This window comes from Zootoca vivipara, chromosome 13 (assembly GCF_965207765.1).
Source record: "Zootoca vivipara chromosome 13, rZooViv2.hap1.1, whole genome shotgun sequence".
Taxonomy (NCBI): Eukaryota; Metazoa; Chordata; class Lepidosauria; order Squamata; family Lacertidae; genus Zootoca; species Zootoca vivipara.
In genome coordinates, this window is record NC_142596.1 from 9897947 (window position 1) to 10186304 (window position 288358).

Consider the following 288358-nt stretch of genomic DNA (forward strand, 5'->3'; position numbering starts at 1 on the left):
TGTGTGAATTGTGAATATTCACTCTTAACATACTTTTCAGTCTACCTACACTTTCCCCTTTTCTCTGTATCCACCAGCCTCATTTTATCCCAGGTTGCAAACTCTCCAAACCTTGCATGCGCTTCTAGTGCAAGAGCTGCTTCTTCCTGAGCAACTTGTTTTGAGAGGCTCACTGTTGGAATCAATCCTGATGCTTTGGGGAAGAGCCATAGCTCAGTGCCTTGCGTGCAGACAGTCCCCTGGTTCCATCCCCAGTAGCATCTCCAAGTAAGGCTGTGAATGTCCTCTTTGGAGATTTGCTGCCAGTCAGTGTAGACATTAAAGGTAAAGGGGCCCCTGACCATCAGGTCCAGTCGTGTCCGACTCTGGGGTTGCGGCGGTCATCTCCCTCTATAGGCCGAAGGAGCCGGCGTTTGTCCGCAGACAGCTTCCGGGTCATGTGGCCAGCATGACAAAGCCTCTTCTGGCGAACCAGAGCAGCACACAGAAACGCTGTTTACGTTCCCGCCGGAGCGGTCCCTATTTATCTACTTGCACTTTGATGTGCTTTCGAACTGCTAGGTGGCCAGGAGCTGGGACCGAGCAACGGGAGCTCACCCCGTTGCAGGGATTCAAACCGCCGACCTTCTGATCAGCAAGCCCTAGGCTCAGTGGTTTAACCCACAGCGCCACCTGGGTCCCGTAGTGTAGACATTACTGAGCTAGATTAACCCTATGGTCTTGACTCTGTTTGAATGCAGCTTCCTAGATTCCCTTGATTTGCAGGTGGGGAAGAGAAGATTGCTGGCCAGTCTCTCATCATCCTTGGAATAACCTGATTTAAATACTAGCAGCCAAACGTTGTCTGGTGCTTGCTAATGCTCTAGTGCAGGCATCCCCAAACTGCGGCCCTCCAGATGTTTTGGCCTACAACTCCCATGATCCCTAGCTAACAGGATCAATGGTTGGGGAAGATGGGAATTGTAGTCCAAAACATCTGGAGGGCCAAAGTTTGGGGATGCCTGCTCTAGTGTGTAGTTTTTAGTTAAGCTGAAAACACTTGATTTCTTGGCTGCTCAGAGTCCTTGGCTTTATTTCGTTCTCCCCCACTCTGAGACATTGGTGCTAAAGATTCAAAATTAGCTTGACCACAACCATGCCCTTAAAAAACCTTGTATGCATTTTTATTTGCCTTCTGCTTTCAGTTCTAATAAGCTGGGGCGAGAAGTCTCTGCAAAATAAATATCTGCAAAATAAATATTAAAGAGGAACCTGAAAGTCCTTTGTTTCTGTGCTATCCCATTAAATCTGTATCTGAAAAGATTTCCTGCTCCTTGCTCTTCCACATAGCCTGCAGAGCAGCAGTGGGTACTTAATCCCCTTTGCGAATCTATATATTTCTGTTTTGTTCTTGTTGGCATAGACTCAGATTGGGGAAGTGGGTTATAAATCCCGCAGATGTTCTGTGGACTCAGCACAAGGAAGCATGAGGTAGTGTTGCTTAAGCCAAAACGATGGATTTACCGGGGGGTGTTAGGGGAAAACTGTATTGAGCCCCCAAGGTATTTGTTCCAGACTCCTATACCTGAGAGAGGAGAAAGGGGAGCAAGAGTTACCCAGAAGTCCTCCTGTTCATTCAGCCACTGACTATCAGTTCCATTTGCAGACTGTGCAATGTATGGCAAACTGATAAACTGGGTGGCGCCCCTTTACCTACAGGGCGTGGAAAAACAACCACAGATGCCACTAAGCACACTTGCCCAAGTATGTTGTATTTAGGTTGGTCAGCCATTATTATGGTCAATAGGCCAAAGTTGAAGCCGTTACAAATTGCTATATAGAAGAAAATACAGCAGTGATGCCAGGACATACGGGAATATAAACACCCAAAAAAGGTTGTTATTGTCCCAAAACAGGATATATGCTGTGCCCCCTCCTTTTTAGCAATCCCCCCAACTTACCGTACTTTCTTTGGAGAATTCTTCTGTTTTCAGTTGATGAGTCTGGGGGAAAACCGCAGTATCAATTTTGGGGGAGGGGCCTATCCCTTGAAGTCTTTGGTCCTCCAGATATGACTGGACTCAACTCTTGTCAGTCTGAGCCAGGCATGGCCAATGGTGTGACCTCTGGAGAGCCACCAGTTTTCTTTAACAGAAAAGCAGAATGCAGGTAGAGAAAGTGAGAACACTGGCATTGTTACTGGCATCTGTCTGTCTCGAGAGACTCAATGGAGTGCACCTCCGGGGGTGACGTCAGACTGCTGCATTAGCAGCACCAAAGTGGCCTCCTGGAGGCGCAGTCCTGAGCAGTGTGTCTGGAGATCCTGGGCTGCCCAGACAACAAAACCCCCTTCTTGGCCTTGCTGATATGGTCCAAAGGAAAGCAGAGCCAGATGTTGGGCACCTGCTTGGCTGCAGGAGTTGCCACAAGGAGGCATACGAGGTGCCATCCAACCGTATTAGGGACTCCACTCCATTTCTTTTCCCAAAGATGTCCTGCAATAGGTACTACCCCTACCCTAACACCCCATACACCCTGAACACTGGCATAGTATTATATTAACATGGGTTAAAGCCAAAGCAGTGTAATGCATTATTGCTTCTAAGTGGGTGATTGATGGGAAACCTCTGGGCTTCCAGATGTTGCTGGACTACAACTCCCATCATCCCTCATCATTGGTCATGCTTACTGGGGCTGATGGGAGTTGGAGCTGCACAACATCTGGAGGGCACCAAGTTCCCCATACCCGCTCTACTTAAACCCTGCTGTTCATACATTATCTATAAAGGGTGCATAGGAAACTGCCCTATAGTGCATTAGATCATTGGCCCATTTGGTCCACTATTGCCTACTGTGACTGACATTGAGACTTGTGGCAACTTAAAGCAGCCTTGCCCATCCTGGTGCCCTCCAGATGTTGGATGGGGTTGGTGTGAATTATATAGTCCGAAATATCTGGAAGACACTGGCTTGGAAAAGGCTGCCTTAAATATTTAACAAAGTTATGACATAACCTTTTGTGGAACAGCCAGATAATTACAGCCACTGTTTATGGTATCCAGTGTTAGCCTTGCTCAGAGTAGACCATTGGTTTAGTTAGATCAGCCATGAAATGTCCTAAATCGGCAGCCTGTCTCTTAGGGAACCTGTGCTACTCCAGATGTTGTTAAACTATGATGCCCATCTTCCCTGGACCCTGACTATCCTGGTGGGGGCCACGTGGTCTCTACCCCAGTGCACAAGAAAGACAGAATACAGGTGTTGGTGAGCTGAGCAGATGGGAGGTCGGGAGGAAACAGAGGACGTTGCCCATGATAACTTGATAAGTCTTTAGGGGGCTGAAACACTCCCTGTTTTGTAACTGGCAGTGACTCTCCAAGGTCTTGCTGGACAGAAGCAATTTCCTGTTACTGTCATCTAATCTGGAGATGCCAAGGCCAGATCGGGGAGAGGGGTCTGCTCCACCATATAAATATAATTGTTGACTTCATAACTAGTCTATACTCATTGGCTCTTGTAAAGATTTTAAAGAGGGGAAGTTAAAAACAATCCAACCGCTGAGTAACTTCTTATCTGTGAAATACCTGTGTATTCAACTGGATGTCTATAATACATCCCCAATCTTGAGAAAAGATAACAAAGATTAGGGCTAGCTCATTTCAATTGCCAGGGATCTGAATCACACACTGGCAGGCAACTAGGGGCTCATTCCTGCTGTTGCTTAGCATGGCCAAGTAAGCTTTCTGTTATTCCATTAATTATCAGTGGGTCCATATTATATTCTCTCCAGATTGTGGCTTTCCTGCACTTTTCCCCTCCCTCTAGCAATTATTATTATTATTATTATTATTATTATTATTATTATTATTATTATTATTATTATTAAATTTGTATACTGTGCTATACCTGTAGATCTCAGGGCAGTTGCAACATAAAATCACAATATTAAAAACACGAAATAGGCAAACAAACAAACAAAACCAATAACCCTCCCCTCCCCAACACATTTTAAAAGAGCATTGAATGTCAATCAGCCAAAGAACTGGTTAAAGAGGAACGTTGTCGTCTGGCGCCTAAAAGAGTTTAATATGAAGGCGCCAGGCAAATCTCCCTGGGGGCAGAGCATTCCTCAAACGGGGAGCCATTGCAGAAAAGGCCCATTCTCAAGTTGTCACCCTCCGGATATCGTGGAGGAAGAAATATAATATTTTAATTTCCCCCCTTCCCCCCCTAATATTTCTTGATCATTTAATAACCTCTCATTTAATCTCCATCTCATTGGGAATTTTTGCCCTGTTCTTAATTTCACAATAATAGAGTTGTGGTCTGATAACGTTCCGGGTAAAAATTCTACCTTCTTTATCTTAATGTACAAATCTCTAGAAAGCCATACAAAGTCAATTCCGCTCGCAGAATGATCCGCGGCCGCGCTAGAAAAAAATGTGAATGGTCGTGGTGGAAGAAAAGGGAGCGGATAGAGGGAGCGCGAGGAAAGTTTGGGAAGGAGGAGGGGAGCGCCCTGCGGACAAGAGAGAGGTTTGCTCTCCACCTCAAGCGCAGCACGCACGAGCCCTCGGAAGCGGCTGCGCTTGGGAACTCCGCGGCGGCGTGGTTGGAGCGCGCAAAGGCAGCGGGACCCGACGGGGCGGGTCTCCGCCGAAGAGGGCGGAGCGGTTTAAACAAGCCCTGAATGAGTCCGCGGGGGGCGGCTAGTCTCGGCTCCGAGGCAGCGGCAATGCAGCTGCAGGTCGCGGTGCCCTCGGTGGGGCTTCAGCTGTCCGAGGGCGACCAGAGCCCGGAGAAGGCGCGCACGGTGAGTGGTGGCGGCGGCAGCCCGTCGGATTGCTCCCGGAGCGGCGCGTAGGCTCTTTTGCAGCCGCGGGGCCGGGAGGGAGAGCCCGTCCGCCGGTGACTCTGGCCGCGGCGGGCTGGAGGGGAGAGCGGCCTCGAAGGCAGCGGGTGCCGTCGGTGCCCGAGGCCAGCCTGCAAGCGCCTTAGGCAGGGAGAAAGGCGGCGCTGAACTTGCTGGTGGGGCTTTGCAGAGGCCGGACGGAACGAGCGAGGGAGGGGCTTCTTTGCGGCGTCCACCAAGGGAAATGAAGGAATGAACCCGACACGTGTAGCCTGAGGACCCTTCAGAAGTGAGAAGGCGTGCAAACAGTCTGCATTTCGCGTCTCCAAGGGACGCAAGACGCGATTGCAATTCTTCCAACACCGCCGACTTTTTGAGTCTTGTGAAAAAGAACAAAGCTGAAAGAAGAGTCTCTTGGAGGAATGACGCACCTCGAGACTCCCTTTAGCGGTTGAGTCTGTGCCCTGTGTCCCCCAACAAGCGCGCACCCCACCGCTCAAAAAGGGGGGTTGATTACAGCTTCTGTGGACAAGAGATGTGGGATATGGCAGGTATAGATAGAAAGAAAAATGTTAGCACTGAGGCCGGAGAAGAATGAAATTTAGACCCTGATAATTGTGCTTAAGGTTAAAAATATCCCAAACAAGTACAGTGCCCCCGTCACATGGCAGAGTTGGTGAGACCACCAGCCTCCTGCCATAGCTGCCAAGTTATCCCTTTTTTTAAGGGAAATTCCCTTATGCTGAATAGGCTTCCTCGTGAGAAGAAGGAAAACTTGGCAGCTATGCCTCCTGCCAGAGCAGTAACTATGGAGTGAGGGGCCAGCCCGGGTTCTTTGCCCCAGGTTAAGCCTCTAGCATGAAATTGGGTCTTTGACCCGGGTGAAATAAAGCCTAGTTTTGCCGCTGCCTCATGGCACTGATGAGCTAATGAACAACTGCAGTGCGATTAAAAAAAAACCTTATCTCAATTCAAGGCCACAGGTGATAGAACCAAATTTCAAAATACTTCCTTCTCTGGGAAGAATGTGCAACTATGGAAAGCACTTGATTAAACATATCCTCCTTGTTTCGTTGTTTAAGCTGAGTTCCCATTGGCACCTTCGCCTCAGGCAGCAGTTTCTTATAAGATGGGAATCCTGTGACACACACACACACACACGGAAGTTGTTGGACTATAATTCCCATCATTGCTGATGCGGACCATGTTGGCTGGCTTGATCGGAGTTGGAGTCTCACAACGTCTGAGGGCCACAGGTTGCGTCTTCCTCTAAGAAGGCTTCCGAAAGTGGGGTATCAGGAAACACATTCATTCCATGACGTTTCTCCGTGTCTCCGTTCTGTTAAAAGATAAGAGCTGGCATGGGAAGCCTGTCGGCCTCTAGATAATTATGGAGTCCATCATTATCTGGAGAACCAGCCTTTTCCTACCCCTGACTTAAAGAAATGTTTATGCTGCTTGAAAGTATACCGGTTGAGACAATAATATGCAGAATACAGGAATAATGCGTTTTATTAAAATGATGCATATTGTTCCAGTAACCTATCCTCCCCCCCCCATGTTTGGGGGGAGGGAACAGTCGCTCCTCACACTGTTGCCACAATAACACACACACCAACACACACCTACCCTGTAGGAACGAGCAGAGTGACAGTTGCCGTGCCTCTGCTTCTTGTAGAACTATAACACTAGAAGAAACTAGGAGGTTGCTAAGATCTTTAAGGCAAGATCTACTTCACTCACATGCACACACTTAAAAAAATCATTCCGGCCACAAGGAGCCAGAAGGCACAGAGTAACTGCTACCGATATATAGTTTTTGCTACTGATATATTTTGTCACCTGACGCAGACCCCAAAATTGCACCTCCCCTCCTTGCCAGGAAAGAAGGGGTGCGGGAAGACCTACATCCAGAATGAGGGGGGGGCAGAGGAAGATTGGCACTGGGATCAGCTGCCCCAGTGAATCCCTTTGCCTGAGGCAGTCGTCTCATCTTGCTTCATGGGTGAGCCGGCCTTGAGTGCAGTGCTTAGAAATGACAGATTCTCATGTGGCACCACTGTAGGTCATTCTGGGGTACTGGGGGTGGGAAACCAATTAACCCGAGAGTGGGTGGGGGGTCAGTATGGTGTAGTGGTTAGAGCATCAGATTAGGACTTGGGAGATCTGGGTTCACATCCCAACTCAGCCACGGAGCTCACAGGACAACCTTGGGCCAGTCACAGTCTCTCCATCTGAACTACCTCACAGGGTTGTTCAAAAATGAAGCACAGGGTTGTTCAAAAATGAAGAGACAGAAGAACCATATACACCACTTTGAGCTCCTTAGAGGAAAGGTCTAATAATCTAATACATCTAATACATCTAATAATCTAATAATACATCTAATACATCTAATACATCTAATAATCTGGGCCATCTCTCCCCCAAAGCAAGATGAGGCGACTGCCTCCGATGGCAGAATCCACAGGTGCAGTAGATCCCAATAGAGATCTTTATTCCTCACTCGTTCCTGAAGTAGATCTTCACTCACCTCTTATTTCCTGGTGAGGAGATACGCCGGGTGCTAAAATATCTTGAGGTGGCCCTGCTGATAACAAACAAACAAACAAACAAACAAACTGTATTGCGTGGCCATAGAATGACTTGGGCCTTTGGATCCCTCTAGGCCAGTACTATAGACTCTGACTAGCAGCAACTCTCCAGCGTCTTGGACAGAGGTGATTCCTTGCCCTAAAATCTGAGGTCCTTGTAAACTGGAGGCAGAAGAAGAGCCTGTTGGATCAATTCAATGGTCCAGTATCCTGTTCTCACATGAATTGGTCTAATCCTCTTTTAAAGCCATCCAAGTTGTTGCCCACCACGGCCTCCTGTGGCAGTGAGTTCCGTAGTTTAACTCTGCACTGCATGAAGTCCTTCTTTTGCCAATGAATTTTTATTAACTTTCCAAATTGTTAACAAATTAACAACAAATTGATTCAATTTAAGAGTTGACTTTCCACCCCAACCTTTCAAGATGCTTCTTTCTCCTCCCTCCTTTGCTGCTCACAATAAAACACTTTTTCTTAATTTCTAATCCTTTTGCATCCATTCTCTATTATGTTTGATTCCTGCTTAGACTTTTATTTAACTCTTTTGCCAGTTAACCAAATAGAGTTAATCTTTTATCAAGCCATGTAAATCATTAATAATAATTTTAAATCTCATTTCCTCCAATACGACTTCACCATGGCTTTCTTTCAAACCCCTCCTGAATATTCCAACATTCAGCTTCACTGAATGCCCATGAGTTCTAGGGTCTGGACCTGGGACTTTCTGTGTCCCAAAACATGTGCTATGGGAAATCTGAGAAGCCCACTTAGATCAGATTTCTGTCATGCATCTAGCAGTGCTATTGCCAAGAACCCCAAGCCAAGTTAAGAGCAGACAGTTAAGGCAGGATTCTGGTAAATTGGGACATCAGCTGTGGAATGACCAGCCTTGTTTTCATTAGACCTTGAACTTAGAGTGGCCTGTCTCCAGCTCACACTGAGCGAAGCATAAACATCAGGCATGGCATCTCTTGGGCACAGAGTTTCCCGGTTTCCTTATTGGTTGGCAATTCTCTCTGTTTAATTAAGCTGGGTGTGGTGAGCGTGGTTCTGTATTCCAGCTGGAAGGCGCTTACTTTACTTGTGCCTTTATGGGGAAACTGTGATTGGAACATAAAATGCCTTATGTGGCGGAATATTTTTGGCCCTAGGAACCTAAGAAACCACCTTCCAACCATTGGTCCTTCCAGCTCAGGCAGCAACTCTCCGAGTCGGAGGTATGCTACATGGAACTGAACATGGGGGAGCTGAACAAGTCAGGTTCTATCACTCAGATTCACTAATGAATCTGATTTTTTCCTCTTTAAAAAGCAAGCTTCTAGACCTCATGGGAAGCAATGATAGGCTTGAAGGCAAGTGATCAGGACCTCGTGAAATTTCAGGAAGCAGAGGAGGAGCGATGCAGCGATCCCACTGCCCAGAGGGTTAGACTTCAATGCCCTGCATCGCTTCTTCCCTCCCCAACCCTATTCCATGGTTGTGGGAAGGAAAGAGAATAAAGGAGATATATGCACATTGGTTTAAAGTAGCTCACAATGTGATTTTTCTAGTTGCCAAGTGCTCCCACTGCTGGCACAGCAGGGTTCTTGTATGTGTGCCTAGATGAGGAAGAGAAAGCAGTGTATACTAAAAATAGCAGTGTGTGCGTGTGTACACACACACACATACACACACACGTACACACACACACAACCTATGGCTGCCACTTCACAAACTTTTCAGTGAGTAGACTGCTTTTGACATTCTGGGGGTGCTCCAATTCTTTTTTTTATCCTTGTATTTCCCTTATTTCATTTTTAATTCCTATAAAGTGCCATCTTTTTCCATTGCTGACCCCAAGACAGTTTGCAGCCCAAGGTGAGGACTGTAACATGTGCTTTCCCCCTCCCCCAAATATTTGGATCTGCTGCGCAGAGGAGGGTCTGTTGCTGCTGCAGCTGCCATTCGTGGTGACCAGAAGTGAGCGTTGGGTGTGTGAATAATTGCTTCAGCTGGGTAAACTGAGGCCTGGGCCCAGGGACTTTGGTTTGTTTCCCCCCCCTAAGGAGCTGGCCCCTTTGGTCTCCATTTCTCTCTCCTGAACAACAAGTACACAAAGCCTGTGTGGCCCCTTTGCTACATCTCCGCAGCATCTGGGCGCACAAAGCCTTCAAGAGGAGATGTGTGCTGCATTACAATCTGTGCTTTGCTGGAGTTGTCCGAAGTGTATGTCTCCGCACTTTAACTGTACATGTTCCTCAGGCCCGACACGGAGTCTTCTGCTGGGTGCTCTTTTATGCAGAGCAGAGTTTATTCAGTATATTCCCCCCCCCCCCCGCTCCCATTTGGCACTTTTGGGAAGCGAAGCCAAAGGCTGGTTTCAAAGAGGCTTTTGTCAAGCGGTGTTTGCTTTGGGGAGAGACTGGACTGTGGTGCATTGTGGGGGAAGAAGGTAAAATGACCGCCCTGCTGTTGCAGAGAGTTAAGACAGACCTCATCTGTTCAGCAGCAGCAGCAGAGCTGTTTTGTGGGGTGGGTGGGGCACGTCCGGGTGAAACTGACAAGCTTGTGCCTAACCTTTCAGGTGTTCAAGGTGGAAATCCTGTGGAACGGGAGGAAACATTGCATTGAGAAGCGCTACAGCGAGTTCCATGCCCTCCATAAAAGGGTAAGGTGGGTGCATGAGAGTCAGGGGGGAGGGGGAGCTTGTGGCCCTGCTGGGTTTCATTGGACTACAAATCCCATCATCCTCGACAACTGCCCATGCTGGCTGGGGCTGATGGGTGTTGGAGTCCCACCCACTAAAGAAGAATGGAGAAGTAAGGGGATGGATTGTGCAGAACCGGCAAAGCACGTTACACTAAATAAGGTTTTGTGGAAGAATGCAAACCCTTTTCGGATTATTTAGAGAAATATTATTATACGATGACCACGTGAGCAGGATTTGAACTGTGAGCAACAGAAGGGATTAAAGATTATAGTACTTTTGTTAAGGTTCAAGAGATAGAAGACAGGGTGCAGCAGGCGGAGAGAAACAGAAACACAACGGAAAAGTGGATAGGAAATTGAATTTATTATTATTTACTGAAATGTATGTGTGAAATTTTAGATAACTTAATTTTTTGTAAAGCTTCAGATTGATGGGTGTTGGAGTCCCATCCCTGGTATAGATTGATCTTGTGGCCTGGATCCATCTGCTACCACACTTGCACATGGCTTTTCTTTCACGTAGGCAGCTATAAGGGCTTACTCTACCCTGGTTTGCCCCCTGTTTCATTCTGGCCAATCAGATGCCTTTGGGAAGAGGGCAGCAAACATTTTCAGCACGGGGCCGGTCCACTGTCCCTCAGACCTTGTTGGGGGGGGGTGGACTATATTTCTTTTGTGGGGAGGGGGAATGAACAAATTCCTATGCCCCACAAACAACCCAGAGATGCATTTTAAATAAAAAGCACACATTCTACTCATGTAAAAACACGCTGATTCCCAGACGGTCCGTGGGCCGGATTTAGAAGGCGATTGGGCTGCATCCGGCCCCTGGGCCTTAGTTTGCCTACCCATGCCTTTGGGGAACCCCACCCTGCCAAGCAGGACATGAGCACAAGAGCCTTTCCCACTGCTGCCCTCACCCCTGCTAAACTGCCCCTGGATATGGAGGCTCCACTTTGCTGCCCCAGCTATTAGCCACTGATGGGCCCTATTCTCTTCCATGAAGTTTTTTACTCCCTGCTTAAAGCCGTCTTTGACATCCTGGAAAAAGGGGGTGCCAGGCAGGTTGGCAAGCACCTTGGGCACGAGTATCCCACGCTGAAACATTTTGTGGCAGGCCCCACTCATGCTTATTTCAGAGTACATGTAACCGTGATCCTGAAATACAGCTTAGCTTTCCAGTTTCCTGGAGTGTCACATTAATTTTTTTATGCTTTAGGCATATGTCCCTGCTCAAGGGAAGTGCTAGAACCCTCGGCTTCCATGTTGTGTTTGTTTGTTTGCTTGTTTTTGGAGGGGGGGATGGAGGAGTAGAAGAAGGACGGCCCAATATTACTGCCTATGGCCATAGACACTGCACACACTACACATATATGGTTAGATATATGGTTTTCCCAGCCATAGTATTTGTGAGCAAGATACTGTGAGCAAGATTAGAAGGGAATATAGAAAGGGAAGCCCTGTTTCACTGTTGCTTTCAACAGTGTGTGGCAGGAAATTTTCCATTGCTATCTCTCTTTTTTAAGTTAACTCCCCCCGCCCCCCAGATAGCTACACCTTGCAAACACAACTCTGCACAACTGAGGCTCCGCTCATTGGGTGTGCTAAACTAATGCAAGGGAAGTCTTGCTCAATCACCGTGTCTTCCTTGCAAGTGTTCCGGTGAAAATAACATCCAAATAAAGCCTTGAATTTGCTTGAGTACCATATTTGTGCCATCTTGAGGATGCTCTGCTGAATTCTCTCCCTGCCCCCACCCAGTCAAATAAAGGTAAAGGTAAAGGGACTCCTGACCATCAGGTCCAGTCGTGACCGACTCTGGGGTTGCGGTGCTCATCTCACGTTATTGGCCGAGGGAGCCGGCGTACAGCTTCCAGGTCATGTGGCCAGCATGACAAAGCTGCTTCTGGCGAACCAGAGCAGCACACGGAAACGCTGTTTACCTTCCCGCTGTAGCGGTACCTATTTATCTACTTGCACTTTGACGTGCTTTCAAACTGCTAGGTTGGCAGGAGCTGGGACTGAGCAACAGGAGCTCACCCCGTCACAGGGATTCGAACCGCCGACCTTCTGATCAGCAAGCCCTAGGCTCAGTGGTTTAACCCACAGCGCCACCTGGGTCCCACCCAGTCAAATACCTCAGTCCAAATACTCTAATGCGCTCTCTCTCTCTCTCTCTCTCTCTCTCTCTCTCTCTCTCTCTCTCTCTCTCTCTCTCTGTGTGTGTGTGTGTAGGGAGACTTTTTTAAAAAAATACTTTTACAGCAAGTAAAATGAATGCAGTGTGGGGTTTTTGCTTACTGAGTATGGGTCAAATAAACACACCAGATCATATATCCATGGGTTTAGGGCAGGGTGCCATTCCAGATGTTGTTGGACTTGCATGCCAGAAACATCTGGAGGGCAGGCACCATGTTTCAAATGCCTGTCCTTGCTTTGGGGGCAATGGATTTTTTGTCCTGGGCATTGGATAATTCTATATTCCATATTTTCTGTAAAGCCCACATTCCTGGTCTTGACCCAAGACTTCCAGCCTAATTGGGGCTGGCCCAGACTGCTTGCTACCTTGATGCAAAGGACAATATGGTTCTCCCTCCATCCATGCCCTGCCTGGGGGGGGGACTGTTTGGCCCCCAACAGCCATATCCTTACCTCCCCAAAACCTACTGCCCAACTTAAGACAGGTGTGTGATCCACCCATCTGTCAGAGTTGACCCATGTGGGAAAGGCTCTGCTTTGCCAACACATTTCCTGCAGGAAATGCACTGGCAGAGCACTGCCCGGAAGGACTGAACTCTCTACTCGCCAGCCAATGAACAGAGGGTTCGATCCTGCTTTCTGCTTGGGTCTGCTTTGCTGGCATGTTCCCAACAGGGAACAAAATGACAAAGTGGTACCCAACAGGATTGCTATCACCCAGTGACGTTAGCTGATTGGCAGGTGGCCGTGGCTTGGGGAAGCGGTTTTGTGGAACGGATTGGACGCCTGGTGGGATGAGATTGGCCCACAGGCCATGAGTTTCTAACACCTGATGCCCAGAAATGGACCCTGCTGGCAGCTGAGCCTGACTTGAGCACTCTCAGCAGAGAGCTGGCTAGTTTTGCGGTTGTAGGACAGAGCTCCTCTCCTCCCAATGCCTCTCTTTCAGCATCCACTGCCAGAAGCAGCGGCTTCCCTCTGGCTAACAGTAGGACCGGCCGTTGAGCCTGGCGGATCCTTGGAGCTCCTTTGATGTCCGTGCAGCTTCTCTGCTCTCTCCTCTCCCCAACCCCCACAGATCAAGAAGAGATGCAGAGTCCCGGACTTCCCACCCAGGCGCGTCCCCAACTGGATGACGAAAGTCCTGGAGCACCGGCGGCAGGGCCTGGAAGCTTACCTCCAGGTAGGATGCGAGGCTGGCAGCCGAGTTGAAAACAGCCTCCCTCCCTCCCCAGCCTCCACTCACTGATCTTGGTTCCTCTCTTCCTGCAGGGCATCTTGCTATGCAATACGGAGCTTCCCAGGGAGCTTCTGGACTTCCTGAAACTCTGGCAGTTTGAGCAGGAGCACAAGGCCGATCTCGGGTGAGTGTTTGGATTGAGCAGGAGCAACACTTTCCCCCTTTGTGCCACTGTCTGGCACAGGTGTGTGTGTGGGGGGGAACCTTTGGCCCTCCAGATGTATCTCAGCTACAATTTCTTCCGCTACAGCCGGTGGGTTGTCAGGGCCCAGGGAAAGCATTGCGCCCTCCTAACCCGTGGTTCCTGCCAGGGAGGGTGGCAGTGTTGGTGGGGAAGGATATTCCCAGCTGGGAGAGAGAAGCTGGGGAGGGAACAATGCCAGCAGTCACTTGTTTTATTTTTATTTTATTTATTATTATTTATTATTATTATTTTTATTAATTTTCCAAAAAGAAATACAAAATAGAGAATAAAAATACAAAAAGAAAAACACACACAAATAAAAAGAAAAATACATCAAAAACAGATAACATAGAATAAAAAAGAACAAAAATTCCATACATCATTTACTATTATAATTCTTGTATCAGTGACTTCCTCCTTCCCCCCGTCCACGTTTCTACTAGTAACTATTCAAGCGCTCACATTTTCGACATTCCTGACATTTTCTAATACCAAACTTCTTATAACTATTATCAACCCAATTCTTATTATAAATCTATACCTTTATACATTTAACTTATACTCTAAAAATCACATATCTCACTCCTTATTCCTTTAGACTCTTGCTTCTGTAGCGTCTTTGTACTTCCACAACCTTTATTGTCCATTTTTTAACTTATAGTTCTTTTCCAAATAAGTCTTAAATTTCTTCCAGTCTTCTTCCACCGTCTTCTTTCCCTTTTCGCGGATTCTCCCAGTCAGTTCAGACAGTTCCATATTTTTATTTTATTTAATGAAATTTTTACATGGCTTGATTAAAAAAAACAAAAAAAACTCCAAGTGGTTTTTCTTTTGAAATTTTGCATCCCCCCCAAAAAAAAGTTTGAGCAGCAACCCCCGTTATGCCACTGGCTGCAGCAAGTGGGGGGGGGGTAGGAATTGTGGTTTATTAACACCTGGAGGGCTGAAGGCTCCCTACACCTAGTATAACTCGACAGCAGCATAGTAGTTTGAGACGGACTGTGGTTTTGTGGTTCTTCCAGGACTACTCTGCTTTCTTCTTTACAAAAACTTGAGTATCTCACAACAACAGAATGCGATGCAATGCAATATACATATAATGCCTTGGTTCCCCCCCTCCCATTGTAAGTTATACGTACTGCACTTTTCTCAAACATTCCTTTCCCTGCAAAATCCAGCAGGGATTGTTAAGAGAGGGATGGGTAGCTGGTCTCTTGTGGACATTGTCCAGGTGCTTTCCTCCCAAAGGAGCTGCAGTCAAAACGCCAACCCACACACACTGCCCTTGTGTTGATTTACAGACTTTTTTGGAGCCTGCACAATTGACAGCTAAGGCCACATCTGCAAATGAGGTGCCGCGAAGCATTGTGGGGCAGCACTGTCTGTGCTCGCTGTGACTTGAAGGAGTGTGGGCGGAAGGTAGCCCAGGCCCAGGCTCAGGTTTCCCTCGACAGAGGCAGCTTTGCTGCAGCTGCTGCCCTCTCGCTTCGGCCGAGCAGGCAGAGGTGGAGCACAGCTGGCAGCGTCCCTGCCTGTTGTGCCATGCCTCTGGCTGCCCGCTGCGCCTGGCCCTGCCCGGCGGAGCGCGAGGGGTGCTGGAGGGATCATCGCGCCATGGCGCCCGGTACACTTAAGATGGCCCTGTCCCCATGCCTGCCTTATAAGCTCCTAGAGGCACCCGTTTCCACACACTAGCTTTTGTATGGAAAGGCTGCCTTTGTTCACACCACTGTTTGTGAACAGCCTGTCCTGCCACACCCAATGTTCTTCCCTGGGTGACTTTTCCATGCAGGACACAAGGCAAGTGGTTCACTGCCCCAGTGCTTTGTTTCCACCAGTGGGAGGGAGTCAAAACAGTCCCAACAACAGAAGGGTCCAGCCTTTGTCTACTTACTCCCCGGGGGATAAATGTGCTCATCCAGCCATGGAGGCAGGCACTTACTTTCTAGTTCCACTCCCTGTAGCTTGCTTGCTGCTACAAGCAGCAGGGAATACTCTCAAAAGTGTCTGCTTTGTGCTCATACTGGCCAAGTTGCAAGTGCCTGTTCCTTTTGCAGGGAGACAGAGCTTCTCTTCCGCCGCATCTTAGTGGTAGAGCATCTGCTTTGTGTACAGATGGTCTCAAGCTCAATCCCCAGGTAGGGCTGGCTACCAGTAGGCATCACGGACTTCGTATAAGGCAACTTCCTAGGATCCTTTGTTCAGAGCAGCAGCATCTGCCCGATACAGAGTTAGGCCACTGGTCCATCTTACTTAGCATTGCCTACACTGATCTCCTGTTTATTGCATTTTTAGCTTTCCTCTCCCTCTTACTCTTAAGTTCAAAGTGGTGCATGTTGCTCCTCTCTCTTCTGCACATGCATTTTATTCTCACAACCACCTTGCGAAATAGGCTAGGAGCTGAAATGGACAGGTTCTAACCCAAATGGCGGGGCTCAATTCTCTCCTTGCAGCCCTGCTTACCTGCTGTCCCACCGGCCGGTCATAAGCTTCCGAAGTGATCCATGCATCCTCCCGGCTCCCATAGGTAATGGCTTCCTAGTAAGGTTTTTGGGGTGGTCATGGAGACATATCATATGGGTGACAAGAGAGCCAGGGGGTCCCTCACCTGCCATCCTGGACTGGCAGGGATTGGGGGAGTGGATGGAGAGCAGTTCTTGTTTTGCTGAAAGGCACCTGTGCAAAAACCACTGCAGTGTTAGAGATGCCCAAACACTCAGGTTTGGGGTAGTAGTTAAAACAGCATCTCCTGCAACAGGAGGAAGCCGTGCATGCTGAAATGATCCTTGTACAGTGGTACCTCAACTTACGAACGACTCGACAACCGAATTTTTCAACTTACGAATGGGGGTAATGGTTGCGTGCTTACAAATGTCTCGACATCCGGGGGGAAACCGCGGCTGTTTTAGATAGGGATTTTTCGACTTATGAATGTTTAGATAGGGTTGCTTCGACTTACGAATGTTTCTGTTTTCAATGCATTCCTATGGGAAATCATGTTTCCAATGGAGTTTTTCGACTTACGAAGGTGCCTTCGGAACGGATTAAATTCGTAAGTCGAGGCACCACTGTAGTCACAATTGAAACACGGGATCGCAGAGTCCTAACATGAGCCACCTTTGTGTTCTGGAACTGAACAGTGTGCTAGATCTCATGCGAGTGCCAGGTTGAAGATGCCCCTTTGCCCTCTGCTGGGGGCAGCATTGTCCGTCGGCCTCTTTCCTGGGGGGTTCCTAGGCCAGAAAGGGAAGACAGGAAGAAGCCTCTAGGACTGCTTTCTGCTCCCACCTTTTAAGGGTTGAGTGAATGGGCTGCTGCCTGTTAATTCCCTCCTCTCCCTCTCAGACTTGCTTCCCAACGTGATCCTGAGTGGGGTGCTGCAGGGCTTCTATGCACCCCGGACGACCCTCTGCCTGCAGTCAACGCTCTTTGCAGCTCTGCCAACCGTCGACTCGGCGTCCTCTCCTTTGCAACCGGCCTAGGGAACGCCCGGAGGATCGAGTGCAGCTCTGTTCATTTGTGGAAAAGCAACCGCCGGCTTCCTCCTCGCGTCGTGCGTTGGAAAGAAAAGAGGTTAGGGACAAGGGTGCAGTTGGGAGAGCCACTTCTTGAGGCAGGCAGTGAGAAGGAAATGCTGTAGGTTGTTTTGTTAGGGTGCTGAGCTCCAGTAGAGTGCAGCTAACAAGGGCAGGGCTTGTTGCCACTTCTGGCAGAGCTGTGGCTCTCAGGCATTTCCAGGTTACAGCTCTTGTCAGCCCACGTGAGTGAGAAGCAGCTGCAAGTCAGGGAGGTGTGCATGCCTTCCTCCAAGCTTCATGGGCTGGAAGCAAAAGCAGCACAACAGCTGCTGGGGGGCAAGTACTGACTCAGGTCAGGTGCTAACAATGCAAGTGATGCCACCAGAGTTTATATGCACAGTCAACTCTGCATGGATCTGGGCCAGTTGACACCTTAATGCAGGTGTAGCCAACGTGGTGCCCTCCAGCTGCCCACAGTCCCCCAATTCGCATCAGCCCCAACCGGCATGATCAGGGATGATGGGAGATGTGGTCTAACAACACCCATCGAGTGTACCAGCTTGGGGAAAGCTGCACTGATGTGACACAGGTAGCAGAGGCTTTTCAACAGCATGGCGGGAGACCAGCAGCTCCTCTAAGCTATCCCAATAGTTTGGGTTATTCCTGCTGCAGAAGAGAACTGCTTTCTCGGTGGGGCAGATGGTCTACTTTAACAAAAATGGCTATGCAATAAAACACTTTCACTAGAAATATTGAGTTGTTTTGAAACTGCTGTAATTTGAGGCAGGGGGATGGAGGGGAGAAGACAACAGTTTCTGACATTGCCAGTGGGCTGGTTTGTGGCCAGTGCTTCTTAAACCATGGTTTACTCTTACACTGAATCAGTATGATAGTGCTTTTTTTTGGGGGGGGAGCTGCGCCAAATCATGGTAGAGTTGCAAGAGAAGCTTTGTTCTTGCTGCCCAGTTTGTGTTTGCGATGGCTTGGGCCTCTCCTTCATTGAATAAGCCCCTTTAAACATACCCACTTTTCATGGGATGCTAGGATTGGAGACAGCTACTTGCCTTTGTGTTCCAAACAGAGGAGAGGTGCAGAGAGCTTTGTGAACGAATTTGGCAGTGGCTAACAAAAAGAACTTTCCTTGGGGAAGTAGTAAATTTGCGACATTCGCTATCTAGAACACCCCTCTAAATAAAACGCTGGAAGTTCATGGTTGGGGTGGGACGACCTAGCTGCAGCTAAGAAAAACCACCACCAGGCAGTACTACAAAAACACAATGGTCACGTTTATTGGTCCATGTGCTTTCTTACAAAAACTGAATGGGACACCCATTGCCCACCCCCACCCCTCAAAGCCACTTGGATGACCAGTGGCTGATGGAATGAGTTGTTACAAGAATGGAGACTCCCCACCCCCCACCCCACCCCACCCCACGTAGCTGGGGGAAGGGCAGACAGAAAGGGAGCAGCAGTGGCGGCAGTTCACCTGCTGTGGGACAATGATGATGCGAGGCTTCCGTGAGTGTGTAGCCCCCTCGCAGCCCTTTGCAAGCCAGAGTCTGACCCTCCAGCGGCCACCCAGTTATTCTTTGGCAATGGCAAATGGCTTCTCCACCTCGATGACGTTGCAGTCGGCAATGATGACGTCTTTGAGAGGTTTGTCCCGACTGTCGGTCTTTGTGTTCTCCACTTTTCTCACTACATCCTAAGAATGGGAAGCAAGAATAAGAAGTGAGCAGTGTTGGAAGTTAGCCAGGGGCATTTTGCTTCTGGTGTGGGTCCAACCGCGGCCACATGGAGATCTCTGGACGCCAGGTTGCCGACTGACATCTCCACCTGGCTGGCCCCTCCAGCTTTCTTAAGCAGGTAAGCATAAGACCTTATTCATTGCATTATATCCCACCTTTTCCTCCAAGAAGTACATAGTTCACCCCTCCCCTGGTTAATCTCTACAACAACCCTGTGAGGGTTGTGACTGTCCCAAGGTCCCCCAGTGAGCTTCATGACCCAGTGGGGATTTGAACCCTGATCTCCCATGTCCTAGTCCAACACTCTAGCCACTACACCACACTGGCTTCCTACAGTTCTTCTGCTATGGGGCAGCTACATAAATTAAGTAAATAAAAACGGGGAAAGCAAAACATCACTTAGAGAAGGTTCTGAAATATTTTCCTCACAAGCCTAAATTTATTTTATTTGGTGTGTTCATACAGAGTTGGAGGGTCATCTAGTCCAACCCCCTGCAATGCAGGAATCTCAGCTAAAGCATCCATGACAGTTGGCCATCCAACCTCTGTTAAAAACCTCCAAGGAAGGAGAGTACACAACCTCCCATTTTAATGTGTTGCATACTGCCTTGAGATTTTTTCTCTTTAAAATATGGAGAGAAATTAAATGAATAGTCATAATTTTCATTGTTGTTTTTTTAAAAAGGTGCCTAGACATTCCGTTATGGTGACTGTAAGCTAGGTTTAAGGTGTCATTTGGTGATTTGCTTATATATCTGAGTTCCTAACACTGATGACACTTTATACCCAAGGAGGGCACTTGGCAATGCCCATCGCATGGGCATTTCGAGCTGCCCCATTTTGCCCCTATAATGCAGCCTGGAGAATGGCAATACAGTCGTACCTTGGAAGTCGAACGGAATCCGTTCCGGAAGTTCTTTCGACTTCCAAATCACGGCTTCTGAATGGATGCAGGAAGCTCCTGCAGCCAATTGGAACCCCCGCCAGACATTCGGCTTCCAAAAGAATGTTTGAAAACAGTCACTTCTGGGTTTCGATCGTTCGGGAGCCAAAATGTCTGAGTTCCAGGGCGTTCGACAACAAAGGGACAACTGTATGGGGTTCCTATAGTAAGCTCTTTATATATTCACTCTTAGACACTAGTTATGCCATTGTTTGACACAGCGGAGCTGTTTCCCATACACAGAGGGAGGCAACACCTTGTCAAATTCCCAACTCCCATCAGCTCCAGCCAGCATAGCAACTGGTCAGGGGTGATGGAAGTTGTTGTCCCACTTCACAGGGAGGGCCCTAGGCTCTCCACCTCTGCAGTTCAAATGACAGAACTGGCATTACTGGATAAAAATTCAAGTAAACCACAGAGATCTAAAAAGCCCAGGAAGCTGAACAGATTTGTGATCGATGTCAAAAGAGACAAAGAACTCAGCACCAGGCAAAACTATTGTTGAGGGACTCCAAAGATTGGGCACCACCCCGGAAAAGGCCCTGTCTCTAGCCCTACCCACCCACCTTGCTTCCAACAGCAGTGGGATCTAAAGAGCCTCCTTAGGGCCATCTTAATGGAGGGAGCAAGCAGCTGCTGTTTGGTGCTTAAAAGGTTTTTACCAACACTATGAACTGCCCTGACAACAAGCTAGGAGGCAGAGAAATTTTAAGTTGCTCCATTCGCCTGGTCCTGGTCCGTAGTCAAGTTCCCATTATTTGGAACCAACAACTGCATTAGAAATCCAGTAAAGGCCCAGATGCTGCTATGCACAACAAACACACACACACACAAACACATTCCGCTCACCATCCCTTCCAGGACTTTGCCGAAGACAACATGCTTGCCATCCAGCCATGACGTCTTGACGGTGGTGATGAAGAACTGAGAGCCATTGGTGTCCTTGCCGGCGTTGGCCATGCTCACCCAGCCAGGCCCGTAGTGCTTTAGCTTGAAGTTCTCATCGGGGAAACGATCCCCATAGATGCTTTTACCTGGCAGTAAGCGAAAGGGAGAGAATAACACCGTCTTCCAGCATCCAGCTTTGTTTTTTGAGGGTTAGTCCTGCCCAGAGGAGGACCCTTGTCCAACCCCATCCAGAAGAGACAGAATGACTTGGCCCTAGTTGCCATTTGGTGCCTCACCTCCTGTTCCATCTCCCCGGGTGAAGTCTCCTCCCTGGATCATGAAGTCCTTGATCACACGGTGAAACTTGCTGCCTTTGTAGCCAAACCCTTTCTGAAAAGGAAGGGAGTTTGGTAAGAGTGAGGCGAGTTTGCAGCACCACTCTGTGCAAGGCTTGGTTTAAGGCAATCCAGAGCCAGAGAGTTTCAGAGCATCAGATATAACCTCTCCCATCTGTGGGTGGAAGAGAGTCATGACTGGTGGAGAAGGGACCAAGATACTGGGGAAAGCAGAATACTTTGCTGCTGCAATGCAGGTGAGGCCTCGGCATTTTCTCCTCCACCATCACCAACCCCCTGTAACGAATTGACATACAGTCGTACCTCGGGTTACGACCACCTCGGTTTGCGAACAGTTCGGGTTACGAACTGCGCAAACCCGGAAGTGTTTTCGCCGCGCGTGCGCAGAAGCGGCGCGCGCGCGATCTGCGCAAAGTGCGAAAATCGCGCTTTGCGCATGCGCAAAATGGCGGCGCCCATCGCGTTCGGTTTACGAACTATTCGGGTTACGAACTGCGATTCGGAACGGATCGCGTTCGTAACCCGAGGTATTACTGTAGTTTTTTAAAAAAATAAAAATAAATTCAGCCTGGCTTTGCAAGGGTTAAACCCACATCCAGCCTGATTGACTGGACATTCTAATGGAGGCGGGTCTGCTTGGAGCTTAAAAGGAGGGAGGAGCCGTTTTGTCCATTGGAGAGCGCGAGGGAGTGGGAACGTGGGTGGTTGTGGGGTCAGGGTAGTGTAGGGTTTAGATGAGGAATAAGCAAGTTCCATATGACGTGTTTGACAGCAATAACTTATGACAGTAACGAAGCTTGTACACGCATGAATCTTTAAAGCAACCATTATGAATTTAAGTTAATAAACTTTCATCGTTTACGTGCCAAGGAGAAATCGTCTTTCTTATTTCCAGCACGGTATCGAAAACAGTAGAGGTGGAGGCTCTTGAAAGGACAAAACTCAAGAGGGTGTAGATAGTTTGTGTCCTTGAGTAACACGGGATAGGCTGAAGGTGGACCACCCGATGTGTCACTAAGTTGCCTAAGCAGATAGGCAAGCTTTTAGAGTGAGGGATTTCAAGCTGAGGGAATCTCCTCACTGGGGACAAAGGGGTTAGTCGCACAAACAGCCTTGAGTTTCATAAGATACCTGGCCACGTGTGTTGGAAGCAAACTCCACTTACTAATAAACCCAAGATTGAAGAGGGGTTTATAAATGATCTGAAGGGAAATAGGGAGGTGGATTTTGCCTCAGGATTCCCTAGGAGTTCCTTTAGTAAGTGAGAGAGAAGACGAGTTCCCTAGGTGCTCTTTTAATAATAGAGTAAGAGGGGCAAACGTCACACCTTTTAAGCATTAGTTAGACGGGATCCGTCGCCAGCAGGTTAGCCCATTACTTGAGCAATAAACTTCTAAATGGGCTCAGCTCTTGCTAATCACTAGCAATCCCTTGTGGTTCCAACTACTGAAAGGGCCCCATCATGGGGATCAGCAGGGTCGGTTTCCCCCCCTGGGCGGGAGCAGAACAAAAAACACTAAAAGAGGGGAGCGGGCTAGTTTCTCAGAAAGAAAATAAGAACAGTTCCTATACAACAAATGCTGGAGAACTTTTAAAATATATAAATGAAAGCTGGGAATCTGGGGTGATGGTACATCCAGAGATTGGGGGGGACGGACACACAACTGCCCCAATGTGCCACCCTTCCCTAGTGGAAGCCCAGCGGCACAATGAAACATCTGCATTCACAACCTCTGACCCAGTGCAGAAGCATATGGGAATTCACATAAGTAAACTTGACAGTCATATTTTTAAAGTTAAAAGCAGCAGTGAGGGGGCAGAAGCTTAATCATGGCAGCACCTCGTCTTTTTCTCTGTGCTTAGCTTAGAGAAGAACATTCCCTCTCCAGCAGATCTCCACGTTTCCAAATATTTGTGCAATTCGGCCAGCAGCAGCAGGGAATGGAGCACACCGGAGGCAAATTCAGACATGCACAGTCAGGATTCCTTCTCCCAAGGGCCAGCAAAACCAAAAGGCTGTAGCTCCCAGACTGTGGCCTTAATAGTTTTCCAGGCCTCTCTCCACACCAAGGCTCTTTAGATGAGCAATATTATTCTTTTACTTATTCAAAATGGCGCAAGGCAGCCCTCTTGCGTTTGGGGACCCTTTCTGTTGTGTGGGCCTCTGGGTGCATGCCCCACAGTCCTTGCAGCCACCCCAAATGCCAGCCTTACTTCCACGCCCTTGTAAGCAGACTGACCCTACTGAGGACTCTGACCCAGCATTCGAACTCACCTCTCCTGTGGACAAGGCGACAAAATTCTCAACCGTCTTCGGAACTGTCTTTCCAAAAAGGCCGATGACCACTCGCCCCACATCTTCATCCCCCATCCGCAGATCAAAATACACCTGGTGAGCAAAACAGGCTGCATCATGGAACGGCTGCAGAGTGGAGCCCCCTTCCTGTTCTGCATCCAGCATGACATCAGCCTCAATATCCAAGAGTCCAATGCCTGCGGGGAGTTAGGCTGTCTGCAGCAAGGCTTGTAAGTAAGGAGCCACCCATGGAACCGTACTGCTAATTTTATTGGGATCCTTCTCAGGTTATGCTCTATTCAAGTAGGAGGAGGAGAACCACATCCTTGGGAGAAAAAGGTGGGGCATAAACTCAATAAATAAATAGAATATTTGTCCACCTAGACAGGTATTGTCTTTTCTGACCAGCAGCCCCCCTCTCTCTCCCCAAGGCATAAGCAAAGGTCTCAACCTTGCAATTTGATTCCTCCACCCCCAGGCTGCACCCAACACCAGCTCTGCTCTGAACTCTCCCCAAATGCTTTCTCCCAGCTGCAATGCATTTCAGACAATGCCTAGTGCTTGGCTGAGCTGAAAGGTTTGTGTGCACTAGAAACCTCTGGGTTATAGGTGGCTGAAGTATAGCCCACTGTACAAAGTAGAGAGACATATCTATTGCCCCACCCACACCAGCGTGTGTTCCCCAAAGGTTTTCGGGCTGCACACACTTCCTCCTCCCTGCTTTTGAAGTATGACAAGTGGGCTCTGCCTGAAAGTTCATGTTTGCTCGTCTGGAGTGAGATTCTCACTTTTTGCATGAGGACGTGGTGGGTTCAATTCCCAGATAAGTCCCTATTCCAGAGAGGGAGGGGAATCTTAAAGGGGAAGGTCATTATTTCAATTCATCACACCTGCAGCTTGAAAAGGATCTCCTCCCTGGTACAGAGGAGAGATGCTACCAGCTGCATTAGGAAACATCCTTGATCCCTTCCCTTCCCAGGAATTTGAGGAGGGGAAAGGGCCAGAATGCACAGACAGAGAATACTTTGTATGTCTGCGGTTCCAGGCTGAGTCTCTGGCATCTCCAGCTGAAAGGCTCTCGAGCAGCAACAGCTAGTGGTGCTGTCAGGACAAGTCCTTGGGTTCGGCCAAAGGAGGGAGGGACCCCAAACACAGGAGGGCTTTTAAAGGAAGCAAAATAGTACTAACTGTTTTGGAGCACATCATAGACCATTAAGTCCAGAGCCAAAAAATTCCCGCTGGCTCCACCTCTCTGGAATGCATTGCCAATGGGGGTTCACTGAGCCCCCTCCCTACAGCCATTCCGGAGAGACCCCAAAACCCACCTGCAGTGTTCTAAACTCTCATTGTTCTAGGCACATTTTGCAACATGGAATTTCATTAGCGCAAGCAGCTTCTGAGCTCTGGACGCAGATTAAAACTGCAGTGTGGAAGGAAAGGAGGACCTTTTTCTGCCTCCCCACTTCCGGCTACTCTCTGAAGACTGAAGAAGAGACCCTCTTAAGAATATTAGGGGGGTGGGCAGGGGGAGGGCTAGACCATGTGAAAAATGAATGTACCTGTTAATATTTTAGCTGCAGTTCATTCATTTTCAGTTTTGTATTCTTGTTATAAAAAAGTGCGCCTAGACATTCTGTTGTTGTGCCTATAACCTTGGTTTAAGGTGTCATTTAGCTCCTAGTTTTCATATCTCAGTTCCTAACACTGCCCATCTGCTCTCATTGGCCTTTGCTTCAGATCACACATTGCTTTGTAAGGTTTTTATTTTAGTTTTCGGCCGGCCCGCCATTTTTCTTTCATTTTATGAAGTATCTTTTGGTCTCTGTAATATTCCAAGCTGTCTTGGGAGGGGGCTTTTGCGCTGAAAGACAGCCAGGACAATTTTTTAAGCCACGAAACTCAAACAACAAAGCGTTCAGTGGCACCGTCAGATTCCTTGTGGGTAAGAATGCGTGATACTGTAGTCTCTAAAGTTGCCGCAAGACTCTCTGCTACTTTTGGAACTTGTTCGATAAAATGATACAGGGATAGAAAGAAAGCAAAGGTCTGACTCAGCACAAGGCTGCTTTGTAGAATGAGGGATCTCTTATCCTGGCCAAGGCTTAAGTCACAAAGCCTAACCCTTTCTGAAGACATCTCTTTTCAATATGCATGACAACTGTCCTAATTTACCAGGGGAAGCCCCTAATTTCTGACTCTCCCTAAATCTCTCTCCTTCCCCAGCCCTGTGCCTATGAATACTTTATCACTTTGGGGCCCCCTAAAGTCAAGTCTCCTAATACCCAAGTCTAAGCACACATACCAGAAAGTTCTATTACACTCAATTGTACTTTCAGATGCAACAAAAGCACAGCCTATGTTAAACCTGTTGGCCTTTAAAGGAACCGCAAGATATTTCTGCAGTGTGAGACAAGACCCGGCCGCCCCACTGGGGCCTCCAAGAGATAACCACCGTGCTTGGAATCAAGCATGTTAGGAGCAAATTTCTGATTAATTTTAATTTGCTGATGTTTTGAGAGTTAATTTTATTGTGTACTATTCTAATAGATTTACTTGATATGTGGTTCCATTTTAAAGTTACGTTTTATTATGAATTTTTGAACTGGATCTGATCATTATAAGGTGCACGTTCCTTGGTGCTTTTTTTTTTTTGCTGCAAATCGCCTTGCTTATAGCAACATAGAAAGGCGGCATACAAATTAAAAGCAAAATGAAATGAAGCGGTGCATCCTCGGAAGGGTCTCTCCATCGCGCATGACTTTAAGCGCCCGCCTGGCCAGCTAAGACCCCACCCGGTGCCTAAGCCTCCCATTGCTTCCTTTCACCCCTCCTTGCACACCACATCCCGATATAAAACAAGACTGTGGCCCACTGAAGCCTTCGCCATAGAGTCTTTCAAGGCGCACACGCAGGGCAAGCTGCAGGGGAAGGGGTTCAGCTCTGAACGGTTTGCTAAGAGAAGAAAAATCACCTCCCCGCTGCTTGCGTGCAGTGGCCATAAATCGCCTTTTAGACTTTTTAAGCAATCATGTTAAGATAAATCATATAAATAATAATAATTATTACTGCACAGAATCGGGCTGGAGGGGTTTCTGCTGCTGCAGAGTAGAGGGGTTGCAAGCGCAACAGGGGGGACGCCCAGCCTGCAGAGAAGTGCAATGGGGGAGGGGGGCTGCAAAAAAAACCCCTCCCCCGCTTGTCCGCCCCCTCTCACCTTGGCCGTGACCTTGGGCCCCTTCTTGCGCTCCTCCGCGTGAGCAGCCGGGAAGAGCAGCAGCAGCAGAGAGCCGCCCAGGCCCAGCAGGGCCGCGGCCGCCAGCAGCTTCATCTTCCTACGCTCGCAGCCCCAGCAGCGCCAACCCGGCCACAGTGCCCGCCGCGCAGCCAGCATCCGCCCCCTTCCCCTCTCTCTCGCTCTCGTTTTCCCCTCCCGCCCCCCTCTCCCCCGTGTGCAATGGTACAGCCCCGAGCCGGGCGGAGCGGAGACCTCGGCGAGAGGGATTGGCCGGTTCCATCTCAGGAGAGGGGGAGGGAGGCCGTTCCCCACCCCCACCCCGGGGGGGGGGCCGTCGGCGGCTCCTGCGACAAAGGAATGCCACGTTTCCAGCCTCGTATTGGGCGGCGAGCTCGGCCAATGGGAAGCGGGCACGAGAGGCGGCGGCGGCAGCGGCGCGCCGATTGGGCCAAGTGGCAGACAAAGGAGAGGAAGGACGCGCGGGGCGGCGCCTTCGGCGGAGACTACGTTACCCAGCGAGCAGTGCGCGGCCGGTGTCGTGCTCTTCGCTGAAGATGCCGCCCTTCGCCTGTAGGGGGCAGTGCAACTATCCGGATAGGATGGAGGATGTTCTGTTTGTAGTCCTTTGGAAAAATGGTTGTGTGTTAAAGGATCAGACGTGTATAACTCCCTCCATAGCCAGATTTCTAGGGATCTGGCCCTATTATGCTGCAATCTTGCACACACTTACCTGCTGCTTAGTGTGGCGTACTGCTACACACACACACACAAAATTTATTGCTCAATTTGGTGCAAACGGAGAAGCAAGTGGCTATTAGATGCAAACTAGGTAAGGGTTTATGACTTACTTGGCTTAAGACACTTTGCACATGGAGAAAGCAAAGGTAGGTATTAAAAAGCAAAGCAAAACATCTCAAAGATCCAGCTTATAAAATGTTAAAGGTAAAGGGACCACTGACCATTAGGTCCAGTCGTGACCGACTCTGGGGTTGTGGCGCTCATCTCACTTTATTGGCCGAGGGAGCCGGTGTACAGCTTCCAGGTCATGTGCCCGGCATGACAAAGCCGCTTCTGGCAAACCAGAGCAGCACATGGAAACACAGTTTACCTTCCCGCTGTAGCGGTACCTATTTATCTACTTGCAGTTGGACTTGCTTTCGAACTGCTAGGTTGGCAGGAGGTGGGACCGAGCAACGGGAGCTCACCCCGTTGCGAGGATTCGAACCACCGACCTGCTGATCGGCAAGCTCTAGGCTCTGTGGTTTAACCCACAGCGCCACCCGTTTTGTCCTAATAAAATCTGCTAGGCTGCGTTACATGCACTGCCATTGCTATCCTTCAGGACTTGGAACAGGTTCAGACTTGAGAGGGTACGCCAGTCATCCTTAATTTAGCAACAAAAATAAATAAATGCCCATGTGATCCTGACACAAACTCTTACTCACTAACACTAGGCAACAGAACGAAGGAACCATGTCCCCCATCTCTCCCCCCCCCCAACAACAAGGTGTCTATGACAAAAGTGTCTCTCGCTAAATGTAAACGAACTGTGAAAGACTATGAATAGAAAGTGGAGGTGATAGATGTACCTTTCGCCTGTTTATCTGTTTCATAACACAAAAAATCCGAAATGAAAACTGTTTTTTAAAAAACCTAGTGCGCTTAAGCTGTTTTGAGCTACACCTTTCGTCAGCCCCAAGTACTGTACCGGAATCATGTTTATAACACAGAAAGTTGACATTTTGAGTGAGTTATGGAATGACCTTTTTGTAAACATGACTAAATTTTGACTAGCAGCAATGATGAATGGATCAGTGTATTTTTCTAGTATTGCTTTTGCACACATTCAGTCATAAGACTGTTCCAGACCATTTCTGCATGAATCTGCAAATTGTTTTTTTTATAAAAAAACACATTTTTTTTACATGTGAATGTGCATTTTTAAAAACATATTGAGAATATAGGAAGCTGCCTTGTATATACTGAGCCAGACCAATGATTTATCTAGCTCAGCGTTACCTGACTGACAGAAGCTCTCCAGGGTTTCAGACAGGATTAATCCTCAGGATTGATCCACAGCTCTTCCACGAAGCTACAGCCACTTCCTTCAAAGTGTTCTCTAAAATAGCATTGTGTAGTGTGCTAACCAACATGAGTTTGACCAAACTGTGGGATGACAAACATCCTGGCGTTAGTAAACTAACACAGTGCATGGTCTCAATTCAAAACCAAGGTGACAGAATTGAACATGAATGCTTCCTTTGTTGGCGAGACCATGGAAGCACTAAAGCACATGCAAGCTGTGTTTATGTTTCTTTTACAAATATAATCTACATTGCAAATACCTCCAGTCTTATCACAGGAGTAGCAACCTCTTTGTTTTCAAGATGCTAAGTGTGATGGGACATGGCACTCGAGAGAAAATAAAACGGACTATACAGATGTGAACAGAGCAAATTTGATGTTTTATTTTACATTAAAAGGGTGCAAATAGGGGGAAGGGGGTATTTAAGGTACACAACATTTCTTGCAATGTCCCATTAAAAACAGGCACATCAGAAAAGATCAGTAGCAGGACCCAATTCCTGGCAAAGTGAAATCCAACTAGCGCCAGAGGAGCCTCCTGCACATCGTGTTTGTGAGCCCTTATCCTGAACCGTTTCAAATGCATTTGAAATTGACATTCATGTTAAAAAATACTACGCTTCATGTTCACTGCCAAGTTCCAAGAGCAGTGCCAGGATTATATGAATAAAACATTGCATTACACATTTAAAATAAAAAGATTAAAAATCAAAAGGCATTTCAACAAGAATCAGACATGTGCACACAATACTTTAAAAAAGATTTTTCACAGCTGATTTTTCTTTACAGTAACAAGAGTTGCACTCATTATCCCAATCATCCCATTTTTAAAAGCACAAAAGGCCTACATTAAAGAAACAGACTTAATAAATTATACATCACAAAATTTCCAATGGGAACAAGCCACTTAACTGTGGTTTCCCTGTTTGGGGAAGATACAATATTTGGTATGGTCCACTGGCCCCCAAATGATAATTCTCTTCTCTGCTTGGTAATTGCAAAGACAGACTTATCACTACCAAGTTGCTTTTCTAACGGGAGAAGATTAACCTGTTCCCAAGTTCCACAAGGTAGCCTATACAGTTATGCAGCAGTTATGCAGTTTGGAAAAGCATTTCTTAGAAAAAGTGATCATTTTCCTGAGACAGTCTTAAGAGGATGAGAAAGGCTATTTAAAGCCATTTTCCTGCCTGTATTTGATTGGCATGCACCTGTCATTTTGGGGGGGGGGGGTACTGAACTCAGAGCAGGCACTGGAAGCAGGTGCTCAATGTAAGAGTGTCCCAGTCCCTCTCAGAAACCACACCCTCCATAGGAGCAGTATTCTGCGGCAACAACTCCAGAACGAGATCCCCATGAGGTGCTGAAGTGCAGGTTCCTACTATATCACTAAACTGAGGCAAGGGCATCCTGGTCAAAGACTGAGGTTTCCTCGCAATTAAGAAGTTTGGTAATAAAGCATGCAGACTAAGCTGCTGCTCATCCTCAGACCCAAGGCCTGCTGCATAACAAATACTGAAGTAAAGATCTGCACCCCTTCCAGACATTCACACAGCAGAGAGTAATTCCTATAGTGGTTCATCTACAGCACAGATAGGAAGCCTGTGGCCCTCCAGATGTTGTTGGATTCCAGCTTCCGTTGGTCCCCGCCAGCATGGTCAATGATTAGGGATTATGGGAGTTGTAGTCCAACAACATCGAGAGGGCCTGCAGTAAAACTATTAAGGGAGGCTTCAGAAATCAGTTCCCTTCCAGTCACTTACTGGGATATGCATAATACAAACACGGCACTGAGAACTGCCAAGGCAAGCAAAGTAGCCTGGCATTCTTAGGCCCTTTAACTGCTACACATCATGCCAACATCAAGACCTGCAAAAAAGAAAAGGAAGCTCAATCAGTGAGGCTCAAAACCAATGGGAAAAGCTAGCCTTCCAAGCCAAACAATGGGTACTTCCTTTAAGGCCTGATAAGCAATGCAGAAAGCGTATTTTCCCTCTTCCCCCATCTTTAGCATTTTGAGAAAATGGGGCTTATGGCTTTGTATTTATAGGGAGGTGCATATTTGGCAGTTCACACCCAGCAATACAACACCATCTTCAGACTACATACAAAGAAATGCTCACCATGGCAGTTTACCTTCCACAAAGCATCGCTCATAAAAGCTCTTGGGAGAGCTTACAAGTTCCATTCGTCAAGGAGCAATATACATCCTGCAAGTCATCATAAACCACGGATGTGGAAAGATTTAAGTCATGCATGCCTGTTTTGGACTACAGGGGCACTGGGCAGGTCGTTTTGAAGAACAAGCACCCCAGGAAGCAATAGTTTTTGAAGATAAGTTCATGGCGTGTGTTTTAAAATATAAGATTAAGGCTTAAAATTGAAAGGGAGAAAGAAATTCAAACCAGCCCCAAGGAAAAGAATTTTCTAATTCTGCCACTGGCAATTTCCAGAGTGATATACTCATTACATCACAAGAAAGCTGCTTTTATAGAGACTAATGCAGATTAGCTATTTTAATTTCTTCCACCCTAAAAAGAAAGGCAACTGTTTGGTAGCAAAGTCATGATCATGACTATTTAAAATCCAAGAGGGTGGAGGGGTCTACAAAGGATTACTAGTCCATTTTACAGACACCTGCCTTTCCAAGCGACAAAACTGAAGGTAGATTTTGAACGAGCACTTGGAAGAACTACCCTTGTCTTCTTTTAAGAATATGTGCTGACATGTTATTCTCTAAGACCCAGAGAACATTAGAGGCCAGCTAGTCAGCTCCTGAAGCAAGGCAACCCTCACAATTAAACAGATTTGGCCTTTAAGACACACATCCAGTGATGAGAGGGAAGGGAGACCTATATAATCTTACTCATTCCTATTCACTAGCTTCTGACCGTTTGTTTCAAAATAATCAAAGACAATGCCATCAGCTTTGTTTTGCAAAGGATGGCGCTGATTTAGAACTGGAAGCTTGGAGAGAACGCTGTAGTAATTAGCTGTAGTATTATTAATGATCATAGTATTCTCTTCAAAGTAGCTAAGATTGAATAGTTAAGAATGAAGGGGGAGAAAGTCATTTTTACCACTCGCTGTTCTCTGGAAAGAATTAGCACATTTCAGAAATGGAGAAGAATACTTGAAGACGGCTCTGGCTCCATGTTGCTTCATTGGAAATGGGAGGCTGCAGAAGCAGCTCCGATATGAAGACACTGTATGGAAGCACTGGGGAACTGGGAGACTGTTTTGATTAAATGGGCCAGCACTTTGCATACATTCTCCCATACAGATGCTTAACAACTGAAATGTTCACTTGCCGTAGAAGAGGGTCCTACAAGTAATCCAGTCCAAGTTAGTTTCTCTTGTTCCTTATTCTGACTCCACTAAATCCAGACTTTTACTCAAGTATCCCTACTATGAGACATTTCTTACAGTTTGGTTTCTGAAGAGCTTCAGTATTTGACTAGAATGCAAAATCGAGTTTGGATATTAACCTGCTTCAAGAGCACATGTTCCCTATATGCACACAAATATTTTCATTCAGGAGGAAGCTAGATCTCCTGAGCAATGGAGCAGAGAAGCAAAAGCAAGATGGATTTCAACCATTGGACATTAAAAATAATGAAGACTTCTAAAGAAAAACAATTTGGGGGAAAACTGTTTATCATGTAGCTTCCTCCATTTGCAAAATATAAGATGCTCCTCAGTGGAAGAGAACTAGACTGCAAAAGGACAGATGCATGTGGTGCAGCTGGGAGCACAAAGGTCAAGTTTTCATGAAATCTTAAATCTCATATTTGATATTTCCCATGCCAAGAGTGGGAAACAAGGCTCATTTTAGCAGGTGGCCTTAGAAACATTTAAAGAGAGTGTTAGTAGTCAGGAATAACGAGCTGAGAAGTTTAAAAAGTCTTCTAAGAAAACCCAAATCCTTCTAGTCAATGACTGATGGTGAAGAGTTCATTCCTCTTACCTGCATTTAAATGCAAGAAAAAGGCAACTGGCCACACTCAGAAAATGGATGCACAACTTTCTAGGATAGACAGTTCATGAGCAAAAAACAAGTCTACCTTTTGGCTCAAGGCTTGAAGTAGTGGTAGGGGGAACCTGGGAGAGGAAGGCAGTCCAAAGCTCAGCCAAGCAAAGCTAAAAATGAAGCTTTTAGATTAAGAAGAATACTCAAGAAATTGAGAGGAACCAAAGGAGTTACTGCAGAGAGAGTTGCTTTTCCTCCCTGAACAGGTTTCTTCTGTCCGTAGGCAAGGAGCTCCCACAGTTTTTCCCAACAAGAGGCTTATGGTCATGAGGGAACTCCCTCCCCAAGGATTACTGACTGAACTACAGCATTGTGGTGCCACTTATTAGGGAAGATGAGTCACAAGATTCCAGGTATCAAATTTTTGAAAAGGAAACACTTTCAGTTCACTTCAAGGCAGTAGGCAGAGGGCACGTGGTATGTCCTGGCCCCTGGGGCCAACTCCCTCAAATTTCCAATTATTTGTCTCAAGCCATATCCACATAAGATCTGCAGGAGTTCACAATCTCTGCCTTGGAGCACACTGAATGCAGAGTGGTCAATCCCATTTGGAAAGTCAGAATAAAACAAAGTTATCCAATTGCCTGGGGCATGTTAATAAGGAGCCCTAACTGCATAACAGAAAGAATCATAGGTAATGCACAGGCTGCTCTGCTGGAAGCCACATGCTATTCTAGTCTGTATAGATGGCCTTGAACCTCTAAAAGGCCTGATAAAATATGTCATCTAAGGCAGTGGCAGTGTCCTCTCACTGATGAAATAGCTTTGCTCCCTTTAAATGGCCAAACTGCCTCATCCTTTCCACTTTCGGTTACAGTAGTCTGCATTTGCATTTCTGTGACCTGCCCAGAATTCAGCCCAGCTGACTTTTCTCCTTCCTGCCAGCAGAAAGACTTCCAATTCCAAGCAGGTTATGTCAGGCACCATGGAGAAAAACCACAAGAGGGGTGTTCACTGACAGCTGGAAAGGGCAGCTGAAAATTCAAGTAAGCTTCAGTGCACAACCAACAGTGGGGTATGAAAACCCCTGAATAGTCCCAGGAGATTCCAAATGTGGTGGACAGACTAAGTCAAAGGGAGGCTTTGCACTCAAATACAAGCTGAACATGTGTGCTGGCATCATTCACACCCACAAGGGGGGGAAAAACACGCACGTACAGCATACGCATACATAATGCTAAAAATAATTAAAAGTGCAACAACTTAAGTTCCTTTAGAACAACTGACACTTCTCTGTAACCATTCTGAGAAGGGAGATGCCACAGAAACCAGTAAATCAAGGCAACTGGAAATGTAGATTGCAGTTCTCTCGCCATTGGCTTACTATCATGGAATTCGTTGGAGTGCGATTAAGAAGGATCAGGTCTAAGCTGCCAGTGCAGTCAAAACTAAGCCGTTCACAGCAAGAGGAGCTGGGTCCTCTTGAGAGCATCCTCTCTTCACCTCCATCTTGACCCCGCAGTACATAAAGCCCCCTTCTGTTGGTGTGGGGGGGGGGCGCATGTCGAGAACAAAAGAGAAAGGGAGCAGGAACAAAAGCACATCCACCAGGAACGCCCTCTTTGCTGAACTGCTGTACAGACAGGAAGGTAGCCAGCCAACCTTCCAACAAAGGCAAAGAGTGCTGGAAAGGATGCAATCCTGATTCCAAAAGGAGCTTCAAGCGTGGAGTGAGCAAGCGAGACCATTTAGGGAATCCACCTGAATGTTTATTTTGGAATTTTTCCCCCTTCCTCTCTTTTTGGTTTAATATGTCCCTTGTTTCTTGTCCTCTCCCCAAGAGAAGCCCCATTCAATAAGACGTGGCAGGAACAGCAGGTAAACAAAGTCCCCCAAAGACCTCAAGGAGACGCCTGTCATTTCTGGCGTTGGGAAGACTTCTTCCTTTTCCTCTTATAGAAGCAGCAGCACCTGGAGCACAAAGAACACAGCAAATCAATAGAGAGTACCGGGACCTCAATCAAGCCCTCTCCTTACAACACAATGCATGTGATGTGGCCAACTTCTTCACTCTTGGAAACACACAACACACATGTTCCCAACACCCACCCTCTCCTGCAACAACAGATAAACTCAAGACATTCAAAACATCAAGGCAGTCCAATAATCGCCACCAGGAATCGACACCACGCTCTGGGGACCCATGTGATTTTTCAAGGGCTGTAATAACTTGAGGGTTACAATGACCAGTTCGAGCCTCTTGCTTTGGGCATTATTTTCCAAACCAACATCATTTGCAACTAACGGGGAACGTGAACATGGTCAATTCCATCTGAAAGGCACACAACTCAGAATTGCCACCCCCACCGCTGGCAGAAAACTGCAAGAATGCACACTTTTAACCAAGTTGCTTTCACCACCACAGATGATACATTTACTATACAAGAAACTAAAGAAGCCTCATATGAACAAACAGGATGCTTTTAGAGTGGAACCGTGGTTAACAACTCCTAAGATAATTCTGAGACATGAAGAACCCTGGCATGGGACGCTGCTGACACAGGTGGACCTATGTAGTATAAGATGAGAAAATCCACCACTGTTGCCTAAAAATACAAGAGGGATAGAAAAGAAGTGTGGAAGAATTACTTAAACAACACGGACTGGAATTCAACTGCTAAACACAAAGTTGTCCTGATCTGGAGTTTCCAAAACACTTGAAGTAGAATTCTAGAACAGTGACTTGAACAAGAAATTACCCTTGCTATAAAAACAGATGGAAAAAAAACATGCTTTATAGGGAAGTGGACTTCAATCTATCAATTTAATATATGATTAATCAGAAATTAAAGTTGTAGTCATGGTGTTTTGTAGAAGATAATTTTATCAGTAATAGTTATACAGGCCACCCAGATTTGCGTGCTTCCTCTTCTCCGTGCCAAGCTTGATGAAAAAAGGTACATTTTCTCCCACTTCATATACAAAGTTAGCAGGTATTTTTTTGTCTTACACCACAGATTTCCTTCTAGCATTAAGAACCACAGGAAACTGAAACTTACGGTTGGATTCAATGCCAGTAAGTCTTTTAATTCTGTATCATCTTAAATGCAGGTGGGGTCTGAAATTGTTCAAATCTTGAAGCCATTTTTATTCTGGTGTGATTGCCCATAATATCCTGTAATCCCAACTCTCAAAATGATACAAATAAAGATATTTTTCCTCACTTTAGAAATGAGTGATAGGTTTTATCTGTTATTTGCTGTCTCATATTGAAGAGGCACAGTGTCTTTCTGCCAAAATCCCCACCACCAAAACATACGCCCAATTGGTAATATGGAAATTTATGCGATTAAAAACAAAGGTAGGATCAATGGCTTTTTAAAGCACAGTTTATAATTGATAAGGCCACAAAGATAAAGCAGGTGGATTTCACAACATGCTTAGAGTAGATATTTTTGCTCTGAAGTAAAATGTATCTGGATGTTACCCAAGCAAATTCCCGTTGTTGGTAACTTATTTAAAATCTGGCATATGCATGAAAGCTGGATAAAACCTAGGCTTGGCTCAGCATGATCTGCAGTAAAGGTGGACAGGCTTCAGACTTGTGAGATTACTTGGTTCTTTACCAGAACCCCAAGATCTACTAACCAGAGCCAGGTGCCAAAGGCAGAAACATAGAATTAAAAAATTATGAGGCCAGAAATGTGTGTGTTTTTTCTTTCTTTTTGAGTACCAGAATGAAATGAAGTGTATAAAGTCATTCAATATAAAAAGCCCACTCCAGGTTATCATTTCAGCTGCATAATCTAGATCAAGAGAGTGTCATTTTGTTGTTAGTATGGTTAAACAACTGGGAATCAGAAATCCTTGCAATCAACCTTCTTCCCAACACCACTCTACAAGATTTAGGAGATTATTTTTACGAATATCTTGAGAGACCAATAAAGACACAAGTAGGGAGGCAAGGCATTTCCATACTTCAGTGGCTAGGAAGTTAAGCATATAATTACTAAATCAATAGTAAAATACAGCTCACAAAGAGGGTGTACAAGTTCTGAAATTCTGATCTCCAATAACTTAAACTTTAAGTTAAATTTATAGCATGCTGGTAACTCTCAAGATAACAAACATGGAAAGATGATTTAATAAAAAAAAATCCAGATACTAGAGCCCACTCCATGTATACATATTGCGAACAGTTTTATATAAACTGTATTTGAGCAGTAGCTGGCACTCAAACTTATGCTCAAACACGAAATGAGTATTGTAGGGTAACACCAATGGATTTCTCAACTCTTTCAGTTATACCCCAAAATAATAAATTATTGAATCTCTATCATAGCTGATTTTTTTTATATTAAAAAAAAAACCCACATAGGCGGCAGTTAGTCAATGAACGGATTGGTTATCTTACTAGGATTTGTATAGTCTGAAGATTACACATTTATTAACAGCAACAAAATTGGCTATTAGTCATAAATGAAAAAAAAATTAACTTGAGGGTATGGGCATGGCTTATTCAATTTAACTCACAAAGGTAACAGAGGAGGAAGGCAGCAAAGTGATTTATTGAAAGATTGAAGGTTCCCTCCCCCCTCAATACTGGAATAATGAAGTCTAAGAAAGATTGAACTTTTCAATCCCACTACATTCTGGGAATAAGTTGACCGACAGATAAATATCTGAATTAGCTAACTAAAAGCAAGTTAATATTGTTTTGATCATGATTTATTGTCATTAGATGTAATTAATATTTTTGTCTTCATTTGTTATTTATGTGTAATGTATAATTATTGTGGAATAATTACTTACATAATACTTAGTAGAAATAATATTTCAAAAAAAATTCCGAAAAATTGCCGTGTTATTAAATGGTCTGCCATTTGTGGTCAAAAGGGAATCACCTATTGCCTCCTCACAAATTAGATTATCCTCCAGGAGTTTTTCCTCCTTCCTTGTAGCATGTTGCTTGCCTTCTTACCTGAGCCACCTGGACTTGCCTGACAAAGTTTACTGGACAGAAGCAGCTTTCAACATGCGTCTTACCACCCTTGTACTCCCTCTTTCAACAACTGAAGGAGAAAACTATTAATCATCTAAGCATAATGAAGCAGAACAAGGACAGATGACTTTTGAATGTTGCCCATTTTCATCCCTGGAACAGGGATGAGAGAGGAAACTTTGCCCACTTGTGACCATGAGCAGCTCTCCATGGTTTGGAGAAAGACACCACAATAAATAGCAATAAGTCACTGTGTTGGTCTCACAGAGCTGTGAATGATGGGGAAGAAGGGGGAGGAAAAGAAAAGGCAGAGAACTCACTGTGTTGCACTGAGCTACAATCAAAGTTAACATTAGCATCTGGTCACCCATTGCAATATCAAATGCCTATAGTGCATGACCCACCACATTAGAACAGAGCTACAGGCACTGCTAGCATCAGCACAACTTTGTTTCTCCCACTCTCAGCTTCTGGATCAGTTACAATCTATTGTACAATGTGTGCGTTTTTAAAGGAGACTCAACCAATTTGGGAGAATATCACATGCTGGCAAAATGTTCATCAATACAAATGTACTGTATCCTTCCCTTTCCAGAGAAGTGAATGGTTTTTCCACTAACAATATTAAGTGCTATGGATTCCACTACCTTTTACAGTAGTAATCAAAGCAGCTGCAATTGGAGACATTGCAGGGAGTGGACAAAACGTGATCTCCTCCTTGGGCACTGGCAGTCCCTGCAGAACCTCCTATGTTCCATCTCATGGATGAAGAGAACCCCATAGCCCCAACCTTGCTTAGAGCAAAGAAGAAAGGGTGAGGTACAACTGGTTGCATAGAGGTACAACTGGTTCTTGCATAAACATCCACTCCACAAATGATAACTGTTTACCTAACCCAAATTTCCCTAACACAGACCTTACCAGAAAATTATTATTCACAGAAAATCTGCATCTTGAGAGATCGAACTAACTTAACCTGCTATAGAGAGTTGCTTAAAGGTAAAGGTAAAGGGACCCCTGACCATTAGGTCCAGTCGTGACCGACTCTGGGGTTGCGCGCTCATCTCGCATTATTGGCCGAGGGAGCCGGCGTATAGCTTCCAGGTCATGTGGCCAGCATGACAAAGCCGCTTCTGGCAAACCAGAGCAGCACATGGAAACGCCGTTTACCTTCCCGCTGTAGCGGTTCCTATTTATCTACTTGCATTTTGACGTGCTTTCGAACTGCTAGGTTGGCAGGAGCTGGGACCAAGCAACGGGAGCTCACCCCGTCACAGGGATTCGAACCGCCGACCTTCTGATCAGCAAGCCCTAGGCTCAGTGGTTTAACCACAGCGCCACCTGGGTCCCATTATTTTCCATAATTAATTTTAGGTGTAAAATCTGAATCCTTGAGTACACAATTTGATTTATTTTGCATAGGTAGCCCCATATAAGGCATGTGATCTCATTAGTGGATAAAACTTCAGAGAGAAAAGACAACTCTATAATAAAACAGGAAGGTGACATATCTAGGTTTTGACATGGTGTATTTTAATCAATGATAAAATGAACAACATAAGTGAAGGAAGTTGATCTGTAAAAGCTGGGAGGCATGCATGAAGCTAGGGTGACTTATGCTGCACAGATGGCTTCCATTATAGATGACACAGGCTGGATGGTTGACAGAACCAGACAAACCAGTCTCTTATGAGAAGCCTGGAGTGGACACTGGGTGGCCTTCACCTATGAAATTAATTCACTATGAAATGAAGCAGAGACAGAGAGAGAGAGTCACAAAGACTGATGGAATACGCGATATACTCCTTAAAAACACCCGTTTCCCACATTCATAGTTTCTATACAACGTATACATTCTATACAATGTATACATCTATACATGTATACATTGTTTGTATACATCTATACAAACAAGTGGCAGAGGTAGATATGCTAGCGATTACTTCTAATGTTCCCAACACCTCAAATTTCTAAGGTGGAAGAGTTGCCATAAAATTGTTTCCCCTCCCAATAGTCACATGGCAAAAGTGTCTTGTGAAATTCACTATACTGTGTAATTTCTGGCTAACCATGTCCTGAACATAGTTTTTCAGAAATAATACAAGGAGATTCGCCCCAGTTCTGACTTCCCCACTTAAGAAAATGGGTGTATCAGCTCTTAATGCAGTGCAAATGATTCCATAAATGCTAATAAATAACAGTGGCCTACCACTCATGTCAATGGAAGATGTATACTTTTGAAATATGCAGCTTGTCCAGTCCAACCAAAAGATTATGACTGAGCATGGTACATACAAAAACACATAGAAGTTGAATAAAATGCACCAATTATGCTAGAAGGCCAGCATCATAATGCAAAGCCATTTGCATGTTTCTAAACACACACACTACTCCCCAGATAGATAATGATGTTGCAATGCTGCCAGACAGTACAAATATTCTGCAATTGCTTCCAGTAAAAAACTTCACTAACTACTCTGGTTTGCTCTGAGCAAAGTTTAAAGTGCTGGTTTTGACCTATCAAGACCTAAACAGACTTTTAACTGCTAGGTGAAAATTATTATTCAGCAAAAAATTGGAATCCGTTTAATTATAGGGGCTTCCAGATGCCCAACTGCTTAAGTTACACTGTGTGTGTTGTTTTTTTAATTTGAATTTATTTTTTAGGTTTGTAAGCCAACTTGTTCCTAAACAGTAATAGGAAGTGGAGGCCAGTAAATACAGGCCGGCAGACAGATTGCTTGTTAAGGTATTTTAGCATTTTAAATGCTGCCCAAATATGAGAGAAGGGTCAAATGCGTCCAAGGGATATAAACTACAAAATAAGGCAGGGCAGTAGGCAGTCCCATAGCCTATTGCAGCCTTTCCCAACTTGGGGTCTTGCAGCTGCTTGGAACTACAACTCCCACCAGCCCCAGTCAAATGGGAGTCATAGTCCAAAACTGCTGCAGGGCTGGCCTATTATTGCACACGTTCGGTTTGGTAGCAATAGTTTTTTCTCTTTTAAAGGATCAGACAATGTACAAAAAGATGATCTAAGACTAAATTCTTGAACTGTGGATAAAATTCCCTGGGACAGTGAGACTAGTGATCCACCATTGCAAAGTTTTCCACCGCCAGAAACTGATGGACAGAATCATACACTCTGACCCCAGCAAAAACTCAGCAAACAAAGCCAGGGGAGGAAGCCACTTAGTTAGCCCTAATCTGAGATATTCTCACAAGTGTAAGAGATGCACTCCTGCTGAAATCTCCAACGTCACACACTGTGTCCTGCTACAGGCAGACACCAGGCACAGGGTTAAGAGAAGCTCCCCCAGGCAGCTTATGTTTAGAAGGGGAGACCCCTCTGAAGCACACACAGAGTATTTGTGATATTTTAATTTTTGTGTGTAAACCACTTACGATACTTCAGTTTGAAGCAGTAGGCAAATAAGAAATAAATAAAGTGCCCTTCCTACAGCTGCAGTGGGGAGCTATTCCAAAATAACAGCACATGATGTGGCTCAAAAGACTGCAAATACATACCCAGGAACTCTGAACTCTTAAAACACACACAGACACACCCTAAAGAGTCAGGTATGGCCAAGTATGTCTTAAGATTACAAGACTGTTGATAACCATGGACTTTATGGGACACTTTATGGTGCACATCTATTGCTAGCTATACCTCCTTAGGAAAAAAATATATACACACTGGGTTGTAGGCAATGCAGTGCCAAGTTAAAGTCACTAAGCAGGACACTTGCCCTGCTGGTGAAATGTTTTGCACCAGCAGAAAGTTGTTGAACCAGAGAATGCACACGCAGGCCTTTGGTAACTTTGTTGTGTGACAGACAGCACACTATGTTGTGCAATGAATTTCCACGTGTGCAATTGTTGTATGGGATTCACCTGTTGTGCAACATTAAAACTCATTCTTGCGCCAGCAGAAAACACTGGATATAGACTATTGTATTTTATGAGCCCGCTTGTTTGTACAGTTTATATTTAAAACAAAACGGTAGCTAGAGATAGAAATGAATGGATATGCATGAATATAAAAGCCTACAGTTTAATCAGGAGCCCTCTGCAATAGTCAGATCAGGAAGGAAAAATACAAGCATCAGCATCTCCAAACTATCCATGTTCCATTCAGCCCAACCAGACTTCAATAATGGCCTAATCCACAATCATAGTCCAAATATGACTATTTGGTCAAACTACTTCCACAGTGATGACAGAGTAAACATTTGGCATATATATAGTCCAGGTCTGAAAATAACTTCAAAAAGGGGTAACGGTACACAAGGAATATACCTGTGAAAAGGTAAAGTAAAACACACACAGCCTAAAACACCCCAATTACAGTACTGGAAAATTCATGCCCAGTAGTGAATTCACTAGGCATGTTTATCCTAGCCTTATATTTAAGAATTTGCCTGTGATAATGAATTTTATAGAGTGAGTGAGTGTGCACCTGGTAGAGAAGGGGCTGAATACTCCATCCCTCCCTTGCTAGCTCACTGTGTTTCCATATACTTTCCTCTGCAGCCAGCACAGAAATACAAGCAAGCAGAAACAAGGATGGTATATCACATAAAATGGGGGCAGGGGGGACACTCCCAACACAGAACAAGCAAAACCTCAGAGAACATAACATTAAGCTCTGCAAGCTCCATGGTTCCTTCATAAACGCCTACATAAACACCCCACCACATAAATTGAATTCTCTAGCCTTTTGTAGGAAGACGCTCCATAGACAATAATGATACCAGTCCTGTTGGACAGGGACAATTTTGTTTGCTAGGCTGGGATAATTACTTTATGCCTGAAACTCATGGGCTCACAGTGTTGTGGCATTGGACGTTACGTAGAAAGCTAAGATTTGCTATGCATTCAGTTCAAGACACTCTAGGTCCTAAAGTGGGGACACTTGTGCAACTCTCTAAGAACAGAGGCCATAAAGCATAGCCCAAAATAGTTAAAAGTACTTGCATACCACCCAGAAGTGGAAATTTGATATGCATACAGATGCCCCAATTACAGTCGTACCTTGGAAGTCGAACAGAATCCATTGCAGAAGTCTGTTTGACTTCCAAAACGTTCAAAAACCAAATTGTGGCTTCTGATTAGCTGCAGGAAGCTCCTGCAGCCAATCAGAAGCTAGGTAAGCCCCGCTGGACGTTTGGGTTCCAAAAAAACGTTCGCAAACTGGGACAATCACTTCCGGGTCTGCGGCATTCGGGAGCCAAAACATCCAAGTTCCAGGGCGTTCAACAACCAAGGTACGACTGTACTAGAAAAGTCTGAAAGAGAACCATTTTAAAACCCAAGAGTCAAAACTCAAGAATGGCATTTGCTCTCCAGGACAGAACACACACAGGACTGAATGTTGGGTTGTGAGAGTTCCGTTGTTCTTTCACACACTCCAATAATTAACTTATTTTGTTGTGGGAGGATGAATCATTACCAGTAGCAGCAGGAGACAAGCGATCCATTCTTTCAGAATGTAAGCTACATTAGTAACATTTGCCTCTTGCAATGAATACTTACTTGTTCAGTAGCAAAGGTACCCCAAAGCAGCAGGAACCTGAGCTAAAACACGACTCGACTCTACTTTTCACTCTAACAATCTCAATCTTCTCTCTCTCCAGTGCCATCAACACATATGCAATTTACAAATGCAATTACAACAGGCTGTGTTTTCAACAGAGATTACAGGAAAATGAGACTTCCCTTAGGAAAAGGCCCCATTATTTCAACCCCAAACCTGTTAAGATTACTACCATTTTTCTCCGCTACAAGGTATACAACAGTTATCTGCCCTTTCAGCTCCAACAGTAGCAGGTCCTTATAAGTAAGAAACGTGTTCAAAAGACATGTAAGCTGGAGAAGGAACAGAGCAGCCACAATATTCTCAGGGCTCTAGATTTCATGGGTTAGAACAGTAATTTCTTCCCCTGGTGGAAGTGCCTCATTAACCTTGACTTTTTAACTTTGAATTTGATGTTTTATGCAATAAATTATATAGTTTACTTTGACACTATCAGAGAATTGTAGAGCTGGAAGGCACCACAAGGATCATCTAGTCCACCCCCTGCAGTGCAGGAATCTTTTTGTCCCAAGTGGGGCTTGAACCCACAGCTCTGGGATTAAGAGTTGCATGCTCTACAGACTGAATTAGCCATCTTCCTTTGGCTGCTTTCTTTCCATATATAGCCAGAGGAGGAAGAGACTCAAGGGCTGCAGCAGACCCTATGACGGACTCAATACAGAATCCTCATGGGCAGCTGGTTCCTTAAAAACACTCCTCTTTCCACACATTTCAGACATCTCAAGCTTCTCACCTACTTTTGAAGAGTCCGGTTGTCAGGAAAAACATTCCCATTTCATAAAAAAAGGCATCCCTTCCTTTACAAAGCCCCAGAGAAGAGAGAGGCACTAATTTAGATTACCATTTCTTCCAAAGAGCATCTAGAAGTCACCTTCTGAGAGTGTACCCTGCCCATTTGGTGAGTAGGACACCCAACACCACACAGATTCCTCTCCACTGCAGTTTTCAAGCAGAAAAGAAAGAGCAGGACTCCTACTTTCTCCATATCCCACACAATAAGAGAAGACAGAAAATACAGGAGTGGGATTGGTGGTGACTATAAACTTCGTGGACCATGGCCCCAAATCACACGTTGCTGCTCAGAAAGGTAACAATTTGTTTAGCCATTTGCAGTAGCATTACAGACCTCACTGCAATAAAATCTTAACGTTATCATTTCTTCATGAGAGAGTTCAGGTTAAAATGTATGAGGGTGACATCTCTTACACAGAAAGGAGTATGTAGTCTTTTACAACTATGAGAGCCCAGCTAGAAAGGAAGAGGAGCAGAGTTGGTAAGCTTGGTGCATCAGAACAGGTAGGGGAGGTTTTGCCCCTTGTTGCTGTGTCTAAGTGACACTCAAAACTAGCCAGAAAGCAAGTAAACCTATCTCCATAGCCATTCAGCTGTGAATCTTGGTTTCTGCAGCTCTGACAAGAAAACTCTTGCTTATTCTGGCCCCTTCAGGGCTCAAAATAGGTGCAAGACAGAATTTTATAAATGTTTGGACCCTAGCTTGCCTTTCCTCTGTCGGGAAATGGCACATGGTGACAAACATGCAAATCCCGGGTGGTCACCCATACAGGAACTGACCAGACCCAGACCTGCTTAGCTTCAGTAAGGGAGTGGACTCGTGTGCATTCAAGGTTAGACTCTGGCATGAAACATTATGGATTCGTTTTGTTCACACACTGAGAGAACAGCTGCAGTTTGGGGCACACATAAAAACAAGTATCAGTGATAATCACAATGGTGAGAGTGGTAGCTTTTCTCCAACTTGTAAACAGCCCTCATCACATAGGTTGCTTCCTTGTCCTATCCTCACCCTCTACAACAAAATATGAAGCTCTAACCCACCTTCTGCAACCTGGTGCCCTCCAGATGTTTCAGAATTCAGTATGGCCATTGGCCGACAGACATTTGAGTTCAAAACACCTGGAGGGCACAATTTTACAAGCTGAAGGTTATAAACTAACTCTTCCCCACAAACTGCAGGAAGCAACAGGAAGTCAAGTACCTTGATCTGTGTCTGGTATAAGCAGCCTACTGGTAGATGTAGTTCAGAAAATAGTTTATTGGTTCTCAGTCCAGAATAATTACTATTTTCTTACTGTAGGAGCCTAGCTCTGGAAATACGAAGCAATGGGCAACGCCCACCCAAGCCACATATTTACTACGAAGTTGCTAACAGAAATCAGGATTGAAAAGAGCAGAACTCTAGCTCTGTAACAAGTGCAGTGCTTTCAGGACAGTTGTGCCTCTGCCACAAAAATTTGACAACTGACAAAAGTGTGCAAGTAGAGAGAAAATTGCATAGGAAATTTATTGCCTCTAGCTCCAAACACTTCCTAATTTCAAGTACCAGTATTTGTTCACCAAGTAAAACTTAAAAGACAAGTGTTTGGTGTGTTAGGATGACAGTCCAAGGACTCTGAGCAGCTCACCCACCCCTTCCATTAATTTTATTTTGATTTGGCCAGATTTGACCAGATTTGGTCTGGTTCACGCCCCCTTGTATGTGAACCGGAGAGAGTGACTCACCACAAGTTGAGCATTTTCAGGCAGCTAAAATAGACAGTGTGAGGAGAAAGAAAGAAAGACAAATAAAAACACAGAAAGGTAGGGAGACATTAGTTCAGAGGCGAGATGGAAGCATGTCATGGCAAGTCATGCAAACATGCAGTGCAGATCTGTGATACACACGGCGTCTACCTGCCTAGTCAAACCTGGTTCCACCTGAACCTTCTGCAACTAACCAGGGAAGAGCTATCACAAGGGATTGTTGCTTCAAGACAAAGTTTTCACAACTATCTAGGACAACTATGTTAGAGCATCAGAAAATCATCCTTGACGGGAATGTGCTTTAGAGGACTTTGGCAGACAGGAGCAAGAAAGTTTCTGAACCTTTTAAGTTGCAAGGAAACTCTTAGAGATAGCTGGCTAAAAAGGTTCAAATGCAAATATCTTAAGTGCTTTGATGGAACATGGCAACTGATCAAAACAATACCCCTACATTTCCTTAACTTCATTTATAATTTTGAGAAGGAGTCTCCCTACATGCCTTGGAAATAAATTATTACCACCAGTACTGTGTTATTTAAGTTTCAGCACGTGCTGGAGAAAGCAGAAGTAACACTTCTGGCACAAAGGATTTGCAGTCTAACTTAGGCAGAACATAGCTGACAGTGGAAAAGAAACCAAAATAGATGGGACAACATCAAATAAGCTTATGGTCTGGAGCAAAATAATGGAGAGCCTTTAAATTTAAAGGCTACAAAAGACAAAGCTGGTGTGGAAAGTGACAAAGGAAGCTGGAAAAGAGATTTAAGACAATGGATGACTTTCAGCTACGTTAGCCGGCAAAAAGAGGATGCAATACCATGGATGGTTTAAAACAGTTTTAGAGGTGGAAACAGTAGCAGTATTAAGACAACAAGAAAGGGAAGCATTCAATGTCCGCAAGTTTGCAGTCTTGTGAGATTGGGAAATTATCAAATTTCTGCCAACAACAACTAGGGACAGGTAGTCAGGAGAGGAAGTACAGTGGTGCCTCGACTTACGAATTTAATCCGTTCTGTAGGCACCTTCGTAAGTCGAAAAATTCATAAGTCGAAAAACGCCATTGGAAACGTGATTTCCCATAGGAATGCATTGAAAATAGAAAAATTCGTAAGTCGAAAAATCCCTATCTATAACCGCCACAGTTTTTTTCGGATGTCGAGACATTCGTAAGCGCGTGGCCATTACCCCCATTCGTAAGTCGAAAAATTCGGTTGTCGTGTCGTTCGTAAGTCGAGGTACCACTGTATCTGAAAAGATCCTATCTCTGAGAACTAGCTGTTGAAAAACAACAGCAGGAAAAGACTATTGCCCGCATGTCCTACTTGTGGGCTTCCCATAAACATATGATTGGCTACTATGGGAGACAAGATGCTAGACTGCATAGGCCTTTGTTTTGATCCAGTAGGACTCTTCTTCGGTTCTTGAAACTGATATCTGAATTCTTACCATGTTGTTTAGTTTGGGATACAGGAGTTGTTAGCAATGCAATCAGAGTAAAAGAATTCATTAGAAATTGATAATCAGAGTTTTAAAAAGAGAGATTTTTTATTTGTATATGTGTAGTAAGCACAAGCAATGAGAGCTAAATGCAAGCAACCAGAGGCAAATGGCTACATTTTGAATGGAAGTAGAGCTCTATTATGAGCCAAGGAATAAGATAAAGAAAAAGGAAAAAAGAACTTAAGGAGGATCAAAAACGGCAAAAACAATATATTTAAGGGAAAGTTGACATGACTGTAATACCAGATTGTTTAATTAGAATGCAAGCCACTCTAAGGTTTGGCCAGAAGAAGGTATTGAAAACTTTGGTAAAAGCAGTTTCGGTGAAGTTAATCTAGCAAAAATAAGATTGAAAAGAGTAAAGGAAGGAGTTGGAGGTCAAAAGGTAAACATGATCATACAAAATGCTGAACAAATTCTGCAGTGAAAGGTACTGGGCGACAGCTGAAAGTGGGGAAAGGATGAATATAAGGCGGAAATAAGGACTGAGAAATATTTGTATGTCTGAAAGCCCATGATAAGGAACTAGGCAGCACAGAACAAATGAAGATAGCTAGAGAGAAAAGCAGGGGTAGGAAAGGATGGATCAAGAGATCAGGTTGCATGATTGAAGGTAGTGAGCATCTTTCATATATATATGAAGGATAGAGAAACTGATTAATGACAAAACTAGGGAATTGTGCATATGGAGGGAAATGGGAAAAGGTCTGGATAGAAATTCACCAAGAGATCTTATATTATTTGAACAGGAGATTCACAGCAAGGGAAAAAAGAGCAGACAGAAAGGCTTCACTAGTAAGAATAAGTCTGGAGACACACAGAAACAGGGGTCTTAAAAGTCACACAGCTTGAGGTAGACAACATTTGAATGGTCTGTTAGAAGTTGATGGTTTAATAAGTAAATAAAGATCATCTATGGCTGGGAGATGAACAGGCAGAAAGGAAGAGTAAAGGCAGAGTGAGGAAAGAGAAGAGACAGCATCTTGTCTAGAGGCAAGTAAAAGCCTTTTTCAGTTTTCCAAATTTTACTATACAAGTTAAACACAAACACACAACTTCTCCCATCAGTTCTATACATAATTAATTGCCCCTAAGCCCTATGAAATTAATAAGACTGCGGTATCAGTCATTTCCTTTGTATAGCTGTACTTTTCAACTGAAGTATCATGTTGACTAGATGTCTGTGTGAATTCAAATATCTTGGAAACTTTTAGCATACCCAGGAAATTGTGGGTAAAGCTTGAATGTGCAATTTCCATGGAAGGGTCAAGTGTAGAGGAGATATGGTACACCATGTTGTAACCACAGGACCTTCCCCAATTCCACAGTCAACATTAAATGTCCCTAACTTTCATATTTACTGCAGAAGAAAACAATTATTCACATAGCTCAGCTGTAAAATCAAAGTCAGTAATGCTATTTTATTGGCATCTCCCACTAAGGAGGCAATCCTAAGCATGCTTACTAGGGAGTAAAAAACTCAATGAATGTAGTGTGATTTATTTTCAAGTTAACACGCAGAGATATTGCTGTTGTCACAGCTGCAGCAACAAGTCCACCACAGGAGAATATGTCCTTTGGGACATTTTGGAGTCTTAATTTTTAGGCTCCATGGACATGGCCTAACTTAACTTAGCTGATGCTGCAGCACCAAAGGAAAGGCTGTCTTGCATAGAGCAACAAGCTGAACAATTTATTAAAAGCTAGTATCCAAAGCGAAGTACAAGTACTGAAGCCCAGTTCACTTGAGCAGCACTTGGTGGAAGCTAGTCTGCTGTCAAAAGAAACTCAGGCAGAAAGCTCTGTATCATATAACAATAAAAATCCAAAGTAGTTAATATCTCATCCCACCCCCTTCTGCTGAAATATATTGTTCCCCTGCAGAGGAACAGAGGCTTATCTGGTAATGCAACACACAATTATTAAATTTGCCACAAGGACAATTTTATTTAAATACATTCAAATCCTGCATTTCTGAAGCTTGAGGCAGCTATGAAGCTCTCCTTATGGCTGAAGACAGAAATGTTCGCAGAATGATAACACATTTCTTGGGTAATGGAATGCTAGGCGATTACTTCTCAGCTGAAGATTCACACCTGAAGAACAATTAGACTTGCTTTTCTCACAAGCAATTTTAGGCTATTTCCAGCCTAGGAAATAAAGGATCACAATGCTTGCCAAGAAGCGTATGATTGCTGAGACATTCAGTAGCCACAAGGCAAGTCAGTCAATCTGCTATGCCTTGATCTATGAAGCCTTTGTGGAACCTCCTTCCCATGATAATGCAGTAGGTGTGTGCTGACTTCATTTATAAAGAAAAGAGGACTGCTGATTACCTAGAGAAGATTCCACATCATGGTTCACGTAATGGTAGAAGATCATGCAAAGTGCCACCGGATGGTGGAGATGGAAAAACAGCCAAGGCATTATTCCCTCAACAAAATACCTTTCAACACTCAGCAGGCAGCTTATAAAGAAAGTTACCTTACGTGTTTCCATAGCAAAAAAGGAGTTACTCACAGTCTGACGGGTTAACCTAAAAGGATCCAGATGCATAGGCTCAGACTTCAAGAATGAGGGAGAAAGAGGGACTCTGGCTTCTGCATCCCCAGCACTAGTTATGTGCATACAGTCTGACAAACAGAAACTATAGCCCTAACTCAGAGGACGTTTACTGTACATGCCACTTGCAAAGTCTTCTGAAATACTAATTTGCAATGCATGCTCTGGCCAACAGCAACATTACCTGGGCAGTGCAAGTGAAAAGAAGCTGACCATCAGCAGCAGCACTGAGGTTATCATGCAAAAACAAAGCATCTGATAGCAGGTTATAGATATAGGCATCAAACACAGGAACACACAAACTGATTTGACACACAAATGATGCGGGGGGGAAACTGCTTTCATGGCAAACATACTTAGCTTCCTCCACTACTTCCACATCAGTACGTGCTGCAATTTGTACATTGGAAGGTGCTCCTGTTGGTTCATCGGTGTTCAACTCACCATTGGTCGAGCTTACCACCTTAAAATAATAGAAACAAAGCCCCGACATTAATATGAAAACATAGTCCTCGTTTGTGTCACACGCATAGGCACATTAAATTAACTGAAAAGGAAACTTGGTGCTCAGAAAGGAAGTTCATTCTATGACCTGGGTTGTAAGTTCTCTGCAAACATTCCAGCAGTTTCTTTTTGACCTGATTAGGAGATACTTAAAAAATGTGTGAGACATAGAATGAATTCTGCAGACTACTAGTTTATGAATCTTAAGGCATTAATTTTTTACACCTCTAGCCTGATTTGGGATCAAGAGGGTTCCAATGACAGAGAAGATCCACAGTGCTCTGAAATAATCAGTGGAAGCATCATCAAAAAGAAAGAAAGCAGTGCAGGTGATCAAAATATACATATAGTGTGCATGACCAAAGTTTTCCTGGATAAAACTGTCTGAGGAGTGATGGCTTGTCTACTACGTATAACATACACACTCCAACTACAGAGTGAAATAACGATTGAAGCTGGGACCTACACGTGAAGCACATGGTTTGTCCACAAGTTTTGCTCTGCTTAGAGGGAGGGTTTTTTAAAGGATTTTGCTTTGCTTTTTTCACATGTATGAGGGTAAACAGAATACTAAGAATCTGTGGGCTATTAGTTTTGTTTGCTAATTTTCAACACTACCTTGGAAGCATTGATTTTTCTTTACCAAATGTTCAAGCAATTCTGATTGGTGAGGGGAGGAAGCAGATATCAGGGTAGCTGTAGCCAGATACCAGACAGCAGCAGCCTGCTTGTATGCTCTCCACAAATTCTCATCTATTTCCACTTGGACTATACTGAATAGAAAGGCAGTAAACTATAAGTTGATTAGGCCTTCTGAGTCTGAAGCATGGGAAGTGATTAAAATTGTATAATTTGGCGGAAGATTTGGTTTAATTGTTTAATTGATATTTGCATAATTTGTATAATTTGGAATTGGATTGGATATTTAAAGTGGAAAATCTAATAAAAATGTTTATAAAAAAAGAAACCTTTTGCTCCCAAGGTTATAATGTTTGAGGCTTTTTAGTTTACTTTTTTAAAAGTGAGTAAGTGGGTGGGGACATCACAAAGTTGTATAAAATCATGCATGGCATGGAGAAAGTGGATGAGATGAACACTAGACAACAACCAATGAAGCTGTCAACAATAAATGAACAGTCAGCAATAAATAAAGTTCCTGGTATAGAATACAAGAAAGAGTAAATACTATTATGCTATTGGGTGAAATTTAACTCTTAAATAAAAGTATCCGGAAGACACTAAAACAAAATCTGGAAAAAAGAAACAAACTCTGTCTAAAGAATCAACGTAGACAAATGGTGACATCACACTTGCCTACCAAACACTCTCATACGACACCAAACTGAGGAAATCTGTGTCCTGTAGATATTCTGAGTACAGACAAAGTTCTCATACTGTGCTGCCTCATACCTTGTGACAGGCAATTCATACATTTTAGCTGAAGCATCAAGTTAACCAAATATGCACCAGAATGTGGTGCATATGAACGTTACAAGAAAGTGACTGCAGTAGAAAAGATGTGTGGAACAGAGGAGGACAATACCTGTACTGATCCCCCATGCCGATCTGAAGTTAAGTGAGACTGCAGAAACAAAGCATTGGCTTGTCGCATTGGTGCCATTTCCCATTCTCCGCGGCGTTCTGATGCAGACTGCATAGGCATTTGCAAGCACAGAGCAAAAAGACAGGAGGAAAGGCAAAGGTAAACCAGAGCAAAGCAATGCTTTATTTTAAAAAGCACATTGTCAGCTCGCTGCAGGGTGGGCACCGAGAAGCAAAGCAATTAAGAAGTATTAATTTTGAGAAGTCTACTCCCAACCGTTTGCACAGAAGCCAAAAGCAGTAAATACCAAAGTGGACTTCCTGGGGGGGGGGGGAGAATCCAGGGCAAGTCTCTGTTATCAAACATTTTAAATGTTAGCCAAGCCTACTGGCAGTCACACTGTCTCTCACACATGTGTACATAGTTTATAGATATATACACATGCATCATAGGTCCAAGTATAAACCTCTCTTCTCAGCCCAGTGCTGCAGCAGAAATGCAGATCATTGCACTACAACGATGGCTAGAGAGATTTAAAACCATCCCAATACTGCAATGGGGAATAAAGTCCTATCTTGCAAAAAGAGTCTCTCCTTCCGTCAAAGTCTGACATTCACCATTAGTTCAAACTAATGGCATTCTGAATGTCACTGAGTGACATTCACTCAGTTCAAATATACAGTAAAGTAGATTAACAGGAAAGATGATTAAATACAGGATATTAATTAATCAACCTTCCTACCACCCCAACCACCCAAGAAACAGAATTAACAGTCTTTTCTCTGTATGTACCTCTTTATAAATTAAAGTTTCAGTAAAGGTTTGAATGGAAAGTTATAGTTAAAACAATGTTATGCTAACAAACCTGATTTCGGAGGGGCTGCATCGATGATCGATCCCTATGTGCATGGATGTCTCTTGTTACAGATTGTCCAGACTCCACATGCATGGGCCCCACTGGAGTGGGCTGGAAAAGAAACACACACAAACAGAATTGACCCACCAGGTGACTCTCAAACAATCTGTTGACTTAACAACTAGAGCGGATATTTTTTGAGTAGAAACCAAATAGATGCTGCCCCCCTATCTTCAATTAATGAACTTGCTGCTTTCAGCCAGTGGCCTACAGCTTCTTCAAGACAAAGAGCCACACCTGAAATCTCATGCTATCCAGCTGGCCAATTAAACATCTACATGAATGTGGTAGATGCCACAGTGCTGCTCTGAACTTCTCCTCATTCTGGACACTCCCCCACCTTCCTGGAGGTTTAATCTTCCCCCGATAATGATGGACAAATGTCTCTTCAGAACATTTGAGGTTTGCTCTTCGACCCCCTCTTGGTCTGAGAGGAGAGTTTGGCAGTCAAACTGATTCACCCGCCCTCACCCACTCGTCACGTTTGACCCTCTAAAGCAGGCATCCCCAAACTCGGCCCTCCAGATGTTTTGGGACTACAACTCACATCATCCCTGACCATTGGTCCTGTTAGCTAGTGATGATGGGAGTTGTAGTCTCAAAACATCTGGAGGGCCGAGTTTGGGGATGCCTGCTCTAAAGGGTGGGAGATAACAATCTGCCTGCAGTCTGGAAAAGTTCCTCAGTGCTGCCACACATGGCTGAAGGCAGGGAACAGATATGTAACATGAAAATAATCTTGTGGTGAATTTAGTTGATAAGGGAAAGGAGAAAAGGCAACTAAGTCATACTAATAAAGAAGTATAAATGAGCACAAACACTTACAATCAGTCATATCTGACAATCTACGGTTATTGAGGAGCGCCAAGAAAATCTGCATTCTGTCATTCCTCTAGTCACAATGCAAGAGCACCAATTGCACCTACATTACAGTACTACTTGTTCGGAAAGACACATTTAGTAACTTGAACAAAGAAAAATGTTTGGAGCCTTGAATATGTATATGGCTTTGCAGCAAAGTTTTCAAGGTACTGTACAGCAAAAAGGTCATCTTGTGTTCTCAGTTCATCATGAGGTGATTATTTGCAATGTAACTGCCATTTAAAAGGGACATTATAGAAAGAGCAACAGTCGAGAAAAAAATGAGTATGTCACTCAGCTCCAACATACAATTGGCCTGCCAACCCAGTCGTAGGCGTAATCAAAGGTGAATCCTCTCTTTTCAAATAACTCTGTGAAGATTGTTCGTAGATAATCATAGTCTGGTCTCTCGAAGAAGTCTAATCGTCTGACATAACGAAGATAAGCTGCCATCTCCTCTGTTAAAGGGAATTAGGAAGAAGCAACATCAGATAATCTGTTCAGAAAGAAGTAGAAGCAGAATATATTTCAACATTACCTACTGGTCGGATTAATCCCCTAAGATATAAACCTACAAAAGTAGATGAGGGGGTCAACAAACCTGTGCCACTGGTAGGATGATATGCAGTCACAATTTCCAAATGGTTCTCCTTAGTACACTTGAGGCCATTTAGACATATGAAAAAGCAAACTTTCAGGTAGCAAAAATATATAATGGAGAGGAGTTTAGAGAGGAGGAAGCATTTACACCAGACCTCCCAATTCTCTCAGTGGACATCAATATAAAGATACTCATTTTTTCAAGTGTGCTACCTCAACAGTAGGTTAAAGCATGTTTGTATTAAATAGATGGGCTCCTGTCTCCAAAACAAGGGCCCACAAGCCAAGGTACAAAGAGAGACAAAAGCAAATGAAAATAATGAAAAATAGCTGCACTTTAAGAGCTATTTGAGTCTAGGTCCTTGCCACAACGTTCTGTTGAGGTCAGTGTGCTATAATCAGATGCAGGGAACAGAGCCTACATTCCTAATCTGGAGTCAGCAATAACCCAAACAAGGCCACAAATGTTTTGAACAATAGCTCAACATACCATATTGTCAGACCTTCAGCTCCTTGACTAAACAGTGCCCTAGCAACCTGCCAGGTGACTGAAACTCCTATTTTTGTAGCCATTTGCAGCCTGCAAAACCAGACAGTTTATCAAAAGAAAGCAGGCTCTCTAGTACATAGCAGAATGGTTGTGAACTTGACCAGACTGATTTACTTGTGCTAGGATTGGCACTTATCATTAGCCAGGTGGCTGCAAGCAATCATTGAAAACCAGGGAAGGGTAACCTGTGGATGCTGATGGATTCCAACTCCCAGAAGTCACAGCCATTATGGTCAATGGTCAGGAATGATGAAAATAGTTACCCAAAAACACTTGGAGAGTCACAGGTTAAACACAAGTATCACTGAAATTTACAGCCAATTCCAATGCTAGCCATACATTGAACAAAGAATCCAAGAATATCAGTAGGAACACATTTGTTCCAACACCTGAGCTCAGGAAATGCTGCTTTAACAAGAGCCTGGTTCCTATTTTCAGAAGGCAGCTTGCACAGAAGATACACCATCCAGTCTGAAACTTACCTGGGAAGTTCTCACAGAGAACATCAATTGGAGTGTTCCTCTTTGTGTCCCCAATCTTCTGATATCTCTCTTTTAATGTATCAGCCTGTGTAAGGCAAATATATATTTTAAGAGGGTTAGGCTACACAGTAAGGCAAGCCACTCTCTTCCCCTCTCTGCCTCCCATATGCAGCATGGGGATAATATCGACCTATTTTATCAAGTTGTTGCAAATTAAGATTATGTAAAGCCGTTCGAGCACTGTAAAGCACCATATACACATTACGTGTTACTACTATTGCATGAACAGGTCTGCGCATGCAAGCTCACACAACATGGCTTTCCAGCCAGCTCCTTGACCCATTAAAGCCAGTCTGCACCCTCTCCAAAGCTCCTCCTTCTACACAGCCCAGAAAAGGGGTGTTTGAAGTTATTTTGAAACGTGCTCTTTACAAGAACATTTACTCTAAGACCATTACTATCTATAGTGCATGATAATCAGCAAGTTGAGAGTGACTCTACTAAACTAATATCTCCTTCACCCCATTAACTCTCTAACCCAGGCATCCCCAAAGTGCAGCCCTCCAGATGTTTTGGCCTACAACTCCCATGGTCCCTAGCTAACAGGACCAGTGGTCGGGGAAGATGGGACTTGTAGTCCAAAACATCTGGAGGGCCGAAGTTTGGGGATGCCCGCTCTAACCCATTGCTGTATTCATCCTGACAAAGGACTTCATCTGCACCACAGCACAGCTCATCAAGCATCTGTTTCCAACAGCAGATCTAAAAAGGATGGGAGCATGATCCTTCCCAGTCAATAAAAACCTATTCCAGATAGGAATCAGGTGGTAGAAGTGCATGAGGTGGCGTCCCACCTGCCCCACCACTTCCGCTGCCATAAGGGAGACGTTCCAGCATCCAAACATTGCCTCTCATCTTCCCTGCACCTGAGGAGGGAGAAGCCAAGCGGTAATGCTTTGAGAGGCGCCCTGGTTCCTGCCAAGTTTGGCGAGATCAGAGACATTTCTGTGTGACATGCTGCCACTCGGCTCCCACCTCCCCAATGGGGGTGGGGGAGAGAAGCCAAATGGCAACACTTTGAAGAGTGCCCCAGCCCCTGCAAAGTTCAGTGAAATCCAAGGCACAGAAGAAGTAGTGTTGGGGGGTGAGGGGTGAAGACAGGTGGTGGGAAATCCTATTTTGCCTCAGGTGGTGAAACAGGAAACACCACCCCTGCCACCAGTTATCACTGCCCAAAGCCATGTTTTCTTAAAAACTGTACAGTCGTACTTTGGTTGACGAACGCCTTGCGAGTTGAAAGTTTTGGCTCTCAAATGCCGCAAACCCGGAAGTGAGTGTTCCGGTTTGCTACCGTTCTTTGGAACCCGAACATCCGATGCGGCTGACGCAGCTTCCAATTGGCTGCAGGAGCTTACTGCAGCCAATCGGAAGCTGCACCTTGGTTTCCGAACGTTTTGGAAGTCAAACGGACTTCCGGAACGGATTTCGTTCGACTTCCAAGGTACCACTGTACAAGTAAATCAGAATCCTCAGAGAAGAAAGTAAAGCTATACGTCAAACAGGAAGTATCTGCTGGAGGCTATTCTATTAAGCAACACACTTTAGCAAATACCTTAAGGCCTTGCCAGGGCAAACTGCCTCGAAGGAAATACATGAACATATGTCCAAGGGCTTCCAAGTCATCTCGACGACTTTGCTCTGAAAGGATGTAAGAAAATGCACCACTGTTTTATCCGCTCTATCAGAAATGCCTACCGATTACATTCCTAGCTCTGGTACAATGTGAGGAAACATTTGTAGGCATCAGGGAGCACACAAGGGGACAATTGTCAAAGACTCCTGATTGCCATGAAGTCTTAGTGTAGATTTATTCTCCATTTACAAAAAGACACTCCTGCTTCATACTCTATGGATGAACTGGCTCCAAATCTAGATACAGGTATTTCATTAAAGTGGTCTTTGTTTTTTTGCAAGTCAGGAATAAAAACCCCAGCACAATGGTAAATATAGGATTTATTGGGGTGCTTATGCAACCTCTCCAAGATGGATAAATGTGTCCTTTCAAGTATGACATAGCCTATGCTGTGAAGCTTCCAAGATATTCTTCAGAGTACAGTGCACTCTACTAGTGCGAGGACAGAGCATAACAGGGAATGAGAAGTCAAGATTGCAAGGACAGTAAAACAGTAAAAGCTCCAAAGAAGCCCATGTGGATCACACAAGTGCAACTACCAAGGCATTTACATAAGTAGCCAAACAAGAAGCACTCTGGAAGCAAAAATAATGCTTTGGGTGCTTTCTGCTAGAGCTGGCTTACAGGTTGACATAAAACAACACAAACACTGATTTGCTAAAAATCTATTTCTGAGTTTCAAAAAGCTATCAATAACAAAATAGCTAAGGACAAAATTGTGTGTATATGGGCAAGAGCAAAATGCAAATGGAACTAAAAAAGTGTAGGGAAACTGAACTATTGAAGAAGCTAGTCAGATGAAAGCCATTAATGGACAAAATGAAAAGCGACTGCTGTTGGTAGGCTTTCATTTGGTCTGGTAAAGGCTATTTTATGTATATTATTTGTAATCAACATACCATATTTTTCCGTGTGTAAGACTATATTTTTTCCTAAATTTTTGAAGTTTAAAATAAGGGGTCGTCTTATACACGGATAGTGCATAGTGAATTTTCTTAATTTTGAATCCCAAAAAATAGCAGGCGTCTTATACACGGGGGCGTCTTATACACAGAAAAAGACAGTATTTATTAATATCCTTAATAATGAAATTTAAATATATTTGGAAAAAAGGTGCTACTGTCAGGTAGGCATGCAAAATTATGTAACAGTAGCAACAATATGTCTTTTAAATTGTAAGCCTGAGGACAGAGACTGTCTTTTCATTGCTCTTTGTAAGCTGCTTTCTGAGTCTTCTTCCACTTACCGGTAAGAGCAGGATAAAAATGATTTGAACACACACACAGAGCTTAGCATTCTCCCCCCCACCCACCCCCATCCCGAGGCAATAAATTTCAGGAGTCTACAGTTCTATATGGATTTTCAGTTCCAGTCATTCAAATGTCTCATTTTTATAACATCTGAAAACGTTTTAATGGCATAAGTTCTGCAAAAATAATACAGATGAAGATACAAACCTTTGCCAAGATGGGTGTTGATGGACATATATCTTGCTGTTCCAGTTAGACTCTTGTGTTCCCTGTAAGGTATGTGTTTTTGGGTTTCAGGATCAATGTACTCCTTGGCCAGTCCAAAGTCTATAATGTGGATGATGTGTTCTTTCTTATTTCCTTGTCGTCCAATAAGGAAGTTTTCTGGCTTGACATCTCGATAAATGAGATTCTTTGAGTGCACAAATTCCATTCGAGAGATCTGTAAGAGGACAGGACAAGACTTTATTTAAATGCCTTTAATTACAAAACTGTCAAGTGTTTGTCAATTATTCAAGAGCTAGTGTACATTAAAGTGTAAGTTAACATCATTCCCAGATGTTAAAATACCTTAACAGAAGACAAATAATGCAGTGTTTTTTATAGAAAAAACCCATCTGCCAAGGAACCCTCAAGGTGTTCCAGAAGATTCTGAAATATGATCTACATAAGAGAATCTGTTCATGAATGGCTCTGAGCACGCCTGTTGTCATTGTTGCCCCACATGAACAGACAGGCAGTATAGAACATCCTCTACATCCCGAGGAAGAGGAAGATTGACAGCAATTGGTAGCAAGCTAACTTCTCAGAGCCTTGTTCATCATTACTCATCTCACTGATAATACCCCTTATAAGCTTCAAGAAACCCCAGAGTTCCATACAAGTTTGAATGCCACTTCTCTAATCCATGTTCTGCTTTCCATCATCATCAGACCTTGAAAACTAGAAGTTATCTAGCGCAACCTACTCTTCAACTTGTACACATTTAACATGATGCACTTGTAATCAATCTGACCAGCTTGACACATATACAACCATTTGAAAGTGCCCAAACTCTATTTTGGGAACCGAAGCTTATGCACAGGGCCAGCTAACTTGAATTTCCTTGTCTGCCACCAACAAGGCCTGATAATATAATGTTTTTAAAAGTTTGACCATGGTAGTCCATGCGGTAGTAACCTCAAGCCTAGAATACTGTAATGCACTCTTATGTGGAGCTCCCTTTGGCCTGGCTCAGAAGCTCCAACTGGTGCAAAATGTGGCAATAGGAAGGCAGATAAGCACCTGACAAACAACATGTGATAGCATTACTAAAACCTCTACACAGGTTGCCCATTACTACTGAGCCAGGCTAAAGGCCCTTGTATTAATTTACAAAGCTCTTAACTATTTAATTCCAGGGTATCTTTGGGACTGCCTGATCCCTTACATCCCAGCTTGATCACCGACATCTGTAGGAGCGTTGTTGGTCATTCCCCAAGTTTGTGAGGCTCATTTGACTGCAGTAAGTAACCAAGCCTTTAGTAACTATCACCAGCCCTGTCTTGTGGAATACTCTGCCAATAGATTCAGCAGGCACCTTTCATTTCAACTTTTGAACACCTTTAAAAACTTCTCTTCTGTCAAGCTGAAGTAGACAATTATGAATACATCTTTCCATAATACATAGTTGATTTCTAATTTTTATATTTTTAATGGTCTTTTTGCATATACTGTTGTAAACCACTGATATTTTTCACAACCACCGGATATGCTGGCTGGGGTTGATGGGATCTGGAGACCAATGACATCTGAAGGGCCACAGGTTCACCAGCCCGACATATGCAATCAATAATCCTTTCTAAACATCAACAAGAACATAAATCATTCCATTCAAGAGGTCAAGGACATGCAGTTCTTGATATGTTCAAATCTTGCTGTCTAAAGTGAACAAAGCATAGTAAACAAACAATTTATATTTACTGAGTTACTGAAGATTAACTCAACTAAGTACAACTAAAAAGCAAGAAAAAACCCAATGTACTAAACAAATATATCACACACAAACACTTAATTTTCTTGAAAACTGAAAGTTAGCATAGTGCAAGGGAAGCCCATTCCCATCAGCCCAAGTCAGCCCAGCCAATAATCAGAGATGATGGGAGCTAGAATCCAACAACATCTGGAGACACTCTGTTGGCTACTCCCCATGTAAGAGTTAATATGTAGTTTCCTGAACCATTTGTTAATATTAGGAAATCATGTAAACCAAAGACTACGAAATCAGCACAAACTATTCTTTTACTCACCAGCTGGATTGCTATCATTAAGACTGTCTTCAGAGTGAATGTTCTATCACAAAGGTCAAATAAGTCCTCCAAACTTGGACCAAGGAGCTCAAGTACCATGGCATTGTACTTTCCACACGGCCCATAGTAATACACCTGGGGGAAGCCTTCAACTGAAAGTATACAAAACATACTTTTGGAATACATCCAGATGGTTGCAGTAGCATCATTACTATTGTATGCAAACTCCCAAAGCCAACAGATTTTACTTATGCCAGTCAAATTCTGTCACAAAAATGGTTCTGAAATTTATCTATCAGTTGTTCTCCCCACCACACCACATGAAACCCTTTCAATTAATTTGTAATGGGGTGGTGGTGGTGGTGGTTGTGTATTGCTTTTTTGTAGAGATGCTGTGCACTAGGACAGTAATAATCACAATCCATCAAACTTTACAGCTGGTATCTAAGAGCTACTTGGATATGGGTGCAATGGTTTCTTCAAGCTGACCAGGATATTTTACCCTTTTTTTCTATAAGCAAACCATATGATCTCACAAACTGCTTTTCAAACTCCCCCACAAATTTCACTTTCAGAAATGGCTCACAGAGCACAGTATCCCTTGGGCATACGGAACTGACTGATCCTAACTAGTACAGTCATATCTTGGTTCTCGAACAGAATGCGTTCCAGCACTCCATTCGAATTCCAGAACTGTTCGAAAACCAAGACACGGCTTCTGATTTGCTGCAGGAACGTCCTAGACGTTCAGCTTCTGAAAAACATTTGAAAACCAGAGCACTCACTTCTGGTTTTCGGTCATTCGGGAGCCGAAACATACGAGTTCCGGAGCATTAAGAGAACCAAGGTACAACTGTATCTCTGTTACAAGAACAAAAGAGCCCCGCTGGATCAGACCAAAGCCCAACTACTCCAGTATCCTGTACCCCACAGTGGTTTATCAGATGCCTGTTGGAAGCCCACATGTCCTCAGGGCATGAGGACAATACTACTATCTCATTGTTGTTTCCCAGTGACTGGTATTCAGAGACAAGCTCTCTCTAATCCTGGAGGTAGCACATAGTCATGGTTAACAGCCGTTGATACCTTATCCTCCAATAATTTATCTAGCCCATTTCAAAGCAACCCAAGTTCTGTTTCACGGACCAATTCTCAGCCAAAAAGCAAAGCTTCCAGTCAATAGGTTTCCAGTCCTGGAAGTCAATGCCACGTGTAAATTTAGTATCTACTGCTCTGTTCTTTGACTGGGCTGTGAAGATCAACTAGCACTTTCTTTATTTTGATGCCTACCTGTCAGGGGACCACCAGGGGTCAGCGGACAACATGGTGAGGGAGTACAAGGGGTCAGGGATGCAAGGAGCTCACAGCACCACCCAGTGAGCAAAGAGCCTGGAGAGGAGGTGCAAGGTGCAAATGGTCAGGGATGCTATGAGCCCAGGGCACCAGGAGAGTCCAAGATCGTCATACCAGAGCAGCAGGCAGGCAGAGAGCACTGCGGAGGGAGGGCTCTCGGACGCAAAAGAACATGAGCATCGCTTTAGTGGCCCCGTCTCCTCAACTGCGCAGGGGTTGGAAGCGCAGGGAGGAGCAGAGGAGATTAGCCCTTCCCAAGATACGTTGTTGGAGGCAGTCCCACTGATCTTCCTGGATATGACTCGGACTGAATGGACATGAGAACTTTAGCTCTGTCTTGTACATATGTATATAATAAAGCTCTGTAAAAATACAGAAGCAGAGTCCGGAGTCGTCCCTTGTGAAAAGCACAATTCATGTCCTCACACTACCCTACCCTACATAACAGACACCTTTTGTCTTCAAAGAGCATGCCTGGTCAAACAAAGGAATTTACCGCAGCAAGATACACTGGCGGCCATTAGCTTAGATGGCTTGGGTTGGGCAAATTCATGAAGCGTAGCACTATCGATGGCTACTAGTCATAGTGGCTCTATGCTACCCTCCAGGATCAGAGGCAGTATTCTTCTGTGGGAAAGGGCTACTATCCTGCTTCTAGGAAGCCATCTGGTTGACCACATTTGGAAACCAGATGTTGGGACTAGAGATGTTCTGATCCAGCAGGACTCTTCTGGGTGCATCTTGTATCTGCAGTGGCTCTTCTCACATGTGTTAAGGGAGTCACATCTGTTTTCCAGTATACCGGTACCAGCTACAACCCTTAAGTCAGATCTATTATACATGCCTTCTGCACATATTTTCTCAAAGTTACTCTTACCAACAGAATAAAATGAGTTCCCTTTATGCTTGGGATACAAAGGTAAACAAATCTTGAGGACTGTGGAAGTGCATCAAAATTGCAACTGTCAGATCAGCTAAGAGTGGTCTCCAGGAATGTTATTGATGAAGTTTAAAATACACCAACTACAAGTTAAATACTCTCCATTTATTATCATTTCTAGCGATTAGATTACTTACCTGTGCAGCCAATGTGTTTATAAAACCTATACTCTAAATGCAGCTGTGGGGCACGAGATTTTAATGGCTCCTACAAAAACAGAGTGAAAAAATAGTCAAATTAAATGGAACTCTATGGCAGCCTTAGCATCTCTCAAACTTGGAAAACCACCTAGGACCAGGATTTAATTTGCTGACTTTGAAGAATTGCTATTCAATCCTTGCCCTTTGACTTTCCAACCACAAAATATCAGGTGTGAATTCATGAGGCCAACTTCAATGTAGGCAAAAACTGAAGATAAGCAGCTACATGGTCACATTGTCAGATAGGGAAGAGCCTAATATTAAGCATCTGTCAAAGAACTTAATTTGGGTCATTAATCTGAATTACATACATGATATTTTGTATATGTATGTATGTATGTTACCTGCCTTAAAATCTATGGATGAAGGGAAGGATACAAGTTAAAACAAATAAATAAGTTAGAAAGAAGTGGCCATTCACTAAAAAATATTATTAAGATACATGGCAGGTTAATATCAAAACAGCTTTCCAAATCTCTTTATGAAAGCATTTCGTGAATGTGTTTACAACAGGGAAGTGTTCTACCAGGAACCTAAAAGACAACAGTTTACAGAGATGTCCAGGAAAACAGTCTAGATCAGGCACGTCCAACTCCCAAGAGACTGCAATCTACTCCCAGTATAAAAAAACTGGCAGTGATCTACCCATTGTCATTGGAGGGAGGGAGGAGAGTGCGTGGGGTGGGTGGATTGCCCAGAGTTTTTGAACCCAGAGTTGTTGAACTTTTGGGGGGTAGGATTGCCCAGAATTATTCAGCTTTTATTTGTTAACTTTCGGTAAACTTTATTTAATCCCATGATCGATAAGAGTCCTGCGATCTACCAGGATCAGACGGGGATCTACCGGTCTAATGGTTGGACATGCCTGGTCTAGATCAACAGGAAAATAATCTAAACTCCTAATTTGATTAACACTCAGAATTTCAGAGATGTTTAAAAATTGCACATCTACTCACCAGTTTGATTGCTACGTATTCATTTGTATAAAGATTTTTGCCTGCAAGAGACACAATGAAGATCACAATGGTGACAGATAAGTCAGTATTGCTAGTTTTTCAAGTTTCCAGAATGAAAAGAGGTTTACTCCAGTCTTCACCAACTTGGTCTCTTCAGATATTGGGGCTACAAGTACCATCAGCCCCAGTCAACATGGCTGAGCTGGCTGGCACTGGTGGCAGTTGTAGTCCAAAACATCTGGTCTGCTGTATAACTGAATCAATTAAATCTGACTACAGTTGTACTTTGGAAGTCAAATGGAATCCATTCCAGAAGTCCGTCCAACTTCCAAAACGTTCGTAAACCAAATTGTGGCTTCTGATTGGCTGCAGGAAGCTCCTGCAGCCAATCAGAAGCTGTGGAAGCCTTGTTGGATATTCAGCTTACAAAAATAGTTCACAAACTGGGACACTCACTTCTGGGTTTGCGACATTTGGGAGTCAAAACGTTCAGGAACTAAGCTGTTCGAAAACCAAGGTACGACTGTATGTTATTATGAGTACATTGTTTATGTGCAAAAATTAATTATATTCAATATTAGAGGGAATAATGTGCAATTCGCCTATTCTTTATCACCCATTGTTTTAACATAAATTCTTCAATGTTTTAATGTTTCTTTTATATATATTTAATAATACAAAACTATTCAGAGAAAAGTATGACCAAGAATGTCCCTATGTAGGGGAGAGGGGGAGGGAACCAAACAAAATTGTTACAAATATTTTTTTAACAGAAAACTGAGCCTAAACAAACTTAAACAAACCCAAGTTTCACATAAGCACAAAGGTCTTGAAATTGTCAGCTAGATTGCCTACTTCATTTATATACTATTGCTAAAGTTTAAACTGTATGCATGACTCAACTGAAATACAATTTATATCCAAAAAAGCATTCTTTTGAGACTCAAATAAAATCAAGATAAATGACACCCTAGTGAGGTTTATTTTACTCCCAAAATAAACTTGTTGTAAAGTATTTTCCAAGTGGTGTATGAACACAAAGTTCAACCTCTTTGGGGTGAGGGAGCATTCATGTTATGAGGAAGCAACAGTCAAAATTAGCAGCTGCCTACCTGCCCTTTTAGGGACACAGGTGGCGCTGTGGGTTAAACCACAGAGTCTAGGGCTTGCCGATCAGAAGGTTGGCGGTTCGAATCCCCGCAATGGGGTGAGCTCCCATTGCTCGGTCCCTGCTCCTGCCAACCTAGCAGTTCGAAAGCACATCAAAGTGCAAGTAGATAAATAGGTACCGCTCCAGCGGGAAGGTAAACAGCATTTCCATGCACTGCTCCGGTTCGCCAGAAGCAACTTAGTCATGCTGGCCACATGCCGGCTGTACCCTGGCTTCCTCGGACATTAAAGCGAGATGAGCACCGCAACCCCAGAGTCATCCGTGACTGGACCTAATGGTCAGGGGTCCCTTTACCCTTTAGCTTTACCTGCCCTTTGGTGTTTGGAGCAGGAGAAAAATTAAAGGGCCTGGACAGAGGAGGAAAATATAGGCATGTGTCTTGAACTATCAATTCAGAATATAAGATTTAAGTTGACTGAAGAAGCAAACCACTGATTAGATGTGCAAATCAAACCAGTTATTGATTAGATTTGCATATGGGTAAAAGTATATTAGAAGAAGCACAATTAATTTATTTTTAGATAATGCACATGTGTCATAGCAGAGAGCTTAGCATTTATTTTGTGTGTGTGAGAAAATAGAGAATGTATGGAATTATGGCTGGACAAGCCGGAATAGCTAATCTGCCTCATTAAAATTGAGAATTTCAGAGAGTTATGGATGAAATAGTATCTGAATGCATTATAGCTACCTAATATGTTTTATATGGTGAGTGGGATGTGTTGTTGGTGTGGACAGGGGAAGCCTGACTTTGTCCTTAGCTGGTGGTTTTACCCAGAAGCAAGAAAGTTTAGGAATAATATTGCACACACGGGTCCCACTATCAAAATGCTTGTTATCTAAAAGCTCAGTTATCTGAACACAAAGACTTATACGCAAACTTCACCAAATAAGGCTCGCTCAGATATCTGAACAACTGGAGTTTGCCTACTTCCTTCCTTGCTTGTGTTTTGCTGGTTGGAGGAAGCAATTTTAGGCAGAAATCATGTAGGGGAGGAGGAGGAGGAGGGAGAAAAATCAGACAAATCAATTTTTCCTTTGTTTGGCTTTAACTGATTGGCTGCTGCAGTTTCAGGCAGAAAGAGTGGAGGGAGGTAGCATGATTATTATAAGAAACAGCATTCTCCAGCAACCAGTTAAACCAGTATAAACTGGTAGGTATTATACTGGGCTTTCATTCTTTTATCTGCTCTAAAAAAGAGAGCAAGATAATTGCTTGTTTATATGGGAAATTTTCATTTTGCAGCATTATGGAACAGGAAATTACAGTATATACTGTGGAATTCTGAAAGAACTGCATTAAGCATTGCTTATTAATTTATATAAGCTTCATCATTTTCTGTATATATGAAAATTATTCAGCTAAACCAAGTTATGTATAGTAAAAAAATAGCATATTAAAACTTCCTGAGCAGAAAAAGGGAAAAAAGAAACATGTCACCCAAGTAAAGAAGTGTTAATTATAACTTTCATATGAAACAATATGAAAAACATACGTTTTGTATGAGGTATGTATATACTGCAGCAAAAACTGCCTTACAAAGGGCATCCCCCTTACACAGGAGACAGGGAACTGCCTTTCCTAAGGTGGCACCTGCTATCTGAAGTTTTGACATGTACTACATTAATTGCACTAGGGACACCATTTTAGCTGATCAAAAGATTTTAACTAAATAGTGTAGCACTGTTTACAACCTGTGAAAGTTATATGCTCTTACCTAGCCTGAGCTCTCCGAAATTTCCACTCCCTATCTTCTTGCCAACTCTGAAATTGGGCCCAACCATAAGAACACCAGAGGCTGAAGTCGAACTTGATGCTCGGGAACTGTGTGAACTTCTTGCTGGATTTCCTTTTCCGGTTCGCCTTTCATCTTTCTCCCTAGTAAGATGGTCCATGATCTTAAAATAAAAATATCTTCCAGTGAGCAGGATTTGGACTTTGCACTTATTCTTGAAGAGAGAAATATATATCCAGAAGAATCATTGGGTCAAACTATAAAATCATTTGGAGATCTTTTGGCACCATATCCAGGTTATTAGTGTTCTTCCACCGAACATTCGATGGGCAACTCCGGAGTCCTCCACAAGGTAGGGGAGAATCTTATATAACCTGCAACAGAAAAAGGGCAATTGTAAGATCAAAATCCTATTTATAAAAGAACAAGCTGTTCACTAAAATAGAATTCAATGATAGCTATTTTGGAATCAGCATTTTCACCAGGTTGCCAGTGTCAGTGTAACCATTTGTTGTTTCCCATTGTGGAAAATATAAACTTGAATAGAAATGGATACTACCCATAGCCATTCCCACCCCTGACATTGGAAATAGCAGTTTTCCTCCATTTCAAAAGTCACACACTTTTCAATCTAAGATATTAGAAGAGTATCTTAGCTTTATATCAAGTAACAAATAAGTGAACATGGCTACACTTATTAATGTCTTACTAAACAATGTTCATGAGTTTAGATGTACAGAACAAAGGGACAAATAATGCTTGACAGCAATAATGCCCAAGAGCACAAATGATTTGTACATCATACAAATAACAGTGTTTGTCAGCTAATGCTTTGGGTAAAGTAAGGGTAGCCAAAGTTTAATTATTAGGTTTGTTATATGCAAGGTTTGTGCATTTCTGCATTATGAATACAATTTCAAAATTATATTTTACAAAATTAAGAGTACAAATTTAAAACATAATATGTGCTATGTAGGATATAAGAATTCTACAAGGCAATCTCAGTCAAACCCCAGAGTTCTCTTAAAGTTTGTTAAATCTGTCTTAATGCAGCAGTGATTGCTGCTATGATTTGTGGCATTTTAAATAGTATTTAAAACAAAGTAAGTATAAATACAATTTAAAATGCTACAAACATAGCAGCAATCGCTTCTGCATTAAGACAGATTTAAAAGACTTTAAATTCTATATTGCAAGCAGCCCCAGAAGTTTTCAAACTGAAGATGGAGTATGAAATGTTTAACATAAAGTTGGTTTCAAAAGCAGACATGATAAAATCCTTCAACCTAATGGTGATTCTATTAACCACTGTCAGCTTCAGTTTTTAAATTTTAGAAGGAAAGTCAATTTTACACATACACACACTCTCTCAAACACTTTTAAATGCCTTATTCCTCAATCTGGCATAAGAGAGGCAATACATATTTGCCTAACAGTGTACCCTTCACACTTAGCCCCACTAATCATGAAACAAATTTAAAGTCTGTCATTACCAATGGTTACTTGCCCAATCCCCAGCCAAGAACACAAAAGCTAAGCCCTCAGTTTCTGGAGACATCACAGACCCAAAACATAATGTCTATTACTGCCAACTCTAGTGATACTGTAGTTGTAAACATTCTCAATAAATGTATCTCACTAGGAAATAGTTTATATCCATGTGCTTTTAGATTTTGTAGCCACATACAGAGTTCTCTGTCACTATTGCCTAACATTTAAGAATTATTGTCTGCTTGATATCAAATACTTCCTTTGAGGTAGATTTATAACAGAAAAGTAAAAATTAATTAAAATAGTTCCTTAACAGGCTGAGATACTTTTATCTTTAGAATGACCAATTATACTTGCACTTTGACATTAATATGTACATTCAAAGAAAGACAGAGCCTTGTAAACTTAATTTGAATATACCATAGGAATCAGAGTTTATGGACGTTGTGCAACTTATTTTAGATGTCAATTTATAAAAACAAAACATTAGAAATGACAAGGTTTTATCTTCTTAGGGGCATGATAACAGCCTATTACCATGAGCTTGGATTGCTTCCCTATTATGAAATCCCCTAATCCTTCTCATGTATTACAGTTGTACATTCAGTTTGACTCAAATGACTCTGATTGCATTAACTTGTATTCCTAATTATATGCACTTTTCTTCTCATCATAGCACCTTTTCTGCAATACAGTCCTGAAGATTGTCAGAAACCTTTAAGATACAAATAAACTGAGGTTGCATAATACAGACATGACAACCTTGTGCTCATGCACTGAACTAACATTACCATGTGGGAACTGTTCTGCTCTAAAACATCATCTCAAACAATAGCCATAGCCAAATGCATTTTAAAAAATGAAATAGAAATAGTTACTAATATAGTATTCTGTTATCCTAACTTTTTATTTCCCATTTTCTGCTGTTTGACAACCCAGGAATGTATTTTCAGAGCTCCTGAAACCTTTACTTAGTTCAGTCTCTCTTTAACTTGCTTAAAAACAAAATAGAAATAAAATTCCTTCCAGTGGCACCTTAGAGACTAACTAAGTTTGTCATTGGTATGAGCTTTCGTGTGCATGCACACTTCTTCAGATACACTGAAACAGAAGTCACCAGACCCTTATATATAGTGGGAGGGTGGGGAGGGGCATTACTCAGAAGGGTGGTGGGAATAGGTGATTGGCTGATAGGTGTGGTAAACCTGCTGACGACTCTTAATGACTGCAATTGGTCTTACAGAAAAAAAGCAAGGGTTGAGATGGCTAAAAATAGCTTTATCATGTATAATGAGATAAGAATCCAATGTCTCTATTCAGACCAGGTCTCTCCATGGTTTTAAGTTTGGTAATAAGTTGCAATTCAGCAACTTCTCTTTCCAGTCTATTTCTGAAATTCTTTTGTAATAAGACAGCTACTTTGAGATCTTGCATAGAATGCCCTGGAAGATTGAAGTGTTCTCCTACTGGTTTCTCTGTCTTGTGATTCCTGATGTCAGATTTATGTCCATTTATCCTTTGGCGTAGGGTTTGGCCTGCTTGTCCAATATAGAGAGCTGAAGGGCACTGTTGGCATTTGATGGCATACACAGTTAGAAGATGAGCAATTAAATAGTCCTGAGGTGTTATGTTTGATGTTGTTGGGGCCAGTAATGGTGTTGTCCAGGTGTATGTTGCAACAAAGTAGGCATCTGGGTTTATTGCAGGCTCTGGTACCAGTGTCCATGTTAAGTCTGGTTGTTGTATTATTGTGGGTGAGGAGTTGTTTTTCTGATAAAATTTTAGCCATCTCACCCCTTACTTTTTCCTGTAAGACCAATTGCAGTCGTTAACAGTCATCAACAGGTTTACCACACCTATCAGCCAATCACCCATTCCCACCACCCTTCTGAGTAATACCCCTCCCCACCCTCCCACTATATATAAGAGTCTGGTGACTTCTATTTCAGTGTATCTGAAGAAGTGTGCATGCACATGAAAGCTCATACCAATGACAAACTTGCTTCGTCTCTAAGGTGCTACTGGAAGGAATTTTTCTATTTTATTTTTATTTTGTTTCAACGGCAGACCAACACGGCTACCTACCTGTTGCTTAAAAACAGGTAGAGAAAGGTTTTTTAAGTCTGGTACCCAACATTTTCACTAAAGGATAACTATGTTATATGAACAAAAGAAGCTGTCATATACCAAGTCCGAACATTGGTCCATCTTGCCTAGCCTTGCCCGCTCTGACCAACAGCAGTTTTCCCCAGCTCTGCTACCCTAAAGCTAAAAACTGATACTGAACCGAAGAACTGAGTCATGCAAAGCATTTAGCCTTCCAGCAGCGGGAAAGAACTGAAGGAGAACCCACATGAACCATTTTCTCTTTTAGAATAAATAATTTGTGAAATGCTTTTTAATAAAGAGTTTTAAAGTATTGTTAACAGTACTTTATTCAATCAAAAATAATGTAATACTAACAGTATTAGGTAATTACCATGCTCAGCATCGGATTTAGGGCGGTGTAGACAGTTCCCCCCAAAAAGGTGCCAAGCCGAAGAGGTGCATAACAACAACAACAACAACAACAACAACAACAACCACCTATATTTCCACAAGTAACTACTCAAACTTAAGGGGGGCATCACATTTTGTCCTTGCTTAGGGCACCATATTACCAAAGTCAGCCTCTGACTCTACACTGCAGAAATGTACAACTCAAAGCTATTTCTGTTAAGATGAGAAAGCCTACTGTTTTCCCCACAGGAAAATTCCACATCTGTTGAGGGAACAGCACTTTTGCTAGAACCATATACATTCATTCCTTCATTCCAATTCCAATTCCAATTCCAATTAATAGATTTTTGTACACAGCCACTCGATATCTGTCACTGCACATGAGAATCTCCTCATGCTCACCCACTAAAAGATTGTTGTTGTTGGGCAAGGCAGTGGTGGTGACAGCAGCTCAGGTAACTTAAGATGCCCCCACAAGTTCAAAACGTGCAAGACAAACTAGCTTAAAATATTGGTTAATGGTCATTCAAGCTCACCAATCAGCTGGCATTTTACTGTCCAGTCCATATGTGGCTATTGCACCATACTAAGTATAAGGTGGCTTTGTGATCTCATTTGGATGGAACTGAGAGGCCACTGCCAGTCAGAGTAGACAATACTTCACAAGATGGAGCAACTGTCTGACCTGGTGTAAGCGGCTTCCTGTGTAAATTATGTATACCCGGCAGCAAAACCAAAGGACAAAAAGCCCAAGTAGAAAATACGAAAGAAACAGAATTCCAAAAGAATTTGCTTCATTTCTGTCTAGGAAAAAGGTAATGTCAGATGTAGTACTATAATCCAGATATGTTTGAAAATTTTTATGATCTGATTTTGCGAAAATTTAAGGCAATATCTAATTTTCTGTATTTTTTTAATGGCTGCTATAATAGACCATTTTTCTAACTACTATCCTCTAGCCTTAGGCTTACCGTTAACCTAATTATTTTGACATACTGTACCTGGTTCAGAAAGGATAGGTACAATAGCATTTTGTCATTTAACCCAAGAAAAATCTTTATGTTCCAAGTTACATGTCTTCTGTAAAACCCAATTGGCCGGTTGATGTTGAGAAGCTGCATCACCCTAGAATGTGAGAGACTCATAGAACTTAGGTGGCTGTGATAACATAATGCCGTTCAAGTGTTATTCAGCAAGTATAATCACAACCGTTAGGAAGACAAGGAGTCCTCATGTTCAAGAATATTTTGCCGTTTAAAAATAGTAAGCAATAATCGAAAAGTCACATGTATTATTTTGAAGTCATGTGTATTACTCTTAGAATTTACTGAGCACTTTAAAAACTATGGATTGTATCCAACCAAGTTATACCCTGAGTAGACACACTGAAATTAGGATATCTATATTAGTCACATCCATTAAATTGGATACAGTTCTATTATGCACAGCACTGACTCTGTCCAACAAGGTTTATAAATCAATACATACTGGAATTATTCTCTTTCTGCAAGTTCTTTAGCAATTAAAAGAGCTCTGTGAAGGAAGAGTAACCCTAATATTTCATATGTCTACTTTGTGTATATGACCAACCAACCAACATCTCCTCTTTCTGGTCTGTAGAAACAGATATCTTTCTGCTTATATTCAGGCATGAAAAGACAGAACACAAAACTATTAACGTTTAGCCCGGAATAAAACAGTTTAATCACTTGGTGTCAAGAATGAATGAGAAGTATGTCTACTGGGGCTGGAGAGGTATTTGGAGCAATGCTTTATCTATAGCTGCATAAAAAGCTGGGACCAGAGCATAGCTGCCAAGTTATCCCTTTTTTACAGGGATTTTCCCTTATGCTGAATAGGCTTCCTCGCGAGAAAAGTGAAAACTTGGCAGCTATGGACCAGAGTAATATTCCAAAATGTTTCAGCAATGACAAGCAAGTCTTCCCCAGAGGTACCCAATACAGTGTTAGAAACTCAGATATGTAAGCTATTCGCTAAATGGCTCCTTAAACCTAGACTATGGGCGCAACAAGACTATGGGCGCAACAACAGAATGTCTAGTCACCGTGGGGGGGGGGAGATTGTGTATACAGTATTGTCAATGTTAATATATTTTACAATTCAGTAACACATTTTAACAATTCTGGTTATTTTTTTTCGAAACAAGTGAACTAATACACAATTCACATCAATGACACATTTTTCACAGCAATTATAAATGGACCACCACAAACAGCAGTAGTGGACAATCATAAGTCATTTGAATAATATTTATAAATACGGGTATGTACATAGATACTCTTAACCCAATATATTAAGTCGCAGGTTCATCAAGTACTGCAGTCAGTTAAATGTTTATAATATAGAAATTCTTGGAAGAACAGGCCTAACCACAGAATCCTAAACATTTCAACACAGAAATAGATCCTACTAAATTCAAAAGGGCCTACTCTCAGGCAAATGGGATTGGGATAACAACCTAATTCATTCTTTTTCATCAGTACCTCTCTAGTAGCATGCTTATGAACACTCCATTTGCAAGATAACATATTTTGCAGGACTGCCTGTACAGCTGAGTCCTCAGAATCTTGTTACCTAAAAGGTTTTGGGTACTTGGGATGCCACATTTCTTGTGGCATGTAAGCTCTGAGACCAGGGGCGGTGGTGGCTGCTGCCCAAAGGACTCCCAAGGAGAAGGGAGAGAAGAGGAGACCGAAGGAGGGTGTTCAAAAAGAGGTGAGAGGCTGCCCACAGGCAACAGGGGAGCCACAGAAAGAATGGTCAAGGGAGCCGTGGACTCAGAAAGGTTGAAAACCTCTGGTGCACATGATCAGCATAGAGCTCAATTGTCTACCAGCTTGCACTGCTCAGATTAGAACTCTAACACATATGTTACTATTATTATAGTTGTTTTTGTTGCTGTGGTAATTTTCAGCAAAAATCCAGGATTCCTACTGGGGCAAAACCCTAGCATGTGCAAGCTTGACTCAACAACAGATGGCAACATTCTTTCTTTAGAATTTAGGCAGCAACCCTATGGAAAATTTCACAGTACATTTTAAAATCAACTAAGACTGCCATCCTCAATCCATTTCTGCTTCAATTAATTCAATGGGATTTGCTTAAGTAGGCATTTATAGGATTGTATTGTAAATTTATATATACCGGGGAGGTAAAATAATTGGGAGCTGAGAGTCCTGTGGTATGGAGTAAAATGAAATACTTCCACCTTTTCCTCTCTGTATCCAAACTGAATGAACTCTGACTTCAGTAAGCAGCACTGAGTTAGGGTGCTAAGTGGCACTGGTACATTCAAAATAGAAAATAAAAATTAATTATTAGTCTTTCTTTTGTAGAAAACAAATAAAGGATATTGACAGGAGCTTTCATGGACCACAGTTCAATCCAGATGCATGAAGTTTTTATCCCAGGTTGTAAGTAAATGTGTGTGGCATGGTGTGTTTGTATACAGACATATACTTATGTTAGATGGATGGAGTGTAAACCGTGAGATTAAATGGAAAAACAAAATCCAGATTTTCCACATTTCATTTCCCTCTGATTTCACTGTTTACAATAAGCACCTGATAAATTCTGCAATAATACTAATATTAACAGCCTTCCAACATTTATAACAGGCCTCTATCTCCTCAGAAGTAATCCCCTCTGGGCTCTAGAGGACTTACTCTGAAGGACTGAAGTCTTAAAGAAACTTTACAACTTCTATAATGAAAGGAGAGTCAAGCCCAAATTCTTAAAGGAGGAAAGTTGGAAATGGAGGTGGGAGGAACAGAAGCTTGCATAATATCCCCTCTTTCTTCCCAATGTCCTCACCAGCTGCTACTTCTGACAACACAACAAGGGGGCAACAAAATATATTCTCTGGGGGGCAAGTTGGTGATGGTATCCCACCTTCCCCTTCCATGTTGTCCTCTGCTCTGTTTTCAAAAATTAATTTGATAAACACACTCACTGACATGATCTTTCTGATGTTTGGCGGCACTTCATCTTCAAGTCCCCCAAGCCTACCCCTCTCTCTCACTCACAAACCTTTCAGGCAAAGCAATAAAAATATTATAAAGGCAAGCTATAGCCTGCCACACTCACACACTTAATGTGGCTCCTCTGCTCTCTGAATGAATAAAAGATAAAGGGAAATGCTGCAAACTGGATTGGCTGGAGGCATTGATTGGGACCACCCTTTCTCTATGGTATATTGCTCTGTCCTGAAGGCCTGCTGAATGTTGGGAGGGAGGGTTAATAGAGGGGTGCTCCATCTCAATGCCCTCCCTCAGGTTTTTCTGTGTATGAAGGAAAGAACTGATATGGGGGGAATTGTCCCCACCGCAGCAAACGGGTGGGACCTAGCAACACATCATACAGCGATTGTTCAATGGATGCATGCATGCTGAGCCTTGTAGCTGCTTGGTCTTCAGAGGAAGATTGAAAATGGAGTCCAGAGAGATTGAGAGAGTAATTTGGTGAAGGCCGGGTGGGGGCAAAGAGTGGGGGCTCTGATGGGGGCAATCATCGTCATGTAAAGTGAAATCCTCCTTGAGATACTGAGATTAATGAGTGTGTGTTGCAGGGAGAATAACAGAGACTGGGTTCTTCTGGCTTTAAGAGTTCTGGAATTATTGGGAGGGCAATGCTCCACTTGTGCAAACTCACCATCATCCCCAACACTCTAAACCAGAAGAACAAAGCAGAAGCAGAGCTTAGAATTTGACTGGGGTTTGGAGTCTTGCTCTGAAAATGAACAAACCAAGATGAGTTCCACTTCTCTGGATAGGCAAGCAAATGACCTAAAGTTACCAACCCACCATATATATCAATGTCTATAAACATTTTGAATAAATCTGCATAGTTTAGCCACTTATTTGTAGTTCAGTCAACAGCTAAAAGTGGTTACCATGGAAGCAGTTCACAGTTATACCCACGCATCAGTGCTGAGAAACTGAACAAGTAGGTGGCTTCAGGATATCTGAACCCTGATTGCGAAAAGGGGTTGGATTATTTTGCAGCAATAAGTTCTACTGCACCCATAAATCATAGGTTAGAATAAATTATCTTAATATTTATGCTCTTTCCAGGTTACATAAGTTTCCCAGTAATGAAAACCAGCCTAAAAGCAAATGCTACACAGACATTCTACCATGGCAGACATCACTGCTCAGTCATTTTGTGCTTATAAAGCACCTACAATAAGCTGTATATAATACCTAGATAAAATGGTAACCAATTTATCATAAAAGTGTTCAGAAGACAGCACCAAATGAAGCTTTCTGTTTTTTAACATGAAACAAAAGTTTCAACTATTTTAACTGGTCTTAGACCCCACATATATGGAAACCTAATACATACTCATCTGCACTGTAATCCAAACCAAGGCTACTAACATATCTAAAAGCATGCCTAACAGAAATGTTACACAGCCTCTAGATTTGGTTCAGAGCATTTCCCTGGGTTATCCATTCCAATGATTAATAATAATGATAATAATAATTTATTTGTACCCCGTCCATCTGACTGGGTTGCCCCAGCCATTCTGGGAGGCTTCCAAAGTATATCAAAACATAATAAAACATTTAAAAGCTTCCCTGTAAATAATAATAATAATAAATTATTATGAACAGACGACCATCTTGAAAGGCGGCTCCCACTGCAGTCCCCTAACATTTTCTCAATATGCATGTGGGTTAGTAGCTGCACAAGGTACAGTTGGGTTCACATTTGCAGGGTCTGTGCCATAAACTGCCTTATAAAAACAAGCACAGTGGCTTTGAACTGGTCCCAGAAGTTAATATGGAACCAAAGTAATGCCACAATACTGGTAGGACCAATTTCCTCTTCCCAGTATCAGTTAGGTAGGGCAGGATGCAGCATTTTGCACCAGATGTTCCAAACCAGGCATAGGCAAACTCAGCCCTCCAGATGTTTTGGGACTACAACTCCCATCATCCCTAGCTAACAGGACCAGTGGTCAAGGATGATGGGAATTGTAGTCCCAAAACATCTGGAGGGCCGAGTTTGCCTATGCCTGTTCCAAACCATTTTCAATAGTAATTCCACATTAATAACAATGTACCAGTCAGGCCTATTAATTGCACAATGAATAAATGACTATTGCAAAAAAAGTGTTACAAAGATAAGGAAGATTCAAAATTCAGTACAAAGAGCACCTCTACATAGCACATACCCTGCACACACACCCCACACCTCTGTCACTGCTGGATTCACTTTCACTATCCCCTCAAAAATAGCTACCAGGCATTAGTTTAGAATTGACACCACTATTCTAACTTGTATTTTAAAAATGGCAAATGCAGCTTAGTGAGTTATTGAATGATCCTGAATTCTAAATCCACAGTGCTTCCATATGGATATTGAACAGCAAAACATAAACAAAACCGTATTTCTGAAATGTGCTGGATTCTATTAAAGACAACTCCCTAGTCCCTAAAGATATAACTTTGCTGCCTCTCTCTTGCAGGAAACTGACTGCTGATTTAAGTATAAAAATCTGTCATTTTCAGCTACCAGGTGTATACTGCAGGCAGACTTAGGAGTATGGAAGTTCGCAAATCACATGGGAAGAACACCTTTATTGCACAAGTAGAGCAGGTAAGTCTAAGGGACATCAATCCCATAAATTAGCCAGGGCTCCAGTAATTTATGAGCTCAATTGATGTCCCATAAAAGAATTTTGGAGGCCCCATTGCCAAAAGCACGCCTTGGGTTACAACCTGTTTTGGTTTACAACCGGACCTCCAGAACGGATTATGGCTGTAAACCAAGGTACCACTGTAATATCAATGATGATTACTCCTAGATGTGTACTTAAATGTCAGGCTACCAGAATAACAATTGCTAAAAAAATTTTTGTGTGTGTGTCTGTAAAATTTGCTCTATTTCTGAATCATGCAGCCTTCAGTTTTTTAAAAATCTATTCTACAGCTTTCTAACAGGAAGAAGCAACATACAATACAGGCAGTGACCATTTTAGGAGCAGCCAATGTGTGTGTAGCTCCTCACGCGCACATTGCACCAAACCCAGAAGTGACCCAAAAACATTACAAAAAGAGGCGGAACAGGTTGGGGGGTTTGCAGGCTTTTTCAATGGTGTTTCAAATATACACAGTTTCACTTAAATGTGTGGTGCCTTGGAACGAAACCCTGCATAAATTGGGAGTGTCCTGTAGGTGCAGAGTGACAGGTCACCCACAGTAGTGGAGATCGAAACATCTTCTGGTAATATACTTCATATACCACATATAAGATTCACTCAGGTCCTAACAAAGAATTAAACAAACTTGCTGCTCCGTTCCCCCCCCCCCGAAATAAACAAGTTGTATTTTATAAATAATGTAGTGCGGAAGCATACGTAGGCATTCCATCTGCACTACAATAAGACAGCAAACTTTAAGCATGACTTGAGAGACTGATTTAACAAGACCTAGTTTCAAGTAACTATGTTTAAGATTACCTCTAGTTTTCAGCTGCATATCTTTAACGAACACAGAGATACACTAATATAATTTTAGCACACATATCGGCATCCTTGCACACCATATGAATCTTGCACACAGGGTAGTATCAACTGGACAAACATCAAATAAACTATTTTAAAAATAATTACAAGCTAATACAATCCTAACAGCAAACGATTTTTCTTCATACAAACAAACCTCTTTCAGCCCCACAACTAGTAAAATGAAGAAACAAGGCATTTTAAGAAGCACAGCAACAGATCAGCATTAGTTTAGATCTCTACATAAAGGGTAATACCGTGTTTCCCACATTTTAAGACACAATTTTAAGAGATGCGGCTTCCATCCCGACCCTGCAGGCCGCTTCCTCGATCCGGTGCTCCGCGCAGCGCTGCAACAGGTGGGCGGCGGGCGGGATCCGCAAGCGGGGGGCACCTCAGCTCTCGCGTCTCTCCCCCGGGCTGTTTCCTTGGCAATGGGGGATGGAAGCCGCGTCTCCCCCAGGAGCAGGAGAAAGGGCGGCAAGGCGAGAGCCGCCCGCAAGCCCCGGCGCTGCGAGCTCCTCAGTGGCTGCGAGTCTTTGGCAGCGCGATGCCGCAGTGGCTACTCAGTCTTCTCTCTCCCATGCCCAGCGCCGGCGCTGCTGGGCACCAACCCTGCAGGCATGGCTTATTTTCGGGGTATGTCTTATATTTTACGAAGGCTTTAAAATCCTGCCATGGCTTATATTATGACTGTCTTAAAAAAGGGAAAACACGGTAACAATAAACTGATGCATTTTGTCTATGGAGTCATCAAGGCTTAGAGAAGAAAAAGAAAAACAATGTGCTCAACAGGCCCCTAGCAGAAAGAAAGCAGAAAAACTTTCAAGTTCCTTTCAAAACTTTCAAGTTCCTTTAATGGAGTCACATCCTTGCTCTTCCTAAATTGTCTAGCTTGGCTTCCCACAGAGGAGCAAAAGGCTGCATGCTCCAGATATGAAGGCTGTGAAGTATTCAACACCCACAGAGCATTTCAAAATTGCCAGAAACTTGACTCATAAACACTATGTGTGACTCCCAACAGGTTTAAAGAAAAAAAGACAAACCATGTTTTCCACACAATGTGCAGCTAGCCAGTGGAAGTGTGTTTCACGGGATTTATGCATCATAACCCCGTATCAGAAATGTCCTTTTAAAAATAGGATTAAATGTAGTGACCATAGATCTGCTAATGGGCATCAACCAAACATAAGATTTCCTAATCTTTCGCAGAATTATTTCGTATAGTGCCCCTTATTTTACGAATACCACTACAATATGACCAAATCTTGTAGACAAAAGGCTGAGCTAGACAGACCATTGGCCTGAACCCCTAATGGCAATTTGGTCTTTGACGGTAGGAAGCAGCACTATTGTATTTTCCAAAGGCAGAGCTGGTCGGAGGGCAAAACCTGCAGGTGCATGCACACGAAAGCTCATACCAAAATAAAAACTTAGTTGGTCTTTAAGGTGCTACTGAAGGAATTTTTTTATTTTACTGCAGGTTAAGAAACTAGGAGGCCCTCTGTCTCTCTCACACACACATGCGCGCGCGCGCGCGAACTTTTTGATCAAACACCCCTTAGGAGCCAGTCCTTCGTGGTGAGCAGCCGCTCAGCATTTTGCTCAGCATCGAGTTAGGACATCTACAATCATCACCATTATTATTCTGAAACAGGTTGCAGTGGAAAAGCAACACACACAGAGAGAACCCTGGAAACACCTGCTTAAAAGCTCCTGTATGGCTGAAAAAGCTCCGTTCTTCAGCATGGAGAGAGAAAGGCGAGACTCTGCTCCGGGCATCCCTCTTCTCCCTCCCCCCTCAAAAAAGGGGGCACACGCAGCCTCCACTTTGGGCAACCACAGCGTAGGCGCCTCACGCCAGGCGCGCCAAGTGTTATCAGCGAAGCGAGGCCTGGGCAAGTCAGAACATGCCTGAGCCGAGGGAGCGCCCCCTTCCCCAAATCCCCTCTTCCTCTCGTCCTGCCTCGCAAGGGCAGGCCCCGTCGACTGCAGTTAATGGCACAGAGAGACGCCCCCCGCGCCGCCGCCCTCGGAGGTAAAGCAGCAGCCGGAGGCGCTTCTGCGTTGAGGAAAAAGTAAACGCCGCAAACGAGCACTATAACGCCGGTATCCGCCCTGACCTCTTACCGTCCTGAGGAAAGGCCGCTTCTCTCGGGGTGGGGGTGGGGGTAGGGGGCGCGGGAGGGGGCGCGTACCCCGAGCCACTGCCCCCTCCTTCGTTGAAGCACTCTCAGGAGGGGGGGGGGAGAGCGGGACACCCCGGAAGCTCTTGCTGCGGGCTCACGCCCTACGCCCAGCCGGCGCCCTATCGGAGAAAAGCGAGCCGGCCCGAGGCGCCGTCACAAAAACTGCTTCCGGGTCGCGGCCTCCGCGGACGCACCTTAGCAACCGCGTTCGGTTACCAAGCGGAAGCTGAATGAGATTTTGAGGCGAGGGGGCTCACGTGACTCAGAGAGCGAGGAGTCGGCGTCGGCGTCCCCCACCCGCGGAGCAACCGCTGATTGGGCGGATGTGGAGGAGCTAGAAACGTGGATTAAAAGGAACCGGAGGGATGAAGGCGACGCATTATTTCCAGAGAAGTCGCCGAGTTAAGGTTTCCAACAAAAGGGGTTGGGTGGGGAGCTGGAAGCAGAACTATGTCTACTCTGGTGCAAGCCCCATTCAATTCAGTTCCCTGGCCTGCTCCTGGGAAATTATGCGTAGGGTTGCAGCCTGAAATAAGGGGACTTTGAGCTCCCTCCCCTGCGTGCTTCATCACCATCATTCCTTCCCAATCTTCCCCTTCCTCATTGAAGGCAATGTTAGCTGCCCTCTTAAAGAGTCGGGACCCCAAGGGTCATCTAATCCAACCCACTGCTAGGTAGGAAAGAAATTTGAAGAAGTGTGCATGCACACAAAAGCTCATACCTATAACAAACTTAGTTGGTCTCCAAGATGCTACTGGAAGGATTTTTAAAATCTTTTTTAAAAAAAACCTTAAAGGAGACTTCATTCACAACCTCCCGAGGGAGACCATCCCACTTAGCTGCAGATTTATCTCAGATTCTTCTTTCTGCTTGAAGATCAGAAGAATCTTTATTTGCATCAGTCACTAGCCGTAGCCAGTGCTTTTTTTCTGGGGGGGATGCATATCCCTGAACATTTTGTGAACCAAATTTGGCCTCACTGAGTGGCAGTATTTCAATATGTGTAGGAGAATGTGAGTACCCCTAAACATTTTTTAGTGGGGGGAAACAAAAACACTGGCCGTAGCAATAAAATAAAACATACTGAAGCTAGAGATAAAAACTTAACTATACAAAATACATTTTGGAGGCTTACATCAATAATCAAATTTTATTACTTACTACACTTATTACTTCCGTGTGCTGCCCTGGTTCGCCAGAAGCTGCTTTTTCATGCTGGCCACATGACCTGGAAGCTATACGCCAGCTCCCTCGGCCAATAATGCAAGATGAGCGCCGCACCCCGAGTTGGTCATGACTGGACCTAATGGTCAGGGGTCCCTTTACCTTTACCTTACATTTATTTACCACCTTTTCTTCCAGGGAGCTCAAAGTGGTGTACGTGGTTCTCTCCAGTTCATCCTCACGAGCCTGTGAGGTAGGTTGGGGTGGTGACTGGCGGAATGTCACCCCGTGAGTTTCATGGCTGAGTGGGGATTCAAACCCAGGTCATGGTCCAACACACTAACAATTTCAATACACTGGCTCTCAAAAATACATTCTCTGTCCCTTTGGCAAAGGCCCTGCAGTCAGGCTCTGCTCATTTCTCACCTAGTGTGAGCTGATCTTTTCTATCTTCTATTCCCCCATGCCTATCCAGCTTTCTGCTGCCATAATCATTCATGATACCCCTGCTTAGATCCCTACACTGGTTCTCCTCTCCCTTCTGCTTCCAGATGCATCACAGCCACCCTAAGCCTTCTCTTCTATTTATTTTTATTAAAGATTTCTTGGTTGACAAAAATATGTGCAATGTCTCTTTTTTCAAGTTACATTTTCTACAGGTCAGTTTCATTTGTTGAGACTCTTCTGAGCCCTCCCCTGGCCTTTCCCTATCTCTTCTCTCACTTTGCTTTCATGAGCTTCACTTTGCCACCTTCATGGTTGTCTATTGCCTCATGGGTGCCTGCTCTCTAATTGTACCTTATTGATTTCTTCTAATTTCCTCCCTGTTACCTTGTATGTTTAAACCGCTCTCCAAAATAATTGCCTTCCAAAATATATTCAGGATACCACCTCTTCCTTCAAAGCCAATCCGTTTCATGAAAGCTTGGACACAATCCTATTTCCATACAAAATACATCTGACTGAAATAAGCATTCTTCCTGTTTATTCCCATTACTGCTTCCCTCAAAGCACCACATTTTAGACTGCAAATTCCTCAGTACAGAGAGCTATCCTTTTGTACAGTTGTCCAGCTATTAGAACACGAGTCTTTAATTTCAAGGTGGTGGGTTCGAGCCCCATGATGGGCAAAAAGATTCCTGTGTTGCAGTCCAATTCTACAATTCTATGAAACATCAAGCATACTGACATAGATATTAACTATCAGTTCAATTGGGACCTATCGGTAATTGTGTTTTGCATATTACATTTATTATGACATCTTTCATGGATTAGAGCCCACTCCACATTAGCAGCTAAAGCATTATTCTCACTCAGATTATGTTATATACAAGTACAGAGACCAAAGGCCATAACACACTGGTGGAATTTGTGCCCTTAGTATAGTTATCATATGTATACAATATAAGGTGTCGTATCAATAGCTGCCATGCAGAGCTAATGTGTAAGCTTAAAGATTGGTGAACATGCAAATATACCTTTAAATCAACTGAAACTGCTGGATTATGAAATTTGACATTTTAGCTAAACTTTAAGGGTGGGATTCAACTAAGATTTACTCAAAACAAACCCACTGAAAATAAAGGATCTAACATTTATCCTCATTATCTCACTTGGTCTACTACAAATAAAAGGTAGCTAAATACTACCCCTAGAGCAGGAGTGGCAAATCCACAGCCATTTGAAGTCTCCCAGTTCCTAGAAAAATCAAAAACCCTTTCTATTTCTTGCATCCTCCCATTGCTACCAGGTCAAAGCACAGTTTCCTGTTTCCTTACTGCCTGAAACCTCGCATTATTATAGTGGAAGATGTCTGCACAAAGCATCTTCCTCTGCCTCACAGCACAATGCAGAGGAAAACACTTTATCTCTGCTATTCAGATGCTTAGAGGTCCTGCATCTCTTAAACTGCAGTTCTCAGATCTGAAAGTGAACTACAGTACATCTTTGTTATTTTTGTATTCTCTAAGAAGAAACTTTTCAGTAAACTTTTGAAGTTTCTGGTAAAGCTATTCAAATATTAACTGTCTTGGTCTGGGAATTCTTGGCTGTCAGGTGAAACTTTCTGTAAAAACAATCCAGCTCTTTGATATAGCCAAAGAAGCTAGCAGATTTTTCATGTGACTGTTTCTAAATGTGGCATATGGCTTATTATAGCATGATTCAAAATCATTCAAATAGAGCAGGGTTACAGAAGAAGCAGGTTGCCAACCCCGTCAACCAACATATTTTCTTCTGGAAAAGGAAAAGCTATTCTCTTGTGTTGACTATGCAGCATCAGGGTGGCTAACCCACAGCTTGTATCCTTGAGAAATCCCACGTGATTTCTCATGGCTCCATAATTTGCCGGCAGTAGCAACAAATAATTTTCTTTTTCTTTAATTTTTCCTGAACTCACTTCTTTGTTTGAGATGGTGATGTTGGTCTCCCTTGTGCTGATTTGGGCAAAGGGTTTCAGTCTCAGCCCACCCAATGGCATCATCATGATTAATCCAGTGAGTCTCAAACTTTTTTCTCTGGGTCAATACATCTTTCTATTCCCACTATACCTTCCCTCCGTACATGTTAAACTTTGCCTCATACTGTGTTAAAGCATAAGAACTAGAACGCAGACATGTGAATAAGCAAAGTATATCCTGAAAGTGCAGGAGGGGAATACACAACGAAAGAATATGAATATAATTTGTTTCAGTGGCATTTACATTATATCCGTGCTGTTATCACTACTGCCATTATTGACATGCACAACTGCCTCTGGACCACACTCTGGCTCTCTCGGAATAGATATGCACAATATAGAAAACTCAGCAAGTTATTTTATTACAAATTATGCTTTTTGGTGTTCCCAGTTTAAATAGCTGGAGTTTCAGTTTCACTGTTCTCTAACACTCAGAAAGAGAGGCCAAGACATATCACTCAAGGTAATGAATTGCATCAAAAATACAGTCATTTCAACACTCATATGGCACAGAACTTTAGGGAGTGCAGAAAGAAGTAAACCACACAATTTAACACAAACCCCATGATTACTACTTACTCAATGCTCAATTGGTAGCTAAGCTCCCACGAAATACTAGTTTTCTCAATTCCCTTAGAGTCATTCAAGTTTTAGGTTATTTTAGTAAACAAAACAGCATGCTAGGCTTTTAGAGACCTGTACTCAAACCAAAACACATGCAATATATACAGATTTACACACAAAGCCACCACAAACATTGAGCATGGCAAGATCCGTCAGAAGAGGCAAGGCATCTGATCACATCGGATCACCTTCAGAAGGTGATTCATCTTCAGCAGGATGAGGAGACAAGGGGCGAGCTCTGTGGAGAGGAGAGATTTTTATCATCCAAAAATCATCCGTACAGTGCTTGGGCAGTTCTAGAGTTAGGAGATCCTTGCGCAGAAGGCAAGATTAAATCATCTTTAATTACTTACATATTAGATAAGTATACAGTGGTACCTCTACTTGCGAATTTAATGCATTCCGAACGCACATTTGTAAGTCGAAAAAAATTGTAAGTTGAATCCCATAGGAATGCATTGGAAGAAAAAATTCGTAAGTCGAAGCAACCCTATCTAAAAATTCGTAAGTAGAAAAAATCCTATCTAAACTGCATCCAAAATGGCGGACGGAGCTCCATTCGTAAGTAGAGTTATTCGTAAGTAGAGGTACCACTGTATATGGAATTGTTAACTCCTATAATGATATACCTTTTTTTCTTTTTATTACGAACGATTGAACAATTTAAAGGGTTTTAATTGTTTAAGAGATTGTAACATTGATGACAACACTCCAGATGTTTGGTATCAGAACTATTAAAAATCAACACAATAATGCTTGATTTGTTGTCAGTGTACCACTACATATTGGAGAAAACAAACATTGTGGAGACAAAGATTTCTGTGTTCTAGATGAGATAGGTAATTCTGCCCAACTGCCAGCCAGAACGTTTTGCCTGATGCAGTATGTCTACTGAGATAATTAATAAAATAATAATAATGATAATGAATAATAATTAATTTGTACCTGTCCATCCGACTTACAGCACATATAAAAACATAGTAAAATGTTACAGGGAATCCACAAGTTCTGCCACTATTGCAAACATTTAAGTTTATACTCCGGGTTATTTTTGAAATAGGCTAGACAGAACAATCCATGTCCTGCATTCTCAGCATCCCAGTACCAAAACTTTGTGAATGCAAATAGATGGGGCCATGCAAAGCATTGGATATTTTATTAACAGTTTCCTGTATCAGTTGCTACATTCTACAGTACATCTCCAGCTACCAATACCAATTGCCCCCATCTATTTAGAACAAGCTATTCATGTTTCTCATTTATTAAAATACCATACATCCAAGTCATCTGTATTTAGGAAGCTAGTGCCCTTTAGCAGGGATTAAAGTATCCTAACACAGGGTACTCAGCCTCTGGAATCTAGATTCCAATTGAAGATAACAAATGGTGGCGCTGTGGGTTAAACCACAGAGTCTAGGGCTTGCTGATCAGAAGGTCGGCGGTTTGAATCCCTGCAACGGGGTGAGCTCCCAGCTCCTGCCCACCTAGCAGTTCGAAAGCACATCAAAGTGCAAGTAGATAAATAGGGACCGCTCTGGCAGGAAGGTAAACAGCATTTCCGTGCACTGCTCTGGTTCACCAGAAGCAGCTTTGTCATGCTGGCCACATGACCCGGAAGCTGTCTGCAGACAACCGCCGGCTCCCTTTGCCTATAGAGCAAGATGAGCGCCGCAACCCCAGTTGGACACGACTGGAACTGATGGTCAGGGGCCCCTTTACCTTTTAACAAGATTATTCAACAGCCCTCCTTTTGTAATGGAATGAATACTGATGATTGTGATCATCATGACAATGGACTCAGAAAATGACTGCCAAAATTTCTTCCCTAGTATGGAATCATTTAAAATCAAACCCAGCCCAGTTCTGTATAAAAGGCTGCCTTTCATAAATTCTGCTGGGAAACTATGAATGTGTTTTTAAAACCAATACATAAAAAGCAACAAAGCAAAGTTTATGTGTATTTTATACATGGAGTAACTTAAAAATCTAAAATTTTGCTCCTATTCTCCATGATTCTCAACAGGTTTTACCAAATGGTCATGCTGATGAAGGGAGTTTAATTAGGACAAAGACCTAGTTTAACTGATGGTCCTTCTTGCTATGGATAATAGTGAACTTAAAGCTAAACTTGTTACCTGTGGGTGGAAAGCAGAAGTCTCTGCAAGTGAGCAACTTGGGAATGCTTGCTTAAGAAAAAAGCATTTAGATGAAAATTGCAAACTTTATTTCAGCTCAGGGCCAGCCTGTACACGAGGCAGACTGAGGCAGCCGCCTCAGGCAGCAGAAACCAAGTGGCGCGGCGGCGGCGGGTAGACTCCCCCAGCACCACCAGAGAAGTGGCTGCAGCAGCTTCCCACGAGATCATAGGAGAGCAGCACAAAATTGAGCAGAGGCCTTGTATGATGTCACTGGAAGCCACAATTGCACAACCTTAATAAGAGATACTTCAGCAGGGACAAGGGGAGGCAGGTGCTGTGCAAGGCGGCACCTTTCCATTTCACCCCAGGCAGCCCCTGTTTCAGCTTCTTCAACAGCTAAATTTGAAATGGGTTCTGCAATCCCCACAGGAATGTTTCACAGCTCAATAGAATACATGGCTTATCACATTGCACTTTCCAACTGCATTACAGTATTGTCTTATTTTTTGCAATCTCCTTTCTTACTTTCTTCTGTGCTTTCCTATTCCACTGCATCCCGGCTCCTCAGGGACCTGGTTCTCCTTCTCCAAATGCTTTGGGGACTGTGTGAAGAACTCCCCGATTCCTTTTTGCCATGGCGGTGTTGGCCTCACACACACTGGGTTGCCACCAGCATATTTACTTTCAGCTGCAAAATGTGGTTAAAAATACTTCAGCACTGAGCAATCATAAAGAACCCAACACACCCAGGATCATTAACTGCAAAAGCTTCAATCCAAAATTGAAATCTGCATAAAAGACAGGAAACCTAGGGCATGAGGAATAAGCTGCCAGGTGGTTTTACCCATCTTCAGTGAAGTCTAACGAAAGAGCCCTGATTAATGATGTAACTTAAACCACAGAGCCTAGGGCTTGCCAATCAGAAGCTCGGCGGTTCGAATCCCCGCAACAGGGTGAGCTCCCGTTGCTCAGTCCCAGCTCCTGCCAACCTAGCAGTTCGAAGGCACCGCAAAGTGCAAGTAGCGGGATAAATACAGCGGGATAAATAAATACAGCGGGAAGGTAAACAGTGTTTCCATGTGCTGCTCTGGTTCGCCAGAAGCGGCTTTGTCATGCTGGCCACATGACCTGGAAGCGATACGCCGGCTCCCTCGGCGAATAACGCAAGATGAGTGCCGCAACCCCAGAGTCGGTCACGACTGGACCTAATGGTCAGGGGTCCCTTTACCCTTTAACATGTTTGTCAGAAGCAAAACTCACATGATTTAAACTGCGTAATCCCATAAAAGTTTAGTCACTAAATCCCACAGTTTACAGTACTGCAGTCTGTCTTTTACTTAAGTGCCTTAGGACTGCAGCCTAGATCTCAAACCTCAATGGATTCCTTGGGTTCAGTGCATACAGTGATGCTTCGCAAGACGAATTTAATTCGTTCTGTGAGTTAATTTGTCTTGCGAAAAATTCGTCTTGTGAATCGTGGTTTCCCATAGGAATGCATTGAATTTTTTATTATTATTTTTTGCCCATAGGAACACATTAATTTAATTTCAATGCATTCCTATGGAAAACCGCGATTCGCAAGACGAATTTTTCGCAAAACGAATTCGTCTTGCAAGTCACCATCAGATCGTAAGACGTATTCGTCTTGCGAAAAATTTGTCTTGCAGGGCATTCGTCTTGCGAGGTACCACTGTACATTATTTACAGTGTAACGGATTGCTCATTTCATGTCTACCCGCTCGAGTCAGATTCCTGCACTAAATCCTTCCGCGTTCCGAGACCAGCATAAAAGCCTCGGAACCGAGAAGCGCCTCCCTTTCCTCCTCTTTCTCAATTCCGGCGTCGGAGGGACGGGTCTTCTGTCTGAACTATTCCTGTCCACTCTTTCCACCTCCCTCACTTCCTGCCTATGGAGCAGGGGCTCTTTAATGTTGCCAGAGCCCTGGCACTCCCTCTCCGTTTCCTGACTCTCCCCTTCAGACCCCTCGCTCTCATGACTGCTTGGAGACAGGCTGCTTCTGATGAGGGGGGAGGGTTCTCTATAATCCCTCCCCCTTACACATTCCATAATCTATTTTTTTATTTTCCAATTTTTTGGAAAAAACAAAAAAGGCTTCAGGGAAAAAACGGGGGGAAAACCAGTTTTTTTCCGAATTTACCCGGGGGTTTTCCGGGCCTTCACATCTCTAGTTCCACCTCACTTCACTAATTAAAAGGAGGCAAGGCCAGAGCAGTGAAAACACAAAAGCAGCTTCTTCTGTAGTTGGATAATTTAAGCACACTGGAGTCTTTCTTTAATTTATTGCAGCACTCTTGCATCATGACAAATGATTCCAGAATTACCGTAACTGCCCTGTATGGTAAACACCAAATTCTTGTGCAGCAGAGCGCTATCCAGTCAGAAGTTAACAAAAATTAGGATATCAGCAGCATTACATATTTTCCAAAGTGCTGTCTTCTAGACATGAGGAAGTCGCTGAGCAGAGATCAGAGAATCCCTGTTTGTGTTTTTAAAGCAGGTAACCCACCACACATGCCCCAAGCCACATAAAAGGCAGCCAAGACTCAAACCCTGCTGTCCTCACCCCTTTGCTCACCTTTCCGTGAAGTAGGAGAGGAGCCCACATCAGCGTTTCCGGAGCCCAGCACTTTCCGTGGAGCCCTGGCAGCCACCACTAGGGTTGTAGGATAAGAAAAGGGTTAGATATTTTCAGGAACTTCACCCGCAAAAAAGAGAGAGATTTTGATTCTAAAGTCTACTTGATACCAGCACAACAAGCCTTTACCCTAGGGGCCTGGCTGTACAGTGGTACCTCTACTTACGAATGTTTCTACTTACGAATGGAGCTCCGTCCGCCATCTTGGATGCGGTTTAGATAGGATTTTTTCTACTTACGAATTTTTAGATAGGGTTGCTTCGACTTACGAATTTTTTCTCCCAATGCATTCCTATGGGATTCGACTTACAATTTTTTTTGACTTACAAATGTGTGTTCGGAACGCATTAAATTCGTAAGTAGATGTACCACTGTAGTTAATTCAATGGTTGGAAGGGACATAGCACATGCATGGAGATGTGGACCCCCAACTAACTTTCACAGGAAGGCAAGGATGAATTGCAGTGCCAACCATAACAAGCATACTAACAACCATACATGCATACTAACAAGTTCCCCTGGTGGCTTCTGTTTCAGTGTATCTGATGAAGTGTGCATGCACACGAAAGCTCATACCAAAATAAAAACTTAGTTGGTCTTTAAGGTGCTACTGAAGGAATTTTTTTATTTTGTTTCGACTCAGACCAACACGGCTACCTACCTGTAACAAGTTCCCCTGAGTTCAACAGGGCCTAATCCCAGAAAAGGGCATGCAGAACCACAGCCCAACTACAGGGCTTTTTTACTTCTCAAGTAAGACTGCTTACACATTTAAACCACAGCACAGCTATAGGTGAACAATAAACCCCATTACCAAGCATTAGCACAAATGGAATCCCTACCACAATCGCCACCCCTAAATTTAGATATCCACCATAAGAGTCAACCTAGCGGAGAGGATAAGAAGCTAAACATGTCCAGAAGTCTCCAGTTCAGGGCTCACCTCTGTTACTGGCCACATTCACACCACACAGTTATGAGTTTGGGGGGGCTGAATGTCTGGGCCCTCTTCTAATTTCTGGATTCAGCAGAGATTTAATTGCTGGAATAGCAATGCCAGCCAGGTAAATGGCCCACTAAGAACTCAGCTACATTGGCAAAGAAAAATACTTTATATGTGTTGTTTATGCATTCTAACACTGACACCGGATGGCGCTGTGCAGTTCCATTTTTCCTAACCCATTTCTCATACAAAGAAAGTTTTGCAAACTAAAATGCATCTTTGATGTGTCTAGATCCAGCCCAAGTATGAGAACAAGGGGAGTGGCTCTGTGCCACAGGGCAAATGGGTGGGGCCTCCTCCCTCAACTATCTGTTAAGTCGAAAGGCCTCCTGATTAGGCGTTTTTAGCTATGAGATGTTGAATGTTGTCTGTTTTAAACAGTTTCCCTGCTGTTATAGTTTTTATTTAAACCATGAACCAAGTACTTGCACGTTAACCACTAATAATGTTGTAGATATTACTGCAAATTTATTATGCCATTTCTGTGGTTTTTAACTGACATGAGACTTAGTCTGTAAATCTGTATCACTTATAATTCCTGTTTATAATACCCAATAAAGTTACTTTAAAAAGCGAGAGCCCTGTTTTGATTTCTGTTTGGAACCAAGACTGTGGCTATGAGAAAGAAGACCCTTTCGGAGTGCTGATGCTGTGTACCTGGTAGGCTCAGGCTGTATATACGGTATATCTAAATAAACCATTTATCCTAAAGACACCAGAGTGTCTGCTGTTGCCTTGTTCCAAAAGCAAACACAAACCCTGGAACTCCTGGAATCTCAAACTGCTCAGAGATTGGGGTGGTGTGCAACAATACATTTAAAGTACTGTAATACCACTATTAAACAGTCATGGCTTCCCCCAAAGAATTCTGGGAGCTGTAGTTTGTCAAGGATGCTGAGAGTTGTAGCTTTCAGAGGGGAATAAAGGGATACTAACAACTCCCAGCCTTCATTGTAAAGAGGGATTGATTGTTAAACCACATTGAGAATTGTACTTCTGTGAGTGGAATAGAGGTCTTCTAACAAGTCTCGGCACCCTTAAACTACAGCTCCCAGAATTATTTGGGGTGTACCATGACTGCTTAAAGTGATATCCTGGTGCTTTCAATGTTTGATGTGAATGTGGTCATTATTTCACTAGCTCACCTTAGGCCAGTTGACAGAACTCATAGGTTGCTGCAGACATTTTGCCCTAAGCCTCCAACTGATTTTCAAAAACACAGTTTATGGATCTCACAATGGCCCAGAATGTATCTAAATGAGGTGTCCAGAGCACTGCAGGAAATTTAAAGCGGAAGCTCATAGCACACTGCACACCTGCAATGAAATAAGATCAGGCCTGCCGACATATGAAGGAACATGCAGAAGACACTTGGCCAAAGGCAATGGCCCCTTCGAATCCTACATCCCACCCTATGGAAGTCCTCCTCAGAATCAACTTTTCCAAGGCCAAGTAGAAAAAAAGGATGCCAACTAATCTTGCGGTAAGGATTGCAACACAGCTAATGCACAGGAAATACTTGGAACCGTAAAACGCCTAAGATTATTCATTTCCTAACATCCCACAAGTTGCCATACTCAAAATCTCCCCAGGGCTTCAAGGTTAATGTAAAAGTACTAGAAGTCTCTGCTCCACCGCCTGGCTCCAGAACTGGAGCTTAGTTCTAGAAAGCTGCAAAGACATCCGCAGTTTTATATAACGATGCTTTGGAATATTTTCTTACCACGGCCAGCGCCCCCACGAATGCAGGAGAAAGTGGGCCGGTCCGAATATCCGAGCAAGTTTAAGACAAACTACTCCAATCCCTGCAAATATATTCCCAACAACCCCCCACCCCCACCCCCAAATCCCGGTCCAGTAACAAAACTCTCTCTCCCCGCCCACTTTTCTTTTTTAAAGACTTTTAAGCAAATTGGCTAAAGTTTTATGCCCTCCTTCCTCCAAAGATGCTCAGGGTATGGTTCAGCTCGGGTATGGTTCAGCTCTTCCCTCCATTTCATCCTCACAACAACCCTGTAAGGTAAGCTATCCTGAATGACAGTGTGCAGAAACCACCCAGGGCCCAGGCGCAGTTGCACGGCTGAGAAAAAGTTGGACACCGGGTTTCTCTACAATTTAGCACAGTGGTTTTAAACCCAAGTACACTAAAACCTATGCCCTACCTTTCCGGTAGGCTCCACCGGTCCCACCGCAGTCCGCCTTGGTCCGCACCATCCTGCAACGGCCGCTCGCAAAAGCAGATTCAGAGTGCAAGAAGCAGCAGCAGCGCCCGCTATAACTAAAAAGACCCGCTTTTTAAGCTGCCAAGTTTGTCCTTCCCGCGCGCGCGCCCCGCTCCCATTGGCTCTGGCGGGATACCCGTTTGGCCAATCGCAAGCAAACCCGCGGCTGGCGTTTTGCTCAGAGAGCGCCATCGCTTTAGAACTTTAGTACATGTAACGCCTTTCGCCGAATCGCGGCCTGACCAATCAGAATTGCTGCTCCGCTGCGCTTGGGCGGGGCGGGGCGCGCGCGACGGGAGAGGAATGGGTCTCGCTCGCCATTCATTCTTAAGAAAAGGCGTTCCAAAGCCTAACCCTAACCCTATCTGACCGTTTGGGCATGAATCGAAACAGCGGGTTCCTTCTCCCACTGGTGGTGTGAACTGGCTCAGCAGCGGGTGAATTGTGGTCTCACCCACGACTGCTGCTGAAAGCGGGCAGGCACTGAGGTTATTCTGCATACGTTTAAGCTTTAACTGTATTCTCCCTGTTACGGAAATTACGGGGGGGGGGGCACATCTTTAAAGTTGTTAAATGTTATAAACATAGCTGCCAAGTTATCCCTTTTTTAAAGGGATTTTCCCTTATGCTGAATAGGCTTCCTCGCGAGAAAAGGGAAAACTTGGCAGCTATGGTTATAAATATTATGCATAAATGTATCCTTTCGACTTGACACCTCAGGGAAGTTTCCTAGTTTTAAAAATAATATAAAATCAGCTCCTTTGCCAGTTTCCTCCATTCCAAGGCTATTTTGCCCTTGAAAAAGGGACTCCAGGAAGTGCCCAGCCAAGCCTAATCCCATCACCAGACCCACCCAGGTGACAGACTATGCAGACTAAGGTTCCATTGTTCTCTGCCTGAAGATGTTTGGGTTGTGCCTCTCAATACATATCCTACAATTACATGTTGACCCCTCACCCACTTCCTATGTTAATCATGTATAACTATCCCCTTTTCTGATGTAGTGATGATGTTTTAGTGATGTAGTGATGATGTTTTTCGAACTGTATCCTGGGATGTGATGGGAAGTTTTAAAAGTCAATGTCACCCCATGTGTGGGGTTCAATCTTGCCTTGAACTTGTTGCTTGGACTCCTTCCTTTACTCCGCAAAGGGACCCACGGGCTCTGTCTGACGAGCCGGGTGAGTTCCATAACACTGACTGTTCCTGCAAGTCTTCTTTGGGAAGGTAGCCTTCATAATTGCAGTTTTCACTATTCACATTTCAGCCACACCCACTATAAGTTCAATATGGAGCACTATGCCCTATGCCAAAAAATATTAGCTATCTTACCATAGATGAAATTACACATCTGCAATTACACATCTGCAATTGTAAATGATAGTGGCCTGGGTTCCTCGAACACATGGAGCTCAATAGGGCTTACTCCCAGGACAGTGTTTCTGAGTTACAGCAGTAATCCTATGCACACTTATCTAGGAGTAACTCTTACCACAGTAAGTCTCCCAAAAGAAACAGTGCGCTATAAATGAGAGTTAAACATGAATTAAGCACCTTCCTGATTTCAACTGTGTGCATCCCTGCTTGTTACTCAATACAAACCTTACAGGTGCTAAATGCTTACCATTATCTATCTTGAATGGTTCCATTCAAAACCAAACACAGCTGAGCTAATTAGGTGTAAAGCCAATTTAAACTCACATTGGTATTCCCATTATTTTGTTAAGCCGACTTTATTGGTATTAGAGCACTTTAGTGCCATTTACCAAAGAGTAATTGTAGTAATCTGCAGCAACAAGATTACAATAATAACAATTGTATTTAACTTGCTTGTTGTGGAATGAGCTGACCTTAAACAACACATTCCATCAGAACCAAAAAAAGTGACAGAAAGAGGAAGAAATAGGCAATCTATCACACACACAGAGAGGGAACACACTGGAGATACAGAACAAAACAAACTAATAGATGCAACATTACAATGCACAGTCAAATTTGACACAACTTATTTCTGTCCTCCAAATTCAAGACCTGATTAAAAGGGTGCTTTGTTTTAATAGATAACAGTTTTAGTTCAGGACAGATTTAACAGTTGTTCTCACAACACATTCATCAACTTCTTGGATTTGCTAGCTCTTAATGTAGATGTTCATTTAGATGCTCATTTTGAAATATCCTTCCAGTTTAAAGTGTAATATGACCTAATGGTTTGAAAGCATTATATTATTGTTTTCCTGTTTTGTTGTGACTTTTTAAAGTAGCTTAAGCCCTCACAAAGCAACATACAAAGCATGAGACACAAAGTACAAGAGAAAAACAGTCACTGCAGAATGCATGTACAGATTAGAGGCACAAATAAGATGATGATAATAATAATAATAATTAATAATAATAATAATAATAATAATAATAGAAGGTGCTCTGGGGGCACAAACTATTATGGTATAAATTATTGTTACCCATTAATAGGCTTACCCAAATGCCAGAGCTGGAAGAAGCTCATAAGAAGAGACCTGCCGGACTAAACCAAAGACCTACCCACTAGTTTAGCATCTGAAAAGTCCTCAATCGTGACATGAGCACAGTGGCCCCCTCCCTCTCATGTTTCCCAGCATTTGGTATTCAGAGTAGTTTGGGGGCCGCCATTACGATAGCCCCATCTCCTGCACATGGCAACCAATCAGAACTTAACGGCATATACTCAAAAAAGGACCCTTGAGGTACATCTTCATGTGCTGTCAGGATCATACAGATGAAATATAATATGTTGGTTCCTGCATGGACAAAGGGATTCCCTTCTTAGACCGTAACAGATCTACAGTACTTCATCGCTATGTAACACTGGCCAATTTTATTTGGTTGACCTGGTGCACCACCTAAAATTAATCTCCAGCTTAAATTAGACTGCAGTTGAGAAATCAGCCTGAGTTGCAACGTTCATTCAATCATTCAATCTCTCTTCAATGTTCCGTTCTGTGTGCGCATATTAAATGCACACCTGGCACAAGGCATGCTAGAGAGGGGTGTTAGTACTGTGTGTGTGTGTGTGTGTGTGTGAGAGAGAGAGAGAGAGAGAGAGAGAGAGAGAGAGAGAGATCGAGGATGAACTTCCACAAAGCTCACTACATAGCCTTGGACAAGTTTCTAACTGTCGGCTAACTTTCACATTATTCTTTTAAGGAAAAGGAAGATAAGGAGAGCCCTACTAGATTAGACCAAATCCTGTCTGTACCAGCATGTTGTTTCCTGCAGTGACCACTTCAGGCTTTGGACTTACCCTTCCCTAGACAATAATCGAACCATTTTGGAAAGAAGCACTGTGCTGCTACAGTTCAAAGTTGGTAGGCAGTATAGTCGAGTGGGTTGACTACTGAACTGGTTAAACATTTGGCATGTGGAATATACTGCCAGGGTGGCTATCTATCCACATTACCTACCTTACCAGGTTGCTATGAGTTAATTACAGGAAGAGAATCACCACTATCCTCCTAGTGCAGAGCTTTCAAAACTGTGTGTTGTTACATGTTAGTGTGTTGGCTGCAGTGTGCAGGTGTGTCGCATGAACACTCCCCGCACTCCTCCCAGGGTTGGAAAGGGGTTAATTTAACCTCTAGGGGTTTGCTAGTAAAACTGAATTATTGTGTTGCAAAATGATTCATGTCTAAAAAGTATGTCACCAACATGAAAAGTTTGGAAAGCTTTGTCCTAGTGAAATTCCTAAGGTGTTTTCAGAGCGGAGTGGTTTTCAGACTGTAGTGTTAGGCTTCTAGGGGGGTAGATCCAGGGGCGGAGAAAGGGGTGTGTGGTGGGTGCGGTCCACCCTGTGTGTCACCACTGAGGGGAGTGACAAAATGTCGGGAGGCACTCACTGCGGGGCCTGCAGCATGCCCTAGCCACATGTCTCTCCTGGGAGAGATGCGGTGGCTTGAGGACGTGCAGACTCTGCGCTGCCGAAACGGTCCACCTGCTGCCTCCCCCCCCCCAGCTATAGGGTGGCTGAGTGCGAGGAGGCAGGCAGACTCCGGAGGCCCCAAGGTGTGCCTTGCCCCTATGGACGGCTCGTCCTGCCCCTAGGCATGCCACCCCAGGCGCCTGAGCACCTTCCTCCGCGGTTGGGTAGAACTAGGACATACTGAAAATGTGGTAATGGTAAACTTGCTTCCCATTAATCTAAAATGACTCTGAAGTCTAAACTTGCTTGCTACATTTAGCATATGAATACAGTACAGCGGTACCTTGGTTTAAGTACACAATTGGTTCCGGAAGTCTGTACTTAACCTGAAGCGAACTTTCCCATTGAAAGTAATGGAAAGTGGATTAATCTGTTCCAGACGGGTCCGCGGAGTACTTAACTTGAAGCATACTTAACCTGAAGCGAACTTTCCCAGTGATGGAGCTTCATGCTCCGGCACTGGGGGCGGGGCTGGCGCTCGTTCTGGGGGCTGGGCGTGCCTCTCGGAGGGGAGGGGCACACGTTCCGGGGGCAGGGCGGGCGACCGCGATGGCGCCCCTTGGAGCCTGCCGCTCGGGGCGACCCGCCCCCACCACCCCTATCTTCCTACACCCCTGAACTTTCCCATTGAAAGTAATGGAAAAGGGATTAATCCGTTCCAGACGGGTCCGCGGAGTACTTAAACTGAAAGTACTCAAACCGAAGCGTACTTAAACCGAGGTATGACTGTAGTAACATTAAATGTTGCTTAACTTAAGATGTATACATTTGTTCTAAATTTCTTTCAGCTCCTGTTTCAATAGCCCATTCTATACAGGAAACTTACTGTCCTATCTCAATGTGTGACATGCACAAAAGAAAACTGATATGAATTGGCAAAGAAAAGGATAAAATAATGCTTTTGTCTTTTTTTACTTTATACACTAGCATGTAACAATAACATTGCTTTATAGACTGGGCTGATTAGAATAAGGCCAGAAAGCACTTCAGAGCAGTGAATCACAAATCAAACAGTTACTCTTTGTATATGTAACAGAGGAGGTGTACAGCCATTTTAACAAGTAGCACAGGCAATGCTTTGAAATATATGAAGGGAAGGAAACCACTGGAGGCCTCTTTCCCCCCCTGCTGGTGTTGCTGCTGGTTTCAAGGCCAGCTCAGCCCACAGATCACTGTCTCCTTTGTTTATGTGAAAAAAAGAAAAGAAAGGCAGATGGAACTTCATATAATACAGTGCACCATTTCCCCACCCCTTGCAGAATATGGAAACTGCTTGAGCAGAACACTGAGCCTTTGGAACTGCACCAGGGTAAGAACTTGTGAGAATGGCATCTCCTTCTGTGGGATTTTTACCCCAATTTTCTGCTTCCATTTCTTCATTATCTATACATACTATCGCCTGTTCTTTTCACTATGTATTTATCTTATTCTTCCCCCTGCCACATTTCTTATGTCTCTCATTTCCTTTCCTGCACCCACTTGCCATATTTGAACTTTCACTTTCTTCTAACTCTGGGCTTGTCCAGAAGACAATTTTTTTAAAAAGCACTGTACACATTTCCACTTTTACATATCTACCCCTTCCCAGGGGCATTGTGGCCCTGAGTCTTTTTGCACTGGGCTCCAGATCACCTCCCCCTACACTTCCTTATTTTTTTTTAAAAAAAACCATGTTTTTGCATTGCTAACAGGGCTGATATACATGCTGCAAAGCACAGAGCCCATGAGACCCCAGCCAGTGACCATCTTAATGACCTACATTTGCATCTATACATACAAATTAGCAGCTGCACATTTTATGCAGAATTTGTGTCATGGCCTTAGATCTTTTAAGTAGCTAGGCAACAGCTCTGTCTGTTAGCAGGAAGGACCATAGCTCAATGATCTGAGGTCCCAGGTTCAATCCTTAGCAACTCCAAGTAGGGCTGGGAATGTCCTCTGCTGCCCATCAGTGTAGACAGTGGTGAACTAAATGGTCTGGCTTAGTATAGGGAAACTCGTTATATCCACACCCACCCACTTGTCCTTGTTTTCAAACTCCCCTCCTGGATCCCTGTTCTCCTCAAATATGAGAGAATATAAACAAGATCATGTTGGGTGGCTTCACATGAACCTGTTTTGAATAACTACCGTATAAAGTCTGGGTTTTGGACTCACAATTCATAACAAATCTGAATTCTACTCACACAATGCACTGGCAGGAAGCAAGAAGAATGGCAAGAAAATGATCTAAATGTCATAAATGACTAACATCAAATCCATTCTTATAACTTCACATGTATGTTGATAAGAGTCTGAATCAGCAATGACTAAGCACTGTAAAGAGGGACGTGGGTGGTGCTGTGGGTTAAACCACAGAGGGCTTGCCGATCAGAATGTTGGTGGTTTGAATCCCCGCGACAAGGTGAGCTCCCATTGCTCGGTCCCTGCTCCTGCCAACCTAGCAGTTTGAAAGCACGTCAAAGTGCAAATAGATAAATAGGTACCACTCCGGCGGGAAGGTAAACGGAGTTTCCGTGTGCTGCTGTGGTTCGCCAGAAGCGGCTTAGTCATGCTGGCCACATGACCTGGAAGCTGTACGCGTGCTCCCTCAGCCAGTAAAGCGAGATGAGCGCCGCAACCCCAGAGTCGGTCATGACTGGACCTAACAGTCAGGGGTACCTTTACCTTCAAGCACTGTAAAGATATTTTAGGATCAATGAAGTTCTCAGTTCGGGGGGGGGGGCAATGAAAATGGAAAATGCCATGCTATAATTAGAAATGGGACTGACAATAAAAAAGGCATCTGCAATCCTGGCTTAGCAATGAGGACTTTTAAATAAATTTGGAAAACTGGGTAAAATTTTAAACACTCAGCCTCAGAAGGGATACTGTTAGCCTGAAAAAAGACATGACAAATAGTTCACAGCATATTCTCTTAAATAAATGGCTAAACTGGGGCTTTTTAGGCACACTCTAAAAATAATTAAAAATAATAATTCACTAAACCACTACAAGGTAGGTTTAGGATGAGATGGGATTACTGGCTCAAGATCACCCACCCAGTTTGCTTCCTGGCTTAGAGAAAATGAGAATCTAAGTTACTCTGTCTCCTAGATAAACCACACTTTGCTTATGTTAGGATCAGAGGTATAGCTGGGCAATTTAAAACTCTATAAGTAATGGTCTTCTAGTGCCCGCCGTCTTTAGGATCCTTTTCCTAAGACGGTCCTGGGACCTGACGGCGCCACTGGCGACTGCTAAACGGACCCAAAGATCTGTTCTTCCGGATTAAATTAGAACCGGAACTATCGATGCACAGCCCTAGTTGCTGAGCCGAGATTGTTTGGCGCTGCACCAAGGTGCCGCCGGCTTACGGAGAAGGTGCACTCGCTCTTTCCTTCCCCCAGTACCGAGAGGAACCCGGGCAGAAGCCGGGATGGAGGCCGCGGCTGGGGCGCTCGTGTCGTGGTGTGTGGGGCAGCTGCGTGGCGGCTTCGGACTGGACGTCGGCGAGGAGCTTGTCCAGTGAGCTGTGGAAAGGGGAGGGGAGGGGAGGAGGAATGGGTCGATTTGCCGAGCCGTTTACCCCGCGCCATAGTTATGGGGCTCCTGTGCCTTTAGCAGCTGTGGGACAGGCAGAAATGCCGATACAGGCACCGGAGTTGACGTGTCTGTTGTTTTTATTACACTGGTACAGTACCTTGGTTCTCAAACTTAATCCGTTCCGGAAGTCCGTTCCAAAACCAAAGCGTTCCAAAATCAAGGCACGCTTTCCCATAGAAAGTAATGCAAGGCGGATTAATCCGTTCCGGACTTTTAAAAACAACTCCTAAAACAACAACTTAACATGAATTTTACTATCTAATGAGACCATTGAGCCATTGGTAGATACATTTTTGTTAAATCAATAAGAAGGGGTGCACTGATCTTTCTGAGTGTGGAGTTTGTATATTGTATCCTGGTGCATTCAGCCATAACTCTAATTTGCTACTACATTGTCTCATTTAGTTCTTTATTTTGCCTCAGTGCCCTTTGTTGTTGTTGTTGTTTAGTCGTTTAGTCGTGTCCGACTCCTCGTGACCCCATGGACCATAGCACGCCAGGCACTCCTGTCTTCCACTGCCTCCCACAGTTTGGTCAAACTCATGTTCGTAGCTTCGAGAACACTGTCCAACCATCTCGTCCTCTGTCGTCCCCTTCTCCTAGTGCCCTCCATCTTTCCCAACATCAAGGTCTTTTCCAAGGATTCTTCTCTTCTCATGAGGTGGCCAAAGTATTGGAGCCTCAGCTTCAGGATCTGTCCTTCCAGTGAGCACTCAGGGCTGATTTCCTTAGAAATCAGTGCCCTTAGAATCTCATTATACAAATAGCATGTTGAGAAATTAGGTAGCAAAAGCATTTAGCCTTCATGTTGTATTTTGAACAAGGCATTCCTACAAGCTTCTGCACTCTCTGTTCCTTTATAGGTATATCTTGTCTATTGAGGATGAGGAGGAGATTCGAGATTATGTTACTGACCTAATCCAGGGGGCAGATGGCAAGAAGAAGCACTTTGTGGATGAGCTGGTAGCCAGATGGCAAAAGTCCTGTCAGCCATCTTCTGACCCTTTCCCAATATATCGGAAAAAAGATGGTAAGTGGGAGTATAATGAGGCAGTAAGCAGAAGAAATAACTGTTTGATCGCTAAATTGCAACATTTTTAAATTACCACTGAATCCAGTTGCATTACTGAAAAATATGATATCTTAATCTGAATTGTTCTTGGTGCTCCTCATGAAAGGTGCTGTTGGTAAATTGTTGCACATTGACTTGTGCTGATGGCAAGTGATGTGGTGCAGAGAGTGGGGCAAAGCATCAGCTGGATGGTGCCCTGTAATGAATTGTGTAAGTGAATGTTACAAGGAGAAGGGAGAGGGGAGTGGCAGGAGCTATTGAATTTTCTTTACTGTGCATTATTTTTTAGATAGCTCAGAGGCTCCTCGGCCAGGAGACCAAGGCAAGAGGGGAAGACGCAAAGGGAGAAACAAACAGGAAGCACCTGTTCATGTTGAAGCTGAACAGCCTGTAGAGGAAGTAAAAACACCACTAGATTTAGCCAAGGTAGGTGCATTTGTTGTCCACCATTGGGTCAGATTGACTTTGTAGGTGCTTTATCCAAAGACAGAAGCATTGGTTGTAATTTTTTACTTGAAGAGCATAAAGGAGCCATTGTATTTCAGTTGTGGGGACTGATAAGGAGCCTGCTATTCTGAGAGTCAAATGTTTCATCTTTTATCATAGAATGTACGGATAAATCTGTCATCAATGAACAGAATCTTTCCACTTTCTGTCCACATGCTTTTTAAGGACATAAGTAGGAAAAGTTAAAAAGGGAAATCACCTAAAGCCCAAATTTGAGTTCAAGGAGTTCTGACTGTTGATTTCTTACATACATTTTTTTGTTGAGAATTTAAACAAATATGCAAAGTCAGTGTGTGCTGTTCCTTTTTCTTCTGTGACTAAAAAGACAAAGAATTAATGGCATGCTTTCTCATTTAGACTGCTTTGTTTGTCTCAAAGTCTTCCAGAGTGTGCAATCCATGCTATTTTCTCTCAAAAATATTTTCCACTCAACAGGTTTTCCAAGATTTGCTGACTTGCAATAACATTACAAGTGGAGAGAGGGTTCAATTTAGCTCTGAGGTGGTCTTCATCTGCTTCCCTTTCTCTCCTGGAATCCTTTTAACAGGGCAGTTGGTAATAGATAGCCCAGCTAGAGCAGGCCCTTATGTATTTGTTGACTGCCTGCCTAGCTCTCTCCCTCTCCAGGAAAGCTTTCCATAGGGTCATTTGTGATAGAAGGCACTGTAATCTCAGCAGATCTTGTGGCAGCTGAATAAGTATTGCCTAATCTTTTACCGGGACGCGGGTGGCACTGTGGTTTAAACCACAGAGCCTAGGGCTTCCCGATTGAAAGGTTGGCGGTTTGAATCCCCGCGATGGAGTGAGATCCCATTGCTCGGTCCCAGCTCCTGCCCACCTAGCAGTTCGAAAGCATGTCAAGTGCAAGTAGATAAATAGGTACCGCTCCAGCGGGAAGATAAACGGCGTTTCCAGAAGCGGCTTAGTCATGCTGGCCACATGACCTGGAAGCTGTACGCAGGCTCCCTCGGCCAGTAAAGTGAGATGAGCTTCGCAACCCCAGAGTCGTTCGCGACTGGACCTAACGGTCAGGCGTACCTTTACGTTTTAATCTTTTACCAGAAAAATCACAGTCAATAAAGCCATTGAAATTGATGAAGTCACTACTGTTTCCAAATAGTTGAGGCATTGGTTTTTGTGTTCAGATTTTTATTCACAACCAGAAATAAATTATTATTATTATTATTAAAAAAACAGTATGCCACTGTTTCTTTTATTGAATACCGTACAGTGGGAACACTTGTGACCAACAGCTTTAACATACTATTAGGCTTTGTCGGCAAATTTCCCACCATTTTGATTTGGCACATTCACCCTAACTCTTTTTTACACAATTTATTAAATAATTCAAACCCTGTTTTCCAGTTTGTTCAAAGCAATTTCCTGTGCATATCTGAGTACAATTTTTAAAAATCATATCAGTAAATTTTATGAAATCCTAGCAGACCCGCTTTATAAAATGTAATCCAGATACCAATTAGGTGCTCCTTTACTTCATCCTCTCCAATTGTCACCTGTAAACTTTCGTTAAGAAATCCTTTCCTATCTCGTAGGAGGTTCCCCATTTAACTAAACTCACCCCACACTCACTTTCTGACAGATCCACATGGAGTGGGTGTTGCTCCCCCTCCCCTCTGCTGCCAACCAGCATATGCACTCCTGGGTCTTTTCAAGGCAACGGGAATACAAAGTTCTGTCCTTCACAAATGAAGTAAGAACAAAAGAAGAGCCTGCTGATCAGACCAATGGCCAATCTAGTCCAGCATTCTGTCCTCACAGTGGCCAACCAGATGCCTCTGGGAAGCCCATCAGCAGGACCCGAGCGCAACAACACTCTTCCCACTTCTGATTTCCAGCAACTGGTATTCAGGGGCGTATGGACTGACAGTGGAGGTTTGTTTGGCGTTGTGAGGGCCATGGCAGCTTTCTCTTCTTTCTCCCAAGTAGGGTGCCTTAAAGATCTGTTCATATCTCATGAAGGCATAGGACAAATCCTTGCAATCAAATCTCAGAAAGTTGTTTGTATGGTTCTGTGCTTGGCAGAAATAGTTCTGCTGCCACGATTCCCTATTCTCATAATGATAATTCAATGATACAGATGACATGGCTTCTCCTTGTCCTGCATGATAAAGTAAGTTGATAAAGTTAAGCTAGAGATAACTGGAAGACTTCCCTGATAGGTGAGGCATAAAAAACTTGAGTACCAAACAAACTGCAAGAAGGGACGATGATTAGGTTGTTTTGTCCTGAGGGAACCTTCCGCAATCTTTACGTTGGTCAAAAAGAAGTGCAAAAATAGATAAGGCATTTCAGTTCAGAAGATTCTCATTCCAGTTGTTCTCTGAAATGTGTTTTCTTCTCCCCTCCTGCAAAACCTCCGCATAACTTAGGCCCAGGAGATAAACAGCGGCAGCTCCTCCTGCAAGAAGAAGGCAAAATACGTCAATTTGTACACGAAGGAGGGTCAGGACAAACTGACAGTCATGCTCCCGGGGCGCCACCCTTGCGAGTGCTTGGCTCAAAAGCACAAGCTCATCAACAACTGTCTGACATGTGGGCGCATCGTCTGTGAGCAAGAAGGCTCTGGGCCCTGCTTATTCTGTGGGACACTGGTATGTTAACAACCTCCTGTATATATTTGTGTGCCCCTCAGTTTCTACCTTGCTTAATCATACCGGGTTAGCACTATATTGTTCAGTATCCTGTATAGTGCACTAAGCTATATCTGTTTTACTTCTCAGGGAAAAGAGGAAAGGCTTATCCCTCTTTGCTGTTCAGATCTAAATCTCTCATCAAAGAGAGAGCTGCTTCTCATGTGACATGGATGCATGTTCTTAGACCTTCTTTTGAAGTTTTATTCTAAACATAGTTTGTCTCACGGACATAAGCTTATTTAATGTCCCGACATCTTGCTTTGAAACTTCATAAACCAGTACCATGAGAAGCAGTTCCAGGACAATTACAAGGGCTGTCATGGAAGCTGTATTTCAGAACTGCTGGTGGATTTTGGTGTTGAGCAGGGAGCAGGTGAAAGGTAGAGTTCAACGGATTAACCCCACCTAGCAAATTGAGGTACAATCTGAAACGGGAGCCATGGGAAGCAGACAAAGACAGGAGTGCACCTCGAATCTTCTTATGGCTGCCCTTTCATATATGCACAGTGCTTAGAAAAAAATTAGGCACTTGATAACAGGTTACAGGTAGGTAGCCGTGTTGGTCTGATGTAGTCGAAACAAAATAAAAAAATTCCTTCCAGCAGCACCTTAGAGACCAACTAAGTTTGTCATTGGTATGAGCTTTTGTGTGTGTGTGTTTTTTTTAATTGTTATACTTATTGTTCATTTGAAATGAGGTGAGCCACCTTAGGCATAATTCTGTAGGAAAGCGGCATACACGTCAGCAGATGGTGCTGATGAGCCAACCATAGAAGGCAATTGCATGGCCATGTGTTCTGCATGGAGAGAGCAGATCTCATAGATCTCCATTCTCTTTTAGGTATGCACAAAAGAAGAGCAGGATGTCTTGCAACGAGATTCCAACAAGAGCCAGAAGCTGTTGAAGAAGCTCCTGGCAGGTTGGTAGCTTATTTTTGTGGCGGAATGGAGGGGAGACTTGAACACAGACCTTGTTTGCAGGATCAGGGAATTTTGCTAACTTTAAAGATTTGCAAGAAGGCAATCCTTTCTTACACAGGTTAGAGTATTTTAAGTTTTATTTAGAAGAGTAGCTAAAAGTGTTCTGTCCACTAAACAGTGGACTAATCACTAAACAGTGTTCTGTTTTAACGCCACTTCCTTCTGGATAACCCTGGCTGGGTTGGACGTTGCACTTGCAGCAGTCTTTGGTGGCTGTTGTCAACCATTTTTATTTGAATGACTTGCTTGGTCCCCAACTAAATGCACTTTCAGAGCCAATCAGAGACCTTTAGAAGCATGATTTGGATTGAAACCACTTCCTCTGCTGAGGGGGAAATGAATGCTCTATTTGCCACGGATCCAAACTGCTCCCTCCAAATGGAGCATTTGTTTGTGGTTTGGATTCTCTTCCTCATCGTATATCAGAAGGGGGCAGTAAGTAGCAAATGGTTCCCAGCCCAATTTCATGTAGGTGGCAAGGCAGGGGGCAAATGTGGGAGAAAGAGAGAAATGGGGGTGGCTTTGCCCACTTTTGGCTCTGGCCCGCATCCCTCGCCAGCTTCACCCCACCCATGTGCCAAGGGAATGCATCCCTTGACAGATGAAAAGGTTCTCCATCCCCTCTTTGTGTGTTGGTGTACGGGCAAGCCTATGCAGAAATTATTCTCAAAGTGCCAGGTGGATGTGTTAATTGGTGCATGCAGTGCAGGTCGCAATGAACGCTTGTGGATTTCAGGCACTGAGAGTTCAGGAAAGGTGGATATAAGTGGCAAGGACATACTCCCCCGCCAGGAGTCTCGACTCAAGGCAGGTCTGGAGGTGGCTGTGAAGCACAAGGACAAGCTGTTGGAGTATGACAAAACAAGGTACGTGACAGAGCGAGTCAGACATCTGTCTACATCCAAAGGCTTTCTGAGCGGAAAGATTCTCCGATCCTTCTTTATGAGCAGCCTGAACCACAAGATGAACTCTCCTTGCTAAAGCTTTAAGGACTGATTTCCAGTTTTAATATTTGCAGTTTCCGTCCTTGGCCCTGTTCTTGTACTTTCTCTTGTATAAAGCACACGTTTCATTTTTTACTCAGCAGGTTGCTTTTGACAGAAAAACCTTGAGGTTTTCTTTAAAAGCTTTAATGTGAAGATGCTCACTGTGCCAATCTCGTCTAGCTGGATTTCCCTTTTAGCAGGATAACACCAGCAAGGGGGTGAATTTGACAATTTCAGCTACTCAGAGCCAGTTGTTATGAGGAACTGGCCATTATATAGTAATAATAATTTATTATTTATACCCTGCCCATCTGGCTGAGTTTCCCCAGCCACTCTGGGCGGCTCCCAATTGAGTGTTAAAAACAATACAGCATTAAATATTAAAAACTTCCCTAAACAGGGCTGCCTTCAGATGTCCTTTAAAAATAGGATAGCTGCTTATTTCCTTGACATCTGATGGGAGGGCGTTCCACTGGGTGGGCGCCACTACCGAGAAGGCCCTCTGTCTGGTTCACTGTAACCTCACTTCTCGCAATGGGGGAACCGCCAGAAGGCCCTTGGCGCTGGATCTCAGTGTCCGGGCTGAACGATGGGGGTGGAGACGCTCCTTCAGGTGTACAGGACCAAGGCCGTTTAGGGCTTTAAAAGTCAGCACCAACACTTTTGACTTGTGCTCGGAAACGTACTGGGAGCCAATGCAGATCTCTCAGGACTGGTGTTATGTCGTCCCGGCAGCCACTCCCAGTCACTAGTCTAGCTGCCACATTCTGGATTAATTGCAGTTTCTGGGTCACCTTCAAAGGTAGCCCCACATAGAGTGCATTGCAGTAGTCCAAGCAGGAGAAAAAACTAGAGCATGCACCACTCTGGTGAGACGATCTGCAGGCAGGTAGGGTCTCAGCCTGTGTACCAGATGGAGCTGGTGGACAACCACCCTGGACACAGAGTTAACCTGCGCCTCCATGGACAGCTGTGAGCCCAAAATGACTCCCAGGCTGCACACCTGGTCCTTCAGGGGCATAGTTACCCCATTCAGGACCAGGGAGTCCCCCACACCCACCCGCCTCCTGTCCCCCCAAAACAGTACTTCTGTCTTGTCAGGATTCAACCTCAATCTGTTAGCTACCATCCATCCTCCAACCGCCTCCAGGCACTCACACAGGGCCTTCACTGGTTCTGATTTAAAAGAGAGGTAGAGCTGGGTGTCATCTGCATACTGATGAACACCCAGCATACTGATGAACACCCAGCCCAAACCCCCTGATGATCTCTCCCAGTGGCTTCATGTAGATGTTAAAAAGCATGGGGGAGAGGACAGAACCCTGAGGCACCCCACAAGTGAGAGCCCAGGGGTCTGAATACTCATCCCCCAACACCACTTTTTGGACACGGCGCAGGAGAAAGGAGCGGAACCACTGTATAACAGTGCCCACAGCTCCCAGCCCCTCTAGATGGTCCAGAAGGATGTTATGGTCAATGGTGTCAAAGGCCGCTGAGAGATCCAACAGAACTAGGAAACAGCTCTCACCATTGCCCCTAGCCCGCCAGAGATCATCGACCAGCACGACGAAGGCAGTTTCAGTCCCATGATAAGGCCTGAATCCTGACTGGGAGGGATCCAAATGGCTTGCATCTTCCAGGCGTGCCTGGAGTTGTTCAGCAACCACTTGCTCAATCACCTTGCCCAAGAATGGTAGATTTGAAACTGGGTGATAGTTGGCCATATTGGCTGGGTCTAAATATGTTTTTTAAAGAAGTGGTTTAATGACCGCCTCTTTCAGCAGGCCTGGGAAGGCTCCCTCGCAGAGGGCAGCATTCACCACCCCACAGAGCCCATCACCCAGCCCTTCCCGACTCGCTTTTATTAGCCAGGATGGGCATGGATCAAAGAGACAGGTGGTTGGTTTCACTCGTCCAAGCAGCCTGTCCACATCCTCGGAGGTAACAGATGGACCACTGGTCTGACTCAGTATGAGGCTGCTTCCTATGTTCCCTGACACCTGCAGATAAAAAAGGGGTCAGATAGCAGGTGATGGGAAAGACCTCTCCCTGAGCCCACCATTTTTCTTTTGAGGGCTGCAATCCCTGTTGCAAACTACATGTAGGCACTGAGCAAGATGAAAGCCAGAAGTTTCTTTCTTTCTTTCTTTCTTTCTTTCTTTCTTTCTTTCTTTCTTTCTTTCTTTCTTTCTTTCTTCTCCCCACTCCACTTTCTGCCCTCCTAGCCTCCTAGAATAGGCTGAGAGCTGCATGAAGTGAGCATGAGGAGCCATAGGTTGCCCTCTCCTGAAGTAAACTGTGCAGGGCTAAAGGAACAAATCGGTCCTTTGTAATGACACCATGTTTCCCTCGGGGCTGCTGGGTGACCGTCTTCTGGTTTGCATGCTAGCGCTCGCCGAACTCAAGTCATCGATGACGAGTCAGACTACTTTGCTACCGACTCCAATCAGTGGCTCTCAAAACAGGAGAGGGAAGTACTGGAAAAGAGAGAGAAGGAGCTACGAGAGCTGAGGCATGCTTCTCGACTCTCCAAAAAGATCACAATTGACTTTGCCGGACGGCAGATCCTGGAGGAACAGGGTGGCATGGCAGACTATCACAGCAAGTGAGTATCATGGCACAGTAGGTCAGGGTGGTGGATTCACTTTTGACAAAGAGGAAAGCTTGATGGCTACACAAGAAACTGCTCCTTTTTGGTCAAATGGATGTAATGTTTGAGGCTGGTCTTTCCCCCTTGTCTCATCCTTCTCCCCTTTAAGAATAGGACTTGTAATCATCCAGTTTGCTCTTACTGTTGAAGGTCTTCTCACTTCCACTTCCTGTTTTGTCATAGTCACATACACAAACAAGGATAGAGAGTGTGTGGAATCGAACAGATGAAGCTCCTAGGATGGTACTTCTTTGCATCTGCTCCTAGTGATGAATGTAATAGCCTGAAGTGAAACAGAGCAGGGCTTGCTGTAAGGATTTAAATGCACCTCCTGGGAACATTTTTCATTATTAACAATATAGACTCGCACGTAAAATATTTAAGATCAGGGTTAATTTGCTAGGACCCTTGTGCCAGGGAAAAAAACTGGCTTACTGAGTGGTCATTAAACCTTTCCTTTGAGTGAAAAGAAGAATTGCTTCGCTGAATTAGGCCAAGGTGTGTCTATTTAGTCAAGCTTTCTGTCTCTAACAGTAGACAGTCACGTGCTGCTGGAAAGCTCACAAGTACTGCATGTTGCTGACCATCCCTAGTTGATTGTTGAAATTCTGCAGTAGTCAGAGGGTCCATTAACCTTTCTTGGCAAGTGGTGCATTTCATGAATTGGTCTTTTTATCACCTCACCACTGACATTGCAATTCCTATGGCAGAGGTCTTGCTACAGTTGTATAGCCAATGCACCTATGCACGGTGTTTCTATCTTTCTCCAAGCAAGGAAGTTTCATGTAGCAAAGAAGGTGAAGGGAGCCTGGGAAGGCATTTTCAGTTGGACAGGTGCAGGATAGTTTGTAAAGACTAATGTAGAACTGGTTGGGTCTCCTTGCAGATTGGATGAAACAATTGAAGCTATCAGTAGGGGAACCTTGACCAAGCCAAAGCAGAACCCTGAAGGAAAATATGAAGAATCCGGAGTCCTGGTGAACCCAAACCTTCTCCAGCCAGCTCCTGTGGTCAGTACTCTTCCTCCTTAACAAAATTCTAGATCTCAGATGGGGAACCTATGATCTTCCAGATGCAACTGGTGTTGCAAAGCTAGTACAACACAGCTTCAGCCAGCAAGTAGTTGAAAGGGTGGTACACCAAATATGAAAAGCACAAGCATTCAAACATTTACAAGCAAAGGGAAGCAAAGGGGCAGTTATGTCCATATATGGCAGTAATCCTTTCACTAGCTTCTACTGGTTTAATCAAAAGGCATAGCAACTTTCTTATCTTTGCCTCCTTCCTTTGTCCTTAACGGCTATAGCAAGAGCTCCTGCAAAACTGTTGTTCTGTCCTTCTCTCACAGTTTTCTTGCAAACACAACTTTCGCATTCCAACTTTCACTCGTTCAACCTTTCTCACACACACCTCAACTTTTAATTTTTTTTATTTCTATAACTTACACGACAATGTTGTTGTTTAGTCGTTTAGTCGTGTCCGACTCTTCGTGACCCCATGGACAATAGCACGCCAGGCATTTCTGTCTTTCACTGCCTCCCGCAGTTTGGTCAAACTCATGTTCGTAGCTTTGAGAACACTGTCCAACCATCTCATCCTCTGTCGTCCCCTTCTCCTTGTGCCCTCAATCTTTCCCAACATCAGGGTCTTTTCCAGGGAGTCTTCTCTTCTCATGAGGTGGCCAAAGTATTGGAGCCTCAGCTTCACGATCTGTCCTTCCAGTGAGCACTCAGGGCTGATTTCCTTCAGAATGGATAGGTTTGATCTTCTAGCAGTCCATGGGACTCTCAAGAGTCTCCTCCAGCACCATAATTCAGAAGCATCGATTCTTCGGCGATCAGCCTTCTTTATGGTCCAGCTCTCACTTCCATACATCACTACTGGGAAAACCATAGCTTTAACTATACGGACCTTTGTCGGCAAGGTGATGTCTTTGCTTTTTAAGATGCTGTCTAGGTTTGTCATTGCTTTTCTCCCAAGAAGCAGGCGTCTTTTAATTTTGTGACTGCTGTCACCATCTGCAGTGATCAAGAGCCCAAGAAAGTAAAATCTCTCACTGCCTCCATTTCTTCCCTTTCTATTTGCCAGGAGGTGATGGGACCAGTGGCCATGATCTTGGGTTTTTTTTTGATGTTGAGCTTCAGACCATATTTTGTGCTCTCCTCTTTCACCCTCATTAAAAGGTTCTTTAATTCCTCCTCACTTTCTGCCATCAAGGTTGTGTCATCTGCATATCTGAGGTTGTTGATATTTCTTCCGGCAATCTTAATTCCGGCTTGGGATTCATCTAGTCCAGCCTTTCGCATGTTGAATTCCGCATATAAGTTAAATAAGCAGGGAGACAATATACAACCTTGTCGTACTCCTTTCCCAATTTTGAACCAATCAGTTGTTCCATATCCAGTTCTAACTGTAGCTTCTTGTCCCACATAGGATTGGACGACAATTAAGTCCAGCAATGCACAGTTTGGCTATTTATTCTCTAAATAGTGTTGCTTGAACAAGGGCTCTTTTGCCACTGGTGAGGCAGAGAACCAGCCCAGGGATCTGTCCAGAGTATCTCCTGGCAGAGGCCTAGTGAGGTTTGATTATGTTTTTATATATGTTGGAAGCCACCCAGAGTGGCTGGGGCAATTAATAAATTGCTATTATTCCTGGACAGCAGAATCTTCTGGCACTGTACTATAGTTGCATGGGATTGTGTATGCTTCCCCAGATCTTCAGGGTCCTCATTGGAGGGTTACTTGTTGAGGTTTGAGTCTGGGCTCAGTATAAGAGTCACAAGCAATGCTGTCACCTGGAACCTGTTAGGATTCTTGCTCCGTGCTTGTAGTCATGGGATTGGTTTTATCACATGACGATGTATGTTTTCATTCCACAGAGTGGGAAGTGACGGAGACAGGATGTTTATATTACTGTATTCTGTGATGTAGGACTATTGTCCTTTTTTCTTTCTCTTTGCTGTCTGATGAGAAAGAGGAAGGAGCTGAGTCAGAATGCTCCGAGTGTATTATATGTAAATAAAGTAGTTTAGCCAAAATGCTGTGCTGCTGAGTCTGTTACATAAACTGCTAACACTCTGCAGGTGTTAAGTGTGCTGATACCTCTTGGTATCAGTCGCTGTGGTGTTCAGGCTAGAGGAAGCTTTTGAAGCTCCTGAACAACCGACCAGGAGGGAGAGAACATGCCAGTCGGGCATGTGTCTCTGCCAGGGTCCTACACACGAGTAGGACGATCCTGACAGAACCTACAAGCTTCACGCCTCCCTGTTTTGCAGTTTAAATAGAGAAATGTTAACCTATTTGTGTGTTGTTCTTGTTTTAAGTGGGTGGAGCAGACTGGCTTGCTCCTGCACAGAAAAAATGTCCCTTCTGCAGAGGGTAGAAGCGAGGCATGTTTGGAAAGAAGTCGCTTACGAATTCAGGACCGAGAAATACAGGAGATCTCAGATGATGGCTGGTGCCTTAGCATGCATCAGCCTTGGGCCTCACTGCTGGTCAAAGGGATCAAAAGGTAAGTAGAAGACCTGAAACTGGGAGCATTTGAGACAGGGAGCAGCTTGTTTAAGGGAAACCCTTGTGTAGTTATCTGTTGATGATTTCCCCTTAAATGGAGTGGCCTCTCTTACCTAATGAGCGTTATCCAGAGCCTCTTAATTTTCTTTAACAGTAACTACAATGTGTAAATAACAGGGACATGAGGCACTTTTGTCCTTGCTGCAATGTAAGAGACACAAGGAGAGCTTTCACTTGCAGAAATATTCATTGGGGCTTAATTTTCAGTAAAGGCTTATTCATGTAATAGAGGGTGAAAGGAATCTAATGCATCAGCTAGAGCACTGAACTTAGACCTGGGGACTCAGGTTCAAACCCCTGCTTGGGCTGTCTCACAGGGGTGCTGCCAAGATAAAAGGACTGGGAACTGTCAGCTTCTTGGATAAAGTGTGTAGTAAAATGTTACATATTTTTAAAAGGATCAGCTTCTAGTGTTCAACTTGACCTATACTTACTGGCTTCTAGCCTTAATTTTTTCACTTCACATTTCAAGTGTTAGGTGGCAGTGTTTTCCTCTATTCCTCTGGGTGGAAAGGAGATAACCTTTTGAACAACTGCTGTATTAACTTAAATGTAGATTAGAAGACTGAGGGTTGTATCTATCGCTAGTCCTACTCAGGGCAGATCTGTTGAAGTTAATGGCTATAGGGCAGAATGGCGGTGTGGTGCAGGGCTTATGCATGCTCTGCCAACATGCGCAGGAGGTGAGAATGGAACCCGCACGTGAAATGGTTGTTGCCTGTATTTACTAATTTCAATCAGACTTCTGTTACATTAGATTCAAATCAGAGTACAGTCATACCTCGGTTTAAGTACGCTTCGGTTTGAGTACTTTCAGTTTAAGTACTCCACGGACCTGTCTGGAACGGATTAATCCACTTTCCATTCCTTTCAATGGGAAAGTTCGCTTCAGGTTAAGTACACTTCAGTTTAAGTACTCCGCGGACCTGTCTGGAACAGATCAATCCATTTTCCATTACTTTCAGTGGGAAAGTTCGCTTCAGGTTAAGTACGCTTCAGGTTAAGTACAGACTTCCGGAACCAATTGTGTACTTAAACCGAGGTACCACTGTATTCAAGTCCAGGTATGGTTGCAAAATGAGTTTTGTGTTAACCTTGAATTTATTACAAGCCAATCAGGATGTTTTAGGTTTTTAGATATGCTGCAAGCTCCCCAGAGTGGCTGGGAAAATATTATTATTATTATTATTATTATTATTATTATTATTATTATTATTATTATTAATTTAAACCACTTCTGATGTGATCAGATTGCTGCTTGGCTGTTGAGCAAGCTAAGTGCCATTGGGTAAGTCACTGTTTCATGGCCATAGCTGCCTCACACAGTTGTGGAGTGGGTAGCAAGGGCCAATGCCACCTATAGCATCTTGAGCTCCTTGAAGAAAAGGGGTGATAGAAATTTGATAGATTAATATGGGGATTTTCTCACTGCTTCTTTGCTGTATTTGACTTCTGTGCTTTTGAGACTATGGAGACTGCATGGCTCTTCCAAGTAGTCTTGGGCTTCAGCACATCTTTTGCAAACTGACTTGCTCAGCTCATGCTCTCTGGTCCCCACCCCCACCATACTTTTAAAGCAGCATCATGTCACTTTCCCCTTCATGGATCAATGCCTTGTCGTGGCGAAGGGGCTTGAATAACTCAGAGAAGCTATGAGCTATGCCATGCAGGGCCACCCAAGATGGACAGGTCATAGTGGAGAGTTGTGACTAAACGTGATCCACCTGGAGAAGGAACTGGCAAGCCACTCCAGTATCCCTGCCAAGAAAACTCCATGGACAAAGACAACAGGCATATAAAAGTTATGACGCTGGAAGATGAGCCCCTCAGGTCGGAAGGCGTCCAACATGCTACTGAGGAAGAGCAGAGGACAAGTACAAGTAGATTCAGAGCTGATGAAGCGGCTGGGCCAAAGCCGAAAGGACGCTCAGTTGCGGATATGCCTGGAAGCGAAAGGAAAGTCCGATGCTGTAAAGAAAAATATTGCATAGGAACCTGGAATGTAAGAACCATGAATAGAGGTAAGCTGGATGTGGTCAAAAATGAGATGACAAGAATAAATATCGACATCCTGGGCATCAGTGAACTAAAATGGAAGGGAATGGGTGAATTCAGTTCGGGTGACTATCATATCTACTACTGTGGGCAAGAATCCTGTAGAAGAAATGGAGTGGCCCTCATAGTCAACAAAAGAGTGGCAAAAGCTGTAATGGGATGCAATCTTAAAAATGACAGAATGATCTCGATACGAATCCAAGGCAGACCTTTTAACATCACAGTAATCCAAGTTTATGCACCAACTACCGGTGCTGAAGAAAGTGAAATTGACCAATTCTATGAAGACCTACAACACCTTCTAGAAATGACACCAAAGAAGGATGTTCTTCTCATTACAGGGGATTGGAATGCTAAAGTAGGGAATCAAGAGATAAAAGGAACAACTGGCAAGTTTGGCCTTGGAGTTCAAAATGAAGCAGGGCAAAGGCTAATAGAGTTCTGTCAAGAGAACAAGCTGGTCATCACAAACACTCTCTTCCAACAACACAAGAGACGACTCTACACATGGATATCACCAAATGGGCAGCATCGAAATCAGATTGATTATATTCTCTGCAGCCAAAGATGGAGAAGCTCTATACAGTCAGCAAAAACAAGACCTGGAGCTGACTATAACTCAGATCATCAGCTTCTTATAGCAAAATTCCAGCTTAAACTGAAGAAAGTAGGAAAAACCACTGGGCCAGTAAGATACAATCTGAATCAAATCCCTTATGAATACACAGTGGAAGTGAGGAACAGGTTTAAGGATTTAGATTTGGTGGACAGAGTGCCTGAAGAACTATGGATGGAGGCTCGTAACATTATACAGGAGGCAGCAACGAAAACCATCCCAAGGAAAAGGAAATGCAAGAAGGCAAAATGGCTGTCCAACGAGGCCTTACAAATAGCGGAGGAGAGGAGGCAAGCAAAATGCAAGGGAGATAGGGAAAGATACAGGAAACTGAATGCAGATTTCCAAAAAACAGCAAGGAGAGATAAGAGGGTCTTCTTAAATGAGCAATGCAAAGAAATAGAGGAAAACAATAGAATGGGGGAAACCAGAGATCTGTTCAAGAAAATTGGAGATATGAAAGGAACATTTGGTACAAAGATTACCATAATCAAGGACAAAAGTGGTAAGGACCTAACAGAAGCAGAAGACATCAAGAAGAGGTGGCAAGAATACACAGAGGAATTATACCAGAAAGATATGGAGGTCTCGTACACCCCAGGTAGTGTGGTTGCTGACCTTGAGCCAGACATCTTGGAGAGTGAAGTCAAATGGGCCTTAGAAAGCACTGCTAATAACAAAGCCAGTGGAAGTGATGATATTCCAGCTGAACTATTTAAAATTTTAAAAGATGATGCTGTTAAGGTGCTACACCCAATATGCCAGCAAGTTTGGAAAACTCAGCAATGGCCAGAGGATTGGAGAAGATCAGTCTACATCCCAATTCCAAAGAAGGGCAGTGCCAAAGAATGCTCCAACTACCGCACAATTGCGCTCATTTCACACGCTAGCAAGGTTATGCTTAAAATTCTACAAGGCAGGCTTAGGCAGTATGTGGACCGAGAACTCCCAGAAGTGCAAGCTGGATTTCGAAAGGGCAGAGGAACCAGAGACCAAATAGCAAACATGCGCTGGATTATGGAGAAAGCTAGAGAGTTCCAGAAAAACGTCTACTTCTGCTTCATTGACTATGCAAAAGCCTTTGACTGTGTCGACCACAGCAAACTATGGCAAGTTCTTAAAGAAATGGGAGTGCCTGATCACCTCATCTGTCTCCTGAGAAATCTCTATGTGGGACAAGAAGCTACAGTTAGAACTGGATATGGAACAACTGAGTGGTTCAAAATTGGGAAAGGAGTACGACAAGGTTGTATATTGTCTCCCTGCTTATTTAACTTATATGCAGAATTCATCATGCGAAAGGCTGGACTAGATGAATCTCAAGCAGGAATTAAGATTGCCGGAAGAAATATCAACAACCTCAGATATGCAGATGACACAACCTTGATGGCAGAAAGTGAGGAGGAATTAAAGAACCTTTTAATGAGGGTGAAAGAGGAGAGCGCAAAATATGGTCTGAAGCTCAACATCAAAAAAACCAAGATCATGGCCACTGGTCCCATCACCTCCTGGCAAATAGAAGGGGAAGAAATGGAGGCAGTGAGAGATTTTACTTTCTTGGGCTCCTTGATCACTGCAGATGGTGACAGCAGTTACGAAATTAAAAGACGCCTGCTTCTTGGGAGAAAAGCAATGACAAACCTAGACAGCATCTTAAAAAGCAGAGACATCACCTTGCCGACAAAGGTCCGTATAGTTAAAGCTATGGTTTTCCCAGTAGTGATGTATGGAAGTGAGAGCTGGACCATAAAGAAGGCTGATCGCCGAAAAATTGATGCTTTTGAATTATGGTGCTGGAGGAGACTCTTGAGAGTCCCATGGACTGCTAGAAGATCAAACCTATCAATTCTTAAGGAAATCAGCCCTGAGTGCTCCCTGGAAGGACAGATCGTGAAGCTGAGGCTCCAATACTTTGGCCACCTCATGAGAAGAGAAGAATCCTTGGAAAAGACTCTGATGTTGGGAAAGATTGAGGGCACTAGGAGAAGGGGACGACAGAGGACGAGATGGTTGGACAGTGTTCTCAAAGCTACGAACATGAATTTGACCAAACTACGGGAGGCAGTGCAAGACAGGAGTGCCTGGCGTGCTATGGTCCATGGGGTCACGAAGAGTCGGACACGACTAAACGACTAAACAACAACAACAACAACAACAATCATGTCACTTTAAACAGTTATGTCCCCCCCCAAGAATCCTGGGAACTGTAGTTTAAGTGTGCTGAGAATTATTGGGAAGCCCTTATTCCCTTCTCAGAGGTCTAATTCCCACACTTACTTGGGAGAATGATTGTTAAGCCACTCTAGAGAGGAGAGTGATCTTGTGCTCAAATTTTGCATGCGGGTTTCCTGCAGGAATTTGGGTGGCCACTGTAAGAACAGGATGCTGGACTAAAAAGGGCTAATGGCCTGACCCAGCTGGCTCTCCTTTGTTCATATGTCATTGCCATCAGAATGGCGAAACTCCAGGATGAGTTCAGAGAATGTCAGCTTTGAAATAAAAGTAAAAAGTTTGTTTCTGGCAGTGTATTGTAGCTGGGGGAAAATGTGCCAGCAGTTTATGGATAAATGGGGAAATGTATAAACTTTGGTGCTTTGAAGATCATGATTCCTTAAGCCGGTCTCCTAATGCCTGAGGTCCTTTCATGGATTTTCAGCTTGCAACTTTAATTCTGTCACTAGCGCCTTCTTTTTGAAAGGACTGTCTGTGCCAAGGATGCTTGCCTCCCCCAGAATACACAGCTTGGATGCTAGAATGGCAATTCAGTGTTCCCTGAATCATGTGGGTGCCGAGGAAGGCATTCCTCCTGGGGATTGAATCTGTTTCTGTTCCTTCCTCTCCAGGGTAGAAGGCAGGACTTGGTACACATCACACCGCGGTCGATTGTGGATAGCAGCTACAGCCAAAAGGCCAACCCCTCAAGAAATCTGTGAGCAGGAGGCTACCTATAAAATACTGCTTGGGAAAGGTGAGCCCCACCCCCCTTAAGACCTTTGGATTGCTTACCTGAGTCAGGGTGTTTTTCCTTGGAGGCCATCTGGCTAAATGAAAATGAGTTTGTGGGCTTCAGAGTGACTACTGCTATACATGTTCTGATTATTTATATACTGCATATATGTGTACATAGATGAAAAGAATGAGAGGACAGGTCCCTGTCTCCTAAGGGGCTTACAATGTGAAAACACAATTGGGGTATCAAAACAGGGCCATTTGCTATGCCAGCTGTGGATAATGAGGGATAAAGTTCAACAACGTCTGGGGACCCCAAGTTGAAGAAGTCTGCCATAGCTTTATTCTGCTGCCACCGGCTCTTTTCTCCTTTGCCTCACATTTTTCTTTTCTCAGTCTCATTTTAAATACTGCAAGAGCTCAAATTCTTCAGTCTGAATACAACTTTTGAATTGCATAAAATGTGTTCTAACCAATTAGAGAGTTAGAGTGCTTCTTGCCAATGAACCTGGACTGAATGTAACACTTGACCTTAGATAATACCTCAGCAAGGCCTGGGGCTGATCTTTGCACTCGCTGGAGGCATGTTAATGGAACAGATTAGAAGGCCTTGGGAGACCGAGGTCCTCGTGGAGAAATGCTTTCCCCAGGATCAGAAAAGCTTCCCTAAGCAAACATACTTTTGTCCAAACCACGAAATTAGCTGTATAAAACAGTGTGGAGAGAGCTCACGCAAGGCAGTCGAAGGCTAATCAAGACCATGTGGAGAATGGCAGGGCGCTGCATCACATGTCTGAGCTTGCCTAACAATTTTCTCTCCGGCTTGCCATAGATTTGGAATTTCCCAAAGATTATCCCTCTGGCTGCCTCCTTGGCTGTGTAGACTTGATTGACTGCTTGTCGCAAGAGCAATTTAAAGAGCAGGTGAGTGAGCACTAAAAAAACAACCTGCTCGGTTTTGTGAGTGTTGAAGCTGGAGCACATTATTTGGCTGCCTTTGGCAAAAATGGAGGTCCTCCTTTCTCCTTCCTCCCCCCAGTATGGTGGCAAAGTTATGCTACACTCAGTTATGATTTTCCTGATTGGAGGTTTCCAAAGGGGCTGTGAGTGTGTCCCTTTCAAGTTCTGCTGCTTCTGTTGCTTCAAGCATAGGAACCTGCCTTATCCTAAGTCAGTACTATTTATCCATGTAGCCTACCCAGTGTTGTGTGTTAGGTTTTCAATAGCCAAGATTTTAGGCTGCGGTCTTTCCCATCATTTGCTGCTTGGTCCTTTTTGACCAGGGAATTGAGACTGGGGACCTTCTGCATGCAGGGCATGTGCTCTGTGGTCTTCTCTCTAAAGCGACACCTGTTCCTTTGGTAGAGTTGGGCAGGCACCAGCAGCTTGATTTTCCAGAAACGTAAGAGAAATCGCCATAAAACAAAGAGTATGAATTAAAATTTAAAGCAAGTCTTCTGCACACAGGCCACAGGTTCGTTGCAGGTGATATCTCTTGGATAGGATCTGTTCTCGAGCTTATGGTGGAAGCAGAGGGGGGGTGTCTGACTGTATGTGGGGTGCACTTCTCAACCTTGTGTGTGGCTTTGAGCGTCAATCCTCTCTCAGAGCCATGTCAGTTGTGACCTGTACAGTATTTGTTTAACCAAATCAGTTCTGAGTCAGGGAAATCCCTTTTTGAATAGGGCTCCTGGCAACCAGTTGGTTGGTTATTGATTTATAGAAGCAGCTGCAGCTAGGCCAGCACACCTACCGTAGTAGATTCATAGTAGTCCCTTGGCAGGGAGGGAGATCTTTCTCTATCAGACAGAAGCAGCCACCACTGCTTGTTTACCCATGTTTGGTAATGTTATGCACAGAGGCAAAATCTTCTGTTTGTGAACTCGGAATACTCAGTAGTTAAAATGCATACCCACCCACACACTGGTGTTTCATTCACAGTTTTCTCCGAGGGAGGCTCAGTAAGTGGCCTTTGCATCTGAGCTTCAAAGGGACCCCTCTTACTAGTGTATCCCTGGCCTGTATTTAATAGGTTGTATGTATCTAGTTGTTAGGGCAAAATTCTGGGTGCGAGAATGCTCAGCCACCCAGCTCATCAGGCAAGGGCCTGTGGTCGTTGCGGAGTATAAAAGGAAGGAGTCCAGCCACGATCCGGAGCAAACAGCAAGGTTTATTACTGTGCAGCAGGTTCAATGCCAGACTGAACACCATGAACAGGGCTGCAAGAACTTTTAAAAGTTCCCACCACCATCCCATAATGCACATCGAAAGCATCATACATACATCACTTGTGACAGGGTAAAACTTCAGAAAAGGGGAGGTGCAAGGGGCATTAGCATACAGGTAAACAGGAGGTAAACAGGATTAACATAAGGTAACAATGCACGATTGATAAGCAAGTACCAGTAAGTATCTGGGAGGGGATCCTTGAGTACCTGGCGGGGGAAAAACAATGGGTCCAGGTGTGAGTATTGCCTCTGGCTTCGGAGGGTTGGGAATGGCAGGAGATGGTACCTGAATGGATTATGGATATGCAGAGGAGCACCACCCTGGCTACCTGACCTCTTGCTTAAAGGATTATGGCTGTTCCCTGCATCCCTGAGAGCCCTTGGCCAGAGTAGCAAAAGGGGGTTTCATTTAGAAATAAAGATACACAGTATTCATTCATAAAGAAATATGGTTACATAGAGTCTCAGGCAACAGAGAAAGGGTAGGAAAGGGAGCCTTTATTACACAGGGCTTGATCTTGAGGGGTTCGTGTTGGTGCAATACTAGAGTGGTGTTGTAGGATCAGACGGGGTCCCCTTGAGGGCATTTGTGCCAATCTTGATTCCCAAATGAAGCCTCGTTTGGGTGCCCCCCCCTATAAAATTCCCTAACACTAGTGATGGGATATCTGGATTTATTTTGTTATGATGTTATGTATTTTGTGTTTTTAATGTTGTAAACCGCCCTGTGATCTTTGGATGAAGGGTGGTATATCAATTTAATAAATAATAATAATAATAATAATAATAATAATAATAATAATAATTGTACCTAAACGTAGGCCCCTTCTGCAGTGTACATTTAAAGCACTCATACCACTTTAAATAGGCGTGTCTTCTCCCAAAGTATCTTGGGAACTCTTGGTTTCTTAAGGGTTCTGAGAGTTGTTAGGAGACACCTTTTTTTTTCCTTCTAGAGCCACAGTTCCCAGAGTACTTTAACAATCGATTTCTCTTCCCAGGGAAATCAGGAAAGTGCAGCTCTTCAAGGGGAATATTGTTGATCCATGATGGGAGTTATAGTTCAAAACACCCAGAGGGTACCAGGTTATGGGAGGCTGGCACAAAGGTACAGCGGTACCTGTACCTTCCTGCAGGCAAGAAGATCAAGCTTACCATGATGATTCACCTGCAGAGGTACTCTAGAGCGGGAGATCCTTCCACTGTCCTTCAACTGCTTCCATGAGTTATGGTTTGGGATATGGCTGCATTGGGTTGAGCTCTGCAGAAAGGAGCACTGTCTTTAGAGTGGCTGAGCAGTGGTGTAGAGCCAGGCATGGCTTTGTCACAGTGGGGAAACCTTGTTATGTTCCTTGACCTCACCTGAGGGCATGTGACACAACCGCTTTGCTGAGGCTGAGCAGATCTGGATCTGGTCACTGCCTGGGTGGGACGCCATGATTGAGTTTCCTGATTGAAGGAAGGCAGCAGGGTGTAAAGAAATGTGACACAAATGGTTGGCTGATAACACATGTAGGATTCCTTCTGATGTATCAAAACTTTCTGAAATCTTGCATTCTTCAAGCCAGGTTATCCGACTTTTAGGTTATCTGCTTCTAGGCAGCCAGCTCTTCAACACTGACAGACCTCCCTATTACAGGTATATATAGAAAGCATGGGTGGGGACCCCTGCCCAGGCCATTAGCTGGGTGCAGCTTGCAGCTGGATTTCACCTCGTCCTTCTGGGTGCTCTTGTGTCAATTAGCTGTTCCGTGGGCAGCAGCTGAGAGGGGGAAAAGGCTTTGATATATGGCAAAGTGTGCACATTGCCATTCTTAAAAATTTTCTGTGGAAAATACTACGTTGCTTTTGACTTTTATATGGTCAAGACAAATAAAGGGTGTTGGGGAAGATTTGTTCTCTATGGAGAAAATGGAAGGTTTAAGAATTAAATATATGTTTCTGCTTCCGTGGGAAATAGTGATATGTTTTGGTTTTTTAAAAAAATTACTTATGATTTTCAATTTTATACATTTCAACAATTTTTCTATCATTTCAACATTTCAAGACTACCTTCCCCCCCTTTCTGCAGTTCCTTACATTTATTTTAAATATTCTCTGCATATCCTAATAAATTTAATTTACTCATTTATTTGTCTGCTTTAAATATATACTCTTATGAAACTGCAGGTTATTACAAAAATCCTGCCAATGTTCTTATCTGTTTGCAGTTTGTTTGTAAATATTCCATAAACCATTTCTATTCTTTTATAAAAAGTTTGCTATCTTGATTTCTTTTCTTTTTCTTTTTGTAAGTTTCGCCATTTCTTCATACAGTCATTAAGTCCGCTGCTGTTTGAGTACTTTCGGTTGAAGTACTCCGTGGACCCGGAAGTGTTTACTTCCGGGTTCCGCCGCGCGCACATGCACAGAAGCGATCTGCATGGTCTGTGCATGCGCAGAAGCGCTCTATCGGCACTTTGCACACCTTTGTTTTAAGTACTTTTCAGGGATGGAATGGCACCCCGGAACCAATTAAGTACTTAAACTGAGGTACCACTGTATTTCATAAGTTTTTGTATCCATTCTTCTTTTGCTGGGACTTCTTTCCATTTTGGGGCAAGTAACATTCTTGCCGCTGTATTCGCATACATGAATAGATTTCTATACAGTTTGGGTAGTTCTGTCCCTATAATACCTACAGTGGTACCTCAACTTACGAAGACGATCCATTCCGTGGTCGTCTTCCTAAGTCGAGGTTTTCGGTTGTTGAAGCGCGCTGTTGGCGCATGCGCGAAGCGCGACTTCGTGCTTCTGCGCATGCTCCGACCGCACGCGCCGCTCTGCGCAGGCGCAGAACATGCACGGTGCGCACACACGGTGAAAAGACTTCCGGGGTTGTCGACTTCGGAAGTCGAAACCTTTGGAAGTCGAAGTGTTCTGATGTCGAGGTATGACTGTATAATATAATATGGTTAAGGGTATGAGATGGTGTTTGACTCTGGCCCACTCCTGGAATGTGTCCCCAATAGCTTTCCACTGGGTAATGTGGTCCTCAGATGGCAGAAGACTCTCCACTTCTGATAAAAAGCAAACCTTGATCTTACCTATGTGCCATAGTATACTATAGGGGAACCTCTGTTGCATAGACCTCTTAAAGGCCTTCTGTCTCTTTGCTCTCTTCTTGCCACCAGAGGGACACCCAGTACTTTGCAGTTTATTTACTCAGGAACGGGAGGACTGCTAGCCAAGCTCCTGCCAGTCGCTTTAGCTCCCCTCCCCTCCTTATCTTCCATTAACTGGAAGCCAAACAGCCTAGCCATCATGGAAGGACACCCAACCCTCAGGTGTTATAAGAATCCAGTCAAGCCCAGGGATCTGATTAAGTAAGCTTTATTTGATAAAAGGAAAAGAGGGGGGGGGAGTAAGGAGAAAAGCAATGAGTGTGCACAATAATAAAAAGGAAATAAAATATTACACCAGAGCATTGGTCTGGTTCTTGGCTAGCAAACTGATGACTCTCCAACTCTTGCTAGACTCCAAACAAATAAATCTCCCAGCAGTGGAGGAGGTGAATAGAATATAAGCCATTCCACATTGGAAGCCAGAAGACTGCTTTTGAAAATGAGAGGCAAATATATTAATATGCATCAGTTTTTAAAAAATGTGCGACAGCAGAGCTGCCCAGCATCTTGATCAGAGGTAGGAAACTGGTGCTTTTGAGCTGCTGCTGGACTACGGTTCCCATCTGCTCCAAGCTACATGGTCCATAGTCAGGGATGATGGGAGGGGTAGTCGTAACAACATCTGTAGGGCCATAGATTCTCTACTGCAGATCCTGATAACCAATAGACAGTTTGTGTTAGAGAAACTGGATGCTAGTTCAAACTAGTTAGCTTTACTCTGCTTCTCAAACAAAGTGTACGTAATCTTATGCTTGGGAAGAAGCCTATAAGGACTTGAGTCCAAATATAAATCTCTACACCACACTACCATATCCCTGACCATCAGCCATGCTAGTTGAGGTTGATGAGAGTTGAGGTGCCACAGGTTCCCAGTTCCTGCTCAACACAGGTCAGTCCTGTGGATCAGTTTCTGGATGCATGCTGGCCTCCCTCCTCTTGCGCAACTGTTGGATAAAACAATGCAGAATGGCAGAAAACTCTAGCCTGAGAGAAATCATATTATGTGTTTCTTTCATTAAAAACGACATCATTACTTCCTGAAAAGGGAGCGGATTGCTTCCATAATTTCATTTCAGTAGCCAACATATATATTTGGAGAAAATGTCTCTTTCACATCATTTATGTTTATTCAGTCACATCTCTATGCCTGCACTTACAGAGTTAAAATAGATAATGCCGCTATATTTTTCCATTGGTAAGCAATGCCATAACATGTCAGTGTGGCTAGATATGCTCAGTATCTGGTCTAGTTGTTGCCTTTAATTAAAAGCATTTTGCCTGTTTTCAGAAAAAGTGTGCATAAATCACACCCTTTTCATTAATTACATATAGAAGACAGCTAGCAACTATCCAAGAGGACACACAGCTTTCAAGCAATGAGGAGGCCATTTAGAGCCGATGATCAAAACTGAAACAAGAACTAATTACGGTATACCCGTTGCTATCCATGTACATTCTACACACTAAGATTTTATTTTGTTTTTAAACTAGATAGCTGTGTTAGGACAAAAATCCTAAAGTAATACTAGATAGCACCTTCATAATGCCCAGCTGAAATATTATGAAGAGAGCAAGCTTTCAAGTTTGACAGAACTCTTTGTCTAAGCAAAACAAGAAAAAAAAAGGGTCAGGTGGAATCTGTATGTTAGACTAGATGCAAACAAAAGCCTAATTTGCACCATGTTGGGTCAGTCTTAATTCCCCCTTTATTGAAAGGAGGGATGGATGGTTGAGGGTGATGCCTGATAGCATAAACTCCAGACCTGCAGCATCTTGCCCAGTATTTAAATGTGAAATATCAATTCACTGAAAAAGTCCCATTGGTGTGATCACTCATTTGGTAGAGCATGAGACTCTTAATCTCATGGTCATGGGTTCGAGAGCCCTGTTGGTCAAAAGATTCCTGCATTGCAGGGGGTTGAACTAGCCATTTCGTGGTCCCTTCCAACTCTACAATTCTATGAATTGTTGTTGTTGTTGTTGTTGTTGCTGCTGCTGCTGCTGCTGCTTTACTTTTGTGAACCTTTTCCAAAAAAATTATTTTTATTGCTTGTGTTTGTAAACTGCCTTGGAAAATATTTCCTATTCAATGATGGGCTATAAAAAAAGATAAAAGTCTGGGTTGTTCCAGCTGTGTCCAACTTAGGCAAGGATATACATATGTAGCACAGACTTGGAACTGTTTGCCAAGCCTTTTGTTGAGAGAGGGGCATGGGCTGCCTCCCCTGTGCCCCCAAGTGCCTCCTTTGCTCCTGCTCCCGACTTGATCATGCTTGCAACTGATTTCCTGCTCAGGGTGGGCAGTGTGAAGAGTGACAAGGAGCTTGCATAAGTGTGAGATGAAAGGGAAATGAAGCAGCCTGGCTAAGATGTGTCCATCTCCCCTTCAAAGCAGCCAAACCACTTGCCAGCATGTTTCTGTTATCTGCAAGCAGCAGATAGAAGCTCTCAACAGCCTCCAGGGAAGATGTTGCTTGCATTCAGCAGCGCAGTAGGGCTGTGGTTTGTAACCTCAGCAGTTGAGGCAGTTAGTGTATGTGTGTGTTTTTTCCATCTTAGCAAAGCCATTTTGATTACCAAATTCCTGACTATTAGCGGCAGTGGTTTTGCACAGTTCCTTTCTCACCTGTCTCAGCTCGGCCTAGCAGACTTTCACACCACAGGCTGTGTGGCTTTTAAAAATCTCACCCCACCTCTTTAAATGAATGCATTGGAGCTATTGCCTTATTTGTTTGTTTTATATCCCACCTTGGTTGTCTCTTCCTTTCTATTTTATTGAGCTTAGGCCAGGAGATCTGGTTTGTTTTTTTAAAATTCAGTGTGTTTATATCCCACCTGGTCTCCAAGGAGCTCAAGATAGGTTACATGGTTTGTATTCTTTGTGTCACACAGAACGCCCAGCCAAAGAAAAAGCACAGTAACGTTGCATTCCTCTAGCACATGTGACCTTTTCTAGTCCTCTGGAGAATTCACAGTACTGTATAGTGTTTTATTATTGTGCTTGAAAGAGTGTCATCTGGTTGACCCTGTTCATCTTTACATCTGTGTAAGATGTAGATCAGTGTTTTTGCAGGTGCGTAAGACGGCAGCCTGGCAGTGAATCTGCAGCTGAGATTTTGAACCAGGGCAAAACAAAAAAATTGAAAGCTATATCTGAGATGGAGGGTCTTGTTGTATTGAGTCTCAGCTGCGGGGATGGGGAGCCTGTGGCCTTCTAGATGTAGTGCTGGACTGCAGTTACCTTCATCCCTGAGTTTTGGCCATGCCAGTGGAGTCCAGTGACATCTGGAGGGCTACGGAATCCCCTGCCCTGATTTACTGAATCTGTGAATCTGCACAAGCAGCAGTTTATACCCGCTGCAACATTACTTCACTTTGTGTTGGAGAAATTGGATGTTGGATCAAGCCAGCTGGCTTTGCCCTGCTTCTCAAAGTGTAGTCTTATGCTTGGGAAGGCTATAACAGTTTGAGTCTCTATTTCTACTCAAAGAGCAAAAGATTTGTGGCCTCCAAATCTTGCTGGACTACAGCTCCCGTCGTCCTTGACCATTGGGTATTTTGTCATTAGCTGATGGGAGTTGCAGTCCAGCAACTTCTGAAAGCCTCCAAGTTCACTGTCCCTGATGTAAAGGCTATTGCCACATCTTGTGGCAGTGAATTGCATAATATAAATTATGGATTGAGTGAAGGAAGTTAGCATTTTCTGGAGAGGAAGAAAATGGAGAGTTGGGTTAGACCGTTGTGCCATATGGTATGTTGGATCTGTGCAACAACTGGTTACTCTCCACTGTGGCATCCACTCCCAGCACACAGCAGAGATGCCCAAGTGTTTAAATATACCAATTCAGCTGGTATCTGCTTGTAAAAGTGTGCGTGCCAGCAGTTTTAATGGCAGGCATTCCAGGGAGGGAAGAGTTGAATGGCTCCATCTAGCTGGAAACTGTCCCATGCTGTTGGGAGGATGGGTGAGACCTCTTGCCAGGGACAGCCGAAGAGAAGCAAATTGAATGGCCTAGTATCTAAGCTTCCTTACTGTTTGGCGATCCGAGTGGTATGTGCATTCCCCATGTTAAAAGCAAAGCCAGCTTAGGTGTCATCATGACACCTTTAGAGATTTAACAGATTTATTGTGGCAGAAGCTTTCCCAGACCGGAGCCCACTTCATCCGATGCCATCTGCAAAAACCCATTTCTCGGCTGCAGGCATGAGTTTTAATGCACGCTTACAGCTGCACATCGCACAGCTGGAGTGCCGGCATTGGGAAAAGCATACATTTCTGACCCAGATAGTTGCCAAGATAAGCTTTAGCAAAGTGAAGGCACTGGTAAAGAAGAAGGGCTTCAAGTGGCTATGCTGAGAGCTCTTTGCTTTTCCCCACAGCTCCGAGTGCAATTTGCCTGCCCTCCTCTGCCTTCCATTGCACTTTCACATTAGAAGAGAGCACTTCACACTGACATGCCATAATTATATACATTGAGTAGTAGTATGCTTCTCAAAGATGGCTTTTTGGCTACTGATTTTTTTTAGCAAGCAGTAAACCAAGGTCAGGTTTCTGGCCAAAGGAGGGCTGTGTGCATGTGGCACATCTTGCAAGCTTGGGTTTGGATATTGGGCCCCAAATTGGGTGTCCTGAATAACAAAACCTCAATTTATTTCTCTCTTTTTTTAAAATAAAAAAAACCCCACAAGCTCTAGCCCTTAAGGCTGTGGCAGTGGACTTGAAAATGTGTAAGCAGTATCTGATTAAGGTACTGATTAATATAACAGGAGATGTCTTGGAAAATGCCCACTTCTTGGTCACGGCCCTACAACAGTCTATAGGGCATTGTGCTTCCTATTGGGTTTCCCTGATAACCTCAGTGATTGAACTGTTCTGCATAAGGGGCAGTGGTCTTTCATGTCATCTGGTTCTTAGTTGTTCAGGGCTTTGTCAGTAATTGGAATGTAAACATGGCCCAGTAGTTTTTCTGCATACGGCACCCTTCCCTTGGGACACTGGGAGAGGTGTAATGTGTGCACATCCAGACGCACCACTCAAGATGCAGGCTGCAGGCTTCTGCAGCAGTGGCAGCTTCTGGGTCCTTCTCAAGGGAAGCCACTTGTGAGGTTACCTATCTTGAGGCAGCCTTCTCCAGCAATAACAATGATCAGGCACGTTGGGAGTTGTAGTCCAACAGCATCTGGAAGGCACCAAGTTGGGGGAAGGTTGATTTATTGAATTTATATACCGCCCTATACCCGGAGCTCTCAGGGTAGTTCACAGATCAAAATCAAAATATAAAACCACAAAATATATAATCAAAATAAAACAACCCAATAACCCCCCCCAACCCCATTTTAAAAGGGCATAGGATGCCATTCAGATCAATTAAAGGCTTGGTTAAAAAGGAACTTTTTTGCCTGGCACCTAAAGGTGTATAATGAAGGTGCCAGGTGAACTTCCCCGGGGAGAGCATTCTACAGATGAGAAGCCACTGCAGAGAAGGCCCGTTCTCGTGTTGCCACCCTCTGGACCTCTCGAGGCACACAAAGAAGGGCCTCAGATGCTGGTCTCAGGGTCCGGGTAGGTTCGTATGGAAAGAGGCAGTCCTTGAGGTATTGTGGTCCATTGCCCCATCTTTCCCAGTATTTTCTCCTCTGGCTAGCAGCTGTTCTACAGGGTCTTAGCCTTAGGTTTTCCCTAGTCCTGCTACTGAAGATCTTTTTGACTGGAGCTGTCTCAGGTCTTCCTCAGGAGTTCGTGGACTCTTCTTCCTTGGAGGTTTTTAAGCAGAGGTTGGATGGCCATCCGTCATGGATGCTTTCACTGAGATTCCTGCATTACAGGGGGTTGGACTAGAGGGCCCTCGGGTCCCTTCCAACACCATAGTTCTGTGATTTTATGATTCTGAAATTGAACTCAGGATCTTCTGTATGCAAAGCATTTGCTGTGCTACTAAACTAACTATGATCCTTTCCCCGTTGGATTTTCCCCACTGGATTTTCAGAGAGTAAGACACTGGTGCCCTGCATCATTTACCGAAGTAGCAGAAATTATGCAAAAGCAGCATATGTATGCTGCTGCATTATTTTTTTTCATAAATCATACAAACTCAACAAAGTGTGCAGCTCCTTTATGTATGTTCAGGTTTATTGTGGCAGAAGACTAGAGCCTTCTCATCAGACACAGGTGTATACACATAATACACAGGTATGGAGAAAATCTGGGGGGGGGGGGAACGACAGACTGAGGACTCTGGACATTTCTGTGCAACACTCAAGTGCAGTTGAGATAAGCATAATGATTGTACAGAGAGGCAGCCCTTGGTAATAACACAAACTTCCTAGCTTTGCCGTTCTCATTTAATACCTATTTATTTGCTGTGCAAAGTATGTACAGCTGTTGATAACTTGTTAACCCATTCAGTAATCCTGCCTAAACCCCAAGATTGCCCTTTTTTCTGGGTTACTGCTTTTGATGCCCGGTGAATAGCTTTTTCTTTTCTCTGGCTTCTCAGTCATAAATATTGTTAGATCTATTGTACCAGTGCCACTCAGCCCCCGGTTTTGTCCTGAATTTTTGGATTTATTCTTAACACTGTACTTTATACTTTTTTTACTTGTAAATTGCCCAGAGAATTTTTTTTGCTGTTGAGAAGTGTAGCAATGTTAGAAATAAATAAAACCACCTAGCCCTTCTGTTAAGTACTTGTGGGGTGGGGGACCTTGGTATGCTAGAAAACATTTATGGGCTGGCCATCGGACATCCTTTAATTCAAGGATGGGAAACTTGGAACCCACTGGCTTCAACCAGAATAGCCAGTGTGTTAGGATTTGCACAAGCAAAAAGCACATGTGTGGCTGTTGTTTTTCTCACACTGAGTCTGAGATACTTCGTCAGAAAGGAAGTTTATATTATGTTTTCTTCCTAGTCATGTGATGTTATTCTGTACTTTTTTCCTTCACTACTGCCTTCGATGGAGTAGGAAGCAAGATGCCTTACTCTGTTCCACTACAGCTTTGTGGACAGAGAAACTTTGTATATAGCCTGCAATAAAGTGGGATGCAGGTGGTGCTGTGGTTTAAACCACAGAGCCTAGGGCTTGCCGATCAGAAGGTTGGCGGTTCGAATCCCTGCGACGGGGTGAGCTCTCGTTGCTTGGTCTCAGCTCCTGCCCACTTAGCAGTTCAAAAGCACATCAAAGTGCAAGTCGATAAATAGGAACCGCTACAGCGGGAAGGTAAATGGCATTTCCATGTGCTGCTCTGGTTAGCCAGAAGTGGCTTTGTCATGCTGGCCACATGACCTGGAAGCTATACGCCAGCTCCCTCGGCCAATAATGCGAGATGAGCGCGCAACCCCAGAGTTGGTCACGACTGGACCTAATGGTCAGGGGTCCATTTACCTTTACCTTTAAAGTGGATTCAATTCTACTTTTCTGGCTCATTATTTCCTACTGCAAGCTGCAGGGGAATGTGCGTGCTTATCTCCACGGAGGGGAGGCAAGTCGCATATGGAGGCCTCTGGTCTGCTTAAGGCATCAGCAGCCAGGGACGGCCACTCGGAAATGCTGGTGGCTGGCACAGTCTGGCGTCTGCCCCGAGCGGCATTTCTAACACAGTGATCAGGGATGATGGGAGTTGTAATCCCCATCCCCATTTCAGTGGCCTGCACGTACTGAGCAAGTGCTCAACCACTGAGATTGGACGTCTTTGTTGCCTTTAGCCAGCACCCTTTCTCTTGGGCATTTTTGTCACTCAGTCCTCATCACTCAGTCCCCGGTGATTCTCTGCATTCATCTTTATTTAGCAGGTTTGCTTTGATCTAGCTTGCACATCAGTGTCCTTTGCTGTTTAGTCCTCATGCTGAGACTGCTCATCATACTGTGGGAAAGGCCAGTTGTGAGGTCTGTCTAAGAGTCTATCCCTTTCTGGTCTCCCCTTCTGAGAAGTTGTCATCATCATCATCATCGACTTTTATTGCGCTAGCCATAGGAAAGGCCATCATTCAGAAAAATAACAAAAGGAAAAATAGCAATAACCATAAAAATCATCAGGCACCACACATAAAATATAAACCATGGTCACAACTACTAAGATTGTTTGTTGCATAAAATAGAATAGCAGAAGATTCTCTGGTAAAATGTGCCAAATTAAATATCCGAATGCCCTTTGCAGTTGACCGCTATTTTATGTAGTTCTTTCCTCCTGATCTTCTTCGCTGCCAACGCATAGAGTGCTACTTTATAAGTTACAAAGTCATCAGTATTGCTCAGCAGCCATTTCACCCTTTCCACCCTATTCATAATAATAATAATAATAATAATAATAATAATAATAATAATAATAATATTTTATTATTTATACCCCGCCCATCTGGCTGGGTTTCCCCAGCCACTCTGGGCAGCTTCCAACTGAATATTAAAAACAATACAGCATCAAACATTAAAAACTTCCCTAAACGGGGCCGCCTTCAAGTGAGTTCCATTTGGAAACGGGTTTTATGAATCGGTCTCTTGGGTCTATATATAATGGGCACTGCAATACATAGTGGCACAGGTCCTCCACACAGGGTTGCCCACACAGACAAAGTCTCTCTTCATAATGTACTTTGCTGTAGCGTCCATCCAACACTGCCGAGGGCATCGATTGTGAGAAGTGAAAAGTCAGATTTCTGAAAGCGTTACGTTCTGTACTGAGTGTGCCATTCCACGTCCCCCTTGGAGATCTGAAAGTAGCTTGCAGGGGATGTTTGATCTGCTAATATTTCACATGGCTGCATTTTACAGCGCAGTTGCATGTACTGATGGCTTAAAGACACTGTTCCTGGCAACCCTGGGATAACTGTTTTTAGATTATGATTTTTCTGGTAATTTTTAAATTATTGATGTGTTCGCCACCCCAGACTCCTTGAAGGGCAGGATGTAAATTGAATGAATGAATGAATAAATAAATAAATAAGAAAGTAAATACTCTGAAGTTAAGTCCCTTTCAGGTCATTAAGGCTCACTCCTAGGAAAGTGTGACTAGGATCACGGCCATAAATAGGGCATTCTGAAGGGCTGGCTTCTGCCACATCAAACTGCCCAGTCCAACAGAGCCATGCCTTCGTTTCACAGAATTGTAGGCAAAAGTTTTGCGATGACAGAGTCCTAAGGGCATGTGAGAGTGAAGCTGGTAATGCAGAATAGCCAGATAGTCTAAGGTGGTTATTTAACTGTATTAAAATTCACAGCATCCGACTTCATAAAATTTTAAAATAAATGCCTAGCCCTTAGTGACCATTCTAATTCCTTTTGTGCTCATTCTATGATTTTGTGATTCTGTGTCACTGACTAGAACACTGATAGGATTCCTACTGAGCAATTACTAGATGGAATTCCACCTGCAGGCTTTTTTTCTGGTATCTTTGCATAAAATGGCTGGAGACTGCTGCTACTAAGACTTACGTTTTCTCTTTGATTTTGCTATCGAATGAAAGCTAACAAACTTAAGGAAAATTTAGGTTAGGGGCATGGAATCTCCCTGAGGGGGTCATGTCCCCATATAGCAGCAGCCCTGCTATGTAAGATCTTTTAAGAGTTCTATTTCCAGGTATATAGTGCCTGCCTTAAGAAGTAACTGCTTGAATTTGTCTGTATGCAGCCCAGGTCCGCTTACACCTGGGCTATTCTCTGAATAAACCTCAAGAGCTCTTAGGGCCAACGAGCTGTTCCCTGCAATTAAATTCTAAATTGCTCTATGCTGCTTCAAGCATATTTTTGCTGATCTGTGTAACTTTTAGACATTCAATTCTCTCTCTTTCTCTCTCTCATAATTCATTGTGGTGTTGCTAACCCATTTTGTGTGTTTTGTTCTTTTCTAGTATCCACAGGTGAGCCAGGAGTCAGCTTCTCCGTTTGTTTTCATCTGTTCTAATGCCCAGGAGATGATTTTGAAGTTTCCCATCAAAGGCAAACACAAAATCTGTAAGCCCTACTTCTCTGTTCCACGTTGCAGGGCATTTGAGGGCGGGGGGTAGGCTGGTTAATGACCTTCTGGTGGTTCCCTTCTTTCAGGCTTCCCTGGCACCAAATTATTGCATAAGGAGTGGTCGTCAGTAACATACATTTATATTTATACTTATATCCTGCCCACTCTGGGCAGGTGGGTTTTAGCTGGCTTTAGCTGTTAACAATATGAGTTCGATAAACCATAGTTTATTGGACAGAATGTGTCACATGTTTTTCCTGCCCCTCCCCTCTTCTCCTTGAGCACCCCGCTTCAAATGGAGGCAGTGTTTAAATGAGCTTCCTTGTTCAGATGGCACAGGAAACCTTGGCTTAACAACCCGCAATAGCCTGTTTCGGGCACTTGAGGGAAGGAGAGGGGCCTATGGGGCATGTTTGGGCAATATTGGACCAAGATTGTTATATCTGAACCAGGCCAATAGCTTCTCACAATGGGTTTAGTGAGCTGGTAGTTAATCTGTGAAGAACAATGGAGTGTTGTATATTTTGGCCTGAGGGCCTGGGAGGCATGTGTGTTGTCACTCAGGGCTTGGCATGTTTTCTAGCTCCTGGCTGTGTCATGCTGAAAGGACTTTGCAATGGCTTTGGTAAAGGAATGCCCTCCAACCACTAGCTATTACTACCGAATTTAGCTTCTTTCGATACTGTACCTACAGCATCATCTACAATTAAGGGCTGCCGCATATATATTTTTTCTGCTTCCCGCTTTCCAAAGGACCCAGAGAGTTCTGATTAGGTATAGAGAGGGATTATTTTAAGATTATAACATGTCACAGGCTGGTCCCCTACCAGCACTGAGTGTGAGGAAGGGTAATGTGAATGTCAAAAGCTGGTGTAATTCTTTATCCTTTTCAGTTGGTCCTAATAAATAGTGTCCTGGTTAGATTCTCCCCCCCCCTACCCCATGGACCAACACAGCCCCTCCCCTGCCAATGTTAGAGTAATCCTTGAAAGCGTAACTTAAAATCATTGCCATTCCCCACTGATGGTTAAACTGCCATTGCATCCCCGTTGTGTTTTGCCTCTTTCTCATTGTACATCCTTGGATATACAGAGTATGAGCAAATTATTCACACTCCTGTGTTTACAGTAGAAACAGAGCTGAATATGTCTTTATGTGGGTTGGTTTCCTGGCTTATGCCACAGCATTGTTTCCCGCAAAGGGAGTGGGCCTCTTGCTGTTGGAACAGATTTGGCAGCTGTGGCTGCACAACCCTTAAGAGGGATGCACCTGGCAAGGAGGCTTACCTCAACGTATTTATTGGGGAGGGCTAGACGAGCTGGAATGGTGGTTTTGGGAACTTACTGTGAAAGCAGCTTCCTGCTCTCACCAGGATTAAATGTTCAGAGCTTTTCGGTTTGGCTCTGATCATTTCTGGGTCTTGCCTGCCCTCCATCTCTGTGGATCCATCTGCATTCTAGAAAGGAGTTTGCTGTTGGAAGTCCTGCGTGAATGGCATTAACCAAGAAGGCCAGTTTTGAGGGGGTCCTTGGCAAAGTGCCCTCTCCTAATTTGGCTGGCTCCCATGGTAGGTGCTAGCAGTGCTGTGTTGTTGTCGTTTAGTCGTTTAGTCGTGTCCGACTCTTCGTGACCCCATGGACCAGAGCACGCCAGGCACTCCTGTCTTGCACTGCCTCCCGCAGCTTGGTCAAACTCATGTTCGTAGCTTCGAGAACACTGTCCAACCATCTCATCCTCTGTCGTCCCCTTCTCCTAGTGCCCTCAATCTTTCCCAACATCAGGGTCTTTTCCAAGGATTCTTCTCTTCTCATGAGGTGGCCAAGGTATTGGAGCCTCAGCTTCACGATCTGTCCTTCCAGTGAGCACTCAGGGCTGATTTCCTTCAGAATGGATAGGTTTGATCTTCTTGCAGTCCATGGGACGCTCAAGAGTCTCCTCCAGCACCATAATTCAAAAGCATCAATTCTTCGGCGATCAGCCTTCTTTATGGTCCAGCTCTCACTTCCATACATCACTACTGGGGAAACCATAGCTTTAACTATACGGACCTTTGTAGGCAAGGCATTGATCCCCTTCATGGATCAATGCCTTGTCGTGGCGAAGGGGCTTGAATAACTCAGAGAAGCTATGTGGTATGCCATGCAGGGCCACCCAAGGTGGACAGGTCATAGTGGAGAGTTTTGACTAAACGTGATCCACCTGGAGAAGGAACTGGGAAGCCACTCCCGTATCCCTGCCAAGAAAACTCCATGGCGCAGTGCTGTAGATGAGTGTTTAAGCAGCTGGAAGCTGCTTTTTTAATTTCCCACAATGCCCCAGCATAGCTTCACTCCAGGCCATTGTAGGAAATTATAATAACAACTTCCAGGCCCTCAGTGCTTTTCTTTTCTTTTTTTTAAGGGGGGCGGCATGCAGGACAGATGCCAGTGGTTGGTCTTGCTTGGGGCCCTAGCAGCTGCCCAAGGATCTGTGTGCTGGCACCAGCCCTATCTATCAAACCGGCTCCTCTTCTGCTGCTTGCAGTGGACAGCCAAGCATGAGGTTGGGTTCCCCCACCCCCACTTCTGTGAAGCAGAATGTGCACTTCTGCTGCCAGTACAAACCATTCTCAAGTATGTCACAGTGTGTCCTTTCCAAAGCGACAGTTTCCTGCTCGAGGAGGGATCAGCCTAACAGACTGGAAGGAGATTGCCCGTGCCAGAGGCTGCCTGAGTCCCCTGCTCTCTCATCACTTTCCCTAGGCTTTCTCCCTCTTGGGAGGTTAGGCAACAGGAAAGCTTGTTGTTTGCAGGGAGAGGGTGGTGGTGGTTGGTCATTCCAGGCCATTCAGGAATAGTTGGTGATAAGGCTGTGGGACAGAGAATACTGTAGCTGTTATCACAGCAATGGCCTGTTGTTTTACTGTGGCAGAGCTGCAGTAGGAAAGAGTTCAATTCCACTTGGATATTAGCTCAAAAGTCGTTATTTTCATGGCATCCATTTGCCTAGTTGAATCATTCAGGCAACATTAATGTTTCCTTGTTGCAGCATCCCTTGCCAGCCCAGTCCAGACAATGACTAACATTCACATCTTCTCACATTGGGATATGATCCATCAGTTCAAGTCCAAATGAAATTAGCAAGGATTCAACAGGAGCTTGTGAACAGGCTCTCGTGCAGCTCCTGTTTATCAGAAATGGGTTTGCAAAAGCTGCACCCCCTCCCTACCCTGTCACTCACACCCACACATTGTGCTTGCTCCTTCTAAGCAGATGGGTTTGCAAACATGTTCTGCTGTGCTGCAAAGAGTGTCCATCAAGAATTGGTATTGATGTGACTGGTTTGGTACTTCATGCCAAGGATCTGAGGTTCTCTGCCATAAAGCAGAGTTGTTGCTGAAGGTCAAGCCAGGACCATAGGAAAGAACCTTTATTTTTTGCCTCAATATGAGTGTGCCTTGGAGGAAACCTTCATTTCTGTGAACAACATGGGCATGAAATGGTTGGTTGAGCATGAAGTGGCCATTCTGTGCCATCCATAAAGATATTTTTGTTGCCTGTATTATAAAAGATGCAGGCACAATAGCAGACTTTTAAAGGGCCTGGGGATGCTGCAAGCTGAAAAATCCTGAATGCTACAGATATTTGAACAGTGCATACTAGTGGACTAGCGGGTGTCCCAAGGTGCAGTATTAGGATATTTCTTTGATTTTTGCTTTGACATGCAGATGTGCAGTGCAATCCATCGATTTCCTCCTGCCTGAGACTCAGGTCTTTCATTCTTGGATATCTGTTGACCTTAACAGCTACCCATTTAAATTGGGGTTTACCAGGCTTTTTCACATCCCAGCTATCAATCTTGGGAGCGACTTAAATGTTCAGATTGGCTGTTATGTGGAGGAAAATACTACTATGTTTCTGCATAAGTATGTCAAAGGAAAGGCCTTCCCTACTCAAACCTTTGTGTCCTTCCTCCACCCCAGGATTCTTGCCTGGTTTTCTGTTCAGCTTAGAATTCTTGTTCTTCAGCTGCTTTGAGTGTTATGTTTGAAGGCAAAAAAAATGAATATCGTGTTAAAAATCTAATCACACACCTTGGAATTTTAACAACCTCAAAATCAAGGGTCTGGCATGTTTTCCTTTACCATTTTGGATGTTAACTTTTTAACAGAGAGAGGCTGGTGACGTTTGGTGATGAGTGCAAGGAAACGTTAGGTCAGGGGTAGCGAACCTCCAGCCAGCAACTCCTTTTGTCTGATTGGAATTGCTTTGGCATCATTATGCATGGACTCGCTCTCCGTTTCCCACACTCAGTTGAGCGGTGTCCCGAACAGTATGAGCTATCAGTTTGTCTAGCTCAACTTGTACAGTAGCATGTGCATGTCTGAGGGGCGCAGAGGCAGCTAATGAGTAACTGCTGGTTGTGGATGAGTATGTTTCAAGTCAGCCGGTGCCCTGACCAAGCCGAGAGATCAATGCAAGCAGACTCCTCTTGACAAATGTTCCTGTCTAGAGCAATGGACGGCGAGCCAAGGGCAGCTGCTGCTTCAAACTGATTAAGGAGTACAAAATAGCATCAAACAAGAGGTGGCAGAGCGCATGCTTGAGCTGTAAAGACAAAGGATAGGGCTTAGGTGTCAAGGGCAGGGGCTTACTGATATGTCACTGGGTCTCCCTCTCTCCTCCATCTTGTCGCCTCACTGTTAGAGTCAGTGACTCTGCAGTTGATCCAAGCCTCGCCAGGGAAGAAGAGCTCATATGAATTTGGAAGTGGTTCCATCTTGGCAACCGAAGATGAATTGATCTGCTGTGCAGAGCTGCAGAGGATGGCAGTGCCATCTTGCTAGCAGTGGGGGGAGAGGAATTGCTAATCCTGTTTTAGCCAGTAATACTGTGGCTATTGATTCTGACAGCTCCGTCTGAGAGGATCTGAAAGGCTCAGGTGCTTCTTGGCTCGGGAGCCCTAATAGCTTGCGTTCACTATTCCCAGCAGTTCAAGGGCATGCCCCTGAGATGTTCTGGTTAGATTCCTATGCTCCTCTTGATCTCTCTGCCACCCACCACCTCCACACTTCTAGTGCAAAGTGGGGAACTTCAGGCCCTAGGGGCTCAATTAAACTCTGCAGGGCTCTCTTTCTGGCCTTTGGGACTCAGGCCAGATCTCTCACTGGTCTTGCTTCATGCCTTCCTTGAGTTTATTTCATAGAATCATAGAACTGTAGAGTTGAAAAGGACCCTGAGGATCACCTGATCCAACCACCTGCAATGCAGGTATATGAAGCTGTCCCATATAGGGATTGAACCTTTCAACTTTGGTTTTATCAGCACAATGCTCTAACCAACTGAGCTATCCAGGCTGACTCAGTTGGAATGTGTCCTTGAACCCTGATTGAATGGAGGGAGGAATGAGAATGTGTGTAGATGCTATAGCCTACTGTGCAAAGGTAAAAATTGCAGGTGTTGTTTCCCCCACTTTTGCCTCTGGCCCCAACTAGCCATGGGCAAGGACCCCTAGAAGGTTGCACAGAAGGGAATGCAGCCCTCAAGATGAAAAGGTCCCCTCTCCTGGTCTAGTGATGGCACAGGGTACAGGCCTGACTGGAAAAGATGTTGCTGTGCCTCTCCTTTCCCCTACAGTTGCTCTGCCTTGCAGGTGTGGATCCTCATGGAAAAGAGCAGCCACTACCGCATTTTGGAGTTGTAGGTTTCCACTGCTTTCTGCTTCCCATAGGTGGAATAGAAGTTTCATTGCTCTCTATTATAAGGTGGTTTCTTGACTGAAGTGTTCATGGTCTCTGAGATAGGACTATGCATCCAGGAACATGGATAAGTCTATCTAGGGTTTTCCCCACCCTCTTAAGGTGATAACATTGCCTACTCTTGATTCCCCTTCCCTAAACCTGCCTCGAGGGCCTCTCGCTAAGAATGGAGCTCAAAAGCCTGCTCTTCTGATCTGCTGCAACAGGCTCCTGTTGTATCCTAAGTGTTATCTGTGGTGCAGAATTTTATCAGCAGCAGCAGCAGCGTTTTCACCCTGTTCTTCAGCCAGCAAAAGCTCATTGAGCACCTTACAAATTTCACTGGCAGGGTCTGTCTACCTGTCTAGTTTGCCTTACTCACTTTGTCCAAGGATCTTACAGCCTTATGTGGCAGATTAGATTATGGCTTTTCAAGGGCTTCCCAGTGAGCTTGGTCGCTGCACAATAACTCGAACCTGGGAGGTGACTTCAAAGCTGCCATTAACGTAAAGAGGTTCTCATGATTGGAGTTGTCAAGGGAAAGAAGATGAGACAGTATTGCAGGATCACAGCACCTGGCATGCTGGGCTTTCAGACTGTTACCTGTGCCCTTAACTAACAGGTGTCAAAGCCTTTTGTCCTGAGAATGGCCATGTCTGTTTCCAGGATGCTCTACTGCCCCCTCTCTGCTCACAACCCTGGATAAACTTGCCTGTCTTCCCCACGCCAGTCTTTCAAAATGTCTGGCAATTGTCCCTTAGCTTTACCAGAGTGTACCAGCTGGCTTGTATCCTCCCCTCAAACAGAGATTGCTTTCCTCTTTGCAGCTGCGACAGCAGAGGAGGTGGCGGCAGCAGCTCTAGCTGCACTCCCCTCTCCAAGCCCCCTGGATTTCTTTTTCTCTCCCCACCACTCGACACAATGCTTCACAGCTCCTTGCGTCACAGGGCAACAGCGGTGGGGTTTGGAAATGCCTGGTTCCTGAAGCAGGAAAATTGGATGTGACAGCAGCACACTAACAGGGGGAGACCTTGTTGCCTTCAGCTGATTTACATTGCAAATAACCTTTAAAAACAAGTACTCATGAGACTCCTCCCCCCTCCTCCCCGCTTTCTTTCCTTTTTTACAGGGAAGCTGGATTCGAAAATTCATCAGGGAGCCAAGAAGGGATTAATGAGGCAGAAAGCAGTGGTGTGAGCCGGAGGGCACAAACACCACCCACCCACCCCACTCCCAGGCAAGAGAAGAATGGATCTGAACCCGACCACTGAGCGGAGGCCCCAGATACGTGAAGGGGGCATTCTGAAAATGCAGGCACTGACAAAGACGAGAGCAAAGGAGGGATTGCTGTTAGCTTGCATAAACATTAACAATCAAATAGAGAAATTGGGTGCCGAGTTGTCTGTGGCCAAAGAGCACTGTGGGGAGCCCTGGAGGAGGAGGCCGGGATTATGGGCTAGCAGAATCTCTTCCGCCTTTGGCTGGCTTCAGGCCAAGCCAGAGGTGCTTTCGGAATTGGCCCTGTGCCAGAGCTTCATATCATCACCCTATGCATTAAAGCTAAGCAGCGTTTGGCTTTGTTTTCTTCTTGGCCTTGTTTCTTGTCGGGCACGGAACAGACGAGATCACTTTGCAGCAGGAGGGCTGGACTGTTAGAGCATCCTCCTGCTAACTGCCTTGGAGGAAGATGTGCTGTAGGTGCCTGAAGCACTGGCTTGGCATCAAGGCCTGCTGCAGTTATCTCCCGCGGGGGGCCAAAGGGCTTGAGCTACGTTTCCCCCTCTTATTAATTCCAAGCCTAAGGACAGGGTAAGGTGTCAGGGATGGAATGTGGATGACTGCCAGCTCCTTGCTCTCTTGAGTTCTTGAACTAAACTGTCATCTTAAATCACCACTTCTGGTTTTTTTATGTGAACAAACACACATAGACCACTAGCACTAGACAAGTAGACAGAGCTGAGTAACTGGTCCCTTCTCATCTGGGTGCATAAGTTTTAATCCTACATATTGCTGCCTGAATAAAATGGATGCCCCCCCCTCACCCCTGTTCTCTTTAATACTTCATATTTAGCAAAGTGCAGTTGTCCTTGCAAACTTGTTCTATCTCTGTTACGAATGGTTCTCTCTCCTGTGAATTGCCCCTATCTCTGCATTGTCTTGAGTGTCAAATGCTTGTATAACCCAACATTTTTCTGCATGGGTATTGCTACCATTGCTCTCCTAAACAGATAGCTGGCACTGACCAAGAGCGTAATTTTCGGTACTTTTGGCTTGCAACATAGGCTATTATGCTAGCCATTCTGGTAAAATGTGCAGAGCTGGCCTTTGTTCCTATCATAGCCATGTGGCTGGCTGGTCTTCTATCTGGGCACTTGGTTCTGCGCCTGCGTACCCTTACGGTGCCTCTGTTCCTGCTACTCTTACAGTCAGGGTGGGAAACTCTGCCAGGCCTCCCCATGTTTTCTCAAACCCACACTCTCCTGCCCCCACCTCCTACTTGCCTTCATATGCAACATCACATGTGGGGCAGGTAGTGATACAGCTGGATCCTGCAGTTGGACATCAGGGTTGAGCCCCCTGAATATCAGCTGATGGGCAGGGAGCTTGGCCCTGCTTGGTTTGTGTGTGCCAACAGATAAGACTGAGAGAAATGACATAGCTCAGTGGTAGAGCACATGCTTTGTGTTTAGAAAGCTCGCAGGTTCAATCCCCTGAATCTTTAGGTAGGGCTGGGAGGGACCCCTCAGTTTGAAACTGGAGAGCTTCTACCAGTCAGTGTTGTCTGTACTCAGCCAGATGGAGCAATGGTCTGACCTCGGTATGAGGCAAGCTACTTATAGTGCTGTGTTTTCACTGTGCTGTATAGCACTCCAATTGATTTCTCTTTACCTCCTCCTGCTAACTGCCGCCTTGGCACCTGTAAGTTCACTACACGGTGAAAGCCAAAATTTGTCTCCACAAAGGACTGTTAAAGCCATCCATTCAGATCTTCTCAGCTCAGCATTTCTGCCAAGGAGCCGTTTGGAGAACTTATCCCATCTTCTGCTTCCAAGTGTTGTCACGTGGCCTTTCACCTCTTCTTTGTCCATCCTCTTACAGTAATCTTGTTTTCAACCAAGTATCTATAAGGCCCTCTTTCCAGCACCACTCCCACCGACGTTTCTCCCTCCTCAAAGCTCCTGTTTGGCTTCTCGTGTCTTGCCCTGCAGTGCAAATCTTGACTTCCACCTGCTGAGCAGGTGTGGGCTAGAGCCATAAATGCCTGGAAATCCCCTGTGTGGGTGCACTGCTGATACATGCAGAAATGTGTAGCCCTTTGTGCTAGTGAGACGGCCCAGCAGGAAAATGCTCCTGCTAAGAACCTTCAGGGCAGATGGGAAACTGCCTAGAACAAAGCATGATCTAGCACCTCCTTTTAGCAAAGGAGCGGATTACTTCTCTCTCCCCCCCTCTCTCTCTGTGTGTGTGTGTGTGTGTAAGTAAAAGCTATTCTTTAACAGTTCGATTTCATTGCTGAACGAGCAAGTGTGTAAAAACAACAACAACAACTCCTTGAGTGTTTTTCATGAACATGTGCATCTGTACACAAGCTGATACTGAAATGTTTTTATTTAATGTCTACCCCATTTTCCTGTATAAAATGACCAAGTGGCTTAGTGCTGAAAAGGCAGTGCTAACAGGCAGCATTTTAAAAGTTAAAGCAAGAGACTAGAACAACCATTTTAAACAACACCAACTGAAATAAAAAGGTCTTCAGCAGCAGTCCAAAACTGGAAAGAAAGAGAACCCAGTGGATCTCTACTGTGACAGTTTTCTAAAATCTTGGTGCCAACACCGAGAAGGCCCTGTCTCTCGTGCCCATCCATCCAATCTCATGTATGGGTGCTACAAGGAGCTGTGTCAGCTCCCACATGAGTCTTGCAGTAGCCCAGAAGCTGTCCCTCTGTGGCAGGTCCCAAATCTTATTGGGCTTGTAGGGACAGCTGCAAATGAGGGTTGACCCATCCATATGAGGCAAGGTGAGGAGACCGCTTCCATAGGGGCAGTAGATCCTGATACAGTACAGATATTTGTTTCCCCCCTTGCTCCTGGTGTACATCTTCACACTTCTTCCCTGGCAGGGAGGGGGGGGGCATCATTTTGTGGTTTGCCTCAGGTTCCAAAACATCTTGGGCTGGCTCTGCTGGAAATAGAATCTCCTTGGGAGCAACATGGTTGGGATTCCTCTTTGCTTTCTACCTCAAAGTTTCCTCCACCCCTTTCTCTGTCATATCACAGCCCAGCTGTACAGATCCTTCAAAGAACTAAGCTGAAAAATCTTCACTCACAGGCAAATGAGGTACATTAAAAGTGAGGAAAAAACAAGGCGAGGTGGGAATCTATCTGATCTTCCCTTCACTCCAGCACCACAACCACTTTGACAGAAATGTCCCTCTGACAACAGAAAGTCAGTGCAAGAGGCACACACACTGCCAGCCTTGAGGGCTTGTCTCTTGGAGGGCAACATATCAGCTCCGTTCACCAGGAACGTCTATCTGAGTGCAGTGCTTGGAGCCAGGAAACGAGTCGAAGGAGGAATCCGACCCTTTCTGGAGATGACTGGTGATAGGTACATGTGCATTGCACTTCTTGTTTTGGTATTTTCATTTCCCCCCGTTTCTTTCAAAGGTTTGACGAATCACTGTGAAATCATCATCTTTCTAACAATGCTGCAACCCTCGTACAATATCCCTCCTTGCATAGCATAAATATTGTATTTATTTAATGTGTTCATAGCCCTACCTTTTTCTGCAAGGATCACACGATTCTCCCTTTCCTCAGTTAACACCACCAACGACCCTGTAAGGTAGATTAGGCTTAGAGGCAGTGACTAGCCTTAGGTTACCCATTGAAATTCATAGCCAAACTTGGTCTCTCGGGTCCTAGTTTGACACTAACCACTATACCACATTAGCTTTCTTTGGTTTAGTTTATTTGATTTAGACATCAGACCCAGGGGTAGGGAATTTTTTTCAGCTAAAAGACTGTGCTCTGGGGGCAACTTCACAGGGGCGAGCAGAGACAGGGGTGGAGCAATTAATTCACCTTTGTACAGCAGGCTGATTTCTACACACAAACACACATACCCCTTTCTATCCTCCATCTAGGCAAGCAAGTATTCAAGGTTACTTTCCAGGTAGGCAAAAGCACTCGAGGAAGATGTGATGCAAGGCCGGTGAGTGGTACAACCTGGAAGGAGAGGGTGTATCTATGCAGAGACAGTGGACGGAGAAAGGCTACCGGCTAGATGTGCTGCTGTATAATCAGCCTCTTGGTTGCAGGTTTTACCTTGTTTTTTGGCTTTTTCCCAATTAGTGCTTCTTTTCCCAGAGACAAGTCAGGACACCAGTGATCTGATGACCTCAGATGTAAGAGGGGGCAGCTAGTGATGGAACACCCGAATGCACAGTCTCCAGTACCCTCAATTGTAAATTACTACTTTTGAGATGATCCCTTGTGTCATCTGCTCCTTCCTGCAGTGAACTAGCCATCTCATGTTAATTTTGAACTTGATGCATCCTACCCACCATACCTCAGTTGGCATGTGATGCCAAACCATGGTCTGGCATTACATGAGCATGCCTTGCGTATGAAGAACCCTTGCTCCCCTCACCTGCTATGATTCTGTCCCCGTTTCAGGGTAAACCAGAGTTTCCCATCACACCTGAACTGGTATACTATGGTTGTGCTTCACATCCAATAGGTGAATTGGGACTCTCGATTCAGTTATGCTTCTGAACGTTGGCTTAGGGGACAAACCATTGTTTTCTGCTTTGGTGATTATGAAAAACTCTGGTTTTGCTGTGAAGCAGGAAGGAAGGACACCAGCAGGGAGAGGAAGCACACAATCCTAAGGCTTGTTTGTGTAATGCTGAAACATGGCTTGGTGTCATATGTGACCCGAGCTAATCATGCAGTATTACTGGGATGTTGGTGGAGAAAATTGGCATTTGGGTACAGTTTCAGTTGTAGCAGAAAGTGCATCCATCTGTGTAGAAGCTCCATATCAGGATCAAAATCTATTTGGCAGTTGAAGGCTGTTTCAGACTATCAAGAAAGACAGAAAGAATCACAAAGGAGGTGCCAGAAGGATAAAAGCCATCTCACAAAATGTTTCCAGGGAAAACAGTCTGCTTGGATTCTCTAGGATTTAAATTACAGCGTGGAACTCCAGACAACAGGGTTGTGTTGTATTTTTTAAAACTAGCAAAGAAGAACAGGAGCCAGAGCAGGAGCTCATTCTCTTGCATTGTTAACATCTTCTGAAACAGAATTCCTGAGAATGGAAAATAGATTTACTGCAATGATAAATGGATAAAGCCCCATGGGCAGAATAAATTCCTTAGCAAAGTATTTTCACAGCTGGGAACTGAAACATAGGTATCTCTGCCTATCTTTCCATGGTGGGGATCAGGAGACGGACTACATAATATATAATGGTTTGAAAGACCAGCCTAATCAAGAGAAGGAGAATCAAAAGGGTTCCAAAACAGCCAGGAAATATTTTTTTTTATTCTCACGAGGTGGCCAAAGTATTGGAGCCTCAGCATCACGATCAGTCCTTCCAGTGAGCACTCAGGGCTGATTTCCTTCAGAATGGATAGGTTTGATCTTCTTGCAGTCCATGGGACTCTCAAGAGTCCCCTCCAGCACCATAATTCAGAAGCATCAATTCTTTGGCGATCAGCCTTCTTTATGGTCCAGCTCTCACTTCCATACATCACTACTGGGAAAACCATAGCTTTAACTATACGGACCTTTGTCGGCAGGGTGATGTCTCTGCTTTTTAAGATGCTGTCTTTATAGGCAATGCAAGTTTTAAGCTATAGGATTGCCTATTATGGTGCTGTGGCACATCCTCTTTCCTGACTGCTTGTGATGAAAGTGGCCTGAATTCACGAGCTTCCTCTGAAATCCAGCCAAACCCCTGATGGGGTTGGCAGAGTGTGGTCAGTGAGCCTTGACTGTTGAACTGGCTGCTAGCATCCATGCCAGGCATAGGCAATCTTGGCTCCCCAGATGTTTTGGAACTACAACTCCCATGATCCCTGACCACTGGGCCTGTTAGCTAGGGATCATGGGAGTTGTAGTTCCAAAACATCTGGAGAGCCAAGGTTGCCTATGCCTGATCCATGCCTTGGTGGGTCAAAGAGAAGTCCTACCTCCACTGTCATAGGCAGTTGTTGTTGACATCTGTTTCTCAATAAACAATGGAGTGTGCCTCCAGGAGTGAAGTCAAAGCACAGAGTTAGCAGTGCCAAAGTGACCTCCCAGGGCGCAAACCTGGGCATTGTGTGTATGAAGGTCCTGGGCTGTCCAGACAACAAGACCACCCGCCCCTCCTCAGCCTCACTGATATGGTCCAAATGAAAGTAGATCAATACATTTGGCACCAGCTTGGCTGCAGGAGTTGCTGGAAGGAGGTGTACAAGGCGCCATCCAACCGTCTTAGGGACACCACTCTGGATTTGTGTAGGGTTTTGTCACGGTCCGGTCAGCGGGCGGTTGAGGCCCTGGCTGGGGACGTCAGGACCAGAGGCAAGATGGAGGTGTAGAAGCAGGAACAGGTGCAGGGCTGAGGGTCCAGTAGCAGGCAGTCGCAGGGTCAAGGAGCAAGGCAGAGGCGAAGGTCTGGGAGTCAAGGAGCAAGGTGTCAGCAAGGCAAAGGTCCCAGGGTCGAGGATCAAGGCGTCGGCAAGGCGAGGGTCCAAGGAGCAAGAGGCCAGAGGCAACCAGGCAGGGATAGCGTTGCTGTGGCAAAGAGCTGAAGGGAAATGCTGAGCTTTTATCCCTCCCAGCTCCTGCCACCAGGTGCAGTGAGGTATCAAGTGGCCTCACCTGAGTGACCACTCCTTGCCTCTCCAGCACAAGCTGAGGTCTTCACCTGTGTGGCCACTCCTTGCTTCTCCAGCACAAGCTGAGGCAGGCCCCAGTCCTGCAAAGCACTACAGGCCCCAGAGCCTGACTCCTGCCCATACTCCTGACAGGTTTGCTCCTTAGCTTTTTCTTCTCCTGAATATATCCTGCAAGGCAGTGGAGGTTTGGGATCAGAGTTCTCCTCTTAGATGGGCTCCCTTCCCAGGTAGATCCACCTCTTACTTTCACCCACAGCATGTGCAGAAACCGCCTTCTGGACCATTTGACCCATTGTTAGTCTTGTCTGCTCAATCCACTGGAGCCTGTCTTCTCCCTAACTCTCTGACGTTTTGAGACCCATCGGCTACCTTCACCTGGTTTAGCCAGCCAATCAAAGCCATTTCCTGGAGTTGTGGACACTGTTGAATGCTGACAGCTGGGAGCCACAGGTGAGAGCTATATGATAGGTGGGGACCAAAGGTGGGCAAGCTACCCCAGAAGGTAGTCCCCCACCCAAGGTACTTTGTTGTTGTCGTTTAGTCGTGTCCGACTCTTCGTGACCCCATGGACCATAGCATGCCAGGCACTCCTGTCTTCCACTGCCTCCCGCAGTTTGGTCAAACTCATGTTCATGGATCAATGCCTTGTCGTGGCGAAGGGGCTTGAATAACTCAGAGAAGCTATGAGCTATGCCGTGCAGGGCCACCCAAGATGGACAGGTCATAGTGGAGAGTTTTGACTAAACGTGATCCATCTGGAGAAGGAACTGGCAAGCCACTCCAGTATCCCTGCCAAGAAAACTCCATGGACAAAGACCAAAGGTACTACCCCTCCCCTAATACCCCATACACCTCAATGTCACAGGCAGTACTGTATGCCCCTGAATGCCAGTTTGTGGGCATCACAAGGAGGAAGAGTGCTGTTGTCCTCAGATCCCATTTCTAAGCATCCCATGGGTATCTGGTTGGCTACTGGGAGAATGGGGTGCTGGACTAGACAGGCCATTGGCCTGATCCAGCAGGCCATTCTTATGTCCTAAAGCACCTCCACATAGATCTCTACAACCAAGGATGTCCCACTGAAATATGTGGGCCTCTATGTGTGCCCAGCCCTTTGCATACCACAGTTTTCATACACCCACATTTTAGGCAACTGTATGAGCCTCTGCTTTCTTGTCTTCCTCACTTCTCCCTGCTACAACCACTTCCTTGTCTGAACATAAATAGATAGGTTTCCCCACCATTTCAGCTTCTTTGATCTTGTTCCTTATCTTTCTCATTAAAAACAGGAGAGCAAAAGAATGGATTTTTACTGTAAATAGTTCTGCAGAAGCTCGGGACTGGAACAACAGGGACATAATCTAATTATGATGAGCTTCTTTTCATCCCAGCACTTTCTTGCTGTCCACAGAACCAACATGTCTGTACTGCAGACACATATTTGTTTGCTTATTAATTTGTCTCTATTCTGTAATGAGGGGAGAGTTATTATAAATTGTTATTATTAGTAATAGTATTTTTTTATTTTAAAAAATGCTACTCCACTGATAAGGGGGGGAAAGCAGATAAGGTATGCTGCGCTGCCATTTATTTTTACCCCGCCTTTTCTCCAATTATCTCAAGGAACATATCATGTCCCCTCTCACCCTATCCTCAGAACACCCCTGTGAGGTAGGTTAGGCTGAGACATTGTGATTGGCCCATGGTCACCAAGTGAGATGTATGGCAGAAGGGGGATTAAAGCAGGCTTCCTCAACCTCAGCCCTCCATATGTTTTTGGCCTACAACTCTCATTACCCCTAGCTAGCAGGACCAATGGTCACGGATGATGGGAATTGTGGTCTCAAACATCTGGAGGACCGAGGTTGAGGAAGCCTGGATTAGAGCCTGGGTCTCCCTGGTCATAGTTCAACACACTAAGTTTAACCACTACACTACACTGGCTATTGCCTTCCCAACACTTTATCTAGAGATAATAATACCTTTGTGCAGCGATACAGGTCTGGTTTTGCTTGTTGGTGTGTCTTCCCAAGGAGTCCCCTAGTTACACTAGTCTACATCTAGCTAGATATGGGAACAAAGGCACCAGTTTGAAGTCCAAATGGGACAAGGAACACTTTTGTCCAAAAATGGGGCAATTTCGTTTTTCTAGGGATGGGTGGCAACCCTTTGCAGGTGTGATGGGAAAGACCTTTGTCCAATACCCTGGAAAGCCACCGCCTGTGCAAAAAGGCAATAGCGGGTCAGATGGGCTAATAGTCTGACCAGGCATTGGGCAGCTTCTGATGTCCCTCTGCACCTGCTAGCTCACGTATCCACCAGTGATACTTGCTACAAGAGAGACACAGACCCACCGGAGCCTGGAATTTAAAGAGCTGATCTGCCAATAAATTACTGCTTGACAATTCCTGCTGTGCACAATGCCGCAGGTGATTGTTCTGCACTAGAATCTGGCTGTGATCCCTCTAGGCCACTTCACACTGATGCCTGCTCTTGACAGCTAGCAATTATTTCCCTCTGAAATGTCCCAAGTGCACTTTGTGCAGAGCCAGTCATTGTTCACTTCCCCCATCCATGTCGCTGGGAAACTCAAACCTGCCTGCCTTTCCTCACAAAGGACTAGGAGCCCAGGAAGCACAGCTACCTGGTGAAGGAAGAGGAATCCTTGGGGGGGGGGCGAGAAGGTTATCCTTAAATTAGGCATCCCCAAACTTCGGCCCTCCAGATGTTTTGGACTACAATTCCCATCTTCCCCAACCACTGGTCCTGTTAGCTAGGGATCATGGGAGTTGTAGGCCAAAACATCTGGAGGGCCGCAGTTTGGGGGGTGCCTGCCTTAAATCTTTGGATGGGGGGACCTGCAAACCTCCAGCTGTTATTGGACTCCAACTCCTACCAGTCCCATCTGGCATGGCCAATTGTCAGGGATGATGGGAGTTATAGTCCAGCAACATCTGGAGGGCCACAGGTCCCCATTCCTGCTTAAAGCAATATATGCACACTTTGGATGGCATGCAATACCGAAAACCAGTCGTTCCTTAATTGGATTGCTGACTTAGGCACCTTTGGGAGAAAGGGCAGGAAATAAATTTAATTAATTAAATCAATAACTAACTGCTGTTTCTCACACAGCTGCTCGACTCTTAACAGCCCATCTGCACTGTCAGACCACTTGAAACAGTCATGGCTTCCCCCAAATAATTCTGGGAACTGTTATCTGTTAAGAGGAGACACCTAATATCAGACAACTGCCTGGGAAGAGGGGCTTATTCATAAACCACACAGATAATTGCATATCTGGGAGGGGAATAGGGATTTCCCAGGAACTTTCCACATCCTTAGTGAACTACAATTCCCAGGATTCCTTGTGGGATGCCATGACAGTTCAAAGTGGTAAAATACTGCTTTAAATGTATAGTACAAATGGGTCTTAATACTGATGTTAAAAGTCAAATTGGACTTGCAGTCCGAAGCAGGTCTCCATCCTGAATCTCTGACGGAGAGCAAAACTGAAATTCCTCGAGTAAAACCTACAAATGTGTGAGAAATAGGCAGAGAGTCTCATCCAGTGAAGATGGTGGAGGAGAAAAACCCTGTAACTGCTTGTCAGGCTTCCAGATTACGGGCCTCTTAATACCCCCCGCCCCCCGAAAGAGCTACCTAAAGTTCCTCAAATATAACAGGACGCTCCTCCTATATAGGATTTTAGATTATAGGAGGTTCCTCAAGTTCCTCAAAGACTATAGGAGTGTAGACAGATCAAATGATGGAGTTAATCTAGTCCAGCATATATCCTATGTATTTCTCACAGTGATCTTCTAGATTCCCCCAGTAAGCCCACAAGCAGGACATGAACATAACAGCCTTCTCTGGCTGCTCCTTCCCCAGCAGCTTGTATTTGGAGACAGAATGCTAGCTAAAATCCTTAAAGATTACAGGAGATGAAGTTCATTACTTCTCAGTGTTCTCGCTCTCTTTTCTTTTCTTTATTTACCCTGAAGGAAAACTGAATCTCTTCCAGACTCTGCCAGTCAATACGGCAAGGCCAGGTCTATTAAGTGACCTTTCACAGCCATTTTTATTCCATTTGAAGTGTCTTACGTCTTACACAGAAGGGGGTGTGTGGAATCTGTTTGGCCACTCCCTCCCGGCAAATTTTGGTGAGTTAGGTATGAGAGAGTAAAGAGAGAAGAATGCAGGCAGGGGTGTGCCTACAAATATTCACTCACATGGTAACTACCAGGGCAGCAAAGGTGGGGCAGAAGCTGTAACGGAGAAACAGGGCTGTGTTTATTTTAAGTCTGCTTAAGTCTATATGCGTGCACACACATACAGATTGAATGCTCCCTTCAGTGCCTGCTTCCATTCATTCAGGTTTTATATAGGAATACAGGTATAGGGAACTGCCTTGTATTGAATCAGACCCTTGGTCCATCTGGCTCATTGTTGTCTACACTGACTAGCAGTGCCTCTCCAGGATTTTGGACACGGTCACTCCCACAGTCCCACCTCTACCTGGAAATGCTGAAGACCAGGCATTTCCAAACTGTGGCCCTCCAGATGTTTTGGCCTACAACTCCCATGATCCCTAGCTAACAGAACCAGTGGTCAGGGATGATGGGAATTGTAGTCCAAAACATCTGGAGGGCCAAAGTTTGGGGATGCCTGCTGAAGACTGAACCTGGAATCTTCAGCTTACATAGCAGATGCTCTACCAATGAGCCACAGACCCATAGATTGCATTTTGGCAATCTATTTCACAACTTCCATGCACCCAGTGCAGTAGACCGGTTGCTACACACACTTTCACCCCTTTGTCCTCATTCCAGGCAAGCAAGGGTCACTATCGGAGTTCAAGGACACAGTCAAGCATGGCAACAAATAAACAAAAACACTACTTAAGCTTCAGGTTATGAAATAGGGCATGTCCTGGGTAGAAGGGGAGGATGTGGTATGAGGTAGAGTCCTGAGGGCCAGTTAAGATGCCTGGAGGGCCACATTTGGCCCCTGAAGTTCCATACTCCTGGCTTGAGGGCATTATGGAAATTTCAAATGGTGGCTCCCAGACCCAGCACTAAAGGAAAACAAGTTGTACCCAAACACTTTGTTTCAATAAAGGTCCAGAAAGCCTAGCTTAATACGATGGTGAAAAACTATTCAGAGCTTTGTTGTTGTTTAGTCGTGTCCGACTCTTCGTAACCCCATGGACCATAGCACGCCAGGCACTCCTGTCTTCCACTGCCTCCCGCAGTTTGGTCAAACTCATGTTCGTAGCTTCGAGAACACTGTCCAACCATCTCGTCCTCTGTCGTCCCCTCCTCCTAGTGCCCTCAATCTTTCCCAAATCAGGGTCTTTTCCAGAGAGTCTTCTCTTCTCATGAGGTGGCCAAAGTATTGGAGCCTCAGCTTCAGGATCTGTCCTTCCAGTGAGCACTCAGGGCTGATTCAGAGCTACCATTTTATATTTAATACTACCGTATCTGCTTGTTCACCGCGTTATCCAACAGGTCTTTCAGCACTTTTATAGAATGCTACCTGCTTGTTTGCCACCTGATCCAATAGTCAATTACATAATTAATAGTCAATTTCTAGTGTTGATGGACTATAAACGGAGTGGCAACTGCAGCTCTCCAGAACATTAGCATGATTTGACCCAGATGTTGTGAACGTATCCCAGAATTGCATGTGTCAACTTTGGAAAAGTAAGAGAGGCTTATTCTATCTTTTGTCCCCTCCCCACCAGTAGAATAAATGATTGAACAACCCCACAGGAAATGCGACAGTCTGGATCCTTCCATTTTATAATACTAGACTGTATTAAGATGCTTGAAGCAAAAACACTATCTCAAGTTCAACAAATGTATATTACAATACTGAAAACAAAATCTTTTTTTTTTAAAAAAGGATGAAACATATTTTTAGGATCTTGAACATACCCTTTTCTCTGCCTGCCAAGTGCAGTCATAGAAAGTGTACCTCCTTGGCCATAGGCCAGCTGCCACCGAGTGCATTTCAGTTCTGCAAATTGTCTGTATCCTTATGGTTTTCATTGCTGCTAATGGTGTACAAGTTGCAAAAGAATCAGTTTCATTCCAAGCTGCAGCTGGCATTATGAAAAGGCTTTTGGTTTTTGCAGGGAGGCCCAATGAGAGTGCAGTCTCACTTACCTGGGAGTAAGTCCCATTGAACTTAGTGAGACTTACACCTGCATTTACAGGATTGTGCTGTTATGTCCTAAAGAGAAAACATACTATTGGTTGTGTATATTGTAGAAACCAAAACTGCACTGCTTGATGCTTTGACTTCCAGCCTGGTTTGGAACATCCCAAACAGGCCTGGGGAGGCTTTGACTCAAACAGCTGCAACAAGCTAAGAGAGCCTGTTTTGTGGAACTAGGCATATTCTGCATAGCTCTCCCAACAGCTGTGAATGAGATAATGTACTGCAACCTGAAGCCAAGCCAAGCCAGGCCTAATCTGCAGAAGTCTGATGAAGTTCTTGAAAGGCAATAAATCTCCCCTGGTTACAAAGATGCATGTGGCTGTGGGTCAGACGGCCTGCGCTATTCCCCTCACAGGCGTAAGCAGTTTTATTTATTGCATAACCGGACAGAACAATCTAATCAGCAATCAGTCTTGTAAAGCATGACACAGTGTGGAGATGGCGGGCTCTCAGCTAGGCAGTGCTTACAGCTAAGTAAGGAAAGTGGATCGTTCCCCTGCTGCCTCCCTTTTCTTCCTTCTCTCCCCAATTCCAGTGCCAAGCCTAGAGCAGAGAGCATAAATGCAATGAGCAGTGTAACACGACATACGCGCCATACCTATTCTGCAGTCATGGCAAGATTACACTCTGCTCCTTCTAGGGGGAGAGAGGACATGTCTCTTGTCAAGCTTCCATTTAATAGGGTGCGTGCTGGAGAAGGTTGTAGTAATTGGTAATTATAGTTAAATCTTGTCTCCAGTTATTATATGTTGGAATTACGACTCCACCCTTTAGTTTGCTACTGTGTCAGTATCATTTTCACTAAACAATAAATAAACAAAAAAACAGCCCCCCTGTTCTGGGCCGACAATGTGTGTAACCTTGCCTAATATTAATTTAGCAGTGGTGACTAGAAAAATCTGATTGTGTCAGCTTATGGGAAAATTGAGAAAATTTAATCCAGAAACAGAAGAAGGGCATCAATATGTTGAAAGACTAGGCCCTTCAATCACTCCCTCTAACAGTGAACTCAGATGGCGAGTGTCAACAGGACCGGACCCAAAACAAAACACAGGAACATAAGGAGATGCCTTAAAGATGCCTGTTTAGCGAAGTTTTTTAATGTTTAATGCTGTATTGTGTTTTTAATATTTGGTTGAAAGCCGCCCAGAGTGGCTGGGCAAACCCAGCCAGATGGGTGGGGATATAAATAAAAAATTGTTGTTGTACTGGCGGCAGACCATTGGTCCATCATTTCAGGACTGTTGCCATTGTCTGGCTCTCCAGGGTTTCAGCCAGGAGTCTCTATCAGAGATGCCAGGGGACTGTAACACCCTGCGACCTTTTCCAAGTACTGTAAGATAGATGCTGTACACTTTAGGTACCCTTGCCCTGAGAAACAAGAGTGGGGAGTGACAGCATGCTCAGGAGAACCATGATGTTTGCAGAAGTACAACACAACTTTGAAAACACACAGAGGGGTTAAATAAAAGCCTAAGGAGGACTGAGTACGAAGGATTGAGCAAGGAGGAGTGTAGCCATGGAATTGCTGGTTGTTGTCAGTTTGAAAAGGGAAAGAATGGAGGAGGAGGAGGGAGATGTTCTGCTTGAACTCCTTACAAAGGTTATAATGCCCAGAAGAAGAGCATTTCTGGCGAAAGAGGCACTCCTGTAAGGGTGTGAAGTCACTTCCAGTAAATAAGAACGTTGTGTCCCCTCACTTCAAAAGTCCCTGCCTGTGGAAAACTAGCTTCCAAGTTCAGAGTTATTCAGGCCTTCACCATATACTAGAGGTCAACAGCTGTCCTTTGGGTTAATCCCAAAGAATGATCTCTTCCTTGTTTCACAGTCAGGATAATAGAGTATACTGTATTTTTATTAGGATAGTTGCAACACTGGGCTGATTAATTGATTAGATGGACTGATAAAGCTTTTAATCAGCTAAAAGGTGCTCCCAATTATTTGAGCAGCATATTCACCAGGGATGCAGTAAAGTCCTAAACCACTCCTACTATCTTCATTGGGTCTTATGCTCTATAGCAAGTGGGCTTTAGGGCTACAAGCTAGGATTCTCCTTCGTATAGTTCAGGGGTGGGGAGCCTGTGGATCTCCTGGTGTTAGAATCATAGAACTGTAGCGTTGGAAAGGACCACTAGAGTCATCTAGCCCAACCCCCTGCAATGCAGGCATCTTTTGCCCAACAGGGGTCATGAACTCAAGATTAAGAGTCTGAGGCTCTACCAACTCCTGACATGTCCTGGTTTTCGGGTGTAAAAATGGCGTCATGGAAATCCTGAATGCATGGTAGTGTGATGGAAAAAAATATGAAGTCTTCCTTAAAAAAGCTCAACTTTTCAGGCGTCAGGAATTTTACTTGTTGAAATATGGCAACCCTTACCACTGCCGCCACACTACAACGTCTGTAATCTCTGACCACTGACTATGCCTTCTGCAGCAGATGGGATTTGTAGCCCAGCAACACCTGGAGGGTCGCAGGCAGCTGTCCGGTTCGTCAGCTGATGCGCGCTTACTCGAGAGTAACCAGCCTTGCACTCGGCAGGGGCAAACGCCCTTGCCTTGAACTGTGTTGTTTTTTTTTGTTGTTGCAAAACTGGGTCACTCCAAATTAAGGGGCCCGCGCAACCCGCTAGAAACTAGCTTTGTAGCCTTCTGGAGTTGCGGATCATCCCCGCTACACCCCCCCCCCCCGCTTCCCTTCCTCTTACTCGAGCAGGAACTTTTCCTTCCGGAGGGCTGTTGTCACCCCTTCCTTTTTTTATTCCGCGCTCCGGGTTTTGCTTCGATTCCCAGGAGGAGCGGCACCGAAGACCGAGCCCTTCTCCCGGGTTTTCCTTCCCGCTCCTCACTCCTGTCTCCGCGTTTTCCAGCCACCCTCAGATCCGGGGCTTGAGCTCAGCGCCCCTCAACTGCCCCCCTCCCTTTCTGGCGGCGGCGGTGGCGGCCGCGCTGAGGGAGGGCCGAGCGGAGCCGAGAGCCGGGACTGCGGCGCGCCAGACCTCCCCTTTCCTCGCTTCTCCTCAAGCGGCCATGGCGGCGGGGCCGGGCCCTTAAAGGCGACGGCGGCGAGGTAACAGCGCGGCTCCATGGAGGAAGCGGCTGAGGGGCGCGCCCGGCACCGGCCGGAACCCGAGGGTGAGTCTGAGGAGAGAGACGGGGGGAGGGGAGGCAGGGAAACGGCAGAGGCTCGTGCGCGGGGCCGGGCTGGGGAGCGAGCAAGCAAGAGGGCGGACGGGAGGGCGCGCTGGGGCTGGGCTGCTCATGGCGGCGCCACACCAGGCCCCGGGCCTCCTTCCACGCTTCTTGTCAGGCCGGACGAGCGAGAGTCGGTGAGGAGATTCTCCCCCCCCCCTCGAAAAAAACGGGTTAAGATCCCTTCTCCAATCCAAGTGGGCCGCGACCTCCTCGCTCTCCCTCCCCTCGAGGACCTGCAAGAGGGGGAGGGGGAGCCTTTCTCCCCACCTCTACCATGATGGGCGCCCGTGTGTGTGTGTGTGCGTGCGCGCGTGTAATGGTGGTGGTCTCTACCTGCTTCCCCACTTTCCTTTCTCACCCCCGTCCTCTATCCTCTCCCCCCCCCAAAAAAAACCCCCACACAACACATTTGTAGTCTGGAAACCAGGTAACAGTTCCCAGAGTGGGAGGGGGGAGGGGTGCTAAGTCTGTTGCATCAGCAACAACAAAAGGAGCCTTGTGGCACCTTGGAAATGTTGTGGTGGCGTAAGGCTTCCTTTCGGGCTCTACGGCGGACGGGTTCGCGTGGAGTTGCCGCCGCCGCCGCCCGCGCACTCGCTCGCACAAAAGCGGGGCTTGTGCTCCCGAGCACACGGGGGTCGTCGGGGGGCTGCGCCGTGTCAGCCAGGCGTGGGGTGGCCCGAGAGAGAGAGGGAGGGAGAGAGGGAGGGAGATATGGATGGACCTGCACTGAATGTGCGGGCACCTAAGGTCGGACAGCATGCAGGTCCAGATGAGGGGTTAAAACTGTTACCGTGAACGCATGCATGTGCACATGTATGTGGGCATCCTTGCGGTGCATCTGGAAACTTAACAGATGGGTTGGGGCAGAAGCTTGCTTAGACTCCAATGTACACAATGGTCTCGAATTGCGTGTGACCTGGTTTCCTTTATGCTGAATGTGGAGCCTTTTGTGCACAGAGGACATGGCCAGGGTCACCATGAAATGTCACTGGAGGCTACCGTGATTAGCGAACTGGTATGAGTACAGTAGTCATACATTTGATTAGAGGCTGGTACCATGTTTGTGTAGGTGTGTGCCACGAATCCTTATCATTTGGGGGGGGGGTGTTTCACAATAACCTCCAGTTTTCTTAGGAGCATCAGGGTCTGCTCTTGTGTTACATTCAGAGTAGATTTATGCAAACAGCTCTTGGGTGTGTGTGGGTGTTGCCTGTACAACTGTTGTGAGTTCTGCAGCCTTGATGGGACTTCTCAGAGCTTCTGCTGTTGTAGGGGCAGTGTGAAGCATCCTTGTGCAAGTGATCTGTTAAGCATCATGCACAAGCTTGTCACAAGCTGGTCCTAAACACTTCTGAGGTGAGTACCTGGGGGCTGTTGTGTTGTCAACTGGCAACTGATGACTATCTTGAACATATAATTGAAAAGCATTGTGTCAATAGATAGAAATTTCTTAAGGCGTTTTACATGTGATTGGGCACAGATTCAGAGAAGTTGCCATTTGGCAGTACAGTCATCAGGTAAACCAGTCCAAAATCAGTTTCAGGTAGTCACACATGGAGGTAGTTATTTCAAGGTATATTTGGTATTATAGGTTTTTGTGTGTGTTTCCATATAGACATATAGATTTTGAGGAAGTAAAGCTGCTTCCATTTTCTGTTTACTACTAGGTGTTCTCAAGATGCCCTACTTAGCCTGATAAAACCCAGCTTTGCCTGACATACCTGTGGGATGTGTGGAGTGCAAGTGATGCTCTTGCAAACTTCTTGCCTAGAAGAAATTGAGTGGTTGACTGTAGGCTGGTCGCTCCAGTAGTAAAACCATGCGGCTATGTTCAATATTTATTAGAATGGTACAAAATCACAGATGGTGTTCTGAATGAGTTGTCTTACTGTGTAATGTACAGGTTGGTTGTGTTTCTGAATAGTGGTGCATTGAGAGCATGGTTTTCAAACCTGTTTTATCCCTGCAGTGTTTCTAGATGGGCTTGCTGCTTCTGTGCCTGAATTATGCCTGTCTCTAGAGTGCGAAATGACAGCTCCTCATTGGTGCCCTGGATGGGAAGAAGTGAAGGCTGCTTAAAGACTGCTTTAGGAGGAAATGAGTGGGCAGGTTGAAATGGCCTGTTAAAATGAATCCAGGATAGTATGTGTCTGATCCCTGCTGGGTGCTTAAAATTTTCTGCCTATGTTTGTGATCTATACTTCTTGAGATGGCTATTTGACTGGTGCATAAGAACACTGTCAAGGTTTCCTTCTTCTATAACTATAGCCATTGCTGTGTAAAAATGGTTATTTGATGTATACCCTTCACTATTTTGTGGGCTCAGCACAAAATCCTTCTAGGAATGCATGGATTGTGAACCCCTGCAAGAGGTTAATAATCTTTAGCTAATGCTGTAACCATAACACATAGTAAAATAGGAGCCATGATTATTTCCAAAACCACTGTTCTCAAGTTTGAATTTGTAAAGTAGGTGGTTGTGGTACTAGTAGCTAAAATAATTATGTTGTCCTTCTGAGTGGTGTGACTGTAATGTGGTTCTGAACAACTATAATGCATGACATCAGTGATTGACTTGGCTCAATATCCTAATTCTGCAATCCTAAACTCTTGCTAGTGAATAAACCAAATTAAACAAAGTGCAATTTCTGAGAAAGCAGGCATAGAATTATACTGTAAACTTAATTGATCACCTTGCTCATTCCAGTGCTGTAGCATTCTGTAATTCTTTGGTATCCTTTGGACTTAAGGGGCAGAGCATGATCAAGGTTTGGTGCGAATCCTACTGAATGCACTGTTGCCACCTTCATTGTAAAAACCGATCTATTTTACAGCTAGTGGTTGTTCTGGGAGGGGGGAACATTCCTTGTTAAAAGGTTTGCTTGCAAGCCAATGTACTAATTAGATAATTCATATTAATATATTTTAAGCATGTTAAATATTTGTAACCTACACTTTTGCTCTATATTTATCTAGTTTGTTTGTCCCCTTGCCTGAAGTTCAGGTCAGACGCTAGCATTTATAGGATTGTGTTGAAAATCTTACTAAAAAGGGAAATCTACATTACATTAACTATTTTCTAATCATTTGGTTTAGAAGCAGATGTCAAGATATTGGTGTCAATAGTTCATCAATGTTACCTAATATTTTGTTTGAATTCCTAGAAGTTCAGAATGTCTTGTCTTGTCTATGTGGCTGTGTGACATTTTTTCAGATTTGGCAGTTGAAAAGAATCTTAGAGATACTTTGTTTCAAGATGTAAATAATTTTGTAGCTTTGTTTCTTGCAATGTCTCCATTGTCCAAAATGAGAAATTGCAGGCCTTGGATGTCTAACGGTCCTGCTGAGTCTCTGGCAGGCTGCCATTTTCTAATAAATATGAAGAGAGCTGTATCTTGTTTCCCCCCCCAAAAAACAAAACCTTTAGTTAGCTCTTGATTATTATTCTTGGCAATCTAAACTGTGGTTTTCTTCATTAAGATTGTTTCATGTTTAAAAGGATGTTCATATTCTCTAGATTTTTTAATGCTTCTACTATTACTGGTATTGGCTGCATTCAGACAATCTTGACTTAATAAGCTAAGATATGAAATGATGCTTTTGGCTGTGCACATAAGCCAGGATATAAAGCCAATTTAAACCCATGTTTTAATATCCTAGCTTGTTCCAAAACTGTTAGTTTCCTGGTTCAGACAAAATGGGAACTGTAGTTAACGGAAGGCTTCCTGGTTTGTTTGCTGACTCGCACAAAGGGTTGTACCGGTAGTGTATAACCAAAATATCTTTCATGTCTCTGTTCACTAAGCAAAGAAATTATCATCCAAACATGACCATTATTTTAGATTTTCTGTAACTTTTGGTAAAGATTGCTAATGTTCGTAATCCATGGACACTACATCTTTATGGTAAAATTCAATGTGATCTGATCTATGGTAAAATGCAATGTGATCAATGGACACTATGGAGGACAATGACAAGGGGACAATGACAATAAAGATAACTTATCTTATCACTACATCTTTATGGTAAAATGCAATGTGATCACTACCTTCCCAAAACCAGGTAAGCCAGGCGTTGGGCTTTGGAAAGAATGTGCAAGGCTCTGATAGGGTCCTAGAGTCCTCCTTCCCAAAATCTAGTTAGTGCTTTCTCAGCTTTGGAAAGGAGATGGGAAGGCTCTAAGACCCTGCCTGAGCCTCCTGCCTCCTCAAAGCCTGGTGCCTTGCTTAGCCAGGTTTAGGAAGGCAACACACAGTTCCATGTCAAAATTACTCTTGTAGCCCACTTAGTATGAAATGTTGGACCACCCTGTGATGGATCATCATAGAATTTTAAGGTTTGAAGGAACCCAAAGGGCATCTAGTCCAACTCCCTGCAAAGCTGGAATCACAACGAACAAATCTCTGACAGATGGCCATCCAATCTTCTTGTTAATCTGAAACTGTAAGGTTGCCTTTTATCCTGTACAGTATTTGACTATTTTTACCACAATGATGTGCTTATACTTAGGGAAGTTGTGTCAGGAGTATGGGCAGGAGTCAGGCTCTGGGGCCTGTAGTGCTTTGCAGGACTGGGGCCTGTCTCAGCTTGTGCTGGAGAAGCAAGGAGTGGCCACACAGGTGAAGACCTCAGCTTGTGCTGGAGAGGCAAGGAGTGGTCACGCAGGTGAGACCACTTGATACCTCACTGCACCTGGTGGCAGGAGCTGGGAGGGATAAAAGCTCAGCATTTCCCTTCAGCTCTTTGCCACAGCAACGCTATCCCTGCCTGGTTGCCTCTGGCCTCTTGCTCCTTGGACCCTTGCCTTGCCAATGCCTTGATTCTCGACCCTTGGACCTTTGCCTTGCTGACGCCTTGCTCCTTGACTCCCAGACCTTCGCCTCTGCCTTGCTCCTTGACCCTGCGACTGCCTGCTGCTGGACCCTCAACCCTGCACCTGTTCCTGCTTCTACACCACCATCTTGCCCTGGTCCTGACGTCCTCAGCCAGGGCTTCAACTGCCCGCCGACCGGACCGTGACAAGTTGCAACCCACTTTATGCCAATCTGAAAGTTGTTTATAAGTACAGTCCATGTTGAATCAATTATACAAGGAATCTGATTCATATTCCTGAGGATTTTAGTTCTAACATAATTTCTCTAATGGTTGTGGAGGTGACATTTCAAAGCACATGGGTAAATTCTCAAATGTTCAGGGGGACCTGTACTGCTACCTTTTCTTCCATATATCTGATCGTAAAGGTAAAGGGACCCCTGACCATTAGGTCCAGTCGTGACCGACTCTGGGGTTGCGCGCTCATCTCGCATTATTGGCCGAGGGAGCCGGCGTATAGCTTCCAGGTCATGTGGCCAGCATGACAAAGCCGCTTCTGGCGAACCAGAGCAGCACATGGAAACGCCGTTTACCTTCCCGCTGTAGCGGTTCCTATTTATCTACTTGCATTTTGACGTGCTTTCGAACTGCTAGGTTGGCAGGAGCTGGGACCAAGCAACGGGAGCTCACCCCGTCACAGGGATTCGAACTGCCGACCTTCTGATCAGCAAGCCCTAGGCTCAGTGGTTTAACCACAGCGCCACCTGGGTCCCTATATCTGATCATAGCATCATACTGTTCTCGAAATATTTCAGAATCTTGGGTACCTCTTCAAAATAAAATGTGAAAGATAAGCAACATGGTGCAGAATAAGCAAACTCTGATAAAATAAATTGCTGTATTTAACTTGCAGTTTATTCATAGTGTGTGATTTGAGGGTGGCAGAGTGACAACTAGAAGTTCCACCAATAGTAGTTTTGGACAGGCATGCATAAGATGGCAACTGAATAGGTGGTTGTCTGCTGTGTCTTGGTAAGCACTAAGAAGTTTCCAGCTGGTGCTGACACTAAAAATGAAATTGGTTCCCAAGCACAATACTTCAGGTTATTGTTGGGCACTGTAGGCTAATTTGCTTGTATTTATTGAATCAATACCCTTCTATCCTGCTCTTCAATAATTTCAAAGCGGGTAATCACAAAGATAAACACAGTATAATTAAGAACCACAGAAATGCAGCAATAAAGCATTTCCATCATGGTAGCATGAGAATGGGCTTTTTCAGTGGCGGTTTCCACTTGTTTTCCTCAGGGTGTATTGCCTGGTGCCATCCTTACCTATTTATCCCCAGACCTTTGGCCCTTAATTTGAAGAGTTTTAAGTACTTATGGGTTCTTTTAGTGGGGCAGGATCTGTGATATTTGTATTGATGTGCTTTTAGGTTTTTATTGATGGTTTGTTTGAACTGGTTTGATTGTTTACACTGTGTTTGTAAGTCACCTTGAGTCGCATGTAAGGAAAGTATCACATATATGTCCAGGTGTGGTAGAAATCCATCAAAGTGAGTTTCAGGAGACCATGGCAGGGTGCCGCAACCAAGGATTACTCTTTCCAGCAGTCACCTGCTTTGCCCTGGATGATGGAGGCACCCTCTGAAGGACCTCTAAATATGAACTAAATATGAACAGACAGGTTCATATAGCTGTACATGATTTGGTAGAGGCTTGCAAACTTTGAAGTGTACCCTGTATTTCTTAGTGGTAAATGTTTCACTGTTGGGATTATATTACAGTTTGCTTCTGGGCAAACATTCCAAAATCCTCCACCCCCTGCAGGTCACAATTGATAGGTGAACAGGTCCACCCAGCTGTCAGTCACCTGACAACATAATGACATTAGGCAACTGACACTTGTTAAAGTTCAAAGGAAAATGCTATAACCAGCGATCAGCTAAGTGGTGGTTACCACAATCATATTTGAAGATGTGATTTCAGTGCCAGCCATCTGATTGGCACTAGGAATATATATTATAACAGACTTGCTCTGGAGAGAAAAAATGCTCCATTTAAAAACTGCATGTTTTTCCTTCAGCAGAAAAATCATCTAGTACTTTGAACCCAAACCACTTCCTCCATCCCCTTTGACTGCACTAGTGAGTTCTTGACAGGAAAGCCTCTAGTGCAGGGGTCAGCAAGGTTTACCTCGCCTTGGCCGGTTCATTCCAGTGGAGATCCCTCCGTGGGCCGGATCACGTGTGTGCGTGAGCGCCTGTGTCTGTGCAGACACAATTTCTGGTATCTGCGTCTGCACAGATGTGATTTTTGGCATCTGAACATGCGCTGGCGCAATTTTCGGCACCGCGGAAGTGAGTCGCTGCGCTGCGCTGGTTTAGTGCAGTGCGCGGGGACTTGCTGAGTGGGCGGCTCGGTTCGGAGGTGGCTCGGGGACACTGGCGGAGGAAGAGTGCAGGGGGGGAGCGCACCCCCGGCAGCGTGATCCTGGTGGGGTGCCATCACAGCTGGACCCCACTCGCGCTGGGCGCCACACCCCCTGCAGGTGGCACATCACGCCCCCAGGACGCGTGCCAGCCCTGCCCACGCCTGCTCTCTGGCCCCCCCCGGTGCCGGAGCATGAAGCTCCGCCACTGGTCGGGGGCTGGTTAAACGACCCCCTTGGGCCGCTTGTGGCCCATGGGCCTTAGGTTGCCTACCCCTGCTCTAGTGCAGCAGATTCCAGGGAGGCTCTCTGTCAGGGCCGATCAGCTGATTGGCACTGAAGGGGAACCCTGCTTGCTAAGGAACAATCAGGAGCTCCTGACTTTTTCCTTTCTAGCCATGTCTATACCTGCCCACAGCTAACATCACAGATTATGTCACGGATGGGGCAAGTGGGGTGGGGTATGTGGGGAAAGTGTCTTGTGGGCCAAATTGGGATCTGTGGTGTGCCTAATTAGGCCTTCAGACTAGAGGTTCCCCACCACCTCTTCTGTGTATAATCAGTAATAGGGTCAACGTCTTGGTTTGTTACTTAGCGTAATGGGCCCTGGTCTGGTTTGGAGTGCTTTCTCTTGATTTGAGAGAAACATAATTCAAACAAGCCTTCTGTCTCTGCTGCTGGAGCTCTTGTAAATATAGCATGCTTATGGTTTTAAGTGAGCTGCTGCAGGAAAGAGTTATGAAAAGAACATTTCTTTTAAGCTGTCTGCCTGGCGTTATGAAAGGCTTCAAGCTGATCACGTGGTTGCTGGCTCATTGAGAGGGTGGGAGACCCTTCTGTGACCTTTGCAGAAGCAGGTTAGTTTTAACTTGGATCAGTTGCTTGTACATGTTAAAGAACAACAGAAGCTTTGCTGAAGAGCAGTCCTCAGTGCTTATTCAACTGGGAGGTGGGGCAGGAGGCCTGGGCTGGAGCCAGGTGATTGCTGGGTACAATGGAGGCTGCTTTTGTTTGTTTGAAATCTTTTGGTGCACTGTAAGACATTGCTCCTTTTGTGCTATTCTCTCCATGTGCGTTCCCACTTCTGAGAAAGATTTAGCATATCTTTGGAGACTCACTGAAGGATCCGGACAGATATTTTGAAGCTATTGAACTTGGAATATATGCATAAGAGCTTATTCTCTCAAAAGTGCTGGAAGACAGACTGTTCTCCTACACTTCACTCTTCTGTATAATGCACAATGAATGAATGGCTTAAAAATTAGAAACAATATAAGCAGCTGTTTGCCAAGATTTGCTAAAACATTTTCTGTTCCTTTAAAAAGTATTTGCTCAAGTGTTGCTTTGGTGTAAGCTGCATATAGAAGAATTATATTCTCCAATAAACCACTTCAGCTGCAGATCCTAATAGATATAAGTTACTATGCTGTGATCATGGGACGCGGGTGGCGCTGTGGGTTAAACCGATCAGAAGGTCAGTGGTTTGAATCCCCGCAACAGGGTGAGCTCCTGTTGCCTGGTCCCTGCTCCTGCCAACCTAGCAGTTTGAAAGCACGTCAAAGTGCAAGTAGATAAATAGGTACCGCTACAGTGGGAAGGTAAATGGCGGTTCCATGCGCTGCTCTGGTTCGCCACAAGCGGCTTAGTTATGCTGGTCACGTGATCTGGAAGCTGTACGCCGGCTCCCTCGGCCAGTAAAGCGAGATGAGCGCCGCAACCCCAGAGTTGTCTGCAACTGGACCTAACGGTCAGGGGTCCCTTTACCCTTACCTTTACCTTACCCTTTATGCTGTGATCAGACCAAACACCTCACTCATGAAATATGCTGTTTAGTTCAAAAAAGAAAGAAGGAAATAAGCTGCACTGTGGAGGTTCAGAGTTCTGGGGCCATTATTAATTAAATACCTTGATCAGCAACACAGAGCACCTTTCAGAGGGTTTTGAACTGGGCCCTAGAACTTGCTGATATGGTTCCAGGTGGAAATAGTTGGAGGGGCATGGACTGGTAGAATTAAACAAAGTACCAGCCTAGCCACCAGGCACAACCTTGCAGCAGTTGAAATCTGTGCCCAGGGTGCTTTGTGCTTCCACAGCAATGTGCACACCCTTTTTGCTTCTGGGTTTCAGGGCAATGTTTGTTCTGAGTAGCACTGCCTGCTTGCCAAGACTTTTCCCATGAAACTCTAAAAGGAGTAGGTTGAGAGTAGTTGCATGAAGGGAAGGAGTTCACAGAAATTTCTGCAGACCAGACAGTTAAAAGACCTGGTTAACTTTGTGGGTTGAATATTAGCTTTTCTTGGTTTTGAGGCATTTGATAGTTGTACAGAACAGCCTCTGTCACTTCAACAGCTTAAAAAAGTTAAAAACGTATATATCAAAATTAAGACAGAAGGAGGAACTACCATCTTTCAAGACAGGTAAAGTAAGAAAGAGCTCTAAGCTTCAAATGGAAGCACAATGTATGTGATGTTAACCCCCCTTCTCTTTATATATTTTTAAAAGTTACTGTAAATAATAGCTCTTCAAAACTGGCCATACTCTGTACATTTTTCACATTTAAACACCTTTCAATCCCACCTTTTGTAACTATCTGATAAATCACTTGGTCCTATGGAAGTGACCAGCTAAAATGTACCACAATGTGGAAATTCATATTTCTCTTTCAGAATAAATCATAACTATTAAAAAAATAGGTTTATTTCCTATGAGTACATGTTTAATTTCTGCAATACGCTTCACGCACACATACATCTCAGAGTTCATATGTCTATACATATACATTATACATATACATAATCTCAGAGTTCATAAACTTTTGGCTTGGATGAAAAAAAAGAGGCTAGTTGAGTAGACACATGGGAATAAAAGCTGTGGGAAAATGCAGGAAGTGATGCTGTTCACTCACATCCTGCCCCCAGGTACTGGAGACGATACTTTTTATTGTGAGTCGTTCATTGCATATATATGAAACTATGACAATTGTGTTTGATGTTTTACTTAATACTAAATTAACTTACTGATAGTTAGGACTTCATTCATGTAAGATGAGTAAATGATACAGATGGGGCTCACTGCAGTTACGTTTTGGTAGTGGCCTGGTGCACACATCCCAGTAAGCCATTGTCTAAACTCTAAAACAAAGTATGACTTTTCTGTAAATGCACCAGCCATTCTAAACATTCTTCCAAAGAGTAGGTACTTAACATTGGAATCGGTTGTAACATATTCTGTGTCTGGACATGGTTGATCAGGCAGAGTTGTTCTTTGTGCCTTAGTGCAATGGGACATGTGCACACATGTTGACATGTGTACCATTCTTTTAAGATGGTAGGACCCATGTAGACATGGTAGGGAGGAATAGTGACTCTATTCGCCTGCAGTAGTGTAGAGGAAATGAAGTGTATCCTGTGAATAGGAACTGAATCCCCTACGAGCAAAGTTTACCATGCTTCCTATGTGGAGATGTTTATAAAATGCTTCATAAGTGCCTGGTTGTAAAACTTCTGTGTAGTTTTTGAAAACAAATTAATGCCACAGATGTTACAGCTGCTGTCCACATCTGATTAAAGCTTCCTCTCTTTTTTAATGCTTGAAATGGGGTGTTGGTGGTGAAAGGCCTTCTTTGTCCCTTTTAAACGTATTGGAATGTCAAGGTTATTACAAAAATATTTTAAATAATTATTATTTCAAAAAGTCATAAATGTATTTGTGTTGCTTGTTGAAAAACACAGCACACATGCTGAATTTTATGTTTACTTCAAGGAAGCAGTATAACAATTTTCAAAGTGTTGCCTTTCTCTGGAAAATGTTTTGATTTGCTGAAAGAGGGACGAAGCAGGACTGACTTCTGTTACGATACAGTACTTGAAGCAAAAGTGACTCATGTTACCCTCTGCACATGAAGGGTATGTGTTTTTTCTGTCACTGAGACAAACTGCAGAAAGTGGTATCTCGGTTTAAGAACAGTCCTGTTTAAGAACTATTCGGTTTACAAACTCCGCAAAACCGGAAGTAGTGTCCAGGTTTGCGAACTTTACCTCGGTCTAAGAATGGAATCCAAACGGTGGAAGGGCACTGGCGGTGGGAGGCCTCATTAGGTAAAGTGTGCCTCGGTTAAGAACGGTTTTGGTTTAAGAACGGACTTCCAGAATGGATTAAGTTCGTAAACCGAGGTACCACTGTATTGAAAAAGTAATGTGTGGAGCAACCATCTGGCAACCTAAGCCATTGGAGAGAGCAGGACTTGTTCAACCACAGCTCTGTGAGCTGCTGAATCCAGATTAGAGGCTTGCTTCAACACAGTGGTGCAGGGCAGACCTACTGTTCTGGGGTGACAGTGTAATTATGAACCTTTTTGTCCCAGTTGTGAGGTTAACACATGACAGCAGAAGAAATATCGCAAGTGCAGGTAAGCATTCTGCCACATGCAAAGCCCCATCTAGCTCCAGCATGCCTTGCTTAATTAGTTATTGAACGCTTGGAACTGAGGCTATTAGCCAATAAAGCAAAAACCCATTATGTTTAGAATCTGAGATATATATATATATATTGTCTCCAGTGGAGGCATCAAGGCTTCCAGAGCTGCCTATTCATAGTTTCCCTGGGGAGCCCCTTAGTCCAGTGTGTCTCCTGCCCAAATGCACTGGGGCCCAGGAAGGAAAGAACAAGCCATGCAGCAGACAGCACCCAATGACCTTTTTAGGAGCCAGGCCATGAGGTTAGGGTAGAGGTCACTCCCTGGGCATTCTAGGCCATTGTTCTGCAGATGTGCCAACTGAATCTGGCCACAAGGTTTGTTTTCCAGAGGTTGAAGTTATAGGTGTTGCTCATGGTTTATTTAGATTGATCCAGTTATGTAGTCAGCCTTTGTTAAGAATGCTTTGAAGTTTTCTTTAAAAAAGTGTCCTGTTATAATTGCTTTTTCCTGGGTGCTCATTGGTGTGGAACAGGCATTTACCTTCAAATTCCACAACTGTATGAGGCAGCCACCCAGAATACTTAAATTATTGGTGGTTCAAATTGTTCCCAACAAATCCCCACCCCACCACCCACATTTCAGTAGTGGAAGCTGAAATAATATTTGAACAAGCATTTTGCACAAATGGAGAGATCTAGTTTTGTAGAACAATCTTGCTATAAGCACTTTTTATTAACCCCCCCCCAAAAAAACCCAGAGGTTTGCTGCTTATTCCAGAATTGGGCAGGGCAGAATTTATTAAAGGTTGTGAATCCTTTTGAGAACAGACTTTATAATTTGGTGTGCTTAAACTGTTTGGAGCAATGATGTTTAATTACTCTGGGCCACCTTAATAATGTTATGGGAACACAATACTATACACATATCTACCAGGAAGTAAGCACCATAGAGCTCAATAGGGCTTATATCTGTGTAAACATGCTTAAGGTTGCATTGTTAATGTGTGGGAATTCTGAACAGGATCCTTGCACTTTTGAGTAGTGATATATGAGGTTTGCCTTTTTATACAAAACTCTGCATTATTATTATTATTTAAAATTTTATTTATCAGCATTGTTGTTGTTTAGTCATTTAGTTGTGTCCGACTCTTTGTGACCCCATGGACCAGAGCACGCCAGGCACTCCTGTCTTCCACTGTCTCCCGCAGTTTGGTCAGACTCATGTTGGTAGCTTCGAGAACACTGTCCAACCATCTCATCCTCTGTCGTCCCCTTCTCCTTGTGCCCTCCATCTTTCCCAACATCAGGGTCTTTTCCAGGGAGTCTTCTCTTCTCATGAAGTGGCCAAAGTATTGGAGCCTCAGCTTTATGATCTATCAATATTAAACCAATATTAAATACGATCTATCAATATTAAACCAGTACAATTCATCAATATTACAATCATCTACATTTCCCCCTTTCTCTCCCCCCTCCCCAGACTTCCCTCAGCTCCCTTATCTGATTTATTTTTTCATATTGTTTCTGCATGTTATAAAATTGTACATACCCCTTCCCTGATTATTCCCATTGTTCTAATAGATAGTTGTTCATGTTTATTCAAATCCTGCCAATGAATGTAAATCACTCTGTTGTTTCTTCAAATAGTTTGTTAATAATTCCCATTCTTCCTTGAATTCCCGATTGTCCATTTCACGTAATTTATAAGTTAGTTTTGCAAGTTTTGCATAGTTCATCAATTTTTCTTGCCATTGTTCTTTCGTTGGTATTTCTTCCTTCTTCCATCCTTGTGCTAACAATACTCTTGCCGTAGTGGTGACATACATAAATAAATTCTTCATTTTGGGGGGTATATCTTGCCCTAAATTAAAATGATTCTGGTTTTTTAACAAATGTCTTTTTAAACATTTTTTTCAATTCATTATAAATCATTTCCCAATATTTTTTAACTTCTCTACATTCCCACCACACAAAACTCTATTATTTAGGATGTGCAGTGTTACCGTAGTGGACTTCCAGAGGAGCCAAGAGCTTGCCTTTGCCTGCTCTGCAGTTTCAAGCAGTCTTGCATATTTTATTGAAGGGTTAAAATGTCCAAGTTGAACTCTCTGTTGTTTGCATACCAGTTGTGGTTATGGATTATAAGACTTAATATATTAGGAAAATGTGCAGCAAAGGCTATTTATAATTTAAGATTCTTAACAGATATGAGTGCTTTGTGGTCTTTCATTCTAATGCTGAGCTGACATTCTTCTGGCACTCATATTTGAAAGTTTAGGAAAGGGTTTAAAAAATGTATGTCACAATGTGCTAGAAGTGGGTCACTTCCTTTGTCAGGCACACAGGTGCTCAGGACCAGTTTTGATGGAAAAGTGCATTATTTTTGGAGGAACATGTTAACTTACTAGACTTTAGCTTTTATATAACTTAGAGCCGTATTCACTCAAATCAGCTTCTTCTGCCTGTGGCTCTTCTGTCTTGTAATACTTACACAAATGACAGGATTGGGGGGAGGAAGATCTTGATTGTTATTACTATATATTTTGGAAAGTGGTTTCTCTGTCTGTCTGTCCTTCTGTCCTCCATAGGTTCAGCTGCCTCTTGAGATTTCATTGCCAAACTCAGCACAAACCTTCCTGAGCTGGCAACTATGGTCATTGCCAATGTTTGTATGCCAGATGCCATACCAAAATGTGAATTTGATGTGACTTTTCCTATTTTTTCAGCATAGATTCAGGCACCTTGAGGTATCATCAGAAAACTGCCCGAGACAGAGGTGGTGAACTTTGCCACCATTCAGATGCTGCATGCCATTTTATATTTTAATTCAAAAATAGCCTTCCTAAAATAACAGAACTGGTCAAGAACTTAACTGAGCTATATATACTTAAAATGCATATTGTGTGATGCATTTTAATCCGATGCCTTAGTTGCAGCTTATTAGGGCTTTGAATAGTTTTTCCCCAAAAAATGCCTGGTAGTTTGTACAATAAAAAACCCTCTTTTGAAGTATATGGCCTAGGTTGCTTAGTTTTGATGCTATCTTAACCATATTGGGGTCTTTGTACCTTATTCCCACTCATGCTTTTATTTTGGTTGAAAAATAAAGGTGGTTCACTTAATCTGATTCATTTTCTACTACAGAGCACACAAACTAAAAATAGACCTGTTCTGAGATGCTTTTGAGGTTTTTTTGCCTTCTATATTTCTTTACTACAACTGAATATTGTGTAGACCTATTTAAAGATGTGAATCCCCAAAACAATTTTAGTTTTTTGGATTCTGATGCATCATTTCAAGCATTATTAGGCAATAATAAATAGAATAATAGAATTGTAGAGTTGGAAGGGACCCTGAGTCTCCAGCATGGTTAATGTGGGTGTGTATATTCCCTGTGGTCTAAACCACAGAGCCTAGGGCTTGCTGATTGGAAGGTCGGCAGTTCGAATCTCCGCGCCGGGGTGAGCTCCCGTTGTTCGGTCCCAGCTCCTGCCCACCTAGCAGTTCAAAAGCACATCAAGAGCAAGTAGATAAATAGGTACTGCTCCGGCGGGAAGGTGAACAGCATTTCCGTGCGCTGCTCTGGTTTGCCAGAAGCGGCTTAGTCATGCTGGCCACATGACCCGGAAGCTGTTTGCAGACAAACGCTGGCTCCCTTGGCCTATAGAGCGAGATGAGTGCCGCAACCCCAGAGTCGTCCGCGACTGGACCTAACGTCAGGGGCACCTTTACCTTTACCTTATAGTATTCCTACAGAGGCCTTTCCTGGTTCCTGTAGTTTCCTGTCTCTCTGCCACTTCTCTCCATGTGCACACACAAAGCTGCCAGAAAAGAAGTCTTTTGTATCCTATAAAATACTTTTTTCCAAGCCTAATTGTTGCTGGATGGTGCATTCGTGTGTTGATTTGGTTTGTTTGTTGCATTTGTATCTCACCTTCTTTCTCCAAGGAGCTCAGGGTGGTGTGCATAGTTCTCCCTCTCCTTGTTTTATCTCCACAACAACCCGGTGAGGTTGGTTAGGCTGAGAAGCACTGATTGACCCAAAGTCAGTCATCCAGGAGCTTCATGGCCAAGTGGCGATTTGAATTGTGTTCTCGCAGGTCCTGGTCTGACACTTTAACCACTGGTACCACACTGGCTTTCTTTTTTTCCTGGAGATTGCACCTGGAGAGTAAAGGTTAAAACTTGACTCTCCTGCTGCACCCTCCAGGAAGGTCACACACTACACCACCAACAGGCTATGTGGGGAAGCACAATCACATTTTTCAAGCCTAATTGTTTGGATTGGAAGAGTAAGTGAATGTGTGTGCATGATTGTAATGTTCCACAACACTTCTCTCCAATTCACGCATGTGTAAGGGCAGATTTTTGCTTATTACACATGTGCTTGCAACATGTTATATTATGGCTGTGCATCAGTACTGTAGAGAAGACTCGTGGGGTGGAGGGAGGCAGCAATAGCACATTTCTGTTGTCTGATATAGTCTTCCTAGGATAGGGAGAAGCAAAGATGCCCCCCTCCCCCTGCCAGCAGACGTTCCTTGAACTGAAAGCAGCTAGTTAGGAAGCTCCTTTGTGCAGATTTCTCATCTCTTCTTCTGGCTGCCAGCTGGCTTTCATTCAACATTGTTTTCATCATTGGAGAGAAACAGAGGAAGAGAGGAACATCTTAAAAAGAAAGCTACGAAACGATTCCTGTTTTTTATGGCTTTTTTAAATAAAAAAATATAACCTAAACAAGGCAGCTGGAGGGAGCACAGCTCTGTAGTCTGAGGAGCTAAGAGCACTGCAGCTTCCTCTGCAAAGCAAGATACATCCCTCTGGGTTTCTTTAGTCATAAAAGGAAACAAAAAAGGATCCTGTGTAGAGGTAGTGTATAAAAGAAAGACAGGCTGGCTGCCAGCAAGAGATGGCGGGAGGAGCGGTTCCTGAACACAGCAGCCGCTCATGTTTCTGCTCTGACCTCTGGAAAAATGGACAGTAAAGGGACTGCTGGAGTTTAACAGAGTTTGTTCCTAGGCTTCCCAGGTAGAGTCTGCTATATATTTTTTCTGACTGAGATGTTGCAGCTTGAAACTTACCCTGTTCTGCTCCAATTGCTCTGATTGTTCCTGACTTATTTTCCCAGGGGTTGTCTGGAGCCAGAAGGCACATATGCTGTCTTGGACTGATCCCAGTAAGGCGGAGCAGTAATCTGAAATCCTGTTACCTTTGCCATGCTCTAGAGCAGCAGTTGCCTGGTGCTGGAGATTTTCCACTGTTTCTGCTGTTCCTCGGTGCAAGCATTCCTGAAAGTTAATCAGGGTGAAAATTGCAGTCACTCATGTCTGGAAGCAACCAGAAGCTAATCCCAGAGTCTGCAGATTTGAACAGACTGGTAGGAGACATTCTCTTTATATGCACTGAACTTTTAATGGGATCAATTCTCCTTTGGGTGTCCAGTCATTCCCAGTTAGGTTTTCTCTGCCTATTGTTTCACTACAAAAGGTCAGAAGTGTAATGCAAGTTGTTGTGGCTAGCCTGGAAGCAGCCACTGTGAGTTAAGGCACAATGAACCCTTGGTTGCATACTGATCTGTGTGCAGTGCTTTCCTGAGAGTTGCCTTATGTGATTTGTTAGAGAAGTGTTTTGTTAGGGGCTGCGAGTTCAAAGTGAACTCTAATGACATGACTGCTTCTAGGAATGTAGATGTGGTTTATAGAGGTTGCAGCCCTTAATGGAGCTGAATTATTTATGTCGGGCCACTGCATGTGTGCAGTTTTCCAAGTGAGAAGCAATTTCCCTTAGTATTCCTGTTCCAGGGCTTCTCTTAGGATTGCTTGTTGGAAGATTGCCAACTGGACAAGTGAATACATGTACTTTCAGCTGTGTATCGATGAGTTCTGTGTGGCAAGGAGGAAGTGGAGAGGGATTCGTACACTCGGCTGGGGTTTTTTCCATCTGGTTTTCAGATGCCTTTATATCTTTTCTCTCTAATGGACACTCTGTGAGGCAGGGTGCCAGGAGCAAGTCTGTGGGAGCCAATATGATGCCCTCTGGAGGTTGTTGGACTTAACAACATAATCCCTGACTTAGACTGTGACTTAGAGGAGTTGTCAACAGCACCTGGCCTCTATGTGGGGGCTTAGTTAGGGTTTATTGTATAATACTGCTATAATTTTGAATGAAGCTACATATTTGTTGGGACATATAGTATTCTTTTTCTTTGGCAATCACTCGTAGCAAAGTAAGATTGTCTTCCATCAATATGGTCTTAACAGTGTGTCCGCAAGTGACTGTGGAGGCCAATTGCGGATCCGCACATCCTTCCACAGTGGGGACACAGGTTTCCGAGTGGGAGTTGATCACGGTCATGATTTGCCAAACGTGCCTTTCTCTCAGCTCATTTGTCCCTTTTATCCAGATGCTTGTAGACAGGGCTTGTGGTTTTTTTGTCACTTCCAACTGACTCATGCAGCTGGGCTCTGGCATAGTGTGTTTTCTGTAAAGCAAGATAATATAAAATGTTTATAGGGCTTTCTGTGCTATATTTTCTCTTATTTATACGCTTCTCTCCATCACACACAGGGAGACAGGCAGATACACACACATTCTCCTTACTCTGTCTTTAGTTAGAAGTGGCATAAAGATAGACTTAGTCAAAGCATCTCTATCTTGATTGTAAAAGGTCCATCTTGTCTGTTACTTTCTTTGATATGAGGTGATGACATGTTAGATTTAAATACGGTACATTTTTTAATGTGCAATGTTGATTGCTTAAATCCCACCTAGGAATCCAAGGAAGGACAGGATACAAATTCGATAAATATTAATCAGGTGTTCACACTGCTTTATATCATTTTTCAGGCAAAAACATAAGATACTTTGCCCTAAAAGGTATTACAATTAAATTTGGGGGTGGAGTTGTAGATCGGATGAATGTGAGCAAATGCAGTTTCATGGTTACAGTTGGGATGAGGATTAAGGGGTTAAATAGTGATGAAAGTGGAGTTGAGAAATATTTGCCATTTGAGAGCCATTAAGTTTATAAACTGAGTAGCACTTTAAGTGCATCACTCAGCAGGTGAGCAGGATGAAGTGGAAGTCACAGAAGAAGGAGGCACTGCCTTCCTCAGAGGAATAAAGCTGAGGCTGGCAGCAAGAAATGGGAAGGAGGTTGACAAGGCACTTGAAGGGAGTGCTGACAAATATTATAAAGTTGACAAATATTACTCTATAGACAGTGAAGTTGACAGATATTACTCTATAACACAGTGGGCATATCCATTGCATTAAAATATACTATTTTTAATTGCATTTTATTCCTTTTTATTTCTTATTGTTTTAATTGCATTTTATTCCTTTTTATTTCTTATTGTTTTAAAATTTGGTATGGAATCAGCCAGGTATGGGAGAGGAAAGCTATGCTAGCTTTTATAGGGCAGCTTTGCATGCACTTCCCCATGTGTAGGAACACCAGGATTGCACCCTTTGTCTTATTACAGTCTTTTTTGTTTTGTTTTGGGGCAATGTAGGTTTGCATGGGTTGAGTCACCACTAGTTTGAGATGAGCACGAGGATGTTGTTTAAGTGTAGTTAATTTTGCCTTTGTAATCTGTATGAAGAAAATCAAGTAGCTTTGGATATATGCACTTATATGTGGTATCAAAAACATAAGATAGTACAGTTCTGGCTGCTATCTAATGTTTTTTAGAATTGTACTGGCGAAAAACTGGAAATCTGACAAAATACCAGAGCTAGTAGAATGGAGAATAAAGATGTTTGAATTTGCGGAGATGGAACAATTAACAGCATCAATCAGAGGATGTTATAATCAAGTAATTAAGGAAGAATGGAATTGTGTTAAGGAATACATGGGGAAAGTGGGTGCTAGAGTTTGAAAATTAATATGGTATAACTTAATAGCCACAAGGTAACATGAAATTTAGTAGGAATGATAGGATAAATAAATAAATAAATAAAGTGAACAACGCAACAATTATAAATAGTACAGTAGGTAAAAGAAGATCGGACACGGATAGAGGGAAGCATGAGGGATGGGGGGAGGGGAAAAGGTATTTTTCTTTTTTCTTTAAGTCTGAATTGATTGAATATAGTTTGTTTTGAATTGTTGGTTTTTTCCTCTTGTTTTATTTTGTAATATTTAAATGTTTAAATAAAGCTCTTTTTAAAAAAATTAGATAGTATAAATGCATGTTTCTGATTCACCAATTAACTATATGGACTTAGTCTTCTGGAAATCTGGAGACATTCAAGTGTATCTTGGTGTAGATTGTAATTGCAAGGAAAAGTTAAAAGTTGTGAGGTTAAAGCTTTGAAAATAAGAGTTTTACTAACCCCAATTTGCACCTTGATTTCAGTGTGTCACTTTTCTGTGCTGAGTCTGTGGTATGTGTTTGCTATAGAAACTGTTTGCTCAGTATTTTTATTTTTATTTGGTATTATTATTATTATTATTATTATTATTATTATTATTATTACTACCCTGTACTAAAAACATAATAGCAGATACTCTAACTACACTGGCGAGAACATTTTTCTTTCAGTTTGCAAAAGTCACAGGTTCTGTGATAGGTGGAGTTGCCAGCGAGGGACATTGTCTTACACTGTCCACTCTGTCCACCAGTTTAAAGGCTGTTTCCCACACAGCAGTTCTGTTTCTCCAAAGCGTGGTATGTAAGGATGAGTGACTAGTGACTCTTCCCTGGTGTTTGGCTTCTGGGAGAGGGAATTGGCTTCTTGAGGTAAGAGATGTTTCCTTTTGCAACAAGGAGCAGCACACATCCTCCATGCTGCTTGTGATAAGGCAGAGAAGCGAGGCTTTGTGTGCTGCCTTGCTTCTGCCTTGAAGGGAAATACGGTGGTACCTCCGCAGGAAGCAAGTGGTATCCCATAATGATCCAACCCCTAAATGTTAACTACAGGGGGTTCGTTAATAAGTAATTTTAATTTTATATTTAAATCCTTGTTATATTTACACTGCCCTTTGAATTTTTGTTATGTTTTATGATCTGTGATACTGTGCGTGTTGATGCTGGTTTGCGACTGTATTAATAAATTCATTCAATTCACAGTGGTACCTCTACTTACAAATAACTCTACTTACGAATGTTTCTACTTACAAACGGAGCTCCGTCCGCCATCTTGGATGCGGTTTAGATATGATTTTTTCTACTTACGAATTTTTAGATAGGGTTGCTTCGACTTACGAATTTTTTCTCCCAATGCATTCCTATGAGATTTGACGTACAAATTTTTTCGACTTATGAATGTGCATTCGGAACGCATTAAATTCGTAAGTAGAGGTACCACTGTAGAGTGCCCAGCAGCAGCAGCCTGTTCTAGGGCTCAGAAGGAAGTCTGACTGACTGGGCTTAGGGGCATGAGGGGACACATCTACCACCAACTCTCTTTTTCTCTGTTCTTCTTTTTTGTGCGCCGGCGGGGTGTGCAGGCAGAGGAGTCTGTGACTGGAAGGAGAGGTTCATGGTGTATTTTGGTGCTGCATTGCCCTGCAGATCAGTGCCAAAAAGGCAGGTTTAAAATAAATTTACACACACAAACACACCCAATTGCTAATGCTATTCCATGCAGGAAAAATATGCTTGCTGTAATGGGAGAGTAGGTCTCAGATACACACACAAAAGTAACAAGAGCTTTAAAAACATTCCTCCTTCCCTGCTGTACAGAGTTTGTTGCCTAGTCTTTTCAGGTAAGAACAAATTAGGATGCTATGGGCTATAGCCCAGCTTTTGGTTTCTGTCTGCAACTTGAGAATGCTTTACATGGGTGTTTGCCGATTTAATTTTATCGTTCATACTGTTTCTAAGCTGATAAGCCACAGGGGTCTAGCAAACCTACAGGAATGAATGATGCTGTTGCTGGCAATGTAAAGGTAAAGGTAAAGGGACCCCTGACCATTAGGTCCAGTTGTGACCGACTCTGGGGTTGCGACGCTCATCTCACGTTATTGGCCGAGGGAGCTGGCGTATTGCTTCCAGGTCATGTGGTTAGCATGACAAAGCCACTTCTGGCGAACTAGAGCAGCGCACGGAAATGCCGTTTACCTTCCCGCTGTAGCGGTACTTATTTATCTACTTGCACTTTGACGTGCTTTCAAACTGCTAGGTTGGCAGGAGCAGTGACCTAGCAATGGGAGCTCACCCTGTCGTGGGGATTTGAACTGCCGACTTTCTGATCAGCAAGCCCTAGGCTCTGTGGTTTAACCCATAGCGCCACCCGCTGGCAGTGTATTGCTCCCATTTCTGCCCCCTCTGCCCCTGTCAGCAATGCATCTCAAGTAAATCCATGTTTGGTGCCCTTCCCCAGCAGAACCCCATTCCTATTCAAAGCAGCTGAGAGAGCTATAAAGTGCCACAAGTCAGCAGGGTGATCACATAGTAAACCTTACAAACAGGGCATTTAACAAAAAGAGAGGGGTGAGCGGGCGAGTGAGAGAATCAGGTATCACCAGATCATCTGCGTTGGCGAGAACATGGTGCTGATATCTCCAAGGTTGCAGGTTTGATTCCCATAAGGGACAGCTGCATATTCCTGCATTCCAGGGGGTTGGTCTAGATCAGTGATGGCCAAACTTGGCTCTCCAGCTGTTTTGGGACTACAGCTCCCATCATCCTTAGCTAACAGGACCCAGTGGTCAGGGATGATGGGAATTGTAGTCCCAAACCAGCTGGAAGGTCAAGTTTGGCCATCACTGGTCCAGATGATCCTTAGGGTCCCTTCCAACTCTGATTTTATGATTCTTCCACTGCCCCCCACCTGTGAGTTAATTGTTCAGCAATAAAGGATTTAAGGGAAGGAGGCAGGGAGCCCAAAGAGGGAAAGCTCACCAGACTCTCTCACCCACTCCAGAGCATGAAGCAGGGAAAGAAGGAAAGTGGCAGCTCATACTGGAGAGACGGGTGGCACCTTTGAGCAGGTGTGAGGGTTGCCCCTGTTCAAGTGCTTCCGAGCCCGGCTAGCCAAGTCTACTTTTGCTGTTAAATCCAGGTGCAGCAGGCAGGAAAAGCAGACGAAGGCTCCCACACCTTAATTAATTTGGAGGCACCAAGTTTCTCATTCCACCCCAGTGTGCTCCTCTGGCAGCAGCTGAGGAACCAGAGTCAGTGAGTCTTTTGGTTCCTCACTTTCCCATAGATCAAAGGATATGCACTCTGCTGTGTGAATATCCTAGTTCACCCAGCACCAAAAGATGTGTCTGTTTGGGTGCTGTGTTAGCCAGGTGGGGCACTCTGGCGCCCAAAGACGTGCATCTTTGGGTTCTGGGCTGTTGTGCAAACCACTGGGTCTGTGGTGATTCAAATCAGTTGATTCACGAGGCAATACAGCACCAAAAGAGGCATGTATTTTGGTTCCCTGCTGTCCCCCACAGTTGAAGATGTTAGGCACTAGACCTGGCGGCCAGACATCTCCGCTTCCTCACAAAAGGCCGGTTGCCTGTCATGAAATGCATACTTTTAATGTTTTATTTGTTTTTTTATGACAAATTCCATTGTGTATTTTTTTGGTGTTGTAAGTCACATTGAGTGTGGTTTGAACTGTGGGAAGCCAGCATACAAATAAAATTGTATGCATGTATGCAGTTTTACAGTTACGGTGCTTAAAAAAAAAAGATTTTCAATAGGTATGACAGTGTAGGGTTGACAAGCAGCATATTGTCTTAATACTTTGGGATTTGTGCTTCTCTCTGTGATGTGCTAACGTAACAAGGCCCGGTATGCTATTTTAACTTTGGTGCCTTAATTTGATCATAAAAGTACTTTGGTGTGGGGAGAGGAGCTATAGACCACCTACACATTGCAATTATATGATAGTATATTACCATCAGTGGCATTGGTGTAGGCCTTTTGATGTTAGTGTAACACCGGTTGGGTAGTACAAGTCTGGGGAGCAAATAAGTATATGCTCAGCTGGTCTGCATGTGTATCTTTGTCTGAATGTGAACACCTTCCCATATATGATTGTGTACTGGTTCTTAGACCCATTTCCTGAGTAACTGCAATGTAATATCCATTGTTCTTGCTTTCCCTTTCAGCAATTATGTTGTCATCTGGGCGCACCTTGATAACTGGAGGCTTGAGAACATAGCCGAAGCTGCTACTTCATACCCAAAGGCTGAGGGAGCAGACAAGAGGCTTGAACCTTGAGGTGGGTCGTTAACTCTAAGATGTCCTTGAGCAGTGGAGCTTCCGGAGGGAAAGGAGTGGATGCAAACCCAGTTGAGACGTATGACAGTGGGGATGAATGGGACATTGGAGTAGGGAATCTCATCATTGACCTGGACGCGGATTTGGAAAAGGACCAACAAAAATTGGAAATGTCAGGCTCCAAGGAGGTGGGGCTACCAGCACCGAATGCTGTGGCGACACTGCCGGAGAACATCAAGTTTGTGACCCCAGTGCCAGGTCCACAGAGCAAGGAAAACAAATCCAAATCCAAACGGAGTAAGAGTAGCAAGGACAGTGGCAAGGCTGCCCCAGGATCCTCTCTGTTCACTCCAAGTGAAGGGACCAGTGGCAAGAAAGAGGTTCAGGGGCGACCTGGTGATGGCGTGAACTCTAGTGGCTTGGTGGCTGCCATTGCCCCAAAGGGCTCTGAGAAATCGGCCAAGGCTTCTCGAAGTGTGGCCAACTCAAAGAAAGAGAAGGAGGGGGGTTCGTCCAAGAGTAAGAAGGAAAGGAGTGAGGGTGCGGGTGCTCCAGCAGAAAAGGAGCCCAGTGTACTCCAGCCTCTTGCCTTGGCTGTTAGGGTTGGGCAGTATGATGGCGGCCAAGGATCAGAGCCTGCTGCTGCTGCTGCTGTCGCCGCCGCCGAGCAGCTTGGAAGTATAGCTATTGACACAGGATCTGCACTCAATCCTTTGGGAATTAAGACGGAGCTGGAAGATGGTGACAGTGAGTGTCGACAGCTCAAAAAGGTCAAGGCAGAGAAGGTAAGATGTGGGCAGGTGGCTGGGCCTGGTAGGGTACTGCTGCTGGAAATTAGGGTCTCCACAGTAATGCCAAACACTGCAGTGTTCTTCTTTACTGTAAAGGGCATATTTTGTCTCATAGTGTGTGATGGGCTTGTTGTTGCTCAGGAGCTGAAAATGAAAGCAGATTCTTACATTTTACTGCGATTAGGCTGATATTTGTACCAAGGAAGTAGAATGGTGGAAGGCTAAATCTGCTTCTAAATCTGGAAGATCATTGGAAATAAATGATTATTTTGCTGTTTAAAAACTAGCAAAACTCCTGTGGGGGACACAACAGCTGTGACCTTGTCAGCAGTATGAGATGTAACTGATCAGGTATCTGTTGAACCTCCACATGTAGATGTTAGCTAGGGTATATCATCTCTTAGGGAACAAATATTCCATCTTTGTCCTAACAAGCACTCTTTTAAGGTAGGGTCATATTGTTGTATAATGACTTGAAATTGTAACTGATAAAAGTTCTACATTGATACTGCTTCTGGTAAGAGAGTGAATGATAACCCGCATATTGTTAACGTTTTGCCACAGATATGTGTATGTGACTTCAGTTGGATGGGTTTCTGCAATATGGAGATGCAACAAAATATGTGTTTATCACATGTGACCATGTGTGTGTGGAACCTATACAGTTTCCTACATGAGAATTATTTCCATATAAAAATGAATGTATGAAGTAGCCCTTAGAAATAATCCATGGAAATGAATAATCTCCATTAATTGTGTGACACAATTTCTCATCCTGATCTTGTCTGGCAGGTCCAGGGCTTGTGAGACTTGCTCAGATTATTCTTGCTTAAGGTTATATATGAAAGTGGTGACTTTCATAGTGCATGGGCAGTTGGGTCACAATACAACCTCAACATTTGTTGGTTACCTCCTTTGTCTTTATTATACTCTCTTTTAAAATAGCTGGTTTTCTCAGGATTGGTTGCTTAAAGTTGCAGAATCATCTCTATTCTATGTGCTCATTGTTTTTTGCTGTTGGACTGGAACTAGCCACAAAGTAGGCCATGGCTAATTTTCAATGACCCCTGTTAACACCTGTTTCCTTGGAGTCTTGCCAAAATAAATGCATTTTTAAAAAATGCTGGCTTGGTATAGACATTAGTCTGATACTAACTTACTTAAGTTCTTAAGCAAGAATTCAGAATCTGGATCCCCTGACATAGATTAGCTGTACTTCTTCTTCTTCTTCTTCTTCTTCTTCTTCTTCTTCTTCTTCTTCTTCTTCTTCTTCTTCTTCTTCTTCTTCTTCTTCTAAAAAGGTTGTATGCCCTTTTTCTTTTTAAAACAGATTGGACCAATCACAGTTATTCTAATTGAAGCAAAAAATGTTAAACATTGAATATTAAAAATGAGTTGTCAAAATTAGTGATGGCACGCTAGTAGTGAAGAAATGACAAACTGTGCTCTCTGATATACCATATCAGAAACTGTGAGGTTAGAAAGTAAATTGGTATGTTTGGACCTGCAAGCAGCTATGATAGCAGTTTTGGGAGGGGGCTTCTCTGCTTTCCCAGTGGAGTCCTGACTTACTTGGATCATGTAGATTCAAGATCCTGTCCTATTTCAGTCAGTTTACAGCTCCTTAGAAACAAGTTGGACTGAAAGGTTTTTTGAAGTTGTTCAACAGGGCTACGGTTGTAGGCTGCTCTTGTGCTCATCCTTGTAACTTCTATGACAAATGCTTTTAAAGGAAAATTGGATGTTCCCTTGTTTCAGCTGACTGCCCTGTCTAAGTGTGTGGTTGGGTTTTTTAGTGCTGAATTGTGCCACTTACCACAGTGTCTTGGTGGTTATGAACTGCTTTCGTTGCTCGTAAGGGCTAGAGAACCAAGTTCCTAATATGTATCTCTTTGACATGTATGGTAGTTAGAAACTGTAACCTGCTAAGGATGATATGGGTGTGGCCACATTGCCACCTTTTGTTTTGCTCTAGAAAATAAGCAAAAAAGTTTGCTTCTCCCATTGCCATACCTGCCAAGTCTCCCGCTGAAAAATGTGGGATCAGCAGTGGTGCGGCGCGGCACCGGAAGTTGCGTAGAAGCAACTTCCGGGGCCACTCTTCCCATGTGTGGGCACCGGAAATCAGGCAGAGCAGCACCGGAAGTAGCTTCTACGCATGCCCGACGGCCATCTTGGTGGTGGCCGCCATGCAGCCACCACCAAGATGGCCGCCGGGCATGTGTAGAAGTGACTTCCGGTGCTGCTCTGCCCGATTTCCGGTGTCCACACATGAGAAGAGCGGCACCCAAAATGGAGGCTCCCTGGCAGGTAGGAAATCCGGGGGATTTCCGGGATTTTTCTCCATTCGGGAGAACAGCTGAAAACGGATTAAAATCTGGGGGTTTCACGCGAAAAACGGGATACTTGGCAGCTAAGCCCATTGCACCGTAGTCAATATGTTGCTAGTCACTTACCAAACAGATAAATTTCTCAACTCTCTGTTGTGTTTATTGTATGATTTCTATTTGTGGGACTGTATGGGCCTTTTCTGTTCTGTGGCTGTGGCTTACTATCCTTTTCAGGTGCATGAAGAGAATTGAGTCACCTCTGCTAGAAAGAACAGAAGGAATGAACAGATAAAGCTCCTTGGGCCTTTCCAAGGCTTACCCCCCCCCCCACTCTAGGAAATGTTGAAGATTTTTGTGGGTCATATTAGTAAAGATGATCATGCCGATCAGTCTAATTGGCCAATTATTTCTAACTCTCTCCTGAAAGTAGCAAGTGTTTGTGTGACTCTCCTGTGCCTAGTAGTTCTAGGTGTGTGACAGCTCATTGGATCATAGTGGGCAATGATTTTGTATGCTAGAGATAGAAATTGAAATGAAGATACTGATGTGGGAAAAAGGAAAGAAGAATGTTTACATACTTCAACAAGAATGAAAACCTAGGACTTGGATTTACAGTGAGTGGAGCAGAATCTAACCGGATTTACAAAAAGTGAAATAATGCTTTCATGCTGTAGGGGATTGAGGCCTTGCTTATGCTTTAAAAAAAACGATTCAGTGTTCATTTTCTCTGAAGAGCTGTCAAGGTTCATCACCTTCATATCATGAATTTTATGGCAAGAGCTGTTTGCAGAGAGAGATGTGCTCTGGTTTAAAGTGCCACAGAAACCTATTCATAGCTACTAACTGAAATATCTGCATTTCTAGGATACTAGTGTAATCAGAAAGAAAAGCAGAAAATGTATAAATAGGTTATTCTCTTTCCCTTTCTGTTGATTATATGAGCCAGAAAGCACTTAGGTGGGAGTACACAGAATAGCCTGTGATGAAGGGGGTTGGTTGCTATGCATGTGTTTTTAAATATAAGCAGAGTGCCTTCACTTGACTATTTTATTGTCATATTGCAGAAATGGCTTTAAATTGCTTCCTTCCTATTGATTGTAGGGTAGGGATTTCTTGAATTTCCATTGAGATATATTATACAGTACTTTATTGGTACACACAGAGAGACTGCTTTGCTCTCCCTCCAACCCCAGCCAGCTTGCTTGTACAATGAAAAATAATATCAACATAATATGTAAAATCTAGAGTCCAGGGTCTGAGCCAGCTTCTGAAATAAATCCTGGAACTTCAAATTGACTGTACTTGTCAAATTGAGCATACTGCCTGGTCCACCTTGTAAAAATGGCCAATAGCAAACTTAATTGAAAAATATGCTTTGTCTGCTAAATAAATGATATAGTCTTGTATCTTTGTAAAATGGGAGCAACAGTATTTGAAAAACTGTCTTTCAAGTGTTCTTGCAGTGCCCTAAGTCTCAGTTAGCTTCTTATGTATATTTGGGTTTTTTTTGGGGGGGGGGGGAGGAAATGGTAGTACAGTAGACGTTTGTGACTTCAGCAATTCAGCAATTTGATTTTTTAATGCATCAGAATCCATTTCCTTTGTTAGGATACTTTAAACTTGCAATGATCAGGGAGGATGGCTTAGGTCTGACAAAGTTTGAGACTAGAATGAGAAAATAGTATGGGATTATTTATTGATAGATTTATTTCCTGCTCTTCACCCTAACGTCCTAGGACAGGTTACAACATTAAAACACAACATTAAAAGCAATAGAAAACACCTTATCATCATAAAAAGGTGGGTCCTAAAAACATATACCTCAGGTGTCAAAAAAGCCAGGGTAAAAAGGAGCATCTTCAGCATTCTCCAGAAACTATATAATGAGGGTGCCAATCACACCTCTGTGGGGAGGAAGTTCCACAGAGGCTGCCACAGAGAATGCCTTCTCTGAGGGTGGAGTAGCTGACAAGAGAGCTGCCAACCCCAGTATTCATAGGATGTGCAGGGAAGGAGGTGGTCTGTCAGATATTTCCAGCCCGAGTCATTTAAGGCTGTAAACGCCAACATGAGTACCTTGAATTGGGCCCAGAAATGAACTGGCAATCAGTGCCGCAGCAGTTTTAAAACAGGGGTTATATGAGATCTAAATGAGTCACTAATCTGGCTGCTGCATTTTGAACCAACTGAAGTTTCCAAGTTGACTTCAAGGGAAGCCCGATATAGAACGCATTTGCATCCAATCTGGAAGTTTTCAGAGGATAGGGTACAGCAGCCACTGAGGCCACCTGAGCCTCCAGTGACGGTGCTGAATCCAGGAGCACCCCCAAACTATGAAACTGCTCCTTCCAGAGTAGTGCAAGTTCAACCCTGCTCAGGGCAGCCCCCCTTTCTGGACATGGGAATCCAGGTTTCAGCTTATTGGCTCACATCCAGGCAGTCACTGCCTTCAAACACTGGTCTAACATCTCAACCACCTCCCCTAATTCAGATGGTAGTGGTACCTATTTATCTACTTGCACTGGCATGGTTTCGAATTGCTAGGTTGGCAGAAGTTGAGACAAAGCAACGGGAGCTCACCCTGTCATGCAGATTCAAACCGCTGACCTTCCGATCAGCAAGCCCAAGAGGCTTGGTGGTTTGGACTACAGCGCCACCCACTCCCCCTTTACCTATTCATACATAAACCAGAGCTTTTTTGGTATCATTCTGTTTTCTGCTCCAGCCAAACTCTTTTACAGAGGAGGAGGCCTATCTGTGGGGGTGAAGGAAAATTTGGGATTTGTAGGGAAGACTTTGCAGGTGTGGGAAGAGCTAATCTAATTAAACCCTGAAAACCTGTTCTTCACATTTACATTAACTGGTACCTTTTAGAAAGTAGATGTTCACTAGACAGTTCTGCTCTGAGTCCAGTGTTTTTCACCTCTGCTAGAGCCTGACCCACACAGGTACATCTGGCAATTTCATTATAGGGTTGACAACATATAGGGTTGCCAGACTCAATAGAGGACAGGACTTCTGTGCCTTTAATTGCCCTGCTCTCTTTTGGGTCTGGAAACCTGAAAGAGAAACCAGCATACCCTTTGCTTGGAAACTAAACAAAGGGTCTGCTGGTTTCTCTTTAAGGTTTCCAGACTCAAAAGAGAGCAGGGCAATTAAAGGCACAGAAGTCCTGTCCTCTGTGAGTCTGGCAACCCTAACAACATATGCTGAAGACACATCTCTTGGACATCTGAGGTAGGTGTTTCAGTCCCACCCCCCTTCTTGTGACTGAATTGTTTTTAATATTGAATTTTAAATTGTCATAACCTGCTCTGGAATCTGCTGCTGAAGGAGATGGGTAATAAATTGAATATTAAATATGGGGGTGATCACCTGGATCTTGGAAGGAAGGTGCCTCATCTCTGAACATATGGTAATGCTACTTAAGTGCTTCAGGTTTTTCCTTCTGTCAGCTTTGAGACTGTGTGGTTGGCAGCTTCTGATGCTCTGGTTGTGGTGTGGCTTTCTCAGATAATAACACTATAAATGGCAGGTTCTTGCTGTGTGGCAGCAGCTCCTGTTGCACCTGCAGGAATGGGAGGTGCCGTTTAGCAGACTGGCAATTCCATCAGCCTTCTCTGCTCTTCCTGCTTGGTGTGAAGGCAGAGAATTGAGCAGCGGACTAAATGGCTTCACTGTGTTTCACTCCTCTAGCTTTATTAAGAGTGGGAACATGCATCTCTAACATGTGGGTTACTAATGTGATGCTACTCGGCAGGAAAAGGGACTTTAAGAAGTCCCCCTTGTTAAGAGTTCCAGACGCTCTGAATGCATTCCTTTTCACTGTCATAGACTGGAGGAATTCTTCCAAGTGGAGTAATTATACTCCTACTTAGATTCATATCCAGGAAGACACACCAAAAAGCTTGATCTTGGCTAGTCTTCAACCAAGGTTTTTCACTTTAACCATCTGTCAGTTGTTATTTATAGCTTTGGTCAGACAATCGCAGCAAGCCTTAAGTTTGCATATTCTCCTCCTCCTATGCATGTGAGAGGAAAAACATTCACAATGAAGTATAGTTCCCATTACATATGAACTGGGACTGGTGGCTTGTTTTAACCAACAGTAGTTTAAAATAAACAAAAATAAAATTGTTGATTTTCTATCAGATCTATGTGCATTTGATATTTGCTTTAAAGTCAGGCTCCTTTGTCTGATGCATACTGCCAAAGGACACATACTAATTTATATTAGTTGATATATGTACCCTGGAATGAAACACTAATTGGATTGCTGCTTTGGATGAAGGGGCACAGTGGCATTTAGGTGCGATTCCTAGCTCCAGATAAAGTTTATATATAAAAATTAAAAATTAAAAAACCTTTTTTAAAAAGGGGGGAAATTCCATTTTTTCTTCTACTTTAAAGGGGGGGGAGTTATTATTTTTGGTGGCGGGGGAAGGGGTAGAGGGGTAAAAAGTAGTTTCTTCCTTTCTGCAGTCTCCTTTGTCGCCACCTTCCCCTGCTTCCTCTGAGGCTTGCTTACGGAAAGCCAGCTGCTGGAGGGGTAGGCTCGGGTCGGGCTCAGCTACGTGTCCTTTCGCAGTCTCCTTTGCCCACCTACCTCTCCTCTTCTTTCCCGTCAGCTGCGGTGGTGGCGGTAGCAGCGGGAAGGTTGGGGCTCCTTTCCCCCCTTTCCCCTCATTCTTTTTCTTCCTCTTCCCCCCTTTTCTTCTCCCTCTTTGCATTAGCTCCACGGTCCTACTGGCCCTGGAGTTCCTCTGTGCCATTGGGCTCCCCCGATTCCTCTCCGCTAGTGCCGCTGGCGGTGGCAGTCCGGGAGCCAGCTAGACAGAGCCGTTTACTTTGGCTGGCTTCAGGAGCTGATTTCTGCCGTGGCGGCCGCCATGATGCCTCACCGGAAGTCCAAAAAAGTAAAAAAGCTCCAGATAAATTTAAGGTCTTCTGTATTTCATTAAAGTTAGGGTATTTTCTATATACAGTGGTATCTCGGGTTACAAACACTTCGGGTTACAAACTCCGCTAACCTGGAAGTAGTTGCTTCAGGTTGTGAACTTTGCCACAGGATGAGAATGGAAATTGTGCCGCAGCGGGAGGCCCCATTAGCGAAAGCGCGTCTCAGGTTAAGAATGGTTTCAGGTTGAGAACGGACCTTCAGAATGAATTAAGTTTGTAACCCAAGGTACCACTGCATAAGCATACATTTTCCTTCAATTATATTTCTTACAGTTTGAGCTAAACCTTGCAGCAGAGTCAAATGTTAATTTAGGGAGACAATGGAATGTGAGATATTTGAACAGGAACTTGTACTAAAATTTTGATTGTGTCAATTCAATTTTGAACAGAGACTACAGGTTTTATGGCTGTTACAGAGATATGTAGCTGTTACTTCTCCATTTTTGAATGCTGTGCATAATGTGACTCATATACTGTAGATATTTCTTTAAATGAAATTTGAATGTTCATGTTTTCTACTTGCTTATAACTGACTATCCAATCTGCTTCTGTCCATTACTACATTTGATCAGATATGTTTTATCTACAAAAGCTCTTGAAAAAATAAAAATTAAGCTATTAGTCAGACTGCCAAACTGCAGCCCTCCAGATGTTTTGGCCTACAACTCCCATGATTCCTAGCTAAGAGGACCAGTTGTCAGGGATGATGGGAATTGTAGTCCAAAACATCTGGAGGGCCGAAGTCTGGGGATGTCTGATTTAGTGTGATGTCCAGTTTGTCCACTATATTGACATCATGCCTTGTTCATTCTGAATGCTCAGGATGAACCAAGGATTACTTAACCAAAATATTTAGGATTTTTTTAAGCAGATGTATTTTTTAAGAAGTGCTAACTTCTGGAGGTAAAAATAGTGTAAACATAAAATGTATTTGTAGGCTGTGAGTTTATCAGACAGCTTGTATTTCAGGTTGCTGATCAGGACAACTTTTGGTATCCATGAATTGCAACTTTCCCATATTGGGTCATCAACCCAAATGTACTTTGGATCGTGCTGAGATGGTGTTTCATACAAATAAAAAAGCAGGGCCCTATATCATATGAAACAGTGTGATCCATCACTTTTAGAACATATTTTTCATGGTTCACATGAGAACCAAGCTAGTTTCTAACTGGATCAAATAGTCAAATACTGTATGCAGGTAAGTTAACAGTGAACACTGAGTTGTTTTCTTCTTCTGACAATCTTGGAGGTACTATAAATCCCATAGGTGTTTTTAATTAGGCTGGGTGTGAGAGTTATCTGGCTGGGAAGGAAAGACTTGAATGCAGAGCAAAAACATTAATTAGTTGACAGAGGCCTGATCAAAAGGAATAGGCTTTGCCATTGAATATTAATTGTAGCTTCATTTACATTTCAGCTGACACACAGTCTGCTGGGAGTAGGGTTGGGTTTTTAAAACAACAAAACATGGAGACCTTTTTGGAAAAGGGATAAAAAAAGTAAAATGCTATACAAGTGTAACCTTTAGATTGTAGAGAGAATCACAGTTCCATCTCTTCCGCTGTTGGTTGGTAAAGATAGGAGGCTTCAGAGATCTGGTAAAAGCAGATGCAAAATAATGGTGGTTCTGGGTGCAATATGCATTTGCAATATAGTCCTCTCCAGCCCACTTGTGCAGAGAGTTCAAGGATGGCCTGCTTCTCTATTTGTTTGTTTGTTTGTTTGTATTTAAAATATTACTCATAGCCAAAGACTGCTTATACACATATGAAATAGGGATTTTTGAATCAGTTCTTGAATCAGTTCTGATGCTTACTGACCTGGCCTGAGCTGCCCCTCCTGGACTAAATTATGTTGCAGAACTTTTATTATCCCACCAGGTTGAGGCACTGAAAGTGACATGAACTGGAAAGAAATAATAGAACCATAGAATTGTAGAGTTGAAAGAGACCACGAGGGTCTTCTATTCCTGCCCTCTGCAATGCAGGAATCTTTTTGCTCAACATGGGGCTTGAACCCATGACCCTGAGATTAAGAGTCTCATGCTCTACTGACTACTCATTCCTAAAATGAATGCTCCTGGCCATTAATAATCTTCTGAGGGTCTGCTTCCCTTCTGAGGTGAGGTGGTTGACAACTAGAGATCAGCCCTGAAAATTGTGGTGCTTCGTCTTCAAGCTTCCCCTCAGATTATTTGTAGGAAATGCTACTTTTCTATTTAGCTTTTAATGGAGTTTTATTTGTGGTACTGAAATGGAATTGTTCACTGCTTTTATTTGTTCATTTTTTGGTTGGCTTTATCCAGCTGAAGAATCCCTGTGATTAAGGGGTGTTGGATAAATATTTAAAACCATCAAATCAATATTCCTAATAGATGGTGTCTTTGCCAAAGACCTGTGTGATGTTGGGACCTTAAGTTCAACATAAATCCTCTCATTATTCCCCAACCTAGTATAGGTCATTAGAGAGCCTAAATATTATATCAGATTTTTATATTCTACCAACCTAAGCCCAAACTATTCTCAATTCCCACAGCTTCACTGCATTAATGTGTGCCTGTAGTTATTTCTGTGAACAAGTTAGGTATGTGTCAGCTTGCAGAATAGCTGGAATTGCTTAAGATGATGATTTAGTGTAGCCTCCAAATCCTGAATGGAGTTGTATCATTATGGTTGGGAATCATGCAAACTTCATAGATTTGTTCTCCTGCTATTAATGTAGTTGTCCCATACGAGGTCCTGGTCAGATGAAAGAACTAGTTGAACATATTACAAAGAAAGGTATCCATGTTACAGAGACCTTAATGCTGGCCCCCTGGGTTAGGAGACTGATACTGTCCACTACTGAGGCCTTGAAAGGGGTGGTAGAAATAGAAAGCATGTATGTCCTCTCTTGACTCTCCTCCTCCTACATTTTTTTAAAAATTCCTTTACAAAACACAATAAACAAAAACTTTCAGACTTCCTGACTGCCTTTGCATTATTCACTTGACTGCTTCTGAGTCTCTTTATAGAACAAATTGGATATAAAATGGTAAAGGTAGAGGACCCCTGGATAGTTAAGTCCAGTCAAAGGTGAAGATGGGGTGTGGCTCTCATCTCGCTTCAGGCTGAGGCAGCTGGTGTTTGTCCACAGACAGCTTGCAGGGTCATCTGGCCAGCATGACTAAACCGCTTCTGGCACAACAGAACACTGTGACGGAAGCCAGAGTACATGGAAACACCATTCACAGCGGTACCGATTCATCTACTGATGTGAAAACTGCTAGGTTGGCAGAAAGTTTGGATATAGAAAGCTATTGGGAAATATCAAATACCCTGTTTCTCCAAAAATAAGACGTAGCCATAAAATAAGCCATAGCAGGATTTTTAAGTATTCAAGGAATATAAGCCATACCCTGAAAATAAGACATAGTGATAGACACAGCAGCAACGCCAGCTGCGGCAGGAGGAGGGGAAAAATAAGACATCCCCTAAAAATAAGCCATAGTGTGGTTTTTTGAGGAAAAATAAATATAAGACACTGTCTTATTTTCGGAGAAACACGGTAGTTGTAAGGAAATAGCAGTTCAGCATTGCAGGCAATTTGTGAGGAGGTAACTAACTGCTGTACGGCTCCCTCGGCCAATAACGCAAGATGATCGCCGCAACCCCAGAGTCGGTCACGACTGGACCTAATGGTCAGGGGTCCCTTTACCTTTAACTGCTAGCTCCACTTCATATTCTATGTGGCATGGAATATATGGTATTTATGAAAACGTAAGAGATGAGACATTTTGGCAGAAGCAACTCTGAATGAGAGAAAGCCAAGTTAAGTAACACCATGAGCCTTCTATCTTCTTTTCACCTTTAGGTGGGTCAGCAGGTATGATATCTCTGTCAAAGTCATTTCCCTCAGCTGTCATCCCCTCTCTCCTAGCAAGGGACTGAGGCAGTTAGAGCAGGAGCATTGTCAACAGCCCAAGGTACATGCTTGTCTTCCTGCTGCCTTCCATTAAGGAATGCCAGGCGGTTTCCATGATTGTAAAGGTATCATCAGGATCAAATGTGCCAACTCCTACTGGCTGCTGTGTTGGTAGCCAGCAAATAATAGTCAGATATTGAGAGCAGTTGGTATTAAAGGACATATTCTTCATACTTCCTTTTTATCCTCGCCTTAATGGTGAGGACATGTTGGCATTCCCAACCACCATAACATTGCCCTTGATTGAGCGAATACAGCATGCGCTTGTGGTTCTTTATCATCTACATTGAAGGGCTAAGACCCGGAAAATGGAGAGCCGTAAGTGCAGTTGCAATGGTGTTGTCTAGTCCCTGTCCCAGAGGAATGGCAGCACATTTTGGCAGTGCATTTTGTTGGTTAGGTTATTATTGGAGAGCAGTTACTACTCAGATGAGGTAAGGTGGTAACAAATGGCATGTAGTAGCTAATGAATGGCATCTGTAGGAGTGGCCAAAGTTGCAAAGAAAGTTGTTTGTCAGGCCAGCAGAGTGTTTCCACACATAGGGTTATGACATGAAACCCTCAGATTCCAAGCAAGTTCGCATGTGTTATTGCCTCTCAGTATTCAAACCTTAGGGCAACTACTTGTTTCTAGGGTGCTTGGCATTTGTGAAGTGGTAAGAAGGGGGCTTGGATTGAAGACAGATTGTGCCCTTATGTAATGCATGAGCTTGTACAAAAAACTCAAAGAAAAATTACTTATACTTGTTTTTATGACTTTTTTTTGGGGGGGGGGGGTAAGAGCCACTACGTGTGTATGAAACATAGCAATGCCCAATAAGATATGTTTAGGGCAGGGGTGAATAATTTGTAGCCCTTGAGATGTGGTTGGACTCTGTTTCCCTCAGCCCTAGCCAGCATGGTCAGTGTTCAGGGGTGATGGGACTTGTAGTCCAGTAGGATCTGGCAGGCTGCAGGTTCTCCAGCCCTGCTGAAGTGAATTTTATTCATGGCTATTAGACGCTTTCATATGTTTTATATATTTATTAAATTTCTAAACTGGCCTTCCTCCCCAAAGAGGAAGTACTATGTTGCTGTGTATATTGTTTATTTTAGGTTATGGTACCTGCTTGGGACACGGGTGGCGCTGTGGGTTAAACCACAGAGCTTAGGGCAGGGGTCAGCAACCTTTTTCAGCCGTGGGCCGGTCCACCGTCCCTCAGACCATGTGGTGGGCTGGACTATATTTGGGGGGGGGGAATGAACGAATTCCTATGCGCCATAAATAACCCAGAGATGCATTTTAAATAAAAGGACACATTCTACTCATGTAAAAACACACCAATTCCCGGACCGTCCGTGGGCCAGATTGAGAAGACAATTGGGCCGCATCTGGCCCACCGGCCTTAGGTTGTTTACCCCTGGCCTAGGGCTTGCTGTTCATAAGGTCTGAGCTCCCGTTGTTCGGTCCTTGCTCCTGCCAACCTAGCAGTTCGAAAGCACGTCAAAAGTGCAAGGAGATAAATAGGTACCGCTACAGCGGGAAGGTAAATGCTGTTTCCGTGTGTTGCTCTGGTTCGCCAGATGCGGCTTTGACATGCTGGCCACATGACCTGGAAGCTGTACGCGGGCTCCCTCGGCCAGTAACGCGAGATGAGCGCTGCAACCCCAGAGTCGGTCATGACTGGACCTAATGGTCAGGGGTCCCTTTACTTTACCTGCTTGGTCAATCCAGTCTAAGCAGCCGAGACTAAGGGTTTCTGTCAGGCACTGGAAAGTGTTCTTTGGTATTAGAGCTTTCCAGCTGCTGCCATTCATTTGTGTCTTTCCCCCCAGTGGTTTTCCACTCGTGAGATATGCATGAATAAGCTCATGACACAGTTGCCTTTGGAGGACTTGCAAAGTAGAATGTTCATTTCCTTATCATCCACTGGCCTACAGTACAAAGTCTTCTGTTGCAGAAACCAGGCAAGAACATGGTATATGGCCAAGATGTCAAGAGTTACAAAGGAGGAAATTGGACTTCCATGCTTAAACCAGTACTATTAGATTTTGACATTGTGTATGTTGGCACATGTGACTTTGATTGCTAAATGAGCTGAGGCAAATAGCTGCTTTCTTCTGATGTGCCTGTTCTGTGAGTAGAAGGTGCTGGCAGTATTGATCTATGAATGGCAACCATTTTAACATATTTTCTGTTTTTTTAAAAAATCCAGTGCATCTACTGCCAGCTCCTTTCTCTTCCAGATAGTTCTGCTTTTGGAGCTAGTATCCCAGTCTTCACACTAGCAGATTTGTGCGTGCTCACAATATATTAGAACAGTGGTAGCCAACATGGTGCCCTCCAGGACTGGGCAAGCAAAATCACATGTGCCTATAAACATCCCCCTTCTCCTTTCCCTGGGAGCTTGTTAGGGCTGATGGGGGTCTAACAACATACAGAAGACATCACATTGGTTATCCCTGCATTAGAAAGAGGCACATAATGAGGAAGGGGGGCCCCAGGAGTAACCATCTTAATAATGATTAACTCAGAATGTACGTAGAAATTCCAGTCTGTTCTTTTTATTGATGATGTGTGTTAGGGCTGGGGGATATATTGTCCCAAACCAGTTTGAACTCCATACAGTGGTACCTCGCAAGACAAATGCCCTGCAAGATTAATTTTTCGCAAGACGATTGCGTATTGCGATCTGATGGTGACTCGCAAGACAAATTTGTTTTGTGAAAAATTCGTCTTGTGAATCGCGGTTTCCCATAGGAATGCATTCATATTCTTTTTCCACAGTCAGCCTCATTCCTTTATTTTACTTAATGATGCAAATTCTACTGAGAGGTCAAATGTATTTCTGGGTCTGAGTGATACAGAGTTCTATTCTAAACAGTCATTGAACTCCTTCATGTTTGTATCCCTAGCAGCAGGGAAGCTATTTTCCTATGGTGTGACACTGATCTCAAGCTGCTGGGAATTAATGTGTGTAGGCCTGACTTAGCTACAGGGGGCAGCAAGTTAAGTCAAAAGTGCAAAATTCCAGGATTAAGAATTAAGAATTTCCTTTTCCTGCCTTTTAATACTTCAGCATGGTTTGGAGAAATTCATGGTAGACATTTGGCTGTCATTAGAACAGCCAAGCACAGCACTCCCTTATTTTCCATCCTGTTTTGTTACTTGCTGTTTTACATTTCCATGTTCCTGAGGCCAAAAAGCAAATGTGGTACAGACGTTTGGACTGGATGCAGTATACATGTTGTTTGTGTATTTCCAACATTTTTTCTTATGAATTAGACTTGGTGTGCTCAAAATGAGGCTTTTTACTTTCTGAGTGAGACTAATAACTGTCAAGGAAGGACTTAATGCACTCCCACCTCCCTCTTCCTCTGGTGTGGCCACAAGGACGAAGCTGGAAGAATTTGCTTTTCTTTTCAACTAATCTCAGTTTGCCTTTCTGTCCAAACTGGTAGATAAAGATAAAGGACCCCTGGATGGTTAAGTCCAATTGAATTTGACTATGGGGTGTAGTGCTCATCTCTGCTTTTAGGCCGAGGGAGCTGGTGTTTGTCCGCAGACAGTTTTTCTGAGTCATGTGGCCAGCATGACTAAACCACTTTTGGTGCACGGAAATGCCATTTACCTTCCTGTCACAGTTGTACCTATTTATCTACTGCCGACATAGCAGTTTGAAAGCATACAAAACTGGTAAGTTTAAGCCACAAATAGTGTGGTGCCTTCCAGATCTTGCTGGACTACAATTCCTATAGCCCATGCTGTCTTGGGGCTTAAGGGAATTATGCCCACCAGATGACAATGATGAACTGTATCTGGCTGGTTTAAACAGTGTCTTGCCTGAACAAGCCAGCTCCAACCCATGCTTTGTGATTCCTGACCTGCTTGTATACACTTTAGTTAAAACTGTGGCCAGTGGATAATGGAAGCAACTACTTCTGTTTCTTCATGGTTGAGGAGGAGGTGGGGAGAAGACACCTGAAGCCAATGCTAAATTAGTATTGTGTCCAAACCAGGCTGCAGAACTGTTAAGTAATGCCTGATTATTGTCTTCTCAGAAGGGCTCTGCTTCTGGTCATTTCTACTAGTCAGGAATTAGAGCTAAGCACTTGGAGCAGAATGCATAAGCACAGGGAGATAATTTTGTCTTAAGGCAGAAACCATTGCAGCAAGTGAAACATGGAGATGTCTCTTTAAGAATAGGTGATTTGTTTCCACTGGCCTCTATCTCAGTCCTATGCATGTTTTCTTGTGCAGCAATGGGGAGTTGATATTGGTAATGGTTGGCAAAATAAATATGAATGGTCAGTCCTATTCTGTACGTCACAGGCAGATCACTGGACAACTGCGGTAGATCACAGGTAGATCATAGGCTCCCCCCAAAGAAGCTCAACAACTTTGAGCTGAACCCCCTGATCACTGCCAGTTTTTAACTCTGTGAGCAGATTGCAGTCTCTTGGGAGCTGGCCACCCCTGCTGTACGTGTTACTGTTTTCCATGGAGATGAATTTATCCAATCCCCCAAGAACGTTGGTCCTTCTGGTGAATTCCACTTACTTGCTGCCAAGAACTAGAACTAATTTTCTTCAAGGTGAATCTGTAGAACCTAATTTCTAAAATAACAAAGCTTTTGAGCTTTTAAAATGAGGTTTTTAAAAAGAAAAATTCCATGTTTATTGAGACTTGAGTAAGTGTAACCTCGGTAGCAAGGTTCTAAAAAGCCACATCTCCTAACAGCCCCATCCAGTTTTCAGAGTTCTAAAAGCTCCAAGGCAGGCCCAGGATGTTTTGCTGATGTTGGCAAAATGGCCAGACACCACTCCCACCCACACGACGATGCCCTCCCTTAGATTCAGGCACTGGCCTGCTCCCTCCTGGCAAAGAGGGGAAGAATGGAAGAAAAAGGGAAAGGAGGAGAAGAGGAAGAGCTGGATTCGATTGTGTCAAGAATCCAGGGGGCCATGCCACCACGCAGGGAACAGGCTGCCATCAGACAAGCTGCCTACCCAACCAGAGGGGATATGCTGGTGCTTCTTGGAGAAGAGGGCATGCTAGGCATGCCAAGTATAATCAGCACAACAGGCAGTCATCGCTCCCTTCCTTTCCCTTCACCCCTTCCAGCCGCCCATTGGTACGCTGGTCTGCCTGGGAAGTGAAGGGAGTCGAAAGTGTGGGCTGAACTATTCTAGGACGAGTGCAAGGGGAGCAAACATTGACACTGATACAATAGCTTCTCCCTAGGTTAAGTAACGTGGTTCCCCCATTGCAAGCAAGCAAGCAAACCCAGGCAGTGGGAGCAGTGAGGACAACCATAGCAAGTGGGAAGCCTGGGCAGGCTGGCAGCAGCCACCTGAGACAAATGGCTTTACCTCGCCTCATTGACAGGCCACCCCATAAAAGCTCCATCTTGCAAGAGGTGGGTAGTGCAGGATCATCACTTCACAGGCTTCCCCCATAATGATTTGCTAGGTTATGCATGGTTGAGCTTCTTTTTGCAATCTTCTCTCAGTGTAGCCTCAATGTGCCAGTTACCGGTACGTGTTAGGGAACATATAAAGTGCAGCTTCCTTCTGCTCTAAGCTGTTTCTGGCCAGGAGTTTAGGAATGGAAGATGGAAGTTCTAAATTCTACCTCATTATACAACCTGTATTTTGAAAGGAGACCAAAACCATACCTATTTGTCACAAATGACAAGTTGGAGCCAAATACATTTCTAATCTCCAAAGCAAGTTATTGGGATCCTACACCAAATATTTACAAATTTGTTCTGGGTAGAAGGAGAGTGGGATTCACTTGCATAGTGTTAAAAACACTATGCTTTTATGTGAATATGCGTGTTTTGGTGCATGGTACTGAAGAGTATACTCTGCTCCTAAACTGTTCATAGTGCCAGGCACCAAGCCAGATTCTGGCATATTGTAAAGTCTGCACCTGGGTTTGTGGTTTCTTTACCATCAAGCAAACCACTATCAGTAAGTGAAGGGCAAACCTTATTTACCACTTGTGGTTTGTTTGAAGAAAAGCAGGCCACAAGCCCAGGTTTGGACGTCAAAGGCTTGCTTCCTGGCAGCACTAGGGAGGAGCAGAGAGAACTTTTCAGCCTTGTGCAACAGCACCCTAAGCATTCATGTTTAAACCATAGCCTATTTTTAACTGGTTTAATGTGATGCGTAAATTGAGGCACTATGTGTGCAATTTTGTACAAAATTGTGGAGCTGATTCAGGTGGAACTTCACACCCCCGCATTGTGAATTTCTGTTGTTCTTCCTATAACTTATGATGCAATTTAGTTTGAAGGTACCTTAAGATCTTTCTGTTGGTATTTCTATAGAAATAGCATCACTTGTCCTTTGGGTGTCTTCCATATTTGCTACTGTGGTTCTGTGCTCATTTGCCTCTTGCATTAGTATGCCCCTGCAGATGTTGCATTGATGGCATCTAGAGACTCCTGGCAGCCATTAAAACAGATGACTTTTGTTCTGCTTTTCAAGTTGCATGACAGTACAGGTGATTTTGAAGAAGGGTTTGATATGTCAGCAGATGGAAGTGGAAAATTGGTGCCTTTACCCATGTCTGGGAAGTGGGCCATTACTTGGATTGACAGCAAAAGCAGAGAAATCGTAGGAGCTAACTGGTGCAGCTGAGACACTCTGGCAAGCTACTGGGATGCTGGCCAGGGAGATAATAGCAAGGGCACAGCACAAGAATTTTCATCTAAACAAGAGGGGTGCTATGTTGTTCTTGTAGGGAACTTTGATTTCTGGCATTATTTTTCATGATCACAGATTGATGGAACAGTCTCCCATCAAAAGCAGTACCACTGAATATAACAAAACATTGGCCTTGGATTTCATCTACTGGGGATTTGGGGTCTCTGGCTTGAAAATTGTTCATAAATATGTGTGGCATTTTGGCTTGGTGTGTGTGTATTTTACATCCTACCTTGTCTTAATCCTGGCAGTATTTTCCTTCATACTTATCCAGAGATAAGTGTGCAATGCAAATTTAATCCAGAAAGACATACAATTAAAATACTGATAAAGCAGAGTGTTTAAAATATAGCAGCCTTCCAGTGCTTAAAATACAAGCCATTAAAATACCCCAAAGAATAAAAATGTCTTAATATTAGAGAGGGTGATACTTAAGATACCTGGTTCCCAAGCAGTGAAGGGCTTTAAAGGTTAAAGCCAGAACCTTGAATGTCAAAGTCATTAACCTACCGGTACCAGTGTAGTCTCAAAAAGCAATGTTCTCAAAACCAAACTGTGCCCACAAATACAAGTTCCTGGGGGGAACAAGAGCAGAAAACAGCTAATTAAAACTATGATGCAACCTTCTCTTGCCCTTACATTCCACTGGATGTGATCTTGAATGCATGCCCTCTGAACTGCCCTTCCCAGTCCCAGTGGGACATATCTCTTTATAAGCTTTTGACTTCCCCTGACCCACTAACTGAATCACTCCTGCGTTTCCCATCACCCCACAATGCAGTAGTGTCCCATGTTTTTTATAATATATTTGTGGAAATGTATTTGTGTGTTAAAATTTTGTAATATGTTCATGTCATTTTTTAAAAGTCCAAATTATAAGAAGTCCCAGGATCATTAATTGCAGGTGCACTTTAAATTTGCATTTCTTTCCAGGTTCTTTCCTTCCCCATGCCACCTCATTGAATGAAAATTTACAGATAAGAAAATGTTGCTTTTCACATGCCCCATGCAGTATTCATTCATTCATTCATTCATTTCGCCAACCTATTTTTCTTTTTAATATTGTTTGTTATTACGGTACATCTTGTATCCTGACTTTCCATTTCAGAATGAAACTCCCAAGACTGCTTACATTAAACTTTGAAACGATCAATTAAAAATTAAGCAAACATAAAAACAAACCAGATGTAGCAAATAAAATAAAAATCAGTAGTGGAATTAGGCATAATAAATGCCGATGTTCGCCTGCCCAAATGCCTGCCGGAACAAAAGAAGGCTTTGCTATTGAACACCATCAACAATGGCCAGATAGATTTTTTTTAGCAGGCCACAGCCTAGATGTTACAATGGAAAAGGTTGTATGTACACCAGCAGTACTTAAGATGGTGGCAGGAGGCATATAAAAACACCTTCAGCTGAACTGAGTGGGTGAAAGGGCTTGTGTGAAGGGAAAGGTCTAAGTATTCTGTTCTTAAGTCAGTTAGGATTTAAAGATAGTAACCTTCACTCTGAATTGTACCCAGAAGTTGACTGGAAGCCTTTAACAAAGATGTTTTGCCTGTTCCAAAAACCTGGTTCTGATCAAATATATAGCCACTGCATTTTGTACCAGCTGAAGTTCCCAATTCTTTTCTGAAGCAGCTTCATATGTAGTGTGTTAAAATAATTTTCCGTAGGGTGAAGGGCAGGAAGCAAGCAAGCAAACAAACAAATATTCAGCCTTGGTTTAATTATAAAGCACCTGTGAATTATAAGCGCTCTTGGATGTTGTAAGTAGTGGATTCCTACTAATACCAAAAACAGAGACTGGAGATCACACTTAAGGAGAACATAATTGTTTGTTATGAGTCTTCCAGCTAGCTAACACAGATATAGATGAAGAAGGCCAATGTCCACTAACTCCAGGTTGATATTTGAAAGTGGTAAACAATCCCCACCCCAGCTACTAGTGTTGGACAGGACCTATGTCAGTCATGTAAAGCAAGCAAACAAAAACAAACAAATAAACAAACAAACAACCCAAGCCATTAGGCATTTTACCCACTGTGAGTCCTCCAATTTATTTTGGTTTCACTTTTCCCGTCCCTGAAAATTTGAGTTGCTAGTGTGTAATTAGAATTGTGAAAGGGTGATTGAAATAGAATGGTACCATCTGTGTAAAGTTTTCTTTCCCTATCCCTTAGAATAGAGAGTAGATACCAAGATGAATGGAACTCAATGATGGCACAAATATATGCATGCCATTTAGTCTGAAGACACTGAGCAACAATTGTGAAACTCTTGAAGGGTTTTCTGTGTAGCATGCAACGTTCATAGTGGTGTGTGTGCCTTTAATAGCTATTGAACTACATTATAGGTCACATTTTTGCTCATTGTCATTAAGCTTTGAACATGCCACTCATGATGTGGTGAATCTCCTATTCTCTTATGTGAGGAATCTCCTATTGTTTCCTGCTTAATCCAGTGTTGGCTGGAGACTCTTTTTTGCAGGCTACGTGTCCTATCTGGTTAGGGCGGAGGCTTTCAACCTCCCTTGACCAACTATATTCTTTCTGCGGAGTTTTACCAGTAGCACTAGGTTTTGATATTACCGTACAACACTGCTCATTTTGTGCCAGAATCAGTGATGGATTTGGTTGTGATGTATCTGAAATGAAGCTTCATTTTTCAGCTGAAGGAATGAAAGGCCAGTATCTGGATCGCTAATGAGTAAACAGAAGCATGCAGTGAAATCAGATATTAATTATGTGCCAGTTAAACATGCTTTGCAGAAGAAAAAGTAGCAGGTAAGCTGTGTAAGATAGCAGTGCTAGATTTTCAGTGAAGACATAATTAGTGTGTTCACCTTCTGAACCATATAGCCCATCCTTTTACATGCATAGGTGGCTAAATGAGGAGGCGATGAATGAGCACATCCTGAAGATGATGAGTGTGCTTGTGTCCATTTAAATCTAGAAGACCCAGTCCTGAACATATCTGTTTGAAAGTAAGTTCTGTTTGTGTTGGTATAATGTATATGATATCTGCAGCCATATGGATTCATTATGAGTACATATGCATTTTTAATGCACCTTTTGTGTAATTTTATTGTATGCTGCTATGAGGGTTTGGATCACCATTAGCCTGCATATAAATATGAATTGGACATATGGGAATGAATTTATATTATTTATGTAATCTATATGTTCTCATTATACAATTAGTAATGATGTGGATTGAATTTGGGACCCTTTACACCTAGGGCTTGCCGATGAGCAGCTCAGCGGTTTGAATCCCCGCAACGGGGTGAGCTCCCGTTGCTCGGTCCCTGCTCCTGCCAACCTAGCAGTTCAAAAGCACATCAAAGTGCAAGTAGATAAATAGGTACCGCTCCAGCGGGAAGGTAAACAGTGTTTCCATGCACTGCTCTGGTTTGCCAGAAGCGGCTTAGTCATGCTGGCCACATAACCCAGAAGCTGTGCGCTGGCTCCCTTAGCCAGTAAAGCAAGATGAGTGCCGCAACCCCAGAGTCGTCTGCGACTGGACCTAATGGTCAGGGGTCCCTTTACCTTGACCTTTACACATGCAAAGCATGTGCTGAACACCTAGCTAGGGATGGTGTGTTCAACATTCTGTTTTCATTCAATCATACACTAGCTAGGAGTGTAGGGCAACATACACAGTGTAGTACATACAATGCTGTGTTCAGAATTGTCAGAATCTGCAAATCCTAGAAATTAGCAACGCTTTAAAACTGTTTTTAAGCCTATGATAGGGTATATTTTCTTCCATTCTCAAATCTCAGCTTAATCATTTCCTGTCCTTTCTGTGTCTTGTTGCCCAGCCTTTCTTTTTCTTCTGCATTCAGCACAGGGGTCTTATAAAGACCTATTTATTTTCATTTTAACAGCTATAACTTGCTAAAACTAAGTTCCTTCCCTGTTCTCATTCTGGACTTGAAAACTAGGTGATTTCTGAGAAACTGGAAAATACTGTCATTAACCATCTCCAAACCTTGACAGCAACCACAGGAGAAATATTTTTTTAAACTGATAAATTAATAATTCCTGTGTGTGACTGTGTTTGGGCGGTGGGAGGGCAAGGTTGAATAGATACTTCTTCATGTGAAGCAATTGGTGTTTAGTGAGGCCTTTGAATTTTGAAATTGAAGAGGTTTTACTTTTTAATTTGACTATCCATTTAATGACAAAAGCTGCATGGCCTGTGGATTTGAATGATAGCAGCAACTTGCTTTAACCGTACACCACATGGTTAGCTTCTACTATTCTTTGTTCAGTGGATCATCCTCTTACATCTGCTGAACAGATGGAAGTGTTTTGGGGTTGTTGTTTTTTTCTTTTTCTTTGGAATGAACTAGCTGCCTTTTTAAAACAGAACTTCTTTTCACAAGTAAGGCTTCCTTAGGTGGCAAACATCCTCACAAGGTGTGTGTTGCAATGAGTTTCCAGTGAAGTGTGTATGCCTCCATATGTGTTAGTGCAAAAAAGGGTCTTTCTAATATTTCAGCACAGACTCTCGTCTCTCTCCTGCATCTCTGCACTTAGAAACAACAACCCCTTTATTGGAAAAGTGTGTTTTACCTCTTGGGTGCAGAATGGGAAAAGGCTTATTAAAATTATTTCCAAATATGTATTCTGTTTGAGCTCTCTATGTTCTAGTTCTGAATGCCATGGGCTTTACTTGCTTTTGCAGCCAGAATGCAGGGTCCTTCCTGTACAGCTAAGCTGTTACCCCCTTCCTCCAGACAGTCTGCCAAGTAAATCTCTGTGTGGGAGAATGTGAAAGGCAATTTAGCAAGGGTTGGAGTTGTTCAGCAAGGGCCAGGCAGTTGGATAGAGAGACAGAAACTGCACCAGAAGCTGCCTTGTTGAAGACCTTAGGAAGTTCCATTTTGAAGTCTGAAAGGATCCCGTAGGGAGGGGATAGGCTAGGAGCCAAGCAGCTCTTTGAGGTGGTGATGTTGAACTCATAAATAAGAAGAGCAGTTGTGTGGGCCAGTAAAGAAAGTCTTTTCTCTTCTCTGGAGAGTCAGGCTGACCTGGAGAATAGTCTGGAGGTATTGGAGGCTATTTGATGTTCTTTTCTTCAGAACTCTTGTGTCTATCATATGGTCAAGCATTTTTCTAGCAGAAAACCCTTTCTTTTTTAGTATTAACACTTGAAGGTACAGGAAACATATACTGTATGTGTTTAGTGTTTATGGCCCCTTCAGGAGTGGCTATTAATCTTCAGTGCTTTGCAAGGTGGGGAGACAGCTCTAGCTTCAGGAATCTGGGCTGCTCCATCTTGGTGAGATAAGGGCTTGAATTCTAACGAAGAATTAAGAGCTTGAGCTCTTTTCTTAGTAAATTTGTTGCAAATGATACTTCTTTATCCAAGATTGCACATATTGGATGCTGAGCTCTGGGGATACTTACACAGTAGGGGCAGGTTTCCCATTCTTACTCCATCAGTCAGTGGAGTGCTATGTTATTTATTTACTTACTTACTTACTTACTTACTTACTTACTTACTTACTTACTTACTTACTTACAGGTGTGGATGATTTTGTGTGCCAATATCTGCTATCATTTTGGCTAATTTCCCCGTGTTACCAAAATGGAAAGCACAGATATGTTACTCTCAAGGTGCTTTTTGAAAGCAGTGGGCTAGTATGAAGGTGGTGGTATATTTACTATTCATTAGTATCAAGAGGTTTTTGAGTCTGAGTGTAGAGTTTGGGGGGGGGGTTAAGCATTATCCTGATAACCTTCCCCTGTGGCTTAAACAAGTAGCATAATTAAGGGTGTATTGGAATGGAATAAACAGGATCAGATACCCCTGCAGCAGGAACGGTGTCTTCTGCCTTGGCACAGCTTCATTCTTCCACTCAAACCAACTTTGTAGTCGACTCTGGGAATCCTGAGACTTGGATTGCTAAGATGTGTAACAGGATCTCCATGGATATGCTATAGTATAGCTGACATTTTCTGTTGCACTGATTCTTGAAATATGATTCTAAAATACTGAACCTGCAGGGGTAGAAGGTTTGCATGGGGTTTACTTAAGCAGAACACTTGCTCTGTTCTGCCATTCCCATGATTATGGTGTAAAACCTCCCCCCCCCCCAATTATTAATACTTGAATCTGAAAAAGCCTTAAGTACTTCCTTGTATAAAGATCAGTCACTATTCTTGGGGGTGTGGGGCCAACCTGTCAGCTCAATGATAGAGAAGTGTTGGGAGTAGGATGAACAGACTTTTCACTTAAGATCTGTCAGAAAGCCAGCTGGCATTGAACACAGAAGGTTAGAATAGCTGCTGTTGGGTCATTTTGTTCTGGTGCCAAGAATTTTTAGAGGTAAATTGATCTGTACTGGAACTGGACTGCAATGGTGCTTTAATGATAGATTTATGATAATTGGCAGTGGGCTTCTTAAGTGGCCAGTGGTGCTTTCAACAGTTGGTTCCTTACTCATGGGGAAATGCTCATATTTTTCCTGGAGTGAAATTCAAATCCCAGTTTAGAGTGGCTCTTTAAGATTTGTTTGTTTTGTGTTTTTGCTATTTCTTGGTTGGAATCTTAAAGCTTTCAATGATATGCTATGTGCTTCTGTTTTTACAAATTGTGTATCCTCTTGGAGAAGGAGGAAGATAATGGTCAGACCATGAACTGGTTGAGCAAACAAAATTATTGCTACCAGTTCATTACTTAGGTAACTTAATGTATCGTGTTTCCCCTTTTTTAAGACACCGTCATAACTTTTTTCCCTCAAAAAAACACAAGGTGTCTTATTTTCAGAGGATGTCTTAATTTTTTATTACGATTTTTATTATGGACCCACCCTGGGGAGCAACTTCTTTTTTTTCTTTTTTTTTGACTACGTTAGACCAACTCGGCTACCTACCTGTAACTAGAATAAACTTGCTCATTTAGATACCTGGTGTACTCCTTAATGAAATCCTCTGTTGGAAGTGTCTTATGTAGGCAGTGAAAGTAAACACACAGAAAACCATTGATGAAGGAACATTGATGAAGTCCTGTTACAATAAGGGAGGGCAGCTGATTGAACCTGGTCTAAAGATATTTGGTAGCAACTATGGCATTGAAATCTGGGGCTCTGATTAGAACTCCAGAACTGCAGAAAATTTTCCTCTGGAAGCTGTACTCTCTACCATCAGGAATATCAGCAGCTCTTCTTCGTACAGTATCTGGGTGGCTAACAATTAAGGCAAGAAAGATGGACTGATCAAGTACCAGTAGTTCAGCAGTGAATAATAATGCTAAGGATTTGCTTAACACAGCAAAGCTGTTTGGGGTAATGGAGCTTAGATGTTTTGTGAACAGCAGTTTTTACATGCCCAAAATTGATGTGATCAGTACTGGTGTACTGGTGTTCAGCAAGTATGGACCAGGCTTTGGGAGTTTGTGAATGTATTTCAAGAGACACAGGGGTAGCTTAGGTAACTAATTTCAAGTTTCTCTGCACTTGAACCTCTGCCAGCCTGACGTTTTAATACAGCATGTTTTTGTTTATTTTTAAACCTATTGTGTTAATGCTTTTAATTTTTTCTGTGCCATTCAGGGCTAATGGTTTGGAATAAGTACTGTTTATCTGTTTTTGTTTCCCTCAGTCCCATCTTTCTTCCATAGAATGTAACTCAGTATACACAGGATTTTCTTTGTATGCTCTAAAATGTTAGATTTAGCTTTAATTACCTAGGGTTTGGGAATATTTCACACACACCCTGTAAATTGCCTTCTCTCAACAGATGCTTAAGGGACGCGGGTGTCACTGTGGTCTAAACCACAGAGCCTAGGGCTTGCCGATTAGAAGGTCAGCGGTTCGAATCCCTGCTCCTGCCAACCTAACAGTTTGAAAGCACGTCCAAGTGCAAGTAGATAAATAGGTCCACTCTGGCAGGCAGGTAAACGGCGTTTCCATGTACTGCTCTGGTTCACCAGAAGCAGCTTAGTCATGCTGGCCACATGACCCAGAAGCTGTCTGTGGAGAAACGCCAGCTCCCTCAGCCACTAAAGCGAGATGAGCGCATAACCCCAGAGTCGTCCACGACTGGACTTAACGGTCAGGGGTCCCTTTACCTTTACAACAGATACTGTGTAGTAATTTAAAGTTTGTACTCCTGTTGGCCCAGTAAACTTACTTGGCCAGCACTATGCTGGTCATCTTTGCAGTTGTTGCACATTGCACTTTCCTGTGTGCAAAACAAACTCTACTTTTCCTGCTGTCTCATACCCTTTAACTGTCCACCTTCTGCAACTTCTTTACTAATGCACAGGTCACTATCAGGTTTCCCCCACAGTACTTCCAGCACCAAAACTATATAGCTAATCCTTCTCTTAAATCCGTTAAGCTATCAGCTAACAAATCCCTCCTTACACTTCTATCACACAAGTCCTTGCTAGGAAAAAACTTGGCCTTAAAACCAGGGATTATTAACCTTCCTGGTACTCAATCATCAGCCCTCACCCTTCGGCTCTTTGCTGTGCTAGCAGTCTGGCACAGTCAATTGTTCAGCTGATGGCTGGCCATAAGCAATGTCTCTAGCACATTCTGTAATTGCCAGTGTAATCTTTTCTTTGATCTGTGTGACCAACCAAAATGTGAAACTAACTAAAATGTGGATCCGTCTTGTTTCTCAGGAAGAGTCATGTTTGTGAGTGCCCATGAGCTGCAAAAATTTTCACATGGCCATAAAAAAGCAAAGCGTACAAAGTTTTCAGCATTCTATTTGTCTAGGCTGGTCTGACTTCATTAGGTATTGTCTGAGGTGTGAAGATGATATGGCCTTGTGTTCTGATTTCTGGTAGTGACTTTGAAATTATAAAAAGAAGAGCACAATGATCCTCTGCCTTTTGTGCAGCCTCAAACTACAAGAAAGAAGATTCCACCTAAACATTAGGAAGAACTTCCTGACAGTAAGAGCTGTTTGGCAGTGGAATTTGCTGCCAAGGAGTGTGGTGGAGTCTACTTCTTTGGAGGTCTTTAAGCAGAGCCTTGACAGCCATATGTCAGAAATGCTTTGATGGTGTTTCCTGCTTGGCAGGGGGTTGGACTGGATGGCCCTTGTGGTCTCTTCCAACTCTATGATTCTATGATTCTAGGAAGGGCAGGGGATTATTTTTGTCAGTAAGTGGGCGAGACATTCTGAGTACCTCCAGTGCCCAGCACCAAAACAAGTCCCAGCCTTCAGGTTAGAGTTGCAGAATGAGGTGGGGATTTTCTCAGGAGTTGTGCTTTGATGAAGCAAGGTAAATGCTGTATGTCAATTTTCAGTGGAGCTTATTATTAGCTAAAATATGTTCCTGGTCTTGAGGGAGTGGGAATGGAACTCTGACAGACTGATTCCAATCTAATTAGAGCAGTGTAGGCCATAGCTAAGCAGGCAAAGCCTGGAGCATGGAGAAATTGCAACAGGTGCAACAAATACTTGTAACACAGTAAAGAGGGATGCAGCAGTAAAAGTAAGAAGTTATTAAACCATGAAGGAAAAGGTTAGTTGCAATCACATGGGGTCAGATGGTTGACAGTTACTACAAATGTTTCCCTGTTGGGTATCTTCCTTTCCTGCTTACCCAACTTGTTCTGTTGTGATCAAATTTACACTTTGTCTTTGATTTTCCCTTTCTCAGAGTGACATTTGGCTGTAGAAACCTTTCTTATATGTTGGGAAGTAGAAAGCTGTGTGATAATATCCTTTTGACAGAAACAATAACTAGTGTGGGATTATTTAGTTATTTATCATCACCATCTTCATTAAATTTCTATACCATGCTTCATCAGAGGATTGCAGGGATAACAAGAGAAAAGCAAAAAAAAAGACACAACACAGTAACAAACAACAATAACCTTCACTCCGTTTAAAAGGCCATAGATGGTTTAATCAATTGTTTTTCCTTCTTTTACATTTTATTGTAATTTTATTGATGTCAGCCGCCCTGAACCCGGTTCTCACTGGGGAGGGTGGGGTATAAATACAAATTTATTGTTATTATTAAGCCAAAAGAAGTGCCATAGACAGCTTGAGTTCAGTAGGTCCAGAATCCAGAGCATGGGTTGCCAATGTGGTACCTCTCTTGATGTTGGTCTACAACTCCCATCAAGCTTGACCATTAGCTGTATTACTGGCAATGATGGGAGTAGGAGGCCCGGAACACCTGGAGAGCACCACTTTTTCTATGCTTGGTCTAAAATAGGCACCCCCAAACTGCAGCCCTCCAGATGTTTTGACCTACAATTCCCATGATCTCTAGCTAATAGGACCAGTGGTCGGGGAAGATGGGAATTGTAGTCCAAAACATCTGGAGGGCCGAAGTTTCGGAATGCCTGGTCTAAAGGAAGTCAGCCTTGCTGAGTCATGAATTATGTGCAACTACTATTCGCTTGTCCAGCTTTTGTCGGTGTGCAGAGTTGATAATGTTAATATTAATGCTAATAGTGGACTGTCCATGCTCACCAAGTGTGGCAGGCCCTCTGGTGGAGGGCATCTACCGGTATATTTGGAGGCTTTTGTTCATCACTTTTGCATACATACATGTTGTTGTTGTTGTTTAGTCGTGTCCGACTCTTCGTGACCCCATGGACCATAGCACGCCAGGCACTCCTGTCTTGCACTGCCTCCCGCAGTTTGGTTAAACTCATGTTCGTAGCTTCGAGAACACTGTCCAACCATCTTGTCCTCTGACGTCCCCTTCTCCTAGTGCCCTCAATCTTTCCCAACATCAGGGTCTTTTCCAAGGATTCCTCTCCTCTCATGAGGTGGCCAAAGTATTGGAGCCTCAGCTTCACGATCCATCCTTCCAGGGAGCACTCAGGGCTGATTTCCTTAAGAATGGATAGGTTTGATCTTCTAGCAGTCCATGGGACTCTCAAGAGTCTCCTCCAGCACCACAATTCAAAAGCATCAATTCTTCGGCGATCAGCCTTCTTTATGGTCCAGCTCTCACTTCCATACATCACTACTGGGAAAACCATAGCTTTAACTATATGGACCTTTGTCGGCAAGGTGATGTCTCTGCTTTTTAAGATGCTGTCTAGGTTTGTCATTGCTTTTCTCCCAAGAAGCAGGCGTCTTTTAATTTTGTGACTGCTGTCACCATCTGCAGTGATCAAGGAGCCCAAGAAGGTGAAATCTCTCACTGCCTCCATTTCTTCCCCTTCTATTTGCCAGGAGGTGATGGGACCAGTGGCCATGATCTTGGTTTTTTTGATGTTGAGCTTCAGACCATATTTTGCGCTCTCCTCTTTCACCCTCATTAAAAGGTTCTTTAATTCCTCCTCACTTTCTGCCATCAAGGTTGTGTCATCTGCATATCTGAGGTTGTTGATATTTCTTCCGGCAATCTTAATTCCGGCTTGGGATTCATCTAGTCCAGCCTTTCGCATGATGAATTCTGCATATAAGTTAAATAAGCAGGGAGACAATATACAACCTTGTCGTACTCCTTTCCCAATTTTGAACCACTCAGTTGTTCCATATCCAGTTCTAACTGTAGCTTCTTGTCCCACATAGAGATTTCTCAGGAGACAGATGAGGTGATCAGGCACTCCCATTTCTTTAAGAACTTGCCATAGTTTGCTGTGGTCGACACAGTCAAAGGCTTTTGCATAGTCAATGAAGCAGAAGTAGACGTTTTTCTGGAACTCTCTAGCTTTCTCCATAATCCAGCGCATGTTTGCTATTTGGTCTCTGGTTCCTCTGCCCTTTCGAAATCCAGCTTGCACTTCTGGGAGTTCTCGGTCCACATACTGCTTAAGCCTGCCTTGTAGAATTTTAAGCATAACCTTGCTAGCGTGTGAAATGAGCGCAATTGTGCGGTAGTTGGAGCATTCTTTGGCACTGCCCTTCTTTGGAATTGGGATGTAGACTGATCTTCTCTAATCCTCTGGCCATTGCTGAGTTTTCCAAACTTGCTGGCATATTGGGTGTAGCACCTTAACAGCATCATCTTTTAAAATTTTAAATAGTTCAGCTGGAATATCATCACTTCCACTGGCCTTGTTATTAGCAGTGCTTTCTAAGGCCCATTTGACTTCACTCTCCAAGTTGTCCGGCTCAAGGTCAGCAACCACACTACCTGGGGTGTACATACATACATATGTGCTAGCATATACATGTGTACATACATACTAGATTTGGTTCTGTTGGAAGTTTGATTAGTTTGGCAACTATAATTTATTGGTTTATCTTTGTACTGGCTATTCCTGAAACATCAGCATTTGGTAATGTTTAAAATAAAAACTTGAGCCAAAAGCTCTTACTATTTTTAAATCATGTGTGTTGTGATATCCTTTATATACTAAATCTGATTTATGTATATAAAAGAGCATACCTTGGGGTACCTTTCTGGGTTCTTTTGTAGTATAGAGTCCTCACTGTAGACATGAAGGTAATCTTTTGTATTTCTGTTTACCATCCTTTTTCTGTTTGTCTATAACAGCTGATGCAATTCAAGTAAGATGTATCTGCAATCTAAGCTCTGCTGTCTTGTCTGCCTCCTGGAGCTGCAGAGGTCTTCCTTTAACATACTGCTTACCAGCCATTTCTGACTACGCACTGCCAGTACCTAGTGGTGGTAGGATGTATATGTGTCTGTTTAAATGATTAGAACATCTGAAGCAGCCGACATGCAACCCAAAATAGAGGTGCCTGCTGTGACTACAGGAGATTGAAGTACCAGCATGTTTCTCTTCTTGTAATAGCTGCCTGTGTGCCCTTTTATCCTCTTCTGCTGATCCTGCGGTTCTTGAGCTGCGTTATAGTAGGAAAGACACTTCTACGCTGGAAAAAAAAGAGCAGCTGAAATGATCAAGGAATTGGAGCACCTTCCCTATGAGGAGAGACTAAATTTCTGAGATTTTTTATGATAGATAAAAAGATAATTAAGGCAAGACAAAAAAGAGGTTAATTATTTAAAATATACTTACTCAAGTATATTTTGTTATCACTTGATCACTATGGTAGCCTAAAATTGCCATGTGCTGAAAAAACATTTTAAAATACAGGCATTGCAGTTGAGTAGAGAAAAGAAAAGAAGGTTGGGAATGGAAGTAGAAAATAAGCAAATTCAGATACCAATTCTTGCAGTTGGGATTAGCCAAGGTTATGACATGGCTCTTGCTGACATGCCTCTCCTCCTGATACAGACAAACATAAAGGCAGAAATAAAACTTGCAGTAGAACAGATGAGAGAGTACTTCAAACAATGCATGATTAAATTATACAGAATTCCATGCCATGGGAAGTGACTGGTGCTGCTAATTTAAATGGGGCTTAGATGAATTCATAGAGGATAGGCTATTGACAGCCATTAGACATGAAAGTTAAAGAGAACCTTCATATTTAGTGGAAGTATGCTCCGGCATGTTTGTTCTTGGCATAGAGAATACAGCACAGCAGGCAGTACTAGTGATTTCATGCTGTGCTTGTGGGCTTTGTTTGTTGTTGTTTAGTCGTTTAATGGTGTCCGACTCTTCGTGACCCCATGGACCAGAGCACGCCAGGCACTCCTATCTTCCACTGCCTCCCGCAGTTTGGTCAGACTCATGTTGGTAGCTTCGAGAACACTATCCAACCATCTCATCCTCTATTGTCCCCTCCTCCTTGTGCCCTCAATCTTTCCCAGCATCAGGGTCTTTTCCAGGGAGTCTTCTCTTCTCATGAGGTGGCCAAAGTATGGAGCCTCAGCTTCAGGATCTGTCCTTCCAGTGAGCTTGTGGGCTTGGAGGCATCTAATTGGCCACTACACAGAAATGAGATGCTGGATGAGATGGACTCTTGATTTGACCCAACAGGCTGTTTGCTTGCTTGCTTATTTATGTATTTGTGGATTTTCTAACCTAACCAGTGTTAGAAATTAGCCAGAGGCTAGGTGCGATTTCCTAGTGGTGTGCTGGTCCAATTGTGACCATGTGGACATCTCGGGATGCCAGGTTGGCGACTGACTTCTCCATCTGGCTGGCCCCTATAGCTTTCTTAAGCAGGTAAGTAGAAGAGCATTTATTGCATTTATACTCCACCTTTTTCTCCAAGTAGTGCATGGCTCACCCCAATCCTCAGTTAATTCCTAAAACAACCCTGTGCGGTAGGTTAAGAGGCTGTGACTTTCCCAAGGTTCCCCAGTTAGCTTCATGACTCAGTAGGGATTTGAACCTTGATCTCCCAGGTCCTAGTCCGACACTCTAGCCACTACACCACACTGCTGCTTAGATACTTCTGCTATGGAGCAGCTACATAAATTAAGTACTGTAGGTAAATAAATTTGGGGAAAGCAAAATGTTACTTAGAGAACAATCTGAAATATTTTCCTCGAAGCTTGAATTGGTTTTATTCTTGGTTGTTTTATTTGATGCTTTATTATGTTGTAAACAGCTTTGAGATTTTTTTTCTTTAAAATATAAAGCGGTATAGAAATGAAATTAATTGGAATAAGAATTCCCACTGGAAAAGGCACCTTATTGAGAGAAGGATAGGGGGAGTGTGACCCTGTTACTGTTTCCCTCAGCAGCTTTTTAAAACTATCAACCATGGTTTATTCCTGACATGGCTCTGCAGTATAGGAATAAAGAGAACTGTTCTTCAGTGGTTCCATACCTACCGTACCTGCCAGGTGGTTTCAGATAATAGCACTGGGGGCCTCCCTGGCCCCTTGGGAACTATGCTATTGGGGTCACATGAGGTATCATTTTGTCCTTCAGGCAGCTTCTATATGAAGCTGTTGAGTATAGTTATAAGGATATTTGGAGCAAAATGTCATCAGAATGCTCACACTTGGAACACACTGCCCATTGGAGTTAGACAGCCTCCTTCATTGTACAGTACACCTTTTGATGGATGCTGTCACAGTGGCCGGAGTGGGCTACTTCAGAGTAACGACTCTACACAGCTCTGCATTTTATCTTTTTATTGGTGCTGCGTATTTACAGTGCTAAAGGCAGTGCTATTTACAGAGACACATCTTATCTGCTTGAATCAGAACCTCCGAATGGCGTTTGGCGCGTTTTTCTCCAACATAACAACTTGGGGAGACCCATCCTCTTCCCCCTACGTTTTCTGCGCAATTCCGGAGTTGGGGGGACCCTTCCTGTCCCACCTGGGATGCTGGCTCCGCTACCCTGTCTGAGCCTCGGACCCCACTTCCTGCTTCCCCACTTGAGGCGGAGCTCTCCCTGCTTTCCCCTGCGCTCGGGGATGGGCTGGAACTCAGGAGGGGAGGGACTTCGCGATATCCCCTGTCCCTCACAGATGCTAAAATCTTTTTTTTTTACATGTTTCTCCAAATGATTGAGTGACCTTGGCGATAGCACCTGATTCCTTTTTTGATAACTGTTTTATCAGTTTTTGTTTGTTGTATTTTTATTGTTTTGTTGTATACAGCTATGGGATTTTGTAATGTTTAGTGATTGATAAACATTTGAAATAAATCTGTGACATGTATAAGTCTGCTAGTCAGATGGACCTCTTTGCTGTCTGAGTAAACAACATTCTTAGAGGGACTGTAGTCTTGCTGAGGCTGGGAAGTCAGTTTCAGGTTCACTGCTAACACAGCTTCAGTCTGCTTGTAGCAAACTTTCAGACAATCCACTTCTCTGCCAGTAATGCTAGCAAGCAGTTCTATAAGTGCAATGGGTTCATATAATTGGGGGACAATATGGTACCCTATGCATAGCATAGTTGCCATTTTTAAGGCTAGTAGTTGCGTGTGATTTCATTAAGTTTATTCTTGCTGCATTTTGTTTTTAGTAGTGCGTGTGTGAGACTTAAAAATTAAACTGAGTTTTGTTTTTCATGCAATCAGCCTTCAGTGGTGTGTGCGCTTCTCCATGACTGCCATAGTGAATTACTTAATCTCTGTCTATATTAAGTTATGGTCACACAGTTTAAGCAGTAATCAGTCACACACCCCTACCTGTCTGACATTGTGTGTGATCATAAGGCAGATTTACTCATGGTGCAAGCAAACCATATAGTGTCCTGGCCTCCAGGACTACTGGTGGGTCTGGTAGTGGACATTTGAGTTCTTCCCCTACCAAACTGAAACATACGCTCACCATTCTAGGCAGGTGGAGTGATATAACCGTCCCTTGGTATGATGGAAGTTTCTCCACTGTTAGGGCATGGTTTCTCATACTTTCAATGCCATTTTAAGACCCATTTTTTACATGGGCATTTGGTGGAAATTAAGTGGAAAACCAGATTGAAACTGATTGTTGCTAATACTGTATTTTAGTTGACTGATTATATTGATTGGTTTGTTTTAATGTATACTGCCTTGTGATCTTGGTAGGTGAAAAGGGGTATAGAAGCATAGTAAATAGTAAACTGTTGTGGTGCAGGGGGGTTCCTTTCATAGCAAGTGCATGAATAATAATAATAATAATTTATTATTTATAACCCGCCCATCTGGCCGGGTTCCCCCAGCCACTCTGGGCGGCTTCCAACAAAACACTAAAATACAGAAATCCATCAAACATTAAAAGCTTCCCTAAACAGGGCTGCCTTGAGATGCCTTCTAAAGGTCTGGTAATTATTGTTCTCTTTGACCTCTAGTGGGAGGGCATCCCACAGGGTGGGTGCCACCACCGAGAAGGCCCATGAAGAAGTTGTGACCTCATATTTAGGCACTTGAAACACCCTCTGTCTTTTTTGGGAGCAAAAGTTGGCTAATGTGTTGGGAGTTTACTCTTTGGAAAAGAGCCATTTGTCGTGAACACTGTGACTCCCAATTTGCATGGCAAGCAAAGAGGCCATGCAAGCATCTCACCCAGAGAATCTGTGGGTGGAGAAGTCACAGGCTACTGTGTCCCACCACAACTGCAAAGTACCATAAAAACCAATCACAAGCAAATGGTGGGAGAAAGATTTGGGAAGAGCCACAAATAACAACACAGTCTGCCTGGGGAGACCTGAAAGCATTGTGTGTTCATATGGACAGGCAGCTCTTTTATTATGCACTTCAACAGGAGCAGCTCATTTCAGATCCCCCCCTTTTTGGGATGCATTTCTAGTCACAGAGACAACAATTTGGGCATATTTCATTAACATTGGTGGTATGAATAAATAAACCTGCCGCATCATTCAGCCGCTGTAAATATTGGGACAACAGATAATTTGCATCCTGAAAGAGTAATGCTTATTATCCTTATTCTCAATAGCTGCTGTGAAGTAATGTGAATTCATTCCTGGTGTTGTTATGTCCATGAGCAAAAAGAGCAGCAGACTGTAGTAAATCTACTACAAGCTTTACTATATTGGATCAATAGCTGAGGATATATTTGGCTTTCATCCACAAGCTGGATTTCTGAACCTGTTTCCAAAGTTGTGAGAAATTGCAGCAGGGAGGATATAAGGAAGGGGGAAACCCCTCTCATTCCAGGCCACAAGACAGTCGGGGGGGGGGAGGGAGACTGGTGATGGGATAGGGGAGAGTAGGAGAGTTGCCTATGATTGAGAGCGAAAAAAATTTATCACTTAGGCGGACTCATTGTTAAAACCGTGTTTGTGGAAGACAATCTTACTCGGCTATGAGTGATCACCAAAGAAAAGAAGCTAGTAGGAAAGTCTTTCACTGACATCGGCCAATTAGTCCCTTTGTTCTCCAATTGTTTTTGCTGTCAGGTGTCAGTAAAATATCTGGCAGAACCTTGTTTTTGTTACTCTCCTGAACTTTAGGAGAGTACCCTACATTGTAGTATTTGCTTGATATTAACTTGTAAATAATTTAGGAGAGTTGCAGACCAATCCCATACACATCTGCCCAGAAGTAAGTCCCATTAATTTGTGCGGAACTTACTTCTGGTTAAGGGTACAGCAGGATTTCAGCCTTGTCAAGGAAAATGGCAACATTTAAATTACGGAATTAATGAACAATGTAGGTCATCACATTTTTTATATTTACATTACTGTATATTATTTTGTTATTTTTATTATATTTAATTTGAACACCACCCTTCATCTGAAGATCTCAGGGTGGTTCACAGCATAAAAATATAATACACAATAAAACCATGAAGAAGAACAAACCAAACCAATCACCCCTTCTCACAGAACACATTTAAAAGGACATAGAATATTAATCAGCCCAAGACCTGGTTAAAGAGGAACTTAAGATGTATAATGGTGCCTAAAAATGTATAATGAAGATGCCAGGCGAGCCTTCCTAGGAAGAGCATTCCACAAATGGGGACGCACTGCAGAAAAGGCCCATTCTCATGTTGCTGCCTCCAGACCTCTCATCCTCAGATGGTGATTGCAGGTTGGTTCTCATGGGGAAAGGCAGTCCTTGAGGTGTTGTGGTCAAAACCAGCACTTTGAATTGGGCTCCCAAATTCTGCACCAGCTGAAGTTTCCAAACCATCTTCAAAGGTAGTCCCACATATCACACATTGCAGTATTCTAACCTAGAGGTTTCCAGAGGATAGATTACAGAAGTTAGGCTATCCCTGTCTAGATAGCCTTAAGCAAATGATCCAGAAATGCCCCAAGCCACGTACCTACTCTTTCAGAGGGAGTGTAACCCCATTAAAAGCAGGCAACCTCCCATCCATACAGTCTAAGGAACCCCACCACCACTTACAATACCCTAGTCTTATCTGCATTTAGCTTCAGTTTGTTTGCTCTCATCCAGTCCATTACTGAGGCAAGACAACACATCCACTGCCATACATCATTGAGAAGTAGAGCTGTGTGTCATCAGCCCATTGCTGACAGCATACTCCAAAACTCCAAATAACCCCACCCAGTGGTTTCATGTAGATGTTAAATAGCATAGGGGATAAAATCATTGAATGCTCCATGGGGCCGACGAGCAGTCCCCAGGCATCACCCTCTGGAAACAACCACCCAAGTAGAACTGGAACCACCACAAAGCAGTGCCACCCACCCCAACTCAGGCAGCAGCTCCAGAAGGATATGATGGTCTATGTCACGGGTGTCAAACACAAGGCCCGGGGGCCTAATCCGGCCCGCCAGACCTCGTCATGTGGCCCGCGTAGCCGCCGCCGACAATAGCCACTGACAGTAGTTCTGGAGCCTGCGATTGGCCGAGGGTCAAAACCGGGGGCGGGGCTGCAGGCGGAGGCCGGGGCGCTGGAGCCGCGCTGACGGCCTTGGCCAGGGAATTTCAATTTCGAATGAGGCTGAGGGAGGCGGTGGCGCAGCAGCGTCCAGACGGGGAAGTGAGATGCAGGAGGAGGAGGAGGAAGCCCGCTGAGGAGGTAGGAAAGCCCTACAGGCGCCGCCGGCAAAGTTGGTGCCGGGACGGAGCAGCGTTGGATTTTTTTTTGGCGGGCTTTGCTGTTGTCTCCGAGAGCGAGTGAGGCGGCACTGGGGAGCTGCCGCCCGCCGCTTCCCTTCCTCTCCTCGGCTGCATCCAGGAGGTGGGCGAGCGAGCGGGCGAAGGGGATGCGGAGTGAGCCTGAGGGGGAAGTAGGCGAAGCGAAACAGCCGCTCTCTTGATGGAGCTGGGTTTCTCTTCCCTCTTCCCCCGTTTTCTCCTCATAGACACTCGGGAGGGTGCCTGGCTTTTGCTCTGCCCCCGACCCCTGAGCCGCCCTTTGGCTTCTCAGTTCCAGCGGAGCTGCTCCCGGGGGGTGGCCGGGAGGGAGGCGGCAATGACGGCACGGGTTCCTGCTCTTCCCGCTCTGCCGCCGCCTCCTCTCAGCCCCTCGTGATGTAGGGCTCCAGATGGAGTCGCCTCGCGGTTTGAGTAGGTGGGAGGGGAATTGGGGGGGGGGAGGTTTTCAAGCCTCCTCTGCCTGCAGTCCCGGTAGGGAGAGGCGGCGACGAAGACGACAACAGCGCGGGTGGGGGGAAGAGCAGCTCTGAGGCGAAGATGCACGTCCGCTGGGGCTGCCGCCGCCTTCCTCCTCGGGAAATCCGCTGCCCTCCCTCAGCACGAGGGGAAGGGACTCTGGCGCTGAGGAGGGAGGATGCAAAAGCAAAGCAGGGAGTTGGCGCTGCACCGCATGTTCCTGCCCCTCTCCAAAGCATGGGGTGGGTTGCAGTGTGTGGCATCCTGCCTAGCGGGGTTTGGGTGTGCGTAGGGCGGGAGAGGGAAGCCCTCTTTCCATCTGCAGGTTTTTAATCCCAGCAGTGGCTTTCTCCTTCCTGCCGAAGGTTTAGTTGAGCCCCCCCCCCCGGAAGCCGTTGATCCCCACCTTTTGTTCAAATTTCCCTCGTTTACATCTCCTCCCACACACGCGCCACGACGCAGGAATGTGATCCGCGTGGGGGCGGAAATGAGCTTACATTATTACAAAAACAGTAATAATTGAATGCAGTGACAATAATTTTTGATAATAAAGAGTGGACACATAGTCCTACAGACACAACCGGCCCTTTGAGGGTGACCAAACTGCTGATGCGGCCCCCGATGAATTTGAGTTTGACACCCCTGGTCTATGTTCTGTCAGTTCTTGTAGCAGACTGGAAGTCTTTGATAATGAGATTCAACAATATGTATATAAACTAGCCAGAAGTATAGAAATAGACATTTGAAGTAAAAACAAATTCATCTGTTTGTGCATCCTCAGTAGACTGTGAGTCACAGTTTGACACAACACTTCCTCATGATAGATCAAGAATGGGGAATATGTGGCCCTCCAGGTGTTGTTGGATACAGCTCCCATAGGTTTTGTTCATTTACTATATTTGCTAGAGCTGATGGAAAGCAGGAGTCACTGTGTCCCATTCCGTACACTAGATGATTCTAAAATCTTTGTTCTCCAGGTTGTTTGAGAATTATACAAGATTGGCTCCCCACCTCCATGGCTTTCCCTATCAACATAAATTAACCTGTGTAAATGTTGGAACGATTATTAATTACATTATGCAGAATTTTCCATAGAACAGATTTACATGGGATGCTTGGCTACATTTCAAGTTAACACATGCAAATGTCTAACGGTGTTTGCATGCAAACAGGAATTAGATATAGAAGGCACAGTAAAATATGGTCTTGGTTTACCACTATAACCCACAGTAATTTCCAGGCAGCATTTTCAGAAATGTACAAATCTTGTTTTCTGCATGCCAGACTTAGTTCTCGTCTGCAGTACTCACATTTGAAAATATCTCACTTTGCATTGTAGCTGTTCTGTGTTTATATATTGGTAGTGTTTTAGTGTAGCAACTTGAACCAAACGTGATTGTTAATTTAGTATTCAGGTGGTAGTCTTGAACTTTAGGAATATTCATTGCAAAGCAGCATCTGCTCACTTGGGGGGCGGGGAGCATTATTCAATGTTTCACAAGCATTGTTTTAACCTATCAGGCCATAGGTCCTTCTAATCTTGTACTGTCTGACCAGGGACACTGGACTCAGCTAGACTCGTAAAGAAAAAGTGTTTTGTATGCATTGTATATGCAATGCAACACTGTGACACCAGATGCCGCCATGGAGTCCCGTCTTTCCCTATTGGATTTCCCTGTGTGAGTTTACAACGTGTTTAACTGAATTGTTTCTTTGATATGTCTAGATCCAGCAACTGATCATTGAGATCCCCGTAGGAAGCCTTCAAGCATGTCATAGTGGACAAGCTTTGGGTAAGGGATTTAGCTCAGTGGAAGAACACATACTTCTCGTGCAAAAGGTCCTATGTTCAGTGTTTAGTATATTCAGGTTGGACTGCAAGACTCCTTTCTGAAACCCTAGAGAAGTTTCAGAAAGTATAAACTGCTAGCCAGTATAAACAATAGTGGGTTAAATGCTTGATATAACTCCTTTTCTGTATGCATATATGAGAACCATATCCTGTTTGTCACCAACATCTGGTAATTAGAAGTATCCTGTCTCTGAACACAAAATACTCATTCTCAGCTATCACTGCTAGTAGTATCACAACCATCATGAAATTTGTCCTGTTTTTGGTCATCAAAATTGACGTTCATTACCGTATCTTTAATTGTACTCCGTTCCTGTTCAGTGAAAAAATAGACCAGGATTCCCTAAATATACAGGACGTGGGTGGTGCTGTGGTCTAAACCACAGATCCTAGGTCTTGCCTATCAGAAGGTTGGCGGTTCAAATCCCCGCGACGGGGTGAGCTCCCGTTGTTCGGTCCCAGCTCTTGCCCACCTAGCAGTTCGAAAGCACGTCAAAGTGCAAGTAGATAAATAGGTACCACTCTGGCAGGAAGGTAAACGGTGTTTCCATGCGCTGCTCTGGTTCGCCAGAAGTGGCTTAGTCATGCTGACCACATGACCCAGAAGCTGTCTGCGAGATGAGCATGCAACCCCAGAGTCGTCTGCGACTGGACCTAACGGTCAGGGGTACCTTTACGTTTACCCTAAATATGCTGCTGTTCTCCTGGCCCTTGGAGATTAGACTGAAGATTGGCATGGTGGCCTTTGCTTCAGTGATAAGTCTTGAAGCCCCATATTTGGTAAAATGCTTTAAAATACAGCTAACTGCTCTTTGCATGTTTATTGCTGGTCATTATGGTATGGTTTCTTAAATTAAAACAAAAAGAGATTGCGAACAACTTCAAATGAACCTCTCCCAACTGAGTGAGTGTGCAGTAAAATGGCAAATACAACTCAATGGTAGGCAAGTAACGTTGGGACAAAAGATTTAATTTCACATGCTCATGGGGTCTGAACTGAACAAGATATTGGGGTCACAGTAGATAGCTCAATGAAGATACTGTTCCAACTGTGAAAAAGGCAAAATCCATGATAGCGATCATTAGGAAAGGAACTGAGAATAAAACTGCTGCTATCGTAATGCTGTTATGCAAATCTATGGTTCAGCCGCACTTGGGATACTGTGTACAGTTCCAGTGTCACTTCACCTCAAAAGGGGCATTGTAGAGGTGGAAAAGATTTAGAAAAGAACAACTAAAATGGCCAAGGGAATGAAGAGACTCCTATGGGGAAAATTTGCAACATTTGGCACATTTTAGTTCAGACGAAAGTTGCGTTAAGAGGTAACATGATAAAAGTTTATAAAATTATTCATGACATGAAGAAAGTGGATAGAAAAAAGCCCCCCCCCCTGTAGCACTAAAAGTTGTGGACATCCAATGTTGGAGGGTTCAAGACAGATAAAAGGAAGTGCTTCTTCATGTAGCACATAGTTAAATTATGAACTCGCTCCCCCAAGAGGCAGTGATGGCCACCACTTTAGATGGCTTTAAAAGAGGGTTAGACAAATTCATGGAGGGGAAGGCTATTGATGACTACTAGCCATAATGCCTGTGCTCTGCCTCCACAGTTGAAGGCAGTATTGCTTCTGAATACCATTTGCTGGAAACCTCAGGAGGGAAGACAGTTCTTGTGCTTGAGCCCTGTTTATGGGTTTCCCACAGGCATTTTGTCTTGCTCTAATTAAGTAAAGTAGCAGCAGTGGTAAACATGCAAGTCAGCATGATAAAGGACAATTCAGTGGTTTCTGGGGAGGTACTGCTATTTTACATGTTATTTTGCACAGATTGTTCCTTGGTGCTGTACAGAATGCAGAAGTAACATGCTGCTTACCCAGGGAAGTTAGTGTCTGAAAGGAGAAAGCAGAGCATGTTGAGGGAATATTGTCCACCATGGGACAACTGATGTGAGGAAGCACAGAAGGAATCTGTCTTGTTCCTGAAAATGCTCAGCGCACAAACTTGGGGGGCTTTTGCAAAGTAGAATTCGGAGGAGGAGGAGGAATTAGCTTGGTGAGAAGAGTGGAAGGCTGTCCAGGTGAGAGCTGTATGATAGTTGCATTATTTATTAATTTATTTATATACTGCCCTTCAACCGAAGATCACATGCATATGGAGAAACTGGAATCCTTAAATAAAAGCGCCAGGAGCCAGAGGAGCTAGGGAGGTTGAGCGCTGGAGTATTTACCTTAGATGTGGGAGATCCAGGTTGAAATCTATGTTGAGAAGTGGACCTCACTGGGGAATCCTGATTAAATGTCTTCATTTAATCTATTTATGGCTATTGAGAGGCAAAAATACTGTGAAGCACAGGATCCAATTGTAGCAATTCATTAGGATATGATACAGAGACTTAAGGAAGGATTCCTTGATGATGATGGATAATGACCAACTTTCATTGGCAGGAGGAAAAACCAGAAAACAGCAAGTCCCAGCATATTGCAAGACGGGTTTTCCTGATAGAAGGGTAGATGTGAGCAAACTGAACAGGATTTTGTATACCTTTGAACACACCATTCAAATACTGGTGGGGCTTCCTGAATACTACTCCATTTACCTCCCGGCACCAGAGGTCATCTTTATATATTTTTTTTCCCTGTGCATGATGTGTACACCACAATGCATAATTATTTAATAGAATTTTCAACAAGATATTATAGGCATAGGTTTACTTGCCTTAAAGGAGGTTTATACAAATTACAGTCAAACCTCATGTTGCGTCCACTGCGGGTTGCGTTTCTCCAGGTTACGAACACGGCGGACCCGGAAGTGTTTACTTCCGGGTTTCACTGCATGCGCAGAAGCATTCTGCACACTTCGCACATGCGCAAAAGCGCTCTTTCGCACCTGCGCAAAAGCGCCGCTCAGGTTGCAGACTTTTCGGGATGCGAATGGCACCCTAGGACCGATCGGGTCTGCAACCCGAGGTACCACTGTATCGGCATAAAAATAGATTACTAGCGATAATAACTATATGCAGAGATCAGTAAAGGTGTCTGAACTTGGCTGCCAAAAATTATTTCTGCTAGTCACTAGGCCTGGGTGACATACAAATATATCGCCCAGGACCGGTATGAGGAGCAGACCGCAATACTGGCTTCACCCAGCGTTATATCATTGGTGAAACTGCCCCCACACTTGAGTCCCTCTGCTAGCGACTTCCCCCAGCAGAGGGACTCAGGAGTGGTGGCTGTTTCACCAGCGATATATCGCTGACTGAAATTGCCATCCCACTCTGCCCTCATACTGTGGAGGGAGAAAAAAGTGTGTTGGCGAGGCACTGATACAACTTGTTCCTCCCTCTGCATCTTTAAACTGGTGGCTGAGGAGTGTGCGGTTGCTGAGCAGTTAGAGGATCCCCCAGTGCAGTGCTGGCTAATGTGCAAGCTGGGAGAGCACCAAGGATGGCTCAGCTGGGGATCGGGAGCCCTCCCCATCCCCGACAGAGCAGCGCAAAGGATCTGCTGTACTCTCTCTGCTCGTCCACAAGTGGGGGGAACACTGGGGATAGCTCAGCTGGGGATCGGGAGCCCTCCCCCCCCAGCTGAGCTGTACAAACAAGCTGCATTGTCCCAGTCCACTAGGCGCTGGGGTGAAACTGCCTCAGCTCCCACAGTGAGAGCAGCAGCAATTTCACCCAGCCCCTTGCAGACTGAGGCCAACGCAGCTTGTTTTTTCAACACCATGGTATATCGCCAGACTGTGGTGTTTGGTGATATACTGCAGTGTTGAAAAGCTGATATCGCCCAGCCCTCCTAGTCATTGGGAATATAGTAAAAGTGCTCTCTCCACTGATTTTCCTAGTGTATGAATAACTAGGTGTACTTAATTGTGCATGAATTCAGGCTGTAAGACTTCTCACTACACAGTCATCTGGCCTCTGAGCATATTTGCTCACCAGGAAGAAAACATTGTTTTTTGTCTGTGTTGGTGAGTGCTGCTGAATACCAGTTTGGTGGGGAACAATATCAGAAGTGGGCTATTGCCATCAGGGTAGGCCCCGCTAATGTTTCTGTGTATCTGCTGTAGGAAACAGGATGCTGGGCTACATGAACCTTTGGTCTTATCCTAGTATAACTGTTCTTATACTGTATACAAATTTGAGAATATATGTTTCCTGGCTTTCCTCCATGTTTGCCCAGTTAGCTGCTCAGAACCATATTTGTGATGAGAAGCCAACTGGCTCTCTCTTTGTAACTTTAAATAAAAAAGTAGTTCTTCGAGGAGAAATGAGGGCAAGCAAACAAGCATTCTCCTCAGTGGTATACAAGCTGTGAGGGCTGCGGCATGCACACAATAACAAGTTAGAGACTTTAATATTTAATAGACTGGAAGAAGATGTCTCTTCTTGCCTGAGGGACAAACAGCTCTGAAACATCTTGTCTTCCCCACTTATCATATCTAAAATACACACATATCTTCCTCCAGAAGCCAAGTATCCTCTAATCTCTTGCCATACCTGTGTACAACATGTTTGCAAACAATTGCAGCAATATACTGTGTTACTATGTCCTCTCCAGGTTTCTACTTGCATGAGGCCCCGTTTGGAAAATACTTATTTGTGTATGTAGCCATTATAAAGGTACTGTATCTCAAGAACTTTATTGTGTCAGAGCTCTCTAAGATAGATAAGAAGAGATTATTTTTAATTGGACTTTCAGAACATCTTATATCAGATTATAATGGGTTTGTCAAGATTAATTTGGTCTTTTGTGACCATGGAGTTAAAGGACTGCTTCTCTATTTAAAATAAAACCATTGCAGGGTGGAGGGAGTACCTTCCGCTTGGAGGTCAGTTATCATATGAACTACATTACTGAAGACACACAGATAATATATTTATTTTAATTGACTAGATATTGCAGGCTAGGGACTGGCAAGCCTTCATAGCAGATGGAATCTAGCTTTAAGAGATGTCATCTAGTATTCACTGACCGCCCTAGGGGATTTCACACTTCTGTTTATCTCCTGTTAACTTGCATGAGCTCTGCAACTTACTCAGAATAGTACATTTCCTCAAGTCATGAATTTTTGAGTATGTCAGCCACCCTAACATACACTTCTCACCTCAGAGAAAAAGCACCCTTCTAGTCAAACTACTAATTTTTGCTTCTGGGCAGTTTGGCGGGGTTGGTGTCCAGGTAAATTGTCTGGTTTATGCATGTATACACAGATCTTTATCTTAATTCTTATGCACTTTATTAATCATACAGTATATGTGTTTGTAATTAGTTGCCAACTTCCATCCTAATGCAGCTCAGCACAAATAATACTTATTTTTTCTGCACAAGTGAAAATATTGCTTAAACATCTAAGCTGTTACATATACTTAATGTATATCTTCCTAAATAATATAAAGACATCATTTTGTTCTAAATCAGCATGTTTTGAAGCAGGGTGGCTAGGCTTCTTCGGCCTAAGGGCCGCAATGACATTCAGCTACCACTGCAAGGGTCAGTGCCTGCACATAACCACACATTCACTATATGTACAGCACACACAAGCATACACATAGCAGTGCACATATTAACCAGATATGCAGTCCCACACAACACTTTGCATACATGCGTACCCATACATGAAATATTTTCAGACCTTGCTACTGCACTACTGAGCTGGATATGGTTGAAAACTGCCTTTTGCTCTGCATAGAAGGATCTGTACAAAGTATAAAGAAGCATTTCCACTCCAACTGCAGCATTGCAGGAAATGCTGTTTTTTAATCTTAAAGAGCAGGCAAAGGGTTTATCGCAAATACTGACACTGTGCCGTCCACCTGTCTTCTGTGGACGTCAAGATCTCCTAAAGCACAAAACAAAGGGGTTAAGGTTAAAGTCCTTTCAGTCCCAAACCAAAATCCTTTACTGTAATAAAAGGAAGAAAAAATGGCTCCTAGATATTCCATTGTGGCGACAGCAACATAGGTTTAAGGTACTATTTGATGATTACCTTATATATCTGAGCATCTAACACTGGATGAAAGCTGTTTCTAGGTGGAACCTGGTTTTCCCAGTTTTATACATTAAGATTTTAAACTATTATGTTTGACTATAGCCAAAAAGGAACAACACAGAATGTTTGGTTTCATGTGCTCGGTTTCCTATATTCTATCCCCCCCGCCCCCGTGGAAGTTGTTGTTGCTGAGTTATTTCTGTACCACTTTATATTTTAAAGGGGGGAATCAGAGCAGTCTATAGCACATTAAATCAACAAATAAAACAAATTCAAGCTTCAAGGAAAATATTTCAGATCCTTCTCTAAGTAAGGTTTTGCTTTCCTCATATTTATTTACCTACTTAATTTATGTAGCTGCCCCATAACAGAAGTGCTTTAGGAAGCCAGTGTGGTATTATTATTATTATTATTATTATCCCACCCTCCCCAGCCAAGACCCGGCTCAGGGTGGCTAACACAAGATATAAAACAATTGATTAAAATATAGCTTAAAAACAATAATATTAAATACAACATTAAAATGCAGCCTCATTTCAATCGAAACCCAAATCAAAAACTGTTTGGGGAAGAAAATGTCAAATCTTCACCAAGGCCAACTATCCAGACTGTAGTGGTTAGAGTGTCAGACTAGGTAGAACCTGGCCGATCAGGGTTTAAATCCCTACTTGGTCATGAAGTTCACTGGGTGACCTTGGGACAATCATAGTTTCTTAACCTACCTTGCAGGGTCATTGTAGGGATTAATTTAGGGGGGGTGAACCATGGAGAGAAATGTGGAGTATAAGTGCTCTTCTGCTTACCTGCTGAAGAAAGCTAGAGGGGCCAGCCAGATGGAGATCTCAGTTGCCAACCTGCATCCAGAGATCTCCATGTGGTCGCAGTTGGACCCGTGTCAGTCACGAAATGTGCCTGGGGAATTTCAACACTACTTTTATCTCCCCTCACAAAAGGTTGTGGTGTGCTCTCTCTCTCTCCCCCCTCCCCCCCCTCTCTCTCTCTCTCTCTCTCACACACACACACACACACGACCATTGCATGTACTGGATATCTCTCAAGTGCTGTGCAAAGCTCAACTTGAAATGGTTACACAGCTTTTGAAATGTAAATTAGGTTTTTCCCTTTCCCTTTAATTCATTTGTGCACCCACCAAGAAATCTGCATTTGGACAAAAAGTGTTCATTCTTTCTGCCACCCCCTAGGAATTGTATACCAGGGAAGTAGATTATGCAAGTTCAGGTTTATTTGATGGTGCTTTCTGACCCCACATCCTCCAATATTCTTTATAGAATGTGTGCTCCAGGTACAAAACTTACTTTAGAAATTATCTTTAGTTGTCTATGCTTACCTTCAATTTTTACCTGGAGATAGCTTAACCTGTTTCCTGAGCAAAATAAAAAAATTTCTTCAGTAGCACCTTAAATACCAACTAAGTTTTTATTTTGGTATGAGCTTTCGTGTGCATGCTACTGAAGGATTTTTTAAATTTTGCTTTGACTCAGACCAACACGGCTACCTACCTGTAACTGTTTCCTGAGGTTAACCTATCTGGAGTGTGTGTGAGTTATGTATATTTTAAATGTTTCTTTGGATCTTCTCATGAAGGAAGGTTTAAAACAAACATTTTACATATGTATAACTCAGACATCTATCACAAGGATAAATTGATGCATGAATATGTAGTTACCAGAAACTATATAGGGGTTAGTTACATTCTGTAGCCAAGAAATTCCTTGGCTGTTAGCCCAGCTTAAAAGGAATCTAGACACCACACCCTGGACACATGCACAGATGGCTGAAGTTGTCCCTGCCTTGCTGAAAGCTTGCAAAGTGATAACTTTTAGGTCATGTAGGCTAACTGGATCCTGGCCCAATGACTTTGCCTGAAATGACCTGTCATCCAGAAACTTTGCAGCTCGTTCCTCCAAATCATGTTCTTCCATAGCTTAATAGCTCTTGAAGATGGATCAGCCAGAAGTGGAGAAAATGTGGTAATTCCAGGGCAACAAAAGGATATATATTCAAAATTAGCGGTTATGTCATGTTTGAGTTGCAAGCTAGAGCATTTTTTTTTATGTAACCATTTCCATGCTAAACTTTTGGAGACCAACATACTGTGCACATCTTGTCCTTGTCATCCAACCAGCCCCAATCATTTTGCAGGTACCCAACCTTTGGCCTTGCCTTTCTCTAGGCAACAAGAATAATGCTAGGACTGCATATATTTAGTTGACTTTGCTAAAAGAGTCTCTGATTCATCAAGGGCACAGAGAACTGTGAGGCGACATGCCTGCTTTCCCAGGGCAGTTTTAGGCAGCCATTTTGTGTTATTAAATTACATGTATCTCTTCCATGATGGAACCTCCTCCTTTACTCCAAGATAGAACTTAAGTCATTAGAGGCATGTTAACCCACCTATGAAAATTTCTGGGTGAAGGGATGCTAGATCCGTGTTCATGTAGAAGAAGTGGCCGACTTGGAGTTCATGCAGAAGTGCCATGCAGTGGGTGTGAGGAGTTGTCACCAGTAGTGGAAAAGGAGCAGACTGCAAGATGGAAAGCACAGTTTTCCAGAGTTGTCTGCAAATAGGATTCCTGATTTTCAGCAGCAGAGTTTTTGACCCCAGAAATGGGAGATATATTACAGCTCTAAGAAGTCAGTGGGATTCATTCAGCAATACCTTTGTCTAAAGTTAAAGTGGGGTTGTGGCCACATTCTATGAGATGACCATTTCTCGCCTTCACTGTCCTTTCCTTTCCTTCTAGGTAATTTCAAAGGAATCAGATTCCTAGATAGTAAGAGAAAGACTAACATTCTGGGAATTGAAACAAATTTATTTGCTACAGCATGAATAGTGTTTTAGCTCTGGTACTTGGCACCAGCAAAGAGCACCATTTATCATTAGCTCTGAAGTGGAAGCCAGAAAATTCTGGCTTCTGCTCTGCTGTGGATACCTTTCAGCCCAAAAGGTGGCTCTAGTCTTTCATGAGGGGTACTGTAGGTGCCTTGTGCTGTTTGCATGTGAAATGTATTTGAATCAGTACAGCTCAAAGTTTGAGTAACTTTTTGAGATGCAGCCAGCTTAGAGGTTTTTTAATTTGTCTCCTGTTCCATGGTGTTTACTGGCCCATACAAGGGTCAATCCTGACAAATCTGCCTTTTCTGGTAAGGAGTTATTGTGACTGCTGAAGCCAGTACACTTACTAGAATTGTACAGCCTGCCCCAGGCTCGAAGTAATTTCATGTTGTCAGTGAGCTGACTGAGTCCACTTCTGCAACTCTTGATTGTAAGAGTATTTATTTTGGTCTGCTCAGAAGAACACTCAAGGAAGGAGTGGGGAATCTGGGAGTTCAGGCAATAGTAAGAGGACAAGGCTGCCTTGCATCCTTGCTGGGTTTTGAGGCACACAAGCAGTGTTAGAAATTCAGATATATAAGCTAGGCACCAAATGGCTTCTTAGACCAAGTTTACAGTCTCCAAAACAGAATGTTTAGTTGACATTTTTTGGTAAGGCACTCTAAAGTCTTATTTTTCAAATAATGGACCGACTGTGTTAAACCTTTTCAGTTAAATATTTGCCTAGTTCAGATGACAAGCCACTTGATCCAGGGACAGTCCACATATTTATTGGCCTATTCCAACCTCTTTTTCTTAATGGTGATTGCTCCTGCCAAGACGGCACAGAAAAAGCATTTTGGTTCCAGAAATTCATTCTGATTGTGCAGATAAAATTTAACTGATAGAATGCTACAGGACTGAGCATTAGTGTGTGAAAACAGTCCAGATCCAATAATCCCCAGGCATGCACCTCCAGATGGTGGAGATGTCAGGCCCCATCTTGGCACTCAGGCACCTTCACTTGGTCTCAAATGATCAAAAGCCAGGTGCAAAATGTGCCTGGTGCCTAGCTAATGTTGAACACTGCACACAAGGGATTTGTCATCTTTCCGTAGGGCCTGCAAGACAGAGCTGTTCCGCTTGGCCTTTGGACTGACGCAGTCTGACCCCGGGGTTACCCTCCCCTAAGGTTTTATCTTATAATGGTTTTATCTTACTTGTAGATTTTAATTTTAAAATTGAATTTTAATATTGTATTAATCTGCATTTTAATTGAATTGTTTCTTTTATACTTGCGTTGATATTTTTGCTGTTAGCCGCCCTGAGCCCAGTCTTGACTGGGAAGGGCGGGGTATAAATAAAATTATTATTATTATTATTATTATTATTATTATTATTATTATTATTATTGTAAGAATAAGGTTGGCTTGGTGCCTACCTTGCCTGCTGCTGGTTTGTACAGTACCTCATGCTACTTCTGGATGCTAATACAAGCTCTGCCATCTGTGGGGACCTCTTTTGCTATCTGATTGGTTCATCTTCAGTAAAGTGCATTGCTTATTAGTGACTTATTTGCAAGCTTGGGGAGGCAACTGAAATGAGGAAGACCTTGGTTTTTGTGTTGACCACCTGCCCACCTTTGGGGTATTCATTCTCTTCTGCCCATTTCAATGTAATTTGCACTTCTTGCTTTTCTCAGTCAGGTCATATACCTCTTGCTGAGTTGTGTCCTAAACATCAGCTATTCTGTAAGTGACAAGCAGAATCAGCTTTAGAGCAAGTACAGTACAGTATAATAATGACAAAAATGTAGAGTGGCTACTTTGTAGGGTAAGGTATTGTTTCACTAGGGGGAGATATAGGCAGAACTAATTGTTTCACTAGGTCATGGGTGGGGAACCTGTGGTCATCCAGATGCTGTTGAACTATTACTCTCATCAGCCCAAGGCAATGTGGTCAATAGTCAGGGAAGATGGGAGCTGTAGCTCATAGTCCAGCAATATTTGGAGAGTCATAGGTCCCCCACAGACTTTTTGATCTGACCTACCTCTAGATTCCTATTTTTTTTGAAAGCAGGATACAAAATATATACTAATTACAACCACGTTTATGATGCTACACATAAGCATTATGTAACAAGTTTATTCTATTCTTGAGCTATGGTGATTTAAATATGTGAAGTTAAGATAAACTACAATTGTTTAGTGAGATGTGGTTCCAACCACATGTGTATTGAGTGCCGCGTTGTCACTAAGAGAGTACAGGTAGTTCTGTTGGAGTACCCCTTCTCTAGGGAGAACCTTTTCCTATTTGGCGACTTACAATGTTGCATCCATAGGCAATAAAGGTCTAGGCAGGTGGGCTGGAGTATGATGCCTTTGTGTGTCAGGGTGTTATTGACTCCAGCAGTGCATGTTTAGTAACTTCAGTATCTGTGGTGGAACTGAAAGAGAGCTTGTTGTCAGCAGGCTGGTAAGGATGTGTGACCAGGAGTTCGATAGCATGGTTTCCTTGGTGAGTTTATGCAGTAGCTGAACCACTGCTGAATAATCAAGAATGAAATAAATTTACATAGAAATATATATCCAGATGGCTTTTGCTTTTGTTTGGGGCTGGTGAGCATTCTTGATTGCTAAGGATCTGGTACTTAGCCAGCTTCAGAAAGGCTATAGCTAAAAAGCATTGAGGATTTATGAGGCGTTGCTATAGCTTCCTTCAAGGTGACATTCCTCTGCTTTCTCAAATATTGTTTTCTGTGTGCTGCTTTTACATGTTGATTTTTTTTCCTCCATGGAAAATACCATGTATAGTAGTCCATAACTTTTTTTTGTTCCTTATGTATGTACACCAAGAAGCTGTTTCACAACAGAGTGACCTAATATAGAACACCTCTTTGGCATTAGTAGATATGAGATCCTTATGCCTCTTACAGTTGTAAGCACTCTATCGATCTTTCATATTGGGATCAGATAGATTCCATTTAAGTCAGTGGTTTTCAACCAGTGTGCTGTGGCATCCTGGGGTGCCTTGAATGATGGTCAGGGGTGCTGTGGGCTACACTGGCCTCTGTCCCGCTATTCTCCCCTCCCTCCCCTGATGCCCTCTTGCTTCTCTGCCTCCCAAAGGCTTGTGCAGCTGTTTGTTGCAGCAGCCCTGGCTACAAGCTCCACAGGCAAATGGTGCCTCTGGGACAGTATGAGGAGACACCTCTCTTTGGGGCAGAGGGGACAGCTCAGCAACCAGGGGCGGCAACTGCAGCTGCCCAGAGGACTCCCAAGGAGAAGAGAGAAGGCTGAGGGAACACTCCACAAGGGAGAGTGTTCGAAAAAGGGTGAGAGGCTGTCAGCTCTGCAGGCAAGGGGTGACATAACTGGGGTCCTGAGCCCGACAGGAGTGCCACAGAAAAATGCAGTTAGTCAAGGGAGCCGTGGACCCAAAAAGGTTGAAAACTTCTGATTTAAGTAATAGTTGGTGTTTCTTGAGGTGTTTTTTTTAATGAGATGCATTCAACTCTAGTTTAATGGGAAAACACATACATTTGTCAGGCAGGGATACTGTGCAGGGGTCCATGAAGACTCAGTGGGCACTCACAAATTTCTGATACCTTAGTCATGCATTTTTCTCTTCAGTTTTGTTGCAGGTAGTATGTTTCTGCTGCCTTGCTGTGTATTGGTGGCAAGCATGAAGTTATCAGCCTTCGAAAGTCATACCATTACTTACTAGCTAGTATTGAGAAATGAAGTCTGTATGGCACAGTCTCTTATCCTGTATGGCACAGTCTCTTATCCTCCTTTGCTTGCTAGTAAGATGCTTTAGGGTTGCTCAGTATCTTTCCTGCCTATCCTAGGGATCAGAGTTTTTTAAATATATAGCATCTGTGAAGTCCATACAGAAAGTAGAAGGATGGGGGTGTTTAAAAATTAAGCACGGCTTGGTTTGAGATATATATAAAACATGTGTAACTAGGGAGAAATAAATTTCAATATATGTTACATTGCTGGTATGCTAAATTTATGTAAATACATGAGGGGTAGTATTCTTTTTAAACACACCTGCTTCTCCAGGTCAGTTGTGGGCTAAGTGTGGACATTTCCACTATATAAATATCTCCTTTCCAAGTTGTCTTTCTGCTGGCTGCTTTGTGTTAATAGATGAGAACCTCTCCTAAAGAGTGTAAAAGATTGACCTCATTTCTTTCCAGTTATGTCAAAATAATATATAGGTTTTTGGATGACTGTTTGGAGCTTGCTTTATTTTTTGTGTTTTCATCTGTGTCGTTACAGTAGGCAAATCATATCAGTGCTGTAGGGTTCCTCACTTCAATTTGATGTAATGGTTGAGAAATAACAAAATTAATTCTAAGCAGTAATAATGAAAGAATGTTATAGTGCACCACATGGAAATACAGTTGTTACATGAGTGATAGTTTGGAAACATAATTATTAATTTCCTCACTCCCTTTGCATTTTTTTTGGAACTCCAGAGACACCCCAACATGGAGTATCTCCTGCAGTCCTTTATGATTTAATTGGTGGTGAGGAGAGAGTGTACTGTAGTTGGGAGAAATATTTTGGGAGGACAAAGCATGGGGTCTGGGGGTGCTTGGTTTTTAAATAGCCTGTATGCACCTGCAGGTCTTGGAACTGAGAGCTGTCATTCCTGCCTTGACTGCCAGGTTGCACCATAATCAGCGGTCTACAAATTTTGGCATGTCTTGGTAAGGCTTTTCTGTTTCTAGCTCCACAGAGGTAGATGTGGTTTTGTGTCCATTGTCCAATCAATGGGTTTTACAGAGGAAGAGCAACATGTGGGATTTGCATATATGAAGGGGTAATAACTCTTTTTAGGCCATGACACTGATTCTGTGTCCTAACAAAAAAACAGAGGAAACCAGAGCATGACAGGTGTTTTTTTTAAGTGACACTTCATTCCCACCTTTGTTGGCAGTGGTTCTTTTATATCTATCTATCTATCTATCTATCTATCTATCTATCTATCTATCTATCTATCTATCTATCTATCTATCATCTATCTATCATCTATCTATCATCTCCTGGACAGTATATTTTCTTTTATGGTTGCCAAAATTAAGCTTCTGGTCACCATTGACAACTGGATTTTGGGACCCTCTGACTGTGATAAAATTAAAACAAGGTAGCTGACTGCTTGATCAAAGACATCCTTACCATCATAGAATATGTAAGTGTGGACTTTTATTTATTTTATTTATTGAGTTTATATCCCACCTTTTCTCCAAGTAGGTCAAGGTGGTGTACATGGTTCTCTCCCTCTTCATTTCATAAGCCATCACTTAACCTGGCATCTTAGTTTAAGAGAAGCCCTTTTGTGAAGTCATATTTTATTTTTGGCTGTGGGTTGAATCCAATATCAGTCACAGCCCTGTGTGTATCTGCAGATGTACTGGGTAGGCAGGCTTATAATAAGTTCAACACTATTCAGAGGCGTCTTTCCCATAGGGCCTAGTGGCTTGTTGAGCCAGGGCGCCGGCCTTTCAGGGGCACCCCAGCGAGTGGATGGCAAGGCACAACAAGCCACTAAGCCCTATGGCTCCGCTGCCGCCTCTCCCTTGGCCGCAGGAATCCCCTCAGCCACTGCCCGCCGAGCCGCTGTCATCTGAGGGAGAAGCGGGTAAATTCTCCAAATCGTTCACTTTCAATGCTCCTGCTGCAGCCGCCACCAGGTGCCCAATGGCATGCCATGGCGGGCGAGGCTCCTTCGGGTTGCTGGAGGCAACTCCTGAGCCCACTCTCCTGCCATACAGTCAGGTAGGGAGTCATGACAGAGCTGAGAGGGCTGTTGACAGAGGCCGGCGACCTCTGGAAGTGCTGCTTGCAGAGACGCCGCCACACCACGACCCACCTCCTCCCCCCAGCTCGTCGCCAGGGCATGGAGGTGCTATAAGAGCCATTGCAGCCGCTTCCGTCTCCCGAGCCCTTTCCCATCCCCATCAGCGCACCAGCTGAGCCCAAGCAGCCGCCTGCCTTTTCCTCACTATCCGCGCGATACCAGCCATCATGATTGTGGACAGCAGCCACGACGAGATGGCGGCGGCGGCTCCATGAGCAGCCCTTTTAACCTGGCCTTTTTTTTACGGAGCTTCTCCCCACTCCAGCGAGGGGAGCTGCTTGCCCACGTACTCCCCGCGGTCTGAGCTCTAAATTTTGGGAAAGGTAGGGGGCACCACGGCGTTGGATGTGCTTAAGATGACCCTGACACTATTGGTACTTGCACTTCATTGGTGTATTTGTTTTGCCCTAGCACTTGAGAGTTATTCACTGAGTGCACCTATGCAGAAGGATGATGTAAGTCTGGGCAGTGGAAAAGGAGTGTGTATGTGTGGATCATCAATGCAGAATTTTGGATGTATGGGTCAGGAAGATTTGGAAGAAGAGATAGTGGCTATGTTAAGTCCAAAAAGATTCACTTTCATTGAGCGGGTCCTAGATCCCTTCCTATATGTTCATGACCTAGTGCATGAAGCTTTAAAGGGACTTGGAAGTTGGTGTAGTCAGGTATGTACCGTTTGACATTATAACACACTAACACAGCTTGCTTATCTGGCAGTGGCTGATGTAATTTTTTTTGGAGACTTTTTCTCTGCAGTCCAACATTTGCACTTGCCAGTAGTTTTCATTGCATGTCTGGCTCTGACAATCTGTTTAGATCCTGAGCCTAGCAGGAGTTTTTGCACAGGAGGAGAACACAATGTAATTACTACCTATAGGGAGATTAATTATTCCCAGCTCTCTTCTTTCCCCACCAGCCTGTCTCGTATTTTATGTTGAGCAAATACACTGGTCTTGTTTGCAGCTCAGTAACCTGAAGAGATGAGATGCAGAGGCTTGCCATTGAGAGATGAGTAACTCTTCATGTGAAGTTAGGCTTCAATTCTTCCCTTTTCTCCCAGTACTTCCTCTGAAATGTATTCTGGTCAGCAGGGTATATTCTCTCGTGGCTTCTTAGAAAAACTCTAAGATTTTCCTTCCTTCTGTGTCTTTAAAAGCTGCAGGGAGGATTGAGCTACACATGCTCTCCCTTCCTTCTGTCTCCTTTCTTCCACCCCGACAGCTGATAAATGATACTACATTTGTTCCATGGCAGAGTGAAATATGAAATCCCATAAAGCCACCTCACTTATTAGATGGTTCTCAGCAAGCTGCTTATTATGCTCTGTGGCATAATGCAGATTACAAATGTGACCAAATGATAATTAGCAAAGATGGAGTGGCAATTAGTGTTCTTCTGCTGAGTGCTGATTACCTTTCAAAGTAGAAAGCAACTGAAGGGTTTGCAAGTCTGCAACTACCCTGACTCTAAATGCACCAAGAAGTGCCCAGATCTGTCTACAGGGTATTTTGTGGTGAAACAGTTTCCATCTTCCAAGATGAGGTGACCATGGTTTCTTGCCAAGTATTTTACTTTAATACAGTGGTACCTCGACTTACGAACGACTTGACAACCGAATTTTTCGACTTACGAATGGGGCTAATGGCCACGCGCTTACGAATGTCTCGACATCCAAAAGGAAACCGCGGCAGTTTTAGATAGGGATTTTTAGACTTTTACGAATTTTTTAGATAGGGTTGCTTCGACTTGCGAATTTTTCCATTTCCAATGCATTCCTATGGGAAATTGCGTTTCCAATGGCATTTTTCGACTTATGAATTTTTTGACCTACGAAGGTGCCTTTGGAATGGATTAAATTCGTAAGTCGAGGCACCACTGTATGTGAGAGGAGGGAGCATCTGCTCAGGATTAGAGAGCAGGGTTTTCTGGAGCCGCTGGTTAGTTCCATTCTCTGTTCTCACAAGCAACAGGTAGAGGTTTCTAGTATCTTATGTGGCAGTGTGACCTTGATCCTCAACTTCAATTGATGGGACCCCACCTGGGAGCTCTTCAGAGGGTGTCAGTCCAGCTGGCAGAAATTCTGAGAAGGACTCACCTCCCTTCCAGAGGGGAGGGATTGTGTGCGGGGCCCGCCACCCCCTGCACCAGCCCCTCCCCTCCCCGCCGCGGCGTCATGCCCCTCTGCCAGCCAATAGGGCTCACAGGGGGCGGAGTCCAGCTCCATTTAAATGGCCGTCGCGGCAGGAGATTTTTCTCTTTGCATTCCTGCCCTCATCGGATCATCCACCCACTCACCCTCCCTCCCTCCCTCCCTCCCTCCCTTTAGGCCTGCCTTTTCTTTGACCTTGCTGTGGACTTCCGTTGGTCACCTTGGTTGCCAAGGGGCCTGGTAGGAGTTTTTTATCCATTTGGCAAATTGGCAGCGGCCTCTTGGTTTTTTCACCTACCTCATAGCAATTCGTCACAACTTTTGGTATTGGTGGTTAGGCATTGGATTATTCAATATGTGATGTATCTGTGTTGTGTGTCGGAGGTCAGGTTAAGGCCATCACCTACCTCCTAGGGGTATCCCGTTAAGGGGATCCGGCGGTCGTGGATCCCGTCCAATGCCCTACTTGGGTTAGGGCCATGGCATGACCCCCGGTGACGTCAGGGGAAGCTTCCAGTTGTATTTGCATCAACAAGCTCCTCCCACTGTTAATCTTTAAGTGTCTCCACACCGGTAGGGTGGAGTCACGTGTTGTGTTCCCGTCCAGTGCCTAAGCCAATACCACTCACATGCTATAACCAATAAAGTTGTGGCCTTTATTTACCCATTAACCTAAAATCATGTGTCCTTGTGTCTTATTTACTCCACGCGGGTAATGGGTCATCGACGCGCAAGTGTAAGCCTACCATGTTGGGGCTGTAGATTACATTCCTTCTTAGGGTGGTGTCAGAGCTGTTGCCAGAATCAAGGCAAAATGTGCATTAGATTGTTGTGAGACTGCTCTAGGGTATTGTCTCAATAAGCAAATTCTCTCTTAGTCAGGATGAGGGGTATGCAGCCACCACTGAGACCTTTTCTTGCTCCCAGTCACCTTGGGAATCTTTGCAATCTTTGCAAATGCATTGTGATTACAGTGTAGCTACTTAGTCTCTACATGCCTGTTTCTTTTCTGTCTCCTTGTCAATCTTTATCAGAAGGCAGTTCCTAAGCTTGAAACTAAGCAAATTGGCCTGATTTTATAAATGCAGTCATTGGGGCCTTGCTCAGCAAAATGTGACATACCCCACCATGTGCAGAAGACGGCAGTCCTTTTGCCAGGAGACATTTTAAAATGCAAGAGATATAAGCCAGGCTCAAATCCTCATCCTCCCAAGCATGACTTACAGCAGAGATGGCTAACCTGTGGCCATACAGATGTTTTTGGGCTACAGTTCCTATCAGTCCTAGCCAGCGTGGCCAATGGCCAGGGAAGTTGGGAACTTTAGTTCAGCAACAGCTGAAGGGCCAAAGAATAGAAGATTGATAACATGAGCTGAGTATTCATCCATGTTCTCCCTCCCCTATTTTCTGGCTTTACTTTACCCATAGTTTGATGTGAATCAGGCAAACGATAGTTGGCACAAACGTCCAAACTATGGGTTGAAGTAGATTTGAAAACCATGGTTTGGAAGTTAAAACTAACCAAAGTTAACCTGATGGTTTGAAAGGTTGTCTGGGCTATGTGGGAAGTGTACTGAGAAAGTGGTACGTCCATATATACAGGCTAGATTTATAGCCTTGTCCTAGCATGCTAGAAATGTGTAGGAATGATTTTTCCCCCCCTGCAAGAGAGCATTCGGTCTTGAAGTGAGGGCTGAGGGAACTGGTACAATCAAGATACAGACTTACTGCCTCTGAGAGAACTAGGCCATAAGCTTTGCTACCTGCCTGGGCAGATACATCCAGCTCAATCACTGCAGATTAAACTAGCATCCAGTATTAAATGTTGATGAGATTGGATTTGCTTTGTTCAGCTGTCCAGAGCAAGGATATACACAGAAGGAGAAGGAGCCAAATGCAGGCAAGCAGGCAAAAGGCACTCTGGGTGTTTCATTCTGCTATGTTAACATGACTGGAAGTGAAAATCCATCCCCAGAGCTCAGCATTGCCCACGTTCTTGGGCACCGAACCTTGCCAAAGGGGAGGCAGCTGTTTCCCTCAGTTATTGCTTGTGTGACGGGGAACATTTAATGAGATTGTGTTTACTGAAGGGTAAACGAAGTGCTTTTGCCTCCTCATCCTCTTTCAGGGGCACTAGCTAACATAGAAATTGCCCTTTCCCACCATTTTCTTACTAAGTTTTTGGACACAATTATTCCGGAGAGTTGAAGGGAGTTCAATATACCAGTATTTGTGATGATACTGTACAACTCTCCCCTCCCAAGGATTTTTTTTTTGGAACATTGTAGAGATGTATTTCTGATGTGCAGCACTGGGCACACAAGAATCCACTTGCTCTCTTCCATTGCATTTAATTACTTTATAAAAAGACATAGCTAGTTGGGGGAGGGGGGGAGGGATGGCATCAGCTAAGGAGGATTATCTGACAACTGTTCAAAAACCAGAATTAGTTTGAGTGAGTGTGTGTGGCTGTTGGCAGTAATGTTCCATAAATAACTCCTGGTTTTATGTACATGAATGTCCATGGGAAAGAGAGTGTGCAGGGTATCTTCTGGCAAATGGGCTTGGAGATTTTTGCTTTTGGTTCATCTGAGACCAAGAACAGCAGGCTATAATCACCAGCAAGCAGGCAGATTTTCCAAAATGACAGCTTGAAGCCTTTATCCCCCTGATTGGAATGTGTCTGTTCTTACCAGAACATCACTTGAATGTTGAGTGGCATTTGGAACAATTTTTGAATTAACTGATTATTTGAGGCAGCAAAAGCCAAATTGGAAACCTTGTACTCAAAAACTGATTCTGTCTGAGCAGCCAGCATCTTCATGCTGCAGATTCTCTTTCAGGGGTGGCTGAGGGATTTCCTTTATAAGGTGGTTACTTAAATTGGGAGAGGGAGATAAATTGGGAGAGGGAAATGGGCAGGTTGGATAAGACCCTGAAATTGCCTTTTCTTCATATGTGACAGATGTGACCTGCGTTTTAGTGGTTATTTTCCTGCTCTTTGTAGTAGCAACGTGATCACTTGGTGGAAGGCTTCAGGGGATAACTTGCACCTACCATATTGGAATCTGTTTATATAGAATACACACTGGCCAATAACCAGGTTGCCTTGTGCCTAGTTCACACCAAGGCGGTAAACCTATGTGTGGCTTGTACCACATCAGACTATGGATGCAGGACTTGTGTGATTTAATGCTCCTTCCTATAAAAATAACCCCAGAGTGGGGGAGGGGGAATCCTTAAATATCAAGGAGAAAGAGGTCTAGCCCACCCCTCTACCCATTGTGCCAGTTTTATATTGTGTGTGTGTGTGTACGCACGCACACACACACACACACACACACACACACACACACACACACACACACTGTCCATATGAGGTCTCATCTATAACCCAGAAAGAAGCTTACTACCTAGGTCAGAGCTAGGCCTTGGTCTCCTTTTCCCTTTTAAATAAGAGCTGCATGTGTTAGGAGGCATACGAGGAGGAGGGGGCTGGATGAGTCAAAACTTAATTTGTAAAATGCTATAATTTCCATTCACAAGTTGGGAGTGCAAAAAGCACCTAGATTCGGTTCTCCAGTAAACATTGAGTAAGAACTTGTGACACTGATCCTAAAGCTAAGATCCAAGTGGCAAATACAGGACCTAAATGCCAGACCATCTCAATTTTGGGGTGTTGCAGACAGAAGGAAGACCCAGCTGGCCTTATCCATCTGTATTCATTTGTATTTTCTCTTTTTCCAGATGGAGTCTCCAGTGTCCACCCCTGCAGTGCTACCATTGCATCTTCTTGTTCCCGTTGTCAACAGTGATATCTCATCACCATGTGAGCAGATAATGGTACGCACTCGCTCTGTAGGGGTGAACACATGTGATGTGGCTCTTGCTACGGAGCCAGAGTGCTTGGGCCCCTGTGAACCTGGCACCAGTGTCAATCTGGAGGGCATCGTATGGCAGGAGACAGAAGACGGTAGGTGTCCTTCAGTATGTTTGTTTTAAGAGTAGTGCTGGTCAACTGATGGTTCAAATGCTGTATCCCAGCCTAGTTCAATTTGTGTAGCATTGCACAAAATGAATGTTGCCCCAGGGGACTCTGTCATAATGCAAATTGCTCTTAATTGGGTCAGTATTGTTCTTTGGAAGTGGTGTAGTCCAGGATAAAAGCTGGCAAAATGAGAACACACTGTAGAGGCTTCTGGGGTGTACTTGCATCCTATCTTCTTCAGCAGTCACACTTCTTCACAAACAGTGAAGCAGCACCTAGGTATTGAGATAAAACACTACACCAGGTCTAAAAACTTGGTCATGCCTGTTGCCTTGATTTTGCTGTTCTGGGTTCCTATATTTAGGCACTTGAAAGGTTTTTTTCCTTCACCTTTAGAGTGCCTGTTTTACTCTGATTATAAACTAAAAAAATGGGGGGGGGGGATCACTTGATCTGAGGGCAAAACATCTTACTTGCTACAAATTTGCACCTTGTTTGAATTCTACATTCTGCCCACTTCCTGACCTTGCATTTTCTAAAGCCTCCTCCCAGGACCATTGTTCAGATTAGTCTTTTAAGTTGGAGGTAGAATGAATGTTTGCCAGGTGTGCCTGCTTCTAAAAACAATGAGTGCATTTCCTACCCTGGCAAGCCAGTCCACATTCTGCCACAATCACTAGCCCATTGCCTCTACTCCTTAAGAGATGTGATTAATCTACACAGACAGCCAGTAGAAACTGGGAGGTAGGCAATTACCTTGAGTGAAAGTGATGCAAGGACAGCATCTTGCTGAGAAGTAAAATATATCTCCTTGGCCTGTTACATATCCATCTTAATATGATGCCAGGCAGAGTGGAATTGACAGGTTCTAAGCAGTTATTATTTGAAAAGAAAGCCCTGACAGGTGCTCTTTCTCAGATTGCTAGGTCTGCACACTGGTGTCTCCAGTGCTTTTTGTGTAAAGGCTGAAAGAGATGATCAGTGAGCACTGGATCGCCTATTATTTGCTTTTTGTAGTAATCTTCTCTTGATTGATGCCACCCACCTCCTTGCTTCTACACTCTTAAATTTACCAGGCACATATCAAAACGTTGATGTGCAGAGAATTTGCCACAGGGACTCATCCCTCTGGAATATCAGGATACTGTGGGGCAGGCCCATTATTCCTCTGGATGCTGTGGTAGTGGCACCCATAATTATGTAGTTTACATATCTCATGATATAGCAATGTCCAGTCCTCCTATATGTGTTTCAGAGAATGCTGCTTTAGGAGGCAGGCAGAGTATGGCACTTGTCTTATGCTGCTGGCTGCCTTCCCTCTTGCTCTTGGCTTTTAATGGTTTTTGCAGCCTGTCCTTTCATGTTAGTCTTTTTTCTTTTCTTCTTTAAAGATCAGCTATGATTTCAGGTCTTGCCTAGGAGGTATTTTGTGATTCCTGTAGCTCAGCTATTTTTAACCTGTACTCATTCAGTGCAATGTGTGCAAAGATCTTGCCTGTGAGGCTACTCTTGACTGCTGCTTGGTCCCTGCTGTCAGAAGTGATGATTTTCTCTCACATCAGAGGCTGCACATCCTTCAAAGCAGTTTGGAACTATTGCATCATTGGCTGACTTGAGTATGTGGAGTCTGGTTAATGTATGTGGCAAGAGGTTCCTGTCACCCTCCCCACTTAATGGAGTTCAGGTTAATGTTTACAGTTTTGCTGGCTTAGGTCATTTCTCTTACATTGTGTTAGATGCTGAGGCAAAATATATACAGTATATGACAAATAGCAGAATTTTATTTCCAGTTATTATAAAAAGGAATTTGAAAGATAACAATAATAATAAAAAAGAATCAACACCAGGCTTATTCTTTGGTTTCTTAACATGTAAGCACACCCTTCTCATGAGTCCTAGTTCTCTTTTCTGTGTGTACAATGCTGTTGGTGCTCTAGTGTCCGCAGCTGATGTTGCCACATTATGGAAGCTGGTAGAAGTTGAAATGAACAACAAAGCAAGGAGTTAGTACTTAGTACTTCAGGAGGACAGATAAAAACTCCCCATAGGGTTTCAGCAGGTTTGACCAGCGTGGGCAGGTAGCAAATCCTCAGTAGTAGTTAACCAACAAGGTTAGGTTATGAGAACACGTTTCTTTAATGACCTCCCATGGGGTAGTTTCAGGTTTGTACTCTCACTTGGTTGTCTGCAGCAGGTAAAAATCCCTTTCAGGTTGTCTGGCACGGGAAGGGTAAAATAAACTGGTACATTCTCTCCTTTCAGGCCTCTGTGTCACAAATGACTGGTGTCTGTACAGTATTTTTGTGGCAAGATGAAATGCTACATTTTTTGTGGAATTGTTTGCATGGCTGGGGTACTATCTGCTTCTGAGGCCGTCAACTTATGCAAAAGTTGTAGCACTTCTTTATGTTCCATAGGCAGCTATTTCCTGGCTATCTGCTTAGCATGGCAGCAGCCTTCTAACTGCTGCTTGTTCCTTCTGCCTGCCTTTCACAAGAATATGTTGTGTTAAATACATCTATGGACATTTTAAGGCATTTAAGACAGCTGTCTTAGCAGTTTTCCTAATTCTGTTAGGCCTTATTCTGATCTGCTGGGATCGTTAATGGATCTAATTATACTGGAATGCAGCACACCACTTGCTGCCTTATGAGTTGCCAGGCTCCTATTTTCCTCTTGCTGTGATTAATGCCACTGGGGGTTGGGGAGGAGGGAGGAAGCCTTGTAACTAAAGAGAGCCTCCAGTCTCCCCATACCTGCTCCATGTGGGGGAGGTCCAATTTCAACCAACCCCTAAAACTGATGATTCAAGCACCATCACTGCTCACCTGGGAAATATCTTAGCCAATAGCAATAGTGCTTAGAGCTAAAAAGCTATTGTCTGACATGGAGATCTTCATAGCAACAAGGATCACTGCATGGCAACAGCAGCTGCTGCACAAAGGAAACGTCAGAAGCATATTTTCAGAAGCATATTTTCCTGGATTTCATGCCTTTCATTTTATCTTGGGGTTGTGATGTTCCCTTTTTTGTTTTGAGAGGGGTTCTTTTTTGTGAAAAAAAGGTGGCAGCTCACAGTCTCTGGGTAGAAGAAGGCAATGTCATTATGGTGATTTTGTGCATACAAAATGGTGATTTATGATTATGGTGATTTTTTGCATTACTGAAAACTCAAATTTAGCAAACTGAGTTGTATCCAAATTAGAGAATATATACAATTTTGAAACCTTGTATAGCCCTAGCTGCCACAGTTTTAACATCTTTTTTCAAAAATGAAATACAGTCCTCTCCCTGCATTCCCACCCCAGCTGTCTGCCCTAGGGGCTAATGATTATAAGTCATGGGAAACAGAAAATGATAGGTTTTGTGAAAGCAGACAATTTGGAAAGGAAGAAAAATGCTTCTTAAGCTGTTGCTTCTCTTCATAGCAATGGAGACTTGGGGCTGGTTTAAAATATATGTGGAGATGTGCACTTCAGTATTGGAGTCTGTTAAGGTACATTTGTGTATTTATAACTATTATTTATAGCTATAACTAGATTCTTTACAATTCAAAATAATCCTGCAGGTTTACAGTCTATGATATTGAGGCATAAGGAAAAGGGGCAAGGATGAGGCAATAGACGTGAAAGAAACAAAGGAAATGTGGTGGATTCAAATAAATGAATGAAAATTAAGTAACCTTAAAAATTGTTGGCAAAATGGCACCTGGGAGGTGAATGCGTGTCATTTATCCCCAGTGGTGTCATGAGCATTCAGGGTCTGTGATGCTTGTGCATTCCACGCAGTAGTCATTTTCTCCATATGTGTGCCAGGGAAAAATGCATTTTACTTGCAACAGAAATGTTTCCTTGGGGAAACCTTTCTGGATACCCCTACAACATCTGAGTTACAGCTGCATATCTATTACATACAAAAACAATAGACTCAAAAGACCCTTGGTCTGAAAACAATCTAGGTATCTTAATAGTTGTCATCCCTCTGGATCTGAACTTGCCACCAGTAAAAGGGCTGCAGTTTGGAGTCTCTGACCAAGGAGTCTTGCCTCAGCAGCTGGATTTGTGGTTTTTAGATGAGCTGGTGCTGCATCTCTTTGGCCCTATAAAAGTGGGGATTATTATCCTGATTTGCTGTTAGAAAGCACTAGGGATGAGCTTAGGAGTAGCATGAAAAGCAGGGTTACTGCCAGAACCTAGTAGGTTTGTAATGCTTTGATAAGGTCTCTCCTTCTCCAGTCTTACAGCAATTCCAAATGCCTTAATTGTAATTGGCTCTGGATTGCTAGTGCTGGCTGAACATAGCCCTTCCACTTCTCTCCTTCCCCCTTCTTCCCCAACTATGGTGGTTCTTCAGAGGCAAAGGCTGCATCGCAAATCATCTTGCATTTCACAAAATAATTCTGAATGTATTTGCTGGAGGGATTTTTTGTGTGTGATTGATTGAGGTAGGTTAAATCTAGGACACGGTGTGTCGGGCAGGAGTTACAATTAGTCTTGTGCTTTGTTTGGTTGCCAGAGCAGCAGGCAAAGGGAGGGGGCAGCTCAACCACCGCTGAGGTCTCTGCTTTACAGAGCTCTTCATCTTTCTCCTGTGATCATGGCAGCAGGCAGACTGCCAGAACGTCCTTCCTAATCTGACCTGCCAGCTCCGAGATGGAAGCAGCTGCTGGCGTCTTGCCACACAATTAACTTGTAAGGCTCTGCAGGAAAGCAGTGTGTGAAGCCTGAGCATAAAGCTTTACAAAGCAGCCTTGCATTGAAGAGCTCCCGGAGCCTGCTGGATGATGGTGACACCTGCAGGAAGATAGATCCTGGAACTTCAGGAAGGATGTTGGGTGGAATGGGAAGTGGTGTGGGCAGCAGAGGAGCCAAGATGCTGAGAGCTTTCTGAGGAGGCAGGGAGCCTTCTCCAACAATTTGTAAAGTTAAAACTAAAAATCAAGGCTTTGTCTGCACTTCCTAACATTCTGAGTTTCACAGTCCCACAGTCAGAAGAGCTCTCACCAAGACAACTAGCCTGCCAATGAACACATTGCAGACCCCCAGTCCCATTGGTTTCTGGACCCTTGATCATATTGGTCGCCCTCCTCTGCACCCATTTCAGCTTATCGATATTCTTCTTAAATTGTGGTGCCCAGAACTAGACACAATATTCCAGGTGTGGTCTGACCAAGGCAGAATAGAACGGTACTATTAGTTCCTGCGACCTGGACACCATACTTCTGTTGATGCAGCTTACAATAGTATTAGCTTTTTTTGCTGCTGTGCCATACTGTTAAACTCACATTAAACTTGCTAAGACCCCTAGATCCTTTTCACATATGCTACTTGCAAGCCATATGTTCCCCTTTTTATATTGGTACAGCTGATTCTTCTTGTCTAAGTGTAGAACCTTACATTTGTCCTTATTGAAACAATAATGTTCAGTTGGACCCAGTTCTCCAATATTTTAAGTCCATATTGAATCCTGAATCTGTCTTCTGTGGCATTAACTACCCCTCCCAGTTTGGTGTGATCTGAAAATTTGATTAGCATCCTCTCAATTCCTTTCTCCAAGACATTTATAAAGTTGTTGAACAACAACGAGCCCAGAACAGAACCCTGTGGCATCCCAGTTGTTGTTGTTTTCCAGGATGACAAGGAACCATTAGTGAGCACTCTTTGGGTTCTGACAATGCACATGGCAGGTGTTGGTAGGGACCTGGAAGAACAGACTCAGTCGTTTCTGTGGTGAAACCCAGAAACTGTAGGTCATTAACAAGTGCTTGCTTCTGTTTGAGAGAGAAATTTTTGACCCCAATTTGAAAATGAAGATTAAAAAGGTCCCTATATTTTTCATAGCTGGTTATTTCAAATATTTGCTCCTTCTGAGACTTCATGATAGACCTATAAACTAAGTCTGCAGACAAAGAGTATCCTGAGTGAGCTCTACAAATTTTGAAACTGGACAGCTGAGCACAGCTGGCCTAGGAGTGCTTATGAGTCTATTCTATGCAATCAATAATCCTTTATTGAGATCCCCACTCCTGTTTTAATATTTTCTTGATATGGGATTAGAGAGACAAGTTCCTCAGTAGGGCATGTGTTGTCTAGTACAGAGTCTTTAGCCCCAGCTTCTGCTCCAAAAGAGAGAGACTCAGAATGAATGCAGAGCGGTGCAAGTTTCAGCCCTCAGAAGTTGTTTGCCCTTGGATGGGGTTTGAGCAATGGTGGAGAATCTCCAACATATGGACCAAATTTTGCTTGCCAGATCGCTCAGTTTGGCCCATAAAGGCTATTTTTGACCAGCCATGCCCACCTGTCATTCACCTGACATCTTAAAGCATTAGCTGTGGGACAGTTACAGTCACAGCTGACAGGAATGCTCCTGATTGTTCATTTGCAGTGGGGATCGCATTTGTTGTCGTTTAGTCGTTTAGTCGTGTCCGACTCTTCGTGACCCCATGGACCATAGCACGCCAGGCACTCCTGTCTTGCACTGCCTCCCGCAGTTTGGTCAAACTCATGTTGGTGGCTTCAAGAACACTGTCCAACCATCTCGTCCTCTGTCGTCCCCTTCTCCTAGTGCCCTCAATCTTTCCCAACATCAGGGTCTTTTCCAAGGATTCTTCTCTTCTCATGAGGTGGCCAAAGTATTGGAGCCTCAGCTTCACGATCTGTCCTTCCAGTGAGCACTCAGGGCTGATTTCCTTCAGAATGGATAGGTTTGATCTTCTTGCAGTCCATGGGACTCTCAAGAGTCTCCTCCAGCACCATACTTCAAAAGCACCAATTTTTCGGCGATCAGCCTTCTTTATGGTCCAGCTCTCACTTCCATACATCACTACTGGGAAAACCATAGCTTTAACTATACGGACCTTTGTCGGCAAGGTGATGTCTCTGCTTTTTAAGATGCTATCTAGGTTTGTCATTGCTTTTCTCCCAAGAAGCAGGCGTCTTTTAATTTCGTGACTGCTGTGATCAAGGAGCCCAAATTTGGCACTGTTCAAATTTGGTACCAAGGATAAGCTCCATGGTTTTCCATGGAGAATTTCATCTAACATCATGAAGTCAGCTGTGTAGTCTCACCCCGCTGTTGGATGTGGCCCTCAGAGGGTTAGCCATGTATTTATCGAGTCTGCAAAACAAAAGTGGTGCCCCACCTGTGGACCTAATTCTTCTGTAAATGTGTGAACCATCATATGTTTTGGGAAATACAAAGATGAGGTTAGTGGAAGTGTTTATAAGCTCTTCAGTTGTTCAGTAATAGAGCTACTTTGGGCACCAGCTTTTGGCCAGTTAGACTGTTTGGCAGAGAAAAAAATGTGTTGGAAAGGTAAGGGTACCTCTGAGGCAGATGTTGGCCATAGCTGTGAATTCCACCCCACAAGAGCACCTGTGTTTCCTAATAATACTGCTTTGTGCAGAATTGAAGATATGACCAGTGCATTAAATAAACATAGAGCTGTTTATGTGTGCTGTTTATAGCAGCAATATTATCAAAATCCTGACCTTGAGGACTATTCTGAACAGACTACAGCCACACAACCAGTAAGGTGGGGGTTCTTCATTTGTATTGATGGCCAAATAACTAAATGAATACAAAGCCCCAAGCAAGTGCTACCTGAGTTCTGCTGCAGGCTTTGGTAACTGTCTCCACCCATACTTGTTCTGACCTGTTTAGCAGGATGTTTCTGCATTGTGGCTAAGTTGTAGGCTGAGGATGGGGCAAGATTTGCAAGAGAACTGAGTGTTCACAATCCTCCCTTTTGCTCCTGCAGGTATGCTGGTGGTGAATGTCACCTGGAGGAATAAGACTTATGTGGGGACACTACTGGATTGCACACAGCATGATTGGGCACCACCCAGGTAAAGCGTAAGGCAAAAAGGCTCTTCCTGTAGTGTGCTTGGTGACTTTTTCCTCTCACTCATTAGCTGCCTGCCATGTGGGATTCTGCAGCTAGAGGATAGATACTTTGATTTTGGGCAACACTGAGAAACTGTCATACTGTAAGGAGAAGGCAATGTATAGGACAGGCATCCCCAAACTTCGGCCCTCCAGATGTTTTGGACTACAATTCCCATCATCCCTGACCACTGGTCCTGTTAGCTAGGGATCATGGGAGTTGTAGGCCAAAACATCTGGAGGGCCGCAGTTTGAGGATGCCTGGTATGGGAGCAGGCTGGAATAAGAACTAAAGCAGATGCCCTGTTCTGTCCTAGGCAGGAAGAATTATTCTGATTTAAATTTGAAGTTCTCTGTAGCCAGTGTTGCTGTCCTATCTGATTACCATGCAGTTTGCCATGGATGCAATTTCTCCCTAGAAAAACTGAGCTCAGTTACTGTACCTCATCTCCTTTGAGGGAGTTTAACTGTTGCACTCCTCTTTGTATCAGTATGGTTCCTAGGGACAATCATCTATTAATTTGGCTTGAGTTTACATCTTGTTTTAGAAGTTGCGGAACAGTCCTTCCATTTTTAAATGCTTGAAATAGATATGTTAAAAGCTAGAAGTCTCAGGATTCTAACGCGGTTCTGCAGGTGTCTGAAAAGAACCCTAAGGGCCATACAGTCTGCCTCCTCCTGATTTAGAAAACAGTGTATGTATGCCTCCTGCTTGCCTACTCCTGGGAAACCCAGCCAAGGATGTGTGTATATAGTAGCCTTGCAGATAAGAGCAGGAGAATTGTGCCAGAGACTCTAGTACTCTCTCAATCACTTTGTGGTAGCTTTTGAGGCAAGAGCCAATTGCAGAGGGTGGGCATGGCTTGAAGTCTAACCTTGAATGTTTCTAAGCCCTGTTCTGTTATCTCCTAGGTTCTGTGATTCTCCCACCAGTGACCTGGAGATGCGAAATGGTCGAGGGAGAGGCAAGCGCATGAGACCCAACAGTAACCCTCCCATGAATGAGAGCACAGCAGCCTCTGATAGCAAAGGGGCAAGCAACAGCAGCAAGACTCGGGCAGGGGCCAATAGCAAGGGACGCAGAGGCAGCCAGAACTCCTCTGAGCACCGCCTCCCACCCAGCGGCACAACTGAGGATGTCAAGGCCAGCCCTTCATCAGTGACCAAGCGTAAGAGCAAGCCCCTTTCTGACATGGAAGTGAATTCAAGTTCTGAAGACTCCAAGGGGAGCAAGCGTGTTCGTACAAACTCCATGGGTTCAGCTGCTACACCAATGGCTGCGGCGGCAGCAGCTGCTGCAGCAGTTGCCACAACTGTCAAGGTAGAACCCGCCATTCTTGACAGGAACTGCCCTTCCCCCATTCTCATTGATTGTCCCCACCCCAACTGTAGCAAAAAGTATAAGCACATCAATGGACTCAAGTATCACCAGGCTCATGCACACACAGATGATGACAGCAAACCTGAAGCTGATGGGGATAGTGAGTATGGGGAGGAGTCATCTCTTCCAGCTGACCTGGGCAGCTGTAATGGTGCTTCTGGTAGCCAGAAGGGCTCAGTCTCCCCGGCTCGATCAACTACTCCCAAAGTACGGCTGATGGAACCGCACAGTCCCTCACCATCAAGCAAGTTCAACCCCAAGGCTGCTTGCAAAAAGAAGCTTGGTGGCGAAGGAGACCCTGACTCTGGTGCTCTGTCCAATGATGGCTCTGAGGATGGCCCTCTGGTAGCTGATGAGACAAGCAATGATGGCTTTGACTCAGTGGAGAAGAGGAGCAGTGACAAAGAAAAAGCTAAAAAGCCTGTCAGTGTCAAGCCTGAGAAGATATCATCAAAGAGCATCAAGTCTGCTCGACCCATAGCCCCAGCCATCCCACCACAAATCTACACCTTCCAAACAGCTACATTCACTGCTACCAGCCCTGGCTCCTCCACTGGTCTCACCACCACAGTGGTTCAGGCCATGCCCAACAGTCCCCAGCTGAAACCTATTCAACCCAAGCCAACTGTAATGGGAGAGCCTTTCACGGTCAGTCCCGCACTTACTCCTGCCAAGGACAAGAAGAAGAAGGATAAGAAGAAAAAAGAGTCCAAGGAAATAGAGAGCCCCTTGACTCCTGGGAAAGTGTGTCGACCTGAGGAAGGGAAGAGCCCCTTCCGGGGAGAGCCCAGTGACCTTGGGGCAAAAGGAGAGAGTCTCCTGAATGGCTCATCTGACCCCCACCAGAGCCGCCTTGCCAGCATCAAGGCTGAGGCAGATAAGATCTACAGCTTCACTGATAATGCCCCAAGCCCATCCATTGGGGGTGCCAGCCGACTTGATAGTGCAGCACCCACACAACCCATGACTCCACTTCATGTTGTTACTCAAAATGGTGCTGAAGCTAGCTCTGTGAAAACAAACAGCCCAGCCTATTCTGACATCTCAGATGCAGGGGAGGATGGTGAAGGCAAGCTGGAGAGCATGAAGGCAAAGGACCCTGAGCAGCTTGCCAAGGAAGGGGCCAAAAAAGCCCTCTTTCCCTCACAACCTCAAAACAAGGACTCTCCCTATTATCAAGGATTTGAGGCTTATTACTCTCCGGGTTATGCACAGTCAAGTCCTGGTTCCATTAATCCCAACAGCCAAGCCACCATAGACAGTCAGGCCCTGAAAATGAAGAAAGATGAGGAGCCACCGAGCCCAGAGGTGAAAGTGAAGAACGAGGTTTGTGAGGAGAAGAAGGCAGACCTGGGTCCTTCCAGCCAGCAGCCGTCTGTCATCCAGCAGAGGTCCAATATGTACATGCAGTCTCTTTACTATAACCAGTATGCCTACGTGCCTCCTTATGGCTATAGTGAACAAGGCTACCATGCCCATCTGCTCAGCACTAACCCCGCCTACCGTCAGCAGTACGAAGACCAGCAAAAGCAGCGCCAGAGTCTGGAGCAGCAGCAGCGTGGGATTGACAAGAAAGTAGAGCTGGGGCTAAAAGAGAGAGAGGTGGCACTCAAGGAGGAATGGAAGCAGAAGCCGTCTCTACCTCCCACACTGACCAAAGCCCCCAGCCTGACTGACCTGGTCAAATCTGGACTGAGCAAGACCAAGGATCAGGGGAGTGATGTAGCCAAGTCAGTCATAATTCCCAAGTTGGAGAATTCCTCAAAGCTCCAAGGCCAAACTGTAGAAGGCCTCAAGGGGAAATTAAGTGAAAGCCATCTGGGGAAAGAGACAGAGTCAAAGGCAGGTTTGGACTGTGGACGGCAGGCTGAGGTGGACCCAGTACTCTGGTACTCACAGGTAAGCAGGAGTGTGTGTGTGTGTGTGTTTGAGTGGCTGAGATGAGAAGAGCAGCTGCCAAGACAGTGAGCACTCCCTGAACTAGGTCCTAGAATGTGGCTGCCTGTTGCCAAGGGAAAGAAAGGAGGAGTGTGTTAGTTCTCATTGATGCTTGCTCAGTTTCCTAACTTTTGGATCTTTGCATATATGAATGTAAGCTGCAGAACTATATGGACAGATGGAGCAGGCCCACATACCATTTGATGGTGTTTGATTCCTATTTTTTCCTCATCAGCATGTGGCCCCTAGCTTTTAGACAACCAGTCTAACCATGAATTAACCTCAGTGGTGTTATAGCCATTTTTAAGTGACTGTGGTGATTCCTGCTGATGGGCTAGTGTGTCTCTATCTTACAGATTATTATACTGTTTCTTTTTAAAACATGAGGGCTTTGGGAAATGTAGAGGAGAGAATTGATTGGTCTCAAATAATCTTTTGGGGAGATGCAAACTAGCTGTTCTCTAGATCAGTGCAGTAATACTGAAGAGCACAGGGCTTCAGACTGGTTCTCAGAGACAGTTTGCTCTTTGACTGAGTCAGACATAGCTTCCAGTGGGTATTGTGTTGGACCAGTGGCTGAACACTGGAACCAGAGTTGCCCCACTTTGTATGATCACATTTTGATACATGATACGGGTGGGGTAAGTGCCAGCTGCCTCTGTGATGGCCAACATTGTGAACCGTTCACACTGTCATGCAAGAGGTTGCAGAGAGAAATATTCTGTAGGGAAGGAAGAGAGGGCTAAACCAGTCCAAATGAGATTGTTTGTGTGTTTCTCATATTTTTTTGTTTCTGTTACCTCTTGTTCCTTTGCGGTCATCCATCCCCTTACTCATACCTAGGCCAGGGGCAGAGTGATTGTGACTGAAAGTGATGAAGTTGGGCAGGGGTTCCCAAACTAAGGCTCGGGGGCTGGATGCGGCCCAATCCGGCCCGGGGGCGGTCCGGGAATCAGCATGTTTTTACATGAGTAGAATGTGTCCTTTTATTTAAAATGCATCTCTGGATTATTTGTGGGACATAGAAATTCGGTCATTTCCCCCCAAAAAATATAGTCCAGCCCCCCACAAGGTCTGAGGGACAGTGGCCTGGCCCCCTACTGAAAAGGTTTGCTGACCCCTGAAGTTGGGTGTCCATTGCCGGCACTGAATGAATTGACATGTTGCTCTTGGACAAGTGTAGTTGTCTGGGTTTGGGGACCTACAGCCTAGATCAGGCATCCCCAAACTTCGGCCCTCCAGATGTTTTGGACTACAATTCCCATCATCCCTGACCACTGATCCTGATAGCTAGGGATAATGGGAGTTGTAGGCCAAAACATCTGGAGGGCCGCAGTTTGGGGATGCCTGGCCTAGATAGTGGTGAGGGCTATGAGGTGTGAAGCTTTCCTCTTTCTTTGGTCAGAGCCAGTGCTTTTTTCCTGGGGGGATGCAGGGGGATGCATACCCCTAAATATTTTGTGAATCTAAGTTTGGCCTCATTGAGGGGCAGTATTTCAATGAGTAGGAAAATGAGAGTACCCCTAAACATTTTTTAACGGAAAAAAAACACTGGTCAGAGCTTCAAAATCTATGTTCTAATAAGATTGCTGGGATAACTTGATGCCCAGTTTCTTTTTTAAAAAAAACCTCAGCTCTGCCAACATAATCCCCACACTTTGGAGTGGTAACAAATTTAATAAGATGATTCGTCAGAGCTCAAGAATGAGTAAAGAATATTTACCTAAGCTTGTGCATAACTTGCATTCCAAAATTTGTAGGAATGCAGAATATCAACTTCTGGACAAGGATTTGGGTGATGGCAGGAAAGCACAAAAGAGCCTACTACAGGACAACAGTAATAAATAGTTAAGAGGAAGTATGTGGAGGGCAGAAATCTTGCTCATTTTTCTTTCACTGGTGAGGCTTTGGTGGATGCTACCTGTGGTTTCCCCCCTTTAATTGCACCCACAAAGGCCCTTAATTTTAAGTCAAATCTGAGATTTCCAGGACTTCAGAAATGCCTTTGATCAGGGGTAGGCAACCTAAGGCCCGTGGGCCAGATGCTGCCCAATTGCCTTCTCAATCCGGCCCAAGGACGTTCGGGAATCGGCGTGTTTTTACATGAGTAGGATGTGTGCTTTTATTTAAAATGCATCTCTGGGTTATTTGTGGGGCATAGGAATTTATTCATTCCCCCCCCCCAAAAAAAATATAGTCTGGCCCACCACATGGTCTGAGAGACGGTGGACCGGCCCACGGCTGAAAAACGTTGCTGACCCCTGTCTTTGATTCTAGACACCTGACATCCTTGACTGTATCTTGCTACAGGAAGCTGAGCCTCGCATGTGGACTTACGTTTACCCTGCTAAATACTCTGACATCAAGACAGAGGATGAGCGGTGGAAGGAAGAAAGAGATCGAAAGTTAAAGGAGGAGAGGAGCCGCAGCAAAGAGCCCATTGCTAAGGAGGATGGGAAGGAGAGCACAAGCTCCGACTGCAAAGTGCCCTCCAGTGAGGAATCGCGCTTAGTGGCGAAGGAACCCAGACCCAGCACCCATGTCCCAGTGTCTTCACCTCTCAGCCAGCATCAGTCCTACATCCCTTACATGCACGGCTACTCCTACAGCCAGTCATATGATCCCAACCATCCCAGTTACCGCGGCATGCCCACTGTTATGATGCAGAACTACCCAGGTATGGGAGCTTGAGGTGGACCCTGAGAATAACAGAACTGTATAAATCATAATGGGGTGGGATCTTGATGGATCTCCATGAGCAATGAGCCATCATTTTCATCCTTGGAGATTTGATAGCTGGAAATTGGAGTGAATATGTCTGTATAGTGTGGTGACTATCCAACAACAAGAAGATGAAGAAGTGGTACATTTGGGTTAGATCAGTGTGGCCCTCCCGATGTTGCTAGGCTATAAGTCCCACAATCTCTGACCATTGGCTCTGCTGGCTATGGCTAATGGGAGGTGGGAGGGCCACAGGTTCCCCATCCCTGGATCACAGACCAACAAAGCAAGTTTTAAGATCAACAGTGCAATCACACTGTATAACTATTAAATTATTTGCAAGTTAGCTTGCAAACCGTGGGTTAACTTCCAGAATAGTGTGTGTGACCTGTATGGCCCTCCAGAAGAGAACCTCTATAATAAATGCAATCTTCAAAATGTAAAAACATCAAGAATGTGTAAGCTTAGAGAGAGAGAGAGCACAACATAAAATAAGATTTGAAATTCAGATGCAAACAGAGCTTATTTAAAATGTTTTCCTTAAATAAAAATCCATCTGATCTAATGTTTCCATCTAGCTCAACACAAAACAGGTGCCAGGTATTGTAGCAAGCCTGGATAATGAAGTTAAAAGTACCCCATTGAAATGTCTACGTCCCAAAGACTGCATTTATTATCAGCTTCCCCAGTAAAACAAAATAAATATACTGGAACCAAAATGAAGAATGCATACTGAAATAGAAACCTCCCAGATACACAAGCTAATGATAAACAGTGTTAATATTTGAACCGTGAGAAAGTATCTAAACATATGGAGCTGCCTTTTATATGGAGTCAGACCATCTAGCTTTGTACTGTCTGCTGGGAGTGGATCTCCTGAAAGTCAGGCAGAGGGTTTTGAGAGTTGTTGTAATAATAATAATAATAATAATAATAATAATAATAATAATAATAATAAATAATGTATTTATACCCCGCCCATCTGGCCAGGTCTCCCCAGCAACTCTGGGCGGCTTCCAGAAGGATATTAAAATACAATAATCTATTATACATTAAAGGCTTCCCTAAAGCCTTCAGATGTCTTCTAAAAGTCTGGTAGTTGTTTTTCTCTTTGACATCTGGTGGGAGGGCGTTCCACAGGGTGGGTGCCACTACCAAGAAGGCCCTCTGCCTGGTTCCCTGTAACTTGGCTTCTCGCAGCGAGGGAACCACCAGAAGGCCCTCAGCACTGGACCTCTGTGTCCAGGCAGAATGATGGGGGTGTATTATTGGAGATGCTGGTGATTGCACCTGGGACTTGCTGCAGACAATGAATGTGCTTTGCCACTGAACTACAGTCCCTCTTGTTTTTAAAAAGAGATGGGAATAGGCAGACTTGTATATATATTTTGAATTCTTCCTGATGTTACTGTTTCATCTTTTGTAAAGTGCTTTGAGGATTTTTTTCAGCCAAGTGGTATATAATTTTTATGAATCAAAAATAAAATAATATTTGTACAATTTTGCTGATGCCCAAGCAAGTAATGCTAGTTAATTGGAATAGGCAAGAAAGTGTGCAATGCATCATCCACTCCTCCAGATCTTAAAAGTTCTACCAAGGGGTCCTTTGGCTTCTGACTCTGCTATGGATGGAGCAATGGCTGCTTTAAACTTGTTACTGCAACCCAAAATAACTAGGAACATTTTTTTTGGCAGGATTGAGATGCCAAATTCTCTTGGATCTTAGTGAATGTGTGCAGTATGCACAATCTTCTAAACTTCTCTCTGATAGAATCCATGGTTCAGGTCTTTCAGCTTCTCGCCTCTTCCGGTTAGGGGATATTTAAGGGCAGTTGGTCTCTTTAATAGCTTGCTCTTCTGCTGTGTGTGGGAAAGTACTAATCAGCATCACCTCCACAGGCTCATACCTGCCCTCCAGCTACTCATTCTCCCCATACGGCAGCAAATCCTCTGGGAGTGAAGAGAGTGAGAAGTCCCGAGCCAGCCCCAGCACTGGCTGTAAATCCAGTTCTGAATCCAAGGCCCTAGACATCTTGCAACAACACGCCAGCCACTACAAGAGCAAGTCCCCAACGGTAAGTGGTGTGCTGGAATGGGAAATATATATTCAGTGCTGCCTTTGGCACAGAACTATCCAGGTGTAAATGCCGTACTTTCCAGGCTGATTCTGGAACCGGGAACTAAAGCATGTGGGCTGTTGGCAGGGATTCCCTAGCTGTTTATTGCCTGGAGTGTGAGCGAGAGAGTAACAAACATGGCTTGCAAGGAAGCCACAGAAGAGCTGGCCTCATTTAGGTACTGGCTGGCCTGTTCTTGCAGATTCATGTCTGGCCTTCAGCATGTCTGTCTGGTTACTTTTACAGATAGGCGACAAGGCCTCTCAGGAGCGCTGTGGGGTGGGAGGAAGCAGTGCAGGCTGCAGCGGTGTAGGGGGCTCCAGTGGTGCTGAGAGAAGCGTTGACCGGCCTCGCTCCTCTCCTTCACAGCGTCTGATGTCCACACATCACCATCACCATCACCTGGGCTATTCATTGTTGCCGGCCCAGTACAACCTGCCCTATGCAACAGGTGAGAGCATATGGGGCATTGGCATTGGGGTGGGTGGGTGGGAAGGGGAAGCATTATTGGTGGGGGTTGGGGGCGGCGGTGGTGGTGGCAGAGGCAGGTGCCCTAGCAACTGTTAGTCATACCTTCCTGGGTGCCCTGGTGCTGCCACCTTACCCAGCCCTTGAAGCTCTTCTGAGGCACTGTGCAACATCTCCACTATAAACCTGAGTCAGTGCTGTGCTGGAAACTGCTTTAGTACCCCTCACACCATTGTGCATTATGCTTCTGCTTCTCTGCAGGTCTCTCATCTACAGCCATTGTTGCCAGTCAGCAAGGCTCTGCTCCATCCCTATATCCCCCGCCCCGGAGGTGAAAATGGTAAGGATGCCCCAGTTATGTCATTGGCTTGGGGAAGGGTATTAAGAGAGGCAACATCACAGGCTGCTTACATTACAGCCTGCAGGCAGAGTGGGTCTCTTCTGGAATCTAAAGTAGGCTGCTAGATGGCATGTTACAATTAGTAACCAACAAGTAAAAGGGATTGATTTACAATGGCACCAAAGTGCCATACAGAAGCTTCTTGTGCAACCTGCAGCCAAGACGTAGAGCTAAGTGAAATATGCCACAATAAGCACTGGGTCTCATGCAGCTCCGTTAATTACTTTATATCTATCTATCTCCTGTTGGTCCTAACCCAATATTTCAAATTTCCCAGCTGTGTCGTGGCTACAGTAACTGTGTGTGATCTGTAGTGTTTTGCCTCTTCTCTGCAAGAAGCCTTCTGAGTCAAGTGCTTCTTCAACTGGGGATAAAAAGATTACTGAAAAAACTCCTAGTTCCTGGTTGCTGTTACTCCAGCACCATCATATGGCTGAAACTGAAATTGCTCGAGTTATATTTCTCCTTTTTCCCCCAACAGGACACATGATCGGATAACCTAGACTATACTCAGTCATGTGACTGGCTCACATGAGGAAGCGCTGGAAATTGCATTAGACATCAGTTGAATGGTGTTGATTGTTCTGCTTGACGGTCCTGCCATAATGTGAGGCAGACTCTGCCCCCTCCCCTACCAAACACAAGCTGAGCCCTGTACGTGTGAGTTGTGGAGCTGGGACTTGCAGAAATATTTATTCACCTGACTTGGGGTTGACTGGCCAATTTCCAGAACTCCTCTGGAGCAGGGACTTTTAGTGGTGGGCCAAGCAATGTGGCATCACAGGACATTTGGAATGCTGGGGAGGGAGGACACATTAGCCTTGGGTTCCATCCAAGGCTCTCTTGCTCCTGTGCTGCACCCCAGATGGCTACTTGTGTTGGCGGAAGGTGAGGAGAACATCCAGATTGGTGTATTTATACTTGTGATAAGTGGTCATCTGGTGCAAGCACATATATGGGCACCTGCAAAGACAACCACAGGAAAGAGACGGATCTGTTGAGTCAAGATGTCCTGGGAAATGTAGGGGGGGGGAGGCAGCAGGGGCTGCAATGAGCACAAGCCAGGTATGTGCTCCTTTGGCAGGAGCAATACTAAAACTGCAGCACTTTGCCTCCAGGATTGCTGCACCCTGAAAAGCCCTCCGTTCCATTCACTGTTTTTCCAACACCTCTCCCTGCTGGCAGGCCATGTGTGTTGCAGTGGCAGATGCTTCTTTTGCTCTGCAGCACAAAAAATACACCCAGTTTGCATAAAATAGGGCCTTTTGGCAGGCTGGACCTGCTCTCATTGGGATGGGTCTCTACTGCTGCCTAGCTTCACTCTGCTGGAAGGTTACTGGCTGCCTGTCCTTCCCAGCCCCTGCTTTTAAATAGACACCACCACACATATTTTGGGTTCATAACAAAAGGATGTGATGATGGGGCTGGTTGAATTTCAGACACGCAGTTCTTTATTCTCCATACCTTGCAAGACCTTCCCTTCCCTGCAGGGAGTGAAGGGATGGATGTCTTGGCCTGTGATATTTGGATATGAAAGCTCTTGGTGAGATGGAGGAGCAAGCCTAGCAACTGGCTGCCCACCTTTTGAAAACTTGCAATGGGTGTGAGCTGTACTGGCCCAAGGCTGTCAAAGAGTGACCTCTTGTTAAATGTCCCATGCCCTGTTCTGGTGCTAGAGGAAGCCTTCCCCTGTATCACAAGATGATTGTCTGGATTCCTTTCCCTTGGTCTGTTGCTTAGTGTTCCTTGCTGAAGCTTCTGCCTGGAGCACTGCCCACATTTACGGGAATTTCCTGAACATTTCTTGCAGGGTGGTCAGCTTGAATAGCAACTGGGAAGGTCTGTTGTGCCCTACCTAGCTGATTTGTGTAAATCAGGTGCTGTGTGCCCCAACAATGCAAGCCTCCCCAGTTCAGTCTTTCTGTTCCTGTCTGTATGTTGTGTGAGGCCACCCTCTGCCTCTTGGACTTTGTACATACTGTAAAAAGGAATTGTTTGAAATCTGTTGTTTTTTCTTTCTTTCCCGGCCTGGGAGTACTTATAGTTCCATTCATGTAGAAGTAGCCTCTTTGAGCTTGGGGAGAGGTTTATCCTTCATGGCAAAGCCTTATTTGCCTGCTGCCTTACAAAAGAAAGCACATGGTGACCTTTGACTCCAGGAAGGAAGTGTGCTGTGAATACCACCTGCCATTCCAGAGCGTGCCACTCAAGCACATCTCTGCCTACAGATGCTCCTCAGTGGTGACTGGCTTTGGTATCCAGACAGGAAGTGCAGTGGGAAAACCTTAATTTGGGCATGGGAGATGCAGTGTCTGCCTTGAGGAGTGTTTCTCTCAGAGGTTACTATCTTATCAGCATGTTGTCCTTTTACTGCCATGTGTCAGCTGAAACTGAGATAAAGCTCCAGTGCTTTTAAGCTCTATCTTACACAAGATACAAAAATTATTACCAGAATGCAAGCTTTCAGCTATGAAATGGGGACATATGATGTGCAGCTGGTCTGAATGGATTGGTGCCCTCTTCATTCCTTTTAGCCCAGAGTGTAGCAGGAAGTAGTTTTCTACAGAAGCACCAACTTGTAATCATTTCTATGCTGCATTCCTCAAAGTCAATGCAAATGGTTTTAGGAAGTCACTTCCTCTGCTCAGGTTCCCTTTTGCCCTTCACTTTAATTAGTACATTTCTGACCCTGGAAAAATGTCTGCCTCAGCATCAAAGTCTTTTTTTCATTGGAATTGGTATGCTGAGTTTTCATTTAAAACTTGCCACCTACGCTCTATAAAAAAGTGTACATTATTTGCTAACATTTGGTTTTTTTATGTACACTTATACTCACACCACCAGTACTGTGGGCCCCTGTACATGCAAGGTACTGAGAGCAAAGTAAATAGTTAAAAGAGATAATCACAGATAACAGATGGATCCTTTTTTGGTCTATACTTCTCTCAATGCTGAAGCATCTCATTGCCTTTTAATTTTTTACTGTCCTGGCCCTATTAAACTGGAGCCAGATGTAGCATTGACTCTAGACTGAGCCTTACTCAGATAGCTTAATCTAGATGTGTTAGCACTGTGTACTTTGTGCTAGAATGACTACATCACTGCTTATTTTTATAGAATTATTACATGACAGATGGAGATTTAAGAAGCAATGCAGGGTACTGACTACTGGATATGTTTTCAGTCACTTTTTTGATGGCACTAAATTGCCCACACATTACCTACAGTAAGGGATAAAACCATTTTATATATAAAAAATGCAATCCTCATTTCTAGCTCTGTTCTTTTCGGAGTAAGCGCAGCCCTAATGAGGGTTCTGTGCTTAGCACACAGTGCTCACAGCTAAGGTAACACTATGCTACTTTTTAAAAGATTCTTAATCAGGTCTTCAGCAATCAAAATGAGGCGAAATGGTGCTAAAGCTAATCAGATAGTGCTTTATCAAGATGAAAAATTGTGTTCTGGACAAAGGTGTAGGAGATGATAGAGAGCCATCCAATTTCAGCATCATGGAGGAACCCACCTATGTATTAAACCTCTGTACTGCAAGATATGGTGGTAACAAAATCAAACAGCAAAAGGTAATAAAAGAACAAACTTTTTCAGGGATAAGGTAAGTAATGTTCTTCAGTGATCACTGTTAGGGCCCTGTTTTGCAGTATTTTATTGCTGACCTAGGGACACATCGAGGAATGGGTTGAAGCTTGCAGATGAAAACAATACAATAACACCAGTTCAGAAAAAAGTATTTGAAAAATCACATAAAACTATTGGACAATCTCAAACTAGAAAAATATGAAAGGGATTCTCACTAAGTAAGCATTTGGTGAGGCAAGCCCTCCCCCTTAGGTGTGGGTATATTTGTTGGAAGTAAGAGGAAAATAAAATTTGCTGATTACACCCATAGTATTCAAATGGAGACATACATGGACCATTTGAAGAGGCAAATTACTTTGGCAAGGGAGCTGAGACAAGTGGAACTTCTCCTTTTGCAAAAGAAGCTGGTACATTACGTAGATTGCTTTTCCAGTGACCTCATCTTCATAATCAAGCAGCTGTGTGTGACTTCTATACTTGTGCCTGCAGATACTTGCTCAGACTGGATAAAGTAGAGCTACGGGATGGGGACGGAAGTTCAAACTGGATTACATACAATGTACCAGTAACTGGCAAATACTCATTAGCAACAAGGAGGAAGGGGTAATTAACTGGCTGTTGTAGCTTGCCAAAAATGACACTAGAGTTTAGCAAGAAAAACTTCCTTGGATTTGTTTGTTTTGCTTTTTAAAGATAATCATGTGTATGAACAGAGAAGTTGAAATTACAAGGTCAATGAGTCACTAGTGTAATATTATGAGAAACAAATGCAATTTAGGATCTAGCTGATCACAAATTACTACTAATAGTAGTACTGGCATTTTTATGTACCAGCTGCAGCAAGGACACAAGGGCATAAAATAAAAAGTGAACAGAAGTAATTTCGAAATGCCAGAAATGCATTTTGGCAGTTCTGGCAGCCAGGGGCAGGAGGTTCTGGAATTTGGCCTCCAGAGCAAGATACAAATTGTTTCATAAGGGAGCATAATAAATTTCATAAGTCCTCTAAGGAACCTTACCTTTCCCCATATTAAGTAACTAACTTAGCAAGTTTCCTATGCCCTGTAGTAAGATTCTTCTCTACACCAGTGATGGCCAACCTATGACATGCGTGTCAGCACTGACACGCGGCCGCATGCCGAGACCTCACTTCTGGCCACTGGCGGAATGCCGCTGGCCCAACCCGAGCAGCAGACCCGTTGGAAGAAGGCCTGAGTCCCACTGGGAAAGACCTCTGGGTTTTGCCTTATTTTTTCCATTTAAAAATATTTTTTAATTTTATTTTTAAAAAATTTAAATGATTTCCCCCCTCTCCTTTTTCCTTTTTTTAAAGGGGAAACAATTATACATTTTTGTTATTTAAACTATAAATATCGTGAAATTATGTTTTTTTTCTCTAAGTGACACACCACCTGAGTTATGCTCGGTTTTTTGGTGAATTTTGACACATCAAGCTCAAAAGGTTGCCCATCACTGCTCTACACAATCTTCAAGTGCTTCTAAATCCCACATAAAGCAAATTACCATTTGTATTTACCACCTTTTCTTTTTTTACCAGTGAACATCTGTGTATGAATTACTTCTGAAAACCAGATCATGGTAGACATTGAGAAAATGTTTACAACGATTATCTGGACTTTTCTCTAATGCACTGAAAGTACCAATGCTTAGCGTTGCAAATTCCTCAGTAGACACCTAATCCCTCTCTTCACTCCTAATACAATGCCAGCATCCAATGGGTGGGAGAAGACAACTTAAGCTTATTCCCATACATTCCTCTCCAGAACCCCAATTTAAACACTTCCCATTTCAAGCAGTAGCCCCTTACCTAGGTGAGAAACATACTGGCCATTTCTGAGGTAAGACCCCATAGGATTCTGCAGAACTCCACCTACGAAGACTAAATAGATACCTAGCTACAAAAAAAGCATATTGCACATGTATTCCCTCCTACTGTGTATATTTTTGCTTTTTTGTAACAGTTAAGTCATCTTAGCAAAAACCAGTATAAGCAAGTTTGGATACCATTGTTTTACATTGACATCAGTTAAACAGACAAGGAAAGTGTTTGAATTGTATGTTATGAATGAAGCTTGAAGGAACTGGCTGTTTAGGAAATATAAGCAGGATAGTTGTCCTCCATTCTACAAAAGAAAGGCATTAAGGGAAGGATGAGATGAAGCTTCAAGCACCAAATAGTTTTCAGAAAAGTTTCCTAGTAGTTTGTTCAGCATTAAGCACTAATGCATGCAGTAGTGCTTAATCCCTAGTGGGAGAGCATAGGATTGCTTTGTTTATAAGCATACTGCAATCCATTCCTAGGTTTCTTAAGAAAGGCTGGCTACAAGGGCATAGTCAGAGCTGCCAGCATAAAATTTTCCCATCACCAGCTGGGGAGGCTAGATTTGAGTACTTGTTGCTTTATCCTCTAAGTTTCACCCATTTATTCAAAATTTCCACTCAAGAGTTTTATATCCACTTCCACTACAGAATGCAGTGAAAATCAGCAGAACTAGCAATTCTGGGAAAGGGGTGCTTATGCAGTTCTCTCTAAAAATCAGGGTCAGCTTCGCATGTTTTTTGAATGCCCCTTTTTATTGAAAGCTGTACTAATGCAGTGTTAATACCAACCTAATAAAAAGGCTAGAAAGAGCACAAAGCTTCTCAGAAACCCACAGTGTTGGTTACTCCAGGGGGTACCACCACCTAGGCTTTGCTAACAGTGTTAACAATGTTCCTCACATACCTATGCCCAAAGCATGTCTCCTGCTTAAGTCTGAGTGAACATAAAAGTATACAGTTATTTAAAATGAAAGCCAAATAACCAAATGAACAGAAAAGCCCAACACTAATTTAACAAGTCAGGTCTGTGTCCCTCTTCACCTCTGAGCTCCTTGCCCATTGTGTGGCTGGACAGGATGTCTGTCCACTAGGCTAACCAGCAGACAACAGAGCTGTATGAAAGGGCTCCATTTACCTTCCATTTACTATTGTGCATTTACATGTGCAGACTTTATATTATTCACTAGGTAACACATTTCAATGGAAAAGTCAACTCAGAAGATATACAGGTCACTCTAACAATAAGAAATGCAGTTTCAGTCCAGAAGAATTTTGTTTTTCCTTTCCTCCGAAGAGGAGTTTTAGCCCCCTCTCGTCTTTGAAGCATGTTCGGGTCCCACTGAAGTGCTGCACTGGGTCTAATCATCATCAGAAGAGACCTGATCCAGGGGGTATACCATGAACAACACATCTGGTCGTGATGGGACACAGGGATGGCCAGGCCTCACAATTTCAAAGCCCAAAAAACTGAATGTCTTCAGTAATGCAGCTGCAAAGACAAAGATTAGGCGTGTTGTAAACAGATAGGCGTGTTGTAAACAAGTTGTGCTCCTAATGCAAACTCCATGACTTTAATTGTATACAGAAGAAACCATTCAACAACAGTCTGAAGGTTGAAAAAAGTTTCTTCCCTGGCTCAGAACTGTCTTGTAGGTCTTGCCATATTTCATACCCTTTTTCTTGTCCATTCTTTGCTGCAATCCTGTTGGTTACTGGTTTGTAATACCTGTCATCCTACCCAACAAGAGTTCAGTCGTATTTCTTACCTCTCCCCCACTCCCGCCAGCCACCAAAAGGAAAACACAATGCTACACTAGAAAGAAGCAACTTGGTTAGGTGGTAAGGATAGGCAAATGCCAACCATTAATGTCAAGTTCACACATAATACTCAGCCAGACCTCGGCAAAGTGTGAACATGCAAGTATGCAGATACTCATAATAAAAATCCTAGCCACTCCATTCTTCCCCCTTGCACTGCACTGCACAGAGCTAAGCCATGGTTTGGCTTAGATCTGGGCACAACCTAATAGTTTGCCTGCCCCAGACAAATCATAAGCAGTAAACCAGGAATGAAGTTTGGCTATAGCTCATGCTTTGTGGGGAGGCAATCCATAATTCAGATGTAATGCTAAGGCAGACCATGGCTTAGCTCTGGGCTCTGTAACGGGGAGGAGTGGCTGGAATTTTACTGCGAACCCTAGCACACTCCTATATTCACACTTAGCTGTGGTTTGGCTTAGTGTATGTACATATCAGGATCCAATAATTACATTGACGTACAATCCTCTTTTTAAATATAAAGTCTGATTTTGAAACTGATAATCTAAATACAAACCTTAAAAGACCAGAGTCCTGGAGCCAGATTCTAGACAACCTCTAACAAAAAACTCAGAACAGTTTTAATCAATATGCAATTAAATTCCTTTGCTTCTAGATAAGCTTACTGTGAACAGGTCACTCAATGCACAAAAGAAGCAATTCAGAGGAAAACTGGCATAGAAAGGATTTGCAGTTCCTCTTATGGTACTGCCACTGTTACAACATGCACCTTCAATTAGTAATTATATGCCTTACACTAAATCCCTAAACTTCCTTGATTTAAACTTCTATCTATAGATGCTTAAAGCATTTTCTTAAGGTCTTGAAGAGGACAGAGGCATTGAAAGTCCAGTTCATCAACCTCACTTAAACCTGATTTAAGTACTTGGGCATCCAGCCAAATACAGCTTTGCACAGACATGCAAAGCTAACAAGAGAAAGTTACTTTGGAAATGTACGTAGCAGGAGACTCTTATCAGAACCACCTTCGTCATCGGGGCCTGCTAAGGACCCCAAGATCTCCTGCAATGCTTTTGCAAAGTTTTTTGCAGATAAAGTCGCTCAGATTCAGAAAGAGGTAGACTCCACCATGGGAGCAGGGCCGGGGCAGAGAGTGCCAGAGCCCTGTCTTGTCATGTTCTATGGGATCAATTCCAATCTGTTACCTCCGAGGATATGGACAGGCTGCTTGGACGAGTGAACCCGACCACCTGTCTCCTTGAGCCTTGCCCATCCTGGCTAATAAAAGTGAGCCGGGAAGGGCTGGGCGATGGGCTCCGCGGAGTGGTGAATGCTTCCCTCTGTGAGGGAGTCTTCCCAGACCCGCTGAAAGAGGCGGTCATTAAACCGCTTCTTAAAAAGACATCTTTAGACCCGGCAAATATGGCTAATTATCGCCCAATCTCAAATTTACCATTCTTGGGCAAGGTGATTGAGTGAGTGGTGGCTGAACAACTCCAGGCACGCTTGGAAGAAGCGGACCATTTGGATCCCTTCCAGTCGGGATTCAGGCCTCATCATGGGACTGAAACTGCCTTGGTGGCACTGGTTGATGATCTCCGGCGGGCTAGGGACAAAGGTGAGAGCTGTTTCCTAGTTCTGCTGGATCTCTCAGCGGCTTTTGACACCATCGACCATAACATCCTTCTGGACCTTCTAGAGGGGTTGGGAGCTGGGGGCACTGTCATACAGTGGTTCCGCTCCTTCCTCCTGGGCCGTGTTCAGAAAGTGGTGGTGGGGGATGAGTGTTCAGACCCCTGGGCTCTCACTTGTGGGGTGCCTCAGGGTTCTGTCCTCTCCCCCATGCTTTTTAACATCTACAATGCAGCCGCTGGGAGAGATCATCAGGGGGTTTGGGCTGGGTGTTCATCAGTATGCAGATGACACCCAGCTCTACCTCTCTTTTAAATCAGAGCCGGTGAAGGTCCTGTGTGAGTGCCTGGAGGTGGTTGGAGGATGGATGGCAGCTAACAGATTGAGATTGAATCCTGACAAGACAGAAGTACTGTTTTGTGGGGGACAGGAAGCGGGCAAGTCTCCCTGGTCCTAAACGGGGTAACTGTGCCCCTGAAAAAGCAGGTGCGCAGCCTGGGAGTCATTTTGGACTCACAGCTGTCCATGGAGGTGCAGGTTAACTCTGTGTCCAGGGCAGCTGTCTATCAGCTCCATCTGGTATGCAGGCTGAGACCCTACCTGCCTGTGGACTGCCTCGCCAGAGTGGTGCATGCTCTGGTTATCTCCCGCTTGGATTACTGCAATGCGCTCTATGTGGGGCTACCTCTGAAGGTGAAATGGAAACTACAACTAATCCAGAATGCGGCAGCTAGACTGGTGACTGGGAGCGGCCACTGAGACCATATAACACCGGTCTTGAAAGACCTACATTGGCTCCCAGTACGTTTCCGAGCACAATTCAAAGTGTTGGTGCTGACCTTTAAAGCCCTAAATGGCCTCGGTCCAGTATACCTGAAGGAGCGTCTCCACCCCCATAGTTTTGCCCGGACACAGAGGTCCGGCACCAAGGGCCTTCTGGTGGTTCCCTCACTGCGAGAAGCAAAGTTACAGGGAACCAGGCAGAGGGCCTTCTCGGTAGTGGCACCCGCCCTGTGGAACACCCTCCCATCAGAGGTCAGAGAGATAAACAACTACCTGACATTTAGAAAATACCTAAAGGCAGCCCTGTTTAGGGAAGTTTTTAATCTGTGATATTTGATGTATTTTAATGTTTTGTTGGAAGCCGCCCAGAGTGGCAGGGGAAGCCCAGCCAGATGGGTGGGGTATAAATAATAAATTATTATTATTATCTTATGTATATTTACCCAGGAATAAGCCCTATTTCGAGCATTCTGGGTAAGTTGCACTTAGTCCTCCAATATTTCAAGAAATGCTATAACACCTTCAAATGGCCAGACTATCCCCAGCAAAGCCCTTTAAAAAAACAACAACACCCTACACACATTAGTTTAAAATACCACACTTGGCACCTGCAGGAAAATTCACCCCCAAAAGTAAGGGCTACTTTTGCTACTCTACAAGCTCCAAGGTTAAGGTTGGTGGGGATAACAAGAGGCTAAAACACTAACCTCTGTCTTCTCTGCTTTTTCGGAAGCAAATAAAGACATAACTTGCTTTCATTTTTTCTTCAGCAAATTCCAACAGTGCTAATAATCTGCCAGGGAAAAGGAAAACACATCATACAGACACAATTTTCCTGGATAATTTGTTAGCTTTCTGTAGGGCCTTCTATGTGACTGCCACTCACCCCAACCCACTATTTTGCCAGACTGTCAGAGAAGACACAGAAACACCAAGAAAAGACTATGCATTGGGGGTGGGGTGTCAAAAGTAGAAATTTAACATGGCTGCTAATGAGCATATCACAGCAGCACACAGGAGGAAGGCAAGATGTTACACACAGGTCCCATAAGTTGTGAAAAATATTAAAGGGTTAGTAACATACTATATAGAAGTTCCAGAAGGGTAAGTTATTGTCACTAAATCCTTCAATTTTCTTGGAAGATCCCAGAGTGATGGTATCTGTTGCACAGGTGGGGATAAGTATGACTAGACTAAGGTCACTTTATTTCAGTAAAGCCAACACAAAAACAATTTAAAACCTGCAAGGGCATAACTTAATGCAAAGATCTAGGAACACCATGCAGATGTACCCATTATAATTAAATGGCCTAGGGAAACAAAAGTGTATTTGGACTAGTCACTTAAAACATCACAGCATGGACATCATGGGAGGATATTCTGTAAATGGGGTACCACTACTGAAAATACCCCTCTCCCTAGTAACCATAGAATCAGAGTTGGAAGAGACCACAAGGGTCATCCACTCCAACCCCCTGCTGAGCAGGAAACTCCATCAAAGCATTAACCACCTCAAGCTCACCTTAGACTGGAGCTGCTGTGGGGAAAGGAGATTTTAATAAATAAGGGGAGCAATGAATCCCAACACATTCCAAAATGCTGCAGATTCAGGGGTTGTTCTACTCTGCATAACCCTCATGCCAAATTCTGAAATATTGTACAAGCCAAAGCACAGGGTGACCTCAGCCCTAACCCTCTGCTTAGCCAGGCATTGCTTGCCGCTGATTTAGTAAGCTGCAGTTAAAAATCAGGCTTTAATCATTGCTTAAGTGAACAATGGCCACAAGAGTCAAAAGCAGCAGCAAGCAGAGATTAACTTGGAAGGGATTTTGTTAATATGATAATGATCCATTTTAATTATAACCTTCAATCTGCTTATTTTAGCTGGCTAGAAATAAACAGTTATGCAATTGTACTGAAACCATGCCGACAGTGGAAGTATTGTCAAAAGAGTGGTGTTAAGAGGATGGGATGAATGGGCTGACACATTTATAAAAAGGAAATATAAAGGCTAATTTGCCCTAAAAATTGTATTGTGTTACCTTTTTTGGATATCAAGTTATCTGTGTACTAGTAGAGCCCATGTGCAGGAATCCAGGGAATCCAAAGAGGGAAGAGAATGTCTTCCAACACTCACAGAGAAATATGGAACAATCAGACATATCCCTCCTCCCACAGCACCCAAGTACAAGATAGTGGGTTACTCATTTCTATACAGTGGTACCTCTACTTATGAATTTAATGCGTTCCGAACGCACATTCGCAAGTCAAAAAAATGTGTAAGTCGAATCCCATAGCAATGCATTGGGAGAAAAATTCGTAAGTCGAAGCAACCATATCTAAAAATTCGTAAGTAGAAAAAATCCTATCTAAACTGCATCCAAGATGGCAGACGGATCTCCATTCAAACATTCGTAAGTAGAGTTATTCGTAAGTAGAGGTACCACTGTACTTGCTTCCCTCAGGGAACACAAGGCCAACAAGAAACACAAAGACCAGCAAATCCCTCCCAGTTATCACCTTGAGGGATAACTAGTTTCCATTTCAAAGCAACTGAGTCCGTTCTGCCCGGACACTGAGGTTCAGCTCCGAGGGCCTTCTGGCGGTTCCCTCGCTACGAGAAGCCAAGTTACAGGGAACCAGGCAGAGGGCCTTCTCGGTAGTGGCACCCACCCTGTGGAATGCCCTTCCACTAGAGGTCAAAGAGAACAACAATTACCAGACCTTTAGAAGGCATCTCAAGGCAGCCCTGTTTAGGGAAGCTTTTAATGTTTGATGGATTTCTGTATTTTAGTGTTTTGTTGGAAGCCGCCCAGTGTGGCTGGGGGAACCTGGCCAGATGGGTGGGGTATAAATAATAAATTATATTATTATTATTATTATTATTATTATTATTATTATTATTATTAAGGAAATGGGTTCTACAATAACACCCTTCTGCTGTCTGAACACAAATTTCTATCCCTGCTCTCCAAAACAAAGCAAGTCTGAATTCTCCACAGCAACTAGGGGAAGGGACAAACAAGGAAATACTTTCATGAGTTCTTAATCATGTGCTCCCTCTCCTTGAACCTGAATTTCAGTGTCTTAAATCATTATTTCAGTCCACCCAGCAAGCAAAAACAAGAATAGGACAAAGAAGGAAAAGAGATTACCAATTCTTATCTTGCCAACCAAGGGTGGAATCCCAAGTTGAGCAAGCAGACTTCTACTTGTACAATGAGACTTCAATGTCCTCTCCTCCCCACTAGCACACCTCTATAATGTGCTCAAAGTTCTCCTCCACCTCCGGGAGCAAATTTTGTAGAACGCTACAGGGCTAGAATGGGGATAACTCAGTTAGTGTGTGGTGAAGAGGGTAATGAAATCACACTGCACAAGCAGAAACTCAAGAAAAACTACTCGAGAAGGTGCTGTCTCTAAATTAATTCCCCTGAAGCAGATACAAGCAGCACCAGATGTATATTGGAGGGGGAAAATAGATGAATATATTTCAACGTTAAGATCTGGGTTGCTTGATTTTAGAGGACACCAAAGATACAGTGTTAGAAACTGAGATATGAAAGCTACGAGCTAAATGGCACCTTGAACCTAGGCTATGGGCACCACAACAGAATGTCTAGGTGTGCTTTTTTATAACAAGAATACAAAGCTTAAAATGAATGAACTGCAGCTAAAATCTTATATTCATTTTTCACTGCCAAAAACAAAGCCATACTTTCGCTGTCTGCCCCCCTAATATTCTTATGAGGGTCCCTTCTCCAGTCGTCAAAGTGGCTGTAAGTGGGGAAGCAGAAAAAGGTCTTCCTTTTGTTCCAGCAGTGGCAGTATTATTCTGAAATCTTGGGCGCAGTACTGCTCCCAGAGCTCAGAAACTGCTCGCGTTCATGAAATTCCCTGTCACAAAACGCACCTAGAACAATGGGAGCTTCAAAGGCTGCATAGACAGTAATGAGTGTAACAGGAACCTGGTGGCAGGGTTTATTCCACCATGCAGCTGGACAAATTTTTGTACAGTGTCAAAAATAAATTGTACAGTAAGAAGTTAAGTTTTTGCAATTTAGGCTTATGGGATTTAATAAGGAACTAAGTAGTTTCTTTAAAAGAATAATGAGAAAAGATAGAAAATCAAGATGAATACTGGTGTCTTTCAAATCATCAGAACCTTAACAGTGGAATATAGTATATTATAGTATATAATGAGGCTAACTACTTAACTAGTCAAAGGCATTGATTCATATTGAATTCTGCTTAAACAGTATATATGTCATTACAGTCATTACATCCCAGCAGAAAAATGCAGTGGTGGTTCCTTTCACATTATGCTAAGCATGTTAAAATTTCATTTGCTTCAAAATGCGGTAGGGGAGGTCAGCTTCAAAGTTATGGTTTGTGGGGAAAGGGAGTCTCAGAACCCAACTATAAGTTAGGTAAGGAAGATAACTTGTCCCGCCCCCTTACTCCCCATTATTTTCAAGGCACCTCTCTTTTCTTGGACTCTTGCTGTCCTTCATTTTCACAAATTTCCTGTCTTTTCTTCTTTCCGTGTTCTTTTTTCTTCTTTCCTTCTTTCCTTCCTCCCTCTCTCTCTTTCTGTTAATTATACTCCCTCTTTCATATTTTTTTGTTTACAAAAAAGTTGGGGGAGGGCACTTGTACAGTTGGGGGGGAGCTTAGAATAAACCCTAGTGTTTGTTTGGGGTGAGCAGTAAGGTAGCCAAGCATGCTGATGATAATATTTGTTTAAAGTGGTTAAAACAAACAAATTAAAATTGCAAGGAGATAGCTCCAAACATTTTTCTCCCATCTGGGTAAATGGACATTAGAATTGCAAATACAATTTAATGTAAACATGTGTAAAGTGATGCACATAATTTCCACCAGTTTTCCTGGATAGATGCTGAGTTAATCTGCCTCTATATTCCTGGGTCCCTCTTTCAGCAATTTCACACCAAAGTTCTTTTTAAACTGTTCAGGTGGATAGGAATCAGGCCTGTCTGTTTTTTATGTCAACAAGGCCTAGAATTTTGCCTCTTGTCCCCACTTTTTTGCCTCAGACTCCTTTCCTGAGAAAGTTAGTTTAAGCACTGTAAAGAATAATGCAAATAAATTATCCAGCTTCTCTGCAACTCTCCTTTCCCCCCTTCAGCACACCCTTGGTTCCTTTGTCTACAAGCACTTTAGTAGAGCATGAGACTCTTAATCTCAGGGTTGTGAGTTTGAGCCCCACATTAAGCAAAAGATTCCGGCATCGCTGTGGGTTGGACTGGATGACCCTTGTGCTCCCTTCCAACTGTACAAATATATGATTCTATAATACCATGATAGCTATAGGCTCAAACACTTACCCTTCTTTACTCCCATCAGCTAATATGCCATCAGGGATTTCCACAAAAAGACTCTGATTGGATAGCACTGCATCCCAGGAGGAGACCTTTACTTCCGTAACTTTGTACTGGAAGTGGACAATGTGTGGTTTCCCATCGTGCACTGGAAGATCTTGGTTAACAGTGAGCTTCTCATCCTTAAAGAGTCACAGAAAAAGATTTAAAAAGTGTTAAAAGGAGGTGCCAACAAGAATATAATATTCATTTTTTTCTTCATTGCCATGAGGACTAACAGCTAAAAATACTCTATTTTTAAAACAACTACTGAATGTCAGTGCTTCTACTTAATTAGAAAGTTTGCTCAGTTACAGCTTAAGTTAATTTTCATAAGGCACTATTACATATGTTGCTTTTGATGACACAGTCCAACATCTCTGAAGACTGAGTCTTTTGATCCCCAAATCAAAGTCCTATCCCCTAGGCAATCTTCAGGTGGGTACACCTTAAAAAAATTAATTTCTGCCAAGAGAATTATCAAAACCTGAACAAACTTATTTTGCCCTAAACCACTAGAAATTCTCCTGGATAACTTAAATTTGTGGCATACAGTATAGAACTGCACAGGGAATACTTTAAAGCTCTGCTTCTTCATAAGCATGGGATCTTCTCTTGTTCAAATCAGAAAGCAGGAGAGCAGCTATAAAGCAACTATTGTCAACTGTGTGTGTTGTTGCTTTTAAAAGAAAAACAGCCAAGCATATTTTTTTTCTCCATTTCTTGACTGGATACAGAATATGATCCAACTATGAACTTGACAGATAGATGTGTACATTTTAACAGAATCTTAAAAGTCGCATTGCATAAGAAGACTAATGAGGTCTAGATCAGTCACCCTCTAAGTTAATTAAATAGGTTGGGTTACAAAATTAATTTTTGTATGAGGACTTCAAGTACCATCTTAGAAAACACACTCCCACTTCGGTAATGCAGGGTGGAATAGCTCTTCTAAGACCACACCTGCAGTGATTCCCGAGTATTAACTAAAAGCAAATATATCATCTTCAAGATTAGTTTAAATAATATAAAAACCCAGAATTAATAACCAAATTAAAAAACCCACTATCAATTAATTTTTTATTAAGTGTATTTTAGGGTGTGACTAACACCCTAGTATTACAAAGATTACTTTGAATGGCAACTTTGCATTTCAGGAGAATCTCACTTAATTGCTCTTCTCACCATGTTTTTGTAAGTACAACATACTGAACAAAATGAGTGTTGTTACTATACAAGCATCAAATGATGAGCGGTTGTGTCAGAACAAGATTTAAATGAGTTGTGTAGGGAAGATAAATATTTCCCTTTGTAAAGACACAAATATAAGGAACCATTTTCAATCAATGAACTGCTCAATTCAACATGGGAGGCCAAAAAGAAAAAAGAAAAGAAAAAAGAAAAATCACACCAGGAGCATATGATAACCAATATTCACAGGCATTAAGAACTAGTAATAGTCAGCCAGTATTCTTTGGTAAGATCAAGAGATGACTATGAATAGGCCTTTTCTACAGCAGAGCTTCAACACTGTAGCTTCCTGTTTAATACGGCATGTTTGCAAATATAACTCTTCTACTCCTGGAAAGTAGGAAAAAGCAAAACTTCAGAGACCAGATGGCAAAGGCTTGAGATTTGCTAGTCACAGATTTATCAGGATCCACAGTACAAAATGAGAATGGTGAACTGTTTTCAACCAGTCAGAATCAGCCGTGGCTACTGGCCTCTTCAGATTAATCTGTAGATGGTTCTGCAGCTGCCCGCCCTTTCCAGTTTCTAATCTGAATACTGAAAAGAAATTCATTTGCCTCTTTATTCCTTTTTCATGGCAATAAAACATTCAGAAACCCGTTCTATGAGTCAATACACTAGCTTTGTAAGTGTTATGGAAACACAACTCTGGGGAGAACAGCAGTTGGGTAATTATTTAGAGCAACCCAGAGGGAAAATTGAAACCTAGTGTTGTTTTCTCCATTATACACACTCCAAATCAGTACTGGCTTGGTGCAGACTGCCATTTCGCTATGCTTCCTAATTTGTTGTATTATAAAAAGCAAGCACTTGGGGGGGGGGTGCTGAGAAAGGGTACCCAAAGTCCATTATTTGAAGAAACAACCCAGACTATTGGATAAAAAAAGGAATACTGGAAGTAAATGCTTGACCTATTCTGTTTGAAGAGCTTTGAATTAAAGAATATCCATTGCATTCTTTGGTGTGTGTATTCTTGAACATAAGTACATTCCCTCAAACAAGGCTTATTTAACAACATCCAAATACATAATCCCAACCACACAAAAAAGTTACATCATACAAAGGCAATCAGTCTCTAGACATTAAACTATGCTCACCTTATATATCAAAGCTGAGAGAGAAGGATCCCTGCCAACCCCTCGCCCACCGGGGATCTTCGACAGTGGGTGAGGGGCATCAGGAGCACCACAGAGGCCCTGGGACAATGTGCCTACAGCACTGTAGTTGGGGGCAGTTACTCAAAGGCAAAATACTACTGGAAGAGAGAAAAAAAGCACAAGGTTAGATTTGCAAGGCCGGACAGGATTCAGCTAAGACTCCAAGCATGTCAGCTTGCTGCCATAGGCTGGGCCCAATGCCTCAGGCAGGTGATGCTGCGGCTGCACCCTGCACCTGCACCCTGTTGCTGCACTCTCCCCGCTGCGCTCGGACTGCTGCTGTGGTTGCAACCTGGCTGCCAGACCTGCAGGGCACAGCAGCAACAGATATGCAGGGTAGGGGGCAGTGGTGGCAGGGTGTTTTTCCTCAAGCAGCAAAACGTCCCAGGCCAGCCCTGGCATTCTGGGTAGGCAGATCTTAGACAAGTGGCAGAGAAAATGATTCCTACTGAACAGGGAGTGTGAATAGCAAGCCCTTCTATTGGCAGAAGTCCCAGATGACTAAAAACACATGATCAGATGAGCATACGTTTTTCAATAAACAACTAGAAATAGAGTGACAAGATTCTTGAAGGAGCGGGGTTAGGTTTCATGTTTTCAGAAAGGGAAAGAGAAGAGCACTGGTACTTCAAACCTTGTAACACATTATTCTAAGATTAATGCAATACTGCCACTCACAAGTGATCTTATCTGATGTAAATAATAATAGATGTGGTCCCTTTTGTTACATGAAGGCATGAAGGCAAAGGGGAGGGGAAGCATGCCAGTGCGATTTCAGACATTAGAAATTAATCCTGGAAACTGCAGGTGCCTCAGATGTGGGGACCACCTGAATCTTCTGAAATAGGTTCACCTTTTTTAAAAAAAGTCCACCTAAGAGAGCAGAGTCAAATTAGTCAAACATATTTTCTGGCCAAATGTAGCTCTTCATTGGGAAAAATCAAGACAAGTGTTGTTCACTTATCTCTCTGAAGGTTTCTTTTTGCCTAGCACACATTGAATAAATTTCTCTCTGCAACCTCCTACAGGTTTTTTAATGCTTCTTACAATGTCTGAAGCAGCTCTGAAATTAGGAGTTTTCTGTCTTCACTTTAATAAAACATGAACAGCCCACTTCCCATTTGCAATTTTGACATGGTGAAATTACCAGAATAATATAATTAGTATTTCTTTCTAATCAGTTCCTAGTTCCTGTAGATATTGCACAACAGCAAATGCTTAGTGTTCCACCTGTTCTTTTACCACTGTACTCAAACAAAGCAGCACAAGATTATCATTTAATCCTTTTGGTATGCTGGGCCCTGACATAATGCTAGGTGACACTAAAAATAATGCACAGCCAGTAAGAAAATATGCTCAAGCTGAAACAACTATTGCATTTCTTGTTCTATCAGATATTTAATGATGCCAAATATCTTGGGCCCACTTTCTCCCCCGTCCCATTTGGGGAGTGGGATGGTGTTTGTCCCAATGTCTTGACACAGGGAGACTATGAAGTGAGAGGCCTGTGTTCATGGGTTCCATTTGCAGAAGCACATCAGTGGACACCTTGTGGGGGTTGCTGAGAGCTGTCTATTCATGCCACACATGTACATGCATGTTGCATGTCATATGGGGCTCTTCACAATGACACTGTTGTACTTCCATTTGACATTTGTGTTTTTCAAATACAGTCGTACCTCGGGTTACGTACGCTTCGGTTTGCTTACTTTTCGGGTTACGTACTCGGCGGACCCGGAAGCGTTTACTTCTGGGTTTGCTGCGCACGCATTCGCAGAAATGTTATGCGCAGTTTACGCATGCGCAGAAGCACGCTTTCGCGGTTGTTCAGGTTACGAACTTTTCTGGTTACATACCGCACCCCGGAACGAATCAGGTACGTAACCCGAGGTACCACTGTATGGCCTTTCACAGTGCAACAAAGAGGAACCTTGACTCTGGCACTGAGGTAATACTGCCAATCAATGCTGCCCCTTCCATAGCACACCAACTCATTTGGCACCACATAATATCTATACAGTACAGTTATGGCTGAATAGCAGCAGTCCTCTGCACTCATATAGAGGGCAGTCCTTCCAACTGGTGCAAGGCCATTTAGCATCCTATACATCCCAGACATTTCTGTACTAAATAGAATTAGGACCTTTGCAGCACATGCTTTAACTGCTTCCATATACCGGTATTATCTCAATTTTTTTGACAAGACACCTGTAATTTACGCCAATTGTTTATCATCATCATTTTATAGAACACTTGTTATAACACAGAGACAGAACAATTCTTTCCTTCCCAGGATGGGCAAAACAACCCCCTATTAAAGGCACATGAGCCAACATACTAAGTAGTTCACTTAAGGCAATGCTGCAAATTCGCTAGTGATGAGCTTCCAGGCTCAGAGATCATTGTTCTGACCACTGAAAAGGAATGACTTAAAGAGTCTGAAGGTACCTGCCATACTATGCTGTATTTCCTAGAATGTGAAAAACAGGCAGCAGCTTTTCAATCTTTCACTCAGTTCTGTAGTAAGAATACTTTCTATCTGAAAACTTCCCAAACCAGTTCCCACATGTCAATGTCAAAGGGAGCTGCGCATACTTTATACCACTGAGCAGAGCTCAGACTCAACAAGTTTCAGCTAGAAAATGCAGTCCTCACAAGCCAGCTATACTAATTTCCAATACTGGAGCCCCAAGCTAACAAACCCTGAACAACAACTAATTAACTTTACTGAAGCCAAGTTAAATTGACTGTATGCCCAACTTGAAAAGCAAATTGCTTGTACAGAACAAACAAGCATTCTTACAGCAGTTAATTCTTCCCATGAAGACTGATCCAAAGCAGCTGTATTGAAAGTGTCAGCAACTGAACTTGTATACATTAACTCGGCCTGTCTTCATCACCCATATACTCTGCAACAATTAACTGACAAACAGCTCTTCTTTTGTGCTGGTGTCTGGTAGAGACTGGTGAGGCAAGACACTTGACTCTGCATCTCTTCCCATCCCCCCTTGGCCTCCTAATATGGCTGCCAGATGTGCTTGTTTTCGCCAGTCAACAATGCAGCATTATTGCTGCTGGAGGAAGCTTGAATAATCAAGTGAAAATCAAGATTTGTTTTCCCATAAAAAGCAGTTCATTCTTGAAGTGCAAGGTCATATAAAGAAACTTGGAAAGATGGATTCATCACATCTCTGACTAAAAGATGTGCATGCCTACACAGGCACATATGCCTATATTGAAGTTCCTGCAGCCCAACGAAGGGCTATTCTGCACCAAACCGTAGCTGTACACATTATGCAAATAAGTACAGTACATCTGCATATTTTGTGGAATAGTCTGCTTCTGCCAGTCATGGGGGCAGCTATGCAAAACAATGAAGCCCCACCCCCTGACTAATAGGAGTCTTGCTCAGCTCTCTCTGGCTTCAGAGTGTACTGGCAAGGCCCATAAATTTTCAAGCTCACCTCCACAAGAAATAAAAACTTTTTAAAAGGAAAGCTGAAATTTTCAGGATACTAAATGTTTTGTCCAGTGATTGTTTCTGTGCTTTTACAATGTAAAATTCACAGAACCCTGAGCTTCTTCAATAAAAGGCACATATACCACCATTGTTGTGAACCTGTACTCAAGTACTGTACCACCTAATCTGCGGTATGCATCGCTTACTAGTACGCCTTCATATCTTTAGTCCCAAAAGTGGAACTTCATAGCACTTACACTGCATGCTCACCATTAGAAAAGCACAAAAACCATCTATCTCACAAGCAGAAGTAAAGGAATCAGAACTTAAATCACCCTAAGGAGAGAGATGGAGTTAAAGGGTATGTTATCAAGCCATCATTGTCCATGGTGGGTGTACATTTCCCCATTTTAAGGGGACATTGTAGTGTTTCAAAACAAAAATCTGCTAAATATGTTTGGCCAGAGAAATAACAAAATCAATCACACAATCTTCAATTCTCTGAAAAAGAGTAATGTATGGCTACAGCCAGTAACAACTGGTAAAATTAAAAGACTGACCACAGATTACTGTACGTACATCATATCAACTGGAAACCACCAAGTGACAGAAAACAGCATACAACGGAAATTGTAAATGGCATGGACAAAGAAGCCTGTGTGCATGAGTGAATAGAAGGTTCACTGGAACTCCATCCCTTGTTTCAGATAGTACCACCTAGCGTTCAGAAACTCATTCTGAGATGCAACACCACACGCAAAACCAAAAATAACTTAATTACCAAAATGGCAATAGTATGTAAACAAAGAAATCAACCAATCTATCAGCTAATCAAGACCTAGGAATCTAACAAGAGAGGATAAAGTCCTATCCAAAGTACCGTAATATTGATTCTGTTTTATCCACAATAGCATAAACTGCATTCATAATAGCAGCAGACAATCTAACCTAGGACTATAACAATACCCATCCAGTTGTAGGCTACATCTAGGAGAGTGCATGTGAGCCCCCTGCCTAGAAGCCTGTGAGGATCACTGCAAGGTAGAGAAATTGTTTTCCATATACCACACAAAAGTACAAGTGGACTTGTACCACTAAGGATTCATTTTTAAGGCTGTTTCAATGTTCTTGTGAGGAGCTCTTCTGCACACTAATGTAAAATAATCACTATTAGGCTGAAGCAGAAAAAGAACTTTTGAGCCTTTTGTTAACACTAAAAAAAGTGCTACTCCCAGAATGAAAGAAACAGGAAAGGCCCAGGAAACTGACTAAACACTGTAAAAGACAGTGAAATTGAGACACACATACCAGAATGCCACTGAGTTAACTGTGGGGACTTCCCTTATGGAATGACCATTATGACTGGGGTCACGAAGAGTCGGACACGACTACGACTAAACAACAACAACATTATGACTGGGATAGTTTAAGTAAACAGAGTTGCAACTGTGAGCTTCACAAACATCCTATTTGTGCACTCTATGAATGTTACAGAGTACAAATTATACAATTTTGCTTGCATACAAAAACCAAACCTGGAGCACAGAAATCGTGAGTATAAAGAATTAGAATCATAGGAGTCAGAAGAGACAATACAGGTCACCAAAGTCCAATCCCCAGCTGATACAAGTAATCTGCTGTTACAGCATTCCTCATAAGCAGCCACCCAACCTCTGCTTAGAATCCTCTAACAAAGAAAAATCCATCACCTTCCACCATAATTTGTTCAACTGTTGAAAAGTTCCCCCTGATGTTTACCTTTTTTCCCTTTCCTGCAAATTGGAACCTGTTGGTTAGGTCATGCAAATTTGCCCTATGATAACAGAAAGAATGGGGAAACTCAGGCCAAGGGGCTCAAAGCAGCCCCCCAGGCCTTTTTATTTGGGTCCTCAAGACTCCTCTCAAGCCACACACCCTCTTCCTACATATTCATTCAGTCCTAGCCCAGTGGTTCCCAACAGGTGGTCCGGGGACCCCCAGGGGTCCGCGAGCTATGCCAGAGGGGTCCGCAAGATGCTATTAGAATAAAAAATATATTAAATATGTTTCGTATGATAACAGATTTTTTGTTTTGGCCGCTTCCTGCATGAGCAGAGTCTAGCGCAAAACTAGAATTAGGTAGAGGCAGTAGTTCTGCTGTATGCCGTTAGGTGGCGCTTTACAAACACTACTGTTTTGCAAAGAGGCAGCGTGCGCATTCTACTAACGCTCACCTCCCCAAGATGCTTTGTGCGCGTCGGCTTCATTTGTGCGCTACTGTGCAGGTAGCCTGTCTTCTCCATTCCCCTCCCTCCTCCCTGGCGCGCGCTGCCTCTTTGCAAAACAGTAGTGTTTGTAAACAAAGCGTTGTTTTTCGCGGAAGCTACAGTTCGTGTAGTTAAAAATGGACCGTTGGTTAAAAAGTGGTTCCTTAAAACGACAAAGGCCTACAGATGAAGAGGAAGAACTGTAAAAAACGTATAAATATAAAAAGTCTCTTAATTTGGCTCTCACTTTTTAATTTTAGGATTAGGAATTAATGGGGGTCCTTGTCACAATAGCGGCTCGATGAGGGGTCCTCGAGAAAATTTTGTTGGGAACCCCTGTCCTAGCCTATTTCCTCCTTGAGTGTTGTCACCTGTCTAGGTGTTCTTGAATTGTGATCATGTCTGCCTAGAAAAATGATAACGGAATAGGCCCCTTGTGCTGAAAAAGATTCACCACCCCTGATCTATGTGAGAGCCCTTCAGATATTGGACAATTACTATCTTACCACTTCTTAATGGTCTCTTCTCCAGACTAAGGATACCCTGTGTGCAATCCACACACATAGTTGACTCTGTATTTTTCAACATCTACAGATACATCTTTTCAATAAGATACATACAAGGGTACAAGCAAAAGCAATATTTACTGTAACTGGAAATAGAACACTAGGTTCGTCAGCCAGCCAAAATTTCAACAGAAAAAACTAGCTCTGCTGCCAGGTAAAAATGCATTCTAGAATGCAGTAATGTTTTGACGTACTAAACTTGATGTTTTTACAACAAACATATTATTTAAAATAGGAAGTCTAAAATTAGTTTTCAACTGCTTTAATGCTTTATTTAATGATGCTGTAATCTGCCCTGGGACCTTCTGGTGAAGAGCAGGTAATAAATCAAACAACAACAACAGGATCTTACACTTTGAAGCGAGAGTGATACATGCAAGGCAGATTGTTCATAAACTCCAGTGTATGTTAAAGAGGATCACTACCACACACCACTATTGCTGACCTAATTTCTAGACCTTTGAATAGATAGAATTACTTAACCATTTACATAACACAAGAGGCCTTAAGTAGATTTTTAAAAACATCCTGATGAGTCTCTTATGTTCATCTTACTCAAATTTAACAACACATGAGAACCCCTTATTCCACTTTGCTGTACTGTACATTCTGAATAATGTAGAGTAAAATAATTTTAAGATTGGATTTGTGCTTCTTTGGAAGTTCAGCTGCTTGTATGTCTTGGACAAAGCTAAGAACTCCTTTCCTTTGAACAGCTGTAAACAAAGAGCCTTCCTGTTTTGCACAGCATCGAGTTTTTCCAGACATGCATGTAAGCACTTGCCAGCTCAAGTGACAAACTGACTTCAAACTTTGATCAATTTCAAATTAGAAACTAAGATTTGATGTTGGAGAAAAGAAGCTGCGTGCCTGAGAAGGCTGTTCCCAAAAGCATTTTAAGGAGCCTCCTTTCTGTTTTAAAATCTGGGCTCTGCTGCCAGGTGGGGTATTCATACATTGGCCTTCCCAAAGAAAGATTTTCCTCGAGTCACCTGAAGACGTTTTTGAATTTCAATTACTTTCTAGTCTACGTGTGTGCAAGTGCACATACATACACAGATGAACCCAGAGCTTTTTCAAATAGCCACTCTTAGGGAATATACATGGTATATAAGAGCTAGCAAATATATGTAGCTTATCTGGCAAATATCTGCAGGTTTGTCTTGTATAAAGAGTTATTTATCAAAATACAGAGTATGAGTGGCTGTACTGCAGTTTGGAGCACAGCTAATAGCTGGATGGAGGCCAGTATGATGTGGGCATGGCAGAGGCCAACAGTGAAGCTCACCGAGTGCCATGAGCAAGTCTATGTCTCAGCCTAAACTTCCACAAAAGACAGTCACACAAGTAAGTGTAAAAGTGTTTTGTAAATATTCTGCTTAATCGGTACAGAATACCTCATCTCCAAAGGAAACCTTCCTCCTACATTTGGCTTTTCAGTAACAGCTGCCATCTCCAAACCCCAGTATTTCAGTAGAAATTGGTCATTTGACAATGCTCCTTAATATGCTGCAGAGGTAGAGAGCTGAACAACAGACTTTATTTTTCCAGCCCAGGTGACAATTCTCCTGTATTTTTCTCCTTAGGAGACTTCCTTCAGGCACCTTCACTCAACTCACTTTTGGAAGGTTTGTGCCTACATCTAATTGCAATTTGATTATTGACCAATCACCACAAACAAAATGTGGAGTGCAGGGTGAAAACTATCAAGACCCGGAGAAGAACTGCCTACTCCATGAATCCCCAAACTGTGGCCCTCCAGATGTTTTGGCCTACATCTCCCATGATCCCTAGCTAACAGGACCAGGTCAGGGATGATGGGAATTGTAGTCCAAAACATCTGAAGGGCTGAAGTTTGGGGATGCCTGCTCTAACTGGTTAAGAGTCTGTCTTCACCCTCCTAGTGCTGAAGACTGAGCACACTTAAAAAAAAACAAAAAAACCTCAAGTACCGCAGTTATTAACAGTCTTAGTATAGCTATCCAGTTTTGGGGGTAATTCTGTGTTTCCACAGTAGTAAACATTATTTAGGCATACCCTAGGGAAGCTGGTTATTCATCAGCCCCAGATACCTAACTATTCAATTACAGAACCAGACCAAACCACAATCCCTGGAGTGTGTGTGTCCACCTAACTCATTTGTGCATCCACCTTTCTGAAACACAGAGCATCCATGAATAACACAACTAAGCACCCTGAAGCTATTTGGTGTTCTTACAGCCATTTTGAATGCAATGTGATATGCTGTCACAAACCTTCCGAAAGTGTTCTGACCAATGGTGCACCAAACCATTATCTGAGTTCCTGGTGCAAAACTTCTATAATCACTATACCTGTTTCCTGTACCATTTCCTTATCAATTTCCCTCCTATTGATTTAGGACTTATTGCTCCTAGTCTGCACAGAATTGCACCTTGCTCTAACTAGTTAACCCCGGATTTGCTTCTTTGTTAACATACCGGTACTATGAGTGCACCCAGTGAACAGTCTGGGAACACCTGATGCTTCAGTGAAACTAAGCATCAATTCCGGGATGGGGAGGCTGTAAGGGAGTCCCCCACATAGGTAACTGTGTTATGCCATTTTAAAATGCAGAGTCACCCCATGAATTGGGGATAGTCAGGATCTTAGCTTCAAGGGGACACGGGGGGAGGGGCGAAGAGTGGTTACATCCTCCTAGGATTTAACAGTGGATTGCAGAGACAGGGGTGGAGACGGGATAGTATTGGGACAAAGCTGCCTCTACCCATTTACCAGAGGCTGAAAGGGGGGAAGCGAAGAGGAAGAAAAAGCTCTCTTCGAAAACAAAGTCCTGCGATTGCGGTGACAACAAAACACCCGCCACTGCTTCGCCCGGCACTTCTGGGGTAGACGTGCAAAACCGCAGCAGGCGCCCCCCACCCTCCCTCGGTCCACTGCCGCCCCCCACCCGCCCCTTTTGCACGAACGCGTGCAAAGCGCCCCGCGCTGCAACCAGCCCTCCCCACCAGCGCGGGCGCGCGCCCACAAAATATAAATAAATAAATAAAGCCCCGCCGCCCCCTCCCCAGACGCATTTCGCTCTCTGGCAACTCCACCCCCTACCCCCTCCATTTTGTATCATCCGGGTCTATTCTGGGGTTACTGAGGGTAGGCCGCTTCCAAAGGCAGGCCACGATCCTGAAGGGCGGCGGCGGCAGCAGAACGGTCAAGAGAGGAGATGCGGGGTGAGGTACGCCCCCCCCCGTCCGCCGCTTCCTTCGGGGTCCCTGAGGCGACGTAGGCCGAAGCCTCCCCTCCTCCGCCCCCTCAGTACCTGTCCTGGGTGTTTATCATCCTCGGGGCTCGGCAGGGCGGAGGCGGGGGGGAGGTCGGGAGGAGGCGCTCGCTTTCGGGCCTCACAGCAGCTCCTCCCTTCGCGAGCGCCCAGCTCCGACTGACGGACTGGCAAGCCAGGAGCGCGAGCCGCCGCCGCCTATGATGCCTCTTCCCACCCCGTTACTCATCTGCATAGCCACGCCCTCCGCCCCTCCGCCAGGCTGCCTGGGAAACAGGCCGCTCGAAACAAAGGCGCGCGCGCGTGGCGGAGGTGGGGAGGAGGGCTGCGGAGGGGTGGCCGCGCGTGGTGCGCAGGCGCGAAAGAAGTTGACAGGCGGCACGTGGACTGCTACGTGGGCTTTTTCCAGCGAGGGGTTGGTACAGGTGGGTTGTCGTCTGCGCGCGCCTGTTTACGGATCTACACAGCTTCGGCTCGAACGATGCGCGCGCCTTACCTGTTGCTCTGCAATGCCACCTATTCTTTTTGCTGCTAATGCGGCAATAAGTCGCGTTCCCAGGTTGGGCTGCGCTTCTTTACCTCGAGAGCTCCGCCTTTGAGCGAATAAGCGCAGGGTTCAGGTACGTGTTGCTGCGCACGCAGAGCCCATGGCCCATTGAGTTCAATGGCACTTATTCCCAAGTACTGTACTCGGACATGGGTGGCTGGGTGGCCAGGCGTTATTTAGAGGGCGTCCCCTGTTTTAAGGGCTGTCTGAACAAACTGCGGGAGGCAGTGGAAGACAGGAGTGCCTGGCGTGTTTTGGTCCATGGGGTCACGCAGAGTCTGACACGACTGAACGACTAAACAACAACAACAAAAAGATCAAAGTCCTTTTTAAAAAATGAAGGGAGAGCAGGAGGGGTCTTGGAGTTGCCCACCAGCAAACAGCACCTGGACAGCACACTGCGCAGGCACACACAGGCCACTTCGTCAAATTATTCTCTGCTAAGGTGGGAGGGGGCGTGCATATATTTGAATTATAGTAATTGGTTTTTTCATAATGTGGATCTATGGGTATAAATTAGAACATGCAATTTGAACATGCAATTTTAATGTAAATCTGTGTCACCCTTCCCCCCCACCTGATGCCTTTCCTCTTTTAGCCACCCCATTTAATACGGTTTTGCACTGCCATTATCACCCTCTCTTGTTTTAGTTTGATGTTTCCTTGCTAAAGGTAAAGGTAAAGGGACCCCTGACCATTAGGTCCAGTCATGACTGACTCTGGGGTTGCAGCGCTCATCTCGCATTATTGGCCGAGGGAGCCGGCGTATAGCTTCCAGGTCATGTGGCCAGCATGACAAAGCCGCTTCTGGCAAACCAGAGCAGCACACGGAAACGCCGTTTACCTTCCCGCTGGAGCGGTTCCTATTTATCTACTTGCATTTTGATGTGCTTTCGAACTGCTAGGTTGGCAGGAGCTGGGACCGAGCAACGGGAGCTCAACCCGTCACAGGGATTCGAACCACCGACCTTCTGATCAGCAAGCCCTAGGCCCAGTGGTTTAACCCACAGCGCCACCTGGGTCCCTCTGTTTCCTTGCTAACTACCTCAAAAAGCTACCGTAACTAGACTAAGTTTTCACACATTTGATTAGGTTGGGACTGGGAGTAAGATCATCTGAACACAATTAAACTTCCCAGGAAACATAGATAAGCTTGTGCTGCCTGGCCGCAAAGCTATGCACGCTTCACTTTGAGCATGGTTGGTCTTTCTAAAGTTGCATAGGATTAAGCAGCACAAGGTAAATCACTGCAGGATGTGACCTTTGCCCCGCTACTGGGTTAAATGTGCTGTGCAAGCAAGCACTTGTCATGGGAATCCCTCTTCCATGAGCTGCATGGAGACACCCTCCACTGAGCTGCAGCCAGACATCAAGTGTTAAAAATGCCTCTCCTTTAATGCTGACCATACAAACTAACTCTTATAAGAGCTGAAGGCTTAACTGTGACAAGCAAGACAAAGGCTTTTCCCATCACAAGAGATCAACAGCCTAATGCCTAATCCTATTTGCCATGGGACAGGGAGGAATTATTTAATGGCCACTCATACTTATTACATAATAGAATTTGCTAAATATATATTCTAGGGGGTAAAGGTAAAGGTAAAGGGACCCCTGACCATTAGGTCCAGTCGTGTCCGACTCTGGGGTTGCGCGCTCATCTCGCATTATTGGCCGAGGGAGCCGGCGTATAGCTTCCAGGTCATGTGGCCAGCATGACAAAGCCGCTTCTGGCAAACCAGAACAGCACATGGAAACGCCGTTTACCTTCCCGCTGTAGCGGTTCCTATTTATCTACTTGCATTTTGACGTGCTTTCGAACTGCTAGGTTGGCAGGAGCTGGGACCAAGCAACGGGAGCTCACCCCGTCACAGGGATTCGAACCGCCGACCTTCTGATCAGCAAGCCCTAGGCTCAGTGGTTTAACCACAGCGCCACCTGGGTCCCCTATTCTAGGGGGTATCTGATCTCAAATGAAACCACCACAGGAAAGATGTGTCCTGT

The 288358-nt window shown here is 43.9% G+C and overlaps 7 protein-coding genes and 2 long non-coding RNA genes across 28 annotated transcripts in view; 5 read left to right on the plus strand and 4 right to left on the minus strand.

Moving 5' to 3' along the window:
* Positions 1-4689: 4689 nt before the first annotated feature.
* SNX22 (sorting nexin 22) lies at positions 4690-18001 on the plus strand. Of its 6 annotated transcripts, XM_088656917.1 has the most exons (7): positions 4690-4792; positions 6683-6836; positions 9986-10069; positions 13388-13492; positions 13582-13673; positions 16187-16260; positions 17079-18001. In XM_088656917.1, the coding sequence occupies exons 2-7, from the start codon at positions 6747-6749 to the stop codon at positions 17213-17215; spliced, it is 582 nt and encodes a 193-aa protein (XP_088513043.1). In that variant the 5' UTR covers positions 4690-4792; positions 6683-6746; the 3' UTR covers positions 17216-18001. The 6 variants fall into 6 exon arrangements, with proteins under 6 accessions (XP_088513043.1, XP_088513042.1, XP_088513044.1 ...); XM_088656916.1 differs by lacking the exon at positions 16187-16260; XM_088656918.1 differs by lacking the exons at positions 6683-6836; positions 16187-16260 and adding an exon at positions 9234-9279 and having other exon boundaries at positions 13354-13492.
* A 515-nt stretch (positions 18002-18516) lies between these two features.
* PPIB (peptidylprolyl isomerase B) lies at positions 18517-26895 on the minus strand. Its single transcript, XM_035132277.3, has 5 exons — positions 26697-26895; positions 23462-23575; positions 21127-21220; positions 20792-20976; positions 18517-18956 (listed from the first exon to the last, which is right to left on the minus strand). The coding sequence occupies exons 1-5, from the start codon at positions 26871-26873 to the stop codon at positions 18834-18836; spliced, it is 693 nt and encodes a 230-aa protein (XP_034988168.1). The 5' UTR covers positions 26874-26895; the 3' UTR covers positions 18517-18833.
* A 339-nt stretch (positions 26896-27234) lies between these two features.
* CSNK1G1 (casein kinase 1 gamma 1) lies at positions 27235-80845 on the minus strand. 8 transcript variants are annotated; one of them, XM_088656910.1, is made up of 13 exons: positions 80668-80845; positions 66999-67390; positions 64110-64150; positions 63091-63160; positions 60661-60812; positions 58580-58814; positions 57042-57127; positions 55430-55514; positions 54107-54255; positions 52886-52987; positions 52021-52128; positions 50330-50436; positions 27235-27340 (listed from the first exon to the last, which is right to left on the minus strand). In XM_088656910.1, exons 2-13 carry the CDS (start codon positions 67174-67176, stop codon positions 27304-27306), a joined length of 1350 nt encoding a protein of 449 aa, XP_088513036.1. In that variant the 5' UTR covers positions 67177-67390; positions 80668-80845; the 3' UTR covers positions 27235-27303. The 8 variants fall into 8 exon arrangements, with proteins under 8 accessions (XP_088513036.1, XP_088513039.1, XP_034988165.1 ...); XM_035132274.3 differs by lacking the exon at positions 27235-27340 and adding an exon at positions 29162-34743; XM_088656909.1 differs by lacking the exons at positions 27235-27340; positions 80668-80845 and adding exons at positions 29162-34743; positions 75678-75755.
* Positions 80846-84686: 3841 nt separating this feature from the next.
* On the minus strand, positions 84687-93023 carry PCLAF (PCNA clamp associated factor). Its single transcript, XM_035132304.3, has 4 exons — positions 92933-93023; positions 89708-89785; positions 87636-87798; positions 84687-85210 (listed from the first exon to the last, which is right to left on the minus strand). The coding sequence occupies exons 1-4, from the start codon at positions 92982-92984 to the stop codon at positions 85147-85149; spliced, it is 357 nt and encodes a 118-aa protein (XP_034988195.2). The 5' UTR covers positions 92985-93023; the 3' UTR covers positions 84687-85146.
* Positions 93024-100322: 7299 nt separating this feature from the next.
* Positions 100323-141209, plus strand: TRIP4 (thyroid hormone receptor interactor 4). 2 transcript variants are annotated; one of them, XR_015946941.1, is made up of 14 exons: positions 100323-100451; positions 101393-101559; positions 101891-102027; positions 104499-104720; positions 105604-105682; positions 106480-106609; positions 109119-109334; positions 110266-110389; positions 112705-112892; positions 118469-118593; positions 119407-119498; positions 125299-125395; positions 133811-133913; positions 140763-141209. XR_015946941.1 is itself a non-coding variant. In XM_035131547.3 (13 exons), exons 1-13 carry the CDS (start codon positions 100363-100365, stop codon positions 140828-140830), a joined length of 1740 nt encoding a protein of 579 aa, XP_034987438.2. In that variant the 5' UTR covers positions 100323-100362; the 3' UTR covers positions 140831-141209. The 2 variants fall into 2 exon arrangements, 1 of the variants encoding a protein (XP_034987438.2); XM_035131547.3 differs by lacking the exon at positions 125299-125395.
* Positions 141210-156594: 15385 nt separating this feature from the next.
* ZNF609 (zinc finger protein 609) lies at positions 156595-260861 on the plus strand. 7 transcript variants are annotated; one of them, XM_060282629.2, is made up of 11 exons: positions 156669-156882; positions 173735-173983; positions 180662-181558; positions 241711-241936; positions 249711-249798; positions 250748-253115; positions 255465-255831; positions 257775-257950; positions 258239-258443; positions 258722-258800; positions 259342-260861. In XM_060282629.2, exons 3-10 carry the CDS (start codon positions 180794-180796, stop codon positions 258793-258795), a joined length of 4269 nt encoding a protein of 1422 aa, XP_060138612.1. In that variant the 5' UTR covers positions 156669-156882; positions 173735-173983; positions 180662-180793; the 3' UTR covers positions 258796-258800; positions 259342-260861. The 7 variants fall into 7 exon arrangements, with proteins under 7 accessions (XP_088513524.1, XP_034987053.1, XP_034987057.1 ...); XM_088657398.1 differs by lacking the exon at positions 173735-173983 and having other exon boundaries at positions 156595-156882; positions 180662-180774; XM_035131162.3 differs by lacking the exon at positions 173735-173983 and having other exon boundaries at positions 156613-156882.
* Positions 202182-212090, plus strand: LOC148683628 (uncharacterized). The gene is made up of 3 exons (XR_015946920.1): positions 202182-202298; positions 202395-202498; positions 211954-212090. It is a non-coding gene; the product is annotated as an uncharacterized LOC148683628 (long non-coding RNA).
* A 1646-nt stretch (positions 260862-262507) lies between the features above and the next one.
* Positions 262508-285971, minus strand: OAZ2 (ornithine decarboxylase antizyme 2). The gene is given in 6 exon segments (XM_035131168.3): positions 262508-265788; positions 269201-269286; positions 273842-274017; positions 276223-276303; positions 276305-276380; positions 285850-285971. Coding segments are annotated over 6 exon segments (570 nt in total). The 5' UTR covers positions 285870-285971; the 3' UTR covers positions 262508-265657.
* Positions 285972-286206: 235 nt separating this feature from the next.
* Positions 286207-288358, plus strand: part of LOC118093114 (uncharacterized) — an 8223-nt gene continuing 6071 nt past the window's right edge. The window contains exon 1 of the long non-coding RNA XR_004693601.3: positions 286207-286430. This is a non-coding gene — a long non-coding RNA (uncharacterized LOC118093114). The remainder of the gene's footprint in view (positions 286431-288358) is intronic.

Excerpts from the sequence above, each read along its gene's own strand:
- SNX22 (XM_088656916.1), top strand. The coding sequence starts at position 6,747 with ATGAGGGGGGGGCAGAGGAAGATTGGCACTGGGATCAGCTGCCCCAGT. Across the intron at positions 6,837-9,985 it reads CGTCTCATCTTGCTTCATGG|GTGTTCAAGGTGGAAATCCT; the intron begins GTGAGCCGGCCT and ends CTAACCTTTCAG. Across the intron at positions 10,070-13,387 it reads TCCATGCCCTCCATAAAAGG|ATCAAGAAGAGATGCAGAGT; the intron begins GTAAGGTGGGTG and ends CAACCCCCACAG.
- PPIB (XM_035132277.3), bottom strand. The coding sequence starts at position 26,873 with ATGCTGGCTGCGCGGCGGGCACTGTGGCCGGGTTGGCGCTGCTGGGGC. Across the intron at positions 20,977-21,126 it reads CCGGGGAGATGGAACAGGAG|GTAAAAGCATCTATGGGGAT; the intron begins GTGAGGCACCAA and ends GCTTACTGCCAG. Across the intron at positions 18,957-20,791 it reads GCAAAGTCCTGGAAGGGATG|GATGTAGTGAGAAAAGTGGA; the intron begins GTGAGCGGAATG and ends TCCCATTCTTAG.
- CSNK1G1 (XM_035132274.3), bottom strand. The coding sequence starts at position 67,176 with ATGGACCATCTTACTAGGGAGAAAGATGAAAGGCGAACCGGAAAAGGA. Across the intron at positions 58,815-60,660 it reads TAATGATAGCAATCCAGCTG|ATCTCTCGAATGGAATTTGT; the intron begins GTGAGTAAAAGA and ends GTCCTCTTACAG. Across the intron at positions 52,129-52,885 it reads TGCAGCCCCTCCGAAATCAG|TCTGCATCAGAACGCCGCGG; the intron begins GTTTGTTAGCAT and ends ATGCCTATGCAG.
- PCLAF (XM_035132304.3), bottom strand. The coding sequence starts at position 92,984 with ATGGTGCGGACCAAGGCGGACTGCGGTGGGACCGGTGGAGCCTACCGG. Across the intron at positions 89,786-92,932 it reads CGGTGGAGCCTACCGGAAAG|TGGTGGCTGCCAGGGCTCCA; the intron begins GTAGGGCATAGG and ends CTACAACCCTAG. Across the intron at positions 85,211-87,635 it reads ATAGGAAAGCACAGAAGAAA|AGCTCGCCCCTTGTCTCCTC; the intron begins GTAAGAAAGGAG and ends TCCTCTCCACAG.
- TRIP4 (XM_035131547.3), top strand. The coding sequence starts at position 100,363 with ATGGAGGCCGCGGCTGGGGCGCTCGTGTCGTGGTGTGTGGGGCAGCTG. Across the intron at positions 100,452-101,392 it reads GTCGGCGAGGAGCTTGTCCA|GTATATCTTGTCTATTGAGG; the intron begins GTGAGCTGTGGA and ends GTTCCTTTATAG. Across the intron at positions 133,914-140,762 it reads CAAAGGCAAACACAAAATCT|GGAAGCTGGATTCGAAAATT; the intron begins GTAAGCCCTACT and ends CCTTTTTTACAG.
- ZNF609 (XM_035131162.3), top strand. The coding sequence starts at position 180,794 with ATGTCCTTGAGCAGTGGAGCTTCCGGAGGGAAAGGAGTGGATGCAAAC. Across the intron at positions 181,559-241,710 it reads AAAAGGTCAAGGCAGAGAAG|ATGGAGTCTCCAGTGTCCAC; the intron begins GTAAGATGTGGG and ends CTCTTTTTCCAG. Across the intron at positions 253,116-255,464 it reads CAGTACTCTGGTACTCACAG|GAAGCTGAGCCTCGCATGTG; the intron begins GTAAGCAGGAGT and ends ATCTTGCTACAG.